The 288,358-nt window shown below is 43.4% G+C and overlaps 7 protein-coding genes across 9 annotated transcripts; 3 read left to right on the top strand and 4 right to left on the bottom strand.

The window, feature by feature from the left end:
- Positions 1-873: 873 nt before the first annotated feature.
- ASCL4 (achaete-scute family bHLH transcription factor 4) lies at positions 874-1,440 on the top strand. The gene has a single exon (XM_009817995.1). It carries the CDS (start codon positions 874-876, stop codon positions 1,438-1,440), a length of 567 nt encoding a protein of 188 aa, XP_009816297.1.
- Positions 1,441-22,156: 20,716 nt separating this feature from the next.
- RTCB (RNA 2',3'-cyclic phosphate and 5'-OH ligase) lies at positions 22,157-33,619 on the bottom strand. The gene is made up of 12 exons (XM_059816770.1): positions 33,498-33,619; positions 33,296-33,374; positions 32,503-32,570; positions 30,617-30,716; positions 29,225-29,381; positions 28,459-28,615; positions 27,174-27,333; positions 26,679-26,854; positions 25,893-26,081; positions 25,293-25,403; positions 24,473-24,592; positions 22,157-23,250 (listed from the first exon to the last, which is right to left on the bottom strand). Exons 1-12 carry the CDS (start codon positions 33,588-33,590, stop codon positions 23,143-23,145), a joined length of 1,518 nt encoding a protein of 505 aa, XP_059672753.1. The 5' UTR covers positions 33,591-33,619; the 3' UTR covers positions 22,157-23,142.
- A 1,941-nt stretch (positions 33,620-35,560) lies between these two features.
- LOC104252835 (BPI fold-containing family C protein) lies at positions 35,561-50,384 on the bottom strand. Its single transcript, XM_009807836.1, has 15 exons — positions 50,279-50,384; positions 49,784-49,895; positions 49,529-49,657; positions 47,929-48,084; positions 47,069-47,132; positions 46,211-46,271; positions 45,182-45,273; positions 43,104-43,277; positions 42,337-42,390; positions 40,878-41,048; positions 40,260-40,327; positions 38,917-38,959; positions 37,987-38,050; positions 37,125-37,201; positions 35,561-35,602 (listed from the first exon to the last, which is right to left on the bottom strand). The coding sequence occupies exons 1-15, from the start codon at positions 50,382-50,384 to the stop codon at positions 35,561-35,563; spliced, it is 1,413 nt and encodes a 470-aa protein (XP_009806138.1).
- A 7,485-nt stretch (positions 50,385-57,869) lies between these two features.
- On the bottom strand, positions 57,870-77,522 carry LOC132316913 (BPI fold-containing family C protein-like). The gene is given in 15 exon segments (XM_059816706.1): positions 57,870-57,947; positions 58,514-58,590; positions 59,626-59,692; positions 60,734-60,776; positions 62,212-62,279; positions 62,944-63,114; positions 64,101-64,154; positions 65,133-65,306; positions 66,917-67,008; positions 68,621-68,681; positions 68,769-68,832; positions 69,554-69,709; positions 72,667-72,795; positions 74,916-75,027; positions 77,363-77,522. Coding segments are annotated over 15 exon segments (1,506 nt in total).
- Positions 77,523-85,389: 7,867 nt separating this feature from the next.
- On the top strand, positions 85,390-99,298 carry FBXO7 (F-box protein 7). Of its 2 annotated transcripts, XM_059816599.1 has the most exons (10): positions 85,390-85,511; positions 87,176-87,467; positions 91,285-91,512; positions 92,898-93,039; positions 93,940-94,023; positions 94,257-94,264; positions 95,156-95,243; positions 96,197-96,373; positions 97,064-97,101; positions 97,482-99,298. In XM_059816599.1, the coding sequence occupies exons 1-10, from the start codon at positions 85,390-85,392 to the stop codon at positions 97,884-97,886; spliced, it is 1,584 nt and encodes a 527-aa protein (XP_059672582.1). In that variant the 3' UTR covers positions 97,887-99,298. The 2 variants fall into 2 exon arrangements, with proteins under 2 accessions (XP_059672582.1, XP_059672581.1); XM_059816598.1 differs by lacking the exon at positions 94,257-94,264 and having other exon boundaries at positions 95,151-95,243.
- Positions 99,299-104,046: 4,748 nt separating this feature from the next.
- SYN3 (synapsin III) lies at positions 104,047-283,864 on the bottom strand. 2 transcript variants are annotated; one of them, XM_059816858.1, is made up of 14 exons: positions 283,548-283,864; positions 270,207-270,264; positions 258,143-258,234; positions 255,459-255,461; positions 244,781-244,937; positions 238,281-238,370; positions 137,051-137,113; positions 127,358-127,500; positions 122,414-122,488; positions 118,917-119,019; positions 113,163-113,297; positions 107,504-107,588; positions 105,714-106,011; positions 104,047-104,179 (listed from the first exon to the last, which is right to left on the bottom strand). In XM_059816858.1, exons 1-14 carry the CDS (start codon positions 283,862-283,864, stop codon positions 104,047-104,049), a joined length of 1,752 nt encoding a protein of 583 aa, XP_059672841.1. The 2 variants fall into 2 exon arrangements, with proteins under 2 accessions (XP_059672841.1, XP_059672843.1); XM_059816860.1 differs by lacking the exon at positions 255,459-255,461.
- Positions 193,603-235,305, top strand: TIMP3 (TIMP metallopeptidase inhibitor 3). Its single transcript, XM_059816981.1, has 5 exons — positions 193,603-193,960; positions 222,710-222,792; positions 229,160-229,271; positions 229,970-230,091; positions 230,730-235,305. The coding sequence occupies exons 1-5, from the start codon at positions 193,837-193,839 to the stop codon at positions 230,925-230,927; spliced, it is 639 nt and encodes a 212-aa protein (XP_059672964.1). The 5' UTR covers positions 193,603-193,836; the 3' UTR covers positions 230,928-235,305.
- Positions 283,865-288,358: the final 4,494 nt, after the last annotated feature.

Genomic DNA, 288,358 nt, shown 5'->3' with positions numbered 1-288,358 from the left:
AGAAACACGCAAAATGTTGGAGATTTTTTGAAAATGCTCCTGTTACATTTGTGAAACTCACACTTCTTGAAAAAGCCTCTCTTTGGGCGAAGAAAGCAGTTTTCCTCTTATGCTTGCACGTATGCATTCTTGATCTGACATTACTTGCAACCACAAGAGAGCACTCTTTCCTTTGAAGATTTCTCAGCTTCCCCAGAAAGCTAGAGACATGCCATTTAAGTTTTGCAAACTGCTTGTGAGCTGTTTCAGTTAGACCAGAGCAGCCGAAACAACAAAGCTTGCAGTTGTCTTTTGGATTTCATTGTGAAAAGCCTTTGGGTACTTTTCAGATGACAGAAGATCCTTGGTTCCTGAAAGGGAGGAGTTCTGCCAAAACTTTGAAGATCCCTGTAAACTTTGCAAATTACCCATCTTTTGGAGACAATTATATCAAACGATATCGTGGATTACAATACATGAGAAGTGTTTAGAGCCTGGAAGATTATTTATGTTTGGCATTAACTCTTATGGTCATAATTTCAAGCGGAGAGAAAAGGAATACACAGGAACCCTCTTATTATCTTTTGAAATATGAAGATCAGAGGAAAAGAAGGGTTTAAAGTGTGGAGAGATGGTCCTCAAAACCTGTCTGTAAATTAGCTGGCATTCTAGATCTATAAAAACAACAAGGCTTAGAGCGGATTTCCAGGCACAGAATGGACCTCATGAGTCATTAGCAGTGCTTTGAGATCTGAGTTTTTATACACAGCAGGAGGAAATTGAAGCCTGCGGGGCAGAGTACCTGTACGAATGTTTCCTCCTTGCTTGCACTGATACAAGATTTCGAAGCCAAATTCAGGAACTGACATTCCACCGGTGAGAAAAAAAAGAAGCATGGACAGCAATAATAATGATGATGGACTATTGAACAGGATTGCATTTCCAGGAGCTATGTCCCTGGCTAACAGCCATGTGCATCCCCGTGGGATCCCCCTGAGAGAGTCCTTTGCGGTTCCCTTCCATCTGGACCCGTCTTACTGGGAGCAAGCCTATGGTGGGCATGCAGGTCGCATCTCCTACATCCCGTTCCCTGGCTACGTGGGTATCTATAACTATTCCTTTGAGCCTGCCTTCATTCGAAAGAGGAACGAGAGGGAAAGGCAGCGGGTGCGCTGCGTGAATGAGGGCTACACACGCCTGAGAGAGCACCTGCCCAAAGAATTTGCTGACAAGCGCCTCAGCAAAGTGGAGACCCTGAGAGCTGCAATAAGCTACATCAAACACCTGCAGAGCTTGCTGGACTGCCATCCCTTAGGGTCTAACAGTAAAGAAACGCTCTCTGCCAAGGAGGTCCCGGAAGCTCTCAGTCCTGGTCCCCCGCGGGAGTGCAACAGTGATGGAGAGTCTAAAACCTCTTCAGCTTCATCCCCCTACAGTGAATTTGAGGAGACGGGCAGCTAGGAAACAGCCTCTCTGGAGACAGAAACCTTCAAGTTCAGCTGAAAACCAAATCTAAAACCCTGGGGATTTTTCTACAGTTGAAAATGAATAGTAGGAAAAGAGGAAACAGCTAGGAAAAAAAAAAAAAAAGGTATTTTCAGTCTGTCAAAGGACTTTAAATGTTGTTTGTACAAAACCTAAAGATGATTCGTAAGCAAACACATATATCTCTCGGGTTGCTTCAGCTATGTTGCTAAACTTTATTTGGATTGTTAAAAATGAAGCAACTTTTGCATTCCAGTTTTAATTCAGCTTTTATTCTGTTCATCTATTTTCTTTTGCCTTTCATTGACAAGACAGCAAAACCAGATAAATCCATTTCACGAAATCCCCCTCCCCTTTCTCCTGCTTCCTCCTGTAAATTTCATTGTCTATTTTTCTTGACTGCTAACCTGAGATGCACTGGGTTTCAAACACTTGGACTGGGAAAGGTAAGATTTAGATAAAATGTCTTTCCCTAAAGTTTTTAGAAAATGAACAGAAATACTTCTATTTCTGAAAAGACAATTTTAAAAATATAAATAAGGCTATATTTGGGAATTAATTTCTTTTACGGCATCTTCTAAAGTGAAAGAAGCAACTCATACATTGGACACTGGCTATTTGGTGATTATTTGAAGGATAATTTTCAGGAAAAGAAAATCTGACACTTTCATTCTGATCAATGCTAGGAAGAGGGAAATAGAGTTCTGTAAAACTGCACCTTCAAAAACAAAGCTCCACTCATGATACTGAAAAAATTTTGCCAGACTTTTTCCTTCTTTTCTAAAAATTGAGCTTGTGGACAAAATAGTCTTGGTTGTGTCTTTTTGGCAGGTCAGAGATTATATGCTTAGAAATATGTTCCTGTAGTGGTTAGATTGGTGTGTACAAAAAGGGTAACATTAAATGTATCAGTTTACATCTGCATGAAAATGTAGGTATTTCTCCTTTTGTTTAGAATACTGTATTACTTTTTCAAAGAATACCCCTTTTAAAATTAATATCTCAAAATCTATGGAATACCTTTAATTTGAACAATGTCTACTTAAGATGAGAATTTGTCTCCAAATTGCTCTAAAATCTTCCTTTCTCCAAGGCCAGATTAGCTATGTGCTTAAATCCCATTCTGAATATGGGGTAAACTCCTTCTTACCCATACACTTTCCACAGACCTTTCAAACTTTTCTTCTTTGGCCTCAGGTTGGTGAAATGGTTTTGTATCTTTTTGTCTTTCCTTCATGCTATGCTGACTGAACACCTGAAAAAATACTCCTGTATAAATAAGAACAAATACTGATCAAATACCTCAAAACGTGTCCATAAATTTCATTTAAATAAAAAATTGAATTAATCCTGGCTGTAGTTTTTTTCACTTTCAGTTGATAGCGAATGGGACAGCACTGTTTGCAGAAGTAATTATTTTTCAGGAAAGAATAAAGAAAATGGATAGGAAGTAAATATGAACTGCTACCTATGAAACCAAATTTTTAATTTAGATATTTAGATCTAGATAAGGAGCAAGTTTGTGCTGTGGGCATCTAATCAAAATTGTTGGGTATAAAAATACTTTGCTGATTTCTAGCAGACTACTCTGAATATTTGTCCACTTTTAGCTGTTGGGTGCTTGCCTTCAAGTACTTGCCGTCGAAGTCTGGGTCTAGGTATTGCTGGAGCTCTGAACCCAATTATTTTTTCTTAATTTGCAGCCAATAACCTTGAAAAACAAACACATTTAGGCAAATCACACACAGTTCCAGAAAAGGAAAAAGCCTAAATGAGTTGTCCAAACGTCTTGCTGCAAACTTCACTCAGCTTGACTATACTGAAGCAGCACTGCTAAAAATGTCCATGGGAGTCACAGGCTTCATTCTTTATTCTTTACGTGGTAGCCAGCTTACTTTTCTAATGATTATTTTGTTTTTCTAAGGGCTGTTACTTTTGCAGGGTCTGTTTCCCAGATCCAAAAAGTAAAAGTCTAGTTACCTGGACAGTTCTCTCTAAGGATCCAGAGCTGAAGCATTAATTTTTGAGTGTGTAAGTGTTTATATTTGTTATCCAAGAAAAGGGAGAAGGGCAAGGTAGTGGTTTGAATGTCTGATTTGGATCCATTCTTTTTTGGCTTTTTTCCTTCCCTTTGTGGTCTCTGACAAGAGATTCAACCTCTCCCTCTGCCTCAGTTTTGAGATTTCTGGAAATATAGTAGTGCTGTTGGTAACTCTGTCAGTAAGTCTGAAATGCATTTCTCCCTGAAAGCAGAGATTAAATCTTTGTTATCTATGAAAAACCTCAGACACTTCCTCAGAGTATCTGAGACAAATTCTGTGAAACATATAGTTGTTTGTAAAGCACTCTGAAGAGGAAAAGCAGTTAATATACATATAATCATAATAAATAGCCAAATAAAACTAAACCACTGAAAATAAAAATTACCAGAATGACTGTTACTTCCTGGGCAGGAAGCACTGGGTAATGCCCCAAATAAACTTTTTGGTCAGATGGCTCTCACAGAGATATATCCAGGAGCCATAATACTCTGATTTCCATATCCCAGAGAGATGGTCGAGCATGCCACCTTCTCCACGATCAACTAGTTAGGCTGGCTGGAGAAGTGGACTAGGTCATGGCTCTGCCCCCTTTCAGCTTCATCTCACATGGGATGTTCCTCAACAGGAGTCTAACCAAGTGGAGAGCATCACACCCTGGGCCTGTGCTTGGCTGTCACCGCTGTAGGGTGTCTCTTCCCGTGTGAGACAGAGGCTGATCTGCTGCACGTCTAGATGGGACTGGTTTATTTGCTGCATATCCTTAATACTCTGCAGTCAGAACTAAACCTGGATTTTGTGAAATGATATTCTGGAAAAGGCCTCTGGACCTCAAGTCAAGGAGACTGGTTAAAAGTCTACATTTCAATAAAACTGTAGCTACTTTTTTTCAGAGTATACATCTTTAACAGCTCTGGAGATGTCCTTAAAATACATCCCAATTCAACTTCAATGCTGAAGATGCAACAGCCAGAATGTCATATGTAGCTTAGTTTAATTTTAAAGGAAAATTACTTTCTGGATGAAAAGGAAATTCTTTCTGTGGGAAAAATCTGTCACAAGTCAAACGACTCTCCTTAGGAAAGTTGTACATTTTTATTTCTCACAGTCCCTGTTGTCATGCAAACCCCTTGCACACTTTTAGCACAAGGAAGTAGAAATCAGCTCAAGATTTCCCAAATATGGATCAGTGCTTCCTACAGGCATCAACAAAGGTTTCAAGTGAATGCTACATTTCAAAAGCTTTCTTAAGCTGTTTCTGTCTAGACAAAGGTTTTCTTCAAAGCTTCTAAAGTGTATCATTATCAGACTTTGAAAGCAGACAATGATCCAACTTGTCACCCTGAGAATTAGTTTTAATAAAAATGTTGACCAGAAGAATTCTCTCCATGTGGCGCAATTACTATTTACAAGAAAGGCGAACACTGATATCCCTAGGCAACTGTGCTACAGCTTTATCAAACTCCTGCACACCAAATGCAGACACTTTAATCTTTCTATCAGATGTGAAAAAACCACACATCTGAAGTCTTCCCGCTTCTGCCATTAAATTACAAATCCATTTGCTCCTTGATATTATCAGCATTTTAAAGATGTGTAATCCTGGCCATGGGATTGCTTTTAATCCTCTAATAGCTATTTAGCTGATTTCTTTGTAAAAGCCCATCCACACTCCTTTCATGTTATACTACCCAGTGTCAATATCACGGCCGAAGAAAACCAGAAGGTGCTATAGAAAAGTCACATTCAGGGAGTAATCAGTGTCAATTTATCTCACTGGAATAAATGAACAGGGAACGTCCACACAAAAATAAAGAATCTTTGAAAACATTTGTCACCAGCATACTTGGGAAGGAGGCAAAACAAGATCCAAAACATTTTGAACAGAGACTCTCAAGTGGTACCAACGGGAGAGCCCTGCTGAAGTTAGCTGAGGTCAATCACTATAGCTGAGTGAGGTTTTGGTAAGTCTCTCTAATACAGAGTCTAAGCAAATATAACTTCAGCGGGTGCTCATCACTAGTAACTCTCAGTGTATAGATAAATGGCTACAGTGTAAGAGGTAAGTTTGTTCTAAACAAATGGGGAGCAGCAAAATGGTAAGACTGCAGCAGTACCTAGCTCTTCCACAAGGCTGTCCAGCTGTAGATCTGGAAGCCCTGTAAGCACAAGATAAGCAACATTCTCCATCAACCTGAAGGTGTGCTTGTAGGTAAAAATCTGCTATAAATGCTCACTCATGTATTTACCACATGATTTTTACACATTTTTTCTACCTCACTGTGAATATGTCCACTGACAGAGCAGTGGAAAAGTTCTCCAAGTTGCTCTTGCTGGGAGAACAAACTAGAGGAGTGAAGGTGATTCTAAAGGTAGATCTCTCCATATATCAGTGGATCTCCATACAGTCAATGGTAGATCAAATACAGAGAGGGGTCAGGCTAGGTTGCTGGTGAAATGAGCACAGGCTGCCAAGAACATTTGTTTGGAATTTACAGCAATCTGGCAAGGCGGCACTGCTCAGAAGATGCCCCAGAGCTGGTTGAAGATGTAGTGACTCAGCTACCCTGAGCCAAGACCCTGGAAACTCAGTAGGAACCAGCATGTTCACTTAGTGTGCTGTGCAAGAGACTGGTAGTGCTTTTCAGGAGTGAAAGGGCCACCTTTTTTTGTCATCAGACCGTCCCTTCCCCTATCCACTCATATCCACATTGCAAGATTATTCCTTTGACCCTGCGGTCTGATCAGCGTAGCAGGCACAGCTAGCTGGTGGGTCAGGGAGCCAGCACCCAGCTGTGCTTGGGTGGCAGTGGGGTTCTGGAGAGGCAGATGATGGCAGGGTGGGAGAAGGGCTGTTGCTTCACTCTGGGAAGGAGATACTTGCCTAGGTGGGTGTTCAGATGGAAGCTACCACTCTCTAAGAGTGGGATTCAGCAGGTCGTGTTTTAGCATCGACACTTCCATAGCCTTGCCCTCTTGTATCACTAAAAAATTTCTCATTTAAAAAGCCAAGTCAAAAAGTGGTCCTGGGAAAAGCCAGGTGCTATTTGCAGTGCTGGAGCACTCAGCTCCACTGGGGGCTTACCACAAGGGCTTCACAGGAGCAAGTATCTCACTGAAATGAAATGAGCTTTTCTGGCTGGATAAAGCCCCGTGTGAAAGTCACCTGGTGGCACACCTATGCTTGGTTATCACCCTTGTTGCCAGAACTTATCCCTCCATGGCCTGAGCATGCAGCATGCACACAGGGTACAACCAGCACCACAGCAGCTACTTGAGTATATGTAGGGTGTGGGTAGTTGCCTCTACCCGGTTTGGGCTGAGGGTGAGAATAAAGACTCAGGGCTCTAGCCTGGCAGTGAGGTACAGCCTTGGAAGAAAAAACCTTTGCACAGTGAGTTGAAAAATGAAGTGAACAACAACTAAAACCCAACTCAGGAATGGATAGTACAGGTATGTGTGGAGGCTGGGTTTATTGGATACACTTCAGAAGAAAAGCACAAGAAAAGGTTGCTTTGATTGGTTTCCCTTTATTAAAAACAGTTTACATGAGAAACATGGTATATGCATGTGTACAAGCTGGAAAGGCCAGGGTACCCACAACCCGTCCCTGGAGCTTTTCCTGGGGAGACCAGGAGCCTCATGCAATCCCACACCATCGAAATTCAAGACAAAGCCTATTAGTGTTTTTTTGTCTGCTTTTCAATGGAAACAAAGCTTAGTCTATGCTCTGTGTGTGAGATGTCCCATCTCCAAAAGCTTCTGAACCTCTGACTGATTTTCAGCCAACCTGCATGGAAAGAGAGTCTCAAAATGCAAATAAAATTTTTCAAATTTTAATTTTATTTTTTTTTTTCAAAATAGGTGTAGGGCAGAGGCAGGGAGCCCAGCTTAGGGCTTATGGCTCTGGCTGATAAGCTCTGGTGCTTCCTGCTGTGTCAGATTCCTGTGAAATCCAACTGCTGGAGGCCATAACCTCTGGGGCAGACACAGAGAACAGGCCATATGTCTGCTTTTTAGCTACCTCCAGTCATAACTGGGTGTATTCATGTAAAGTGAGGGGATTTGTCAAGGTCAAAACACCCATCGGTGAAACTGGGTGACTGAAGACTCTGATTCATTACCACCACTGTCTTCAGATATGTCTGAAGGGGCAAATACCCCCGAAACTGTGGGTTACAGGGATGGGGAGCAGCCAGAAAGCCTGTAATTCATTCTGAGTTCCCTCACCCTTTTTCAAAAGCTTTGAAGCCAGGCTTGTAGGACTCGCTGTCATTTCAGAATGATCCTGCATTTGCTGAAGCACCAAGAGTAAAGTCTATGTTACTGTGGACCTCAGGTTTTAGCGATTATATTTTTGCAGGAGCAGGAAATTAAAAGATATATTGGTATGGATCATGTTTTTTAGCCAGGCTAAAAGAAGCCCTAAAAGAGAGTCCATACATCTCTCTGCCAGTTTCCCCCTTGAAAATTTTGGAGACCTCTTGGCTCACTTCAGATATGACTGTAGATAGAGGTCTCAAAGACATGACGTTTCTACACGGTCCATGAACGCTGGAGCCACTGGAATAGAAAGATACGCCAAATTAGAGTCCTTATAGAGGGGAAAGTTAACGCTGAATTGTCTTTTCAGTTTGACCCGCTTGATGGTCAGCCAGCTCATGGGCACCAGCTAGCCATCAGCAGGCACACGTGCTTTGCATTAGTATAACATGCTGCCTCTTGCTTGTTCTGCTGGGGCCAGGGGATGAAAATATGTGTATTTTGAGCAAGTTTTGGATTTGGGAGGGGGAAGCTGAAAGAATGGACTGTGAGAGGCTGAAGGGTTGAAAATGTGGGGAAGGTAGTGGGCAGTTAAACCTGGAGTGTATAACACAAATCCAGGCCAAGGTGCATTTGCAGTGCTGCTCACAAAGCACCTTACTTGTCCCCATGATTTTATTTTGATGCAGTGTGGTTCTGGGCAGATTTTTGTGTTCCAGGGCTGTCAGCCACCAGCACTGAATCCTGACCAATCTCTTCCATCTGCACCAAGATCACAGAGAACAAGCAGTTACAAATAAATTGAATTTTCACATTTCTTTATTTATTTGCTTTACTGACAGCATTTTGCTATATTAAGCTGCTCTCTAGATGTAGCTTTTTTAAATTTAAGAAGCACCGAAGAAGTTCCAGGCTCAGCTGCAGAGGGTTTATCCCAGGGGAACACTCATGCGGAGGTGACGTGTGCATCCTCACACCAAGAGGTGTTAAAGCTCACTGGTGCTTAATGAATGAAACTGATAATAAACTGTGTAACATATAAATGAAATAAGCCAGATGTACAAACACAGGCCTCTGCGTTGTGGTGTTTGTGCACAGGAAAAGGAGGAAGGATGGCGGGGTGGGGGGAGAAAAGAAAGTGGGTTTGACATGTGGCACACTGCTTGATATCAAATCAGCTGCATGGCTGAAACAAGGGAAATAGGAACAAATTAGATATGACACCGTTGGGGATGATTAATTCCTGAAAAAAAAAAATACTTAATATATTTGCAGGCAAATATATGTGAGATTTTGCATATCAGAAATGCTAATGAGAACAAGCAAAGCAGTGACTTTCTGTGGACCAGGACTTAGAGGGAGCCATAGGCAGGGCTGGAGAGAGGCATGACTCCCTCCCTTGCTCCACCACTAGCCAATGTGGGTGTTTTTCACCATTTAAAATGCTTTCCTCCTTCCCCTAGCATATTTATTTTCCTCCGCTGGGAGGGAAGAGTGCTTCTGCCCCTGGAGGACTGGCTTTGCATTTTTAGCCCAGGGGTGCCATGAATTTAGGGAGGACTCAGCTTTGCCTCTTGAGGCTTTGCTTACTTCAGGCATCCCTCACAAGCTTGGCCACGATCGGCTGCATCTGCTGTCTCTGTCACGAGGCAGAAATGAGAGATGGGGCAGGCTGGAGCAGAACTACAGAGTGGACCTTAATCCTGAAGGAGGAAAACAGAATAGTGGGGAGGGTGAGAGGAGCCCAGCGCCATGACGAGAGCTGTGATGAGGAACCTGGAGCACGGATGGAGGCCAAGCGCAGGAGATGTCTCTCTTAAATGAGTAGTTGCACCACTGGCACCGCTCTTCTTCCCTCCTCCTCCTCTGTCCCCGACACCGGGAGTCAGGAGTGCTGCTGGAAACCATGGGGACATTGCGTTGGGCATCACAGGGGAAAGGGAGAGTGCTGGCTCTGTGAACGGGGATGAGGGGACAGAGGCAAAGTCTGTAGCGTGAACGTCCAACCCAACACAGGAACACACGTGTTAGAAAGAGGAATCAGAGAGCTGTAGGCTAGGCATGCTCTGCTGGTTGTGATGGAAAGCTTCACCAAGCTCAGGACTATAGGGAGGGCTGTTCCCTCCTGCTAGTGTTTTTCAGAGGGTGGATATAGGTTTACATCATAGTGATAATGCCCACTTTCTTTACATTTCACCATTTTCCATCGATCCCTGTCGTTTTCCTCTCCTCCCTCCTGTCTGCCCCTGTAGTCCTGGCTATTGCTATAGGGGCAAGGGTATAGGAGCATGTCCTGGCTGTGTATTTTGCTTCCTCATACAGCAGCCTGATTTTAACATTCCTCTTGCTAACACCTCTCTGCTGATCACACTATGTGCGGCCCTTGATGAAGATGGATGTGCCTCGCAGCAGCTGGGCAAGAGGTGGGCAGGGAGCTGCTTAATAAGCAAAATTTAAATTAAAAAAAAAAAAGCCCAACCCCTATCAGAAAAGAAGCAGCAATATGATTTTACCACCAGCTGTTGTGCAAAAATGGCTGAGACCAGAGCATTTGCATGACGGTGAGTCTGTCTGACTGTACCTCAGACATACCACGTTTATCTGCCTACCATCGCTTCTCATTCGTCTTTTCTTGTTCATCATTGCAAAATACCTCCAAGCATATTTCTTATCAAAGTGCTGAGCAGTTGTGAGCGGGCTGTGCTCTAGCTGGGGAGCAGAGGAGATGATTACAGAGCTCAGCCCACCTGCTGTCAGTTTACTTGGGTTTTCCCTCCGTTTCAACAGCAGCATGGCTCTCGTCTCGCCTCTGTGCTGGGAACATCAGGAGGTCCTGCGCCACCTCACTAGAAAATATCACCGGGCTGCCCCTGTACTGCTTTACTGGGAGGTGTTTGCAGCTGTGGTGCTGCCCCGAGCTCTCTGGGCTGCTTGTCCCCCGTGTGAATGGAAGTGCCCAAGTCCCCTGCACTCGTAGATAAATCTGCCCTTGCACGTTACCCAGCTCTGGTATTGCAGAGTTGGCACCTGCATTTCTTCTATTCTATTCTATTCTATTCTATTCTATTCTATTCTATTCTATTCTATTCTATTCTATTCCCATATAATACAGGTATAGCGAGGGTGACAGGGACAAAGAAATCCCTCTGCCAGTCTGTTATGCCAATGATGCCACCAGCATCCTCCTTGCCATCAGCACCCTACTGCTGACTAATGCAAATCATTGCTGAAGCCAGGCAAAAAGCCATGAAAAGTCCTGCCCAGTTCCACTATCACCTCCCTCACCACCGCGGCCCCAGGAATACACTCCCAACACAGCTGGGTAATGCTGCACCCCTGGTTTGCAGGGGCAGTGCCCCATGCAAGCGGTGGTGGCACATCCTGAGGGGCCTGGCAGAACAGATCAAAACTGAGCACCTACAGCATGTCAGAGGCATTTGCCTCTGTTTTATGTGCAGCATGCTCCATAGCTTTGCATTTTGCAGTGCTATGAAAGCTTCAGAAGTTCCATTTACGTTAACAAGCCCATAAAGCATAAGGTTATTAAATGGTGTTTATAATACCCTGTCTGAGAAGCTCATTCAGTTACCAGCTGGTTCGATTTTTACTAAAAGCGAGTTTCATGAGGGCGCCAAGTTGTAGCTGCATGTGTTGGGGGAGCTTGTGTTGAAAGGACAAGAAAAACAGCAGTAATGCCATCACCACACAATGGCTGAATTACTTTGTAGTACGAGTGGTCAGTGTTCTCAGAGATGAATTAAATATGTTGGCTTTGTGATTGAAAAAAAAGTTGCATTTAAACATTTTTGAATTTGTTTTTGGTAAAACTTTTTTAGCATTGGTTGTTTTCTGCAAACTTTACTGGAATTTTACTGAGGTCATTGTCTTAAAGAGCACATTTCACATTTGCATCTTTGGTGAAAAAGTCACAGTGTAGGTCATTTAATCATCTAGTAATCACCACAAAACCTAATCAAGTTATTGTGTATGTGGAGTGATGAGTATCAGAAGCTGTGACTGGGTGGGAGATGGTCATGCAGAGCGAGGATTAGGTGAGAGCAACACAGCCAGTGTGGCATCATGCGGAGCAGGCATTTGCAGAGAGCAGCTGGACAGGAACGGTTGGAAAAAAAGAGTTTGGACTGAGTTAAAGGAGATGCCTGTTGACATGTTGGGAAAGGATCCCAAGGTTTCATCCATGTGGGCCTACTAGGAAGGTGGCACTAAGAGCACATTCACAGTCTCAGGGGTTTTTTTCCCAAGAAGCAAGTCTAAAGTGGGGTCTCTGGCCAGACTTTCCATGGCTGAAGCATGGGGTAAGAAGAGCACCTCTAGGAAAGTCACTGGTGAGTTTTCTTCACTGTTCTTAATTGCAAGAGATAACGTAAGAGTATACTAATCAAGTTCGGCATGCAAGCGTGGGCATAGACATGCGTGGGGCAAATGCCACAGGGCACCTACTACAGCAGGCGCCAAGGTTTGGAGACCGGGGGCTTGGAGCATGGGGCAGGGCAGAGGGGCATCTAGTATAAGTGTCTGGTATAACATGTCACTCCAGCATGACAATGGCAGCAGCAACCTGTGTGCAGGAATCATCAAGATGATGTATTTTATTTTGTTTTGTACCTGGAATAAGTTTTACAGATAAGAAAATGTTTATTCTGTAAATCATTCTAAAGGCCATTTTCACTTTGAAAGGATACAGTTGAAAATACTGTAAAAATGTATTTGTATTGAACCATGCCTGCAAAACGGAGGCAGCTTTGATTTTACTTTTTTCTGAAAGCATTCCCATCTTTTCAGCTAGCCCTAACTTTTAATACTGAGAACAAAGTCCACAAGCTTATGCTCAAATATTGACAGTGAATTGATCACAACAATTAAGAAAGTGACTTGGCAGATCTGAAGGTTTAAGGCATTCACACCATGAAAAGTGTGAATAGAAATCCATTGGACTTAGAATTTACTTGAAGAGGTTTAAAGAAAGGCAGTTTGTAGGGCAGAGTAAAAAAGCTCAAAAGCTTTGGAGAGTCAGTGAGATCCCTGGAAGATCAGATGCTATTTTTTTTCTGAGACTCCTTGGGATGGAGCTCTTTGGAGAATAGGTTTTATAGAGAAATTTCCAGTACCTCTTCATTCCAGCCAGGTTATATATATATTAAAATATTACAACACAGATCCTCCAAAGGGAAAGCATGTATAAGCCAGGCTATCGGACAGCACTAGGACTGCTACCTGGCACATTATGGATGTGAAACAACACCTACATGGTTAAATCATATCCTTCATTTCTTTCTTTTTTTTTTATCTTAGATGCAGTGGGACAAACTCACCCCCTCATGAAAGATCTGGCAGCTCCCTCCAAGTTCTGAACCCTATCCAAGTGATAATTATACCTTTTTGAAATCCAGGAGCCGAGAAGTAGCCTCCAGCCACTCAACAAAGGTTCCTCCAGTGCTCTGAGGAAGCAGTGCCGACACTTCCCTTCTCCTTGTCTGCCTCCTGCTGAAATGCATTTACAGAGTTTCCTGAAGCCTCTAAGGCTTTTCCAGAGATCTGGTGGAACCAGACCTGGTATCTCATGAAGTATCATTGCACGCAAAGACAAAGAAACACCCCCACGGGCATAGTTAATGCAGACAAACCTTAATGGCTTCCCCCCCCCTCCAGTTGCAAATGTATAATTAATCTCAGTTCAAATGTACATGTTTGATCTGCTTCTTTTAGGCTTCAGATGTCTTTGAAGGAAGCGGAAGACCCTATGATTTGATCTGGAGCGCCTAGGATATGCTCAGTGTTTACGTGGGCAGATGCCCTTTGCCCAGCGCTGGTCAGATGTGGAGGGCTCCTCCTGGCTTGCAGACGTGGGGTAGGAGGGCAGGGGCTGAGGTGCTTCCCAAGCCAGGCTGCACGAGCCCCTTCGCCCCAAGCCACCATTTCTCCAGGGCTCCCATGAGCGGTGAGGGCACCTATGGCCTGTTGGTGGAAATCTGCTGCAGACAAGAGGAGGTAATCCTCCTGCAAACAGACCCTGTGAGTCCTCGCTCCTGCAGCCTAAAAGAAAAGAAAGGCATAGAGATGAAAAACATACCCACTTCAAAAAGGGAAATTTCCATTTGAAGTGCTGTCTTCCAGTCAAATCCTCCCCAGCAGCAGCACTTTTTTCCTCTCAGTAGTGCGTATCAATTTATTCTGACAACAGTTTCATGGCTTCGGGATAAACAAGCCCAACTCCATTGGTATAATATTTTACAACTACAGACAGACCATGGAGATTAAAATTCTTTGGCTGAGTCACCAAAGATGGGGAGGGGGGAGGCGGGTCCGCCGGGCGCTGTGAAAGGTGGGCTGAACACACACCAGACCGAATCCAGTCTTTCATCCCTGGCGGTGCCATGGAGGCCAGGCCTTCCCCCATGCCAGGAGGACAGCAGGCGGCGGGCGACAAGGGGGGCTAAGGGGACACCGGCGCGAGGGGCCCTGCGTGCTGCAGAGATGGCGGAGGTGGCTTCTTGCCCTCGCACGGCAGCCGGCTCAGGGCTGGGGAGGCCTTGAGGCTCTTCTCACTCCTTACAGTGCAATATTCATTTCTCATTTCCCTGGCAAACGCAAGTAGCTGAAGAAGAAAATAACTTCCGGTTGATCCACAAGGGTTTTGGTTTTGTTTTGTTTTCCTGCTGGAACCAAAGGCCTCCCTTAAATGTTTTCTTCCCCCAAGTGCAGGGTTTTGGTTTGATTTCCGGAAATTTTTAAGTCCTTCATGAAGTAAAGCAAAACGAAACCCCATGTGCTGAGACGCATTGCTGAAATGTTTCCTGCTGAAAACGTCAAACTCTGTCCCTCTCCCTGGTCCACCCTCCTTTCCCACCTTCCCGACTAAACCCCCTGATGAATTTGACATGCGATCTAGATGAGTCAAATATGCTTTATCAGCAAAAAAAAAAATCTCCTGGAGGAAAACCACTCCGTGGCACCCCAGCATGCCCTGGAAAACTGATTTCACTGGGAGGGTAGCCAGAGGGATCTGGTTTAGGCCATTGGTGGAAACCTCTCTGCTTAAGGCTCCCATGTGCACAGCTTTAATCCCTTTGTGCAGAGGGAGCTGGAGCAGGCCAGGAGCTGCCACCGGATTATTTTCTCTTACCAGTGCATGTTTTTCATTGCATCAGATTATGGTTTTAAACCTCAGCATCCAACCCAGCCACCACTCCTCCACACTAGATGTTACCCTTGTAGGTTAGGGAGATGGGAGTAGTTCTGGCCTCATACTGGGACATTCAGGAGAAGTCCTCCAAGAGCCTTTGCTGGCTGGCAGCAGAACTGAAGATGCCCAAAAATGTCATTAACTTGCTTCACACCCAGAACATGTCGGGAGTCTAGATAAAGGAGGACTCAAATCCTCCAGGATTGCCCCAGCCCCTTTTCCTGAATCTCCTGCTCCAAGTGACACTGGTCACTGCTGAGACAGGCTTGTAGAAGTATGGTGAGAAGATCCCTAGAAGACTTCCCTGCCTCTGCAGTTGGCATTAATATTAGGACTAACTCTGTTACGAGCTCCCATTTCTCCCTCGCTGATCTACTTGCCTTATGGCTGTTTTTTTGAGCAGCAGCAGCACAGCCTGGATGCTCAGCAGGGCACTTCCTTGAGTGACAGTGCCTTTCCCCAGTAGCTTGGTCAGCTCCTGGGCATTGCATGGGGCACGCTGCAGGTTGCAGAGGACAATTCTGTTCTCCTAGGCTGTCCTCCCAGCACTTCTTGTCCATGTCTCACACCTCTGCTAGCTTCAGCCTGCTCTCATGATGTCATCTCCTCTTGCAAAGAGAAGTCAAGGCTGCAACTAGACAGAGGCACTCAGTGGGGTTTTGTATGCTGGGAACAAGAGGTTGTGTCTTCATCCTCCTTGTGATGGAGGCAGTGGGACTCAAACATCCCCATGAGCAACCTGACACTCTCTCAGCTTCTGTCCCTTAGCACATGAACGCATGCAGGTGACAAAAGTGAGGTGGCACATTTAACACTTCACACAAGTCTAGGTCCTGTATCCTCAAAGTACAGAGGAATTCAGGCACCTCACTGGCACTGAACTCAAGGTGAGGATCTAGCTCAGAGGCTCTGCTTTGTAGCCAGAGGGCTATGAAAAGCTTTTCTAAGTTTCTCAGTGACTGCTTGAAACTCTGAACAGCTTACAAGCTCTTCTGCTTTCAGTTTAGATCATGACAGGAATGAACCCATCCCTCCAGCAGTGCCAGAAGCTGCAGGAGAAGACAGGCACACAGGGCTGCTGCACGCCTGCAGGGCTGGTGCTGAGCACGGGACAGCCCGGGCCGGACTTTGCAGAGAGGTACTGCCATGCTCAGCAGCACTCGTAGATGCAGAAAGAGATGGTCCCAGAATCAGAGCTTGGTATTTAAATAGGAAAGACCGATAAAAAGTGAGAGTAAAGGAAGTGATTTTTATCCCTGTTTGCAGATAGGGCACCAAGGCATAGGAAGATGAAATGACTTGGTACAGGCTGGACAAGTCCGTGGTGGATCAGAGCGCTGAAAGCTGCTCTCTGGAGATGTACCTGAATGCCTCAGCCTTACACCGAACTTTTCTCTCCAGAAACGAGTCTGTGACAGAATTCACTTCCTGCCAGAAGAACAGGGAGGAAAGGAGACAGCAATGGTGCTCTTGGCTGCTATTGATAATCATCAAATAGTTTGAATTGCTGCCCAAGAGACAAGGAAACTAATATGTCTCACAAACAAGGCTTCATGTTTCTCAATCAAGATAAAACTTCTGCCTCATCCACTGACCATTAATGGAAGAGCTCGCAGGGTCTGTCAGGAAGAGCAGCCAGAAGCCTGCGTGTCTCCTGAACTCACAGGATTTTTGGAGGCCATGCCCAGGTTGCCTGCAGTCCTGCGACTGAGGTGGGGAGGGATGCAGGGAACAGGAGGGACAACCCCTCCCCAGAGCAGCACACAGCTCCCAGCACACCACGCGCCTGTGAGCAAGGATCTCTCTCCCTCCCGGCTGGCACCTCTGTGGCCTGGCTGGCTGCCCTACGGGTGCTGCAAGCCCCCCTGAGGCCCCTTCACTGGCAAGGGGGTTCTGAGCCATGGAGGTGCCCACCAGCTCTGTGGGCTCCTGGGGGAGGAGAGCACACAGTGTTGCCTGCACAGTGCTGCCTGCACCTCCTGCCAGCACAGCCCCATGTCTTGGGCTGGGCAAAGAGGTTTCCACGGGTGGAGAGGTTTCCCCTCCACCCCAGGGCTCGGTCCCCCCACCACGGAGGGGCTCCAGTGTTGCAGACACACAGGCTTATGTTGGGAAGGAGGTGGACAAAGCCCTTTCTGGGCTAGACTCAAAATACACAGATACTCAAAATACTCTAAATGGAGGACAAAGTGCTTGTCGTGGTCCTTTCTGTATCTGCCTGATAAAAACCACTCCTATGAGAGGTGAATGGAGAAAATCCCTTTAGCAACAGCTACTGTATGAATACCCTCCAGGGAAAAAATAATTTACAGTGACAGCGATACTTTTTTCTTCCTCTTCCAAGAACTGGTTAAGGATTTGGCAGGGAAACAGTGGAGGAACTGATCAGTCTACCTATGATTTTCAAGCTTGGTAACTTGTCTGTGAATGCCACAAATTTATAGCCCAACAATAATAAGCATTAGTCAAAAATAAAATAGCTAGCTCGCCTTTTTTTTTTTTTTTTTTTAAGATTAAAAGCACAAACAGATTACAACTATTAAAAGCCAAGAGCTGGGTAACCAGGTGATTTATCAGCAAGGCATTCCTCCACCTGGGAGGAGGAATTTTCCCTTCTGCCTGGAACTGCAAAAAGGGTAATAAAAAGTTATGGAATTTCATGTTTTTTTGGCAGTACAACCTGGAGCCTGCTACCTGAGGACTGAAACAGAAACAAAGCATGGCGCTGCTACCCCGAGACCCGACTGCTGTAATCCGAAGGGTTTATGGTTGCTTGCAACAGGAGGATGCTGCTGCCCACAGGACCCAGGGAGGTTTTGGTGGCTGGTCCAAGTCTTCCCTCTGCCGTGGGGGGCAAAGAGCAACAATTTGGGGCAGAAGCACGCTTGGGTGCTTGTGCTGATGTAGAATAGCTAAGGCCAAGCTGTACGCCAGCCCTCATACACTGCAGGCTAGGCAGGGTTCAGAAATCCAGATCCTCCTCCATTATTTTAAGTAACTGTATTTGATTGCTTTTCATCTCACTCGTTTCCCCCTTTAATTTTGTCATAAAACCCTAATGTCTTGTCCTCGAGTGTGTATATTCACAACCGCCGGCAGCCTGCTGTTCTCCCTGGGCAGCTCTTCCCTGCGAGCGTGCTCAGGTTTGATAATCTCCTACCTCTTAATTGACTCAGGTTGTAAACTGCTGCTCTAACACATCAGGGCTGGGACCTTATTGCACACACACCCACCGCCACATCTTCCCCCTGGGAGCTGAACCCCTCCCTCCCCTTGGGTGCCCGCAGGGGCCCCCTCCCCAAGTATTTCTTCTTCCCTTCCTGACACATGGCAGGCAGGGGAACAGGTTCCCCAGGTTTGCACTTCACAGGGAAGAGCAGAAAGCCCGACCTACCTGACTTGCCACCCCACGCTGGCTCGCTGGGGCTGAGAATGGAGAGGGGAAGATCCTGGGCTCCCACCTCGCCTCCTTGACGTGAGGCACAGCTTGCACCAGGGAAAAAAAAGAGGCTGGTGCCTCAGTTTCCTCAGGCACTGAGGGAGGAGAGAAAGGAAGAGAACATTTTCCTCCCTTCCAACCGCATCCTGGCAAAGCTGAGCCCAAGCAGAAAGCAGGGTGCTGGCTGTAGCTCAGCTGGGGTGGGGGAATGGGGGGAATAGCAATCCAGGCTGCCCCTGGCACCTCTTTTTAGAAACAGGCTCAATCACAAGGCTGACTCAAACACCTCAGCGTCTAATACAACAGGTCAGCCCAGCCCCTGCATGTCTTCTGCTAAGCTAGTAAATGTTAGATTAAGTGCTGGCAGATGACTCCATTTCCCTTTCCTGGTCCTAATCTCTGCAATTAAGACCAGTGATTATTTTGGTTTCTGAACTTGATATACAACATGAACCAAAGCAGTTTCCTGGGCTTTGGGAATGAGGGCATGGTAAGATGGGGGAGTGCTCAGCACCACAAAAGCCAGCAGCAGCACCAGCTCAGGCTGGGGATCACTCGGTTGGTGCCCGAGGAAGCCAAGTTACACATCCGCCTCGGCTCGCGCACTGCTCGGCACTCCCTCCGCTACAGGGAATGACCCCCACCCTCCTGTTACATATTGCAATTAAAAAACAAAAACAAAAAACCACCAGAAACTACATAATTATCGGTGTTTTGCAGCTGCCAGGAGGTTACCATCTTCCTCTCCCTCCCACAGTGCAGGGGCAAAGCATCTGCGCCCAGCATCGCCCCGGCTGGGGAGCTGCAGATCTCCCGCTTTTCCACCATACACCTCCCACTGCCACCTCTCCAAGCAGAAAACCAGAAGTGCTGGCAACCAAAACCCCTTGCGCTAGGACGGGGCTCAGGAGAGCAAAGCAGATGCCAGGTACAGGCAGGGCCCACTGCTTAATTGAAGCCTTCCTTCTGCAAGCAGGGGAGCGTGTTGGCACATGCTGCGGGAGGGATATTGCTTTGTCTGATCGCTTTGAAGACTGGGGGGCGGAGGGAGAAGAGAGAGGCCAGTTAAGTGTGTTTATGTTTGAGAGGAACAAAGGAGAGCAGAGGAGAGGCCGGGGGTGCCTGCGCCAGAGATGTGTCAGAGATCACTTGTTCCTCCTGGGCCAGAACACCATCCCAGGGACCACCAGCGGAGGAGGAAGCAGTGTGTGCAGAGCCGTGTTTAAAGCAGGGAGAGGAAAGATAGAGCAGAGAAAAAAAAATCCCAAGAGACTTAGGATGGTGGTAAATGTGACACAGGTTAGACACCAGGCTCCCAACCAGTGGGGTGTGTGATACAGCACAAATACACCACAGCAGATAACACTGCAAGCGCATACCTTGCTGGGTCCTGGTTTTCCTTCGGGGAGGCTGAGTTAGGGAAGTTAGGGAGCCCTGGAGTACACAAAGTTTAACCAAGTCAAAGAGAAGGCCATTGGCTGCATCCCGACTCTGCTGTCTGCTATGGCAAGTGAAGCACGGGTCCTCCCGTTGGCAACACTGCCAGGATGAACCGCCTTCCAGGGGGGCTCTCACACAGCCCAGGGGCTGAGTGCTGCCCCTTCTGCCTCACACAGCACCCCTGCAAAAGGCATGCCCCAGCACGGGGAATGCATTTAGAGGGCTCTCTTGCAGTGTCATCCACCACCACCAAAAGCCTGAAGTGCTTTTCTGTTCACTATGTAATGCTATGCTAACGGTGACAGGAACAGCACCTGCACAAGCCTCTGAGCACACCACAAACAAGTCAGTTCCTGGCAAGAGAGGAAGCGCTCACCTGTGCTGTCACTGCACAGCACCAGTCCCTGCAGCAAGCCCTGTGAGCGCAGAGAGAAGGAAGGTGCCATTGAAGCCACCACCGGAGATGATACCTTCCCAGAGGCAGTAGCTCTGTTTTGGCAAGTCCAATTTGTAAGTTAGAACACCTTGTTCTCAAGCAGAGTAAGATAAATGCAGTGAGCTATTTGTTCTCACTAAAAAGATGCCTGCATCCAAGGACTGGTTTTATTGCACTGGCTGAAGGCCGACTTAATGCAGACACCCTGTGCAAGCCCCAAGGCCAGAGAACTTTCTGCTGCAGGTCATCATACAGACAACTGAATCAACTACACTGAGAGAGGGAGTAGACGTGTGCCTGCAGTTGGACAGAGATGTGCAACAGCTCCAGGAGTGTGGTGTAGATGCAGATCTCCTACCTGCAGTTCCCCACCAAAGAAAAGAAGAAAAAAAGACCCTAATAATCATTCACCAAAGCTTTTTTAGTTTTTTGGGGAAGGGAGGGAAGCACATCATACATTAATAGGTGTTTCCGAGTTCTCAGTAACCTTCCACAGAAGCAGAGATGGTTGAACAACCACATGGGCTTTTTGGCGTTGCCAAGATGCTTCTGTAGGTCCACCTGTATATCAGCATATGAATTTTAATACTGCGTGCCTTCCCTACCTACCAATTTTTTAGATTTATTTTTAAATGCAGATTAAAAAAAGCTAGTGGACAGCCCTATTTGGAGAAAAAAAGGCAGACATGATTTAGAAAAACAGGTTTAAACAAAAAACTGGGAGACATCTTACATTTTTACTCTTACTTTTTTAGGTGGTTAGGAAACCAGCACTCTCCTCCATACAGCACAACATATAACCAAAACTAGCACTAGCTTTGCAACAGGAAACCAAAATTGACAGCACTTCTTGCATTCTCGAATGCTAATGCATAAACGCTGATTACCAGAAGTGGCTTAAGGCATACATATGAGAGCACATCCATGGTACACAGGATTTCTGCTTGTTGTAAAAAAGTGAAATTTGTCTCTTAACAGCTATGGTAGGTAAAAGTTGAGAGGAGAACTGTGGTTGAGAAATGCTTCTTTATTTTTAAATATGAATGTTTTAAGGGTTCCCTTGCATTCCACATCAGAGAGTCTGAAATATTTATAGACAAAAACTTCTGCACGGAACATGCACTTCTGCAGAAGATTTGAGACCAGCAATTTGTCTTTCAGTCACTGGAGGCTAATTCACATTTCTAAGTGAAATGATTTTTGTTTGAAATTCAGCAAGTCTGTCTCAGACCTCAGAGATGTCAATCTGGAACAATTCCACCGGAGAAAGCAGGAGAAAACAAGAAACTCTTTAAAGTCAGACTCACAAGGACTCACAGCAGTGACTATTATTGCATGTGCTGTTTCTGAACCTGCAGCAAATACAGTATTTGAACTTAAGAAACCAGTAAGCACAAAGTGATTAACACAGGAAAATGCCATTATGCCTCCTGAGATCAACAGGTTTCAGCTAAGATCCTAAACTTAAAGGGATGTTTCATCAAAAGGCACTCAAGTCCATCAATCACTATCTGCTCCTTTTACACGAGCCCCTGGCAGGGCTCTACTCTCGCTTTGAGGTTTTATTTTCCTCGGGCCGCCCTCTTGTGGCTGCATACAGGCTTACAGGCAAGCTCCATCCCAGTGAGGTGGATGCAGCAGGCCTGAGAAACACAAATCGTAGCTATCACTCTTGTCATAACCAAGTTGAGAAAACAGTACTGCATTGCCTTTCACGTGTATCCTGCAAGAAATTCTGCCATCTGCACATTTCTTTGCAAGATCCATCAGCTGATGTCACAAAACGTGGTGGGTTTCAAGCTCATGTATGTACTTAAGAAGAGGACAACAAACATTTTAGCCACAGAATAAACATGACACAGACACACTGCAGTGTCCATCTTCCCATTTTATTTGTGATCCCCAAAATGATCCAGTGGGGATGGTCAGCCTCCCCTCCAGCCTCAGTTAATGAATGTAAAAGAAACATCAGAAGTCACATCGTACTGGGCCTGACCCTGCAATTGGACACACTTGAATCAGAACTGCAGGACACAGTGAGCAGTATCATCCAATCCAACTTCTACGTGCTTAGGACTTTGCAAAATGTTGGATTAGCACAACTGTAAGTAAGTTGTTAAGTCACAACTTTTACTGGGCAAACAAAACCTCTCAAAGCAACATACTCAGTCCTACTAGTATTTCCAGAAGACTATGGAACACCTACTTGTACTGAGCCAAGTACACCAGGTGCTGTGTTGAATGGGAGAGGGTGGGGGAAGAGGGGAGGACTGTGCCTCAAGCCTAGCTAGTCCCTCTCAACCCAAGTGGGAGACACTCCCATCTCTGTATTTCTTACCCAACTGCCACAAAACATGCAACAATATTGACTATGCATAAAGGTATCTGCAAACAGAGCAACCTCTCCCTGCCCAGAAGCGCTATACCCTGCGTATCAGAGTACTTCTATATGCAGAAAGAGCTCCAGGCACTCAGGTGTGGAGACAGCAGGTCTGGTTCATACGCCATCTTCGCTGATGGAGGTGGTCTTGCAGAACAGCTATTAGTGACAATTCAGAATTCCTGCCTGTGGAATCATCAGGCAAATGGGGGAGGGACTGCATATAAAAACCAAGACTTACTTATTTCTTTGCCCTTTCCTCACAAGAAAAGAACACCACATAACAAGGGAGGGGGGCATTAATTATGCCTAGGAGTGGTTAAAAATAGGTGTATCTTCAACTGCTGTGTTTCCAGAACACAGGGATGTGATATCTGAGCATCCTACAGAGTCCAAGAGGTGTGGGAAGGTGATGGTTCTACTCAGTTTTGTGTAAGGCCTGGAGATGTCGGTGCGTTTCTGCTGCCCTGTCAGTTCCTAGCCTTTAATAACAGCAATAGGTCTCAGTTTAATGGCTTTCTTGCTGATGCCAGCTGCATGGCAGGTGTTAACCACATCTGTCACGTTCTTGTAAGACTCTGGTGCCTGCAGGGGGAAGAGAGAAAACAGAAAAGACAACACTATAAACAATGCGAAGTCACAGGAAGTTAGATATAGGCTTTTGATATCCTCTCTTCTGTTCTTGAAAATAGAATCATATGAATTGGGGGTGAAGAAGTAGGTGAACATATTGAGAATCTGGCGACCTTACATATCTAAAAATCTGTAAGACACTCAGCTTTCCAAATAAACTTTCACCATATTTCAGATAAAATACTAGCTATTTTGGTTCAGTTTTCCCTATATTCTCAGATAATCCAGTCCACCGGCATATAAGAATGTCAAGCCTCATTATCTGGCAGGAAGTCACTCCAACTTCCTCCTTACAGATAGCCTTTAAGATTTATCTTCACTGCCCCTCAGTGACAGGAATCAGGGTTGAACTCTAGTGCTTCCCCCTCCAGCATTCTGACAAGGAAGCTGCTCTTTAAATAGAGATTTTAATGTGATCAACATGTTTGTACAACACCAACACCCATAACACCATAGTTCCAAATGATTAACACACTTCTATGAGTGAGGTTGTGAACAGAAAAGACATTCTATCATGTTAATGCAGAGGAACTGGAAATCCTAATATTCAAAGTTTTCTAGCCATTCAGAGATCTCTTCTTGAGCAAATCATAGAATTGTTTATGTTGGAAAAGACCTATAAGATCACCAAGTCCAACCGTAAACTTAACCCTGCTAAGTCGACCACTAAACGATGTCCCTAAACACCTCATCCACACATCTTTTAAAAACCTCCGGGGATGGTGACTCAACCAAATATAGGAATTCATCTTATAAGAGGTGGATCTCTCACACTGCTAATAATCTACATGACAGCTGCAGTATAAATTAAGTTTAAAGCTAGGAGAACATAATTCAAGAAGAGAATCCATAGAATCTAACTACTTCTGTGATGCTCACATAAAGACTTCTCAGGGTCAACAGTAATTATCCCTTATCGCCAGGCAGAAGAGGAGAAAAACATAGCCCCCAAAACCTGTCAAACAGGCATCTTCCCTTTCAGCAGGATTTTAGGGACAGGGAAAACTTCACATTATTTTCCAAAAAACTGGATAGCTCTATTGGAAATAGCACAAGCTGTGTATTTAGAGTACTAGCGATCACTTAGCACTGCAAAAAATTAAGTCAAGGAGGGTCATTCAGCCAAGGAGCAAGACTCCCTTTTCCCTCTCAGATAAAGAAGTATTAAACTCACTTCTTCCATGACCAGTTTGGGAGAAGCAACACGGATGGCAATGCCCATGTCAGCCAGCTTGTCCAATACATCCTGGAAGTCCAAGTTACGTCGAGATTTGGCTCGAGACAGTGCACGACCCTAGACAGCAGTTTTGTTAGTTCTATTTTTTGTAGCAGTTTGGAAAAACAGAACTCTTTCTTCTTAAAGAATATTAATACATTATACATAAACACAGAATGGCTGAGAGCACAGACCACAGTAAGTCACAAAACAGGAAATCAATTTAGACTTTAGGTGATGGGCTCCTGCACATCTGGTATGACAGCTAGGAAAGTCCCATGTGTATAACATACTAGTCTACAAGTGTCTTTTTACCCAAACCACTTGTCGGACAGTGTTCAGGAGTCAAGAGTTTTACTGGAAACTATTTATCTTCCCCAATCATCCTGTCTCACACTGTAAATAAAAGGGGAGGAAATACCTTCTTCTAACTACTGAGGAGTTTTATATGGACAACCTCAGCACAGTTAATCCTTCTTGTTAGCTCAGAGATACCAGAATTTGGTAAAAGGAGCTCATTCTCCACATCTTCATCCTCACACTTGCCTTGTATAAAGCAGCACCTCCTAAATTTTCTGCAGGAGTAGTCAAAACTACTCAGTAAGGGACAAAGAGGGCTTCCAGCCTGCAGTCCTCCTGGGTTGCGATTACTGTGGCAAGGCTACTCTCTACTTGTATGACCAACAAATGAATCACACACTGGATGACCCTTGAACAACCTTGTTCTCTGGATGACAGTCCCATTCCAATCCCTTCCTGAAATAACTTTCTGACTTACAGCTCCATGGCAAGTAGTTCCGAAGGTCTCAGTCATGCCTTGCTCTGTGCCAGTAAGAACATAGCTACAGGTGCCCATAGTCCCGCCGATTAAAACAGGCTGTCCAGTCAGCTGTGGATGCAAAGTATTATTAATTCACAAGAAAAAGCCTAAAAAACTTATTCTTAATAAAAGTCTAAGAGGAGCCACATCTCCAGAAAAGGAGGTCAGGTTCACATTCCCTCAGAGCATCTCTGCTTGCTGCGGGTGCCTGGTATCAAGGATTCTGGAGAACTAACTGCACTGAAAGATGCAGACCAGCAGATCAAAAGACTTGTGTCCAACAGACAGACAAGGCAAATCACTGGAGTCTGGCCTACGTATGAAACATTTCTTTCCCTTCATGATCTTCCAACCATTGTGGGTGTGGAGCAGAAGAGGGAGCTCAGAGTCCCAAACATCTAACACACAGACAAGCAGAATATTGCCATCCCACTAGGGTTCCAGTGCTGTTAGCTCAAAAAAGGAACTCACAGCATTTAGGTCTCTGTTAGGGACCCTAAAATTGTCTGATTTATTCAGAATTTTCTTCCAATTTCCTTCTCCCACAGCTAAACTTACTTGATAATCAACAGCGATAAGAGGATGGTGAGGAGGGAAGGCCCTGGTTGATCCCTTTCTGTGCACCAGCAGAGTCCGCTCCTTTCCATCCACTACATGTTGCTCCACTTTGGCAATGTTATGAGACACATCATAGATAACATGCATATCAAGGTCATCTGGGGTTGTGTTGAAGACTTTGGCAAAGGCCTAAAAAGAGAGCAAATCAGGATGTGAAATACAAGAAGATAACTGCTGTGTACATGTGGAAGATTTACAGTCTTTTTAGGAGTTAAAAGGAACAAATTTGCTTGAAAGTGTTTCTTACTGATCAGTCAGTGACCTAAACACTTGGCATGGCAGGTAAGAAACTTCAGTCAGATTCAGCCACAATGGAACTGAACACAACAGAGCTGGGTGTGACAGAATTGGACTGTCTAGATTGTTTATCTGCCCATTGGCAGCTTTAATGCTGCAATTCAGTCAGATATCAACCAGACAAATTCTTGCAATTCTGAAAAGATGGTTTCAGCAGCGTAAAAACAGTGTTCTTCTATCCTCTTCTTCCAGTTCAAGGCATTTTTGAAAATATTGCTTAAGTGGCTTCTGCAAGTACAATCCAGTGATGCTGAGGAGTTTTAGATGGATTGCCATGACTGCAGCTTTGTGTAAATCTCTCCAGAAAACACAGTTTAAGAAGCACAAAAATGAAAATTGCATTAAATACTGCAGGTACTCTGTGTTCCATGTCTGGGATAAAGCAGGAGATGTGCACCAAAATATTTGCAGAGACAACTATGCTCCTACCTGTCTTGTTAGAAAAGTCATAGAAGAGCGGTTGACCCATGCATAGTTTCCAGCAGCTGCCATTCCCTTCAAGTAATCCTGTCCTTCTGCAGAGGCAATCCTGGCACATGCCAGCTGGCGATCATTCACTATGATTTTGTCCCGTTTCATAGCTTTTTCCATAGCCACCAATGCATCTGGGAAATAAAAACAGTAAGTCTAAGTGACCTCTTAATTTTGTTTCAATCTGTGAGATTAACACAGGTGTCTATAATTTATATTCTGAACTCATTTGTCTGATGGTCAAACCTACAGCTTCTTCTCAAATGCAAAAGCAAATCTGTGGCAGAACATCATCAATTGTTTGCAAACAGACAACCCCTGTCAAGGCAACTCAGAACAGACTCAGCAATTACACTGCAAGAAATGCTCTTTGGTGCTGGAGTTCACTGTCAATGACAAGGTCATGCTGAAGAATTTGCTTCACTCCAGGTACCCTCACCAGTCAGATCATACCTGTGGCAACTTGGTGGCCCAGGCCTCTGCTGCCACTGTGGATCATAACGCACACCTGCCCTTTATGGTCGATGCCCATCTTCCTGGCAGCATATTCGTTGTATATGTCATCCACAACCTGGATCTCGGCATAATGATTTCCGGCTCCCAGGGTCCCCAGCTGCCAATCACAACACACTGATCAGACAGTGCTAGCCCACCAGCCTCGGGGAGCACAGGGGAGAGCTATGGGAATATGAGCAATAGGGCAAATTGCTACAGCAAGGTTTTGGTTTTAGAAAAGCTTTTCCAGGCAAAAAAAAAAAAAAAATCCTCATATAAACTGAAAGGCAGAAGAACACAGTAGCATCATCACTGTCCTCTTTGTTCAGATATATAACTATTTTTACTGTTGGAACAAGACTGCAATTAAACAAAAGGACCAGCATCTACAGACTGTGCTGCAACTTTTTTCCAACTTACTTAGGCCTAGTTGAAAGATGGGAAGAGTACAGAGTATTGAGAATTCATCTTCAATTTGTATAGGCCAGGCAGACATACAGTCTCATACTTGGTTATAACTCCACAAGGAAGTTACAACAACCTGTTAATTAGGTACTTACAACCTTTCAGTAGATTAAAGCAAGATATTCCATTTCCAAGCCCAAATTTTTTCAACTCCATAACAGAGGATCACTTATTTGCAAGGTGAATATGAAAATTGAGGACATAAGATTACTTTGAGGTTAAAATGCTATCATCTTGCAGCACCACAATTCATAAAACTCAAGAAGTCATACAAAACAAAGCTTTACAAACAGTAACGTTAGTATGGCCATCTCAAAAGTGTTCCACCCAGAGCAATGAGGTACTATGTACAGAAATGAAATCCAACCCTTGAACTGCAATTCAAAGTTATGAGCTAGTTCTATTTATTATGATATCCTTCCTTGCCCTGCTATTAATTTGCTGAGCAAACAAGGAGAAAGTTGCAGAGTAACTTGCTTGTTTCTTAAAGACAAAACTACATCTGGATGGGAAAATGCCACCAAACATGAATTCCAGTACCAGGTGTTAACTGATGAAAAAATGATGGTGCCAGGGACCTTGGGTATGCCCAGTATCATTTCCTTCTGTTACAGTTCTGTCAAGAATTATTCAGAAACGGCTCCACCATCTCACCTTTCCCCCTGCCCAGAAATGCTAGGCAGAGTTTCAAGAAAAGACACAAGATTAGAGAACTACCTGCTAACCTTTACATTTGAACCCTGGGAGCACTCACAGCCCTCCTGAAACATAACATTACCTGAGGCAGGCCCCTCTTCTTTGCTCTTGAGGAGACCTTGTTGGGGTCAGCCTGCAGCATTCTTCCATATTCCTCACAGTGCTCCTTGTCCTCTGCCCAGGCATAGCCTTCCCGGAGAGACCAGTCCACACCCATCTCTAGTGCCTCTTCCAAATCCCTGCAATTATCACACACCTACATAAGTGTTATCCTTAGAAATCCCCAAAACTCCACTGGATATGGCCCTCAGCAACCTCACGTAACTTCGTCATTAGACCTAACTTCAGAGTTAGCCCTCCTTTGTGCAGGGAGTTAGATGAGATGATCTCATGAGATCCCATCCAACCTAAATTAGTCTATGATTTTATGATCAGCCCCCAACTCCCCTAACAAGAAGTCCAACTTCTTAATGAAAATCAAGCTCTACAAATATACTAACTTTAGAGAGGTCATTACTTTTTCCTCTTTGTTGTGTGGGTAATATCCTATTTCCTCTCTCATCCCTTTCAAAAAAAATACCTTACGTTCATGGAGGTTTTCTGTCAGAAGAAATCAGAACCTTTCAAGAACTTTTAGTTATTTCAGGGTTTTAAATGGGGGAAGAAACAGCTGACTTTGTGCATTGATGATTATGCCAGTCCTCCTGGTGAAGCACATATGCAGAAAGAATGGAGAGAGTTTTAGAATTACTTTTTCTTTCTTAAGCTCTCCCACTGATGAATCTTTCATCAAAATAAACACCAGAGATGTCCCCTCTAGTGATGTATGCACAAAATCATTCTCTTACTTAGCATTCATGGGAATGACACCTTTGGAGCCAACACCAACAGGAATGTGGTCAAACATAGCCTGGGCAAGCTGCTCCTTCACAGGCTGCACATCACTTTCATCCAAATTTGTACGCAGTAAGCGGACACCACAGTTGATGTCAAATCCGACGCCACCTGGAAGTGTAGAAAAAGCCATGGAGTTATTAAAGCAAGCGCGCTGATGGTAAGCACTTGCTGAATATTCATCTTAAATCAGTGCCCCTGCTGATAGGGAGTATGTACTGAATGCTGTGATCTTACACCTTCTTTCTGAAACAATACTGGGAAAAAAGCAGAACTGCATTAAGCTTCATTTTAATAGACTTACATGAAGCCTCAGATTTCAAGACAGCCAAAAATGTAGTCTTGCAAAGAAAAAATTGCAAACTCTTAAAAAAAAACAGTTTTTCAGTCTCGAGCATATGCTCTACAGACATAGGTGTACAATTGCCTACAGAGCTCTCTGTTTACAAAGTTGCTCCAGCAAATAGACAAAACTACAAAATACACTGTCCTTAGAAAGTAGAGAGAATGTTCCTGTTCTTCTGCCTAAGGTCAGAAGTGACAGATCTTAGCATGGCTCCCTGATGTAAGATGCTCTTGAAAGCAAGTCCCTGAAAGCAAGTCCTTTTTGAATCCTCACTGGAATAAATAATAACTAGTTATAATAAGTGATAAATACTTAAAAGGAATATTAAACTTCAGTGCTTAGTGTTTTGCTTAACTCTTACTATTCAATAAAAATAAATCCTGCAGGGCAAGGCCTAATATGAAAGATCAATAATACCACCTTTAGTATGAAGGTTCTGGTATTAACTAGTATCAGAAGGAGGATACCAGACTAAGAGATCTTGGGTTTCAGTCAATCAGGAACACTGGAACTGCCTGAAGCAAACCTGAAACATGAATATCATGTTTCATGACAACAACAAAAGCATCTCCAGACCATCAGTAATTAAAGACCCAGGTGTTTATTAAAAAGACAGACATTATTTTAAGGTCACATTTTTAATAAAGTACAGAAATATTCTCAAAAGATGTTTTCACACATTGCTCAAAGAAAATAGTCAGTTGTTTATCAACCTGGTAAAACCCAAGTTCAAAGTCTTGTCCTCTCCCTTCAAAACTGAGGGATATCACAAGTCCAAGCCGTAAACACAAGGGCAATTCTCTCTGCACTGTTTAGATATTTTCAGTGTAACCACCTGCTCCATAAAGATTCTGAGTGCAAGAATTAAGTACCTTTTAACTCCCTATAATTCACATATTTTTTGCTTTGGTTCTGTATAAAGTGCTGTAAAGACCTGCCATTCCATATTTTTATGCCATCACAGATATTTCTCAGTGCAGGTTAAGTCAGTCATCCTTACCTGGTGAAACCACTGCTTCAGGATCATTCATATCAAAGGCAGCCATGTTGCCAATGGCAAACCCATAGCCAGAATGGACATCTGGAAGGCCTATTGATCTCTGAAACAGAATGAAGGAAATGTTAAAGTTTTATGAAACTCTATGCTGCACAGAGTCACCTTGGTTATGCTTTGCCTTGTGGCAGTGGTTGTCACATTTGCAAACAAATACACCAAAAAGAGAATGGATGCTCAGATGTAGATGGAGTAAACGCATCAATTCAGGTAAGTATCTGAACTCCCGCAGTTACAAGACAGACAGTCAAAGAAAGCAGAGAGCAGCTGATCTCACTCTGAAGCAAACACGCAGTGGCTAGTCAGCTGAGAAGTCCTCGTGGCTCTATTGACCAGACCTCAAGAAAACTTAAGAGGAGCACAAGCACCTCAATGTAGGAATTGTGATCTCAAACTCAGTTCTAACCTAGCTTTTTCTTGGACTCAAGAGTCCTTGCATTCAAAACTTATGCAGGCAATAGCTTATGAGTAGCATAAAGCAGAGACGTAAGAGTGAAGATGAGTTCATCTTTACCAAGTTCCACCTAGAGATATCTGCAATATTTAAATACCGTGAATATAACAAGGAAAGAGTTCAATGCTATGCAATGCAATCATAAAACAGTCAGCATTTTCTCTTCTTAGCTGTGTCATCGAACACTGACCAAAGACTGCACCCTGTAGGCAAGAAAAAGTCATCCTTTTAGGATGATATCCTGATAGGATAGGACAAGATGGGAGCTGTGTCATTTTAATTTATAAAAGAATTCTTTTTATTGAACCTTTTCATATTACTAGTAATTAAAGGAAGTAAGAGCATGCTTCTACACAGCTCCACAAGTCCAAAGTACATCTAGCCTGGCAAGTTTAGATTAGGCCACCACAAACAGCACTCCACAATCTACTTAAGCTAACAAAATAAAAAAAGCCCCAAACACCCAGAAAGCTGTCAGATATGGGAACTTTTCAATGTGTGTTAAACTGTTACCATACATTAAAAAGAACAGTAGTTTTCCATGGGATTATGTGCTTCTTCTGCCCCTCCTTGCCATTACCAAGAAATCTCTTGGTTTGGAAATAAAAAGTGAAGATTTGAATAGACAGATGATCGTAACATCTCTCTTACGAACTATAAGCTAAAATTCCCATTTTAACAAGTTGTTACTATTCTACCTTACTCCCTTTTTGGTTGACCTCTAAGGCATTTTAACAGTGTGATGGGCTGCCTTTTACTACAGCCAGAAATTCAAAACTTTTGCCAAGTCGCCAAGAGAAACAATTAAAAAAAGAAAATTTTGTTATTTGTCACTTATTAATATATGCAATACTGAATGTGAAAAAAAGATAATTTCTACATTGTACTTAGCGCTTCTTGAAAAATGACACAGGCTACTATTTTCCTTCTGTGTCATCGTACCTGGTGCTTCGCTTCCAAAAATGCATGGGGCGAGGGAAAAGAGTGTTGAGTGTATGGGAAGGCTCACTACCAACATTATGGCAGCAATGATAATACAGACAACAATATTGCCCCCTGCTCTCTCCTCACTTTTCTATGCATTCCAGGTCACCAGAGGCAACTCAAAAACAACAAACAGACAATATGAGCAGTGGGGGAAAGGTGGCTCAAGCAAACTGAAACAGCTAAAAAAGCTTCATATCAATGAAGTTAAGTGGATATTTCTCTTTCTGACAACTTAGTTTTATAGCCTACCCTTGCAAGAACTCCTTACTCAGAGACAGGTTCCTAACACACAGATTGTCTTGAAAAGAACAGACGGAGTTCCCAGTTGGAAGGCAATAATCCCTGGCAAACAGGAACAGAAACAGGGCAAATTTTCAGTGCAATTACTCACATGAACAATGCCGGGTAATGCAGCCACATTCCCAATCTGTTTCATAGCAGGCAAAAAGCCACCTGCACCTGAAAAAGAGAAAAAAAAAAGGTAAATAATCTGATAATTTACCATGGTAATCACAATGAAGCCCTTTCTAATGAGATTGCTCAAAACACTGGCAAATCAGAAGTCAGCCACCACCAAGTATTCTAACCCGGTATAAAGCGCCTAGCATCATGCGCTATCTGCAGTTTCATTAAATGAGGTATTATGCTAAAGTCCTCCCTCTGCTGTGTTAGTACCAATGCAGACTGACCTATGCTAACAAGGGAAGTGTGTTACCACCAGCCCAGCTGTCAGATCTGGATCCAGCCCTGTGCTCCAGCCCCACACAGAACAGACAGGCCTGCGCTACAGCGCTCACCAAAGTAAACTCTGAGAGCAGGCATTCAGGGAAAGCTCTGGAGCACAAAGGGCAGCCAGCAAGGCTGTGCCCACCCATCTGATCTGAGCACAGGACATGCCACAGCTGCAGATGACAGCCCTGTGCTGCTCACTAGGCCGCAGCGGCTAGCAAGGAAACAAACCTCATTCCCGTTTACTGCTGCTCCACACCCGCCAGCCGGGACCCACACCGGGCCTGCCCCCACTGCCTCTGCTACACCTTGGTCCCTTCAGGACCCATGGACAGCGTGCTGTGAATCCAAGCGCTCAGTGAGGGCTTCGAGGCCGCGGCAAGGAGCGTGTGAAGACCACCCCCCCCCGGCCCCGGGTCGGAGGGCCAAGCCCCGCTTCCCCTCTCCGGACGCACCTCCGCCGCGGCAGGCGTTGCGCAGCTCCTCAAACATCAGCTTCTCCAGCGGGTCGTTCACGTAGAAAACGCCCTCCACCTGCGGGGAGAGCTATCAGGGCGGCCGGCACCGGGCCGGGCCCGGCCGCACCACCCCCAGGTGGGCCACCCCTCCCCCCCGGACACCCAAGGGCTCCTGGTTGAGCCCAGCCCCCCCACGCACGTGCATGTTCGGCACGAAGCCCTTCTTGATCCGCCAGCAGTTCTTGTCGATCTTGTCCAGGTACTGCAGCTCATCGTTGTAGCTGCGGCTCATGGCGGCGGCGCTCCCCGTCGGCAGCTTCGCGTCAGCGCGGCCGCCAGCACCCGGCCAACAGCAGGAACCGACGGCGGCCGTCGAGGGTCACGCCGCCTCAGTCAGGGCGGGCAGCGGATAGGAGCCGCCGAGGGCCAAACTTCCTCCGCGGGGGCTGCGGGAGGGCGGGGAGCCGGCGGCTGCTGGCGCCCCCTGGCGTCCCGCCACGGGGCGGCCTTTACCTGGGAGAGGCGCTGCTGCAGGCAGACAGCTCTCCGCGTCCTGGCTGCGACCGCTCAGGGGATGCCTCGCTTCCTTCGCCTCTGGCCACCCGGCTTGCTTACGCCCTGTCGCTCCGTCACCCCTCAGGCTGAGCAGGGCACGACGCCACGAGGCCCAGAGATGCTCCAGCCTGGTGGAGATGCAGGGTCAAGCCCCCCGGCCGACCCTGGTTAAGCCCCGTGCCAGAGCCGTCTCCCACAGCAGTGGAGCGGCTGAGGAAGCTTGGGCGAGGCACCCAGTACCCGTGGGGTGAGGGTGTGAAGGGGAGTGCAGGCCTGGGCCATGCTGGGGTAAAGGAACCTGGGTTTGTGCCTGGCCACCTCCTCCATCACACCGCATATGGCTTTTGGGCTGGCTTTGTGGAAGGAACAAGTGTTTTTTCACGTGCCTGTGGCTAACAAAAGCTCTGCATCTGTGCGTGCTGTCCCCCTGGGGCAGGGCAGTTTCAGCCCGCAGGGTATTTAGGTACCACTCTGCTGGAGGTGGATGGGTAGAGTTTGCTCAACTACAGTCAGGCAAAACTTGCTTGCACCCCATCATCAACTGCGTTTCTCAGCATGAGGAAACCAGCTTTTTGCTGTTCAGTCTTGGCTTGAAAAGGGCTCCTGTTGAGGAGTGAGAGGCATGGGGATGGCTAGGGTCTGGGCACCACGCTAGGTGGATGGGGCTTTGCGCAGGGGTGGTTTGGGGCTCACAAAAGCAGCGGAGCAGAACAGGCTGTGGCATCCCAGCCTTCGTTTCTCCTCTGTTGGTGATAGTTTGGGAGGCCTGAACCGGCTTCCTGTTCAGGTTTGGCCAAAGCACAAGCACCTAAGCATTCCAGGGCAGGCACAGCCCTCTGCAGAATTGTGTTCAGATCTGCACACTAATAAAGTATTGCAAAAGAAGGGGGAGAAAGAAAGAGGGCAAGACAACACACCAAAGTGAAATAAGAGCTAAAGTATCTGTAAGTATTTCAATCCAGAGAAACATTGACAAAGATGTCAGAGGATTAGATTTGTAAGACTTACACAGAAACATCCAAGGAGTTCAATGTATCTAACCTGGGTAAGCAATGCTAAACAGGGGACACGACAGACACAAGGATTTGAAGAGTCACGAGGGGAAAGGGACTATCAAAGGCAGTAGTAGTGCCACTTTTGTCTCTCTTCTTGGACTACTTCTGCATCTTTGTTAAGATTTATGTTAAGAGTTTAGTTAAGACACTGCTACAATTTTAGTTCCCATTGTAATTGGGACAGTTCCCAGTCTGACGTGGTTCTGGAGAGGGCTCACTTCATACTCAGTGCATTATGTTCAGAAGAAAGTTATTTAAGATCATTACAGTAGAAACAGATTAGCAGGCATGCCTGCCCTAGCAGCATTTCCTTCTCTTGAGAGACAGCAGCACCTTTCCGGAAGTGTATAGACAACACTTTATTTCAAGAGGGGCATTAATCTTAAAAACATTTTTGCATCATTTAAACTCCAGAATAAATAATGTCAAGCATGTGTCATACGTTCTCCTCTGGGTCTGCTTGTTACCACCATTGTACAGCCTAACCATTCCATCAGCTTTCTTTGCCCTGCCCTTCCTGCCCCCCAACCAGAATGACATAGCAGTTGTCAGGGCTCAAGTTACACATTTCAGCAGAACTGGACAGTGTTTAGCCTTCAGAGTCACATTGTTGATTTGAAGTTCATGCTTAACAAACGGTCTTTCTTCTCTTTTAGTGTTTGTAGTGGACATCGGTAGAAATCAACATGTATCCCTGTGGGGAGAGGAACAGTCACTGAAGTGCTATGAATTACAAAATGTTTGGTTTTTTTTTTAATTTCAACTCAATCTTGGTGTTAAAGGTCAGAAAATCTACTGAAAACAGCTGAGCCTTGGAAGTAACAAATTTAATAAAACTTTGTCCTTGGAACTTCGCAGAAGAGCCCCATCTTTCCCTGGGTGCTATGCCTTTCACCATGCTAGCAACCAAAGGGACATCTAAAGATCATACAGCCTACACAGAGAAGTTTATCTGCACCTTGAGGCAACTAGGCAATCATCACCAGGTGGGATTATTTTTTACCTAATTGAGCTGCTTAAGAATGAGCCATCTGCTCTGAACTTGTCCTTAAGGCTTCCCCTGTTGTCAGTGCATACAGAGCAAGGAAGCTGCAGAGAGCAGCCCATCACAGTCTAATGTGGTTATCTCTGAAAAGTGGGAAGAATTGTCTTTCTTCCTATTGACCACAGCCAATAGAATGGAATTGGAGACTATAGAATTAGCTTTCAAATAGGAATCCTATTCATGTTGATAGGGTATAGCAATCCTCCCGTGTCCTCTCTCATTCCTATTTACTGTTGAAGAGGCTGATTAGAGAAAGTGAAGTGGGGAATGGGCCCCACAGAACCACTAAAATCCTTCATTCACAATTAGCCGATAAGGTTGTTGGCAACTAGTGCTACTGACAGCAGTCTCCAAGCAATCATATTTTGTAGGGACTTCATAGCTGACTGCTGCCAGGTCTGTGGGATGCAAAGAAAGATTAACAAAAAACCTTTGCATTTCCTTTCCTGAGTTGTGCTTTGTGCTTAACCACAAACAAGGATTTGAGACTGTCTCTGCAAAGCTGAAAATAACTGAGAAGTTGGTGAACAAGTGGAGAAATGTAACAGGCTTACCCATTTTCTGGGAGTTTGGTTGTCGGCAATGCCCTTGTACTGATTGATTGTCTAGCAACATTGTGTATGTTCAAACTAAGGGCTAGATATGGAGAAGAATAACCAGAAGGCAAAGATTATTCTCCGAGAGGTCACTAACTACTTTTGACTACAAGCCTCAGTCATTATCACCAGTTATTAACAAAATCCAGTCATCCTAGGTGCACAAAATTGAATTCACCTCCCTCTCGTATTTCAACTATTCCTGTTAAATTCAGCAGGACTGTGTGGATAGCAATAACTCTAATTTGATTTGATTGGCCAAAATTGAATGAAGTGTTAAAGGTAAACCTGTTTTCGCACTCAGTTGCAACTTGCAAGGCTGAGCAAGCTGTGCATTTGATCACTCTGTGGTTATGCATTTAATTCAGTTCTAGCTTTTCCTCTCAAAGAAAGAAAAATTTTTTTCTAATAGGATTTTACCATTATTACAGATCTCATTTTAAAGCTAGGGCTTTTTACTGCTTAACTACCTCAAAACAAGCAAGTTTCTTGTACAGACAGAAGGTGAATAAATGCTTAGCCAAAAAAAAAAAAAAAAGAGGAATAACCTTTTCATAAATGTGTCAAAGTCTCACCTGTACAATTGTAATGTGAGGCCTCGTCAGGGTAACATTCGCCAGACTGGGAAGAGGGAATCCTTTTGACAGTTTAGCTTAAAAAAAAGGCAAACACAATGATTTAGGTATGCATTGGAAAGAAAATAAATACCTGCCCTTCAACAACCCTGTTTATCCAGAGTTTTCTAGGTCATTTGCAACAATTAACCTCTTAGTTTTCACAAGTAATCCTGGGAGGTAGATATGATGCCCATTTACCAATGAGGAAAAGAATTACAGATGCTTTACTCTTGGCAGGGTGTTGCAGGCAAACCAATGCATTTAATGTTCAACACATTACAGACTCAATGATTTGTCCCTAGTGACCTGAGGGATTGTTAATACAGCTCTAACATCATTAGAACCTATTCCCATTTGTCTCCATTAATTAAGGAAGGTGAAATTCATCCTGGTACAGAGGGCTGGCACAAAGCTACATCTCCCTCCAGGGCCTTAAATAAGATTTATGAGAGGCAAAAGCCCTGTGCTGCTGTGCTGGTCTAATAAAGAGGAATACATTTCACACACAGTGGCCTCAGGCAGGTGTGCAGGCTAGAGAGACATGTTTCTCATGGGTGCATCAGGGCCACCTTGAGTGAGGCAAAGGAAGATGAATTATGAGTTTCCAAGCCCTTTTTGCCCTTTTTGCAGAACAGTGCCAGTGAGAGGGCGCACTTACACCCCTACAGATCAATCTCCCCCTTCCACTGCTTACTGGCTGATGGTCATTTTCCACTCAAGTTGATGGGAACTGGAAACTTAAGCAGAAAGTCAGTAGAAGTTCATAGAACCACCCACTCTGCTGGAAGCTTTTAGCTGATGCTTTGAAATACAGTCTTACCATTAGCTGATGGAATTACTTCAGTCTGTAAAATGTAAGACAGGATGTTCTCGAGAAGTGAGATCTGCCACAGACAAGAAAACTGAGTTAGACAACTCTTCCCGATAGCGGAAGAACTGTCATGCCCTAATCCTGGCTGGAGTTAGTAGGCTCATGTTCAACTTTCAGCTTTCATTTGGCCCAAAAGAGTCATGAGCTAAAGTGACCTTTGGATCTAAAGTCTTTGGAATGATGCAAAGGAAGTGAGATGCAAAATGCAAATGGCTTTCATCATGCTTGGACAACATTTTCATTTAAAACAGTCTATTTGCTTTATTTGTGAGATAATTTATCACCAATAGCAAAGCAGGACCAGAACAGATTTAATCCTTTCTCCTCAGCTACTCAGAAATGATTGATTATACTCAGAATTAAATGACCCTCTGTGGGGGCAGGGTTTTCCCCTGTAAGCCTACAACTGCACTATTTCAAGCATCTGAGATTAATATTTTGGCTCCCATTCCCTACCGTAATTCTGAGCACCTGTGATGAGCACCACTGCACCACATGGAGTGCCTCCGCCTCAGTCGTGCATGTGATCGCTTAGACAGCACACTGCTCTGTCTGCTGCTACAGTTCAGATTACCGACGTGCGTTTCACTGTTATGATTCGAGAGATCTCTCTGCTTACTGATGAAATATGTAGCAGCAATATAATAACCAGTCAGGGGAACTACAGAATATCTCTTTTTCAGAGCACTGACTTGCCCCAAAGAATATACTTTTAAGTCTGCAGCAGAGAGGTGGCTGCCAGAAGTCCGGAAAAGAGCCATATAGGAATGAAGCCAAATGATTTAGAAATACAGATAAAATTCAGCTGCTTACTCTTTAGGCTTGACATCACTGGTATTCTTGGTTTGCATTTCCTGTGTGTTTAAACTATCCACTTACCTCGAAAAAGCCAACATTGGAGTGGGCTAGGGAGAACCGGAGCCTGAAGGAAAGAAGTGAAACAAGATGAGTCACTAGAAAGGAAGAACACACAGTTATTCTAGTCATGTGCAGTCACTTCTGTAGAGCTCCAGGCCTTAAGAAGAGATCTCTCTGTAAAGAGATTTTTGAAGCAATATATTTCACAAAATGCATACTGCCTCATAGAGAAAGATGTGGCTTTCTTAGAGCATTGCTGAGCATGCATGCAAAACAGTATGCTAGAAGGGCTATAGCCAGCAATGTCAGTGCGCTTCTCCCTCTGTGCTGTGTTTTGGAAATCCTACTGACAATTGATTTTACCAAGGACTTGCAGGCTTTCAGATATTTTGCAAGGATTTTGGTACATCTACATAATGCTTTGACGTGAGCCTTAGTGGGGTAGGAAGAAAAATTCTGTTCATCATATGGTACTGCTGCTGCTGACTGTGTTGCTTATGTCACTGTTTCCAAATTCAAATACTTAATCTGTATGTACTTAAGTATCCAACACAAGATTTCTGAGTTTCCACAGCACCAGCTCTCAAGGCCAGCTTCCAACACACTCTAGATTTTTCTCTTTGAATATTGCTGCAAAAAATGCTAACAGCACTATTCTCCTTAAATTCCTAACATCTCTGTGCCCTGATGAACTCTGCATATTCTTAACCCTGTAACTGTCTTCCCAAGGGACTTTTATGAAGTCAGGGTCCCAGTTCCCAGCTGTGAGGTCCTGGTATACAGTGCCTGTCTCTATAAAACGTGACATGCTAGATGTCTAAATGCCCAAGCCTCTGGTCTCCAGCTTTCTGACCCTTGGAAGTATCTCTGCTATAAGAATATTAGTGTAGGGGAACTGCAGGAGTCCAGGTTCTTTACTGTGTCCTGAATCCCTCTGCACTTCTTTAGTGGCGCAGGTGGTCTAGAAAGCAGTGTCGTCTTGCCAGCTGGAAAGTGATGAGGGAAGCTCTCAGATGATTCATGGTCATCATAACTGCCCTGCATTCTTCATTTATCTAGTTCAGAAGGGAGAGTAGATGTAAAGAGCAGAGAAGTCCAATGAGACCACTGCCCTGCAGCAATTCACCGCTGGTGGGCAGTCCCTTGGGGACTGTAGCAGTTGACACAGAGAATCTTCCTGACTCCTCTAAACTGTACAAGTACAGTCACATAGAGAATTAGACAATTAGAGAATCTAATGCAGATGAACTTACCAGGGAAACACATTCAGAGTTATCTGATTATGTGCCTAAAATGCTAATGTTGGGATTGCTACCACTGTTTTCCAAATGGCTGGAAATCCTTTCCATCCCAAGTTGAATTACCTGTTCAAACATAGTGAGCCCATCAATTTCTGGTCAAATATATTCAGAGCAATGCTGGTGTTGGCTGCCTGCAGAATAAAGAAACCATGGATTACCAGACACAAAAACACAGGACCCCTGCTGTGAATTAGTCACAAATACATAAATACCATCTTCCCAGTTATGTACAGAAGCTGTTTCATGTAGATGCAACTTTCTCCCTAGCCCATGGCCCATGCAAGGCTGCACACAGTAAACGTCTGCTTGTCCGAATGACATTGACAAGAGCTGAAATGTGGGTAATGAGATTTCACTAATCAAAGACATTTTCAGTTAAATGAACAAGTTGCCAAAAGTCATGACTCATGCCTGCTGAACTGTCATTCCAGAGAACAAAACTTTGGTTAATCAGAGTCGCTATATGTTTGGATTTTTGTCCATCTGTAAGAAAATGTTCTTCACCGTAGAAATGTCCTATAGGTTAAGTGAGGCCACATAAGCACCACCTGTGACTAAGGGGAATTTGGACATTTAAGTACTAGAAATTCGGCACTTTGTTTCTTGTACAGAGTTTTAACAGAAGGAAGGAACAAACATATTTAACCCTGAGTTAAACGTCACCCTGTTTGTTGTACTTACTATGTTCATTGTGAACAACGACTGGGTGGTAGAATCTGGCAGAACAGCAAATACCTCCATGGAGCCCTGAATCTCTACCGTGAAGGAATCCTGCTCTAAGCTGATGATAGGTATTTCAGTAGCCATTAGCTTCAACATCACTGGGTAGGGTGTAACTGAATATTTGGCTACCTGTAAGGTTCCAAGACAAAAAAAAAAAAGACAGAAAAACGCTTTACTTGTAGCACAGATCAGAATGAGAAAATTCATTCTTGAAGCAATCAGTTTGAAGGAGTTCCTTAAGATGAGGTTAAGGATAGCTGCTAACATAAGATTCTTTAAAGCAAGCAGGAAGCAGAAGTTTTCTATTGTGATAAATTAACAGTCTTGGCCACAACAGGAATGCAGTGGAAAGTTCCTTCCACTCTAGGAATACGATTTCTTCATACTCCTTTGTGAACATGGGAAAGGAATGGAACATGAATGTGACATTTAAGTCACACAATAAAAGACCTCAGGAGTCATTCACTTTGTGATTCACCCATCTCATGAAATAGGTTCCTGCTCTGGACTGTCCTCAGAGGACTCTGTCCATTGGCTGAAGAGCAAGTAGGCTCACCAAGTTCATTACTTAGAACAGAGCAGGTGGAATATTAGCATCAATGCTCATTGCATTTTACAGAGAAGACCATATGATGAATACCCTTGGAGCATTCTTAGATTTCTGAGGAAGGTACTTAATATCATCTGGGAAGCAAACAAAGATGTGAAGTTCCTTGAACCACAAGTCTGATTTCATCCAACCTTGGCATTCATGGCCTAGGGTCTCTTATGCTCATTTTTGGTTTCTCATTCTGTCTGAGAAGGCTGGTGGAAGCCATGCATGCTCATATTCTCTGTCCTGTTATATTCATCTCCTCCACCTAAAATAAATGGAAATCCTGTGCATCTGCCTTGTCTGTTCCACAGATGTAATGTTTCCTGCCCATCTGTTAGCTCAGTTTCCTGCACATGGCCACTATAGTCCCTTCCCAGGTCTTTATGGATTCCTTTCTGCTAGTCAGTCACAGGCTAGCAGTGAAGCAAAGACAATTATGCAGGTTTGGGCAGAAGAAAGGTGTTATTTCTGAGCTGAGGTCCTCTCAGAAGTCTCTCAAAGGAAGACTCATGACTGGAAGCTTTTTCCTGCCTAGAGCTGGTTTTCGGTGGGAACAGCTGTGGCTTGGGCATAGTGCCCAGAGTAAAGATCGATGTGCAAGATTATGGGCCAAGTCTGGTAACAGTGCAAGTCATTCAACTCATTGTGGGGGTGGGAGGTGACAAGGCCCATCTGCTCTAGTGTTACGAGACATACATGTGCCCACTTCTCCAGCACTGGAGCCCTGCTGGTCCTACAAGCCTTTGGGATACACCAGTAGTGAGGTGTCTGACACTCACACTGGGTGGTTTCCTAAGAGCTTGTGGAAGTAACGGTACTCACCTCAGGGATGATACTGCCAAATATTTCTGTGCTTATATTAAAATAGCTGCAAGTCTGGAGAAAAAAAAATGAGAAAACAAATGAGTTTACGAGATTTGACCTTCATGGTCAGCTTTTCTCTAAATGCATTATTACTGTCATTTCAAGGAATCTTTGATTTTGTACTTCTCAGAAATATTCTTAAGGGACCCAGTATACTTAAAGCTGACTTCTAATAATATATGCCAAAATACTTCCTGGGAAAGCAAATGCTTAATGTCATTATAGTTTGGGCTGCAATCTATAGGTTTTGGGACTTACTGAACCTCCTGGAAACAGGATAGCCAAGTCTGCCAGCCTCTAAGCCACAGCTACTGTGCTTTGACATGTGCTTTGCTTCCATGGCCCCCATAGTACTTTTAGTCTGTGAAGAGCTCTCAGAAAACAGACACTGAGGCTGCTAAATTCCCCAGACCCAGAGTAGATCCTTTGTCCATGTCAGAAAAGTCTATGCCTCAGGTCTACAAAACCCTTCTTTTTTGTAGCGAAGCTGCCAGTATTTGGTACCTTGCTCAGTGGAACTTGGCACCCCTGGCTGTGGCCAGAGGGATCTACATAGAGCATAAATAAAAGAGCATAACAATATTCTAGTATTTATGATCTACTGTCTCAGGACTTTGCAGGCCAATTAGCAGCTTTATATGGCCACATACTGACAACTGGCAGGTCAAAGCCCCATCTTGGATGACCAGAGCCACTCTGACTCCATTCCTCTGTGTCCTACTCACCTCCTCTGTAATGGTGATGTTGAAGGCCCCTGCAGTGTAGTAAGCAAATGAGGAGGTCTGAAAGAAATACTCAGAGAAGGCAAGGTAGAGCATGGAGTCGCTTTGGTCTGGGATAGTGAAGGGAGCTGCCACATAGGGAGGGCCAGAATAGTTTCCAGCTGGATAGACTATCCCCTGAAAGTTATTGGCAGAGATAAAAAAAATCAGAGTCAAAATATGACTTTAATGTGACTGCAGACAATGAATGCTACTTTCCTTGCCCTTGCTCAGGCTATTCACCTGGTGTATAAATGAGTACATAGGCTTTGTAGTACATTCTGAAGCCTTGGTGCTTTCAGGCAGGTGGTGAAGATGAGTTCCAGAGGTTGGACACCTTCACAGATGACACCTGAGGTATGTCTTTTGAGATGCTGATCACCTACTGGAGACAGTCTACCACCTCAGAAAACAAAGCCTCTAAATTAAGGCTCAACATATTGCATGAAGAGGATGACTAAGGGTCCTTATTGAAAAGCCTTACTTTCTCCTTTCCCCATCTCCAGGAATTTAAATCTGAGAACTGCTGCCTAGAGCTATTCAATGGTCTCAATTACAAAATGGACCTCTAAAACAAGAGGTCTTTCTAGGTCAAAATCAGCACTTTATTCTACCCAGAAGCAAGTTCGTAACCTGTGCAGACAAAAGAATGCCTATGAGAGAAAGGAAAGTTAGGTCAGACAATCCTAAAACCACCTATGTTGTCTTTTGCACTACCCATGATATTAGCCAAGGCTTGCAGATCTAATACTTCCAAATGCACCCAGATTATGCAAAAATGTAAAACTGATTTAAAGTGAGGAAGGTACTCAGAGGTTAAGATTTTTTTAATCCATTTTATTAGTTTCCCCTTTACGTTTCTTCTCAAATGTATTCTGTGTGTCTTTATTTTCTCAACTCCTCCCCGTCTATCTCTAAATTTTGTGTTGCCTTTTAAGGACTATCAAAACGCTTACAAAGTGCTGAATCACTTTGCTGATGACCTCCCCATTCAGTCTTCAGTTGCTGAATTTAACACTCACTCATTTTGTATTTTTCCCCCATGTTGCATCTTATGTGGGAGAATAGGTCTTGTGAATAGCCGTGACACTACCTCTTTAGTGTACCTCAAGTCCCTGCTTAAAATCTAGTTGCCACAATACCCAGAAGAGCTTGACAGCAGCTGTACAGCTGGTGTGCCAAGACCAGTGTCTACCATACCAACTCATACTGGCTTATTTTTCCTTTGTGTTCCCACCTCTCTTATTTCCTTGATGTCTCTTGTTTATACTTAATTTATAAGATCTTTGTGACAAGACTGTCTTTGCATTCTCCCTTTGTAGAGCACCTAACGCAAGGCATCTTAAACTTAATTAAGGATCTTAGATACTATGATGATGATAACTACCCTCAACCAAATCACCTTACACAGAATGACAAGTCATTTTAGAATTAGGAACTTGTCTGATTTTAGTTTCAATACATAAGGAGATTTTTTCCTTTATTTGAAAGAAACTTTCAGGCCTTCAAACTCAGCAGCCCTCCTTGGGCTCCCATGCTTTTTCAAGGGTCATCTGTCTTCCCATTTAAGGTGCCAGAGGCTTAATTCTTGCTCCTATAGTCTTGCTCTTTCTTTTCCTCTCTCATCTGACAGCAGACGCATCTAGTTAGTGCAATGTGTAGAAATCTTCCCCTGACTGACTGAACAAAGAAGTCATAGATATTAACCAACAGCAAGAGAAGGATGAGGTTGAATACCTTTCCCATTCTCTCCTTTCCCTTTCTCTTTTTTCTTCTAACGTACTTAGTCAACTTTTACTGCTCTCTATTTGCTATAACCACTCAACAGCAATTAAAAAAAAATGTGGCTTTTAAATAATTAATTTTACAACAGCATTGTTAAAAAATTATTAGAATAACAAATACAATAGTGCTTTGAAATGTCTGTCTTCTTAGATACTGAGTCCTAATGTTCATAACAGCAATCATGTTCAGCTTAGGAAGTGGATCATACAATGATAAAAACCACAGCAATCTTGGCAAATAGCACTACAGGCAATTACCTTTAAGTCCAGGTCAATGAAGGGTCGGAATACTGCTGGCAAGCTATTTAAGGAGTAGTCTACTTCGGCCAAATCATCAATCGGCGTTAGGACTGTAAGGGTTGTAGATAAAGCAAAATACCCAATATTACAAAAAGCACAGAAATAATTTTATGTACACTTAAAACTAAGTCAGTTCCTGAAGGAGAATGACACAAGTTGTTCCAAAGGGTAGGGAAAAACACAACCAGGGACCTCCTAACATGCATTCCAACCTAAGGCTTGATGTTTCTACTGGCACCTTCTTTAAAGCACCTTCTTTAGTTTGTCTGATATTTTCTTATTGTGGGAAAGTGAATTTGGTCTAACCAAAAAAGAGAAATGGCTGTGCCAGTGCTTCAGAGCATAAGAGGTGTTGGGATTTCTTGTCAAGCAGTCCTGAGAGCATCCAAAGTGCCTCTAACTTGCAAATACTTTCCCAGAAAAGGTAAGTGCCTGATCTGCTTAGGTACTTGTGTTTCACACATGGTATCTGCTCAACTCTTTGGGTGCCTTAAACTCTTGCAAATCTAACCCAAAATGGTTAAAGTGAGAAGCTTTTTTACAAAGGAGCTTTTTGATTTTGCCTTTGGCAAGTCTGAAAAATTGGCAAGTAAGACTTAAATTTCCAGGCAGGCTAGGGGAGCAGGCTTCAGCTTGTAAAGTGCTATGTGTGCAGGAGGACTCAGAGCATGGGAGGGAAGGGAAAAACTGCCTTTGCATCAGTGCTGTGTGGCCTCTAAGTGGCATTTCTGACAACAGGGGTGCACGCTGCCACATTCACAAGTTGAGAATCGTGCCCAAATCCTTGGCTTCTCAGAAATATCCTTTGCTTGTCCAAGTACCACTGCCTTTATTTAACTGTGGTCCTGTAAGCAAGGGAGCAGACCAAATGTGGGGGTCTGATACCGGTCCTGGAGGCTTTGCTAACCAGCTGCTGTTAAGGAAACTGCAGAATTTCACTGAACAGGAGAGAGAAAGCAAAAGGAAAAGATATCACTAGTGACTCACCATTCAGTGATCGGAGGTCTTCATCTATCAACTGGATCCCAGATCTGATGTTGGGACATGACTGTATAAACGCACACTCAAGTTATGGCCTGATTAGTGTGGACCTGTAAGCACCTCTTACCTGTGTGCTAGCAAATCTGTCTGATTATGTGACACACATTGCAGCACTTGTTTGTCAAAACACCTAAACTACTTTTTCTTCAGCTAACTGGTTCCCCAAGGTTCCTACTTGGTGCCATGTAAGCAAGTCCTGTCAGATCTACCTTTAGGCAACAAAGTGAGAAGTTGCCAAAGGCAGCCTGATGGGGGTGACAAAACCACAGCTTTGGTAGCACAAGAAGGTGATAGAGGTCTCACAGGAGAGATCCCTGCCCTGGGGCAGAATCACAGCCATCTCAAGCTCTGTCTCCTCTCAGAGGCCCTGGGCAGGTTGTCATCAGAACTACGCACCTCTTTGATATGATGAAGTTTAAATATGTCATACTATCAGGTGATGTACTACAACATCTCTATGCATCACCCAATATATGTTTTGTCTGATGAGTATAAATATTACCCAAAACCCAGGATGCCCTTAGGTACACAGGCAGAGACTTATCCTGGATTGGAATGGGAAAATAACTACATTTTCTGGCCCTACTGCTGCCTTGACTGAACACAGATGTGCTAGTGAATATCTTGGCCATGAACTTGGCACTTTATCTGGAAGCATTTCTGGCTGGCAAAATGGTGACTGTGCTGATCAGACCAGAATAAGACTATATTATTTTTCTAGTTCCTCCTTTGCCAAGTTCACAGCACTGACTTGTGAAAGTCATACTCCTTAGACCCGTCCCCTACAAAATTTGAAAGGCTTACGTTAGTGACCAAGCTCCTGTGAATGGGTTTCTTCAGATACTTGATAAAGAAGTTATGCAGGAAGCTAGAGGAAAGGAAGAAAGCAATTCATGGGTCAAGTACTACAGTCATTAACAGGAAATCAGGTATCTCTGCAGAACATGAATTTAATGGCCTCTGAGTGTGATATTCTAGTACACAAGGGAGCTTTCTGAAATGTAACAGCTATCAGAGAGCCACCATTTAAAAGGAGATAATTTCGCCACTAGGCATCTGAGCAATTAGCCTGGGTAGATTTGTCTTTATGAATCAGGAATTCTTCGTGTTACCACCATCATGTACGTACAAACACAGAATAAATAAGTAGTCTTGGCACTAGGAATTTCCAATACAAGTAAAACCAAGCAAACAAACAAAAAACAAACCTAAAAGCAGGTGATAAGAGTTGTATTCAGACAGTGAGAGAAGTACAAGAAAACAATCAAATAATGTTGCACAGGGTTGTAACCAGAGCCACAAGAGACAGCAGTCTGGTTCTGTTCAGTTTTGATACCACTGTGACTAGGAGTACTTAAAGCATAGTACAAGCATGTAACTTCTACCTAGAGCTGAAGAGTAGAGCAGTATTTGGAAAGAAGAGAGCACAAGGGATTGTTTGATCTGACCAGAACTGCTGTATTTATCCTTTACTCAAGGGACAGTGTGCACAAATACAAGGACAATTGTCAAATTTGGCCATTTTAACACTGGATTAGGGCCCTGATTCTCGCTTGTGGTGCCTATAGAGGCCAAAATAGGTGCCCTATTTTATGAAGTTGTCCTTTGTGCCATTCATTGACAGTTATTTTCTCCCCGAGTATATACAGATCTCTTCCACTTACCCACTTTTTCCATTCAACTTGATGTCTATATCACCAGAAGTTGTCCGGCAGCTAGTAAGTGATATTGATGTATGACCTGTATTATCCAGGGGTGTTGAAAAGATTGCAGTAACAAACACCTTTGAAATGTACACTGTGCTCTTTCCGCTGTCTTTGCTGCATAAAGTAAAAATAAACAAGTAACTGACAAAACTATTTTTAATGAATGTTCAAGACTCAATTAATTCTTAAATGGACTCTTTTCTGTTCACTGAAGTTGAAGATGTTTATCTGAATACTTTTTATTGCATTGCTTATAATGAAAATAGATTCTAATATGTCTGCAAATAATCAAGTAGTCTACACAGATTTCCAGCTAGGAGTTTTGGAAAATGATGCACTTGTGAATGTAGATAATTCACTATTGTAAAGTATCTTGCTCCAGTTACCAGACCTGCACCCACAGCAGAGGAAACTGGGATATGCCTGATACAAGATAGGGCAAGAGAGCTGTAGTGAGATCTAATCTATTGGTGTCTGACAAGGGTCCATACAAACCCATGTCAGGGCCTGGAGTGCCCCAATAGGCTCTGTGCCCCCTTCCCCACCCCTCCCAGGGGTCTGGCAGCCCATGCTCAAGACCAGCTCCAATATGGTGAAGCTGTGTTATTTTGAATCAAGTTGTTCATAACTTGGTTGTGAGAGCGAGCTGTGAAAAGCCTCATTGGGGGTCTCTGCCCTTGGTTTATGAGCTCCATTGGAGCACAGGGCTTTGCTCAAGCTAGGCTGTAGGTACACCTATGTGTGACCTTGTATTCAGTTAATCCTGACGGTGCTGTGCTGGCTTGACTTCCTGGCATTGCCTCAGACCTCTCTCTTCACTATGGACTTGCCTGGCAATCTGGACTGGTGGCTGTTCCTGGTCACTGCCACTAACCTGCTCTGCTTGCCTGTCTTGGGTACTTGCCAGTGAGGGCACTGCCCCTCCTGCTGTGCCATCACCCTCAGCTCCCGGGTCCCCTTCGTTGCAAGCAGCCAGCCCTGCTGTCCCTGACAGCAGGAGCCCAGAAGTGCAGATCAGAGACTGCTGTAATTCAGTCAGTTTAGCAATATAGGTAATGTGAGTTGTGGGGAAGAGGAGGAGGGATTTCTTTCCTCTGGAACAGCCTGGGACTAGGAAGGTGTGGAGACTGCTCTAAGGATATTGCCATTTGCTTCTCCGTTTTCCATCAGCTTTTGAACTGTATCTCTTGGAGGCGTAGCACAGGATTTCTAACAGTATAGCTGCACTGGGAGGCTTTATTACACTGGACTGTGATCATCCATACTACAGTTTTTCTAAATGTGTCATTAGCTGTCAGGCTGGACAATGACAGCATTCAGCTAGAGCATCAATACTTTACTATTCACAGAGGTGCTTCTCAGCCATGGGCTTTTTATCAGGGCCTGTCTCCCACCAGCAGACCTATTGAGAAAGACCAGTCTGTACTCCTGGGCTTCTGCTACTAGCTGTTAAAGAGCACCTTTGCCATAAAGAGGTCACAAGAAAAACTAAAATTTGCATATTTGTCTTTATATTCTCCATCAAGAAAAATCCCAGGACACATGAGGCTGTACGTACAACATCCAGGTCCTTATGTTCCAGTTCATATCGATGGTTAGAGAAGCATTTCCAATCACCAGTTTTATCCCAGTCCCAGGTATGAGGGAGATGGAAGCACTGGGGAATTCAACAGCAGTGACATGTATTCTAGAGCATGAGGGAGATAAGGGGGAGAAAAGAAAAGGAAAAGTTTGTATTTCACAAGTCAGGGTGAACACAAAACAAGATTCAAATTTCAGTCAAATACAAATTTCCCCCGGAGAGAATACTTACCTTGAGATGTTGTATTTGACATTACCAAGCCCAAATTTCTCATAGCCACTCAAATCAGGGAAATGCTGCTTCTCCATATTCTGCTTCAGGATTTCCAGCCCAACCTCCTTGGCTACAGGAAAACAGTGATCAGTTCAGTTGCCTTTGATACTGCCTGGGAGTTTATAGTTACATGCTTCTGGCTTAGAATATGGAATTGGTACAGAGTCAGAAGAGGGTATCTTGTTTGAGACCCAGCAGTGCTATTTCAGATCTCACTCCTAGTCATGGCAAGAGTTGAACTTACTGATTCAATATCTGAAATCAAATGAACCTCGATATGATGTACAATGCTGTCAAGCAGCTTACTGTATCTGCTATATTGTGCTCTTAAACTTTCCTTTCCTTTATAGCCTGTGATCAGGTCATTTCCTCCCTCTACCCTCGCTTCCCTGTGCCTGTCATACCAGAATTCAATGCAATACCACCACCAAATCCTGAAAACATCACACATACCATATTCCAACCCCTTCTGGGTGATCCTCACTTTGAGTCCAGGGTTGGCATTGAGTTGCCCACTGAGCAAACTTAAGAGGAGGAGAGAACAGCAAATCTTCGCCATCTTTCTTGTTTTTTACAGGACCTGCTAATAAATATTTACAATGATAGTAGAAGTTCATGCTATGTCACATGGTGGCTGTACTCCCTTTTCCCTCCCTGGAGTGAGCTGTTCTGACATCAGCTTTCCCTCCAGAATGGATAAAGTGGAAAGCCCAGCAACCGTGGAAGAGAGGACCTATTCTGCAAATACTGTTAGAGAAACAGAGTTCCTCAGGGTAGGGGAGAAAAGTCAGCCTATTCACTGTCATAGGGAGTGGAGAAAGCTCCTGGGATACATTCTCCTGGACAAACCCTGTTGAAAGGGAAGTGGCACGGAATTTTTAGGCTGTAACTTTTTTTTCTCTAGTTGGTGAAATAAGTAGCTTATTTTTGCCAAAATGTATGGAGCTCTCAGTGCCTCCTGATGATTCAACAGTTGTCACTGGGTCTTAGCACTTTAAAAAACCTGATCAGCTCGTTCAGTTATAGACAGAGATACTCCCACTTTAGGAAGCACTTATTAAGATCTTAGCTACAACTTTGAGAAGCTCTTTATGTTCCCTCCTAACAGTCAACAAAAGAAAACAATTTTGTGCCAGCAGAAAATGTTTTCATATCCCCTAGTCTGCACGTTAATAAATGCATTAAGTTTTATCCAAAAACTCTCCTTGCAAACTTCATGGTCAAATGGATGTTTATTTTTGCTATTTTCATTCCCATTAAACCATTTTTTTTGTCCATGGAGAACAATAGCTTGGTTCTCCATTCACAGATAGGGACTTCAGTGTTCAAAGTATTTTATAAGAATAAATTAATAAAAGCAACATAAGTGCCTTTACTAATAATTTACCTATTATTGCTAGCCTCTTGTTTCCCTTACCTTGTTTGGGCTCATCAGCAATGGACTCTGGTCTTTTATCATCTCCTTTCAGAAAATTTTAAGGGGACACTTATAGCCTGGGACAGTGACTTAACATCCAGGACAAAAAAAATCATTTATCACTCACAGAAGGTTGCCCTTCCCCAATATACTTGGGTGGGACTGTTTTTATTTAATTAGAGCCATTCAAAAGTTAGGTCTCTCATCTAAGACAGTAATCTTTATAGTGGAGAGAGATACATCCCACCTATCTTAAAATAAATTGCCCTGTGGGGAGCGCTCATTTTCCTCCATAACTACAGGATTCATTGTCTACCTCTGAGGCGGGTCAAGGTATGTAAGCTGAACCTATACCAGTTATATATATATTATGTGTCAGTTGTGACCAAGCACTGTATGGTTGTGGGGTGATCCTTCAATTAATGGGGAGCCCCCACACTGCCTGGTCATTCTTCACATAGAGAACCTGCTCCTAAAGACACAGATGCCTTCTGAAAGACACCCATCTTCTGGATGATGCCAACAAGTAACTTGTCAATAACCAGAGACAATTTACTTTCTGACAGTAAGTTCTGCTAATGGCAGCTTTTCTATAATACTGTGAGTGAGACCTGTCACTCCCTTTGATGGCATGAAAAAAACCAACAGCACACATGTCCCCCCCACCTCCCCCAAAAAACCCAACCCAAAAAACCAAGCAGAAACCCACAATAAAGAAAAGGTATGGGTGGCACCACTGACTGGCTACGCAGTGGATGATGACTTGGCTCTCCCTACCTTTTTATGCATGTCACATAGCAGTCCTCGGTGGCTCTAAAGGCATTACCATAAGGGTAGTGAATGAGTGAAGCAAATTCCCATCCCAGGGGCTTCTGTGACTGGATTTAAATTGAGATGGAGCTATGCTGTATGAACCACGGGCTGCACGTAGTGTGAAAGTCAGAAGCTGTTGCTGCCAGCAAGGTCTCCCAGGAAGAGTGGGAGAGAAGCCACCTTGAAGGAGAATCTTAAAACCAAACTGGAGAAAATCAGAGAATGGTTTTGGTTTTTTTCCCCCCAGAGCTGGGAACAGTCCTCTGTGGAGTTATCTGTCATCTGAGTTTGACAGTGTGAATGGCAAACAGGTCATATTATTATGATTTTCCTTATTCCCAGCTACTACACTGCATTATGGACAGCTGAAAATACATCAGAGTGTCTTTTCTAGCATTACATTTATGTAAAAAATTTCTTTAGTTACCACAGGGCTGTTGCAGAGCTGGGATGAAAGCATCTAGAAACAGACAATTGCCTCTCTCCTAATAGCTGAAAAATTGTTTTGATGTTGCTGCATCTTTCACTAGCTGTTTCATTATCAGAGGTAATAATATACCTCAAACCTCTAAAATATTTTTAGTCATGATCACAATTTAAGCAAACTGCAAAATGATGAGATACCATTGACTTAATTTTTGTCTAACAGTTTCAAGTAATCCCACAGAACACCTTTGCCTTTTATTAAGACTAATATTTTCTTTTTAATTTTACGAGACAGAAATTGAGAGGTGAAAGAAGTATGCTTCATGTGTAGAACAAAAACAAAGTACTGGAAGGAAATGTGTCTTTGACATAGGCATAGTTCTCATAACTTAAAATCTCAAAATTTAGCCAGATTTAGCTACATCTATCTCTTCCCAACAAAGCCACTTCACAACAAAGAGTAACCACAACATATTTGTTACCATACCTCTCCTCCAAAGGCCGAAGAGAAGACCCTTGCTGTACCAGACCACAGGGCTGAGAATTCTGCAGGGAAAACCCTCTGCAGCCACGACCCCGTCTTTTAAAGGAAAGAGCTGTGAGCTTGAAGAGAGCCAATTGCTGCCATCTTCAGCAGTATCACCCAGGGAGTGGCCTCTCCGGTAATCATGTCCCAAACTATTTTGGGAGTCCCGGGTTAAATCTATCACTCTAATTTCATTTAGGGACTAAGTAGAGGGCAATGTAAATTGTTGGGTGGGGGTGCTCAGGCGCTGGGATAACATGCTGCCTTTGTGGCATGCCCTTTCAGCACTGACTTTTCAGATGGACCTGAAAGGAAGCCCCAGTGGAGACTCTATTCCAGAAGTTCCACAGGACTGATACTCATAGCCAGGTCTGTATCGTGAAAGAAATAAATGAATGTGCCATTGCTAGGAAGAGCAGAGGGAAAACAACTGTCTAGGCCTATCTGTTCTGAAATTGCTCAGGATAGAGAAAACCATAAATTACATAGTATTTATATTGTAGTATATATATACTATAGTGTAAATATATGGTGTAAATATATAGTATCCAGTCCTTGCAGTCAATATTTTCTATTTCTTCTGCTTGCTTATCCAGTTAACCAGTAGTTTAGCTAACCAGTACTACTTGGCTTGTCAAAGAGGTGATTTAATCAATTAGCTTGCCTGTAAACCAAACAAATTCCCTCAGGCATGGAGCACTTTGCTGGACGATCTGAGTCACTTCATTGTGCAATCCATGAATAGAAAAGGGTAGAGAAATTTGTCAGTCAACAAATACTCATACTTTAAACAGATTTAACATTCACTGCAGGGAGTCACATGCAGAATAATTTCATTATTTATATCTCTGGCAACTGAGGATGAATAAAAATCACACCCTCAGTTACATAAACCTCTTCTTTAAATTTTTTGCACAAGTTCTGCAGTTCCTTCAAAGCAAGGAAAAAACTCCACTGTTTCCATTCATATAGATCTCCAAGATTTACAAACAACTAAATTGTCTGAAAACTATCTCGGTTTATCCTCATTATAACCTTTTAACATTTTATGGTTCTTCTAATGGAGTACCACCCAGTTTAGATAAAACTTCCAGCAAAAGTTAACAGACTAAGGCTTCCAGAACAGTTTCATCATTTCTTTCTACAAATATAGCAGTAAAAGGCAAGTATCTGTTTGCAGACACATTCAGATAGCACATTCAAATATGCTATAAATTGTTTCTACACCCAAACTTTTCACCTTTCAAGGTGTTACAAAGAGCCTCTAAAAGGAATGTTTTATTTAAATTTTCTCTGTTGAGCCACCAAGCATTTGCTTCAATCTATACCTAAAGGGGATATAGATTGTGACTCTTTTTACTCAATATACAAGAAACCCAATGAGCTTATCAGTATGGCAATCAATGGAGACTTGTTGCTGCATCTCTGCAGATCACTTTGGCTTCGTGTGATTCCAGTTGTTGCCTCTGGCTCAGTGCTCTAGCGGCCCCCTTTTCCTGCCTTCCCCATTCTCTGCCTCCCCAGTTCTCCCCCTTCTCCATGCACTCTAGTCTGCAGCACACTGAGGGACATGCATCATTTCCATTGTTCTGTCAATCGGGAAACAATACCAGATCAGAAATGGTATACTGAGCAGTAGGTAAGTATAGGATGATACAGGGGAATTGTTGGTGTGTACAGCATCCTCTTTATTCCTAGGAGAAACAATTGCTTTGTTTATGAACAACAGCCAGAGGACTAGAGCTTCAGGGGCAGTGTTATGCTAAGCCACGACTCTGGTCTAAAAAGGCCCATCGAGCCATGGCACTTGCTGGTCGGTCGTGGAGCACGTGTCCCACTGGAAGAGAGAAGAGATGGGCACCAGGGTTTTAGTTCTCTTTTTCCCCATCTCATGAATTGTCCCACAAATAGGCAGACAAAAGTGCCTGAAGTGTTATCAATGAGGGAGGACACCGAACTATTTAAAAATCTTGATTTCTTTTGAGGAGTTCTTCTTCCATTCTTTTTCTAGTCACTCTTCACCTACCACAAAATACAATGAATTGAAAGCCCTGCTGTGATTTACTGAGCTTTGGTTTCAGGATGCTTTTTTTAAGTAAAAAACTGCAGCAGCCAGCTAGATAAATAAACTGATTCAACTAAAAATCAAACACAAGCCACGTTTCTGTCCCAAGTTGCAACTGAACTTTCTGTAGTGTGACATTTGTAGACTAGATTTCCTTTTCATACACTTTCAATATCTCCTGGTTGAATGTCTCCGGTGACAAAAAACAAAACAAAGCTTCCAGCTCCATTTTACAAATATTAGAGGTACAGAATTATTTGGAGATTGATACCCTCAAAGAGCTGCAGATACTCATAAACAAGAGCTGCTGGATGATGTAAAGGCCAAGGGCAGCCTTGGCTGCAGTGAGCATGAGACTGTGGAATTTCAGATCCTGGGAGGAGCGAGCAAGACAAAGAACAGAATTACAGCCATAGACTTCAGATGAGCAGATTTCAGGGACCTGCTTGGCAGGATCTGTGGGAAATTGCCCTGGAGAGCCGGGGCCCAGAAGAGCTGGCTAATCTTCAAGGGCAGCCGCCTCAGAGCATAAGAACAGTCCATTACAATGTTCAGACACTTGAGCAACTGTGGCAGAAGGCCAGCATGGATGAACATGGAGCTCCTGAGTGAATTCAAACACAAAAAGGAAGCCTACAGAAGATGGAAATTGAGACCAGCTACTTAGAAGGAACACAGAGATATTGCTTGCAGATGTAGGAATGAAGTCAGGAAAGCCAAAGTTCAGTTGGAGCTGAAATTAGTTTGGGAGGTGAAGAGCAACAGGAAAGGTTTTTGTAAGTACATCAATAGCAAAAGGAAGGCTAAGGAGAATGTGGGTTTATTGCACAGTGGGCCAGGGGACTAGTGACAAGAGACATAGAAAAGGCTGTTTTTGCTAGCAAGACTTGTCCTCTGGCCTCCCAGGTCACTGAGCTCCTAGCAGAATCTGTGGGAGAGAAGCAGCACCCACAGCAGAGGAAGACAGAGTTCAGGATCACTTAACCCACTTGGACATACACAAATCTGTAGGACCGGACAGGATGCATCTGGAGGTGCTGAAGGTTCTGCCTGGCTGATTGCATTGTGAAGCTGCTATCACCTTCAAAAAGTCACGGCACTTGAGAGAGGTTCCTCATGCCTGGAAAAAGGCAGACATCACACCTGTCTTCAAGAAGGTCAAGGAGGATGATCCAGAAAAGTCAGTCTCACCTCAGTCCCTGGGAAGGTTATGGAGCAAAATATCTTAGAAGCCATTTCTAAAGCACATGAAGGATAAGAAGGTGACTGGGAGCAGCCGGCATGAATCTTCCAAGGGCAGACCACTCCTGACCAACCTCATTGCTTTCTGTGATGAGCTGACTGGTACTGTGGACAAGGGGAGGGCAGTCGATGTTCTATACCTTGATTTCTGACACAGTCTCCCTTAGGCTTATCACCAAGTTGGTGACATATGGGCTGGAGAAGGTAGGTAGAAAATTGGCTGGACTGCCAGAATCAAAAAGCTGTGATCTGCAAAGTCCAGCTGTTGACCAGTAACTAGTGGAGGTCCCACAGGAATCAGTACTGTGACCAATACTGTTTAATGCCACCTGGATGATGGAACAGGGTGCACTCTTGGCAAGTTTGTGAACGTCATAAAATATGGGGGGAGCAGTCAACATGCTGGAGGGCTGGGCTTCTATTCAGAGAAACCTGGACAAGCTGGAGAAGTGAGCTGACAGGAACTGCATAAAGTTAACAAGAGCAAGTGTGAAGTCTTGCATCTGGGAGGGAGTAACTCCCTGCAGCACTACAGGCTGGTGGCTGTTTAGAAAGCAGCTCTGCAGAAAAGGATCTGGGAGTCCCAGCGGACAACAAGTGGAACGTAAGTCTGCAGGTCCATATAAGTGATTCTTCCTCACTATTTGACACTTGCATTTGGAGTACTGTGTCCAGTTTGGGCTCCCCAGTACAAGAAGGACATTGACATCCTGGATCAAGTCCAGCAGGTGCCACCAAGGGCATTGGAGAACATGACCTACAAGGAGAGTCTGAGAAATCAGGCCTGTTCAGCTTGGAGAAGAGAGGGCTTGAAAGACCTTTTTGTTGTCTACAACTTTTTAATCAGAGAACACAGAGAAAATGAGCCAGACTCTTCTTGGAAGTGTGTGGTGATAGGACAAAAGTTGGAACATGGGAAATACCGATTAGATATTAGGAAAAAAAAATTACTCTGAAGGTAGTCAAATAAAGAAACAGGTTGCCTGGAAAGGTTGTGGAACCTCCATCCTTGGAGGGGTTCAAGACTCAAATGGACACAGCCCTCAGCAACCGGATCTAATTAGTCCTGTTTTGAGCTAGGGTCTGGATTAGATGATACGATTCTACAATGCTATGATAATTAATTGGATTTTAGAAATCTGTTCTCACTCTTGGCATCCAGTTACAACAGGACAAATTGTGAAATTCTTATGAAGAATAAGGTCTCACTCAATAAACAAAGTTTTGCTAACACTAATGGAGATAAATTGAATAATGCGAGAACTGGTTCCTCAAATTAATAAAATGGGGTGTCTATAATGCTAGCGAAAAGAACCGGTCACTCCTCCTCATTAGGCTGCAACAAGTTTTCTAAAGCATCAATAATGCTGGCAGCTACGCTCACTGTACTAAAAACCAACAAATTCAGTTTGTGAAGAGTGTTTAAGAAGTTTTACTAAAACATTAAAAATAGTGACAAAAAGGCATGCTTCTAATGTTACAGGACCTATGCCCTACAAGCCAACAGAATGAAGACCACATTTTTCTCTTATTATTGTTTAAAAGTAAAGGGACATTAGGAGTGACTGTGAAGGTCCTCATCTCCCTCTTCCTCATGTTTGTAGTGAACATCAGTGGAAATCACCAGATGACCCTGAGGGAAGAAGAACATGTAAAATTACCTTAAATTGCAGATGGACATATTCAGGGTCAGTACTCTGGGACTAGATCCCATGGTAAGCCCCTCAGCAGGGCAGGAGACAAGGGTGGCTTTATGCATCCTGAACTTTAGTTAACTTTAGGGTAGGAATGGGCTCTGATGTAAGTTAACACAGCCCTCCAAAAGGCTGCATAACACTTACCACAGAGACACTCAGGTTGCCTATGAGCTTCCCTAGAGAACGGTCAGAGTAGCGAGGACTCACGCACTCTATGCTCCTAAGCCCTGCTGGGGATAGCAGAGTGGTCAAGCTGTCCCTGTAGTGGCCCCGTGCTGGCATTCCCCAAAGGGCGAGTGGACCCTTTATAAGCTACAACTGCTCAAATCACTGGGGCAGAGGGGTGGAGGGCTCATTTTTGATCCAGAGTTTGGATTTTATATCTAGTGTATAGTTAAAGCTTTACTGTTAGCAACATTTAGAACTACCCAAGACAGGAACACAGAAATGCACAGGCCTGAAAGAGAAGCAGTATTCTTTAACAAGAAATCGGGCTTCTCACCTGATTCACTTTTATTACAGGTCCAGTCAGGGTAGTGTAGGCCAAGTTAAGAAGAGGAAATCCTTTTCCTAGTTTATCTTCAGAAAGGACAAATATAAATACACTTGAATGTAATAATAAAATGCATTTCAGAAGCATCTTTCTCAAGGAACTCAATTTGTTTTTCAATTTCCCTTTAAACAGCCGTCCTTGCGCCTCTCTATTATTCATATTTGCTAAAAAGCAGAAAATCCTGTGAAAAAGTTGCATATAAACCTCTTACAATCTCTCAACTGTCTGACACTGGGATATGATTGCCTTTTCTCCTCTCCAGATATCTGCCCCACAAGATCTGGTTTCTGCTGTTTCCCACTCTGACTTATTCTCCATCTTCCTTTCATTTTCTTCTCTACCTGATCCTCTAATCCTGTTGGTCCCTCTTATTCTCATCCAACGCTACTTCCCTGGATCAAGCCCCAGCTCTATTCCTATTTGCTTTTCCAAATACCTGACTTTTGCATCCCTCCCCTTCATTCTCTTTCCTTTCTCCTCATCAATACCTCACTTCCTCCCTCAGCAGTCTCCTCACCTCTGTTTACCCCATAGGCACCTTCTGTACTCTTTCACCTGCTTCTTTCCACCTTTGCCCCTTTCTTCATCACCCCTCACTCTCTGCATCCCACTGAGCTGGTTTTCTACTTTGTCCTGCCTGTGGCAGCAGGTGAAGCACAAAGGCAGAGGGAGGTCATAAAGTTAGAGATGCTACCCCGAAGCCCCAAGATGCAAGCGTGCTTCTGTGCTTCCCCAGCCTGGGCCATTCTCTGGTCATGGCCTGACTCTGTATCAGGACAAGACTCAAGCATGTCTCAGCTCTGCTGCCACGCTGCATCCAGTGAAAAGGAAACCCAAGCCTAGTGTTTGGAAGGCAGCCAAGACTTGCTCTGTCCCAGCCCCTGATCCAGGTGACTGAGGGACCAGGACTGAAGAAGTCCAGCACAGAGTAGACCTGTCCAGGTGTAGCCAAATGGACAAAAAACCTTCTGTAACACAGTCTTTAAAGCTGGGCACTCCCTTTTAAGGATTCAGTCTTGCTTTCCCACCCAGTGTGCTCAGGAACTGGCCCAAATCCTTACCATTGATTACTGGGATCACTGCACTCCGTAAAGCATAAGACAGAAAATTCTGCACCAGTGATATCTGCTGTGAGGGGGAAAACACATTTGGTGATTATTGCCTGATGCCTATGGGATTGCAGCTTGACAGGGGAGATGGAGGGTTAGAACTGGAGTGACATGCAAAAATATCAGAACAGAGCTTGGCAGAGAAAATCTCAGGTAAAAAAGACCTTTTTTGGTTTAAGTTGCAGCTGAACAATGTAAAATATACATGGCAAAGAGGTGTCCATTTTTCTTACATTAAGTTAAATTGAAGTCTTTTTTTTTTTTTTTTTACTGTATGTTAAGTATCTGGGTTGAACCTTAACTTTAGGAATGAAATTGGTTCAACATCATTTCAGCTGCCAGGACTCAGTTCTCAGAAGTGAACTGTTCTCTGGGTGGCAAGAACTGCCCTGTCCTTGTGCTCTGTCTTATGCCACTGTGATTAGTGTTCTCCTCCCTTCACTTAAAGATGTAGATTGGGCTGAGCTGCTGCAGAGTCACACTGACCATTTCTCAGTCTACAGTGAATGATCTAAGCAGTGGCATGGTGTTCTTTTATTCCCTATTTTTGACTCCCCTTTTTATGATATTTGGTCGAAGTGATTCAAGATAATTCCTGAATCTGAGCTTAAGCCTCACTTTGTATTCACTCCAACTGCTACGTCTACTCAATCCAGCTGTGAATTCAGGCTGGCTGTCAGAAACAGCTAGAAGAGGTGCTAGCCCCATGCCTGCCTTTGTGCTGCTGAATACAGAATTGAGCAGAATCAACTATGATGGCTTGCTAGGTCATGCAGACCCAGGCAGACATTTCTCTTTGTTTCAATTAATGTTACACAGTAATAACTCTATAACATTTGGAGCCTCTGATAAGAAAAAAACCAACAACACTCCAAGAGGTATTTCCTCTTACTGGAAAGAAAAAGAAAAGCAGAGAACATACTATTTCAAAGCAGAAAGAGCAGTGGCAGATTATATCCCCAAGACAGACGAAGAATTGTGCAGCAACAAGTTCAGATGAATTTCCTTTATCTCTGAAGGGCTCAGCTACCTTTCCAAGGCACTGAAACCATCAACTTACCTCAGAGAAGCCAAAAGTGGAGTGCAGCAGGGAGAACTGGAGCCTGAGGAAAAGAAGTAAAAGAAGTAAAAGAAGAGGATTCACTAGAAAGGATGAAGGCACAAGTTATGCACACTTGAAGAGTAATTTGTGGAATTTCATACTGATTTCATGCTGATTCACACATTTAACTTTGCCAAAGACTCTTTGATTCCCAACAGCTTTTAATCAAAACTGGCACAATTACAAATGAGTTCTAGAATCACTGGGATCTTTCTGATACTAATCTCCTCCTACAGTCATATGTAGTCCTGGGCTGTGACTATAAGACTTGGGAAATAAATTTTTTCTGGAATTGCCATTTTCTGCAATGGCTGAAATACACATTCCTCAAATGTTCATTATGATTTGAATAAACTCATATACATTCCTAACCATTATGATTTCCTAACTTTTCCCACTGATGCCTGTAATGCATCCTCAGATCACTGTAAATATAATCCTGGGGAAAACCACCATTTTGAAGAACAGAAGAACACATTCTTGTGTCAAAAGCTCTAAGTGAGTGGCACCATTACTTCTTAAACTTATACTGACAGGCTCTCATCACTCTAAGTCCTCTTTTCCTGTTAAAAATGTCCAGTGACCAAAACTAAGAAAAGGCTGCACGTTTTACTTTAATGAAAACGTAATAGGTTAAAAAATATATACTCTGGAATTCTGCCCCAGTTTTGAGTACAGAGCTAACAAGAAGAAACACTGATGTAGGCTACTTGCCTGGAAGTCTGCGCTTCTACCCACCTGGTGCATTTAGGGAGAAAGGGGCTGTAAACCCAGCCCAGATTGAAGTGTGAATAAAATCTGTTGTAAGACAGCTGAGAACACCTGTAACTGTAGGTAACCACAAAACCAGCAAGATCTAAGCAAAATGTAAAAAGCTCTGAGCTTTGCTTCAAACTACAGACACCTTTCTAGTCTCATTTGTTTGGTGGCATGGTGTCTGCTGTTGCAGTATGTGCTGTGTAGTCTCACTTTTCCCTTCCCCTCATGTGAAGGCATACAGAGAGATAGTTACAGTGGTCCAGAGCAGTGTTTGCACTCTGGCAGTTCTGATTATGATGCTCCGACATGGCATGGCAGCAACTCTTAGAGGGTTTCGAATAAACTACTGAACTTCATTCTCCAACATCAGCACAGACTGAAACAGATGCCTTTAAGATAACCAATAAATTGAACATTGTTATCTCAAAGGTATTTAACCTACAGAAAGGGGTAGTATCATGTTGCATAAGAGACATGATTGTTCCACAATATTATTATATTTCATCTGCAAGATTTAGACCAACCAATCAAAAGTATCTTAGAGCCCCTGTGAGAAAGAGGTAACTAATTTTCTTTTTCTCATAGTGAAACAAGCACTGTCAGGCTGACATAATGAAGTTCCCTTGTGTCCTAATGTTGGGATCGTTAATGTTGCTTTCTGAATTTTCCTTGGTTACCTCTTCAGAAGTAATGAGATAATCAACTTCTGTTTGGTTATTGTCAAATTGGCTCTGGTACTGGCTGTCTGCAGGGAAAAAGAAACAAAAACAGTCTTTTGTGACTGTATACACAGATAGATACTGTCTTAGATACAGGCACAAATGCAATTGCTTTTGCGATTGGAAACACAATGTCTAAACTTTTTATTTGGTCAATATATGTAGATAGTGAAATAATTTGTGAATTTGCTGCTTTCTGCCAGCAATTGAGATTGCGTGAGTGAAGTGATAATACTGCCCTGATTGCCTCCTTATCATTAGGATCATTTAAGTCCTTGCATGGTTGATGTAAAGTGATTCACTTTCAACCTAATGAAAAGATGTTTGGGGACACACTGAACTATTTTATAACAAACAAGTTAGGAAAACTGGGCATCAGATAATCACATTTTTATATACTACAATTTATTCTTGAATAATCACTCAACCTCCCACATGGAAAAAAGGGCTTTCATAAGTAGCTCTCTGCACCTGCCTATTAAATTCTACAATATTCCTGTAGAACAGAGTTTCCTCCCTGTGAAATGCAACAGAACAGTATGCATATTTGTGGCAGACCAGTATATGCTATTTTATGCTGATCTCTATGATTTTCAAAGGATCTGAAAGATTACTGTGTGATTTGTTCTGCCCCAGCACTGAATGTTACCTCCCAGCACTGAATGTTACCTTCTAGCTCATATTACTTACTAAATTCCCTGTGAAGATGTACTGGGTGGTTGAATTTGGCAGAACAGCAAACACTTCTACAGAGCCAGTGATCTGTAGGATGCATCTGTCTGCATTTAAACTGATCGCAGGCGGTGATGTAGCCATCAGCTTCAGCAGCACTGGGCACGCTGTTACGTAACTCAGAGCTATCTGTGGAATTTCAAAAAGGAAAAAAACGTTGCATGCAGAGTTAAGCTTTTCTTAAGCTACAATTTCTGTGGCTGCATCATAATCAGGTGCTATATACCAATCTTCTTGGTAATTAACCTGTATTAAAAATAATTCACTTTAATTACACCAACTGAAATGACAAAATTAGCATTGCATATACTCTCAGTTTCAGAGACCATAAAACAAATGATTAAATTTTAGAGCCACCGATATTGAACATACATAGAGAAATAATTTAAAGGTTGTTCCTGAAAAATGTATTTCAAGAGGAGGGGATTAGCACTGCACATTAAAGAAATGAGGGAAATGAATGATTCTGGTAAAAACAAAAATTAATGACCCTGACAATATAAGAATTTGGAAAAGAGGCAGCCTTCCAAAAAAGCCAATCTTTGGAAAAATAGAGAAACTCCTAGAGGACAAAACTTTAGTTTGCAATGCCACAGATTCCAAATTTCATAATTTTATAGTAAATGTTGCCATATTAGGGATTTTTAAAGCATCTCATAGTATCCTAATTTCTTGCTTCACATTTATAAATTTAGCTACTCATGACTATAACTTCCCATTGTATATAATCTCCAGTAGCCATAAATCAGGTATCTTTGCATAGAGAAGTCAGGCTACCAATAGCAGAGATACCATTACCTTGAACAGGAATAAAAGGAGACTGACCTCACAGATGTCTACCACTTGGTCTTTATAACTGTTTCAGAGACTGAGAGCAAATCCAGCACTTAGAAGGGTAGAGAATGACTAAAGAGTAGTGTGATATAGTTAGGAAGAATATATATGGAGTTATGATGGGGTAGACATATATGTTTGAATCTTGCACTAATCATAAACCAGCTCAATTTCCCTGTCTCCTCCAAACTTTTGCAAATGAGCTAGTAGACAGATAATACCCATAAGAAACATTAGCTAGTGCTCTTTGTTAAAAGGTCTGTACAAGTAAAAGTACCCACCTCAGGAACAAAATCTTTGAATAAGGCGGTATTTAGGTTAAAAGTAGTAGCAAGCTGTAAACAAATGAAATCAATTAGATCATAATATCAGCTTGAAAATTAGGTTTTCCTTGGGAAAAAAAGATATCCTGTTTGCTTTAGTTTTAGGTAATCCACGTTTTGATTTAGTATTTCCTTGCCCCATAATGACTCCTAGGGAACCCACAGTGCTCTGTGGGACAGAACAGAGATTTCTCAAGGACATGTTCCAGAAGCACGTACCAGTGAACAAGCATTATTCTTTGAAAGAACAGACGTGGCATCCTGCTTACTTCCTGCCTTTGGGACTTTCTTAGATGAAATGTACTGAATCTGTCAGAGGCAGGACTCAAAAATCTCATTTGCCCTTTTGCTGCTGACCACTGTGATGATGTTTGTCAGTGACATTTGTGTTACCAATTTTTATAAAGACCCTCTTAGCACTGTTACAGTTAGCAAAACTTCTTGGGAACTCCGACTACTAATGCCAGTGTGGAAACAGCATTTCTGAGAGAAGTCTTGTATGTTCCTCTCCCACAGCTGAAAGCTTAGTTTCCTTGTACCTGCTTCTTGCCTCATTTTGTTGCTCTGTTAAGTCTGAGAGTTTATTCTAGCTCTCAACACAGACAATACATGTGTTGTGGGCCTCTATGCAGCAGACTGTGGCTTCAGTACACTTCCTCCTGTCATGCCCTTTCCTTTCCTTTCCTATGTGGAATCCATACAGAGAAAAGCTTTTTTTCGTTCTTTCTGTCACTCCTTGCACACCAACGCTGTGATGTTCATATCTGTCATTCCTTGCCTAGTGCTGCCAAGAAGTTCAGAGTTAGGTCTGAGGGAGACTTTAACTATTTTAAATGATGACATACAGAATGAATGTCATGAATCCCTCCTACAAGTGGTGTAAGCATGACTCAAATCTGTGTAAAATGGCAAACATGATGTGTTAGTCTCCTCTGCTGACTATCCATACTGCTGATATTTGTAATTCTATTATATGCAAATTATACTCACCTCTTTGGAGATAGTGATGCTAAAGGCCCCTGCTCTGTAGTAAACCAGTGAAGCAGACTTAAGAAAATAACTGGAGACTCCCAGGTATAGCATGGAATCACCCTGGTTTGGGAGAGCGAACGGAGCTGGCACGAAGGGAGGGTCTGTGTGATTTCCTGCTGGATAGACTGTGCCCTGCAAAGACTCATTATCAAGTATTTCTACTTGTAAACATTTGTATCTGTCAGAATGCATTAGCAGGGGTTGAACAGAAAGAATTGTTCCTAATCTGAAGAAAAGCTTGACATTAAAGAAAACCTGAAGTAAGCAAATAAGTTTGTGATATGCCCTGAAAATCAGCAAATTCAGGTCTTTTGGAAAAATACAGCAATCTCAGAGAAAACGTGGCCTCCATCCTTTCAAAGTTTGAATTTGAGCATTCAAGTGAGTATTCTGAACTGCAGGTATGAGACACACAAAAAATCCTCTGGACCACAGTTTTCTTTCTCTTGTGGCAAAGATATATTTGTTAAATTAATTCTAAGGGTGGCATTTCAAGAAAATCTTCAGGCACACCCTAAAAGCACTGGAAGTTGCTTAGGACAGGGACACAAAGGAGCCTTTTATACCACCTAACTCTTAGCTCTGGTCCAGTGGCCAGTCCTCCAAGACCTAGTTTGGGTGCTGCACAGGTGTGGGACCTTGGTTCAGTTATACTAAGAAAATAATTCTTAAAATGTGAGAAGGTATGTGTGCTCAGGCCATGCAAGACAAAAAAAGTAAAGAACAGACAGTAAGTAGTGTAATTACTGACACTGTAATGGTTAGTAGCTGAAAGATTCAACAGGAAAAATACTGACATGGAAAGGTATGAAACCCTAAGAAGAAAGTTGAGAGCTGGAAGACGGCAACTCATAACGATCAAGAATCAGCCTGTTCCAAGGAACACTGAAGACCGGTAACTTCTTTAAGTGATTAATAACTGACTTACAAAGACTCATCTGGTATCCCATCAGGGTATCAGCATGTTAAAGCTTAGCCTGTTAGTTCTATAGTAGCTGACAAATAATTGCTTAGTACTTTTAAGCTATGTATATCCTGCTTGCAGAGTGTTTTTTGTGGCTGGTAAAAGTTGCTTGAACAAAATAACCATGAGGGAGAGTTTCAACCACAGCTCTAGCACACCCTTCTTAACTGAAGTCAGTTCTGAGAGCCATGGGGATGCTCTGAATTACAAGGACTGTTGAAGCTGCTGGAAAAGCTGGGGGTTGCTGAGGTATCTCTTGCCAACAAAGGTGAAAAATAGGTAAGAAAGGAATTGCTATGTGCTGCTCAAGGACTGTCTGTGAGAAGTCTCTTTTTTTGGGTGTGACCTGTACATATACAAGATGCTGAGTCTTCTCAAAACAAATGCTTTTGATTGCAATCACATCGGTAGCCATCACGGATTATGTATCACCAGTAACAGGTGAAGACCAAGCAGCAGAGGAAGAGCTGTGTATCTAAAGAACTGTTACGCTTTTAAACTTTTATGCTGTTTATAAAGCACCTCTGAAGGGTTTCAACTCGGAAATAATTTAATTCTAAATAATAGCTTTGGTTAATTAACAAATGCAGTTATTTTATTAAATAAACAATCGTATCTGGTTTCCAAAATAGCTCTTGACCAAAATGTCCAAATGTCTTATTGCTTTTCTAATTAAATATTGGAGAGGCTGAGTAAGACTGTAGTGAAAGAAAATGAATCAACACAAAAGAGAATCAGAAAAGTCTTAGAAAGCACACTGATATTAAAGACAAATTACCTTCAAATCCAAGTTAATGTGTGATTTGAAGACTGCTGGAGAACTAACTAGGGAATAGTCTATTTGTGCAAAGGCATCAATCTGGTTTAAGACTAGAAGAATGATGGACAAAAACAAAACAGCCGTTATTACAAAAACACATCACAAACAGTTACTGTTTAGTTAAAGGCAAAGCTATTATAGAAGTGATGAATCTGAAGAAGAAGAATGGTGGGAGAAGAAAAAAGAAAAATTGTCATAAGGGAAAAAGTGAGTAGTCTCTCTGGAAAAGTCACCAATTCCTCCTGGTTTAGGCCTTGTTCTCCTGTTGTTCACAACTGAATACACTCCTCAGAAATCTCTGCCATGCAGTGAAAGAAGGAGTATTGAGGGCAGAGTCCCCTTTTTTGTTATGTGTTTGCACAAGAGAACTAAACTCTCCTATATGATTAGTGAAATACTGGTAAATACTACTAAATAGTGTTGAGTATTTGCAAAAATATTTCCAAATATTTCCAATATTTCAAAAATTTCAGAAAAAAACTTTGGAAGATGAAGATGACATTAGCACATTTTTACACATATCAATATTGAAGACAAGGGATGTTTGTTCACAACAATAAAGGGCACTTTATTAGACATTATGACTGAAGACTTTTTCTGAAAGGTACTCGCATGCAACTTCAGTCTGATTGTTATTTTTGATTGGACTGTAAGGGCTGTTCACACTGTATAAAAATCAGATGGGTTTAAAGAGAAATGGTGAATTCACACAGAGATTATGAACTCCTCAATATGACAGCACAGCTTAGAATGCCCTTGAGCCTGAAGTGTTTAGGTATGTGCTGCATAAGAAAATGTTCCTAATGACCATGATTTTTAGTAATATTTGCCACTGCTTGGCACATGGCAGGTATAGGCCATTTTAGGAAAAATAAAAGTCTACTTACTCTGCTTCTGAACAGCAGAGCAGATAAAAGAAATATTCACAATGCAAAGTGAAGAGTGGGAACAAACCCTCTGACCTGAATTACATGACATAGGTGAATTAAATGAATTTGAATTGGCGAAAACTACAAATAGTCTTAGTCTTGGAAAACAACAACAACAAAAAAAAAAAGCAAAAAAAAAAGAAAAGCTGTGGGATTTAATATAGAAGTGAAAAGTCTTATATATATATTCTTTTTGGACACAAATATCTATTGTCTTCATGTCTCTGCAAGTGTGACACAGGAATTGTTACTGGTGTGAAGAGAAGCTTAGTGTGACACTGTCGTCCTGCAGCATCTTGTTATGTCACTGAACTTAAGTTCAAAACAAGATGTGCTAAGTTTATAAGATCTTACAGGGATGTTTGCTAGCTCTTTAGCGGATTACTGCTAACTCAGGTTTTCTTATGTCCCCAGTACCAAGAGCATAAAGGATCGGCATGAAAATGTTTATCTCAAAAATCTAAGGAAATAACACAGGCCAGCTACAACAGACGGAAAGATTACAGGTGACCTGCTATGACACAGAAGAAATCCGAATATTGTATATAAGGTGCACGCAAGAGATTTCTAGGGTGGACTCTGGAATAGGTTAAGGTACAGAACAATGGCTGTATTTTTCTTCCTTCACTTTTTTTGTACCATGAACACAGGAATGGTTTGGCATCTAATAAAAAAGGCTACAATTTGAGCACTATGAAAATTACTTAACAAAAAGCTGTTATCAACAACTCACCCTGATGCTTTCTTAGCTGTGCATCCATCATTTGGATTTTGTATTTGATATTTAGGCATAGCTATACAAAAAGAGAGACAAGTCAGTAACGTAAGGGCTGTATTTCAACCCCTCCCTTCACTAGCTGAAACCATCTTTGCAAACTTACATTTTTATCCAGTTTGGTGTGAATGGGCTTCTCAAGATAAGCAGATACAAAGCTGTAGATCCAGCTGGAAGAAAGGAAATGAACACAATTACTTTTTACCATGGGTTGAAATCTTTGAAATATAAAATCTGGCAGACTGAGACGCAATATCATTTATATTAATGAGATGATTACAGTGATATTAGTGGACTGTGCAGTTGACTTTTTATTAATTTGTGAGTCTCGGACAAATGCTAGAGGTTCTCAGTTTCATAAGAGCTATTTAGAAGGCAATCTGCAAAGTAGTGAATGTTCACGTTCACGTGTTGATAAACAATATGCAATTAGCCACATTTTGTCTTTGAGTAAGACAAAAAAAATTTATAGAAAATCAAAATGAGGAGAACTACAAGCATAGTTACATATTCTCTTTTGAAAGTTTTATTGTGAAATGGTAGGTCAGCTTGTCAAAAGGCATAATCAGTCTAGACCACCTTCACTTCTGCAAACCTCCATTTGCAATCTTGTATTCTTTAATATGCCAAATGGCTTTTTTTTCATATGTAGTATGTTTAGTCAGCTCCTTTGCTGGCACATGCACAAAGAAGTGTACATTAACCGCACTTCACACACTCAGCAAAGGAGCCTGGTTTTGAAAACAGACCTTTAAAAATCTATTTTCACAGCCTTCAATAGTTAGTCATATCCTGTAACCGGATCCCTAAAAGTCAAAATTTGAAAAGTGGCCCTTATGCTACAAACCCTGCTAGTTCTCACAGAGTAATTAGAAAATCTACTGTACATACCTAGATCCTCCATTTAACTTGACTTTTACACTATTAATGCTCAGCTGGCAATTGTGAAGCAACATGGACAAGCGGCCTGTGCCATCTCTTGAAACTCTGAAGATAACTGCAATAAACAGTCCTGAGATAGAGACAGTAATTCCTCCTTGGTCTTTGCTGCTCAGAGAAAAAGAACAAACTCAGTCAAGGAAACATCTGCTTTAAGGGAACAATTTAAGAAACTACCTGTAAATCAAGTTTGAAACGACTTTTTGCTTCTATCATCTAGAATGAAGAATGGGTTTTCTAGGGATTAAAGTAGATTAGGGACATGCATGGTATTCATAAACAGATTATATGCATGAGTTTCCAGCATATGAATTTTCCAGTGCTGTGCAGGATTTGACAAGTTTGCAAAAATGTGACAATTTCACAGCAACACAAGACATTCCAGTCTTTCACGACAGATCACCCTGAAGGCCTCTGGGACGGCAGCAGCAGAAGCCCGTTAGCTAGTAAATATATAACCCAGAGGTTCTCAACTTTGCAATTGTTCCACTTTCCTCTTTCCTGTAATGATATTCAGTAACCCTTTAAAATGTATACAGTCCTCCATTCTTTGTCCTGTCCCAAACCCATTCATTCTGTCTCCTTTCTGTAAAAAACCTTCTAAGACCCCAACAAAAATATCCTTATACCTAAATTCCAGCAAACTTAGGTATTAGGACTATGGTTAGGAGTTGTAGAAGCTGTAGACCAACAAAGCAGAATACAGAGAGCTGAATGGACGTTAGAATAGCCTTATAAATAGCTCATTTACCATAACAGAACTGGCACCAAAAGCATCACTTTTCACCCCTTCATCCCGATCACTCAGGTTTTCTTTTCCCAGGCATTACTACAGTGGCTGCACCATACTATGGGAAAAGAGCCCAGCCCAATATGAAGCTCAAACCATGAGTCTCTCAGCTTTCCTCTTTATTTTTCATGCTAAGCAAAAATCGTGGGGAAAGAGGTTGTAATCCCACAAGATTAATCTTAACCCAGCCTCAAACCACAGACTACCCCTGACTAAACCAGTGAGTAGTATTGCCGGTCATAAAGTCCCTCCTACCACAACCACCATTTTCAACCGCACCTTTCAGTCCGTATATGTGCATTAAGTGGCTATCTGGAGGAAGCACCACTCTGCAGACCCTCATTTTCCAGTCCCTAACCAAACCCCCATCCCACAAGCCATTAGGAAAAACATTTTCCCAAAGAGGGTTGTGCAGCATTGGGACACGTTACTTGGAGAGGTTGTGGCATCACCATCCTTGCCTAAACACCACCACTAGACAGCTGACCTGATCTAGTCTGGTGACTGCTCTGTTTTGAGCAGGAAGCTGGACAAAATGACTTCCAGAGATCCTTCCAACCTAGGTTTACCCATACTTCAGTGACAGGGACCACTGTAAAAAGATGTCAGCCCTCCTCCTCCCTTTTTGGACTGCCTGGGAGATGGGGAGAAGCCCAGCTACTTAGGTTCTCTGTTTCTGCATCCTTATATCTGCTCTTCTTCAGAAGGAATCCTGATTCACTAAGGCAGGGTCTTAGCTCCAGGCCTGCAGGAGCAAAGGGACTGCCAGGAGATTTTATGACTGGCAGAGTGCTCTGGGACATAGTGGAGAGGAGGGCTACAGTGAGAGCTGGAAATGCAGGGATAACACTGTCACAACTAAAACATATAGTAAGACCCATCTCACTGACCCTGGAAACAGCCCAGGAGGGGTGGATTGTCAATGGTCTCCCTTGGAAAGCTCATTTTCAGCTGGCCCCTCTTAGTCTGCTATGCTGAAAGCAACATGTAGGACTAGGGAACAGAGGGGATGAAGAGTAGGGCGTGTTCTGGATCTGTCTAAACCTATAGCCTATATTCACAAAACCTCATATTGAACAGAGCAGCACAGATTGTTCCTTCTGCCCCTCAAAAAGGCAAGAAAAACCCTTCGGCCCCTAAACTCCACCAAAGCTGGCTTTGACCACCTTCACCACAATCTGTTCCACCAAATCTTGCATACCAGTTCCCTGCCTCCCTTGCTGTCTGTGAAGTCGTTGGAGTTTTATACATCTGGGGTCTCTCTAGATTATGCCCAGGTCCTTATCCTTCAGCAATGGGCAGAGGTGGCTTCATGTTTGGGAAAAGCTGATTTGCCCTGCTGAACACAGTGTCCTTTTCCTCACAATACTGGTATGACAGAACGAACAACAGACAGGTTTGGGCACAGTGACAGCAGTTTCCAGTCACCAGTACTGAGACTGAATGCAGAACTGCATGTCCATACTCCTTTGAAATCAGGACATGCTGTGAAACTTGCAGCCTGGTGATCCAGCTTGATGTACTATCTGGCTCGCAACCAAAGCAATACCTACTGCTGTTACCAGTTACTCCATTAACCCAAAATGTAGAGATTAGCACAAGCAAACTTTTCTGATATCCCAGAAATTTTAGCCCTCCCCCTGCCCTCAAGAAAATCTAGAATATTATATTAAAATTCTATAGCAAAAATGCTGAGATAAAAAAGTGGAAAAATCAGTATGCAATCATGTCATTAAAGACAATCTCATACTGCACAGGCTCATGAAACTAAGTCAGTTTTCCATAGTGATCCGAATTCTGGAGTTCCTGAAGTTCTGAATGTTTGGCATTGTAACAGTGCCCTTCCTTTAACAGAGGCACTTTGGAAGACAATAGACACTGTACCAGCAAATAGATAATTAACTATAGAGTCAACCTTCCAGTTATACTGGACAAAGAAAGTAACAAATGTGGCCATTGCAAACTCTATGGTCCTGAATATTCATGTAATATCATGTAATATACAGTCTGGACAAATTGAGCATGTCAACAGATGTCTGACCTGTAATTCCCGAAGAGATAACCTGTGGGGTAGAATAATTAAAAAAAAGGAAAAAAAGCATTAGTTGGCAGGGGATGTTTCCTTCTTAAGAAGTTTATTCAATTAGATTGTTGTTAAATCATAAAGCATATCTGACCTGAAAAATAATAATTACCAACTAGATTTCTAAATTTCATTTGCAATCCTTCTCCCAGAACTGTCCCCCGCACGTGCCTCACACTGTACAATACTTACAGCAGCCACGTGTTCATTCTCCAATCTGCACTGATCATAGCAGAAGCATGTGCCACTGACAGACTAATGCCAGTGCCAGGAATAAAGGAAGCTGAAGTTTCTGGGAAATCTACAGCATTAATTCTGAGCCTATAGAATACAGAAAGGGGGATATTAGACTGCATGTCAAAAGAGCAAAAAGGACTTTGGATCACTGAAAACCCTTCTGCTCTAAAAGGCAAAGTCTATGCTTTGGTAAAAGAATTTCTCAGAAATGACTGACCCTTGTATATTTTAGGAAAGACGGACACCTGTACCATTACACTTAGTAGCATCCTTGGAAAAAGAATCCTTGATATCTGCCCAGGGAGAAAAGGATGCCTGGCCAAAACGAAAACCTCCCCTTGGGAGAAAAACAAACTCCTTAAAGTGAAATATGCTTGCTGGGGGAAAATAAGTCTGTGTGTTAAACCCAGATGCTACACCTATAAATAAATCCAGGTTGTCTGAATGCTAGCATTTGCTGAAGAACATAAAAGTTTCTGTTTCCCCATTCTGTATCCCATCCCTTGCCTCAGCAAAGGGCTCTGGAGAGGATCCATTTTTCTAAACAAAATCTTACTTGAAGATTTCCCTGCCAAAACAAATGTTTCTGATACTCAAGGATATTGTCTTGCTGATGGGTGTGTTGAATTGAGCTGAACATTGTAAAGATATCAGCTGTAATCTTATCATATAGTACATGTTCCTCATTGTTTCCTGATATCTGGCAGAGATCTCTGAAACAACTGCCTTTAATCTACTTTCCCCAGGGCAGAAGGCATGGGCTCCTTTTAGTTAAAATGACCATGATTTTCCAGTAACATCTTGGGCAGCAGTAAGGCTGCCTTTAGTAATCTTGTTTGCAGTGAGCTAAAATCAGATTATCCACTGGGAAGATGGCCAATTTCAAGAACTATGGTTGGGAGAATGAATTGGGGTTTTGAAGATCATATAATAATTTAGGTTGGAATGGGACCTCATGAGATTTTCTGGTTCAATCCCCTACTCAAAGCTGGGCCCTGCCCACTCGAGTCTTGAACACCTCCAAGGATGGAGATTTCCCACCCTCTTGTTCTGGTGCTCCCTAGCATTTTTTCCTAACTTGTAATTGGAACTTTTCTTGTAACTTATATCTGTTGCCCATGATCCTTTCACTGTGTAGCTCCAGGAAGAATCTGGCTCCATATTCTCTATAATCACCACCCAGCAGACAGTGGAAAACATGCAGTAGGACACACACACCTCCACCCCCATAGTCTCTTCTTCTCCAGACTGTCCAAACACAGCTCTCAGATGTGCAGGGATTAAGGTTGCAAGGATGGTATAATACAATGAAGTCTGCTGGAAAGCAGGCTATTAGGAAAATACTAGGTATAGATACAGGATGCAGGCCCTATCCAGCAGAAAGTACATAAAGTCTCCCAGATTGGTATTTCTTGCTCTGGGTAGTTTGTAAGGAAAAAGAAGTAAAATGCTACTGAGCAGCAGAGCTTGGCTTGACAGTAATATTAAAAGACCATAAGTTTCTGTTTTTCTGTTTATAGACCATTGGAAAAGCTTTAACTGGAAGATGGGATTGAAGGCTGTAGAAAAACCTTTTATATTAGTCTCCTTATTTGGAGAAATTGTTGTAAACTTTATAAACCTGTTTTTCTACTGGCTGCTCCTGGTACAATGACTCCTCAGCAGACAATAGGTATCGAGCCCTATCCAATCAAAATGCTGATTTACCATTGTAAATCCATCCAAAAGTTTCTGTAAAAGTCATCTTTCTGACACGTCAGCCCAGATACACCGTCGCCCTGCACACATTTTCATCCTCTCCCTTTGTCAGGTTTTTCTCATCAAACACAAACAAATTACTTTCACTGCTACAGGTCCTTCATAGTGGCAGACTGTTAATAACACCAATTCTTCCCTCTTTCCCACCCATTTTCCCTGCTGTGTCATAGCAATGCTTATACCTGCCTTGCCCCAAACTCTGAGACAAACCAACGAAAAAAACAGCCAAGGTGCTCCTTCAGAAGCTTTCTAAAGCTCATCTCTGAGTGTGGTAGAAAGAAGTACTTATAAAACAAATCAGTGTTTGGGCAGTGGGAGCAGAGTTAGACGAACCATTAAAATTTTACACTGAACAAAAAAAAAATGGCTGCATAATTATTACTATGCAATAACAATACAATAAGATGTTTCATCCTAAAACTTTGAAATATATTTCCTTTACTTACCTTGAAATTACATAATTGACCTTAACAGCTGAGAAACTCTCCTGCCCACTCCAGCTTGGGAAGGTCTCTTTTAATACTGCTTGCTTCAGGAGCTCCATCCCAATCCTCCTGCCTACAAGGGGACAGAGGAAAGCACATGCCTTGCAGATTGGATTCAGGCACCCAAAGGTCCAGATATACTGCCAAATAATTTAATCACTTTAAACATAGTTCATAAAACCTCTGATTCTTAAACCCTTACCTAGACCTCCTTCCAACTACTTATACACCCATTTATAACCTCTATTAGCCTCACAAACAAATCATTTAACCAAGATCATCTCGTCCCTGAGTTGTATTTTATATTCTAGAACTCTTGTCAGGTTTCTGAAACCGTTATACTTTCTTCACTTCACTGACAATGTGGAAAGCCTTGGGAAACACTTGGTCATCACCTTTACCTCAGATTGTCTCATACCTGTCGAATGAAAAAGCCAGTTAAGAAGTAGCAAGATGACTTCTATATGTAGCGTTTACTTACAGAAAAAGTGCGATATATGCATCTGAAGTGCTGGTATGTCAAATGTGGAACTTTCTGGATTGTTGCTCATATACAGGAAGTTGTTTGAGGTTTAAAGACAATCCTTTTAAATTTTTTCTTCCTGCTTCTTTCAGAGTACATACATTTTGCCACTGCACCTTATCCATTACAACATGGTGCAGATGTCTGACTTATTTCCTTACCTTCTCTCCTTGCTTTAAGGAATACCTACTTTCCTGAATACTTCAATGCTACTTGTGCATTAATAATACACGCAGACCCTATCATCAGCAAACAGAACATCTTTAAATGCCAAATTCCTTGCGTCTTCCTTCTCCTTGCTCATCTTTGATGAAGACACTGCTAAAACTTTGATACTGAATGACGTCCTGCTTTCAGATATTTTTGGCATGAGTTTCTTTAGCTTTTGGCCTCACAGTTGCTGAATACAAAATATCTATTTTTTTCTCCCCCAGACTTTGGTGTATTAAAAAAGCAAAGAATTGAAATCAATGATAACTCAACACTGGAATACCTTTTTATAAGATGCATCTTTTATGAAGGCGAGGTAAGTTATGATTCCCTGGGAATTCCTGCCTCCAAAGCAAAATACGGTCTCTGACTGAAATAACTTAAAGCTCTCATATGACCATCAGTGAAGGCAACCAGTGATCGCAGGTGGAATTTCTCTCAAGGTTCTTGCAGCAGGCAAGGGGCGTGCAGGCAGGATCTGTTGCCTCAGCCTTCAAATCTCATATTAAGGGAAAAGACATGACAGGCACCATGCTCTTCAAATACAAGAAATACCTTTGGAGGCGCACTGTTAATGTCTGTTCTTACTACTAATGCAGGGCTGTACAAACTTAGTCTGTTCGTTCAGCACTTGAAGGCCATGTTGAATGTCACAAAAACTGCTGGGCTCACAGTAAGAAATACCAGGCTGAATTCTCATTTCTAAAGGCTTGAGAGATCCTTAGGGAGCGATTTTTCCTGTGTGTCATAAAAAGATGTGGAGATCAGTTCTGTTTTGGGTGACTGATGTTTGCCCTGCACTTCTCAACTCCGCAAAAGCCTTTAAAACAATGCTTATACAGAGAAATAAGTGGACCTGATCCTTGCTTTCATCTCAAAGGCATAAACCCAGAGCTTCTACTTTTCATCTCACAAGTCCATTGTTTACCTGTCAGCATGTACAGTACATAAATGATGATTAATCCTCAGCATAACCCAGCCTTTGTTGAATTTGTGCCTTGTTAACCTTTATTATTAATATTAATTCTGTAAACAATTGAAACGATACTGTATGCCCTCCACACCCATGGAGTAAGTCTTAGGTAAGAGACAGTGAAAGTTAGCATGAATAGAAAGAGTAAGGAAAATATATTGAGGAAATTGCTGATATTCTGTTAAGGGACAGAATTATGGCAGACAGTTACTAGAGTTTTTTTTTGAAGGAATGGCACATGCAGATGCTATCCCACGCCAAATGGAGGAATGAGAGTAAAGGCGTGCAGCTACGTGGCTGTTCCAAAATTGTAAGCTTTTTTCCCAATTATGCCCTATTATCTTCAATTATATATTGCATTTTCAATCAGGTTTTTGACACTTTTAAAAAAGAAGCAATTATATGACCATCTCATTCTGGTTCTAGGAAAGTAGATGGATATGAGGAATGTAGTAGAAACACTGCTGGACTGTAGGAGAATGCAATCACCAATGCAAGGATAAATTCACACCTGGGGTGCACAAAAAGGAAGGAAATAAGTGAGAGAAGAGACAAAGGGTGTTCCTGGTGTGAGGTGACAAAAGGAATTTATTCTATTTCAATATTTAAGGAGCTTATTTTCTACATTGCACCTTTATAAGGAACTATATTCTGTGCATAGAATATTTATCATAAATTAACTTCTGGCAATGTTAGACATACCGTAGTCCAGCCCCTTCTGAGTAATCCTCACTTTAAGACCAGGGTTAGCCTCAAGCCTCAAGGACAGCCAACACAGCAGGAAAGAATACCATGTCTTTAGCATCTTCTCACCTTTGTCACAGGGACCTGTTAACAACATTTATGATGCAAACGTGATCATAAATGATGCATACCATGAGTTGCAAAAAATCTGTATCCATCACTTCCCTCAGTGAAACTGGGACAAGGCTGGATAGTCAAGAGAGGTTTAGCCAATGATTTTACTGCATGAAGCAGTCAGTGTGGGAGCAGACACAGATTTCTGATTACTTGGATAGCACTTTGGCAGGCAGTAGCTGTTGGTGAGACTGAATGGTTCTGCTCGACTACTCTATGCTTTCCCCACACCCATTCTTGGCTGGTTTATTTTACCATCTGTCCTACCTCCTGCAGAGTGAACATGACAGAGCAATCCCAGCCAAGGAGGAGCAGGTCTCTCCTCCTATAGAACAACACCCTTTTTATATACACACCCACTAGGATATACTGGATTTGTGAGTCCAAAAGTTTTTCAACTAAATCATCTGGTCTAATAAAATACAGTAGGCCTCCCTATAAAACTTGCATGCCTGTTACACACAAACCTCTGACTTAATCCGAATGCTGATACATGAGATCGACTAAATCAGGTCACATGGGAAGGGAATGCAAAGGTAAATTCAAAGCGAACGTGAGAATTACCTGGTGATCACACAGGAATAGAGAATGGTGTCCTGGCATAAGCCTGCAGCGCAGTGTCTTTGAGTGCGAAGTGAGACTGTAAGCCACTGCATGGGGGGACATAACCACATGAAAGATTCACAAAAGCTGTGACGAATTATTTCTTTCTGTTACATTTTCCTAGTAAAAAAGTAAGGTTTCTTTGTTCAAAATTCTTGCATTCATCCTGATTTTCACTACCAATAACAGCCACTGCTCACTTTCCTAGAAATAACAATACTATTTCTCAAGACAACTTCAAGTCTTTCCAGTGCTGCATTAGGAAATTGTTTATTAGGGACCTATCATAACTTTACTCTGGCCTTACCACTGAGGGGAGTGGCACATCCTTTTCTAACATGTCTGCTCGTGATCATGGTACCTGCCTATGTACAAAACTATGCTAATTATTAAGTAGCAAAAAGTTCTTGCTAGTTTCCCAGGTATTCCAGCCCATAAGGTCATTCCTGGATTTCTAGTAAGTACCATATTGTCTTGGACAATTTATTCCATAATCTGTCAGAAAACATATAAATGCATTTAAGAAAACCACAAACCCTCCCCTCCACCAAAAAAACCCCAACCCACCACCCTTTGGTAGTCTTACTTCTATGTTGGAATTAATATTATCAGGGCAGACTCTAAATGGTTGCAAATCCAAGATCTACCCAGTACCTCACAAAATACTGCTCTTTGGTGGCTTTCTGAACTATAAGACAGACAAAATGCATTATCAATATTGCCCTGATACCAGTTTTCTGAGGAATCCTTACAAAGTTACCCCAAAACACTATGCAAGAAAAAGTGGTTTCAGGGAAAAAACATTCTGAAAACATAATCCACATTGTGACAAATTTTGAAAATCCCCCTTTTAATCGGTCATTCCATCTCTAGTTCTTACACCTTTTTGGTTTTCTTTATTTTAAGCAACTCAAAATAAATAATTACTTTAAGGTAGCAATGTTATACTAAACTTTTTCCAGAAAGTGTCCTAGTTTTTCCTGCAAACATGCCACTTTCTATACTGATTATTAAGGGTCAATTAAAAATCAATATAAAACCAGAAAGACAGATTTTTCTATCACTGAAGTACATAGATATTTACTAGATATTTATCTAGCAGGATTGCTAGAAGCATTGATGCAGGTGAGGTACCTCATTCTCATTGAATTTCATTCCCACTGAGGAACAGAAAACAACAATCTTAATCACTACTGTGCTTTGTAGTTAATATGTTCTTGTTTGGATCTTAAATGTATGCCAGGTGAGAAGTTGAAAGAACAAATAACAACTGAACTGCCATGGCAGTACAATACGGTATCATTTCATATTGCTTTTTCAAACCAACAAGGCTGATATTCTTGGTTTCTTTTGCACTCCAAGGCTGATATTCTTGGTTTCATCAAAGACCCAAGCCTTTGTCAGATGCTAGGATTGATTGTACAAGGTTAGTCAGATGACTGAGGCAGACAGAGCTCAGGAGATGGAAATTGTCAGCTGCCTGATAGTCTAAATCAGAACTGTCAATTGCATTGTTGATGACAATAGATGGCAGACAAATTGCACTGATTTTTATCTTCAGTAACTGAGTATGCACCAAGCAATTCTTTGATGTAAATCATTCTCTTAATTCTTTTGTGTTCTCAGAGATAGTGTATTCAGCTAAGTAGAGGAAAAAGATTAAAAACTCCTTTGTTTCAGTCTGTGTACCTGTCTCACCCTAATGAAGTAGTCTACTTACCAGTCTGTAGATACCATGTTTGGTTTCTCCTTTGTGAACAGTCTGCAAAAACTTTAAATAAAACTTGCAATAAAGATTACAGCTGAAATCTGCCTAAGAACTAAGAAAGCTTCTGATGCAAAAAAAACGAGTCACTATCATTGTCTTGTACAGGTTTTACACAGCCATAAAAACACACTATCTTAAACTGACCAACCTCCGAAATAGAATAGAATATCTCTGAATAATAATTTTGTCCTTGTCTTGCCTTGGTCCTGCACAAAACTCTGTACTTGCAGCCCACAGAAGAATTTCTTTTGCTTCCAAAAATTCAGAAAAGAAACCTCAATAGTTAACAAACACAAGACAAAGAGTTCTCAAACATGATAGCAAATATAGTGTCTACCCAACCTGAAGTCCAGAAAGAGCACTTCAGTTTCACAAATATCTCTGCTGTTATCATAGAACTGGGACTGGATTATTCAGTTTCTTCCTTGCTCCATTGTTTCTAATTACTCTGCAGCATGCTCAAGACCAGGTAGGCTTTCTGCAGTTCACTCAACAATGTCAAATCAAAAAGGACTCAATAGCTTCAAGATTTTAACCCTTCCTATACACTGATATTCCATATCGAAAATCACCTCTGAGGGAAAAGGAATACAGAATTTACATGGTTGATAGGAGAGATACATTGGCAGGAATGCTTAAAGAAACCAGCAAATGATACAGACAGGAGTTTGCTAAATGACATAAAAGCAGGTGATCTCCACCTCTCCACAACCACTAGAAATACCCATGGAAAAAGAAAAAACCCAGTAAGTTACTGTTCATGGTTTCCTTCATTCAATGTGGAAAGCAATGCTATCCACTCCCGAACTCATGAGGCAGCAGGCAATCTAGCTCAATGAAATCTTCAAATAGAATCCATAGGAGGCAACGGCCACCCCTACCCCCACAGGTTATATTTGTGAGTAGGTCTGGGACCCCCCGAGTCTTTTGGAGGCTTTGCAAAGGCACTGTGTTACCACAGCTTTTCCTGAGTGTGGCTTGCCTACTGATGCCCTTCATAAAGGCTTTCAAAGCCTTGGAGCAGAGTTGCCAGAGAGCTATTAATCTGTGCTAGGCTGCAAAATAAGTAACATAGCTGCAATGCCTACAAAGAATCTGTTAACAGTGGATATATTGGGAGGCAGTTGTCTGATGAGCTGATGGAAAAGGAACTCTTTCCACTGTTTGGATCCACTGAGTTCACATTGCTGACCTCTGTAACTGCCCTATCCTAGCACCTGAGCCAGGACTACTAGGTTCATTTTTACCAAAGTCCATTTAGCAAAATAAAATCAGTGTCCTTGTTCTAGCTCTGCACTGCACACTGCCCTCACAGCTAAGAATTGTAAGGGTGCTCTTAAGCTGGTCCCCAAGAGACAGGGGAAGAGAAAGAAATACTGATACCTTGAACAGGAATGCAGCAGGCATTATTTGTCTATGATGTGCCCAGATTCAGACCTGAGTCCACAATTTGCGTAGGTCTGTTCTAAGCTTTCTTCTCTGCTTTTCTTCCAGTTGTTTGGCTCACTCATTAGTCTCTTGTACAACCGTTCAGTTACTTTCGTGGAGTTGACAGCAGGATGAGGCACTCTCTCAACCTGTGCAGCCCCTACCCTGGTTTTGTGTAAATTGCAGTCCTGTAAGAAGTCACTATAGATTCCTAGAAGATGGGTGCAGTAATCTCACTAAGAAAAACCTGACCCCTTTAGTTCTCACAAGACATATGAAATCTTCCTCTGAGAATCTTCCTCCATGGGTGGAGCCTCTTTTTACTATCCAGAGAAATGTGATTTTGGTCTATTAATGCAAAGATATCAAACTCTGTCTTTGATGTGGCACTTCGAAGACTTTTGCTCTGCACACAACTCTCAGCAATTCAATACTGTAAGGAAATATATAAATCCAAGAAAACATGGTGGTAGCTAAAAAGGTCTGAAGCAATCTGGCAAACGCCAGAAAACCCACTGAAGGGTCCTTTGCTCCATATGACCAAGTATTTAATTAGAAACAGAGAAGTTAAGAGCCACATGAGCAAACTTCAGACACTGCTTAAGGGTCATCTGTAGATAGCTAACCTGAGACAGTGTAAAGCAGAGCTCCACTAAATGTATTAGCTATAGAGCACTAGCATAAAGGGGGCTTTAAAACACCCTTCAGGAGTAAAGTTGACCACAATCAAGCTACAAGAAGTTAGGAGGTTCTTTCCACTGGCTTTGATTTGAACCTCCTCCCCCACTGGCACACTTAAAATGGTACTTGAGACTTTCACAGATCTCCTGATGATACTCCAGCCTTCATACCCTTTCTCCTTCTCATTCCACCATCTCTCACATCTTTCAGTGTGACACTATTCATTCAAAATATCAGTATCATAAGGGTTAATATATATACATACATGTTTATTTATATGTATTATAAAATACACTCTTTGTAGTGGCAAATACAGAAAGAAAAATAATGGAAAAGGTCCACTGGCTTACAGCTTTATTACTACACTCAGTTTTCAGGAAAAAAAAAATAATCCATGAGGTATGTAACTGAACCAAAAAGACTTTACTTTTTATAGTTGTCCTCTGCCATGGGAAGTTGGCTGCAGGTCAACAGGACTACAGATGTATTAAGTTTCAAATTTCTCAAGAGAAACCACTAGGGCTATCAACAATGTTTTACTTCTTTGGTGGAATGGGTTCTATTGCTTGTGTTTTACACTGACCATGTGGGGGAGAAAAACCCTGAATAACGTACTCTGAGGTGAGAAACCACATTGTCTTTAACAACCATTCAGAACTACTGATAAAGAGCTTTCTTTTGTCACCATATTGTATATCATTTTAATGAATTAAACTTAAAAAAAATCACCATTTCTGAAAAGGGTGAACTACACTGAAAGTCGAAATTCTTCTGTATACAACCATTTCTTCAAGCTTGTAAGCACACAGGCTTCCTGTACTATTTCAACATAGTGCCTTTCCCAGCCTGAGGTCAATTTCATATATGACCATTGGAAGTCTCCTGCCAGCAGACTGAGACAAAATGAAAGTGGTGGAGAAGAATATTACTCATCAAATAACAGCCCTTTTAGAAAGATGTGTGAAGGAAGAATGATGGTGGTTTTGGGTCATTTGAAATTTGCACAGACAAACTTGAAAGCTGTGGAAAATATTTTAGCCTTTCATCATGATTGTTTCTTAGGAGATTTTCCTGTTTAATACTTACTGCTGTGTGGAAAATGTGTCTAAACCTTACATTGTGGCATGACTCATAAAATTCAAAGGACAATTTAGCAGTATGCCAGCAGAAATGCTCACTTATAACTGGTGTATCTGGTTATCTACTGAGTACTACAGCCAGCTCCTGAGAAACTGAACCGTCTTACTTCACACAATTACTTTAGCTTGTGCAAGCTACTGAAATGGTGCTTCTGCTGGAAACATCACAACTGCACCCGTGAACGTTTCTCATACTAGGGGAGCCTCCTCCTCTCTTTCTGGAGAGTACAGACTAAACTGCCCTGGAGCCAGTGGGAGCACAGGGGGTGGCTGGGACACAGGGAAAACTGAAGAACAAACCCGAGCAGGATGTCCATGGCCAATGGAAAATAGCCATGATGTTGAGGCAGCAGCATGACTCACCTTGGATTCAACTGTCTTCAAGAGAGAGGAAAGCAGAGTTTGACAGGCATGGTACTCTTGATCCCTCCTCACGTGTTCCTTCCGCTCTCATCCCCTGCTGCCGCAGCAACCTACCCTCTGGATTCATGCAAGATGTGGCCCCATTTGATGGTGACTGCATAAGCACTTCCCAAATTGGGGTAGTGGCAAAGGGTGCAGCAAGCTTCTCAGGAAATCACTTGTTTTAATGCTCACAGTTAAGGGCCCAGTATGTAACACCAAGCTGCTTTCATGAGCATCACCTCTTTGATTGTTCAGTGAGTGGTATTCTTCCATTTCAGTAGTCTCTTTGCCCTTCATCACCCTCATCCATACAAGCCTCTCCTTTCCACTGAGAAATTTATTGACATGTTGAAACCAGATGATGGTTCCCCTTAAGCTTTAGGCACATTAGACAGCAAACTTTAAAGTGAAGTGAAATTTAGCAACCACATTTACCTGGGTTGGATGACCATGTTCAGATGGCATAAAGGAGATTTCACGTGTAGCCCAGAACAGAATTTTTGAAGTTTCAGTCATGTTTTCTGACTGGCCCCATAAGTGCAAAAAAAGCAGAGACAGGGCTGCTCCTATAAATACAGGGTTAAGCGATGTGAATAGTGCCGTAACAGGCAGTTTTACTTGGTGGTAGCTGTGCAACCTAAGTCTTTCAACTTCCTTACCTCTTGTTATTTTAGCATTATATTCCTGGAAAGTACCCCAATTTTGCTGCACCTCGTATTTCTCATATTATTCCTTGTGTGGAGAAATGTGATCAAAGTAAATTATATCATTAGAAGGAAAAACAAGATAAACTGAAAATAAGCATTGTTCAAGTTACCTCTGAATTCACTATTCTCTAAAGTTCAATGTAATTCATTAAACAAATGAAAAACTTGAATAAATTGCGCCTTTTAAATTTTTTCCCCATTGACATCACACTTCTGCAAATCATGTGGTTCTTGAGGAAGTCAAATATACTTTTGAGATCTAAAGTGTGGGGAACCTTTTTTCAAGGGTGACAGATAAAGGGAAACTAAAGCTAGTAAACTGAAATTTGTGACACTTTGTATTTTTGGTGAGATTATTTGACTGCAGGCATTAGAACACTACCTCCGAGATGACAATTCAATTTTTTAAAAACCACTCTCCTTTATAAACCAAAGTGCTCTTGTGGGTAGTATCCTCCTTCAGCCCTTCCCCTAGCGCCCGTTTCCATGAACTTCGCCAGCAGAGTTTAACGCCCCGCCAGCAATATGCTCTCCTTCGCATTTTTGTTTTTAGAATAACATCTAAGCCGGTATTACACAAAAGAGGAGGGAAAAGAGAAGGCCCAACCGAGCCACTCTGCACGGCGGCAGGCAGCCACTGTGCAGTGATCACTCCCGCCAGTGGCTTATCTCCTTCTAGGCCCGGCGGGGATAAACGATTGAAGGGGACAAGCCACTGCTGAACAACAGCACAGCAACCCAAATAACAGAGGCAAACAGTACCAACAACCACCGCCACGCACCCCCAAACAACCCCAGGGACAGGGGGGAAAAAGCGACTCCTTCCGGCGCATGCGCGGGTACAGCCCGGATGCCCAATCATCGATCGCGGCCGGGCAGGGCCGCCGCGCAGGCCACGACGTGGCACGCCGAGGCACCGATCGGAGGCACCGATCGGGGGCGCGGCCGGCGGCGCGCTGGGGGACCGCCCCGGGCTCCAGGGGCGGGGCCGCGCCGGCTGAGGCGGGGCCGCGCCAACCAAAACAACGACACGCCCCGGCAGCCCTTGCGCCCGCTCCCCGCCGCCACCATCACCATCGCCGCCACCGGGCGGGGCCCGTTCGGGGCGCGAGGCGGGCACGGAGACCCGCCGCCGCCGCCATGAAGCTTCGCGTGCGGCTGCAGAAGCGAACGGCACCGCTGGAGGTGCAGGGGGCGGAGCCAACGCTGGGGGAGCTGCGCGCGCAGCTGCGCCGGGCCCTGCTGCCCGCCTGGGGGTACAGGTAGCGTACGGAGCGAACCATCGCGAGGGGTCTGGGGGGGTTGGCTGCGTGCGCGCGGGCTTGGGCCGGCGGGGCCGTACCACGCGGTGCGGGGGGAGGGGCGGGGCAGCCCGGCCCGGTCTGTCTCCCCCCCAGCCCATCTCCCCACCCCCCCCCCCTGCGGCGGCGCTGCTGCCCCCTGCGGGGCGGGTGGCGGCGGTGCCGGGGCTGCCACGGGCGGGGGAAGGAGCGGCGGGTGCTGGCGGCCCTCCGGGGCCGGCTGGGGCTGTGGGGTGTGCAGCTCCCTCTCTGGCCAAGCGAAGCCGCGAAGGGCGGGCGCCGAGAGGAGGCGGCAGAGCGGCCGGGGGCGAGGCGCGCCGTGCTGCGCCGCCGGCTCCGGGGCGAGACCCGCGGTGTGAAGGCGCGGGGGTTGCTAGGCCCCGTGCGCGGCGTCCCGCGGCGGTGCAGGGGGGCTGCGGGGCTCCGCCGGGGGCTGGGTAACACATCACGGGGGGTTAAAAGATTGCCGACCTGGGGGTTTTGCCCGGTTCACGAGGGCACGCTGCCAAAGCCCGTGCAGCGCTTGGTAACGCCCGCTGCTGAGCTCCTTGCCGCAGGCCCGGCGGCGGCACCGGGGGTGGGTCACTACAGCTTCTGGCGAGTTTTGTTTCCCGGCTGTTCGCTACGGAACAGGAACGTAAAACTTACTTTGGGAAACGCTCAGCTGTGAAATACGGACTGCAGCTCAGTGGGAGCTGACTTAAATTTCCGTGTGGCCTTTACGTTATGAAAAGGGCTGTAGGGTATCAGTTTTATAGTTCTGCAGGCTTCTTAGAGAATCTCTGGGCTTAAATTTCATAAACGTTTTACCTATGAAGAACTCATGGCAGCCCTTATAGGAGAGTAAAGTCTGCAAAATCAGTTTAAGAAATGCCTACAGAAGGGGCTCATTTTCTGATGGTGGCTAAAGAGTTCGTATTCACAAACCTTTAATTAGGTATGATGTACTAATGTTTCACTGGTGATATGTATGTTTGATAGCACTGCACTGTGCTGCATAGCGGTGTGGACAGGAGAAATCTGAAGTTACCACTTGTTTTACCACAGTAGGTGTGTTTTATAGCTGATATTGAATAGCTGCTTCCATGCTAACCAGTTGCATTTCTATTTGGGTTTTTTTGTAAGTGCTTGCCCTGAAGCATCTTTTCTTATTACCCTCATTTGCAGCAGGAATGCTGTAGGGCAGCTGCTGACCTCTTGAAGTGAATGTTCTGCTTAATGGGAAAGCAAGATGGTTGAGTCTGCAACACTGTCTTGTTTTTAAATAATCTCAGCCAGTAGTTTATTTAAAGCTTGTTTTGCTAGGTGTGATGCCTTCTAATTTGGAGTGCACTTGTTGGCTTTCCTTTGTAACTGTTTTATGAGCAATTACTGTAAATGAAGTTATACCTATCAAACAGCTACAGCTACTTAAAATGTACTTGGAGAGAAACACGGGGGAAATAATTTCATACCATATTTTTCTTCACTCTTCCTTTAATATATTGCTAATTATTAATGGATTGAAACCCATGGATGGCATAGTACTATTGTAGTATGCGTTATGCATTTCTTACCTATACCATTGTGTACAGTTGTACCCAGGTGGAGCCAACTATGTTTACTGTTTTTTTTCTATTTTACAGTTCTGATACTGAGTTTTCAATAACATTGAACAGAAAAGATGCTCTCACAGAAGATCAGAAGACCTTAGCTTCATATGGGATTGTTTCTGGTGATTTGATATGCTTATTACTAGAAGAAGCAGATGGACAACCCAACCTACCTCCTCCTACTCCTCCCCCACTTCAGAATGGTCATGAGCTGTCCACCTTGATCCCCAACAAAAGTCAGACCAACAGTCCAAAAGAAGAAGGGCAGAATGAGCAATCTGACAACCAGAAAGCTCAGGTGGAAGTTCAAAAGAGTGACGAGAGGGTAAGTACATGAGAATTGCCCTGTACAATACAAGGCAAAAAAAAGGTATCATCTTGTGTCAGTTGCTGTACTATATAGTAGACAATCTCTTCAGAATATTTGGCTCCTTATACTTGTCTGATACATAGCCAATTATTTGGATGGAAATTTGTCTCTATTCATTGTATATTAGCTGTGACAAGAAGCTAGTTCAGAGACCCTGAGATGTTTCAGGTCTCACATTTTTACAGGGTTTAATGTTTTTGGTGGAACGTCTACTTTCCGTAAGGAAGTCAGGAGTGTGTTTCTTACCTGCCTCAGTGCTGTCTTCTCAAGGAAACTGATTCTAGGTACTGAACAAATGCAACAGGCACTGTTTGTTGGAAACACCACTCACAAGATGAGTGCACGATTCCTTTTTAAAATTGTTTTAATAATAAATAAATAATTTAAAACATTATAAAACAAATTAATAAAAATGTTTTAATAATAAATAAATGTTTTTATAAATACATTAGCAACAAAAGGAGGGCTAAGGAGAATCTTCATCCTTTACTGGACGTGGGGGGAAACATAGTGAGAAAGGATGAGGAAAAGGCTGAGGTACTTAATGCCTTATTTCCCTCAGTCTTTAATAGTCAGACCAGTTGTTCTCTGGGTACCCAGCCCCCTGAGCTGAAAGATAGGGATGGGGAGCAGAATGAAGCCCCCACAATCCAAAGGGAAATGGTTAGTGACCTGCTACACCACACAGACATCCGCAAGTCTATGGGACCGGATGGGATCCACCCAAGAGTACTGAGGGAGCTGGCAGAAGTGCTCACCAAGCCACTTTCCATCATCTGCCAGCAGTCCTGGCTAAGCGGGGAGGTCCCAGTTGACTGGAGGCTAGTAAATGTGATGCCCATCTACAAGAAGGGCTGGAAGGAGGATCCGGGGAACTACAGGCCTGTCAGCGTGACCTTGGTGCAGGGGAAGATTATGGAGGAGATCATCTTGAGTGCCATCATGTGGCAAGTACGGGACAACCAGGTGATCAGGCCCAGTCAGCATGGGTTTATGAAAGGCAAGTCCTGCCTGACCAACCTGATCTCCTTCTATGACAAGGTGACCCACTTAGTGAATGAGGGAAGGGCTGTGGATGTTGTCTACCTGGACTTTAGTAAAGCCTGTGACATTGTTTCCCACAGCATTCCTCTGAAGAAACTGTGTGCTCATGGCTTGGACAGGTGTACTATTTGCTGGGAAAAAACTGGCTGGACGGCCGGGTCCAGAAAGTTGTGGTGAATGGAGTTAAATCCAGTTGGTGGACGGTCACAAGTGGTGTTCCCCAGGGCTCAGTATTGAGGCCAGTTCTGTTTAATATCTTTATCAACAATCTGGATGAGGGCATCGAGTGCACCCTCAGTAAGTTTGCAGATGACACCAAGTTGGGGGTGTGTGTTGATCTGCTCAAGTGTAGGAAGGCTCTGCAGAGGGATCTGGACAGGCTGGATCGATGGGCTGAGGCCAATTGTATGCGGTTCAACAAGGTCAAGTGCTGAGTCCTACACTTGGGTCACAACAACCCCATGCAATTCTACAGGCTTGGGGACGAGTGGCTGGAAAGCTGCCCTGCAGAAAAGGACCTGGGGTTGTTGGTCGACAGCTGGCTGAATATGAGCCAGCAGTGTGCCCAGGTGGCCAAGAAGGCCAATGGCATCCTGGCTTGTATGAGAAACAGTGTGGCCAGCAGGAGTAGGGACGTGATCGTCCCCCTGTACTCTGCACTGGTGAGGCCGCAACTTGAATCCTGTGTTCAGTTTTGGGCCCCTCACTACAAGAAAAACATTGAGGTGCTGGAGCGTGCCCAGAGAAGGGCAACGAAGCTGGTGAGGGGTCTGGAGCACATGTCTTATGAGGAGCGGTTGAGAGAGCTGGGGTTGTTTAGCCTGGAGAAGAGGAGGCTCAGGGGAGACCTTATCGCTCTCTACAACTACCTGAAAGGAGGTTGCAGAGAGGTGGGTGTTGGTCTCTGCTCCCAAATGACAAGTGATAGGACAAGAGGAAATGGCCTCAGGTTGCGCCAGGGGAGGTTTAGATTGGATATTAGGAAAAACTTCTTCACTGAAAGAAAGGGTTGTCAGGCATTGGAACAGGCTGCCCAGGGAGGTGGTGGAGTCACCGTCCCTGGAGGTATTTAAAAGATGTGTGGATGAGGCGCTTAGGGACATGGTTTAGTGGTGGACTTGGTAGAGTTAGGTTTACTGTTGGACTTGGTGATGATCTTAAAGGTCTTTTCCAACCTAAATGACTCTATGATTCTAATGGGTTATAACAGCTCCCTATGATTCAGATGGCCTGCCATAGAGTGAGACCTTTCTGTTTTGTGCATGGAGGTTGTGTTGCTGAGATAGCTCCTGCCTCATGCTTTGTATATGTACACCTGTATGACCCCGTATATTTCATACAGCTAATAGGCACAGTTTTTGCATATTACTCAGTGGTTTGTTTTCCATGTGACAGTACATGCAATAGTTAAGCAGATAACAGCTCCTAGAGGAGACTCTGCAGGTACAGCCTAGTGCCACAGTGTGTCTTGTTATATGATCCTGTCTGTTTTAGGCAGGAGCTTGAGAAGCTGGGAGGAAATTGTCTTCCAACATTCTTTCAAAGCAAGTAGGTTTTTTGTTTTGGAACAAATTTCAAATACAAAATGTCCCTTAATAAAACCTTTACATGAGGTCTTTTAAAAATACTGTTTTAACAGATGAAAATTAAGATTTAGGATAAAAAGAATTGTAAGTAATGAAAAAAAATTTAGCTGGATGATTGTCCCACTGATTCTTGTCAGGAGCAATAATCCTTACATGGTGCTCTGGGCATGCAAACTCCTTATGTCTTTCAGTCAGACCATAGTAAACTGTGCAGAAGTATCAGTTTCATCTTGCCTTTGAATATTCAATAAATATGAAAGATTCTCAGATCTTCCTCCAAAATTGTGGTGAAAGATGGCAGGAAAATTCCTACACAACTAAGTGTCATTGTACAAGAGCTCTAGAAGTCTGAAAATCTATGTTTAACTGGGGCTATGTCCATTGCTGTTAATGAGAGAAGTTCCGTGGGTGGATGGCCATGCCATCCTCATACAAACATTAATGGCATCTTGTGCCATTGGGCATGGATGCGGGGGAGAAGTAGCTACAGCTCCTTTAGACTCTTTTTTTTTTTTTTTTTTTTTCCGTCCTTTCCTGACCCTTCCTTTAGGTAAATCTGCTTAGAGTTTTCATTCACTACTTTTTTTTTTTCAAATGTGTCTGTGGGCAGTTTTATCAGTTAACGTAATAATATACTGTGATTCTTAGTAGAAGAAGGGAAGCCACATTAAAACCACAGTGGTCCTCAAATGTCAGCAGATATACTCCACTGATGATTTTTTCCAGCTATTTAGGCATATTGTGTTTCTAAGCAGTCCAAGTTATCCTTTTGGTTACTTGCCATGCATGTTGGCTATATTTAAATAAATGGTGGTACTACAGTGAGTAAGTTATTCCTGTGTATGTTGCAAGAACTCTAATGAAGGTTTAATATATTATCACTTTGTCTTCAAGTAATATATGCAATCAAATGTCAGACCTTTTTATGAAGGGCTTGCATTATAAATATCAAAAGATACAGAGGCTATGTGTATAATCCCAGTCTCCAGCTGGGATGCTAGAAAATGGAGATGTAATGAATTTGTAAAACTTGCGTGAAAAATCAGCAGAGTAGATTTGATGCCTGTGAGGACTGGAATAAGCAGACGAATAATATTGATGTATATAGAGGTGTAATTTTCTGGTTTCGTTTTCCCTTGAAGGCAGGATCCAGCCTAGAATTTCCTTCTGGATTAGTCCCAGAAGATGTTGACCTGGAAGAAGGTACAGGTTCCTATCCCTCCGAACCCATGCTGTGCAGTGAAGCTGCTGATGGTGAAATACCACATTCCTTAGAGATGCTCTACCTTTCTGCTGAGTGTACCAGTGCCACTGATGCCTTGATTGTTCTAGTACATCTTCTCATGATGGAGACAGGCTATGTACCTCAGGTAGGTGCACAAGCAATCAGGCAATTTCTTGGTCAGTATGAGAAAGCTGTGGAATATTGTGGGAATGTGTGATACAAGGTGCATCTGAAGATCCATTTCTGGCCTTGTATATGTCAGCAGCAGGGGCTGCCAACGTAGCACCTTCTCTAATTTGCCTGACCAGTTAAGCCTTAGGCCTAAAGACTAGACCAACTTCTAGGTGTGAGAGAAGAGTCCTGTCCCCATGTTTCTTTCAGTCCTCAGCCTCACTGGGACCCAGCTGATAACCTCCTGTTTCTGCTTTATACTGTTGAGCTTCGTAGATGTGCTTAGATTGTAGCACTTCTTTGAAGCACTGCTTTAACCATCAGTATCATCTCAATGGTATCCTGTTCAAATGGTGGTTAACAAGGACTAGGTCTGACAAAATGTTGTCTTCAATTCCATATTAACTTCAGCTGAGTTCCATTAGGCTTTGTTTCCACTAACCTACAGAGGTATCTAACTCGTAGTCGAGCACCTATGGCAGTACCTCTGTACAGTGTATGAATTCACCTTTTCCCTTTACATTTTCAGATTTGCATTGTATGTTTACTAATATGTGGTTAAACATGCAAAAAAAGATTTGCTCTCAGGGAAGGTATTTAAATTCTCATGTTTTTTTCTTGTGGTGAGGCTAACAAAGCACATGTAGGGTGTCAGTTTAGGTGTCCAGCTGACCAATACCAGTTTAATAAATCTGCTAAGTTAATTGCATTCTTGTAGCCTGAAATACTATCTGAAGAATACATTTGCTGCTGGGAAGAAAGTTTATGTCAGTCAGTAGGCTGGAAGTAGGGAATATGATTGCTGTGCAGATTTAAGAGGAAAGAGAGAGAGTCTACTTGTACTTGTGATTATGTTGTGTCCCCCTTTGGGATCTGAGCCTTTTCATACTGAAATTGAAAGGAAAAACTCTTAGTCCACTCAGGTTTTTGAATGGATTTCAAGCTATGATTCTTCAAGCCCTGTCAGAGTTCATAAGTTCACAGAAAAGGTGCAATAACATGTTTTTCATGCAGTAAATTAATGTACATGCAGGAGTTGTCAGAAAGCTGTAATAAATGACAGAATGAAGTACATGTCTCAAAGAAATATGTGTGAATCTGCTCACTGAACAACCTTCCCTGTCAGAAACTGGGACAGGACAAAAAGTTACTAAACTTCTCCTTAGATTTGCTGTTAGTCTTGGAGAAAATAGTATATAATCATGCAATTATAGACTGTGTCATAATGTGCATTGGGACTAAACTAAGTTTTGAATTGCAAGCAGTGCTCTGGCAGTTCCTAACTTTTAATTCTTTTTTTTACCCCTTAGTCTTTGTACTTTGCTGAAGCATGGCAGTGTTATCTCTGTGTATTTTTAGGGGACAGAAGCCAAGGCAGTGTCTATGCCAGAGAAATGGAGAGGGAATGGTGTTTATAAGCTACAGTACACACATCCCCTTTGCGAAGAAGGTTCTGCTGGTTTAACTTGTGTGCCTTTGGGAGATCTTGTTGCTATTAATGGTGAGTTAGTCAAGTTTTTATCCTGGATGCATTTGCTTCAGCTACAGTATTTTGTCTTGCCTCACATTCTTTGCAAGACTTATAAACAACTTCCAGACTATGTATTCTTTAGTTTTAATGTATAATCTTTCCTGTAGCACACTGAACAGTTTAACTGCAGTCTCAAAAATTGTATTTAGTTTAAGCTATTCAGTCCAGAAAATTTAGGGAAGTCTAATTTTTTGAAGCAACTTCCATATCACTTGGTGGTTTTTTTTGGAGGGTTTTTTTGTTTGTCTTTTTTCCTTTCTTTTTAAGCCATTCCACATTTTTGCAGCACCAATATTAAACTGGGACTTGATTCTAATTTCAAGATATCTTTGATTAAAATTTTTATGTTTATTTGTAAAACTTGTAACTGATTATACCAATTTATATAAGCACATATGTTTTCTCAGAACGTGTACACGTTTTGATCAAATATTTTAACCAAGTCAGGTTAAGGTTAGATTTAGGACAGTGTTATAACTACCATGCATATAGTGTTCATATAGTAAGCTTGTTGAGTCTTTCTCTAGTTAATATTTCTTCAATGACTGGGTTATAATAATGGCTCGCTATGTACTTCTTTTAGCTGTGTTACATCTCTTTCCACGTGATAGAATTGTTGAAGGCAATGCTTGGTTTCTGTCACCAAGATTTTTGTTTATTCCCTGCTATTTTAAGTTCCCTTTTATTTTTCTGAAATTTTTATTTGTCTAGCTGCTTGCTATAGTTGGGTATTTTCCTTGAGGTAATCTGGTAGGGGAGGAAAGTAAAACACCTCCAAAGGGTAAGGCAGTAATGAAGTGATCTTTGTTATCTCTCAATATGTTTTAAATTTTGAAGTGTTTTTGGTTTTTTTCCCCCTTATATTTGCAGCAACATTAAAAATCAACAAAGAGATTAAAGGTGTTAAGAGAATACAGCTACTGCCAGCATCCTTCATTTGCTTTCAGGAGCCAGGTATGATTGAGCTATGATATTCATAGTAGTAAACTGAAAAGTAAGGAAATCACACAGTGAGTAAGGATGTAATTCAGTAGAGGACCAAATAGATAAATAAAAACAAAAAAGAATAAAAATGTGGTTAGCATTTAGGTGAGTTGTAGCTTTGTGGTAAAAGGAATTCAGAGTGTAGCCATTTACTAACATATCGATGTTGAAACAATTTGAATTTATTGGATTAACTGTGGAAGGAAAGAATGTTGCAAAGCCTGAGTCATCCTTTGGCCCATATGCCTGTTATTTATGGGGTCCTAAGCATATGTGTGAATCTTTGGGGCAGCAATGCTGGATTATACCCCCTTTCTGCCTGGCAGTTCTGGACTTGAGCAGAGGCCGATGGTACCTACACTCTTGTTGTGGCACTGTAATTGTTATATTCTTTTTGTCAGAAAACATGTGCTGATCACAAAGCTCTCTCCAGAATGCCAAAATTAGAAGGAAAACTAAGGCAGGGGAGGAGGGAAGGGCAGATAGATACGGATCCTTGTGAGCACAGACATGACTAGCCTTTTGTTCTCTGAAGTATGTATGAGCTGCTTTGTTGGTAGTTGAGGCTGACTCAGAGTCCTGCGCTGTGTCCTGGGTAGCCCCAGTTGCTGATGTACAAGTCTAGTTGAAAGGCTTTAGAAGAATAACTGAGCAATGAAGTGTGTCTGATATAATGGTAGAATCTTCTGGCTGCTATTTCTTTAGCAAACAGCATGGAAAAACATCCCTGTCAGAAAAATGAATATTGCAAGCATTTACAACATAGGTGCATGTTACACATGAGCTTTGAAATCTGGCAAAGGAAGCTCTGACAGCTTGAGAGTCAGTTTGTTTCTGAAGAACTCAAGTATTTCTCTTAATGGTGCTTTTTAAGGCCAAAGGAAAGCCCATCCTGACCATGGATCTGGTCTGTAGTTTGTCAATGAATTACTTACTGCATGATTGTTAACACTCTAGCTGCACAGCTGCTCTCATCAAGATTACAAGCAGATTGCAGTTCTGCTTATAAGAAAGCGATAATTTGTCTGCTTTTATATAATTTTATGCATTATAATCTCTTCAATTATAATTTAATTATAATCTCTCTTCTTTGATAGAAAAGATTGCAGGTGTTTACAAAGACCTTCAGAAATTATCCCGTCTCTTTAAAGACCAGCTGGTTTACTCTCTTCTGGCTGCTGCCCGACAAGGTGAGAGAAAATATTTATAATTAGAGATGGTACCTTGTTTTTGAGGATGGAAGAAAGGGGGTCTATCTAAAGCCTTGAAGAAAAAGTGTTAGAAACAGCTGTTCAGTGATGGGTATATAAAGAGTAAGCATAAAGTAATTTAAACATTCTAAAGAAACTATATTAATCTTTGTATCTCAGAAAATCTTAATATAAAGATAATTTCCTGGTTTTAATTTTTTATTGCTCTAGTCTCACTTAAGAGACTGAAGTAGAGTGGCTGTTTTCCACACTTAGTGATGAGAAAATCATACCACAATAATTTTGTGGCAGTAGTTCTGTAGTTTTGATCCATTTCTTTGTCAAAGCAGAAAAAAATATATAGCGTCATATTTGGAAGTCTAACCCCAGGAATGATCTTCTGGTCACTGAGGGCTTGGAAGGGATGGTGGGAAGTAACCCAAGCTGGTGTTTGTGGAGCAGTAGGAAGCCAGGCTTTGTCTGCATAGGTATTGCCATAAAAGGTCTTAGCTTTGTATTCTGAAGACTATTGAATGGAATTCCCTCTAGGCTTCAGTGCAGGAAGGTTTTATGTGAAGCATGTGCTCTGTATTTAATGTGGTTTTTGTGGGATCATGAAATTGGGCAGATATTTTTTTCTTTACCTATTCTTTTGTTCTGTAGCCTATAAACATAGTTAGGTGTGTGGAATGTTTCTTAGGCTTACAGTGGCCAACAGTGGTCAGTATAAAGTGCCATTTGCCCTATTTTGTGCGCTCCGTAAATGTACTTATTGTTGCAGGAGATCTGTTTTATAAGAAGTCACGTCACAGTACTTCCCAAGAAAAATTGTGTAACTCAGGCATCAAAGGGAAATGGTTTAAGGGAAAGATTATAATGTCCTTTCTTTCTTTTAGGGTCTTTTAGAGACTCTGCTCCACTTAGGTAATGCCTCTGTTCTCTTCAATTTGTAGCTCTGAACTTGCCAGATGTGTTTGGGTTAGTGGTCCTTCCTCTTGAGCTCAAGCTTCGGATTTTCCGACTTCTGGATGTCCGTTCACTCATCTCTCTTTCTGCTGTTTGCCGTGATCTTTACACAGCTTCAAATGACCCGCTTTTGTGGAGGTTTATGTACCTGCGAGATTTCCGAGGTAATGTTGAGACACATGTTTTTCTAATTACATTCTCATGTGAATGGAGGGATTAGGTCTGACAGATTTTGGTAGGAGGCTCCTCAGGCAACCACTTCTGATTTTTAAACACTGTGAATAAATGCAGTCATTTGTGATGCTAACTAGTGCAGTTGGTCAGGTGTAAATCAGACGGATGCGCAGTCTCCTGCCATGAAAACTAATGACAATTTGCTCAGCCATTACTGATGGACCACATAGTTCTTCCCATTGTGTGGTGCAGACTTACCTTGTTTTCATCTGTTTTTTTAGCTACCTTGGTGTACCTGCTATTGTAGGTATTAGGAAGTGGAGGGAAGAGAAATTCCTGCTATAATTTCTCAAAAGAGATTGAAGAAATAAGGTGATCAAGGGAAGTGCTCTCCGAAGTCAAAGATGGGGACAGTGTTTCTGGGATTTCTCTACTTACTCAGTAACTTTTGGAGATGATGCTTTATGTAGAATGGGTGTGCAAGATTACCTATTGAATGGTCCTGGAGCTTTATATTTTTTAAGATGCATTATCTTTATGAAAAATGTATTGACCAAAAAGTGTTTTTTCATGTCTTGATTCTTCTGCAAGTTCTGACAAAACTGTGGGCATCTGTGGCATGAATGCTACTTAAAAATAAAATAGATTGCTGCTCTTGATTTTTTTGCTTCTCTTTGCAGATCCTATTGCAAGGCCTCGTGACACAGACTGGAAAGAAGTAGGTGGCGTTTTTATATGATCTCTCTGAGATTAGTCTCCATGGGCTAATTTGAGGATAAAACATAGGCTTTGGGAGGCAGTAACTCTGAGTGAAATTTGAGTTTAAAAGCAGCGTGGTGTTCTGCATACACGTGTTGAATTTGGTCAGAGTAGGAGAAAACAGCATCAACAAGTTACGTGATGTATGCCCAGATAGTGGGTTAGGGGTCTTCAAGAGGTGCTGTGTTTGGTCTTTGGCAGGCAGGGGAGTTGCTGTTCTGGGTTTTGAGACTGGTGAGGAGTGCTTCTCTGAGAAGTGCTGCAGAACTGAATGCAGTTACTGAAGCTGGATCACAGATCACTTATAGAGCTTTAAAATGCCTTTCTTTCTGTCTGCAGCTATACAAGAAAAAGTTGAAACAGAAGAAGGAAGCCCTGAGATGGAGACACATGATGTTTCTGCCTCCTACACCTCATCCAATCCCCTTTCATCCCAACCCATTCTATCCTAATCCCTTTCCTCCCAACCCATTTCCATCAAACCCAATCTATCCCCCAATGATCATTGGTGGAGAATATGATGAGAGACCAACACTTCCATATGTTGGAGACCCAATTAACTCACTCATTCCTGGCCCAGGAGAAGCACCAGGCCAGTTTCCTCCATTCAGACCCCATTTTGACCCAATAGGTTCCTTGCCTGGAGCAAACCCTACACTTCCAGGACGAGCTGGTCCCAATGACAGGTTTCCACCTAGACCCAGCCGGGGCCGCCCCATGGACATTCGTCGTGTGTTCATTTGATTGCTGCTTTTTCCTTCAGTGAGTTTTCTAGTCCCTGAGCTTGCTTTCTAACTGCAGGAGATTGCAAATCCCAGGCACTAACATCTGCCTCCTCTTCAGATTGTGGCAAGAATGCGTGTGCATGGTAATGTTTCAACCACAAAGGCTGGGTTTGTTTTATGCTCTGGTCGTGCTGTACCATCTGGCACTAAGATCTATTTCACGAAGAGCTACAACTTAGAACAGTTTGTTCTGCTTCTCCCTCCTTGCCCTTAATATTCTGTGAAGTGCTACTTATCCTCCTGGTCTCCAGAAGGATACAGGCCAAATACTTGCTGCGTCAGATAAAGAGCACTTTAAATACAAATCCTATACTTGTCTGTCTTACTTGAAGAGTTTTATTAAATTGCCAGGAAAAATGATGGTGTTTCAAATCTACCTGGCTAATAATCTTTATTAACCACCATGTTCCACATAGAACAGGATGCTACCACTGTTACAGTAGATGTGAGTTCAAAGAAATTTTCAAAGATGATATTTCCTTTTTCCTTTAATGTTTTATTAGGTAAAAAGCATTTTTGTATTGTTACTTAATACACAAAGAGTACAGGGAAGGGATTTTCTTTACAATGGAAATATTAGAACACAAATCAATTTGCTTTACAAACAACTGAGTAAAGTCATGCTACAGTGCAACTTGGAAGTCTGAACAGAAGCAGAACATTTTTACAAAGAACCACCAGCAAAACTTTTGTCTTTCTCCTTGACTTTACAAATAAGGAGCTGTAGTACATGGCTGTATTTACTGTGTGTGAACTAAAACTGGTGCAAAAATAAATCTTTCCTCCTGCCTAACTTAAGGAATTTAATAGTTTGACCTGGTTGCAGTGGAAATGGGATCACAGCAGGAGAAGCAGAATGAATTCTCACTTTAGTGCAGTAAATTTTATTTAATTCCGTTACTTAAGTATCAAAATATATCTTGCCAAGAGGAAATGTGTTGTAGCATGTTATGAGCACCTTTCAAGTGTTGTCTTATTAACTAATGAGCAACTAACAAGACTACTGTTAAAGTCTCCTGATGAGATCTGCAGGCTGATGCTGGAGCTCAATTAAAAGAAGACTGGAATGACTAAACTTTACTAGAACTTTTCATTTCTTACGTATTTTTTTAAGATGGATTGATCTCAGTTCTTCTGTTGATGTAAATGGTACTGGTGACTTGTGACAGCTGATAAAATTTTCTAAAATATTTTTGAAATTCCAACAGTGGAAATGGAATGACATTTCCTATTAAATACAAGCTATTTAATCAGTAATACTTACGTGCTTTTTTAGGTGATATTTCAGTGATTCATCTTCTTGTTTTGTATAAAATCAGTTGACTTCAGTAGGGTCAGGAAATTTTGCAATTAACTCCAGTGGAATTAAAATATAATACTTTATTTTGCTGTCAGAAGTTGTATTTCTTCTTTCTTCCCTTTTCTACTTCACAGCAATGGCATATCAGTGCAAATCCACCATGATTAAACACCTAAGAGTATGTATTTATAGAGTTGGGGGACAGTGGTTTCTCTTCAGTACCAAGCTTAGCCTTAACTTTTAACAGTTGCCTACAGTGGTTGAATGGCCTTGTTAGAACAGAGTTTTCACTTAAGTGTATAGTCAGGCCTCTTGGAGCTTACTGATTCTTTATATTCCACTGACTATAAAAAGGAAAAGGGAAATCTATACTGCGTTGGTCTTGCACCATGTTGTCCTTGTGGTGAGTGCTTCAGAAATGCATACATAATGTCCAGATAAGGTTATACAGCTTTAACTGATAAAATAATTTGTAACTTACTCTTTTCACTTTTTTCAAGCTATTTCTGGGAACAGTGATTTCTGTGTGTGAGACACATTAATTTTGTGGCGCCAGTGGTACTCATATTATCAGTGCCTTGATGACAATGATGTTGCTTGCTCTGCTCGCATGCCCCGTGCTGCTCTGGAGTTGGGCCCTCTCTACCGTGAAGACAATGTTGTCATACTTCTGCTAGGCTGATGTCACAGGTTCTGTTTATCCTGGATTTTGTCATTTGAACATTGTTTTTGAAGAAGCTCAACCTTTTTACAGATAGACCACTAAGTGACCTGAAGATATTCCTTCCCTTTCTTCGTTGTTCCTTCACGTTGTAGTAAAGGTATTGTGAGACAAAGATAAAGGAACCTGACTTCTCCTGAACTGTCAAGTTCCCTAAAGAGGAGTTCCCTTTATTCATAAAACAGGGTATGAAATATAAAGTGAATATCTTGGGACGAAAAGTATAAAATTAGAAAACAAAACAGAGGAACTATTTGAAAACTAGCGCTTATTTTGTTTATTTGCTAGCTCCAAAGCCAGGTATGAGTGTCATTGCCTTTTGCAAACTCTATAGAAGAGATATCACAAAAGATGAAATGCCTGAAGGTGGGCATTTCTTGCCTGTACTGTTCATCTCTGTCCAGCTCTGTTAGGGTTGCTACTAACAGTCACTTGGAAATAAGGAACTATTGTCCTTGGCTTTTGTCTTTGATGTTTTATCTTATTCGTGAAACTTAAGCTAACCAGATGAAGTAACTGGGTCATATGCAGGGTATAAAGGTCTTATGTACCTGCCTGTGATTAGTGACAGAGAAGAAAATACCACTGCAGTTATTGGAGCAGGACTGCTATTGTTCTGAACCTTAGCTTTATACAAGACTTTTAGTTGCATGGGAACATAAGTGACATTCCTCTTGAAATACCACACCTAGATATTACAAGAACGTCAAGATGTTTCTCAGTCTGTATCTAAACAGCAAAATGTAAATTAATTTTCCAGGTGGTGGATATGAGTGGGTGTCTTAGCTGTGTCCCAGCTCCTTCTTGGGCTGGATCCAAACGCACAAATCTATTCATGTTTCCTGGCTTCCATGTGAAGAAAATTAAAGCATGCAGGACAAAAGGGAAGCTCTGACCAGGTGTTCAGTTTTCACAGCTGTGTGAGAAAGATCCCAAGGCATGCTGTGGGGCATGTCTGCCCTGTGATTTAAATGTAACTTCTATTGACCAACTTTTCGGTTGCCTTCTTACTGCCTGTAACTCCAGCTGTTATATTTAGGTACCTAAATACCTCTTGGGTATGCCTTAGTTCCCCATTCATAAAATGGAGAATATACCCCTTGTATTCCCTCTGTCTCTTGCCGTGTTAGATCGTAGGGATTTTGGAATAGAAACCCTGCATCAAAGGTGGTAACCTGAATATATAATGATGCATTTGTGAATCCCCTGCTAGCCACAACATCTAGTATGTGAGCATCATAGTTGTGGATTGAAGTGTATTGTTGGAACATTTGTAGGACACAGTACAGAGTTTCATCATTTTGACTTAGGAAATGAACTCAGTGTTTTCATTAAAGCACTTCTGTGGATGGAACTGAAGATGCTTTTCAGGAACTACAGGAGTAACCAAGTTAATCTGAGAGTGCCTGCTGCTTTTACTTGTTTTTGCAAGCTGGAGCTAGGAGGAGGGGAGATGCCACTCTGCTTCTCCCTTGAAAGATGACAGCTAGGAGCTGCAGGCCAATGAAGAGATTTGAGTCACTGCTGGGTATCAAGTCAACAGTGCTATCCTGTTACTGTGGTCCGTTGGAGGACAGCCCTGCTGTGTTCAAATGCAGCATCAGCAAATGATCCAACCGTTGCGGTTTCAGTGACGAACTGGGGTTGATTTATGGGGCCATGCCATACTAGTCACTAGTTACTTATTTTTTTGTATAGGTTGTGTTGGTAAGAGAAACATAAAGAGATTCAGTGGATAGAGCAATTGAGGATTCTGGCAATAAACTTTTATTTTTGTCTTTGTATCTCTGGTGACCACTTAGTAGGGAAAAGCGTAAGCCATGCTGAGAGAAGTGTTATAGAAGGAAATCCTCTCACACCAGGGTTGTATTACCTCCTTTCCATATAGCGGAGCCTGTTAATCTGCTGTTGTTCTTGCCATGGGGACAGTGCTTGCTCAAGGCCATTTGTCACTCTTTTATTGCTCCTGGAGACTGCAAAAGAGCGGGGTCTGTTTTTTTTTTCTCAGACAATGACATGTATTTATGATGCTACATTGTAAACTGCTTAGCAAACTTGGACGGACAACACAGAACTGGGGCGGGGGCGGGGGGAGGTAAATCATCAGGGAATACGGTGGTTCTATAATACTGAACTTGAGGTATAAATCATTGATCCAGATGAGTCTCTCGAGAGCCTTCCAACCCGGAAAATGCTGTTACTTGCCTGAAAGTGCACAGCTCACAAAAGCTGTTATATGTGTAAGGCCTGCTCAGGGGTAGGTCACACAAGGCCCAGATGACCGCATTGGATTTAGATGTTCATTACAGGTGCTATGCAGGAAGGAATTGCTTGTTTGGCTTTATTCCCACCAGTGAATCATAAGATCGAAGATGGCAAATGCTGCTGTTGCTTTTGCTGCTTTGGGGATCTCACTGTTTAAGTGACAGCAAAGATGTGTGCCATTGGCTCAAATGTTTGTAACTTACTGACCTCTCTGGGCATTCCTAAGTGTCATCAAGGTGAAATTGCTAAGGGAAGCACAAAGCCAAAAGTTTGGCCTTGAAGCTGTATGCACAGTTTGTGACGAAAGTACTTGACAAAAATTGAAAAGTCTAGGAGGTGGGATGGGGACTGGCACCTGCATTAGGTATGTTATAAATAGAACTAGTACAGTGCAAGGGGTAGGTTCTCAGCTGGTAGAAATAGCTGTAGATACATTGATTTACCCAAGGTGGGCTTTTTTTTCCAATCGTGAATGTAGCTTGTGTCATTCCTGGTTTTTGCTGTGTCCCAGTTCTAGTATATGTGTTCATACACAGTTTCATTCTGTGTTGCAGGCTTAGAGGAAGAACACACCTGGCAAAGATCCATCTCTGTCTTCTCTGGAAGAATAATTCTTAGGGGTGGTCGGGGAGGACTAATGCTGATCATGACCTGCTTGGGGCAATTCCATACATGCCCTCCCATGGCTTGGTGTCTCTGGATGGACCCCAGCTCATCTTACTTGTAAAGGATAGTTTTCCTGTTCTATTGCAGGTTTGTCACCTTGCATTCATTTTGCACTCGCCCCAGTGAAGTCAGTGGGAATTCAAGGAGGGAGACAGGATTTCACTCCATCTCTCTGTCCATTCGGTATTATGGAACACTCAGCACAGAAGTATGCGCACTTCATCAGCTCTGCTATTAATTAAGCATGTTCCTGGGGGACATACTTAGCCAGATGTGACCAAGTCACCAAAGTGCTTGGAGTTTAGCTGGGTTTTGTCTGGAATTTGTGTGAACTGTAAACGTGAACTCTGGTGTTTCCAGGGCAGGGAAGAAGTTGTTTTTTGCGTGGAAGGCCCATTCCTCAGGTTATTTTTGAGCTAAGGCTACAGGGTTAGAACACGACATTTTTCTCTCAGAACTCGGGAATCATGTGCAGGGGACATAAATGCAAGGCATGAAATGGAGAGGTTTTTTCTGCTATGAGCAGTGATCTGGAACAAACCAGCGGTCCATATGGATGACCTGCTCACGTAACCTTTGGCGCTTACTGATGTCTGGTACCATATTTAACTCAAATGTAGTTTTGCTCTGAAAAGTGACTTTTTATAAAGTTGGTATCATGAAGTTCCACAGTTCACTGTGTTTCCATGCTCAAGCATGCTCACTTTATCAATCAGTGAATACTTACTCTTGATTCCATCTTTGCACATCTGTTTCTGAAATAAGCCTGTATATTTTTTTTAGCCCAACCTCAACAAGGATTCTGTAATTGGAAGCAATTGTATTGACTATATACAAATGAAAATAAAATCTAGTTTGCACTGTCATAACTGTTTTGACTCCACAGGGGTTAGCAAGAGTAAAATTTGCTTTACAACTCAGTCATTTGAACAGATGTGATTCTGATTATGCACAAAAAACAATGAAATAGTGCCACTTTTATACAGTCACTTTTCAGACCGTTGTTATATTTTCTTTGTATTAAAACAACTATAGTTTTCTAAATTCCCTTTACCCAGCTGCTAGTTGTAAATCACTGGGTACCATTGAGTGTATTCCAGGATGATATCAGGTATGCTGATATGAAGAGTGAGGGCTGACAAAAGCACAGATCCAGCTGCAGGGCTGTTAATCGGAAAACAGGCTAGCAAATGATTTTCTCAGGTTGCGGATGGTCTCAGCTTTTGCTTCGTCTTCATTGGCGTTTCCCCGCTGAGATGATTCAGATATGCTGAAGGTGTTTGTCAGGGACTGTGATTTGCTGAAATGGAAAACAGAGTTCAGGTTCAGCAGGAGTAGGTGGTAGTTCAAAGCTGCTTAATGATGCTTCTGCTTACTGATGCTTTGTGTTCCTTCACACAGACAAATTCAAGGATAAAAGGAGAGGTAAGCAAGGAGAATCTCCATATGCTAAGACATCCTGGAATGAGGGGAGGGGAGGCGATAGGATGGGGCACGGGCAGGTGGCTCCAATATCACAGTCCAGACTAGTAAGTGTTTATGAAAAAGTCTGAATAAAACCATGCAATTGCTATTTGGTGCAACTGTTGTGAGGAACTGTTTCACTACTAATACAGAAAAATGGATTCATACTGAGGGTCACCCATCTCTCATCAGCTGCACCATGAATGGTGGGCCTGTCCTTTCAAATGTGAGAGCACAAGGGGTTGGTCAAGTTAGTAGCAGTGTTCCCTGTATTGTGTGCTGTTGCCTGCCCTCCCTGGCATGTCTACTCTGTCAGCTGTGTTATGCATGTCTTTCAGTTGGCCATGCTGTTCCTGCTGGGTGTGTATCTGCTAGTGTTTAAGTTCATATCAGGACTGTACTTTTGAAGTAAATCTCCCAATTTTCCCCACTTACCATGCTTTGTCACTGAGTGGTTTCTCCTGGTCAGTAATAGGCATTCAGCACAAGACCAGATTCTGAATTAAAGTAGCTGAAATACATATAGTATGGAGACTGCATCCTTAGCACCAACATTTTGATCCTTAAGTCCACTGGTCTTGGTTTGCCTTGCTAATGTAGACGTCATCACTGAAAGCCTGTTCCAGAACATGACTCCTCTGCTGTCTAGAAACTGTCTTCTCATTCCTAGCCTATATTTTGTTCTGGTCTGTTCATACTAGTTTGCTCTTGTGTGAACTTTTTGTTAACACCAAACATTTTTTTGCCAATCTTTCCTGCCATGACGCCAGCCAGATATGCTCCATGAAGGGTGGCAGCAAAGGCTGCTGCCAAAGATCCACAATAATTCAGTGGTGTGCTCTGCTCCAGAAGAGCACTTAAACACACAATCGCCATCAGGAGTTCTATATATATGAGTAGTGCCGCTTCCACTCCCCTACACTTTTTTTGCTACCAATTGCAAAAAATTGCCTGGTGAAGAACCTTGTGTGGCTCCTGCATTCAGGGAATAGTGAAGGAATGATTCGTTGAGCTTTCTGGCCAATAATGTGTGGATTACAGCCTGCAAGGAGTGTACACCCTGCTGAGAAGGTAGTAGCTGTGTTGATATGGCTGGGGTAGAGCACACAATTAACTATGAGCGCATGAGCAAGAGGAAGAATGAGAAATCTTAGAGATGTCGAGTACCTGTTCTTCTGGACAATAGTTCAATGGTGGCCTGTTACGCCCAGGTATATATACCTCTGAAGTCACTCATAGTTGTCCAGGCCTTTGTCCCTGGGGACTACTGCCTGGCAACAGGTGCTATGTTCTTTGTGCCAGCTCAGAGTCCTTTTCTGACAGCCTTATTCTAATATCTAGAGATACTAGTAGTTTAACAGAGCACCTACTTCAGATGCGGGTGTGGGGTGGCTTGCTGCTTGGATGTTTCAGTGGGGCTTGGCTGGCTAGGAGCCCGGCCTTGAGCAGGAGGTCTAGGCTGCTGTGGAGGGAACATGCCTGCCTTGGAAGCCTGGACTGGAGAGGACCCAGTTGCTGATCGGACTTGCTGTGGAGATCCAGGTGACCTTTGCTGCTGAGGTGAAGTGGACTGAGGACTCTGGGGCTGCTGTCCTTGAGGAGAGAGCCGCTGCTGTGGAGGTGCATTTGTCCGTGGAGGCTGAGATCCCTGAGGCTGACGTGGCCCACCTGAAAGGGACATGTAGACATAAACATGAGGAAGCGCACACGGTGGACAAGAAGCAAGGAGCATCTATATGAAAGAATGGGGTTTGCTAAGGGGAGAGACTATTCAGAGTAGCTTCATGCAGAAGTATAAGGGAAAACCTCTTTAATAGGCTTAACACTGGTGTCATGGCCACGTCTCTAGAGTTGCGGTCCGTTTCTCTACCTCCTTCAGTACTAAAGAAGCTCTGCCACTCTCTCCAAAGGGAATCACTTCAACGTGCTGTACTCTTCCATATAACTAATATTTCTTATCCTTGGCAAGCACTTCCTGCATTGGGAAGAAAGAGTCACTGGAGAACCAACTCTCTACAGGAAATGAAAGCTGAATCTGCGATTTTGGGTCAGCAGTCCGTTCATGGGCCCAGCAGTTTGATGTGAGACTGTGCACCCTATCACTATCCATGTATCTGTTCCAGCATTATCAGCAGGTGGCTTTAGCCATATTGGTAGCAGACTTTCAAAACTGAAGAGGATGTGGAAAATAATTGGATATGACATGAGAAATTGCTGAACGTGACAGATAACAGTGTGAGGAGCTGACAAAAGTTACAGATAGTGTTGTGAGAGCTGGCTGGATTTCACAGGTGGTCAAGGGGGAGTTATGTGAGAAAAAACTTCACAGAGAATTGAAGGGGAGTACTGGAGACAGATGGGAAAGTAGTATCCTGCAAGGCCAGCAGTTCCTAGGTCATCATATCAGTAATAGTGTATAATGCAAAGATTACGTAGATGCCTTTGGTATCAGAAATACCAAATTTTGGATACAGCAAAACTGTGACTGATGAGGAAAAGGTAATTAGGGGTGGGTTTTAATTTGGCAGGAGATTAGGGTGGAGAAATGAAAGGACAAAGGTAGCAAAAGGGAGGGTCTAACTGGTTATGTGAATTGCGTGGTTAGTGTGGTCTGGGTACCCACAGAGCAGCCCTGTGCTTCATCACCTCAGCATAAATCAGGATAATATACCAAATCTGTTGTTCTGACCAACCACATAAGTCAAACCTGCTTCTGCTGTCAGGAGGAGCTGGGGGTGTGCCCTTGCTGACAGGGGAACACCTGGACAGATGGATCAAGGATCCTGGCACCACCGTGTTGGTGTCTGTTCCAAGCCTGACAGCACCAGCATCTTCCCATCACTTCTTAACACTGGTAGCCACTATAGCTTTGTGTAAACACAAATACACTCTGTGCCCAGAATCCTGCTCCAGTTCAAGTGGCTTCACTTTGCTGACCCAAGTCCTACCAGCAGTGTCAAATGGATCTGTATCAAAGTTTCACCCAATTTTCTGAACTGCTGTGGAATATGATAGCAGCAGCTTTAACAGCACACTGAATTTTCTGCCTGCTTGTCAGTGAATTGGAACAATGAGTGAAACCTTTATCCCGATAGCTTTTCTTTAGAAGGAAAACTGGTATGTCTCAGGCCACACTGTCATGGGGACTGAAGAACTGTACCTTGGGGAGGAGGCCGTGGTTGGGACAGTTGTCCAAGCTGAGGTCCAGTCTGAGATTTCATTGACGCAGGCTGAACTTGCGGAGGCTACAGGAAAAAAAAAGCCATTCCAATTAATACAGAGTCCCCAAAGAGAAGCCCTGAGGTAATATAGGAACTGCGGAGTCATGAAGTGTTCCTTAAATACACACACACACACGCAGCATCTGGCTGGTAAAATCTCATGGGACTAAAATGGAGAGCTGAGTAATAAAGGGCACAGAAGTTGTTTGCTCACAGGGAATAACAATGAAGTTACAATTTAGAATTTTTTTTAGGCAATCAGGAATTAGCAAATGTATCAGGCCCGAGGGGGTCTCTTGGTCCCATGTCCCATTTTGGGCAGTTGCCAGCACCAGATGTTCCAAAGGAAGGAGGGATGAACCATGGAAACATCCATGGAGTAATCATCTCTTTACCCTAAGGGGTCTCCTCTTGATTGCTAATATGCAAAGGCCAGCTTAAACCCTGAAACGTGAAGCTTATTATCTGCTCCACAAAATCTTTGCAACAGTTCCAGATATTTTGTTTTGATATTTACACCCAGACCCTTTGAGTCTTGCTCAGCTCTCAGCCTCACTGCTTTTCCCATTTCTTGATTCCATTGCTTTGTTCTGAGTTTTGAGAATAGTTCTCACAACCTGCCCTTGCTAGGCCATTCATTATTTTACAAACTTTTACTGTCCTCTCTTTCATTCACCTCCTTTCTAAAGCCAAGAGACTGAATCCCTTTGGTCCCTCCATGGGAATGTTTCCAGGCCCCTAACTGTTTTCATCACCAACTTCTCTTTCCCAGCTTTGTGATTCCTTCTGCAGATGCCAGAGGCAGGTCTGCTTACATTATTCCAGATGCAGCAGTATCTGGGTTCTCTGTATACATCACCAGCTCATTTCTCCTGCATCCTAATTTCCTGCTTCTCCCTTGTCAACATAACCACAGGCTGAGCAATGGTTTTCATTAGCCTGTATGCAACAATGTCTTTCTCAAGGGGCATGGCTAGTGCCATTTGCAAGATCTACAGATTGTTTATGTTCTCCCTCTCTCTACCCCCAGCTTAGCTTACCTGTCAGTCTTCCGTACGGAGTGTCATTTGCTGTTGTGGTGACTTAACGTACATAGCTCTGTTAGATGTTCTTCGCTGCCATCCCTGGTCCTGACTAACGAACGCAAATAAGTTGGTGCCATCTGCACTTTCTTCTCTCTCATTGTTTACTCTTTTCGACAGATATTTTAATAAACAGATTAAGCAACACAGAACTGTTGCACAAAGGGCTGGTCCAAGGTTAACAAAAGTCTGAGTAAGTCTATTGCACAAAATTGTTTATGAAAGCAGGGGAAGCTGGAGACAGATAGGCTGGTACGTGCTGGATTATTTACATGGAGAACACAGTGATAAAAGGGTCTTCAAGGCTCCTGGAAGGCCAGGAGAATGAGCTAAGTGATTCTGGAAATGGGAAGAAATGTTTCATAGTTGGAAGCATTGAAACGAGTTTCAACTGACTAACATAAATGTGATGAGGTTGCCAGCCCATCTTTTACACTATTTTTCTGGGACTTGCCAACGGTCGGGGAGGAAAACCTGGGAATTTTCCATTCATGGCTTCTAGTCCTACATAACTTGGGACACTAAACCTTCCCTTGGTGTTGGTGGAAATTTACTGTCGTAATGCTGTGAGACATCCTGATTAGACCAGCCAAAGAAAGGGAATCAGATCTCATATTCACCTCTATGGCCTTTGCCTACAGCCAACCCAAGGCTTCTCAGAGATGAAGGCAAAATAGGATTTTGAGGCTCAGAGATGAAGGAGTGAGGGCCAGCCCAAGCTCTTCTGCCTTTGGAAGGGAAACAGTGATGGGAAGGGATGGAGGTGGGGCAGAGAGGTGAGGAGAGAACCGCAGCTGTAACCATGAGACCAGGTTTCATGTTGTAGCCATGAAAGAAAGGTTGTCATTAACATCTTATCCTGTCCTGGGCTCAACTAACCCAATTACCAACATGACCAGGCTTAGCATTCTTTATGTGTCCCCTCTGCTAACTGTTTGCAAGAATTAAAATCTCTCATATCTGTGTTTTTATCTGAGGCCAGCTTCTGCTAGACAATGAAACTTTGGCTTTTTGCCCATCCCTGCTTGCTTTCTTTAATAGTACCTGTCTGTTACCTTGCCTAAGCTTTTTGACTGATTGCCTGTTATCTACCACTTTACGAAAGAATTCTCAAAGAAATGACGGGAAAAGAATCAAAAGGAAATGAATGGGGCATTTTCCTTTGCAAAAAAAAAAAAAGTGGTAGGCAGTCCTGGCCTGTATCAGAAATAGTGTGGCCAGCAGGAGTAGGGAGGCGATCGAGCCTCTGTACTCAGCGCTGGTGAGGCCGCACCTCAAATACTGTGTTCAGTTTTGGGCCCCTCACTACAAGAAGGACATTGAGGTGCTGGAGCGTGTCCAGAGAAGGGCGACGAAGCTGGTGAGGGGTCTGGAGCACAAGCTGTATGAGGAGCGGCTGAGGGAACTGGGGTTGTTCAGTCTGGAGAAGAGGAGGCTGAGAGGAGACCTTATCGCTCTCTACAATTACCTGAAAGGGGGTTGCAGAGAGGTGGGTGTTGGTCTCTCCTGCCAAGTAACTAGTGATAGGACAAGAGGAAATGGCCTCAAGTTGCACCAGGGGAGGTTTAGATTGGATATTAGGAAAAATTTCTTCACTGAGAGAGTGGTGAGACACTGGAATAAGCTGCCCAGGGAAGTGGTGGAGTCACCATCCCTGGAGGTGTTCAAGGAACGTGTGGATGTGGCATTGTGGGACATGGTTTAGTGGGCATGGTGGTGTTGGGTTGATGGTTGGACTTGATGATCTTACAGGTCTTTTCCAACCTTAATGATTCTGTGATTCTGTGATCTTAAGCCATGGTTGTGTTAGTTTATTAGTCTTCTGTATTATTCTTTAAATTATTGTCTGAGATAATTTGTAAGGTCCATGACTCTTACAACTTTTTAAACACATATTTTGTATTTGTTGTATACCAATCCTCTGGAGCAAAACCTGTTTCTAATGAAAGTGCACATTTTTTCTTGGCAGCTTACTCACTTCCTCAATTCAGTTCATTAGATGTAGCCACCTGCGTCTGGGGGGGGGGGGGGGGCGGGGCTTAATAATTTTTTAAAATACCAATCATCATTGATTTAATCATTGTTTTTGCTCTCACTCCTGTCTTTCTTATCTGGAAAAACTATATCTAGTTTGAAAAGTTCCCCACTTTCAGCAATTAAATTTACTAGAGTCACAACATTGTCCCTGTTGTCTTCCTTTTCTCCCTTAAGTTTGGATGATCCATAGAGCCCACCAATTGTTTGGTAACATTCCATCTTTTGATGAACTCAGAGAATTAGTTTCATTCTTCCCTCTATCTATTCTTCAAAGTCAATTTCTATCCTTTTTGTTTTTTCCTTTTATTACTTGCATGGTGGTATATAAAGGTCGTCTTAAATGTCAGATTTCCAAATTTGGAAGATTTTTTTTATATATATGTCTTGAATGTCCTCTATCACTTTACCACTTAACTCTAGAAGTTTATTTCTTGCATTCCTGGTTCAGGAGCAGATCAGAAATGTATATATGCATTCTGGAAAATAATGGTCTCTCAGATAACGTCCATACAGCTTTACTTTTAATGCTAGGGAGTTGATTAATTTTCTTATTAAAATTATATTTTCTAACTGTTTGTCTCATACCGTTACTTTTTGATATCACATCTGTCCCTTGGACATCAAACCTAATAATATATATTCACTTTCTGAATTTGTACCTGGGTGTTTCTTAAGGCTAGGTCAATGTGTTTTTTCCTATTGCACTTGTATTTTGTAGTTCCAGGAAGTGGACATCTACAGAGATGGGGAGATCTCTCTGAATTGCTGTCCCACTGTGCTATTTGACTTGCTTCTTGATAGCTGTAGTCTCATATTATTATGACTTGTTGCTTCTTCCACCTCTGTCAATGCTGTGCACTCAGTTTCATAACTTTTTAGTTTTTCTTGATCCAGAGACTAGTATAGACAGCTCCAATAATATGTGTAGATATTCTATGCATACCCATAGGATATCCAAGGATTCATGTTTCTATGTATTCAGTACTGCTGTCCTTCTATTCAGAATTGTTATTTTTCTTCATTCTGTGAAGCCTTCACCTGTAGCTCTAGTTCTGCATCTCACCAGCCTTACATGTAATTACTTCTCTCTGCACATTTGTAACTAGGTGTTACAGCATCATGTTAGTAATTGTAGCTTGTGTGGTTTCTGCAATGTTTGTTGTACCAAGATCTTTCTCTATAGCAAAACACTCTAGTTAACATGTTTGTGGTTTTAATTTTCTTGATTTTGTATACAGATATTTGTAGGTTGTATTCTTTTTGAAGACCCTTTTCTTATTTAACTCTTCCATTTGACACTCTATCAATCCAAGAGAATTTATTTTGTTCTTATTTTGGCCGTATTTTAGGTCTGTTGTAATCCAATCCAATCCTGTAGCAGTGAATTACATAGACAACAGATGCATCTGTCCATGTTCTCAGTTTCTGTTGGCTTCCCCTTTGCTGTTAGTTTATACACTCTGTATCTTGATTATTTCAGATGGCAGTTGTTGATTTCACTTTGGCCAGAGTAAATCCTATCCCTCTGTATCACTTTCCCTGCCTCAGAGCATTTTTAGTGTCTGTTAAATGTTTACTCACTCACTCTAGCTAAACTTGGTTTGGAGTTACCCTGAATACCCTTCATGCTGGGGACCTGGTAACCAGCAGTAAGCTGTCATATGACAAAGGCAGAGAGCCATGAAGTCCTTTCTCCCATTTTTTGTCTCAAGTGGAAATGGAAACTGTTCCAGTGTGTTGCAGTCAGCATTATTCCTCAGCCTGTTTACTCTCACCTTCGTGCTTGCTCCTTGCTAGATACTGAAAGAGGTCTAGCACATATACCTGGAGACACAGATTATGTTCTGCTGTGTTTCATTTATACAGAACTGCCACTGGAAAACGTGGCACTAAAATTAGATGCATTTGATACTCAAAATGAACGTACACGAGAAGCACTAAGAGGTCAGTTTAAATGCAAGTCAAGCCTCTTACTGATGAAGGTGGTGAAGGGCATCTCCAAAGAAGAAAGGCTGCAGTAAGGAATGGAACAACTCTTGGTGGAGATTCCCACTTTCCATTTTGGGAAGCACAGATTTTCATCAGGGATGCAAAAACTGGAATGAAACCTATCCTGAGGGGTGGTGTTAGACGGAGATGAAGTCGGGTGTTAACAAGCACCTCTAAAAATGTCTGTCTTCAATGTGAATCTATGAATTTAGCAAGGCAGAATGTCTAGGTGCAAGGACCACATTACTGGTGTGATGCCACAGTTATATGGAAGGAGAGGAAGGAAGAGAAAGGTGTTTCTTAGGGGCATCCACTGCAAAGAGTCTATGAGAGACTTCTTTGGAAGAGCAGGAGTCGATCTATCCAATACACTCCCATATGGGACTGTTCAACTCTCTGAGACATCTGACTGCCTGACACTCGCAAGGAGGAGAGAGAGAAAAAAAGTTCAGGAAAATAACTTGGCCATAAGGTCTCTATTCACTCATACCCAAGGCCTCAGCGGTGATGGCGTAGATCCAGCAGTGATGACAAGCTGAGTCATTCTGGAAACAACCAGATCGGCTATAAGCTGTCTGTCCTCTTCCACATGCTCCCCAATCAGGGGCATCGAGCTGTCCATCACCTGCCACAGGAGGGAAAAACAACAGTAAGGAGGTTTCCTGGTGGCAGATGCCTGTTTCAACTCACCTCCCACACTAACCTGCTTTGTTACACACATCCTTGCCAACACCTCTAGTCACCACTCCCCTCCATGCTGAAACATGCTTGACATTCCTAGGTGTGGGATTTCGCTTAGGTTTTTTTGGAAATGGCATGTACTTCCCCCCACTCCCCATCTTCCTTCTCGTCACAACTTGGAAGCCAAGCCAAGCTTTCTGGTGGCTGGAGGCTTTCTAAATCAACTAAACACAAACTTGCTTCTTCACATATGCTGAGAAGACGCCTCTGATGGATGAGGTCTCTCTGGCATTGTCCCACAGCATTTGGGGGTGACATTGCAGCAGAAAGGGCCATAGGAGAAGGGAGACAACATGTACCAAAGCCTGAAGCGATAAGAGCAACAGGGACTGGAGGAACCAGGAAACATTAATCAACACGAAGCACTGCACCCTGAGAGGAGAAATAAACACCACAGATGTGTAATGAATACGATGTCACCAAAACAACAGCACCCAATGCAGGAAAGTAAACTTACTCTCTGCTTGGCTTCTTGATATTGTTGCGGTACGACTGCTTCCCAAGCAAGTACTACAACTGTGCTGGGGAAAGCTGAGAAGCAAGACTGTGGGGAGGGGGGAGGAGAACTGTCAAAGGGTCTTTGAGGTAAGAAATGGTCTGACAACAACAATAATAATGAAAGCACAGCAGACCCTCAGCTGTATAGCAGCCTTAAACATAATTTTCAACGGTTCATCATAAATCAAGTGCTTTGCAAACATTAGCTAGATCCCACAGGAAGAACTGCACTATGATGAAGTTAAGATTCAGCTGAAGTAAATATAATTGTACCAAAATATCAGGGTTGGAAGAGTTTACTTTATTTTGCTTTTATTTTTAAACTAAACATTGAAACCCCTGGAAATGCAGAGTTAAAGGTTGCATTGCTCAAGAAAGGCACTGACTCACGCTCCGATAACAATCAGAAGTACACTCCACCCTGGCAAGGCTGCAAGAGTCCACTCTTGGAGTGAAACGGAAAGTTTTGCACCCTTTTTTTTTTAAAGTAGGGGAAATCAGTGAGGCGAGTTCATCGAGTTTGTATTCTAGTCTTTTCTTGTAGAATAGCTATTAATTTGGATTCATTTTTATAGGTGTCTCATATGAACACTTGAGAAGCTGCCTAGGAAGTTTTAACTGGGGTTCCCATGAAGAGTGAGTTGGTGTTTATAACCATGGCCTACTTGACCCAGGCGGCGAAAGGAGGAGGTTAGAAAATTAGATGGCAGTGCTCAGCTAAATACACAAAGTGGCTTTTCATTCCACTGTCCCTTTCCCTGTTTCTCTGTTAAAAAATGAGGTGGGGAAAGGAGATGTTTCCCAGCAGTGTCATGAAAAGGCCAGTTCCCTTCTGTGTCCCACTAGCCAGGGGCTACTGGGGGCCCTCCAGCAGGTTCCTGCGCAGGTTTTCCTCCCCGCCACTCCCACCTTGAAAGCATTCCCATTTCATTTGGCAATTCCGATGCACGCGTGGGAAAAGAGGTCCCGGCTCCCTGCAGTGCACCGTGCGAGGGACCTGTCTGACCACCAGATGGTGCCGTTGCTCTGCTAAGAGCCTGGCCCGCGCTCGAGCCCAGCCATGACTCCCTAACCCCCCGGGAGTAACTGGGGTACAGCTCTGGTCAAAACACCCCGGGGTACAGCTCTGGTCAAAACACCCCAAACCCCTCATTTCCCCATCTTAAGAACTGCTTGTCGCTGTTTCTGTGGCAGCAGCGGCGGGAGAGGAAGGGGAAGATGCTGTTTTATAAAACAAAGACACCGGGGGGGTGAACCCTGGAGCAGCTCCCACCTGGACCAGTGAAGGTGCACCAGGCATGAAAGTATCTGCTGTTCTGCTGTGTAGTGTTTGGCAGAGGAACGTGATCTGCGGGAGATGGCAAATACGGGAATGAACAATCGCATGCAAGAGGGAAGGCATTTGAAAATGGCAGTGATTTCTGTGGGCAAAACAACACAGCTGGTTGCCACTGAACTGAAAAGGAGCATGAGATGTCACCTTGTCTGTCCTCTGGGAAAGGGGAATTGCTCTGGAACTGGGCAGATATAAATGCTAATGTTGAAATAAATCAAACGGCTGGAAGGAACATGTGAATCAGAGACAGACTGCACTCATCTCTTCTGGGGAGATCACAGAACAGCTGGGCAAGACAAGAAAACGTCGGCACATACAGACTCAGCCTTTGTAGCTGCCCAAGGTCAGTGGCTGCTCCTGATGCAGCTGCTGTTGCCTGATAAGGTGTACGAGGAGGGAGCGGAAAGCGGCCGGGCAGAGAAGAGACTCAGGAAAACCCCATCCCACTCCTCCTCCTGCACCTATCTGACGCTGAGGCCTGAAGGCTAGACTTGTTATTCCATGCTCTGATATGCAAGAGTGGGGTGTTAGGTGATTTTTAGGGAAGGAAGGAAGGAAGGAAGGAAACAGATGATTAGACATATCAAAAGAAATGATACGGCAGTGCTGAAGGGATGGGCAGGGCTTCTTGCAGGGCAGCAAGGAGCATGTCTAGTAACACAGCTTAGCTGTATGGCAGGTAGGGCTTAGCTGATCCAGGAAGAAGAATAAATCCCATGGATCATTTTACTTGCCCTCCACTCGCACCATATTTGTCAGCATAGCAGAGATCTGGAAAAGGGTTAGATTACCAAAAAAAGGAAGGGGGGGATTATTAAACAATACATGCTGCTGAGCTCTTTTGAGAATCTGGCTGCTAACATTGGTACCGAACTTGCATTATTTTGAGGATCTGGCCTTCTGATCAAGTGTTAACTATTCATGCTGATTATTCCCTTAGAGTGACAAAAGTTCTTTAAAGCAGAGGAAAAAGAAGTACCAGCATTTACTGTTAAATTCACAGCTGTTTCAATAGAATGAAAGTTCGAAGAAATCTACTGATTCTGACTCAGTACTAAAATCTACTGAAATATACTATCTTCTGATAGTTTTCAATATGAACAATAAAAATGGTGCTTAAGTGTACTAGTGCGTTGAAGGGCAGAAACGTACTAGATTCTGCTGTTTGCCATGGGAAAAGAAAAGAAGGTGAAGTTCAAGTAACAGCAAATACCATGGGTGCAAGATTACTCTTATGCTGTGCTGATAACTCATCTGTCTTAATCTGACTCTGTTTGCAACAAACCACTGTGATAAATCTCAGTTCATAGAACTGCCCATCACTACCCCTGCGAATCTTTCCTAGAGAATTGGTTTGCACTGTGAAAATTAATTACTGCCTGCAATTGCGTTGTGCAAATTCCTTATTTGTTCAGCCCATTTAGGCATGCTTTCTTGTAAAATGTCACAGCACACTGTTCCTTCTCACCAAGAAAAATACAACTGTCGCACTGTCAAATAACTTTTTTCTCTCACTATCAAAAGAAAAAAGCAAAATAAAGGATCAGTTTCAGACCAAGAAAAGTACCCCAGGAAGTAGGCTGGAGGCAATTAATTACTTGTCAGCATATCCCTCAGATCTGCATAAAGTAGAAAAGGTGCCTATTTGGCTTTGTTCTGCTCTTTGTATTGTACTACTCTACTCTTTTCCCAACAATGTCTATCAGCCTGGCATATGCATGCCTGCTAGATGTTGGTACATCAGACCTGCTCAATCAAATTCTCGGCTGGGGTAAATCAGTATGACCCATCTGAAGCTGCTGTGTTTCTTCTGTTTTCTATTATATTAGATCCGTTGCTTTTTACCTTGGTCTCAGAGAGAGGAGTATTAGTGGGCATTTCTCTCCCTGTGTGCAAGCTGCTGATGGCTGTTAGCCTATGGATGTGCTTTTCATCCAGTCAGTCACACACAGGGGCAGATGTAAAACCCAGAGGTATACCCAGACAGAGGCATATAATCCTTAAGCACAGAATTAGCTATGTGTGCACGTACATAGGCTCATATGCAAGAATAGATGCAGGGCTATGAAATCCACATCTCACATCTGACCATGTATGGACACAGTCCAAATGTCCTTACAGTCATCTCTAGCAAGACTGCTTTCTTGCCCTTCCTGTCTCAGCTACATGTGCATAGAGATATAAAAGTGTGTGGCAGGGAGACACACTCTGGGGGATGCTCCTTTAGGTGCTGATGAATTGCATATGGGAGCAGACCCATCAGCCATGGACCCATCACTTCAGGAAAGACGGAGGCTCAGAAGCGTTTCATTGCTGGCAACGTGCTTATATCACATGGCCTTTGACAGGTCACTGCTCCCCGGAGAGCAAATACATAATGCAGGAATGTGCAGTCGCTGGAGGGCTCATGTGGTTCTCATCAGCATCCCAACCCTCAGCGGGTGGGACTGCTCTCCCACACATAGCTTTCCAGTGTGTCAGCACCCCTGCGTGAAGCCATAGGCTGGCTCTGCTCATCTTGCTCCGCTTGTCTGTGTTGGTGGAGTTTACAGCAGGTCAGATGCTGTGCCTCCTTGAGTCACATAGTGACAGAGGCACTTGCTTACTTGCCAGATTTTCTCTCCCCCAGAGCGTCTCTTAAGTTTCCACTTTGATTTTCTGGCCAGCTTTTCCTTCTCTGCCCTGTTAGGATGACCTGAGTGTGCTATCTACCCAACTCCCACATCTGCCTCCTGGCCTGGCAAGGAGCACATCGAACTTTAGCTCTCAGAGCCACAGTCTGTCCAGCTCTGAACACAAAAGTTTGTAGTCCACACTGCCCATAGTAACTCTGTGGCACTTTGTCTTGCTGGTCTGTTATCATAGTGAATGCTGTCCAAGCAAAAGATTTTAGAAAATACACCTGTTTTTTTAATTAAATTGTTCCTGCTACCTATGGAGCTTTTTGCTACACTCTCACCATTTATTTTACTCTTTTAAATTAGATGCAGCTAGGATTTTTGTTATTGAGATTCCCTTTAAAGTGATTGGAGAAAGACAGGTTCATTCAGAGAGAAACAGATTTTTAATGGACTGAATCACCTGCTGGACCTCTGTGTGTGTAATGGGAGGAGGTTAACATGAGTAATATGCTAGCATCATCTGGCACCTGAATTCAGGTTGGGCTGAATATGGGCACGTTTGTTCATGATGCCGTTGATCCCTACTGGCAGCTATGAGAGATGCCCTGGCTTTGCAAGTGCTTAGCCTAGGAAGGATGGTACTGGGGCACTGGTGCACTGAGACACACTGAACTTTGGATGCTGCCAGCAACACTTGCAAGCTGATATGTGCTCGATAAGAAGGCAGCTTCACATCTGTCCCATGCTGGTAAGGTTCTGCACTGTGGGGATTTATCAGCTGGAAAGCTGAGGTGGCCAAACAGTCTGTGGCTCTCCATTTCCTTTCACAGTCCACACTGAGAAATGAAGGCACTTCAACCCTGACACCTTGCTGCGTATCTGCCAGTTTATCTGGGACTCTAAATCAGTTTCTTACATATCACTGGGCCACAGCTTGGAGGAAAGAGGTGGGCACCGAGGAGCAGTGACTTCTGGACCATGCAGACAGGGGTAAAGGAGCACAAGTCTTCCCAAAGGAGACTTGCATTCAGGTTCCTCATGTTCTCACCTCAATGATATAGTCTTTTCCATCTTTGCTGTGGACAGCTTTGACAGCGCAGATATCAAGACCTCCGAACATTTCCGCGCAGGCGTCTGCCCAGAGTCTGTACCTGCAGAAACCACAGAGGCATGGCCTAGGATTAGTTGTCACTGGAGTCCACCAAATACAGCCACCCATCCTGCTGCCCACAGGAGCACAAATCAGTTCTGGAGCCCTTTTTATCACAAAGCATGTTTCATGTGCTTTGCTGGGTCATTGCCTCCCTCTCTTGCACAGGAGATGGAGCAAAAAAAAGTATCTTGCCTAAAGTTTCCCTTTGTTTCAGATTGTTTCAATCCGGCCCTTAAAGCCACCTTAAAACGTTTCTTTTCCTCTTTGGTATTTACATCAGACCTCTAGTTGGTTGATTTAGCCAAGCTATAAATATTTAGCTCATTTAATCTCCCAGTAGTGTTGGCGCCTTAGCATTTGTATTGGCTTTGCCTGAAAGCCCTCCATTATGCAGGCAGCTTTCTCCTGATAAGATGTCCTGCAAGTTGGGGCCGGAATAGGATCGGAAAGTGAGTGCAGAATTTAGCAGGGAGTAGCCATCCCCTCCCTGATCTGTAACCCAGCGGCTCCTGCTTTTTGCAATTTACCCTTTCAATTTCATCCTTTTACAGTCTCCCGCCTCCCTTCTATCCTTTGGGTGTTGCTCCTAGCCAGGTGGTCCCATCACACAGACCAGGCACTGCTTTGTCAAAGGAAGAGCTGCAGCCTACAGCCCTTTTCTTTAGCCATCCCAGAACAGGAACATGAGCTGGTATGAACAGGGGCCAGGCCTGGTGGGTGCTCCCTTAGCTATCCTGGTGTCAGAGAGGAGGGAATGACAAGAGGCGTATTATGAGGGGACTGCATCCCCCCGCTGTGGAAATGAGGAGGGAATGAGGCAGCCTGGTTTTATTTCCTGTGCAGCTGTGCTGCAGTCCCGACCATTTCAATAAAAATAATAATCTCAGAACAGCAGATCTGTAAGCAGGACTATGACAAGATGCGGGGAGGGGAGGGAAGGCCACAGTCTCATGAAAACACTGACATTTTGCAGACCCTACAGGGACTGGGAAAAGAGCTGTTCTAGCCAAAGAACAAGTTTACGTCCTTGAAGCCAGCCAGAGTCCCCATAGCTTGACAACATAATGATCAACTTGTGCAAGCACAATGTCTGCGGGAAGAAGCAAGAATATGGCTTATGTGACTACTGGTGCTCCCTTATCCCTAATGAGGAGATCAAGCACGTTCATCCCAGCCCCCCTGAGGAAGAGAGTGCCTGACGAGGAGTCAGTAGCGTAAGGAGGAGGAGAACTATGGACCTCGTGAGGCAGGCAGGAGGCACAGGAAACCCCCCTCATGCACTGCTGTGGCCCCACACCCAGGGGCACCATTGTGGGAGCCACTGCTCTTCCTGAGGGATGTCTCTAGGTGCCTGGGTTCAGCAGCCAGGCTCATGGAATTGTTGCCCATGCCAAAGACCCCAATAGCTATATGTCTTCAACGTAGCTGGCCCTAGGTGAGCACTGGGAGGTGTCAGGGCTGCTGGGGTGGAATAGCAGTGCTATGGGACAGAAGAGCATATTTATGCATCTGCATCAGGCATAGCATTTGCAGAGGTTTTACTGCCGTTTTGCCTAGTATTACCTGAACATGGCAATCCTTTGGGCTACTGTTCAGTACAGTAGGTACTTCACGTTGCTCCTACTCATCAGAGCATTTCAGCACACTCCTGCATTGTTGCATGCACTGATGACTCATAGATTTCAATGGGATTTGTTGCATTTATGGCTGGATAAGGCTAGAGTGGTGAATTGTGGTACTACATCTGTAAAATGAACTTTCAAAATGCAGTGTGGCAGGCTGGCAGGATAGTCCTGCAACACTGTAATGAGGGTATGTCTACCCTTCGTCTCTCTAGCTTCCGCTGTGTTATAAGCAACCAGGATGCATAATAATGTCCAGTTCCCACAGTCCTACTAGGGTGTTGCAGAGTCACCTTCAGCATCTCATTTGGGGCTTGGCTTGGCTTCCCTGTTTCACAGAACTGAAGGTGCAGAAGGGACCTTAGATGATCACCTGCACAACTCTTGTACCCCAAAGAGGTGACATTTCTTGAATCTAGTCTGAAAGAGTACAGAGATTCCCCATCTCCTCCAAGCAATCCATTTCTGTGCTATGCTATCTTTACTGTCAGAAAATATAGGAAATGTTCAAATGAACCTTTTCTGCTATAATTTAAGCCCATTACTTCTAACAGTATTGTACCAGTAATATAAAGAGTGAGTAATGCCATATTAGCAGCCTTTTACATATTTGAAGAGCTTGTGCCCTTGAAGCTTTTTCATCTTAAGGATGAAGTGGTGTTCAGCTTGTGGACAACTTCTTCCAGGTCTGTGACAGCTAATGAAGGGAAGTGAACCTCTGCACTGCAGGCATAGATTCATTATGCATGAGTCTACACCTCTACTGGAAAAATATCAGTGGTCTGCTAACTCAAACAGGTGGAAAACTACATAAGCAGTTGTTGCATGCTTTTCTCATAGGCTGATTATGTTTACTTTGAGCATTCCCTTTATTGTCCTTTGAGCTCTCTCCAGCTCCTTGCTATCTCTCTTCAAATGTGGTGCCCAAACCCGGACAGAGTCAGAATTAATCATGATCCTGACAAATTGGAGGTATAATCTGAAAAAATCTTAGATTCACTAGGGATGAATGCCTACACATAATCTATGGCTTCTATAAATCTACAAATAATCTACTTAAATAGGATGGAGAACAAGTGACTTGATAGCAGTTCTGCAGAATAGGGTTTGGGAGTTACAGCAAAGCATAAGTTACCACGAGTCAACAATGTCATGCAGTGGCAATATTAGCAAATATCACAGTGATTTGAATATATGGAAGTACCCTCTACAAATTTTAGTCTGTAAGATGCATGAGGCAATTCCTTCTGCTTTGTTCAGCAGTGAGAAGACCTTAGCTAAAACAGTGTCCACTTTCTGGAGACTAATGCAAAAAAGCGCTTTCAACACTTCAGCTGACAGATTTTTCCCTGTGTTGAGCAGAAGAAAAACACTTTTCTGTGTCTGCCTCTCATTAGTAATGTACTTAGAATAACTTCTTGTTACTTCTTGTTTTGTGCTGTGACCTTTCTGATTTTATCCCTACATGTTTGTGCTTGTGTGCTTGACCTTAGCATGCTGGTCTTCTTGCCTGTGGCTACATTCAATAAAGACCTAATGATTTAGCAATGTTGGTCTCTAGCTGTACTTCCAGCCTGTTCTCCAAAATAGGACAGTTTGCCTTTGTACCCTTAGTATTTTTTTAAGGAAACACTCCGTCTTTTAAACTCCTTTATCCAGCCTCCTGGGAGACCTCACTTACCAGTTCTCTCAATTAAGCAAAGTCTGAAATACAATTCCTCCCTTCTAACCCAAGAATAGCTAATACTGTCTTGAAACCCTCTTCCTTACCTCTCTGTCATTGCAATCTGTTCTAGCATTGCAGAACCTGTGTTTGCCTTCCAGTTTCCAGAGATGGACGTCCTCCTAGGAAAACAAACCAAAAACATAACCCAAACATGAAAATACACTCCTGCCCCGTCCTCCCTCATGCTGTAGTCCTCATTCTTGACTCAGTGCTTGTACAGGAAGGGATGAAGCGAGGTTCTTCCTCACAGAAGCCTTTCAAAATCCTGCCTCAACAACACTCCATACAAGATATGTTGTTCAGACTCATGAAAAACTGAATGAGGAATTAGACAGGGAAACCTCCAAGGAATCTTGAGCACACATCACGCTTTGTGAGTACTTTCTTTCTTTATACATCAGGCCCAGGAGGGCTGAAGTGTCTGGAGAAGATCTCTGGGATAAGGACCCTTGTGTTCTGTAATGGGTAGCATCCTCTGTCCATGGAAGAGCAACTCTCCAGGCAAACATCTGCCTGAGCAGCTTCACAAATGTCACCTCTGACATTCTGTGTCTCCCTAACTTTGATTTCAATTGTACTGGTGTCATAGAATATATGATTATATCCTCTTTTCACTGACTTTTCATTGACCTGTCCGTGGCTCACTGTGTCTGGACTTGGAGAATTTATAATTGCAAAATTGTTGGAGTCTCGTTAGCTGCAACTGATGGTTAATTTCCAAAAAGGGTACTGTTGCTGGCAAATCCTGGGTTTTACCATCATCCATCAAGGGGTGAAAATTTTCCTCTTCTTGACCTTAGGCACAAGGCGGACCTTGGACAGCTTGCTGTGACAACATTGTGCAGATAACCCTGGCATAGTGTACAAGCTAAGGCAAGTCAGCAAGCTGACTGGTAGGATACATCCAGGGATCATCTCCACGTTGAAGGAGATTTAGGTAGAGATTTAGGAGGGGAGTATGAGGTGAGATCCAGCACTTCAGCATGTGCTTGTGGGAACCCTCCTTGCCAGTTCTCTCACCTTTTCAACATTATGTGGAAAAGAGACTTTGAACTGGCAAAACTATGTGGAGCAGTGGTAATACTGATGTCCTGTTAGACTGTAAACCTGGGTCATTATAGCTGACTACCTAAGGTTCCCCTTTACTCTGCTGAGGGACAGCCTGATGTCCTTTTTCCATTTATCTTCTAAAGTGTTATGTATAGTTGCTGTGAAATGTAAATGGTCTTTGTAGCCCATATTTAAAGGAGTGGGAGGGCGACCAAATGAACATGATTTCTGTGTTGAGTAATTGTATTTCTGTATAGTTGACTCTTGTCCCTTGTTCCCTTCGCCCAACATCCATCTTCCTGCCCTACTTTCTAAGCAAAAGAATGGATTCTTCCTCAAGCTTTGACTGCTATGAGCCATTTGATAGCCTGTAAGGTCAGTGTTCAACCCTCAGCCTCTCTTTTTCTTTTGACATGGGATTCTTATGATTATGTTTTTCAGTTCTGCAATGGGAAGAACCACTCTTTATTAACATTTAAGTTCAGAAAATTGCCCTGCAGTGGCAGATGGCATCCAGAATCCCATTAGTACTGATGAGAACTCCTGGAGTCTGACTAGTGACAAGATGATTGGATATCAGTGTTTAGCAAATGTACCTGGCATACCAAATGTATGCAGCTGTGTCATTCCTAAGAAAACCAAACCACAGCTGTACAGTTTTACAAGGAAATTTGGAATGTGGGGAGGCTCCCAAAATAAGAACTCTGCTTTGGTCGTTGGGCTGATTGGTTTGACTTGTTTATGCCTACCCATCTCCAGCCAATATTGGGCATAAGATATAAAATATTTCTCTCAGCTGTATCCCTAACTGTTTTTAAATGGAAAAGCTTCATTTGAAGCCCTCTGGACCAGTTACCAAATTCCTACACCACAGCCTCTGTCAGGATCACTCCCTTCCAAGCATGTCTGAGCAGTTCAGTTGTCAAGTGTGCCATCAGATTATTTTTCTTTTTTCTTTGCCTTTTTGAATTCAACCTGAGGTGCAAAAGGAGACTGAAGAAAAAAATCTTTCCCTAAGGATTTTCTGCCTCAAACCCCATTTCTCTCAGGGACTCAAAGTCAAAGTGCTTCCAATCATCCTAAACATCAGAGGGCCACATCAGTGTACAGTCAGTATCTTAAAGGAAAGGACCCCAGAGTTTTAGGGATCAGTAGATCAAACAGATTTGTGACCAAGACACTTTCAGCATTGCTTAGGATAAGTGGATAAACTAGCAGATAACGGGCTGTTGGTGTCTTATACTCACCATCTCCCAGCTGGGCCATTTCAGTCTAAAAGTAGCTGTAGTATACACACAGTTGAAGTTGTAGCCCCTGCAGAGCATATTGAACTGCATTTGAGGTGACAAAATCAGAAGTCACACTCATGAAACTAGAAAGGGAATGATATTACCCTCTTACTGGCAAGGAATATCCCACCCCTGAAAGTCAGCAAGTGCTGGCTTCATTCAAAGTGAACAACATTTCACAAGTCTTAACTGGAAATGATCCCTCTGTTTGCCTCCAGTTGGAGCGAGGGTGGAAGTATAATTTCTGCCTCAATTTCCCCTGCCACATGAGCAGTATTCATGTTTTCTCTTCACCAGTATTACAATGTCAGTCATACACATTTGGTGGAATTTTAGGCATGTATCACATGCTGCTTATCTACTGTTTTGAGACTGGCCTGAGGCATGGGCTAAGTAGGTGTTTGTTAGTAGTGTAAATTTGGAGTCACTGCACTGAAGTCAATGGGAAACTGAACTCAAGCCTTGGGTCATGGGCTGGAAGGAAGTGCACTGAACATCTGGGGCTGGGAGGAATGCATGAGTCACCCTGCAGCATCCTCCCTCTGGCAGATGCTTGGTGCAAAGTAAACATATTCTGGAGTATTTCGGTACACAGTCTTTTCTCAGAAGGAAGGGGGCTTTTAAAGTCTATATGTGTGGGTGAAGGTAAAAAATACTGGGTAGATTCCATGGCTCACAGATCAAAGCAATTCACTTAGTATGACGCTAATGCAGATGCTGTAATTGCCTTAAAGGCTGAGATTTGCTAGCATGACTAATGATTTTGAGTCTTCTATTTGAGACACCAGTGAGAGCTCTGATATTTTGGGTGCTTTTACCTCTGTCCTTAGTAGACATAGTAGGGACTTATTTATACCATAGAAATAACCTATTCTGTGTGATGCTGGGACAGAAGGGACAGCCCATGACGGGACAGACTATACCGCTCTCCCAAGCTCACGTCCATAAACGGATCTCTCAATATAAATCAACCTTCTGGGTTAGGAAGTCACTGGGTGAATTTTGCTCCTTGCTTTCTTTGCTAATAAGTTTCACTTCTCATTAAGGTGTTTCCCATTCATGGCTGTTTTCATGTGAAAACATTTTTCATTTAGCAAACAATTGTTTGCGCAGCTATAGTCCCAAGTGGGATTAGCTCTTAGTGTGACTGCTTTTTTTCCTCAATCATCTGGTATTATTTCTGATCCCTGTCTGGATGAGTGCATGGTGAGTGTGAATAATAAACGGGGAGAGGATATGGTCAGGCTAACTGGGCCTTTGTTTCACTTAGAGGCAGTCTGGGAGCAGGCTCTGGAGCCAAGGCTGGCTAGGTTGGCAGGAATAGGGAATTTTAATTGATATTTTAAACCTTCCTTCCTTTGGCCAATTTGAGCCAGACTCCCTGAGATGTTAATGTAATATTAGGCAACTGTGCTATTGTTGACCTGATCAGATTTAAAACAAATTTTCTCTCACTGAGTTCACATGAAGTAGCCAAGTGTCCCACAAGTCCTTCCCATGAAGAATGTGACTCAGTCATCATCTAGTTTACTTAAACATCTCTGTGCTAGTAATCCAACTGGGAATTTTAGGCAGCTATAGCTGAAAAATATGTGATAGTGTACACTTGATTGTCTTAGTTAACTAAGTTTTGCCAGAACTATGGCCTGGGGGTTTGTAAGCATGGACCCAAAACTCACACTGTTGTGGGTGTTAGGTAACATATAAAATCTATCTGGTGACCTGAAGAATGTACTGCTGGAGCTGTCTACTTGTCCAGAATTTTGTGGCTGGATAAGGAGCTTCTGGAGAAGCTGTGCTATTTGGATTTTCTCATCTACTGGTTTGCAGTAAGAAGAAACAGGTTTCTTACTGACTCATGTGGTTACATGAGAGAGATTAAAGATTAATGGAGCTTGATGACTACTGAAGTTCAGCTGAATGCTTTTTAATGTTTTTAACCATACCAGTGTTGAGGGTTGCATTCATGTCACCTCCCTCACTACACCACGGGGCAGGCAGGAGCTTTGGGGCACCCATAGAAATGTCTCTATTTCTCCTTTCTGTCCTTTGTATGCTTGAAGGAGCACACAAGAAAAATGCCCACGGAAACCCTGCAAGCTGGCCAGGCTGAGGCCGTTCGTACCCAGTGCCATGTGCTCCTCATGCTCTTGTGTGATTGCGGTGCTGTGACCTCCAGCTGGGGAAGAGGATGGGGTGTTGCTACAGGTTGGACACTGCAGGACTCCATGAGTTGCAGCTGGCTCAATCTTTTTTATTGTTTCCCCCAGGTGAGAAGGGGGTGGGTTCAGTTCTCACTAGAGAGTACTGGGAGCTGGAGGATTTTGCTGGGAAAGATGAGCCCTTTGACAACAGGAGGGAGGGGTGATAGGTGATGGCAGAGCACAGTTGTTATAGTGGGAACTAACTGAATGCTCAGAAACAGGCAGAGAGAGATTTACCTTCCAGAACCAATGAGCTGATGGTGAGTAATGGAGAAGATGATCGGTGGATGAGGGACCTGGGTTCAGAGGTGGGAGGAGAACAGCAGGGCTATTCTTCAAGGAAATTAATTCAGCTTCCTACTCCTGCCCAGAGCAGACACCGACTGAATCACATCCACAGCACTGTCTCCCCCCGGGTCTCACTCCAGCATAGCCACACACTCACATGTAAGCCTTGTAGTTGCTGCCAATTTTCTGGATGCGGATGTCGTACTTGGAGTCAATGAACGGCTCGGTGGTGGCGTAGGTTTTTGCCATGGCTACTATGCTGGCCATGTCCCGGAAGTCATGCTGGTTCTCAACTTTGACCTTGATTGCCAAAATCCAGTGAAAAAGTGACAAGAGCAAAAAGAAGAGCAATACTTTGTGAGCAGAAGTCATCTCCGCACCTGAATAGCACAATGTCAGTTAAAAACCACACAGATGGAGCTGAGGACAGAGCAGGGATTGTGTGATTTAAAGAGAGAATTTCCCCAGACCAACCCAGCCCAGAGCAAATCAACCCCTTTCTCCTTCCTCATGCATAATCCCTGGCAAACCTGGCACCAGGGAGACAGCTAGACCTTTGCCCAGATGGCTCTTGCTAATGCTCTTTACTTTTATGATGCTTCAGAAAAATATTTGATCTCTTAAGGGTCATTACTGCATTTAAACATTGGAACTGCTACTTCCCATGTTGGAATGGATGAAAACAGAGTAATTTTGGTGGTCAGGAAATGGAAACCAATGCCAGGAAATCAACAAGAAAGCTGGTTGTCTGCCACCTCTAGGCTTCAGTTCCGCCCCCCCACCCCGACTTTTTTGAGGAGCAGTGGAGGTCTCCTGGCTGGAAGCAAGCTCTGAAAGAAAAGGATGTGTCTGGGGAAGCCTGTGATTTTTGGGGAGATTTATGTGAGCATGATGCCACGGATGCACGTGTGGGACATCTGGTTGGGCATTAGACTTGAGTCACACTTGGAAATGAGCAGACATTGGCCTATAAGCTAGAGATTTTCTGAGAAGCTGGCTTTTCACAGATTTGTATTCAGTTATGAGAAATGCTCTGTATCTTATCTAAAAACAAAACAAAAAAAAAAAGTAAGAAAGAAGGACCAAAACAGTGGAAGGTCTAATGATACGATCAAATCTCTGCAAAAGCTCATTGGTTTGGGAGAGGAAACTGAACAAGCAGGTAGCAAGAACATAGTGGACAACTTCACCTCATTCATACTATCAACACCAGCCTTTAGTCTATTGGCAAAAACCTGCTTGGTGCATCAGAGAAACCCGTGCAATTCTTGTTCCTTAGAGCAGGACAGATGCAGGAAGGGTGGGTTAATTGGCAGAAAAAAGACCAACATTGTGTGAAAAGGGTTAGCAAGTGAGTGACTTTCTTTACATATTACCTACATTTTGTACTTCGGTAACACTTCGAGACCACAATTGGGGATTGCAACCCCGCTTTGCTAAGCATCTACTTGCTCGTGACAACTGGTCAGTGTCTGCCCCAGAAGAGTTTCCCAGTTGCGTCAGTGTGTGTAAGTTAAGAGAGGGTGATGCTAGACTGTGTGGAGCCAGCTGAAGGAAACATGCGCAATGGTATTTGGTGTTTCTTCGCAAAGAACAAACAAGTGGCTTTACATATCTGCCTTCAACCATGAGAGGGCAGGAGCCATCTTCACTAGAGAACAGAGGACAAGCTTGTTTCTAACCTGTTTTGTTCTGTTTAGACGGTTTTCTGTAAGTGCCAGCCGTAACAGAAGCCAAAGATAAAGCCACATCCTGGTGCAGAAAAGCTCTTGAGAACTGGACAGGTTGTGGAGAAGGTGAAAAGTGCAACTAGTTTGACCCATGACCATTTCTAGATGCCTGTATAAGAAGAAAAAAGGCCTGGTCTTTGCTTCTCCTTTTGCTGAACACCAAATACCCCTAGTCCTTGTCCCTTTTGCTGTGGTGAGGGCTGTGCTCTCGCTATTCAGGGACCGCTAAGAAAGGAGCAGAGGAAGATGACAGTTGTCTGTGGGGTGGGAGGGTAGGAAAAAAAACGAAATAGCTAACAATGGGGAAATGTAAAGGCAACCATCGCACATCATCAAGGAAGAGCAGCCTTGCTCTAAGCTGTGTTGTTCCCCTCTATGTCTGAGCGGGGCTGCGCACTGTGCCGGCTGCTCTTGACATGGCAGGGCAGGGTGAGGCAGTAGAAAAGCCCCAGAGGTGTCAGGGGAGCAGGAGAGGGGAGCACCTCACATGGGGGGAGCCCCCAGCCTGGGCACGGCTCGCAAAATACCAGGGGGAACAATGCAGGCTGTATTGCGGCTGGGTATTTTTGTAGCACAGATAAGAGCGGTGCTGGGCTGAATGACATCAAGTGAGAGAGTCCCACCCAGATGAGATGATCGTAGGAGGGACTACATGGGCAGGCGACCCATGGCGTTGCAACATATTCTCCCAGACCCTTTTGGAAATGGGAAAGACAAACCCCATTATATAATGACCTACTCGGAACAAGGACTTTTGTGGGATCTGAAACAAAGTGCTGCACTTGTGCAACAGATGTCTTTTGGCCCCAAATGGAACATTTGTCCCAGAGTCAGAGGAAGGGATGCTGCTTCCCTCTCCAGATTGGAATTAGACTGTGTGGTTATTGCTAGAAAGGAGCTGTATACTCATCTCATTAAATGGGATTTTTCCTCAAAAATACAGCATGCTACGGAAAGGAAGGGTCTATTTCTTCCTCCTTTCCATCACCCCCTCCATATGGGGAGAGAGGGAAAGCACTTGAAAGTGTTTTCTCCAATGGGCCTGAGGATTTTTGGCGGGGTAAATAGTTAAAGAGTGGGAGGACTCACCGAGCACACAAAGTAAGACATGAAAAACAAAGAAGATGACTTCCACAGTGCTACACCACTGCACCGTCCTCTGGAAACAGCTCTGCCATCTTCCCTGGTCCATGCCAGAGCCCTTTCCATGCACTTTTCAGAGAAAGAACCTCACAGAGGTCCCCTTTTAGAGATCACAGCCTTATTTCCCACCAGGCATCAAAATAATCACCACACCAAAGCTGAAATCTGAGCCACCGTTTGTTAATTGTTAGAGCCAGCCAAATCTGACAAAATAACAGCCATGTCCTGGGTTAACGCTGGTTTAGTCCAGCGTATGGTTATTACTTCATAAACAGGAAGCACTCGAGTTACAGTCAAATTAGATTTATTTTCCTGCCTTATCTATCAAGTCCACCATTTTATTAGCTTTCTACTTTTAAATTTTGTATAATTCATTTCCCCTGCCTTGTAACCCTTTTACATGTCAATAAAATATCCATTCTCTGAACAGAAGAAAAAACCCTAGAGATAACCAAAGCCAGGGTGGACGTAGTGTGATGCCAGAGGGCATTATTTAAGAAGGGGCTATTAAAAATCATTCTAGTGCAAACAGTTACCAATTTACCTAATAAGGGATAAATCTGTCTTCTAAAATGGCAGGTTGGCCAATGCATGAAACTGAGAAAAGAAGTTGGAAAGGCATCAACAGGAAGCCATTTTTTTATCTCTCTCTCTTTTTTTTTTGCACCCTTCTTAGGATAAATGCAATATCCCATTAGCTGTGTAGAAGAGTGCAAACAGCGAGTGCAAACACAGCCCCTGCCCTGGAGGCCTGTTTGCTTAGCTGTGCTGGCTGTTTGAGCAGCAATAGACTCATTCTGGAGCCATCAGCTGCTGTTTGCTATAGCATTTTAGTGACCTGTTGTGAAGAGTTTGGGCCAGTGTGTTGACAAATGCCTTTTCTGAGTAAGAAAGCTCCCTGGGAGAGTCCCTGCTTCCCTTCTGGCTCTCTTCTCTAACTCAGGCACCAGCCATGCCCTAGCACGCTCCCTGTCGCTGCAGTGGAGAGGGGACTCTGGCTGGACCCCTGGAGACATGCTCACACAGATGTGGCCATCCCTTTGCCCAGTGGTGGCATCTCAGAGGCTGATACTGCGTGACCTGCAGCTGGTGAGTTCCCGTCCTCAGCCTGCCCAAGAGGCACTGATCTTGCTGCCCTTGGCTGGAGAGCGGTCCGAGGGACAGAGCAGGAACAAACACTTCTGTCCCATCCCTGCTGTGGACCTTCTTTTGAGGCCTTCCTGCAAGACAGGATTTTGGAGAGTGGGTCCTGGCATTGTTAAAAACCCACGGTGGATATTTCCTGGGCAGTCTGAGCCACCCCTGAGATCTGCATGAACACAGGTTCCAGCAGTGAGGGACCTGGGCAGAAATTTCTGCTTCCTCTGTCTTGTAGTTCCTGAATCTACTGCCCTTTGTATATCCCAGATGTTCCTGGACACCAGGGTCCCAGGGCTACAGCGCTCCTCTCTCACCTTTATCCTAAGTACTGCAAGGTATTGTCTCACAGTCCCCTTTTGCTTTCACTAGTTACGTGGCCACATGAAAAAATACTCAGTCAGCCAAAGTGGCATAATTATAGTAGTTTGCTAGGGTTGCCCTAGCCTTGCCTCTCTGAGTGTCATTCAGAGTTAAATCTGCCTCAAAGGCTAAACCCACACCACTTTGGAGATGGCTTGCAGAAGCAGTTTCTATGCCCAAACTGGGGTTATAGGCAGGTTCAGCTGGAAGGCAAGCACCCAAGGCTGAGCCAGGGCCAGGCTTGGCAAGGTGGTGTTTAACTGAGCCTTGGTAGGCTTGTGAAAATGTCTGAGTGTTTTTCTCTAGAGGGACTGGCATGGCCACACAGAGCTTGTGATTTTTCATCCATCTCGACCAGCACTTCGCCTCTCTGTAGTGACTTTGCCATTTTGAGACAGCAGGTCTTCAGGAATGACTCTGTACAGATGGTTTCCTGAGTCTCTCCTTCCCTCTACCCCAAATTATACTCCCTGTCTCAGAAAATACCTGATCCAACTAACACACATTCAGTTTAGGCCTAACTTTGACTCACCTCAAAATAATAAAGACACAACAGAGTTTGCATTTCCTTATCCTGAAGTTCTCTGGATGTTATGCTGCCTTTAATGCATTAAACCTTGTAATCCCTACTAACTTCCTAATACAGAGCTTTTCTCAGCCCCAGGTCTTGGCATCTTTGGTCCCCGGGTGCCCTGGATCAGTCACTGTTTTCTGCGTCCATCAAAAGGTTCCAAACTGATGTGCAAGAAATGGGGATGCTTTTGCTATTTCCAAGATGGGTGGTACCTCCTCACTTATGAGTCAGTGGGAATGCAGCGATTGGGCTGCTCAGTTGTGAATGTTACATGTCAAGTCATTATTTGTCCTCTATAAAAGAAAATATTTGTTCCTTGACAAACCGAGGCAGCCCTTTCCCCTTCCTTTCCTCTTTAGCCCACTGGATTTTCAAAGCTCTCACTTTTGGAACATTCTATTTCCAGTCTCGAGAGAGACAAGGTGACGAGCTGTCCTTCCTGATAAAAAGCTTGCAGTATTTTTACATTACAGAGTGGCTCTGTTTAGTTTGTGCTATATTTATACCAGGGGAAAAAAAAAGTAGAGAAGTCTTTCCCATCCAGTAAGAGAGAAAATAACTCTGACCACATTATTATGAACAACAAGTTTTTCTTCTACAATGTAATAAATTCATCTGAGCCAGGATTTGTACTGGGGATGTGTTTTCATAATTATGGGGCAGGAGGGGACAGGAGGTGACTCTTAAACTGGCCTAATTAGAGAGGTCTAAAAATAAAGTAAGAGTAGCAAAATATATATGTATTTATTAAACTCATATAAATATATATAAAGCCACATGAACAGATACTGTTTTTCCTCTCTTTGCAGATCTGGCAGTTGTTTCTTTCTCATGATCTGATCAGGAAGAGGTGAAGAGGCTCTTTGAGTGAATTTGCAGTGCTGGGCTCTGTTCCTAGGGCACTTTAGGGTCATGTTAGCACACAAATGGCAGATATTAACACACTCAAAGCTTTATTCTTTGCCATGGGCTCTGGCATTATGAGATCTGGAGTCAGGAAAAAGAGTTATTCCTTTCTCACTCTAGTGCTCACCCTATTCAACAGAGACCCCCAATCACTTCTGGGGTAGGTAGGCTCAAACTGCATAATGCTTAAAAATGCCTTGACCTTTAGGAACTGCTGGGTGAACAATAATTCAGTTCTGCACAGGGAAGGATATTTCCTCTCGGTGTCCATCCATGGTTTCCCTGGAAGAGTCCTTGAGTATTATAGACCTCATCAGCCTGGGCAGCTTAAATACAACATGAGAAAGGTCCTTCTCCTACTCCATTGTAAACCATTGTCTAAGCAGTATTTCTACAGATAATTGTGTTTGTATCAATACTGTGTTGGACCAGCAGCACACAGAGCACTTGTTATGATCTTCCACTGCCAGTGAAATATGAAGTGACTTCAAATTTTGCAAGGGGGATAATGATGGTCATAGGAGGGGCTGAGGGGCATATGTCCTGTTTTTAGACGAGAACATTGTCTGGGGCCCCTTTGCCTCTCTGGGTGAAGGCTATTCCTGGTGTCTCTGTTCAAGTTAACAGAGAGGCTGTTGTTTCTGGATTTCTCAACGAAAATTTCAAAAGATGCCTTTTATTGCAAAATTGTTTTCTTCATCTCCACCTGCACCTTACGTGCACGCGTCACTTGGCAAGAGCATTTCTGTTACTAATGTTATACTGCCACCCCTTTTGGTTCTGACCTTGAATACTAACTGTTCCTCTTCCAAGCTAAAGACAGTCAATAGAGTCTGTTTCTTACAAGTCCTAACATGGTTATTTTTCATTTTAGCTTTGAGGATTCTCTGTTCAACACTCTGATTAAAAAATGTGGTGAGTGAATTTTGTGAAAATGTTGTGAAAACAAAGGATATGTGAAAATGAAAGTCTGACTATTATAACTGTTCTCTTTCTAACCATTATTGCAAAATAATAAACACTCAGCCCTTCTTACAGTGCCAAGCACCTTATGAACACGAATTAGCAGTAAGTATCAGGTAATCATTATAATCCCTCTGGTCTGTAACACAGAGAAACTGAAGAAGAACTGTGAAATGACACAAATCTTCCTGCAAGTCAATGGTGGAGCTCTTTGGGGAAGAGGTCTTTTCTGTGTCCAGAGTTTTTCTGGCTCCTGGCCACTGCCTCAGTACAAATAAAGAATAACAGTGTCTGGACTTCCCATCTTTGCTCATTCTTCTAAGTCTTGGTGCCTCCCATTACATGTGATTTTATCATTAATAACAAGAAAAAATTAAGTACTTCCTTGACAATTTCTGCTGGTAATGAGATTGTAATCTGAATGCCCACATCCTTTGAAGCACCCATTACAGGTACAAATACATGTCTCGCTATCTTGGCATCGTTTGTTGCAGTAAGTACTATTTTTAATACTCACATGTGTACTTTGGCTGATAGGTTGGTTATTTTATCCTTTGTTTCTTCATTCACTGCTTTTATACAAAATGTGAACCAATGCAGGTGCTTTATTAACATTTGCTTTCTTACAGTCATCTAAACCAAAAGCAAACCTCTCTCTTTTCATATTACGTATCTTTTACAGCTAAAGACCTGTTATTTCCTGCTATCATCTCTACTTCTGAAGACCAATGCAAAGAAATCCTTTAGTTCTCTGTAATCTCCTTATCATCACTGGTTATTGCTTTTACATTATGATGGTTAAAACCACCATTATGTCTCCTGGAAACTTGCCTTTCCTGAATTACTTAATTGGAGGTTTGATTTTTTTACCTGTAGGTGTTACTTTTCTAGTATACCCTTAGTTCTGCTTATCTGTATTTCGTTTGGCATTTTCTGTGGTTTCTTTCTGTCAGTTCCACTTGGGCTTGAACCCTATTGTCTTAAAACCAACATGAAACAAAGTCCTGTTACTTGTCTTTTAAACCAACCGACTTGTTCTTTATTTTATTTTCACTTTCTCTCTTCTCTTTTTGCTCTATGCAATGAAATGCAGTGGGACTTCAAGAAGACTAATTTAATCAGTTTCAACTTTCCTTCAGGCTGCTTGTGGCTGGAGAAGGGCCCAGACTAAAACCATAAGGTCAACAACCCTTCCTTCCTGTACCTTCCCCATCTACTGAACAGAGCAGTGTTGAAACTCTGTGCCCAAATCCACATCCAGACTTTGCTAGTAGTCCCTAATTTAATAATGGACTAAAGTAAACTTGGCCTCAGACCAATTCTTTCTTCTAAGATGTTGGCTGTCAGCCTATCTTCATCTGGAACGACTTCCTACGTACCCCCCCTTGTACCACTGCGTACAATTGTGCCTGGAGTTTGAATAGAAACTCTCTTCCCCTATAACTTGTGACAGCAAAAGTCAACATCATTAAAGAATAAAATGGGATGGGAAGTGAAAGGTGGAAGAAGATCTGGTGTCTGGTGCAGAAGACAATAGTTAAATATTCTGCTGAGAGTTTTGTCTGCAAACACTGTTAAGATTGGGGTACTTTTCTCTGATTCTGCCCTCATTTCTGTAGCCACTGAGGGTCCTTTGTGCACAAGAGAGACACGTGAAGCCCCTACATTACAGGTAAAATTGCAGAGCAGTCAGAGAGACCCAGGATTGCAGGGTCTCAAGGAACTTGAAACCTTTCCTCAGGGAGAGGTTTCTTCCTCCTGGTTTGTCCTGGTTGGATTTTGCTAATGAAATCCTTCCTAGGGACATGTTCAGTGGCTCGCTCTACAAGCAGCTCTAGGCTGTCCACATGTACTCTAATTCCACGACACCTCTGCCTGTTTAATGTACACAGCACCAATATTTTAACAAACATTTCCTGCTTATTTAAATGTTTGTTCTTTGATGCTGAAAGCCAACTCCACCGCTGGCCCAGGGATCTCAGCCCACTTCCTCTCCAGCAGCTACCATCCAGAGAGGGGAACATTGCAACCAAAGCAAGAAAGATTATGAGAGCTTCCATGTGCAATCCAGGAAGCCAGAAAGGGCTTCTGTTTCCAGAGTGCAAGCAAACAAGCTGTACCAAGTTTAAGTTTGGTGTACCTATATAAAATTTTCAGGCAAAGTGTGAGGCCGGGAGAAGGTCTGTCTGCTCTAGGGAAGCACTGTGACAGGGATATCAGTTACGAAGTTCATGTACCACCTGTTTGGATTCAGAGGCGATACATCAGAATTACCTACTTCAGAACAAACCAGGTTTTAGACAGATAGGGGATGCTTTTTTAAAAGGTATATGCAAGAAAGAGGAGGCTAAACTGCAGCAAGAATGTGCTGGCGATGCCTCACTGAAAGGGGAGCCCAGTCACCCCAAGAAACGGGGGCTGCTAATTCACTGGGGGAATAAATATCCCAGAGAGCCTGGGAAAAACAAACAGGTCCTTCTTGGGAGTGAACTGTTTTTCAGGATTCCTTGGCAGGCAACCAGCCACTCTGCTTTGTAAGGTCTCGTTCTTCCTCGCAAGGAGGAAAAAAATAACTGAAGGGCTCCCGTTTTATTGAATAAGGTCATCATAATGCACTCAAAAAGACCAGTGCCACTGTTCCTCATTGTGAGAGCTATGGGGTGTAGCTGCACATTACAGGTGCTTGAATAAATAACATTACCACTTTTAGGAGAGGAGAAAATATATAAAAGACGAGTCTAATGACTTCAGCCTAGCCAGCTTTTCCCCCACTCTTCACAACCCCCCCTTTCCACATCCCAGACAGCCTCCAACCCAATACGGCTGCCTGTCTCCAAGTGCATGACAGTGGAAAAAGGCCTTTTCTCCCACAGGAACAGCCAGTGCATCCCAGATAGGCTGTGGGGAGGTTTAACCCCTTCGCTGGCTGGCCACATGCTGTGTACGATCACAGGAATGCTGTGCACGATCACAGGAATGCTGTGCCACATATGTATCTGTTTCCTGAGCTAGATGTATTTTTTCTTTTCCTTACCTTCCCCATTCCAGCATGAGCATGTCCCAGCTTGACCACTACAGGGAAATTCGAAGTTGTGAGCTGAAAGACAAAAGAAGGAGCTCCTCATTAGTTATTTCTTTCCAGCCATTGTATTTGAAATAGTTTATGTTTATTTAGTAGCTTTTATCCCCTTCCTGGATGCTGATGGGAGGATAAAAATGTCAAATAAAGATTGTCCAGGTGGTAGGACAATAAGCAAATAGCTCTTCACTGGGACCCATATGATTGGAAATGGAGGCCAGACAGAATTCCTCAGATCTGAGCCACTTTTGCTGCTTGATAGCAGTAACCTCTAAAACCTTCTTATTTCTTCCCTTTGCTTTTCCCACCCTGTATGTATGGATGCGTGTACACTCATATGCATGTAAAAAAAGCTGCACCTGCTAGCTTGAGTAAGTGAACACTTTCAGATGCTGAAAACATCTGAACTGTGAGAAAGACAAGGGTTGTTTGCTTTTTTCCACACAGACTGCTTTGGCCTTTAAAGTGAGTGTGAGCAGTCCTTCAGCAGCTCCCATTCCCCTCCCCTCAGCAGTGCTGGGGGCAAGGAGAGAAGGAACAGAGGACAACCCTTGGGTACAACTCACGAAGTCCAACTATTCATAAAGCCTCTTCCTCTTTTCTCTGACTTCAGGGGTGGGTATAGGGAATAAAAGAAAACAAAGAAAGGTTGGAATCAGCAATAAAAATAGAAAATATTATGTCATGTCTTCTCCCTGGCTTGTGTGGTGTTTACATTGGGCAGGGTCCTGCCATCCGAACCATGCAAGTGCATCCTAGTGCATATGTGGGATTTTACTGGGAGAACTGCAAGTATCCTCTCTGCCTTCTATTCCCCAGTTTCATGCTCATGCAAGGATTCACTTGGAACGATTGGCTGAGAGCTGGGTGGCTGGATGGGTAGGAAGTGCACGTGCCAGGAGTAGCCAGGGTATATACACCACACCTCCCCTACATACCAGTTGGTCCATTTCTACGCCTCTGCTTGACATCCCTGGTATCTTCATCTTGTCCTGTGCTCCCGATTCTTGTGATCTAAATGCTATCCCTTCAGTATATAACCTGTTATTTTTTATTGCATATTTCATTTCTTTAATGGGAATTCTTTCAAAAGACACTTTTGTCTTTACCTAAATGCCTGAAGTGATGAGCTCTATTCATTATGCAGCTCTATTCATTAACCTGGAGATCTGGCAATCAGAGGGAGTTGAATTTTGACAGATAAATGGCTCTCCTATTTACTTAAGTTTGAGAACAGATAAACAAATTGTTCTTGTGCTAATTACCAATTGTCTGTATGGACAGGCAGGCGCTATGCCCTAAAGATAGAATGGTGCTGCAGTCTCCATCTGTGGCAGCTTGCTATAAATAACAAAATTAGTAATGAACACTGATATGTTTTGCTATTCAGCTGCTTATGTAAAGAAATGTCACAGGAGAGTGGAACAGTGAGTGCATCACGTTCTCAAACAACCTGTATCTCTTGTGAGGACCTTATTCAGATAGAAAGCTGAAGGATCCTCTTTGGACCACAGAAGGGCACACAGCTGCAATAAATCACAGTCCTGGCACAGGCAGGGACCAGCACCCGCTGTTTCAGAAGAGGCAAGAGACTGTGATAGGTGGCCATCCTGAAGCCCCATAGTTAAGCATATGTCCAGGCACATGAGTTTGTGCTCTATTTCCTCCTCGCCTCTCTAATCCATTGTAAGAGCCTGAAACTTAATTTTCTGCTGGCATAAATGAATCAAATGGAGGACTGCACCTGAGGCTTACTGAAGATAGGGCTATGGAGGGACCATGCCAGGCCTTTAATGCTGGAAGATGAAAGGCAACCTAGTAGTTAGGGCACCCACCTGCTCATGCTCTGGGAGACCTGGCTCACTTCCCAGCTCTGTCATCCATGCCCCATGCACACTATTTGAGCCAAAGTGCTTGCAAGCCCTGGCCTCTGTTGCCTATTTGTGAGCAGAGGTGGCAGCTGTTCCTACCGCACAGGAAAAGCAAGCTGCATGCTGCGAGCTGGCCTGATAGCCCTGCAAGGGGGCCAAAGAAGTGTATGCGATAGATAATGTTTTATCACCAGCTCAAAGCAGCCAGAGGCAGGAAGCAATGTCTCTGCTGCCCTGTTTGTGTACCCTACCTGTGGTTTTTGCTGAGGGAGCCTGCCTCGAGCATGGGGCCTGGGAGTGGGAAGCATCTGTTTTCCTGTGTGCATGCAAAGAAAGTTTGGAATCCAATAAACAACCCAAGTTTACTGCTAGCCTGGAAGAAATCACCAGCAATGACAACGCTCTGCTCAAACCTTTCCCTTTCTCTTTGCTTCTTGGAAACATGAGCTCAGCTTTCTTGGTATGGCTTGGCCTCATGCTGCGTAGAGGTGACCAGCTGGTGCCAGAGCATGCTGGAGTCACAAGCCCATTGGGCTGGCCGTAGTGCCTGGGGCTTGGGATGAAACACAGATCCAGACCCTGAACGTGCGTCCGTCTTGCTGGGAAAGCTGCAGCTCCAGGGAAACGCTTGCACATGGTTTGCCAGGAGTCAGCTTCTGCCACTGAAACCCCACCAGATTTCCACCTATGTGAACCTGCCTTATGGAAGAACCAATGAGAGAGAGCAGCACATACACTTAGCTGCATTTTATAATGGGTTTGTCTAGTGACAACGAGTGCTCTTAGTCTCTGCTGTAGTTAAGTAGAATCAAAAGCTCTCAACAGTCCATAGGACTAAGGCAACCAGAGTCCACAACCACCCAATAACGGAGCTAGGAAGCCCTTGCTGAAGGGGTGGAAGGGGCTGAACAAGTCAAGGGAGATATTGCCAGCTTCCACCAGAGTCTTGTTGGGACTTGAGTCCCATTTCTGTTGCTAAGAAGGTGGCCAGCCAGCATACTTGACAAGCACCCAGATGGATAGGGAAGCTGAAGGAAGGGACAGTCTATTATACATGCCACTATGAGGCAATTCACACACGTACGTGGTGAGAAGATCTGGGGGTGGCCACAGCTGCCACAAGGGCAGACCCCTGAGATGAGTATTTACACATACTTTGTCACAGATTTTTTGGGAAAGAAGATGCTTATAATCAAAGGATAGCACCAGAGTTTAATAAGAAAAGCATGTTTTTACTGAAATAATTCAAAGAAATATGTCTGTGTCTTTCTATGTGTTTGTTTATGTGTTGTAAAGGCTCTTTTTTCTTGAAAAATGGGGAAGAACACGTCGATGCTTTTAAAATATGCAGGAACTGTTCACATGGCTAGTACAGATGATGTCTGCAGGTTTTGGGATGGGACTGTAGCACTGCAGCTAGCTCAGTGATCAGATGCAGGGTGTTAGTTCATATGCATAACTCAACCCTTTGAATTAAAATCCTGTGAATGTGTTCCCATATGTTGTCACACAAAAGCCTTGAGATGGCAGAGTTTACATATGTGTCTAGAACTTTATGTATGAAGATGCTTGTTTAGAGTAAAGCAGGAGTTTGAATCCTGAATTAGGAACTCAGCAAAGCCATCTTTGGTAGGAGTGAAGGGAGAGTCATGAAGTTATTTCCAACTTACAACACTGGTGGCCCAAAATATATAATTTTAGCCCCTCATTTTAAGGGCTCTGCTCTGAGTGTAGTGCCGCTGCAAAGATCACTTTTCAGTTAATCAGTATTTTGGCACTGGTGTGTAAAAACGAGTGCCGGTATGCATACACTAGCCTCTGTTTAAAAACACATGGCTGTAAACGATAACACTTTCCCCTTTACCCTCTGCCCCTCCTGCCCAACAAATAATGAAGTTTTCAATAATTCTTGTAAATATATGAATATTTTCTGTATTTACTGCTGGTGGAGCAGTAGAACAGAGTTGGATATAAATTGAGCTGCAGGGAGGAATCTTAGATGAAACCCGATCTATTCCATAAATACAGTGCTTTCTACTCTTTTGTTTCACTGAGGCCCTCAAGAGAGATGCTAATCTTAGGTCTGCGATTTTGTGTACTGTCCTGTAGTCCATAAACAATGCAGAATATCTCTTTTGATTTCCTTCTGCCACGTTTAGTTTTGTGCATTAGTTCACATTATCCGTCTCATCTCATATGATGCACTTCCAGTTTCAAGTATTATTCTTTCTTCTGCAAAGAATGAATAGTCCAGGGTGCAATGACATCATGGATAATATTAGGAAGGATTTGGGGAGATAGGAGATGACAATATTAAAACTTTGGTCTCTTGGCACCAGTATTGTATTACCATAGTGTCTATGTCTAGTGTTTTCAGTCAGTCCAGAAGCCCCCATAGCACAAGGTACTGTAATTTTTACTTCACCCTTCCCCCAGAAGTAATACTGTGAATTTTTCAACCTTTTATACTCTAAAACTGTCCTTTCTGTTTATTTAGCTGCCTTTACTTGTATGATGTCAAAGTCTGTTCTGCGTGGGTATCTATCTAATGGATTATGGGAATGTTGTTCATGCACTTGAGAGCTAAATGTTGAAAGTAATGCATGTGGCACTTCCCTGTTGTCAAGTTGGAGGAGCAGTGAAGATATATGATTTCCTGTAAAAGCAAGCAAGCTGATTCAAACCTACAGGAAAGTAATGATGTCATGACACAATGTCATTGTGTTTATGGAACTATCTTAATGAAAATCTGAGCTGAAGATCAGCACTGGTTGCATGCCAGCCTTGCCAGGCATGGCAAAGTCACGGCTGTATAGTGAAATATGGAGGAGAAGCAGTAGTGCTCCCTATTATTCACTTACTCACTCACGAGTCAACATAATCGCCAACTGCATGCAGAATGGCTCACTCAGTGGATTAATACTATGGCCCCATGGAGGGTTGTGGTGGCCAATGACTATGACAGACAAGTCCTTCCCCTCTGCTGTTTACCAGATCAGAAATAGTGTAAGAAACAACAAGCAATGATGGGAGAACATGTTGAACAATAAAAGTTGCCAACATTAACATCTGTGCTCTATTAAAGACATGTGATACAGATTCCTTTAAAACACACATGTGTGTATTCATTACTGTATTATAATTATAGCACAATGAAGAAAAAATCATTAGCTGGGGAAAGAGGGCCTATGCTTCCAAGCCAGCTGAAGTAAATCCTGAGGAGGAGTAGGTATCCTCAAGGGTCTCTGGAAGAAGGAGGAGATTGGGGTTATGATGAGAAAAGTGATGAGATGATAGATACTTGTGACAGGAGGAGTTCAGTAACAGCTGGATCAAGACAGCATTGTACAAGGTAGGACCTGAAGCAGTATGGTGATTGATAGGTGGGATGGCAGCTGGAATACAACAGTGCTCCTTCTAACAAAAGAGAATACAGCATATAATTTTCAGATGGGTTAAGTTTTAGAGAGCTTTACTAAGCTGGGGTGATGAAATGAGTGCTGTGGATGAGGTGGATGATTTAGTCCATGGTAGTTTTAGTAGCCTGTAAGGGAGGCTTGTAAAATCCAATGCAAATAAACTAACACACTTGATGCAAAGCACTGTGAGGACAGAAGCCAAAGTTTTAGCAAGCAAGCAAGTTTTGGAGGTGGCATAAAGAAGAGGCAAGAATGAGGCTGCTGATTACAAGGTTTTGGTGGAGAAAAAACATTCAATAATTTGAAGGGGACCTCACTGCTGCAGGCCTGGATATCTGTGAGAGCAATGGGAGGACCAGACATGAGTGCAAAGCAAAGGATTAGATTTAAGATGCTTTAGATGGATGGACTTTTAATTTCATTTAACATGGAGCTGAGACCTCCAGCTTCAGATAGGAATGAACATAGTAAATAACTAGATGGAGATGCAGCATAAATTAATTTGTGCTACTAACTGAAGTCAGCAGTGCGGTAGGGTGTGAAGATCCTTCAGAGTTGTAAAAAAATTGTCCTTTGATTCTATCATTGCTTTTAAAAAGCACAACACAAAAAAAAAAAAAGAAAATCCAACAGCAACATGACTTAGTCCCCACATCCTTGAGTAAACAAACCACAAACCAATGTTTCAGGGCTCTTAACACTTGCTGCAGTTAGAACTGGACATGGAAGTGAGTGGAAAGGGTTAAGCATGAAACAGAACTTTTTGTCATTAATTCCACCTCTAATGTTACTTAACTTCTTCTTTATTAGAGACAGGATGCTTTTGGGTTCCCAGTGGTCCCCCGCAGCATTTGGAGGATAAGAGTGTGAGCATTTGATATTACTCTCATTCCCTTGGAGCTTCAAGTGTGAGAATTATATGAACATATCCAGACAAGCAGATGCTCAGCAAAGAAAAAAAAAAATAGTATGTGTGTGTATGCGCATGTGTGTGCTTGTATTCACACACATATCTAGCAGTCCTGGTCAATAAATCCCCATTACCACATCTTAAAATATAGGCAAGTTTTTTAAAGGTTGTTACGAGTACATAGAAAAGTTTAATTTCTTAATGTGTGGTGTTCGCTTAGCCAGTATTTTGCACTGTTGCCTTTAGGGAAGCCTCTTGTCTTTCCTTGCTTGCTAGGAGAGTGAATACATTCTCCTGATGTTGAAAAACTGTTTAACTATTTTTTGTGGGATGCAGTGGAAGAGATTAAGAAACTTCAGGTTCCTCTCCCCCCTGACCTGAATTGTGTATGTTTTGCTGTGTTTTTCTCCAATTAGAAAATTCTGTTCCTCATGTAAACACAATGCAGAGATGGTGAACACCGGTTGTTGACAGGGTGGTGAACTCTCTAGGAATTTTCTTTTGATGGGTTACCTTTGGAAAAACTGTAGCGCCTAAGCTGTGGCAGAAGATACAGGAAAGAGACAGAGGGGAAAAAATGCTTTATGAAGTTATGCTGGAGTCTTCAAAGCCATTTCTCTTCCAAGAACCCCTAAGGTTCACAAGACGCTGGCTGACAGAGCTCCCTCTTCACTCAGAAGACTTGACTGTCCCTTTTTTGGGGCAAACTCTGAATTATCACTGATTTCAGAATGAGCAGCATGGGGTTTCTTTGGAGAGAACAAAACTTCCCTGAACTTCACAGTGGAAAACAACCTTCAGCAACAGGCACTGCAGGAGTAATTAGGTCTCACTGATGCCGATCATTCCCCTCTTACTGCTGGTCTCTAACCTCATCAGGCCATCAGGTACAGGTGCTTTCCTGTCTCCAAAGGGCAAAGTGAATACGGTTCTCACCCCAGCTTTTACACAAAGTGAAGCCACGTGCCCTGACGGCAAAGCTTGGGAGAATCACACGTGACTCCAAGGGCCTGGTCATGATTTCACAACCTTCTGTAGCACATTTGAGAGTAGTGCATTCATGCCAGCGTGAAATGAGAGGTGGGCCCTGGGCTTATTAGTACATTAGCTGAGAAATACTCTGCCTGACACAGAAATGGCTCTGTTGTTTTATTGTACGTCTTATGTTGTTGTAACTATGCCAATGACTCTGTGCGGCCTTGGCTGACATTGCCATGTCAGATGCTGGCAGGGAGAGGGCCACAAGAAATGAGCCATGGATTCTGCCTGGTACAGGGAACGGGATTCCATGGTCCACTGGAACATCTGAAATAAATACCCTCTGGGCTCCTGAAAGCGGTTGGGCAATGGATCACTGCCTCCTACCTTCTTGCCATTCTTCAGCACTCAGAGCTACAAAAATAGCAGCACAGGGAACCAGGCAGTCACAGTTGGATGTTTTAAAAAAATCCCTGTTTTACTTTTACACCTTTTAAAAAGAACAGCTAGTAATCTTGATTAACAGTCCAGAGCATAAGGGACTTCAGACATAAAGAAGAACGAGGAGCATGGGAAGTGTCACCCAGCCACTGGCCTCTCAAGCTATGTCTATACTAGTAAATAAAGCAATGTCATAGCGAGGACAAGGGACCTGAGTTGCCTATACCATTGAATTGTTAGACTGATCTTTGGCATGTTCCGGCTCAAGCCAAACAGCATTCCTCCAAACAGTTCCCAAGTACAACATGGAAACCAGCATAAGTCTTCAGCCATGCCCCACAGAATACTTTGGAGGCTAAGAGAGTCTGATAGCATGACTGGGGTTGGACCGTGCCAGAGTTGCCAGAGAATGGACCTGGCACTGTATGGTTTGCTACTGTTAATGTAGCCTCAGTCTGTCTCATACGGTTGAGCAGGAGAGTAATTTTTATCTCACATTATGCCTTATATTTGTATGCTTTCACATTAGTGTTTTATTTTGTCTGTATAGACGAACAGTCCATCACATGCGGCCACATGTCATACCATTCCCATATGATAATTTCCATTGTCTACCTTTTTCAGGCCAAATTCATAGTGGGTGCATTTTTCAGCTACAGCCACTGATATTTACATGACATTTCTCTTGTCCACTGACCTGGAAAGACAGGTATTACCTCACATAAGAAACATTTATGCTATGGGCCCAGTTTGTCCTATTTTACAGCCAGATTTTAATTTAAGCATTTTGAGTCCTTAGGCTCATGCAGTAGTTCAAATACGTCACTAGTGTGGCCTGGCAGTGAGATACACATCCCCTACTTTTTGTGGTCACTCCAGCTCTCTGAGACATAGATGTGGGGAGTGTTTCCAAAGCCCTGTTCCATGGACCTACCTTCTCCATGGGCTGCACATGGAGCTGAACACTGGCAGCAGCTCTTCTGAACACTGAAGTTGTTGTGGCATCTTTTGTAGGGACCTAGAGCAGGTGGGGGCCACGCATGACCCTTGTTTTTCCTGCATCCTTGTTCTTGTGCTTCACAGTTTCAAGTTTCTTTCTCCAGATAAAAATCTTGTCTGTATATCCAGACTAATTTTTGCCTCATGTCAGAGACACTGAGGACATGAAAGGCAACCATTGTACCCTATGATTGAATTAGTTCTGTGTTTCTTGAGATTTCTTAGGAACTTTGAAATTACATGTTTTTGGTAGGAGCCAAAAAGTGTAGGAAGGGCTCTATTTCACCACCTCTCCAAATTCAGCCACTGCTTGGGGAAGAAAATAAGATGCCAAACTGCAAACTTCATATTTTCAAAGCTGAAAGTTTCATGTTTCAATGATTCTGTGAATGAGCACTAATTAACTTTTTTTTTAATCCAAAAGGGAAATTAAATGCTTTCAAACAGTAAAAGGGAAGTTTTTCTGACATGCATTTTATTTCTGCATGTTTCATTCATGAAGCTTTTTGAGATTTTGACTTTGGGTTGGGGAAAAAATCTGAAACCTTGAAACCTCTCAAGAGCTGAGGAAACCTTTTCTTACCTAGGCTTTATGGGCATGAGCCCACAATGGCACCACACGGGTATTTGTCTCCCTCTCGTGGCTTATTCCATGAGATAAGATACGATCCTGCTCCACCTGTTTGCTAAAGCCATTAGAGCTTTCAATGAAGTGGAAGAAACGTATTCTGTGGGTGTCCTGTGTGACTACACTATATGCAAAATTTGACTGCGACCTCAGTGCTGAGGGACAACCGAGTTTGCCATTAGGAGTCAAAAACGGTAGGGGAGTCAAGGAGGCTCCACACAGGACATAAGCAGAGTTATTTTCATCTCAGCCTGGCTTCTGTTTACATCTTTCCCAGCTGTAATGAGAAAGGGGCTCCTGAAGTGAACGCATTCAGAGGAAGACAGAAGAAACCACTGTGTGGGTCAGCCTTTTTCATCTCGCAAGCACCACCTCGGTCAGCAGCATTTTTCCCCTGCTGAGCACACACACTGATGTACCGCAGGCTGCAGTGGCCAGGAATGGCAAGCAGCAGGAAGCAGAGAAATTCCTTTCGGTGTAACACATAGACCCTCTTCTTTAGCTTGGGCAAGCCTGGAGCGGCAAAGGATGCTGTGGTCTCTGTGAGCCCACTCCTTCTGTTTTGTCTAGAGAGAAAGGGTTCGCCCTTTACTGGAAAAAGAGGTGGAGACCTGAGCTGATTTCATCTGTGAGGCAATATCTCCACTTCTCTGGGATAAATGAGACAAATGTGAGCGAGCTGGTCCACACCCAGAACAGGAAGGTATTTGTTTCTTTCCCAGGCACATTACAGAGGCTGTCGTGGGATCCAGGTAGGATTTTGGAATGTGGGCAGAAACCCGCATGGAGGTACACGGGCATGTGCCCGAAAAAGGGCATTGGGCTCACCAGGGGAGCTCATGCCTGGCACTCTGGCTGAAGGCAGTGCCAGGCACAGGGGGTGAGGCAAGAGGAGCAGAGGCACCACTCGCCTATGCCACCTGTTGTCATCGAATGCACTTCCTTCCGTCGCTGCACAAGCATTGTGCTCACTCACAGGCAACATCTGAAACTAGTCCGGAAAGACAGTTACTTGTTTCCTTATTACAATTCTACCTCTTTCCTTCCCATCAGACTTCATGCCATTAAATTATTTTCCAAAGCTGGTTGCTGAAGTCTTTTAGAGTGGTCCTGGCTTTATTTCTCATGGAAGTAGTGCCAGCACCTCAGAAATGCAGCAGCTGAACTTCTCTGCTGAGCTTTTGTGCTGCACAAACAATTGCTATCAAAAAAACATATAGACCAAACTTCAGGGGAGTGGGAGCTCCTTTTAAACGACAACAAAAAAAATCTTTGCACTGACAAAGAAAAAATGTTTGCTCTCTCAAAGAAGCTAAATCATACCTCAATCTGTTTAGGACTACTCAAAACCTTTAAGATAATACTTAGTCTCAAGTGGGAGAAGCCAACTGGACTTTTAACTTTTTCTTGGTTTTGTTTCTTAAATTCTGAAATCAAAGAGAGTTTTGTATATACCTATCCTTGTGGGCTTCTCAACCGATGGGTTTTCACCCATCAGTTGTAGCTGGGACAATGAAGAAAATGTTCAAAATTTTCTGTGCAGAGGTGGCTCAGCTAATTCCATGCTCAGAGAGTAGCAGATGTCCAGGCTGTGTGTCTGTGCACTTTTGGACTTCAGTAGCAAGAATCTCTGATACTGGACCTTGAAGACAGAGTACTATTTCATATGCATTTTATAGACAGCCCTAATTAGCTAAATTAGTTTGTCTGCATCATAAATGTAAAGCAGCGCACATTGGATTTGTCTCTAATTGTGGCATTGCTGTGGTGATGGGTTGCAGACTTTTTTTTTTTTAACTTTCTCATTAGTACTTAGCTTTAGGCATTTGTGAGAAACCACAGCATCCAAAAGCTCCCACTCCTGTCCTCTTAATTTTGACTCACAAGGTTTTAATGGATGAACAGAAAGCAAAGAAAGCCTTTGGTTCTCATACCATTCAGCAAACCTCCGGCTGGCACTGGCATTGTTTGGGAACCCTTGTGGGGATGAAAGCAAACTCTGTACAGATGTGGCCTCTTCTGAGACCGCTCTTTGAGGCCTGTTGATTCTCAGAACAAAAAGCACGTGAGGAGGATGACTGGCAGGGGATTTCCATGGAGCGCTCAAGTGAAGTTATTTTAAACTGATCCTGCACCACACAGGGCTAGCGATAGTCCTTGATGGGAGGGGTTCCCAAAAGCACGAATGCTGCTGTGACCCTTTGTATGCAGTGAATTTTTCTGTAACCTCAGTGGGGCTGGAGCTGGCATGTCCGCTCCACACTGTGGGACACTGCGTGGCCATCCTCTGGGCTGATGGGCTCATGAAGCACATCATGATGCAGGCTCACCAGTTTGGAGCTGGAAAATGTAGAGCTGGATAAATGTGGCAAAAAAAGCCACATGTAGATGGCTTATGCAGGGACAGCTTGGGTGTTTCTGTTCCCAGGCCTTTCTAGGGAGGGAGAAGGGGGTTAGCATACACGGGTCTGGCCACTGTGTATTTTTGGACCTTGGTCTCCACCTGTGAGAAATTAATGGGGTGAAGCCATCTGGTTGGGTGTCTCTGTGCCTGTTGTGAAGACATGCTTGTGGAGCACTTACGACAAATCCTGTCCTTTCTTCCTCAACCCTCACACTGGGAGTTTATGAGGCATGATATACAAACCTTGCCCTATGAAAGGATTAACCAGCTCGCTGAAACTGGGAGTGGTAAATGGGATCCCTCTTGAAACAAATCCGACTATGAGTACGATTGCTGATTAAATTGAGGCTTTGGATGGTAAAACTGTAACCAGGGCAGGAAATTTGATTACATCCATCAATCCAGCTGTCTGACTTCATGCGGCTAATGCTATCCTGAGCTCATCACTATGGCACCATGGCATCTCACACGTAAAGACTGAAGCCCTGGCCGCACCGAAGGCAATAGGAGTTAGCTCATTCACTTCTTTTGCAATGTCTGGTAAAGAATGGTTATCTCAAATTCCTCTCCCACCCTGAGGTATTTTCACTGTTTTATTACTTGATGATGCAACTTTTAAGCAATCATGTGAGGATGGCCTTTTGTGCCCAAAGTTGAGGCTGACCAAGAGTAGGAGGGCAGCTGAGAGGCTGTGGTTGGTCACCCAGCCTGTGACACAAGGTCCCAGGGGGACGTGGACCAAAGCTGATGCAAGGCATCCCTGTGGCAGGGAGAAGCAAGCTTTTCCGGGAACTTGGAGCAGTGCTGGGAAAGCTCGGAGAGAGGGGAAGCGTCTGACCCCTTCTTCCCTGTTGTCTCTTCCCACATGTCTGTGAGGTCTCAGACGAGACCATTAAGAAAAGGTTGTGACTCTTCCCTCTAGGGTGGCACATCTCTGTACCACACCAGTGCTGCCCTGGGACCATGGGCCTCATTTGCCCAAAAGTTTCTGGGTTGCCAAGGTAATGCTAGGAGACACGAATAATTTCTATATGTGATTTCTTTCTTTTATGCCATAAGCTAATTGCTTCCTGGTACCACAATATGTTCCAGCTGTTGGTCTTTATCTGTTTCTGGGCTTCTTCCGTCACTCTGGTGCATGGGTAATTTAGAAATGGTTCCCACATTTACTCTTTTACTTCAAAAGGAACAAGAAAACAGAAACACTCACAGTCAAAATCTGCTTGCTCCTAACTATATTTCTCTATGTGAGAGGCTTCAAGATCAAATTCCCTAAAATATTACCTATCAAAAGGGTTACTTTGCATTTGTTGATGCAGGGCAGAGCTTCTTCCTTGGTGACGCTGCACACATAGAAGCCCAGACAGAACCGGGACAAGCTAAGCTGTACAGTATACGACAAACCCAGCTTTAATCTTTAATGTCATGAGACTACTTGTCCAAGCTTACAAAGACTGCCCTGGCTTGGGAGTGAGAGAGAACAAGGACCCTTTAGTTTGTGTGTAAAATTTGATCTGTCCCCACCAACAGATGACAATAATTATATTGAATTCAATTCCTCAGAATTATATTGAATTCAATTCCTCAGATCCACCGGACTGTTTCGAGAGGTGGTTAGGTGGTACACAGGACTAGATAGACAGCTAGAGATCAGATTTTCAGAGCTGCAAGCAATCCGTGCAAGAGGTGGATTAAACAGGTCCTTCTTCTCCAAGCACAGCCCCAAAACATTTCCCAACACCCAAGAGCAAGATTACAATTAATATGCTTTCAAGATATAAAGTACCATAACAGTTTTAATTATTTTGAACTGCAGATACGTTATGAAAGGAAGAGAAGAGGTATAAGGAGTTGCCCAGAGAGGTGGGTGAACTCGGCAGTGAGATACAAAGTTGACCTTTTCAAGAGCTGTATTTATTACTGGCTAAGCTAACATCTGACTTGTAACTTCAACAGAAGACAGGCTGCTGAGTTCATGAAAAGAGCGAAGAAGAATGTTTCAGTGAATTGGGAGGAAGAAATGAAAACGGAAATGGCTGTACAGGATAGGTGTGAATTGCAAATGAGCTGGCTAAATGGGGTGAAGCAGAGGCTATTTACTTTAATTCAACGTGAATATTATGGGAGGCAGATGCCCATGGACACCCTGATCCTTGGTTCCTACTGCTCCCGTTTCCTGACTGCTCTCCTTTGCTTACAGCTTGTTGATGGGAACAAGAGATGTGAAGAATTAAATACCCAGGTGCAAACTGAACCAACTCTGAACTTCAGTGACCTCTATTTATGGCTCATTAGTCTGATCTGTCTTGGGAGTGTCAGCTGGTGGCCAGAATTTTTCTCTCAAGGGATAGGCAGCTAGAGAGGTCTACTGCATGACCATGTAATTCATGAGCAGGGTAAGTTACATCATGCAGCTTACAATGCTGTTGGGCAAATGTACCCAGCAATGAGCAGGGCAGATTTAAACTGTGCACAAAATTTTTATAATAAGTGGGGTTTATACTGACTCCAGATGACATTAAGAAAGCTTAGGGCTACTGCTATCCTCGCCAATTCCTCTCCGTGAACATGATCAGACAAGTCAGTGGGGAACGTGTACTTCGGCTCTTTGGGTCATGCTGGGGGCATGGACCCTGCTGCCAGGTGGGCTATGGGAAGAGTGTCATTTCATGGAAGTCCGTTTGGAGTATGGGGCCCAAAACTGGCATGTGTGTTGACAGCAGTGCAAGGCTGGGACTCTTCCTCTTCTGTGACATGACAGCCCAGGCCCAGCTGGGGAGGCAAGGTATTGGCACCCTGAGCCCACATAGTGAACCTCATGTTAGATGTGTCTCAGTTACATTTGCAAAGGATGGTACAATGTATGTCAAGTGAAGGAAGGAGTTTTAGGCTGATAGATGTGTGCCTACATTGGGACTTTGCGCAGGTAGAAAAACTGTAGGACCGACCTGGCCTTTACACTACTCTGGGGCAGACACAGGCAGCAGGAAGGGTGAAAGTCCCACAGATACCTTGGCCTTTTATGACAAGGGGCTTATACTGACTGTAGATGACATTGAAAAGCACTCTGTCTGAGTGCTGTCAGGAAATAAAGTAACAGCATAATCCCATCACGCATTAGCTCCTGCTCACAGACTTTACTGCAAATACAGCCTGAGTTCCCAGGTTTGGAGAAATAAGGGCTTAGCTCTACAGTTCAATAGAGCTGATCGGTTTGAGAAAATGATTCAGCTAAAGCCAGCACTGACTGAAAACAGAGGGCACCTCCTCTGATAACTGCTACTCCAGTGCTGCCAGCTTAGGGCTGAGGTCTTCTGAGTACTCGGCATTGTACAAAACCATAAGGCAAACATCCAGGCAAAACATGACTGATGAATAAACGGGAAAGCAGACATGCACAGGTGTAGTGGGAAGATGGTCAGCACAAATGAGCATACATCAAGTTGTGATAGAAAATCATCACTGCTCCTAAGTAGTTACCAGGCTAATCAGGGGTAGATCCTGCTAGCCCAGTGGAGCCTATTCTGAGACTGATTATTTGACAGAAATGTCAGAAACCGTCACAGCGAAGCAGGTCCTTCAGCCATTCACACAACACTGAGTTTTTCCCAGGCACGTCGGCCAAGTGTGCTCAAGCCAGAATTTCTGTCTTACCTAAGCCACAGGCCTGGACCTGATCTGTAGTAAAACTCCCTTTGAGATTTCACAAACTTCTTAGCTTAGATGAAGTTTAAGGATGCAATGAAAGAACTAAGCTCTTCTTTAAGAGGAGTTCTTGACTTCCAGAGTAAAAGCCCAGGGTTTGGAATCCTGAGATCAGCATAGTTCCACTGATGAAAACTCAGTTTTGAGCATGATCTGACAGAGCTCTGACTTACTGCCTGTCTGGGTGTGGTGGAAAGTATATTTGTTTGCAGATCCGTGCATTGGGAAGGACTTGCAGAGGTGTTTTTTTTCTTGGAGACAAGATGACCTATTATCAATATATACAATTATAAATGAAACTTATGGTATACTATGCTGAACGCTGTGCAAAATAAACCATGCTTCAAGCATTTACACTCAAAACAGACAAGGTGAAGGAGAATTATCTTCACTTTGGGAATGAAGAACTGAAACACTGGGAGATTAAGTGACATACCGTGAATCAAACATGCCATCTGTGGCAGAGCTAAGAATAAAATCCAGATCCCACTGAAGCAACCTAACCAGGAACATCCTTCCCATTGAATAGCTTAATTAACATAAATTAAGCAGCAAGTTGACTCAACATGTTTTTAATTTTACATGTGTACTTCAGAGAACAAGATAATTGCATTTTATAATCTAAAAATAAACAAACACATATGTCTGTCAGAAAAACAACAGGCACACAGGAAAAATAGATCAGCCCTTTATTATATTTGGTGTGAAGTGCTTCATTAGGACTAAAATTGTGATGTGAAGTGAAAGAAGAAGGCAAAGAACTCTCTCCTTCTGCAGTAGTTTATTAGAATTAAAAATAACCCTTCTTTTAGGAGTGTGCTGTCTGAGCGCCAGGGCTCTGTGTAAACAGAAGATCCAAATGATGTATTCTTTAAGCACAGATTCTGTCAAGTCCATCACATCCTCAGTGAGCTCAGTGATGTTCAGCGGGCAAGAGGCAGAGCTGAGAATTTGCTAGCACCTAATATGTGCATTTGAAAGGGTCCAAAGATGGAAGGAGTCTGGAAAGCACCTGAGCCCTCCCATGCACTGAAAGAGAAGATGAGAGCATAAGAGACACAACAGCAAATCCCAGTCAAGGGGAAGATGTCTTTTAAGCTCAACAACAAATCTGTCTAGTCTTTGAAGTTGGCTACGCCAGGCTTCATTCCCAGACAGCAGGGTGAGCATTCCTCTCTAAAATTAAGCCCCTGGCAATTGTTCCCTCCAGGAACAGGCATGTACTGAGCGTAGGAAAGCTACACATGAGTGACAATAGGATTTAAAGAGCGAGAGAGAGAGAGGAACTGATTTAGACCTCATGGGAGCATTCACGGAGCCTTTTCTACATGCAAAACACTTGCATTGAATTAAGCTAAATCAATATAAGCCAGCTGGAAACCGATCAATGGGGATGGTGTTCACAAGCAAACAAGAGATTATTTGGCAGGGGCTGCATACCAGTTGAGGGCCGTGTAGCCCTGGTCAGCACAGATTCACGGGGAAGGTCAAAAGGCAACAGCTCTTGTGGTAACCACTCTTGCAACGCATGATGCAAGCACAGCTGCATGTCTGCACACTACACCCCTCCCAGATCACAGTAACATCACCACCCCTGACAACGGAGTACTGAGCCTAAGGCAATGATAGGAATATATCAGCTGGAGCTTGGTGCTGTGCTGGAAGGCTTATGTATTTCCCGGTCAGCCTAGAACACATGCTGAACAACTGCAAGTCTGTCTGGTGCATGTTTTGTATGTAGTTCAGCCTTTACTATCTTGGTGTTTCTTGTGCAACTCTTTTCCCACAGTTAAAGTGAAACTAGAGTATTTGGCAGACCCCTGGCTTTTGTCTACAGAGCTGAAAAGGCACAAAACTCTCTTCCTGTGACATTGCTACCAGTACAACACAAACCCTGCTTTGATTTTCACTGGGGTGATTTTATGCACTTTTTTGTCTGTAAGGAATGTCAGGGAAATGTCAGTAATATTTGATGCACCTAGCGTTATGTTTAAGATTGCACTTTGAGGCAGAAACTTGGCAAACTGGAACCTGGTGGCTGCATCCTTCCAGCAGCTGCTCCTGAAAAACTGTTTGTGTTCCACTCTGATTTTCTTCCATGATCAAAGCTTGAAGTCCTTATAAAATGAAGGCTGGTGCCCCATTTTAGCATTTTCATTGTGCCTATAGTATCTCATTTTGGGGAGTAGGTGCCATTCAGAAGGAGGTGAGCAGTGGCTTTCAGAAAGGCTGTGCCCTGCACACAGCATGCCAGGATAGATTCCACTCCTGTACCCATGTTTATGTTACTCACTGCTGAAGAGTTGGGAATAAAAGACTGAATAAAGCAGGCCTCTGTCACACTGCTTCAATGAGATTCTTCTCACCTAGCATTAGGTGAGCATTTTTACATCTGCAGCAGCCAGTCTGGACAAACTTTACAATCAGTGCAGAGAAACTGGGTGTTTCAGGGACTGATTTGTCCAAACTATCTGAGAGACATAACTCAGGCTCAGAATAGCTGCTCCCCAGTAATGTCTGTATTTCTCCCCACTGATGACAAAGACAGTGCTGGTGACCACGTCAAATACACACACCTGCATAATACGCATCTAGAGGATACATGTCTACATTTGGTTAGGTGAATCCTAGCCCCTGAATGAAATTGATTTCGAGCAACACCCTGGTGCCCATAGGTAAAAAAAAACCTAAGAAAATGCTCTCACTGGAAGAGTGGAGTCACTGAAAGCCTAACCTTACAGGAGCTGGTGTTCTCTGGGATTATGTAGGGTAATAAGAGAAAGTTTAAACAGGGCTTTGTTGTCTATCAGCAGATACTGGGGACCAAGGAAAAAGAGGAGCCTGGTTTGTTCTAAGGTGCTGGGGAGTGGTCTTCAGTGATTGTGCATAGGTGTGTGGATACCCTGTGTCTTTCTGGCCTCCACTGCTAGTATGTGGCCCTCAGTGATTGTGGGAAATGATGCTAAGTGACTCTTCAGCTGAATGCTTCTATGACAGTCAGAGGTGGCTTTATTTTTGACAATAGTTGGTGCTGAAGTACTGGATGCTTCTAATAGTTTTGAATTAAGCCTGACATCTGAGGCTCACCAGGACACTGTATCACAGGAATTTGAAGAATACTGGCTTCCACATAAAAATGAAACATGTGAACCATATGTCATTAAACAGTACAATAACCAGGCAAAAATGCAGCAGAGTTTGTGGTTGTCAGGGGTTTGAAGAGCCAAGCTCCTTGATTTTGAGGATCTGAGTCTCTAGGAAGAGAGCAAACATGGCTGGAACCTGAGACAAAGCAGTCAAAATGTACTGGAGGAGCCAGAGTTATTTTTGGAAAATGCAGTTAAAATTTGCCAGCCAAAGGAAGTTATCTAATTCAGACTAAAACCTACATAAGATAGAGAGTGCTATCATGCCACAGAGGATGTAGGCTGTTACAAGAAAGAAGACTGGCAGCAGAATGGTACATACAGCATGGAGCTGCTGTCCTCATAAAGCAGCACACAGATCTACAAACAACACAAGTGAGGACAATGGCTGGTATTTGGAAAAACCTTCAAGAACCACAGTAATTTCTATCACTTTCCAAGAGTTTCCCCAGCATAGACAAAGAGGACAATAGTACCATGTCCTTAGATGACTCTTCATGGGACCGGTGAGCCGTGCTACAGAGGATTAAAGCACTATCATCTCAAAAGCAAATGAAATGCCTGTGCCTTGAACATGGATGTTGGTGCAAGCTGAAGTGCTGCCAGGAACAGGAATGTTAGCATGGAGAGCAAAACCACAGGCAATTGACCATAAATAGGTGAAGCTCAGGACTTACTGTGGTGATCTAATTCTTATTAGAGTTGTGACTAAACTCATGGGCAATTAGCAAATTGGAAGAAGTACCATTTATAATCACACCAAGGGAAAAAAATTATCCACGAATAAAAACATGCCACTCCCTTCATCTCATTAAAGAGGTAACTCACCAAAGAGGCAGAAGATCAAAACAATTGAAGAAGAGTTTGAGGATATCTTCCAAGGGAAACGGAACCTGTTAAGGCTTGTCACATATACCAAAAGCACAGGCCAGTCAAGTGAAAACTCCCATGGCATGGGAACAGTTGGTTAGCTGATGCAGTCTGGCATAAATTTCTTTATGTCAGAGAAATTAGGCATTTATTTCACAGACAGCCTTACTAGACAGCTGTAAAAGTGATCATATCCATTTTTGCTAGATCCAGTCACCTGGCATAGCTAATGGCTAACACAGCACCGCAGTTTAGTGCATCTGAGTATAAGCAGTCTGTGGTGAAGCACAGTATGAGACATTTTATTGCTAGTCCAAATTTATACTCAGTACAACAGGTTGGTAGAAAGCAATATCAAAATAAGAAACCACCCACTGGTAAAGAGTAAGGAGGTTAACTGTGACCTGCATTTAGCATTGTTAAATTACAGGATTGTACAGAAGATGAGTGGTTTGTCAGCTACAAAGATTTTCTCCAGCAAAAATCTGAAGAAGTAAGAATGCCTGCAGTGTTAGAAACTGATGACACCAAAGCCTGGCACATCTACAAAGAAACAGATGAGGTAAACCAAATCTTTAAGAACTGAGGTCCTGGAACCATCCACTCCTACATGAAAGCAAAGCAGATGATCTATGCACACACACATACAAAAAAAAAAAAGAAAAAAAGAACAGTTGCTAGCAGTAGTGAGATCTGAAATGGTAGCCTTGAATTCACGATGTTGTCATATCAAATGAGCATTTGATCTCTAAAAACATATGTGACTTCTCCAATTTTTAGAAGGGACAGAGAGATGAGGATCACAAGGTCAGTAATTTTGCTCAGGAAGGTCTCAAGCAGGGGATGATAGGAGCTGGCTGAGGCAGCTGCATCCTAGATTGTGGCACAGTAAGAATGAAAAAAGTCAGAGGTGTTCATCAGTAACTGTGCTGGTGTTTTTGCAGTGATGCGGATTTTGGGAAGGTCCATGCAGCTCCACAGGGTACCTCAGAAACTGACTGAAAGGCCTTCTGAAAGCAAGTGGCAGCAGCAATTGCCTTGATTGCAGGCCCACATTATGCATTGACGGATAGAAGATCAGGCCCCAGTGAAGCGCACTTCCTTCAGATATGATCGCTCTAAATTATTTCTGAGCAACAGGCACAGCTCATTCAGGAATACTGTTTACTGCCGTTTAGTGAGAAAGTACTGCATCAGCTGACATTAAGGATAAGCATCTCTTGAAGTCAAAATAATTTTGCAATTACTCAGAAACTGATTGTGCTTTCATCACAATACTGATTTGCCAAAAGATCACATATCAGTCCAGTATAACTTGGGAAAACCAAACCAGAAAGTACTTGAAATGCAAGGCTTCTGCAATTCACAATGGCTTATCTTTTTGGGAAAAAATGTCACCAAGACAGCATTTTCTAGTGGAAATGTCAAATGAAAGCAGGAACATTTTAAATAGTAGGAGAAGATTTCATTTCCCTTAAATGCAGATTTTTTTCCCCATGAAAATACATTAAAACAGTCTATTGACATTACTTTTTATGCAAAGGAGTACTACTGGGACATTCCAAATCACACAAGACACTTAATTTTGTAATGGTCTACCTGCTATCTTCTGCTAGGACAGCAGTCTCTTGTGTTATCAGAATACCACCAAATCGACAGTGCAGATCTAAGAGAAGCACCTATGAATGTTCCAGGAATCTCAATGCAGCTAGTTACAAGCATGAATAATTGCAAAGTTAATTAGGCCACAGAGGTACTTCTGTATCAAATGACCATTTCTGTGGTCTGGGCCTTAACACTTTTGGGGCAGAGAGACAAAGCATTGCAATTGTATTGAAAATAGCTGAAACATCCTTTATTTTATCACAGCATAGCTTCTAACTTCCAAACCCCTTCCCTCCAAACCCCTATAAACATCAAAATGCCAACAGCAAAAAATAAATCAAAGCAAAACAAAAGGGATCTCCTTAAATTAAAACAAAATTAAATTTCCTTCTGAACTGCCCATAGGGTTCTCCCATCCCAACAAGGGAATAGTGACATTGGTTCAAGGTGTCATCCCCTCTCTGAGTCATTCAGCTGCACAGAAAGGAAGGGAAAGGGAAAGCATTTAGAAGGAGTCTCCAGGGCTTTAGCCCCCTGAATTCCTCCTCAGCATACAATCTCTGGAAGAAGTGGAGGAACCCCTTGAGCAGGAAGTGATTCAGAAACATACGATGGTCTGTTTGCAGTGACTCACAACATATCAATAGCAGAATTGTCCAGAGACCTATAGAATGTCAGGACTCTTTTTATACCATTGTGCAACCACAAGTACCAAAAAACATGTGTTTCCTATCTCTCAGCCCAGCTTTATGCTTGGCTAATATATATTAGTCTGTCTAAGTGCCTGTTTGAAAACAGTCCTGGGCTTGCATATATGTAGAAAGTTTTGTGCTCAGGCATATTATTGTTATTATTATTTAGATCACAAGTGTTTCTGTTGGAGATTGTATGGATGCAATTATAATTTGTTCTTCGCTTCCAGCAGACTGTACTACATAAATATGTATACTTTGAATGGTACATATGTTTAACAATATATTCTATGAGCAGGTTCCATGCAGGCATGCCATCAGGTCTCTGCAGCCGATCACAGTGGTCTGTAATACCGCAGCATTGTCAGACGAGTGGTGATACTCAGGCTGCCTATAACTTAATACAAACTGATGTTTTACCTTTTGAAGAATTTGCCTTCTTGTGACCATTCAGGCTAGAATATTCCACCCTGAGTGCCTCTCTTAAGATGAATATACAGAGAATTTCAGGTAAACTAGGAGACTAAATACCCTTATACTCACACACAAGCAAAGGAAGAGCTGTTGGTTTGCCCATAATGAAGCATACTCACGACTACTTCTTTGGGAAACCGACAACTCCAGCTATGACAAAAGTCAATGAGGTGTAGCGGTCCTTGGACTTCTTCATCCTCATGAAAATTTGGCCAAATCTGTTCAAGTTTCAAACTTCTGGTACCTGTAGTTAGCACCTGCTAAGGACAGTCTTGCCAAAGATCTACCCCAAGCCTATCAAAGCATCTGTCTGCACTGAGCATGTTGCTGAAGTGCAGAGGCTCACCGAGATCGTCCCCTGCAATTGCAAGTCTCAGGTGCTATAGGTATTGAGCTGAAACAAGGGAGTCTGTGGGTGTGGAAACATGAACAAACACATATAGGGAAGCAAATTACTTTGTGTGAACTGATATGTAGCAATTATTCCTGTTCATTCTTACTCTGCATAAATGGAGGAGTAATTCATGGCAATCTAACCTTCAATAAAAGGCAAACAAACTACCTTACATTTACAGCATCGCAAGGGTTGTCACGCAGACAGGCACCTGTTTATGGTCATTAAAAGCTGACGGGATGTGCTACTGCATGGTGACGTTTTTGCATATCTGTCCCTTTCTGTGTGCATACCACACTCCTTGTGCTGGGTCAGTGTCAGGGCTATAGCATTGCATGTGAAAGCCATGGTTCAAATGTAGAAAAAACAAGAACCAGCCCTGGGAAGAAGGACTGGAATTGGACGGGGAGCAATGGAAAGTCAGGTGATGACACTGGGATTGAAGACTGCGATGGAAGAGAGAAACTAGAAGTAAAGGTCTGGCTGGGTAAGAATAAGGGTGGAAGCCAAGAGCAGAATATATGGGGACCAGTGGGACAAAAAGTCTGTGTAGAGAGACAGCACAGATGTGATCTGATGTGCAGCAATGAGGAAGGCAAGGAGTGGCTGGGCAAGGAGCTATGGACCAAAGAAGAGCAGGGTGTGGACAAGTATCTTACGGAAGGCAGATACCTCACAGGGATCAAGGTTCAGACAGAGAACTGGGATGGGCTGGAGAGAGAGTCTGAAATAAAGGGGTACACTGTGAATGAACCAGGTGTCAGGGGAGGGAGTCTGAGAAAGGAAATAAGCAGGAACGCAGAGTATTGCCAGGGAGGGGAGAAAGCATGGACAGAAAGCCAGGGATAAAGGCACTGGACGGGTCAGCCAAGGCCTGTGGCACTGGTGCCAAACACTGGGACTCAGTGGGCAAGATGTTTAGGACAGGGAAGAATAGGACAGATATTAAAACCAACTACATGAGCAGAATGGGACTTGTCTAAGGAGCCAAGATAGGACAGACCCAGCATAAAGATACAGATAAACTGGAGGAAACAGGGAGGAAAGCTTGTCTCCACTGTGACCTTTTCCCTTCAGAGCCCAGAGCAGATTTTAAATGTCCTGAGTGTTCTCTCCTAAAAGAAAATATTTGCGAAGACATCCATACGGCCACAGGTGATGAATGCGAACATATGCCTGCTCTTCATGAAGTGCAGGTCAAAGTGCCAACTTCGTTGAGTCATGCAAGTGCCAATATACAGCTGCCAGGGGGATTTTTTTTTTTCCCCAATTTGCTTTGTGGTAAGCCTAGGAATCATCATGCCCATATATCATGTGAAAAGAACCTTATTAAGGTCAAAAAGTTAAGCACCCAAACTTTAGGAAATGCAACCTTCACTTTCCTTCCTTGTACATAAGCATTATGAATCAGTCTTTAATTACATGACTGTGAGTTATTTTTTCCACAGGTCCCCTTCAGACGGGTCCACCAGGTGGACCTGCTCTGAGGCTAAATCCAAACTTAAGGAGGAGATTGTTTGCAGGACCCCTGCTTCATTTCTTCCAAAAGTTGGAAAATGCATAAATTATGAGTCAGGGAGTAGCAGAAAAAGAAAGGGCACTTTGATGATTAAGGCAGCTGAAAGTCATCTTAGTGAATTGGATTCTGTCCCTAACTGTGCCAAAAAGTCTGTATGGAATTCTGAGAAAATCCTTTAAATCACACTTCTCTGTAGGGATTAATGTTGTGTCCCTCAATTTTTGGCCTTCTTAGTTTGAAACACTGGAAACTGACTTGAAAAGTTTTCAATCCTGCTGCAATTAACTCCTGAGAATGACATTTTGGACTGGTGTTTACATACAAAAAAAGGAGAAAGACTTAAAAATTGGCATGGAAAAGAGCAACTGAAATTATTTAAGAGCTGAAGAACGTGTCTATCAGTGAGTTGTTCACCAAACTTTTTGACATGTGACTTGAATACAGGTTACAAATGTATTCCTGAGGACTAAATACCAGCTGTAAAAAGAATCTTTAATCCAGTGGAGAAAAGTAAAGTAAGAATCTATGTCTGTGAGCTGAAGCTAGGCAGATTCAGATGAGGAATTTGGCATAAAGCTTTAACAGCGAAAGTAATTGATCACCCCTCAAAAATCAACCCAAGCAAATCATCAGCTCTTTATCTCTCGAGGTCTTCAAATCGAGACTAGCTGCCTTCCTGGACTACTTGCATTATACTTTGGATAATCCTGAATTATTGGACTAATTACAGGGATAACTGAGTGAAATGTATATATAGATCTGTAAAATACAGGAAGTCAGACTCTGTGACCTAACAGCCCCTATCTTTACTAATCCAAGTGCCAGGCAGTCATGGTTGCAGCTGAAGTCAGTGGAAACTTCTCTATGATTATATACAATGCCAAATAGTGCTACACAGACAGAAAAAACAAGGTCTAACATATCTCACTTAAGACACTCAAATATAGTACATAGTTTTGAACTTACTCTTACTAGCTCAATTTTACATCTATAAAATGGGGCTGATAATCTCCCCTTAGCTGGAAGACATATTTTGAATATGTACTGATTATTGTTTGTGAAACTTAAGTGATGAGAACCACTGAAATGCCCATGGGTAAAAGAATAATTCTCACCTCAGGACAGCATCTGAATAGTGTGAGAATAGTGGACAAAAAAATATGAGGAGGTAACAGCTCATTCAGTCAGAACCGGGTATTAAACAATGCAGAAAACTTGTGAAAAAAACTCCAGTATGTGATCCAGTAATCAAGGACTGGCACATAGATGCATAAGCATAAGGGAAGCAAATAAAGTTGCACAATCAACCCTGACTCTGGCATTTCCAAAGAAACCTAGAGTTTTCAGCCTGATTGTGTTCCTCAGTTTATTAGCTGATACTTCCTCCATAGGACACACAGAAGAAAATGTAATATACTCAAATATATCTCCTTTGAGCCTACACTAGGGAGAAACCTGTCTCAGTTACACAAACCAGCAATTTATTCCCGAGCATTTGCAACTCCAATGTGAATGACAAAGAAAGACTGGAAAGTGGTGGAAAGCAAAGCCGATGGGATCTCTACAACTGGATTTGGAGAGGAAAAATCACCCCAGTGAGGGATGAGAGGGAGGTATGATTAGAAGAGTGGATCATGTTGAAGAAGAGATGTCAGTTACCATGTGGGTAAGGAGTCAACACCTGGAAGGCAGTATGTAAATACAAAATGATCTCAGACTACATGGAGCCTCTGGTTTTGTCAGAGCCCTGAGCTCATTAATGGCCCTAATGATCCTGATGAGCCTCACCTGGGGCCCACACCCATGGGCCCAGGAGCTCTATTTAAGCTCAGCCCTGGGCATTCACTCTTTGCTTTAGCTATGCTGGAGGACTGCTGGTCTCCTGTACAGCCATGCCCCTGCCTAGCTATGGAGCCTGTTGAGCTGCACCTCAAGCTATGGATTGGCTTCCTGGCTTGTTTTTTGTTACTATGGACCTGCCTGATGATCACTGGACCTGATCCTGACCTACTGATTGATTTCCTGGCTTGACCTCAGACCTGTCTCATCACCATTATACTGCATTTTGACCTGAACTTTTGGTTGAACCTGGTTATCACCTCTGGGTCTGTCCTGCTCACCTCTTTCTGGCACTGTGGGACTGAGACTTGGCTGGCAAGGATCCCTCTTGGCTCACCTCCCTTTAAGGAGCAGCCCTGCTCTTGCTGCTCCCTGACAGATTTATCTTGATGTTTGGATGTTGGGTGCTCTGGAGGGAGCAGCTGCCTTGCCAGCTGGAGCCAGAAAACAACATAGCAAGTCTGAGAGGGAGGGAGAACTCTCCAGCCAAAAATAACTAATTTAATTTTTTAGCCATAACAAAAGTTTGGTGACTGGTAGCTGTGTGTGTGACTGTGTGCATCCAGAGCTCTAGTTGAGCTGTAAGATGACATCAGCTCAAGGAGCATGCCAGCAGCCTCTCAGTCATCTCTTTCCTCTTGCTTGCCAAGAGCTGTTGATGCTTCCCAAAATATGTGGTAAAAGGAGCCTTATGCATGTTTATATTCAAGGCAGGATGAGGGCCTGCCCTGATCAGGCTGCCACAGTGTACTTCAGATTCTGAGTCAAAACAATGCTGCTTTGACAGAGGCTAATTTCTGATGGCTGGTCATTAGCTGGGTGAAACTGTTCCCCATCTTGGTCCTCTACTGTATCTGTTTCTCTCTCATGATCTGATATCTGAGGAATCAGACTTAAAATCAAGTAGGGAACAAAAATGGTCAGCCTAGAAATGACAAGAATAAGGTCTCATGCTTGAAGCCAGCTTTGGTGAGTGGTTTCTGAAAGCTGGTACAAGTACAGAAGCTGTGTATAAGCTTTGTGAAAAGCAGCATGTTTCCCAACAAGTAAGTGTCATGCAATGTAATTGCTGTCATTATTTTCCATGATGCAGATTAACAGGAAGGAGTTTACTTTTTTAATAGACCTTGTAAGTAATAACAATGGCCAGCTTTTAACTACTGAAGCAGGCTTTCATTTGTGAGCTGAATAGCTGAAGTTTGAAGGGGATGATGACCATCTGCTGAGGAGAGGGGGGTCCGGTGGGCGCAGTGCCCTCTCTCATCATCTTGGGAAGCAACTGAAAGGGACTAATTAGTAGGCTTGTGTCTGTTCCGTTGGCACATAAAGTTTTATTGTGGGAGTAGTTAAGTTTAAAAAAAGAGTTCTAATATAAAGGGGAGGGATATTATAGCTTTTAATTATGTGTGATAAGTTGGGCAAACCAGTGGTACCTAAAAGTGCACAGCAAGAGTTGGAACACCCTCATCTTGGGCAATAGCTGGTACTCTTGGGCAGGGAAAACCCAGTCTAAAAGATGGATTAGAACATATTGTCTAAAAAAACCTTTCTTTGGACATAATGGAGTATGTATGTGTCTCTAAGCTGTGCATGTTCTTGTTAAAACACAGGTGTTACTGAAGAATAGAAGTAGCTGTCAAATTCAATGCAGGTGGCCAGCTGAAGTAATCTGTAGGGATGGTTAATGGGCTAAGAGTGACTTGTAGAAGTGGCTTGGATATGCTGTGAGGTCTACTGAAGCCAGGCTACCCAGCTGTGACAATCTCAGGCACAGGCCAGCCGAAACCGCAAGCAGGTGTCTCTAAAGCAGCACTAGCAGTTGCTTCACCAAAAACTGAGAGGGCTTGAAATGATGGTTGTGTTATAGGAAAAGGCTAATTGATTAATCTAGCCTTTACACTACGGTGTTCTTACAGTACATTATTCTGTTTATTTTTACTGTCTTCCCTTTCTTCAACAATGTGATGTTTTGGTAAGTCATTAGATTCACCATATGGTAGTAGGGAGGCTGAGCTCTCAGATGAGCCCATCAGTTCTTGTTTTACCATGTTTTGAGGTGCGAGATTCAGCTGGTGTTTGTTAGAGCCTTAGAAATTGAGCTGTACCATTTTGCTGCCAGCCCAGAATCATGCAGGAGGGTTATACAACCTCAGCTTCTCTTCAAACTTATTCTTTGAGAATCTGCTTCATTTCTGAATATAACTAAACAAGGGCGGGAATGGTACTTTCAAGGAATAATTACCTTCTTAATGGCTTCCAGAGACTTCAAGGGGAAGTCCTCATCAGCTCATAAGATGCAGAAGACTGGCCAACTGATAGGACCTCACAGATTTTGTTAAATTTTGGAAAATTGCAGAGGCCCTGTTATCCCTAGGCTTTTTCAGAGTTCAGCATGCTCTGTCAAAGGCTCTGTAAACCTTCCTCGCCCCCCTACGCAAGTCTTAGGAAACTCATTGAGTCCATCACCTTCGACCACTCATTTTGAAAAACTTCCCTAGGGGCTTGCTCCTTTGTCTCTCAGGATTTGTGGTTTCTAACTACACAGGCAGAGCTACATGAAAAGCAGACTCCTGAATTGGGTAGCAGTACTGCATTCAAAGCTGAATATGATGAAGAGCTGCAATTTGCTGGGCACAATGACCAGTGTTACAACAAGTGCACTGCACAGTATTTTTCTCAGTATTGCAGGCAGAGCTAACATGTATGCAGCTATTTTCCGCTCAGTCATTATTATTATTATCTTCTGCAGAGGGCAAAGCCCCACTGGGTTCTGTGGTCCTGCTGTCCTTTTGTACTGTTCAAGACCTTTCCAGCTCATGCTGTTTCCCAGAACAGACACTGTCCCATTAACTCCAACCCATGGCTCCACCCAGTTAAGAATAAAAGCTTCCTGGCTTGCACAAAGATTGTTTTCAATGAGGGGAAAAAGTGAGTTCACCTGACTGCATTTCTGGAATTAGTGGACACTGTCTTTTCTTGCTTAGTGTGAAAACTCGTATAACCTCTATCATGGATTTTCCCCCAATTATTGAATTTCTGATAGGAATCCAGGAGCCTTTTTCTCTCAGGGTCTTTGTACCCACTTCTGTAGATATCCACCTTCTTTCTTTGATTCCAGGCACACGCATGAGTCTGGCATTATTTATTAATTAAATCCCCTTTGTGTATTTATATTTGTTTTACTTTTTTGGGACATGTTTGTAAGGATGTAGAACTCTGCTGGTAGAAGAAAAAATAATTTTTTAGTTCTAATACTGTGGGATCCATATATTTCCAGTCTAGGGTCCAAAGAGCCAAGTGAATAAATGTTACCTGCTTGTACTTGATTTTATTTCTTTCAATCTAGACCTACTGGTGCCAAGAGAGTTCTTCTGAAATTAGGCAGTAAGAGATAATTATGTTCACATTTGTTTTTGTCTTGACACTTCAATCAACCTCTGAAAATTTCAGGCTAGAAAGCAACCTAATCAGCAGTAGGCTCAATTTTAAAACTATGTTCTATGTTGAAAGTTGGAGGTACCAGCCCTGGAAGACATCACCGATAAGCATTTGAATGTTGCAATTTGTAAAGAATATTTTAAAATGTCAAACATAAAATTCCTGTTTCACATTTGGTGGTCAGAAAAAACCCCAAGTATTTGGGTGCAGGTGACATAAATACCAATGGAAACCTGTACCATCACTTAAAATGGGTTTGCATGAAACGGTAGTAAAGGTATCTGTGCTGGTACCGGTTTCAGTCGTAACAGTAGCAGCAGGCATTTAACAGAATTCATTATAAACAATTACTTTTGAATGTAGTCTCTGTGTTTGTTAACCATTTACTTGTCCAGGCTGGTTTCTTCAAATATATGCTTGATAGCTGGCTGAAGGGAACACATCCAGCCTGTGGGCTGTTTTAGAGATATTTGCAGCCCAAAGTACAATTTGTTACATCATACATGTTATGCTGCACTTTCCTGGATGTCAGAAACTGCAGACATACTTCAGAACTAAAACAGATCAGACAGCCAAAAAGTCAAAAAAGGAAAAAAATTATAGTCAAGGAACTGAGGACGAGAGATTAAGCAGCCTGCCAATGCTTACAAAGGAAAATGTATGCTAGACTAGGAATTGGACCCAGACATCCTGAATGTCAGTCCAGCCTTAACCACAAGACTGTCCCTCTTCTGATTCACAAATGTTATTACAAATTAACTAGTGGTTCTCTGAGTCCTTGTGATTCATTAGTTATAAACAGTGGAGTAAAACTATTGTATTGTTTGTAAAATGCAACACTTGGGGTTTTCCTTGGTACCACTCAGCCTTTTCAGTTAAAGGATCATTGCCCGAAATGTGGGCTGTGATCTGTCTGTTACCAGATTTAGAGATAGTTGGCTGTTTGTCATCATTCTATGTGCATAGCCAGGATTCTCACAGGATGCTACTCTGTGATAAAGAGACTAGACTGATAAAAAGAGGACATAGCATTAGCATTTTAGCTGTCAGAGCAAAGGAATGATTCTTGTATTCCTGTCACCTGAATAAGTGCATTTGGTCTCATAGGTATGGTATACACCTCTGGGACATAGGCATGGGGTTCCAGAGATGCTTTAGACAACAAAATATTATTTGAAGCCAATTGGCCTTTTCCTTCAGGATTTTTGGGGCAACATCTCTTCATTGTGGCTGGCTATGTCTGAAAATGTCTTTACAGCTTCTCATGACCAAGGAGAAAATCCAAAAGATGTCTCTGACCATCAAGAATGGATATGAGCTTGCTCTCAAGACCTGGCTTAAGTGTAAGCTTTTAAAATCTCATGTGCTGCCTGGTGAGGCTCTCTCTGACTAAGGACCAATTAGAGAAAAGAGGTTGATTGTGCAGCTCATCGCAATGACCACACATCTCAAACTAAAGTTCTACCTAGGCATGATCAATGGCCAACCTATAGCCAGCAAAATAAATGAGAATCACGGAGCTGGGCATGAGGAAACGATAATGCTGGTCACCATATTTTAGAGGAAAAATGGCTGTCAGGCATGCAATGATGCAAGTCTGTGCTAGGACATGAATCTATCTGGGCAGTGAACTTTGGGAAATCCCCTTGGCAAATCCACTGACTAGTGACTGTAAAGAATCACAGAACAATAGATATCATGACTGAAACAGCTGTAGAGGTCATCTAGTCCACCCACTTATTAACATAAGTACTATTGCCAGCACATCATTAGGTCAGCCCTAACTTTGAATAGCTGAGTCCTGAAAACTGCCTAAATTGGATATTTTATGACCTCTGTGGGCTATCTGTTCCAATGCTGCACTACCCTTAAAGGAATCATCTGATGCTACTGAGGAGAATATGGATCTGCTATGTTTGTAATTACCCTTCAGGTAGTTGTAGGCTATTAGATTAGCCTTCCCTTCACCTGCCTAAACAAGCCAAGATGCCTCAACATACCCTTGCTAATCATGTGCTCCAGGCCTCTGATCACTGTAGTAACCTCCTGCTGGACACTCTCCAGTTTCTTCACATCCCTCTCCAATGGAGAGGCTCCAGACTGGATAGTTTGTCATATGCAGCCTCACCAGTGTCAGGCAGCAGGGAAAATAACTTTCCTACGTCTGCCAGCCATGCTTCTCCTAATGTAGTGCAGAACACAGCTGCCTTACAGTGACAATGCACTATCAGCTCCTTCAGTCTGACATCCACTGTAACCTCCTGATACTTTTCAGCAGTGCTGTTATTCAGCCAGTTTGGTCCCATCATGTAGGGATGCAGGGAGTCATTCCACCTCAGGTGCAGAACTTTGCATTTCTCTCTACTGGACTTCATGAGGTTTCTATTGACACAATCCTTAGGTGTTTGAGGTCCCTCTCAGTTGAAGATGTCATTTGTTGTGTCAGTCAGCTGTCATAATTTTGCATCTTCCACAGATATGGTGAGGGTGCATTCTGTGTTATCCAGGTTGTAGTTGAAGATTGAGGTATATGGACCACAGAATCAATCTCTGGAGTACACCATTTGTTAGTGTCTGTGAGCAGATGCTAAGCCTTTGATCATTGTTACCCTTTCAGTCTCGCAGTCCAGCTGATTTTCAACCCACCTTGAAGTCCTTTGTTCCAACCTTGGCACTGAAGAGCCCAAAAGGTAGCAGAGCTTTACCACTACTAGACATTTCTAAAGCAGTACTGGGGGAATAGTTTCCTAAATTCATTCATATTGATTCATCAAAAAGACTGTATGCAGCAGTATGGGGTTGATAAAGGAAAGACCATGTTCACACAGGAATTAGACATTCATAGAAGACAGGGTGGCTCTGTTGTACTGGAAGCTCCAAAACTGTTACTTTTCCCTTCCCATTCTGATTTTGCTTCTTTCCTTACCTACAGAAACTGAAATTCAGGTTGATTGTGCAGTTTAAGGAGAAGGGATGAGCCCTGGGGTAGAGAAACAGTGTAGCTGATACTGGTAGCTAGTGTCTGCAGACCCAAACAAACTGTAGTGGGAAAAGGCCACTTTCACCTTATGTTGTCCAAACCTGTTAACTCAAAACAGCCTCTTCTAGGAAAAAATTACTTGGCATTCTGTCATAATGTTTAATTACAACAGCTTTCTTCCCCCACCCCAGACAGATTGCAAGAGTTTCAAAAGGTGAACAAATTAAATCAATCCATCTTTAATTTTGCTTTGGCTGCAAGTTCTTCTTCCCTGGGGTGAAAAGATGGGGCCAAACCAAAAACATTCCCTGTTCAACTGCGCATGGCTCTGGATTCAGATATTTCATATCCAAACTCTATGCCTGTAGTCCATGTCTGTTAGCAGGAGGTCAGAGATGAAAACCACCTCACACATCCAGGTCAGTGCTTTTATAAGGGGTCCTTTTATTCATTCATCTCTTCCTCACCACTCCTCTTCAGGGTTCAATTTCCTTTTGGTTCCTGCTAGGTTAAGGGGAATTACACATCCATATGGTACGGAGAGAATTGATTCCTTCTTCCTCTGTAGGCAGTAAGGAAAACTAGAGGAAGCATCAATTTGTAATAGAAGATGACCAAGGAAATCCTTAGCAATTATTACATCACAACTGTGTAATTATGAGGATACAGTTTCCTCTCTACACCTGAGAAACTGCAGGGTTGAGCTACATCCCATACGTGTGTGGTATGACTGAACAGTGCCAGAAGTAAGTTCTAACTGAGAAGCTCCTCTGGTTGCTAAGCTGGCTGGGTGACCTACTTGTACCGTCACTGGATACTGAACATCCTTGTTTGAGCACAAAGTTGGTATTATTGCTGATGCTCAGACTTATTAGTTATTTCTCTCTGCTATCTGTGATAGGATTTAATTTCAAGTAATCTGAGGTGGAAATGAAACATGATGCAAAGCAACTTGAAGGGCTTTTCACTTCAGACAGGCTTATTTAGTTTCCCGTGTATAGCATAGTTTACTCAATACCAATAAGAAACCTACTGGTAAAGCAATAGCTCTTCTCAGAGAGGGAAAAGAAGCCTCTCTCACAACACACCAGTGCTGCGGTGTGTTAATACTGCAGGTGTTACTGATCACAGGAATGCATTTCCTAGAGCCAAGTGTAAGACAGAACTACACAAGGCTGCCTTTTATACAGACAATGTACTCATACTACCTTCCGTTAATTAACCCTGGACTACACATATTTTTTATTATATCAAAGCCCTGATCTGAAAAAAACATGTGCTCTTCTGGTCCTAAATCTAGTCCTGCTGTACCTGTGGATTTCATTTTTAACCTTAAGCACTTGACTCCGCAGACCCCTGAGGGAATGCTTGGGCAGTGTTGGAGACCATCTTGTGTGGCCTACGCAGATCTTCACAAGAGATTAGTACACCACTCACAGCACTCATGCCCACTAGTCTCTCTTGATTTATTAAGCCCCTGTGCTACATACATCCAACAGCTCTCTGGAAGGATTATCCTGGGTCTGAGGGCCTTTTTCCTCCATATTGTATCACTCATCTTCACAACTTTCCTCCTCTGCACAGAGCACATGGCTGTCTTCCCTGGGTGAGCTAGCAAGTGTCACCACTGTCAGGCTGGTGATAGCCAAGGCTGGTTCCTCAGTTAGCCCTGTCTGTGTTTATCCATCTGCCTTGTACTGGCTATATACCTCCATACACCCTTATGATGACTTGCTGTAGTGAAGGAAGATGCCCTGCCCTTGCCGCCCTCCCATCTCCCCAGACCTTGCTTTTGTTCCTCTCTGATGGCCAACTCAAAGGCACAAAATAACTCCCCAACAAAGAGGTGAAGGAGCTGGACCCCAGAGGCAGTTTCCAGCAGTTTGGTGTCGTCTCTCTCCTCCAATATAACCCTCTCCAGGGAGATTGGTGTGAACATAGCTTTGTTACTGGTTTCCCACCACCCACCGCCCATGGTAGGGACCTCCTCTGGCCTTGGGGGTGAAGGGAGGGAAATTTCCCTTCAGCTCAGTAAACTCCTGCAATGAAGTGACTTCAAGTCCTCCATCTTTTGATTACTTATTTTCTTGGCATTTTAGTGAGAGCCAAAGAATCTGTTTTCCATTTGCTGTACTTTTGCCGGAGACTGTAATTGCTCTTTGAACCTACAGGAGCAGGAAACCCATTAAAGGCCCAAGAGGACAGGGATTCAGTGCCAGCCAGCACATTCCTCAGCTCCTTTCATCCTGCAAGAGGAGAGTGCTTCTGGCTTCTCCAGAAGGGATATTACTACATTTTGTTCAAATATGAGGCTGATTTCAGGAGTAATTCTACCACTCACCTTATAGTTATCATTATTCCTGCTATTTGCGTTATTATCTTTATGGCTATTGTTATCACTAACACAGAAATATCTATGGAGAGGTCATTACAGAACACCCAAGTATCAAGCTTGCCTTTCAGTATCTTGCAGACTGTAAGGACAGTTACAATAACAAGCAAATCTAGGCTAAGGACATGTCACATCAAACAGTGTGGAAAACTGTTTGTCAGGGCTTTTAAGGAGCTTCTGGAAAGAGAATAAGAAGGCTGCATATTGTATGGGAAATAAAAGCTACCTGTTTCAGGTAGAAAAAGTATGAAAAATCTCCCATGTATAATAATGAATCTTTAATGATGCAGCTGCCACCCAACAGGAATTTTTTTGATGAGAAGTGGCATGGCTCAGAGTAAGTGGGATTGGTATGTTGTTGGATTAGCTTGGATGTGCACCCTCTCTGCTAACTGTAGACAATCTTCCAGAAAGTGAGTTGCTCTCACTTTGCCTCAATACAGTGTGCCCCACAATGACTTTCTGCTGCATGGGACCCTTAGGATAGCTAGTTGGCCATGGCTGAGTCTGTCCCATGGATTCTGGAGTGGGAGAGGGGGAAGCAGCACAGCATAAAGAGAAAAGTGTAAGCCTCAGAAGGTACTTCTAAGAAAACAAAGGTAGACTGGGGTAGTACTGGGAGCAGGAAGGCACAGATATTCTGAGCCTAAAAATTGAGAATGAGGAACTTGGATCTGATGCAATGAAAGAAAGAAGCCAGAAAAGATGATTTTAAGGATGACCCAGCTGGAGTGCGAGTCTGTTATTTTAGTGAACGTCACAACAGCTAGTCTTTCCACGTTTTGGCCTCTCCGATAGTTGGCTCTGTACCACTCTAGTTACATGAATCTTCACTAAAGCTGATATAATGAGCTGGTGAAGAGTTATCTCAGTGCACAGGAATATAAGCAAAGTGGATGACACTGCTGTCCCATCCTCTGCTGAAATGGTCTCAGGTAAGGAAACAGGAGACATGAGGATATCCCGTGTATCATGCACCTGTCAGAATGGCCTTGAGACTTCTCTAGCTTATGCCTGGGACTGGGTCCTACTGGAAGGAGCTAGACAGACCTATGTAGAGTTCAGTAATGGCATCTCCCAGACCATCTTACTGATGGCAATACTTGAAGAGGAACTGTTACCTCTTTTATATATTTCTGCTTACAAGGAAAAAACCAAGGATTTTGCTAGGAAGTGATAAGGAGCAAAGCCTGTCATGCATGCTCTGCGTGTCCAACAGAGTCACTGATTCACATATTTGCAGTGGTCATGGGTTGGGAAGGAGTTTGTGCTGAACATCACAGCAACCATCTCACTCCCAACAGAAAATAGCACTGTGAAGCTGTGAACTAAGCTTCTGAGAGTGGGGAGCCTTTGCTGGCTGTCATTCCAAATTCCTTTATCTCCAAATAATCTGGCATAAAGAGCAAGGAGAAAGCATTTGTTCCAATCCTTGGCATTGCCCAGATAGCTATTGCCTCCCTTACTCATTCCTCTTCTACTCCAGGTTACTTTAAACGAGGACACGTATCACACACAGAAAACCTGCATAAAAGGTTTGTAATGGTTATGGAGTCAAGCACTCAAAAAGTTAGGAAATCTGGGATTAAAGTTACCCAGGCAACATTTGTGCAGATGGGTTATGATGCCGTCTTCATTTCAAAGAGCACAGACTATTGTTTCTCTGGACACTCCCTTGCTCCATGGGCAGGAGGGAACTGCTCTGAGGGCTACTCATGGCTGTGAAAGCCTCGCAGCAGTTTTCTGCAGTACCCCCTGTCTCTTGTGTTGTGGAAAGTAGATGATGGTGGTCACCGGAGGAGGCAGGGGACTACAGAAGAAGCAAGAGTCATCATGGGACTGAAGCAACGGACTGCTGCCCTGCAGAGCTGGCTGGTGTCCCCGACACTGCCATGCAGCTCTAGTGTGATGCTGGACAAGTTACTTTGTGCCAGATTTCCTGTGGGTGATCGTGACATGGCTAACCCTCGCTTTCTGGATGCCTGACATACCCTCCAGTCCCAGACTGTTCTCTGAGGCCCAGAAGGGTTATTTTTAATATTAATGGATTCCCTGATCCTATTTGCAGAACAGGCCCACAAACAGCTCTGTGTGTGTGTGTGTGTGTGTGTTGTGGGGGGTTGATTTGCCGTAGGGCAAGGGTGGGAAGGCATGGGCTCTGGTGAGAGGGGTGCAAGCTATTGAAGCTGGCATTGCAGCCAGAGCCCCTGAATGGTTGAACCACAGCCGACTTGCAAAAGGGACTGAATGCTTGCAACTGCATCTGTGCTTTGTGCTTTGAATATAAAGTGCTGCAGCATGCTAGAAACTGTGAAAATCCAAGTCCTTGCCATTCTATTTCAGGTACACAAAATCTTTGGACTCTGCACTTTCATCAGGCAGCCTCTCATCTACAAAATACATAATATCCACTGTAGTGCTGTGAAAACAAATTTCTTGATATTTCAAGCAATTAGATATGATATCTTGCTGAATGCCATGAACTCAAAAGGGGTTTTAGTCATTCTGCTCTCAGAGCATGGTTTATATCCTGTGTCCTAGAGAACAGCTAGGTCCATCCACTGAGCAGAAGGATAAAACTAAGTATGAAATACTAATTTTTTTAATTGCAGAAATTCTGTGGCAGGACTCTTGTGAAAGAAATTATCTACATTGCAGGGCTCACAGAAGGGAAATTAAAACTCCAGTGGCAACCCTCGTCAGGGCACTTCCTATGGGCACTTCCTGGCTTTGCAACCATAATAGTATTTTAGCATAGTTTTTGTGCTTAAACTATACATTTACAGTTATCTTCTTTTGTAGCCTACGAGTCCCTGCTGACCTAAAACTTTCTCAACAGATAACATTTTATTGTTTTAACTAATAGTCAGCCACAAACTCAATTAAACCAGAGCAAATCTTTTATATAGAAAACTTGTTTTGGAATAAGTGGTTTATTTGATTTGGCTTCTTTTGATTTGTTTGTACAGGAAAAATATGAAATATGTGAACATCTCTCATCAACTTTATATTCTACAGAGCCTTCTGGATGGGCTTACTAGCACATCCCTGAAGAGACAGCAGGTATGTGTGGGAGCTGGAGTATGTCTGATGACCCGTTGCCAGATTTTTTTCAGAAGCTAAGTTCAGTAACACTTCTGATGTGGCAGCCTTTTAGCACAGGAAATTTAAAAGTATTTTTTGATTGCAAAGTAAAAAGAATGTAATAATAATATTTTAGGACTTTTTTGTTTTCTCTGCCTTCTCTTAGGTTTCTGCTCCTTGTTTACAACTTGGAAGAAAAAGAACCAGATTCTTTCACCCCGTGAAAGGTTTAACACAGGTTAAAGCAGCAGCTTAGCTAAACTTTTTGTTTAGTAATAACCAGCAAACAAAGCTAAATCCTTTTGCAAAATAACAAATTTAATCAGACAGGCAGCTTTGTACCAGCTTCCACCAATCTACTGCCCAGTGCAGAGGCACAGGAACCTGGGGGGGCACAGCTGGTCTCCAGGGAGACCGGCAGCGCTCCAGCCCGAGACTGCCCAGCAGATAAAAGTTCCAGCCTGTTGGGAACATGCAGCAAAGTGTGTGACTGTCCCATTGGTACTCAATGTTGGGAAACTATTACAGGAATGTGTAGTTCAACAAGCCTCTACACACAAGCCTCTGTTTTTTTCCCTTGAGATAAAATTTCATGTCACGAATTCTCAGGGCTTCCCCTGTTTTGCTGGGCAGAGGAAGCCTGGCTTAACCCAGCAAATGATGAAAGGGGCCCATAATATGGGACACAGGCAGGCATTGTCACCTGAGGTACCTGCAAGCCACCTGGCAGTACATTAGGGAAGAGTTTTATAAAGCAGGGAACTGTCACCCTTGGCACAGCTATCCATGCAGAAAGTGGACAGTAGCTAATGTAGTCCCACCCATGCTAAGTTCAGGCTATCTGAGCTGGGTGCTAATAGCAGTATAGCTGCAGCAGCTCAGAGCTCAGTGCAGGCTACAAAACCTGCCCAGTTCCCTGGGGGAGTATGCTTGTTAATAGCTTTACCGTAAACTCCATGGCTACGGTTATCAGCACACACATGAGATAGTTTAAAGCTAGTACGAGCTTGTCTGCATGACCCACTGACTGGCTTCTGATTACGATGGCGCTGTATGTATGCTTAGCCTCTATGCCCCCTCCTGCGCCGGCTCCTTTGACGGACCACTAAATACACATAACACATTTTTGAAAGGAAGGAACACCCCCCTGCCCCCACTCAGAGGCTAATGGAGAAAAGCCTTGTTCAAATACAAGTGCATGAAAGGTTTCGAAGTAATTTTCTTGAAAATGGCTGGGAATAATTTCTTTATTTGCCACAGAGCTTTTTCTTACTGTTTTTTTATGTAAATACTTGTAACAATAGTTAATTGTCAGAAAAATGTAAGCTATTTCTTAGTGGGATTCTTGTCTGCCCATTTCTGCATTCCAAACTTTTGTCTTTATAGCTGAGGTCTTGACTAAATTATATAGCTCAACGTTGAGCTAGGTACTACCTCTCCAGAACTAGCCCGTTGGGACCGAGAAGTATTCTTGTTAAAAGCCTGATATAAAATACTCTGTTCCAAATGACTTATTCTTGGCTCTGGCTACTAATTGTGTATATATGCCCTAAGTTACATTAATGTGGAAGTAATAGATCACAGAGAGCTTGTAGTGTTGTATACGTTACTTACACATTAAGCCTATGGTCAGGACATCATTGCCATTGTTCTGGGCTGCAATGATGGCATAGCCAAAAAGAGTAACTGAGAACACAATGCATCATTCTTCTCAGCTGCTAGGGCCATATTGACTTTGTGAGTCACGCTCAGCATGCAGGGATGATACATCCAATCATTAGTGTTACTGATTCCCTGGTTTGAGAAGGGAGTATTGCCTACTCTAAGAAAACAGGGAAGGGGTGGAAAAGAATTGGAACTGGTCACAAACTCATTAGCATCTCTTAGCCTTTCTGAGTTCATTCGTCTGCGGCACAGATATAACAGTAGAATCTTAAATTGTTATAAACAGGATTGTCTTGAGGCTTATATAGGACAACTATTATTTTTTGGTGAATCCTGATGAGATGCTCAGGCTGACCACACGACACAAAGAACTAACTTGGACACCATCTTTTCCTTTATGTTTTGTTGGCCTGCCAGCAAGGAGGCCCAGAGGGATGGAGAGCTAGAAGGGCAGGACTGCTCTGCTGGCCTCAGTTGGAGAGAAAAGGAGCTGAAAAAGCCTAGAGGCATGCCTAATCCCTATACATTCTGATTTTTATATGCTAGCACATGTGGGAGGATTTGTGTAAGAAAACAATAATAATCTCTTCATAAAAATGAGTATAATATGAATTTCAGTAAGTGTGAAAAGCCGGGACCAGCTGTGCCCATAGTAGATGACCACCCTTAGCTTCATTTGCAGTCTTGGGAGGTTAAAATACAGCAAACTAGAGGGCCTGGAAAGTTTGTTTAAGAAGCTGTCTTTGAGAAACAAAAAGCCAGTACTCACTGAGGATTAGGAGTAGCTAGCAGGAACTACAGGCGATGGGGGATGCTTAGCTGGAGCCACTAAGAGGAGTTGCTAACAGAGTCAGAATGGCTACAAGAAGCAGCAAGCCCGGCAGACTGGTCAGGGGTTCCCACCCTGGCTCATCTCCAGCTCTGAAGAAGCCATTGCTACCCAGCAGGTGAGTGGAGTACCCCAAAACTGTTGGCTGTGAGTGGAACATTTCTAGAGCAGGGGGAAGCAATGGTCTGCTGTAGCAGTTGCGTCAGCAAGCAATGAGAAAGGACTTTGGCAAGTATCACTGGGGGAGTTGGTGGATGCCTGTTACTTTCTTTATGTTCCTTTGTCCTTTTCTTCTTTATCTCCAAAACAGTGCTATTCTACTAAGCTATTTATGATTTGTGAGCAAGGAAGTAGAGCTCTCTGAACACTCAGTTAATTTAATTTTCTCAGATTGGGAGTGGGAACACAAAATTCTCTTTATTAGTGACCCTTAGAAATTGAACTCTGCCCTTGCAGCTGTCAATCCATCTGAAAGAAAGGGTTCATCTATTGCTTCCTTAATTTTTTATCTTTCCCCCCCTCTCATATACTTGAAGCAGAAGTGAGGAAAGTGGCTTATTGCTTATGCTTGAGCTCTTTGCAACCTTGGTCAGTCTCTAGGGAAAGTCTGCATGAGGAGCCATTAAGAGCTTGGTACCACGAAACTGGGTTTCAGTTTATAGATAGGAAAAAGACAGATAAAGGGCCTGAACACTTGACAGCCTAGCAGTTTTTACACTTCTGCGAAGCAGAGCCTGGATTCTTGACTGCATCTGAGACCTGCTCGCCATGTGTGGTTGCAGTATGCAAAGGTGTGTAGGAATCAGATATAAAATAACTCATTTGAGTGGTAGCACAAGTCCAAACACAACAGCCTGGACTTCAAGACAGGTCAAACACGCCCAGGCAAGATCCTGGGTAAATATCCAACAAGTAAAGCACATGCCAGCACCGATGCACTACACTTCAGTACCTGTGCTAGCTAGAGGAGTGCTAGGTAGGTGTGCCCCCACACTGTCATGTCTCTGGAGGATGGTGTCAAGGTGTTCTGAGTTTCACCTGGGAGGACTAGGAGAGGAAAGAAGTGGCTTTGGTTATGTCCCCACTGTAAGCAGGGCCAGAAGTACCCTGTAATTATGCCATCAGCATTGTCGAGAGCCATCAGGAAGGATTTTTACAGCCAGCCCATGGCCATCTGTGAAACAGCTTCTGTTCTGATGGCCACTCTGGAGACTGTGCTTTCAGAGCAGTATAAACAGTATAAGCAGTATGAAAATGTTTGTTACATTTGCAGCCTTTGGAGTCTAAGACTGCTTTTAACTCTTATGATGGTGAGAACAGCCTGGAATGATCTCTAACATACCAGACTGCTCTCGAGCCTGAGAGACTCTTTCAGTAATAGTCAGGACTGGCAGAAGCCAACTGAATCCAGGAGGCCCTAAGGAATGCAGCTACAGACTGGCCTGAGGCTGCCCATACAGTCCTGCAGGAGTCAGCTGCTGGGAAAACATTACTTGGGGAGATAGATCCAGGTCTTACAATACTCATTCACTAGCACAAGACTGAGAAGAGGCCATTGCCAACCTAAGAACAGCAGTCCCCTTGCGGCTAACTCCCTGTGAAAGACACCTTTGTCTATTCTTCCCTTATGCCCCATGGTATTTGTACATGGACCCTAGTGCCATCTGTTCCCATGGAAGCTGACCCCTGTGTGCTGCCTAAGGAGCTCCATGCTGTCTACAAAGAATTCCCTTGCCAGGGCAAGAATACTCCCTGGTATAAAAATTGCCAGAGCTACCCCGTTTGCATAGTAAATGGTATATTGGTACCATGGAAGGGACAAGCCAGATGATACACTCCAAGAGCTTCAGATTCCTTGCAGAGACCAGGCCAACGACATGAGTAAGAGAAGGCTGCAGGGTGTTTTGAGCTGTGGTGATATTGGTGCTCCAGCCAAGGCTGACCAGGTTCCAGGGTAAGCAGACAGCAACCCCTTCCCTGATACTGCCCTGCCCTGCCTCGCCCTGGCCAAGGGCCGGATACAGCACTGCATCTAGCCCACTCTTTCACTCTCATTTTATTCACATGGACTTGAATTGGTTCCCATGCTATTCCATTCACATGGACTTGATCTATTCCCATGCTCCTCCATCCCTCCTGGAGAAAAGTGTTTTCTAAAGTCTACCCCAAACCACCTTTGCCATTACGTGCCCTTTCACCTTGGTGCTCTTCTTGGATCCCCTTAAATGAGATTATAAGGTATCTAACCTACTACATCTTCAACTTTCTGAATTCCCTCTTCAGAAGGGTGTATTCCGTCAATTTCCCACAAAGGGGAAGGCTCCATGCGTAAGATGCTGCAGAGAGCCTTTGCCCCCACCCAAAGTCTTGTTTTTCAGAGTGACGCACACCCTGCTTTGCTATTACTTAATAAAAAGTGAAGTCATTGCTTTCCTCCCCTTCAAACTGCTCCACCCTCAATCAGGAGGTCTGCTTCTCCACCCTTTGGCAAAACAGCTGTTTGGGGGTGGAGGTGAGTTTAGGGGTGGTGTTGACCAGCCTCTCATCTGGGGAAAAAAAGAAAGAGAAAAAAAAAGTCTAGTCCTGTCAAAGGGCTGCTCTGGAGCTGGGAACAGCCCTGACAGCCTTCTCCTCTTGACTGCTTGTGTGTATTTCATGTGAGTGCAAGTGAATAAGCTCATTCACGTCAGTCTGTGAGTCTAGTTTAGGATGCAAGGAAGAGTGTGAGCACAGCACACCACTCGGCTGTTCTTTATCTGCCTTTTTCCTCACCCTGGAGGGAAGATTTCACTGAAACACCCACCCTCCTATTTTGGCAGGTAGGAAGAAGCAGAGAAGTCGGGGAGTGTAAGTGGTGTGATGTGGCGCTGGGTTCTCTGCTCCACTCAGACTTTGCTGACAAGTGGTGGGAAGGAAGAGAGACCCTAGGAGCTGGCTGCAGCTGCATCATTTTGCCTTACCTCTATCAGTGTGAGTGCAAGTAGCCCAGAAGCTGCCCTAAACATACACCAGCATCTGATAGTCCCTTAGGGACCATCTGCCAACTAAATGTGCCTGGAACGCAGTGTGGTGCAGCCACTCTTCCTTCCCACCTTTGACATGCCCCTCCCAGCATGCTGGTAGCTATTCTGGCTGGCTGCTTGCTGGAGACATTACTGCTTTGGAGACACCACCGGCAGGGGAGGGAGACCTGGATTGTATTCTCCATCCTTGGAGGGAAGAGTGTTGACAATTGGAGCCACAACATCATGGGGAAGGCTTCTGGGGAATGCAATCGCTCCAAGAGGTGATATGTCCCTCCAGAACCCCTGCGTTTAAAAGGGGAAGTTTGCCAATGTTCAGAAAAGAAATTGTATCATGCAAAAACAGAGAAACTAGGAGTCCCACTAATGTTTTTATTTGTTTATACGGAGCTAGCACCCCACTCAAGTACTAGCATCCCATTGTGCCAGGTGCTACACAAAAATGGAACAAAAAGTCTGTCTCCCAGAGGGACAATAATTTTTGTATTAGATGAGATAGAGCGCAAAGAAGTAATGAGCTAATACTAGTTAATGCCAATGGTCTAGGAATTCAGCTTTGCCATTGTTACAGAGCTCACATTCCTGGGTCAGAGAAACCATATTTTTGGGAAGGTTCAGTGGAAATGGTTTTGGGACTGTACCAAGGTCCTCCCAGGATTCCAGTTTTCTTAGTCTCAGCCTCAAAGGAATTTACAGCTGGCTCGGGCAGAGTTGGAAGTCCCCACAGGAAGGATTTTGTTGATATTCAGTCTTTGGAGGACAGTGAGCTTCTCTGTTAAGGGCAACACATATATCCGGCCATGTCCATGGCACCACACCCGCTACTCCTCCAAAGTGGATAGAGTTTCAAGGACTCACATGACTGTGTCCATCTGCCCAGGGATTATTAGGAAAACCTGTAGGTGGTGAGTGGGTGGGGGGAAGGTTCCCCTTATCCATTCCTTCAGTTTGGATAGGACTTATCTCTGTCCGAAAGTGAAACAAGCTGCCAACACTGCTTTTAAAAATGAAGGGGATCTTCAGCAATCAGCAGAGGTCCCCGGAATCGGTGGGAAGCCAGAGACAACATGAGATGGCCCCTATGCCCCAACATCTGCTCTGCTCACTGTTGGGCTTCTCCTTACTGCAAACAGCCTGTCTATGCTTCCGCTAACAGTGATGCTGACTACAGTGTCCTGGCTGGGTCTCTGTAGAGTGGAAAATAGCTCCTTGTGCAGCATAGCCTTACCTGAGAAATACCTGCAGGGCAGGAAGAAGAGCGATGACCAGCTCATTAGGTCTGTTTTATATGTAGACTGACTGCTTCCTGCCAGCCAGAGCAGAGAGCTAGAGGCAGTCTTCTCCAAGATATCCTAGTCAGTCTTTTACTTCCAGTCCAATGCAAAACCAGGGCTGTCTGCCCAAATAATAACATAAATCTGGCCTCTGTCAGCTCAAGGAATAGTGCTCTCCTGTCCTTGAGGAACATAATAACTACCTTGCTCTCCTCCTAAACAGCTTCCCAGGATTCCTCACCTGACTCAAAGCCTTCTTAAATCTATCAACTGAAAATAAGGTTATTGATCTGATTCCCAGGCCCTGGACTTAGTTTTCTTAGAGACCTGAGCCAGCATCTCTTCCAGATCCCTTAAGGGTCCATATGCCCTTTTACTGTCCTCAGTCCCACACATATATCACTCAGAGCATACACTTTGGGCCTGCAGAGCATCCTCTGGGAAAACTGGGTTGCAATAGGAGGAGTCATCCAAAACCTTTTACCTTCCTTTTGTACCCTGTGCTGCCTCTGGACATCAGATTCATCACAGACTGTACAACAAATTTTGTATAAGATAAAGCATTGACATCAAATCATCACAGGACTGTAAAGCAGGTAAGACTCAGACTTCCATGAACATGGCATTTGCGGTCTGAGTGCCATATGGTGCAAGCTCCTTCACGCCTGGCATCTCAGCTTTATTGCCACTGTGTTAATTTTGAACCCTCTCTAACACGTACTTTATGCCCTTTGGCAGGGACTCGCTCTGCCTGTTAGTACAGTGTTTGGGACAATGTGGTTTTGGTTTTCCTGCGGAAGAGAAGTGCCAATAAATAATGAAAGCATGTCAGTCATAGTCTGCATAGGAAAGGCAGTGTCCATGGGATGATAACATCTTTGGTGGTTACCATGAAATTTTCACGAATAAGTAAGTCATTCCCCTCATATACTTTAAAAAAACCCCACAAACTTGGTATGCTAAGAACTTCTAATATGAATATATATCTCCCTTATTTGGAAAAAAACAAATCGTGCTTCCCATTTCCTGATCCCACTTCATTTTTGATATTTGACCTGCAGATTAGAGGTTTTCACGTCATCTGTCAGCCCACAGAGAGTATCCCAAGGTTCAGTGTGTATGAGAGATAGGAAAGGGACATTAGGAACAGGCCAACCACAAATAGCTAAAATTAGCTCTGAGAACTGGAGTGCTGAGGTCTCTGAGGAACACTAGTCAAAGAAAGAAAATGGTTGTTTGCTAAACTCCCACTTATTCTACTGCCTCTGAGGACTCCTGGCTCACATCCCTGTCCAGACATCCTACATGGCTATTTAAGAGGATTTCCCCCACCCCTTCCCCCTCCGCTGGCCAACACTTTCCTCTTTTGTTACTGCAGTACAGAGTGATATGGGATTCCTGCTCCAGCAGCAAGATGCCGACTGGAAACAGGAAACAGGGGGCTATGCAGCACTCAGCCTCTGTGACAACATGGACGTCACACCCACATGCAGACAGGGATGCTTCTCACATATGGCAATGATCAGCAGCTCCCCCTTTTTCTCCCCTTCCCTCTTCCCCAGAAGGGTGTACAAAGTCCTAGAGGGGCCATATGTCGAGTTAGAAGCAGTCTTTAGAAAGCATGGTTGTGTGAGGCCTCTGTTATCAGGGAACATGATTTCTTGCATAATTCTTTTAGATTCTCCGAGGCCAGTAAATTTGAGACTGTAAATCTTCATGTGACCAGAGCATATGGTCTTAGAATAAGACATGGAGTGAATTACAGAGAGACAGCCTATCTTTTGCAGAACCTGATTAAGGGAATCCCTCACATGCAGCCATAGGCATGGCTTTAAAAGCTGCCCTCCCTCCTCCTTCCCAGAAATGCCTGATGGAATAAGGGTTTTTTTGCAGCACCAGCTTTTCCTCCTTTCTCCTTCCTATTCTCAAAAACCCTTTCTCAAAAAAAAACCTGAATGGCTATGTCTGCCTATCCTTCTGATTATAGTTTTGGGGAAAAAAAAAAAAGATTGTTTAAAGTAATCGCATTGATACTTGTGGAAACACCTTAGGGGAGTTGGAGGTATTGTCTAAGTTAAGGAGCTAGGTTCTGTCTCCTCAAGGAGGAGAAGGAAATGCTCTCTCATTCACTGGGAGTAAGTTTTTGCTTCCTCCAGCCAGCTCTCTGTGGTGCTATTTGCTTACAGACATGTGCAGCTAATGCTATACTAGATCCTCTAGGCTAAGTTGCCATTATATATGATGTTCAGAGGTGAAGGTTTTTTCTGGATGGGGGAACCAATTTCAAATGAAGTAAAAAATTCCCTTCCCAGCCTGCTTCTTCTCCTTCCATGAGGCAGGCTGTGCTCTTTTTGATGATCCTGCTTCTTTGGCACAATAAATTCCTTGAAACAAAAATGACTTTATCTAAGTATCAGTGGGAGAAGGTTTTCTTCAGCAATAGATCATTTAATCTGAACAGTGGGAGAAATAATAGCACTGCCTTCGGAAGATATACCCATAGCTATCCTGTGAGATAAGGGAGACCAGATTAGTGCCTTCTAGTCTAGCTGCACTAAGGATTTGCCTGCATTGAGATTGAGCAGACCTCCACTCCTCCTGTCCCTTTCCACTCACTGGGGTTGTGGTGGTTCTGCTGGACTTGAACTGAGAGAAGAGGACACAAGATTTTGGTTAAAAAGTGCTCGGTTGTAATTTACAGTACATGAAGGCACGGCTTAAATGAAAATACATACAATGCTTGTCTATCTACTGTCTTTCATACTGTTGGGTGCTGGGGAAGGTCTGCTGGAGAGCCACTTCTCTGTTGGTAGAAACTGCTGTTGCTCAAACTCTTTGTTGGTTGTTTTCCATGAACTATCCCATGAGTAAAACTGTAGATCCCTCCTGTGCATTGCAGAACTTTTACACTGAGAGCACTTTCCTCACTGACCTCAGCTAGGTGCCTAGGGAAAGCCCTCCTGCCTCCCTGGCTTGTGTGGTGAGAGCTCAATCTCTTCTTGCAGTTAGCTTTAAGCATTGCTTAAATGCTTAAAGAGGGGAGGGGAGGGGAGGGGAGGGGAGGGGAGGGGAGGGGAGGGGAGGGGAGGGGAATGTGCTGTACTAAGCTAGTGTTGGACACATGCTACCACTAAAAATGTGCAGTACCTCTCCAGCCTCTTAGCACTTGTGATGAACCACAGTACTGGAGCAGCCCAGGCTCTCATAGCAGGGCACTTGGGCTGACACTGAATCCCTGGCCAACACTTTGTGGGAGATTTGGTGGCACTGTTACTAAAAGCAGAGCTACAGAGAGGTGTTTTCTTGTTCAGGGCACATGTTCAAGATTTGGTACCTTCATAGCTTAAGTCCTGGTACATAATCTGTATGTACATTTGACACCTTCCTGGTTCCTGCCAGCTCTGGGTAGTTCTCATTGCTGCCTCTGCTATGCACTGGTACAGGGTAGTACCAGTGGGGTGCAAGTATGCTTACCCACACAGTGTGCTTCCCCTTCAGAAGAGCACCCCTACTGTGAGCTACCATGTTGTTCTTGCTACAAATGGGGTTAAAATCAAAAGGAGTTGAACTCTGTCAGTATAGGACACTGGGTTTTTTTAAGCTTCTGCTAATAAAGCATGTGATCATATTCCTAGCCCTACGGTCCCTGGTAAAGATACTTTCATCCAGTGCAAAGGGAAAACAGAGGAAGTTTGCGCTATTCCTCTTTCTTGGCTTCACCTCCAGCCACGCTGTATCTGGTTACAGATTAACTCTTGCTGCACAATACCCATTATCACTCACAATGAACTGGAAACCCAGCCTACTTTGCTAAATGAACAGAAAGGTTCTGAGGTTCTGTAATTACACTGTGATGTCTTTCCATACTTCTCTGTGCCCCACTGAAACACCCCTCAGAAGCACATAGAAAATCACAACTAAGGGATCGCTCAGGGCCTTCAGATTAAAGGAAAGGGGAAGAGGGGCTATAGATTGTTCCCTCTGTCTTCAGCGGAGAAAGAGTACTATTTTCACACATCTGTGCTAAATCAAATACTGATCTTTTCACTCCTGACATTAATACATTAGATATGGAACTCACACTGCTGAACTGAAAAGGTCCTTTGATGAATGTATTGCTCTTCACCCAGGAAGAGCAAGACAATAAACAAATGACTGAGTCCTCACTCCAGGCTGCAGATCTACCATCTCCTCATCTTTTGTCTCACACTGTATGCCAAGATTTATGGAGAAAAATTCCAACAGAGTGAGGAAACAGCAGTGCTGCCTTTTGCTCTAGAGAAGAAAGAGATCTGTCCTTGACATCTCACATCAGAAATCCCCCAGCTTGTACTGGCTGGGACCTTGAGTCTGTGTGGGAAGGCCCTGCCGTAAGTGAGCACTCGGCTGCTGTTTAGAATACAGCATTGATTTGGGAACACAGGAACAAAAGCATTGAAAAAGTCAATTTGGATTAAAAAAAAATCCTGTGCCAAGGCAACGATCTCTGTTGGGATCTCCACACAGAAGAACTGCTTCTCACTTTTGATACCCATGTGCTGACACGCATGAAAGGAATCACCGAATTCATTCCCTGCTGGGATACTGTCCCCATCATTAGAGACCATTCTTGTAACTAACAAACACCTTTCTCTGCAGTTTCAGGTGAGAAACTAGTAAAAGCTGGACTACGGGGATGAGGCGACTGGCTTATTCTTGCAGGAAGTTTTTGCAGGTTGTGCAGGGAGAGGCAAAAGACAGTAACTTTTCCTGCAGCTGCATCTGTTCTGCAGGTAAAGAGAAGACCCTTCCTTCAGACCTGACAGCCTGACACTGTTTCCAGGCTCATTAATGTAATAAAAAGAGTAATGCCAGTCCCCTGGTGCTGCTCGTCCTGCTTTTCACAAGTATGGTGATTTCAGAGTATTCCAACATGCTTTAAAACCAGTGGCACATCCTAGGGACTGGCTCACCTACTGCATATGGAGGGACGGCAGCTCTGCTAGCCTCAGGATGGTCTAAGAGATACCGGATTATTGTCTTCTGCCTGGGATCTTTCTCTACCTCCCTACCCTCACACAGGGTTGTGGAGACCACTGTATCCTGACAGTGCCCTCTGATGTGTAGAAGGGGAGAAAGATTATGTTGGGAGATGAGGGAGCAGGCTCAGTCCATGTCCTCAGAAGACTGGTGAGAGGCAGAGAGGTGAGGGGAGAAGGATCTGGTTGTTCAACATGCCAAAAAGATCATATCCTCAGGCCAGTCAGCTCCCCTCCCAAGAGAGGCTGTATTCAGCTCTCCAGCTACTCTGTGGCCATTCATGACTGTGAGAAGCCAGGGCAGCTCTTGAGGGAAGACCAGAGATGCAGTGGCCAGCCACCTTCAATGACAAAAATGGCAAATAGGAAAATGAAATTCTGGGCTGTGCCAGGAGGACTGAAAAGCAGCAAGATACTCCCTTACCACTGCCCAGCAGAGTAAACCTCATCACAGGGAGAGCAACCTGCTGTGAGCAGAGAGACTTGCCAGTCTGCCAGGCTTTCTGTCTGCTAAACATTGGGGAGCTGTTTGGACCCCCACAAATATACCCAGCAACTGCAGTGGCCAGTACTCAAATGCAAACCCTCTCTCATGGAAAGAGACATTTCCTGTACAGTACCTAGGAGGAGGCACTATGAGTAACTGATACTACAGTGAGAGAGAGAGAATGTGTAAGTGCTGTGCCACACTTGAATTCAGGCAGGACATTAAGGCTACAGTGAAAGAAAGCAATGAGACCTCTGATGACCACACCAACCTTCAGGGTCTCTCATCTCACCAAAAGGAAGGCTTGCCCCATAGCCGCTCATGGAGCTGATGCAGGGAGCAGATGTTACTGCTTTTCTGTGTCTACCCCTTCCTCCTCAAACTCCCCTCCAAGGCTTCTACAGAGATATTGTCTTCCTCAAGTTATGCTGATAGAAACGTCAAATCTTGATTGCAGCCATGAGTCTGCTCATGAACTCTGCTGGCCACAATGCCACAGAGCTGCCTTAAAGCTCTCTTAAAAATGTGAGGCATTCCAGTAATTTTAATTACTGAGCATTGCATAAGCCAGAAACCAGTTCATACAAAGGAACAACAGAAAAGTGATTTTCAATCGCTCTCACTCTCTCCTCTGCTTAGTGCCAGCCTCCAAAGCTCTGGGAACACCAGCTCTTATTACCATTTGAAGCACTTCATCTATTTGAAATCTCTTTGTTCAGTCACTTAAAGCTATTGATGCAGTTTAGAAGGGTTTAAAAAAGAAAAACAAAACTTCAATTTGGAAATGGCTGTAGCAGCATGAACGCAAAACAAGAGAAATGGAAAAACTTATTGTAAACAAAAATGAGAGAAAATTAATTGCTTGGAATGAGGCACAGGCAGGTAGAGCCAAGCAAATCAGGTCGTGTCCTCCCCCCCAGACTCTGTCAAACCGTCTAATCACAGCCTCCTGGCTTGAACCCTGCATGGTACTGAGCCCTTTGGCCCTAATCCAGAAATGCACTTAAGCTTATATTTAACTTCGTGCATGTAAACGGTCCTGTTGACTTCAGTAGAGCATCTTATGATCTTGTGTGCTTAAAGTTGAACGTGTGCCTTAGTGTTTTGCTGGATTGGGGCCAAAGAGCGCAGTCATGTGCAGGAAATATTTTCAGCTTGATAAGGCTGTTAAAAGATATTTCCTAGTTGCCCTTCTGCAGCTGATGCCACATCACAGCCTGATTGGAGGATCCCTGCATGACCGAGAGGGTGATTTCATATTCTACAGTCCTTTATAATGTAATACTCCTGATGACGCAGGGTGCCTATGGTCTGCTCCTAGGCTGGGTGCTCTCTGTAAGCACAATCTGTAAATGATCCTAGAAGATTGAACACAGTATAGAACCATTAGAGCTGATGAAGGTTTAATGGTGTACCTCTAATTAAAAGCTTGGGAATGGGATAGTGTTACCTATGTCTGGCTTGCAGACAGGAAGGTGACATAGTTCCTTTGCAACCTCAGAGAAAGAGATCAAATGAATTTTTTTCATATCTATTTATAGAATCAAAGACAATTTTGAAGAAAGAATCTTATTTTAAGTAGCATATGAAGTTCATTGATACAACGGAGGAATTAATAGAGGAGGAGTTTTTTTCAACCTTTTTCACAGTTATAAATCATAGCAAATACGAACATTTTAAACAAAACAGTCTTCTCAAAGGACAGTGTCAGAAAAAAAACAGACATTCTGGAAAAGAAACAGAGAATCAGGAAATACGAGAATCTTTTGCTAATGCAGTGCAGGACCACTCTGTACTGCCCTACGAGATGGCATGAGTGTGCTGTAAAAAAGGACATCAGATGGCTCCAAAAACACCTATCCTTTCCCACCTGCTGCATAAAAGCGGGAAAACAATGATATCGCCTAGAGGGTGTCATGCTGAGCTGGTGTAAAAGCTATGAGGATCATCAACTTCAAGAAAAGTTTTTAGGACAAGAGGAGGCTTTTGAGCAACTTGGCAACTGGACAATTTAGAATGCTAATGGCAGGACTCCACGCTCATGAATCAAGTCAAGTTACTGTGGAAAAGTTAAAATGGAAAAATGCCCATACTTCAGAAGCTTTTAAAATTAATATATTGTTCATGGAGGTGGCAGAACTGTTTGGAGTGCAGGCCGAAGTCTGCTGACTTCATTCATGCCATGATCACTTTAAGCCAGCTGAGGTCTGGTGATGAGCTGGAGTGTTTTCAGCCACTGCATGTGTCAGGGGTTTTTTCTCTCTGGCAGTGGTGGTAATAGAGGGTATTTCTTTCTCTTTCTGTTTTTCTTTCTCTCTCCTTCCCTCCCTTCCTTTCTTCCTGCCTTTCTTCCCTCTTTCTCTCTCTCTTTTCTGGCCATCAGTTCCTGTAGTTTGATGAAGCCCTTCTGTACTACTTACATTCAGGTGCTTTTGTCTGTTCAGAAGCAGCTTTCTGCCAGCACCCGGCATCCCTCACAATGAAATGTGATCCAGAAGGGAAGTATATATGCCTTTAGTTCATTTACAGCAACACCTTATGCCTATTGAAGGAATATCCCAAAGTGGTTTTATCTCAATCTCTGCAGCTAGCTCAGGGATGGTCCTTTCCAGCCACAAGCAGGACTTGTGGAAGGAAAATGATATTGTTAATATGCTCCTGATGTAAGTTGCAGTGAGTATCTATGGAAGCACAAGGTCATTCCCTCTCCTGAAATATAACCAAGACAGCCAGTTTAACATCTTTCCTTTTCCAAAGAGTGGGTTCTTTAGATATTGCAAGAAAGCTAGTTTCATCTGCAAAAAATGCAACCATCCCTTGCAGCACAGTGCCCCCTAGCACTGTCTCTACACATTCATGCAGGACTTAGGGAAGAAGGCCACTTTGCTCAGTCAACAACACCTGCAGGACATGGTTTTCCCTGGGAATTTTCACACCAACTATTGACCCAGCCCAGTCATGCTTAGCTTGTGGGATCCGACAAGATCACAGCATGAAGTGGTGTGGCTGCCCAGTAAAGCAGAGAGATCCTTAATTGTGTTCAACAGTGTGTTCTTGCTGGAGGACTGGAAGAACATAGATTTCTTTATTTGGTGACATTAACCAAACATGAACTTTAATTTTCTCATATGAAGATTAAGGTCTTTATTTTCTCCTTCTTTCTCCGCTACATTTTTATGGCCATAAAAGGCTTAAAGTTTTATCTAGGCAAAGGAGCTAAATGCTAGTTTTTATTTTATTTTTCCCTTTGCAGTTTCTCCCATGCAGACAGGGCATAACGTGGAAATTCAGATAGAGTTCTCCTTTCAGTTCCTTCGTTGACTTTCTGTGTTACTTTGACCCCATTATAAAAATTTTCTCGTATAAATAAACACTGAGAACCCCTGCCTGGTTCTTCCAGAGTGCACTTTACTGGTAGGTCTCAAAGGAGAAAGGCTAATATTGAATATGTAATAGATATTATCAGAGGATAATATACAATATATCTATTTAAAGATGATAAAATGAATGTGCGGGCAGGTTGAATGATTTAACCAAGGCCTCCCAGCAGGCCACTGGGCAGACTGAGCTTTCCTGAGTATTATTTATCTGTGATTTACAAAACAAAGCACTCTGGTTTCTGTGTATGAAATGTACCCTTTATGTGGCAAATAATTATTGTTATTATTGTACAGTATCCAGTCCTGGTTGAAAAGCCTGCATCCCTGCTACTATAGAGAGTTAATCTCTTTTTCAAAAGAATATCTAGGTCTCAAAAAAGCAGGTGAATCAGCTAAGTCCTAACTGATCAAACACAGGTAATACTACTCCAGGCAATGCTAATACATGCATTAAAAAATTTCTGGATCACTTCTCAAATACTGGTATGAAAGACAGTGCTAAGCCTTGACACACAGCCAGCCTGCACACCATCCCTTCCAAAGAGATGTGCCCTGCCACTGGATGAAGCTGTGGCACTCCTTTTCATTCTGAAAAGTAATTACAGATTACTTCTCTGGGTTATATCTGAAAAGTGAACTAGATCCAGTAATCAGCACAAACTCCATGTTACTTTAACAAGCCTGGTTAGTCTCACTGTAAACGGGCTACTTCCATGCCTTGGAGGGCCCTGTGTAACTTCAGTAACTTCTAGCCCCCTTTCTTTCCCTTTTCAGAAATTAAGGAGATCACTGAAGGGTTTGTTTTTCAGTCTCCTCTGAATGTGTCCCACATCTGTGTATTATAGTCACATAGACCCAACATCTTTAAAGCTTATTACAAAGCATTCAGCTTGTTAGTCCTCAGAACACACAGGACAGGTGTTATTATAGAAACGAAGAAACATACTCAGAGGAGTTACTTGGCCAGAGAACGAAGGGAGGTGGTACTGGAGCTGTGATTATAATCTAGTTGTATGTGGGCCAAACTCTCTCTTATTTACACCAGTGTCAGGTTATGGAGTAACTCCACTTCTCTCAGATACTGATCTGAGATGTTGATAGACCAGGTGTATCATGATGTTGGTGATACCAAACTTTTTACAACAGCAAAGAAAAAATGAAAGTGCCAGACACACCTCATTTTTCTTCCTTGTTACTCTGCTGAGGTCAGTGGAGTGGTTCCTTGTTTACACCCAGTGAGACTGAAATGACAGTCCAATCTGACAGATTCAACTTCAGCTGTAGTACCTTGAGCAGACAGTCCAAGTACCTAAGGAGTTTTTTGCATAGGGTTTCTCATATTGCAATTTGGAGCCCAACGATTCAGGGACTGATGTGTCTAAATCGAATGTCCTGTTTAATACCCTGCTTCATACATACTAACATGACCCGTTAGCACCTCAACACCATCTAATTTTTTCAGTGTGTTCACTAATACACATTCCTGAGAATCTGCCATCACTATTATCCCCATTACACAGATTGGGATTTGAAACTCAGTGAGGCAAAGCTGTCACACAGCTTGTCTGTGTTACAGTAAGGGTAGGAACCTGTGTTTCCCACTGTTAGCATTGTAACCTTGATCTCTACTAGCATCACCCATCTTGAAGCTTTTGTGTACCCATGCTCCAAATAAAAACCTGTGTTTCCATAAGACTGGGGGTTTTAATTTTACATGGACGGTATGATTAAAGAAAAGGTGTAGGCAGGCTGTGCTTCACCCAGATGGAGCAGAACTGTAAATCTAAAGACTTAGCTGGCTATTTAGAAATTTAGGACAGCTGGTCCCTGGCCTTTAATACCAGCATAATTTATCACTAGACATGCTTAAGTCTTGTAAACCCCGTGGAAAGTACTCTGACATTATATACACTGGTTTGATACAGTGATTAATCACCCCTCAGTCCTCTTTGCAGAATAATAAGGCTGTCTGTGTCTTGCAGCTGGCAATCTCCTTCCTTACAGTCCCAGCTCTTCTATAACATTTACATTTCTACAGCTGATAGAAATTTACAGTTCCAAAAGGGGATAAGGGAAAACAAAACAAATAGGACTTTTTTATAAATTCCACTAAAGCTGCTCTGCTAAAATATACTTTGAGATTAAATGTTAGGAGTGCCTGGGTAGGTACGACACTGCTTTTTCCAGCTCGGTTTTAGCACTTTATGACCCCTTTCTGACCAAAAGCCCTAAGAAGGGGAAGTGATGGGTGGTGGTGGTGGGGTGACAGGAGAAGAAGGAGCATTTGAGCAGGATTAAAAACCTCAGGATGACATCCTCATTTACAGTTCAGCTAGGTCTTGTGCTTCTTTTTTCCTCCATCCTCTTTTCACTGCCTATTAGAGGAAAAGAAGCAACACACCGCACTCCTCTTGCATGTTCTGATCGCTTTCTGAAAGCCCTTTAGAATACTGTTTCACCTCCTCCAGCTTGCAGACAGCCGAGATGGTTTCGAGGGAAACAGCCCCAGCTTTCCAATCGAACATCAAAACCCGCCTGTGTTTTCCAGGTGCCTCTTCGCACCCTGAGGTGCAGAGCGGGGTGGCCGAGGGGAGACAGGTCCTGACTGGGGTGGCGGGGGACTCCTCGGGGCCAGACCCCTCCGGGCACTGACGGCTGCGGGACGGTTACTCGGCAACACCTCAGAGATGCAACTAGTTTTCAAGAGTTTTAAGTCCGCCGGCGGCACCAGCGGCGGGAGGGTACACAGGCTGAGGACGGGGACTTCGCCTCAGAGCCGCCCGCTACCTGCGCCACCGGCCGCGGGACGCCCATCCGCCGCCCGCGCGCGGCGCTCCCCGCACTATTCCGTATAAGGCTCTGAAGCCGCGGCCGCGGCCCCGCCCCGGCCCGCTGGCCTCTCCCGCCGATGAGGTAATGCCGGGCTCCCATTGGTCGGGGGCGGCGGCGCCCCCGGAGCCCGAGAGGGCGCGATCGAGGCTATAACTCCGCGCACCGGCCCGCCTGGTGCAGCGCAGTTCTGTACCGCTCGGCATCGCGCCGCACTCCTCAGCTGCTGGGAGCCGCGGACCTGACGTGCCCTCAGCCTCGCACCGTCCCGCCGAGCGAAGGCTGCGCTGCCGAGGCCAGCGAGAGAGAGAGAGGGGGGCAGTGTGAGGAGGGAGGGAGGCAGGCGGTCGCGGCGCGCGGGCTGTTAGGAAGCGAGAATAAAGTCAGGCGAACAAAACAGCGGCTGCCCTCCTGCTCCGCAGAAGTGAGGAGGCACCTCGGAGGCAACATGACGGCGTGGCTGAGCTTCCTCGTCGTGTTCCTGTGCAGCTGGAGCCTGCGGGACTTGGTGGTGGAGGCTTGCACTTGCGTCCCCATCCACCCGCAGGACGCTTTCTGCAACTCCGACATCGGTAAGTGCCGCGGGCAGGCGGCGCCTCCTCGCCCATCAGCCGCCCGGGGCGAAGCAGCCCCGCCGGGGCTGGGGGGGTCGCTGGGGAGGGGAGCCGGGGCCCCTCGCGCGGGGAGGCGGCACCTGCCCCGTGGGTGCGAAGCCTGTACCTCTAGAAAGTTCTGTGGGACCCTGAGGGGGTGTGGGCAGCAGTCAGGCTGTCACCACAAGTAAGCCTTTGTCCTTCGAGTGGCCCAGTGGAAACAGAGGTGGGGTGGGTTAAACCGGTGAGGGGTGACCTGACCAGGTAGGGCTGTGTAGCTGCCTCATTCCCCTGGGTTAGTAAAAGGAGAGGTGTGTGGTGGTGGACCCCTGCCCAGCTCTCCTGAGGGGTGGCAGGGAGTGAGGCGTGCTGTGGCAGCAGGCCTTATCCCATGGTAGTGGTGGCAGCCTCTCCAAGAAATACTTTGAAGAAACCAGAAATTGTAAGAGTGGCTTGTTTCTTACAGCAAGACAAAAACACAGTTGGAGGTGTGGACAGCCAAAATTTCTTCCACAGCCTGGTGACAAATAATAGGAGGCAGGATTAGGATGAGTTCTCTCGAGCTAGGAAACTGCCTGTGGCGGTTGGTGTTGGAAGGTGTAACTAACATAGGCTTGTGGTGCTGTGCTGGTGACTTCAGGAGGGGCTGGAGAAGCAGGTAACAAGTGTCTGTGCTTTCTGCATGTTACATTGTGATCTCTGCAGCTGTGGGAAATGTGTGGACATGTGTGCTTTTTGGAAAGTTGAAACACTTTTATTGGATCCTGGCTGGTGTTCTCAGCTATGGGTTTTAGCATCCCTAGGGGTCTTCACTAACTTTAGACAGGGGACAAGAGGAACACCCAAAATCTCTGAGGAGGAGGTAATGGAGACTCTGGTCTCAAGTTCTTTGGTTTGTTTGTAGCCAAAGGTGGTTAACCAAATACAGTTGCTGCTTGGTAAGTGTCCTGTGGTAAAGTAGATGAAATCAATTAATGGTGTCCTTTGAGTTAATACTGGACACATGTCCACATAACAGTAAATACAGGCTGTCACTTAGCAGTTGTGAGTGGACTGCATGAGTGAAGTCTTCTTGCACCGTTGTGGATTGTCTTAGTAACACAGTGTAAAAAAGGTTGGGGGACTTTGCACTGTTGGTACCCACACAGTACTGACTCCAAGTGGAGTCTGCAAAGAAACCTACCTGGCAACTGCTATGAAAGTCAAATAGAAAATAATTCTCACTGCAGCAGAACACCCATTGCTATGAACCCTGCCAATGGCTCCTTCAAGTTAGCCAAGCTTACTAGCAAAAAAAAAAAAATCTCTCTTGCCTTTACCTCTTCTACGGAAACTGCAGTTATGCCTAGTTATTCATGTTCAGTTTATATAGTGTATCTGCTGCTGAATGCCAAAAAAAACCATTACATGTTAAAAGTGCTGGGAAGGTTACAGTGTGCTTCAGTGATGATAGCCTGGAAAATATTTATAAAATAGTTTTATACTGGGGAATTCTTCCAGGAAACTGCAGTATTCAAAGTTCTGTTGACATTTTCATAGTTTGGATCAACAAGCATGCTATCTAAGTGACAACTGCCAGGGAGATCGTCCTTTCTGTGAAAATGAGACTGGGAAACCATTTTTCCACAGCTAAAGCTGATGACGGCATGTGGCCTTCATTAGCTGCGTTTTGGGAGAAGGTCTACTTTCTTGCTCTGGTTAGGTGATGTTATACTAGGTTAAGGGTAGCTTTCAGTTTAATTCAACTTCTTAAAATGGTGTTAAATAAATTTTTGTTATGAATACACACTGACAGTATATTTTTGCTAGAGGCATAAGTGACTAGGAGTATGGTAAACTATGAAGTTTCATGTAACAGTGCTCTTAAACTTTAGGGCACAAAGTTTTTCTGCTTTCTACTCTGATTTCTGGTTGAGTTCAATGTAATCTTTTTCATCTCTTCTTTGTCTGTTCTGGACTCTTCATTATATCTCATGCCTTGGCTTTGCTCTGAGACAGTAGTTCAAAAAGTGGATGTCAGTGGGGCTATCATGCCTTCAGACATCATGGCAATGCAAAGGAGGAGAAGCAGAAGGGGAAAGAGCAACTCATTCTAGTAGATGACTTAAATGCAAGTTTGGTTAAGACTGCAGTTCTGTGTGATGGGTTGAAGCAAAAGTGAATCCTTACATTTGCTAGAGCTGTCTGGAAAATGTGATGTTTCTGCAGGCTGGATTTAGTAAATGCTGTCATGTTCTTCATGTGCTGAAAGGGCAAAAAAACACACTAAAGCTTTCTGGCTCTGGAGGAGTTAAACATCTCCATGGAAACTGATGTCAGTGTACTAGTGCAGTGTTTAGACAGACTAAACTACATGCTGGGTTATAAAACACATTGTAGGGAAGAAAGGGACTTGGCAGCAAGTTTTTATGGCTCTTGAAACTCCTGACAAAATACCAGCTCAAAAGGGAGGAGTCAATGCAGTAAGGGCTGGAGCAAAAGAGCTTTTTAAGATAGCTCCTAAAACAATACAAGAAATTAACTAGCTAGGTGGCAGCCTCAGAGAGGCTTTTCATCTTCAGAAACACTGAATGTTGAAGATGGAGAAAACTTTTAGTTTAGGAGTGTAATCCAAACTCTTACTGTTGGTCTTTCATGCCTAGCCAGTGAAGTCCTACCCTCAAGTTTATTTTCTTCTCCTTTCATCTGATCTCACTAGACATTTAATTTTTTATCTTCCTGTGGCTCAGTTCTGATACAGCCTCCCAACTCTGCAGTCATTAGAAGGTTTCATTCTTACAGAAACAGATGCTCAAATCAACCCATTGTAAAGAGCAAGGTTTCAGTATGTACATCCTTTGAAAGTGAAGGCTGTGGTCTTCTAAAGGAAGCTGGGACTCCATACACAACAATTTTTTTTTTGTTTTTAATTATAAAAAGGAGGAGGGGGAAAAAAAAAGAGGAACTACTGCCAGCCTGGGCACAAGGGGTCTTTTCACTCAGCCTGAGTGTTCCAGCATGATGAATGGAGCAAAAGTGAAGAGGTGTGTCTCATCTGGCCTTCCAGGGTCAATCAATAATAAAATTGCTGTTTTAACTCTTGGCTTGCTTTCTTTCTTTAACTGGATCAATAAGTGCCAGAACAGGCTGTACAATAATTAGACAATCAGCAAGACAAACAGCGACTGCTATGATTTGCCATCTGAACTTTGCTTCCTCCACTCCTGCCCCCTGCCTATGACCCCTTCCAGATGTGAATATTTTTCTTTTGTTTGAATTAAGAGACCTTTTGAAAGAACAGGCACCAGGCATGCTTTGTTCCATTGTGACAAAGCTGTGACATTTCCAGCTGGACATAGCTGACATGAAAAGGGCTTGTTTGTCCTTTTTTTGCAGGAGCAGCAGGAACTTTTGAGCTTGGCTGCTGAATGTTGCATTCACAGGTTTGGAAAAACAACTCCTGCCTGGCCCCCTTCTGCCCCACCTCCCCTCCCCCCCCCCGCCCCAAAAAAAAAAAAAAAAAATGGAACTGCAGGCTGGATTTTGACAAACCAGTCTGCAAGTGATAAAGTACTTTGTCCACTCCACACCTATCTCACTTTCATCTTGTGCATATACTTCAGAAAAGACCTATGGCACTACTAGCTGTCTCTTACCTAAGTTCAAAGGAGCTCAAAATAACATTCCTTTCTATAGTTTGTGTTGGGGAAGGAAATACCTGTTTTGGAAAGGATGCCGGCACGTAGTGCCCCTCTCCGTTCTAAATAACCTCACTCTTGCTGAGTTGGAATTGGCAAGCTTTGGGGAGATGAAGGTAAGCTCTTAGTGTCCCTTGGTGTTAAGGAAGCCATTCATTCCTCAATCCTGCCATACCTGTAGCACTGAGTTCATAGCACCTGCAGTGGCTAGCCTCCTTTGAACTGAGAATATGATATGGGAGTAGCAAGAGACATCAGAAAAGGAGGAAACGCATGAATTTGTCTGGCCTGAAGTCTAAGCACCTGATTGAAAACCTGTCTTTTTTCTTTCACTGGTTTTCTTGAATTGATCATTCTACCTTCTCACTAATAAGCTAAAAGAGATATGCAGAACAACTTGATCATACATGACATTTTGAACATGCGTCCTTTGCCTTGACTTAGACTCTGTAGTGAGGTCACTTGTGCTGCCTTATCCTTTAAGGCAGACATGTAATGTCTACCAAATTAATTAAAAAGTTAAAATAAACCGGCTCCAATTAGTTATTATACCAATCTTTTGAGTTGAGCTGAATTTCAAACAAATTTGTGTGTTACATGTTATGATAATGGTGGCAAAAGTGTTGTATCAACTTTGGAATCAGACTTTTGTTGAGGAGGTAAGGATGTGGTTTCATTCTTATAGTGGACTTCCCTTCAAGGTATTTTAGAAGCAGGAAGTCTGAAAAGTGCCCTGTAAAGCTAAAAAAAAAAAAAAAAAGTAGTGTGAATTCCATTTTACATGGGAAAAAATTGAGGAGATTTGTTTAACTTCTATGGAATTCCAATGTCCATGGTAAAAATGTGGTGAAAGACGGTGTTCCTTGTGCCTGGTCATGTCTTCTGACAGAAGGATGACCATTCTAAACTGAATTGTCCTATTTAATAGAAGTGGAAATAGAAGTTGGTTATTTGTTGGTTTTTTTGGTTATTTGCAATTAAAGTCATAGCAGAGTAGAGAGATCACCTTTTGAGATTTGGAGTTTGCCACTTCTCCAAATATATGTATCAAAAAAATTTGGGGAAATTAGTGTTTGGAAGATGTAGTGTAGAATGTTATATAAGGCTCCTTTGTTATCTTGTTACTATTGCATCTGCTTACTCCAGATTTCCTGTAGGAAGTAACTCTATGAAGATCTCTGAGCCCATGGAGAGCCAGATGTTCTAACCTTGAATCTTAGAGCTCCCTGCTTTATGTAGATATTTCTTTCATTCTTTTTTTCACTGATTTCCCACCTGTTCTTGAGAACTCTCCACCTGCCAACTGCTCCTCTATTGTTTCTGGAAGTGGGCTGGTGGGAACATAGTTGTGTACTGCCATGTGCAGTACTAGCGTTTTTTAGCTTAGCAAAAGCTTTCATCTGGGGTGAGAAAGGGTCTGCTTTGTTCATGTCTATTTATTCAGGATGAGCAGATTTGTTTGTTTGATCACAGAAGTGGCATAAGGTGACACATTAATTCTCAGCTTCATCAGTGGACTTCACGTTTTCCAAGACACTAAATACAGTTAGTCCTGGCTTTTCAGAGTCTCTTAGATATGGCAACTGGATTGGCATCTGATGAAATGGATCTCTGTACTCATGCATAATCCCACTGACAGTCATGGTGGGTGGGACCAAGAATCTTTAGTAGGAGCACTCGGTGAGTCACCTTGGCCTTAATTGGGTGTTAAAGCTATTAAGCTGAAAACTTAGTTTTTTGATGCAACAATGTTGTCTGAGGTCATATTTCTTTTTCCTCACAGCTTCAATACCATGTGGTGCTCTTATGTAGCCCAACCAAGCATGTGTCACTGAAGAAAGAAGCCCGTTTGGTCTGGGCAGGAGGTCTTGTCATTAAATGAAACTTCTACCGGATGTTCTCTGGAAGTTCATAAGAGCTAGTAAACCTGAGAGGACAGCTTGGTTTGAGTTAGCAGGCAAGGCCAGGCATGCTGTGCTTGTCAGCTCTGAACCAGACTAAGCTGAAGGACTAATTTCAGTCCTAATAATGTTTGGAGTGCATGTGGTTGAGTTTCCTTTTAACGATGAGATTTTTTTTTTTTTTTTTTTGGCTCAAGATGAAGAGGCTTTTGCCCTGATGTGCTCCTTATTGCTCTAGACTTTCAGGGTATGATTCTGTCTTTCACATGATGTTATAAATTGGAAGCAACTTAAATGATACTGGTGAAATGATAGTAGTGTAAAAGACAAGAGAGGAAAATTGGGCCTTAAAGTACCAATTAGTTAAGCAAATGCAGAGTTCATTAAACTTAAAGGCCTACTGTAGCTCATCTAAACCTCTGAAGAACCTCCACATGTGACAGTTGAAATTTTAATGATGTAACTTTAATGGACTGCTCTTTAAGCTAACTACACCTTACCTAGACTTCTCTGAGACAAGGTTGATCAGGGCAGCTGATTATATTTGGAACTGTTGCAAGATTGTCTTAACTTTTCCTCAGCTTTGTGGCACTGAACACTTGTTGCAAATAGCAGAGCTGAAGGTCAACCTCTTTGGTAACCCTTTGTGTTTAAGCACTTGGGGTACAGAGGAGGGAGGCACACTGCTGGGGCTTTATTCAAATCCAGAGCTTTTCTCTAAAGCAGATACCTGAAAGAGCACACCAAAATTATCAGTGCTCTGCCCACCGGTGACTCTGCTACCAGTGTTATTTGCCCATAGTGGGCTAGGTCCTTTTTTAAAAGCAGGGTTTAACTGGATTTGCTTTGGAATAACTTGAGAAAAGAATGTTAACCAGTGAATTTCAAATTTCTGCTGTTTGAAAGTATTAGGCTGGTGCTAGGCCTGAGGTAAATGAGACCAAAGTGGGTTACATGGATTTATATCCTTTTATGCTAGATCTAAAATCTGGCCCAGTTTCAATATGGAAAGGAAGTACTGGACCAGCCTTGTAACTTGTGTAAAGCAGGTGCAGTGCCACTGGTCTCAGCAGTATTTCACCATCTTGTATGAGAGTTGGATTTGACTTAATGGTTTCAGGCTTCTAAGAGGAATGTTAAAAACACTAGAGAGCTTAAAATTATTGTAAAAAAAACCCAAAAAACAAAACAAAAAACCAAAAAACCTTCTACTGTAATGTGAAGTAGTTCCCTTGAGTGAACAGGGTGAAGATGTGGTGCATTAACTGACAATGTCTAATAACACAAAAATGCAAGTAGTTTTACGCAACCCTGATTATTTTATTTATTCAACATTTCTGCCAGCTAAAAAAGATTCTGGGAGCCTTTAGGAAACAAGATAGAAGTCTCTCGAGTTGCATGCTGGTAAAATAAATGTTGACTATGAATAGTCCAAATTCCTGCTAGTGTTTATATAAGACCTTTCCAAAGGGCAATTTCAGCACTTAGAAAGAGTATACAAACACAAGTTAAATAGCAGAGATGCATATGCAAAAAATGACATCAAACCTCATCAAATATCAGCAACAGCTTGTCTGAGATGTAGAATCTCATTTTTGTCTTAGGAATAAAGGAGGTGATTTGGGGTATCCCTCCTGGGACTGAAATGCACCAGGAACCAGCAGAGAGCAGTGCTTGGGGAGGAAGACCAGCCTGGCTGAACAGAGAACTTTGGCTGGAACTCAGGAAAAAAAGAGAGTTTAGGATCTTTGGAAGAAGGGGCAGGCCACTCAGGAGGACTACAAGGATGTTGTGAGGTTATGCAGGGAGGAAATTAGAAGGGCCAAAGCCCAACTGGAACTTAATCTGGCTACTTGCTGTAAAAAAACAATAAAAAAATGTTTTTATAAATACATTAGCAACAAAAGGGGAGATTCTCCTTAGCTCTATCCTTTATTGGATGTGGGGGGAGAAACATAGTGAGAAAGGATGAGGAAAAGGCTGAGGTACTTAATGCCTTATTTCCCTCAGTCTTTAATAGTAAGACCAGTTGTTCTCTGGGTACCCAGCCCCCTGAGCTGAAAGATAGGGATGGGGAGCAGAATGAAGCCCCCACAATCCAAAGGGAAATGGTTAGTGACCTGCTACACCACACAGACATCCGCAAGTCTATGGGACCGGATGGGATCCACCCAAGAGTATGGAGGGAGCTGGCGGAAGTGCTCACCAAGCCACTTTCCATCATCTACCAGCAGTCCTGGCTAAGCGGGGAGGTCCCAGTTGACTGGAGGCTAGTAAATGTGATGCCCATCTACAAGAAGGGCTGGAAGATGGATCCGGGGAACTACAGGCCTGTCAGCCTGACCTTGGTGCAGGGGAAGATTATGGAGGAGATCATCTTGAATGCCATCGTGTGGCACGTACGGGACAACCAGGTGATCAGGCCCAGTCAGCATGGGTTTATGAAAGGCAAGTCCTGCCTGACCAACCTGATCTCCTTCTATGACAAGGTGATCCACTTAGTGGATGAGGGAAAGGCTGTGGATGTTGTCTACCTGGACTTTAGTAAAGCCTGTGACACTGTTTCCCACAGCATTCCTCTGAAGAAACTGTGTGCTCATGGCTTGGACGGGTGTACTATTTGCTGGGGAAAAAAAACTGGCTGGACGGCCGAGTCCAGAAAGTTGTGGTGAATGGAGTTAAATCCAGTTGGTGGATGGTCACAAGTGGTGTTCCCCAGGGCTCAGTATTGAGGCCAGTTCTGTTTAATATCTTTATCAACAATCTGGATGAGGGCATCGAGTGCACCCTCAGTAAGTTTGCAGATGACACCAAGTTGGGGGTGTGTGTTGATCTGGTCAAGGGTAGGAAGGCTCTGCAGAGGGATCTGGACAGGCTGGATCGATGGGCTGAGGCCAATTGTATGCGGTTCAACAAGGCCAAGTGCCGGGTCCTGCACTTGGGTCACAACAACCCCATGCAATGCTACAGGCTTGGGGACGAGTGGCTGGAAAGCTGCCCTGTGGAAAAGGAGCTGGGGTTGTTGGTCGACAGCCGGCTGAATATGAGCCAGCAGTGTGCCCAGGTGGCCAAGAAGGCCAATGGCATCCTGGCTTGTATGAGAAACAGTGTGGCCAGCGGGAGTAGGGAAGTGATTGTCCCCCTGTACTCGGCTCTGGTGAGGCCGCACCTCGAATCCTGTGTTCAGTTTTGGGCCCCTTGTTACCAGAAAGACATTGAGGTGCTGGAGCGTGTCCAGAGAAGGGTGACAAATCTGGTGAGGGGTCTGGAGCACAAGCCATATGAGGAGCGGTTGAGAGAGCTGGGGTTGTTCAGCCTGGAGAAGAGGAGGCTCAGGGGAGACCTTATCGCTCTCTACAACTACCTGAAAGGAGGTTGTAGAGAGGTGGGTGTTGGTCTCTTCTCCCAAGTGACAATTGATAGGACAAGAGGAAATGGCCTCAGGTTGTGCCAGGGGAAGTTTAGATTGGATATTAGGAAAAACTTCTTCACTGAAAGGGTTGTCAGGCATTGGAACAGGCTGCCCAGGGAAGTGGTTGAGTCACCACCCTCAGGGGTATTTAAAAGACATGAATATGTGATGCTTAGGGATATGGTTTAGTGGTGGGCCTGGCAGTGCTACATTAATACTTGGACTTGATGATCTTAAAGGTCTTTTCCAACCTAAATGATTCTATGAGTCTGTGACTGGGGAGAATGTCAGGGAGGCCATTGTCAGCTCGGGCATAAAGTCTTGGGTTGTGCTAGTGGGGAACTAGTGGTCTGTGTCAGTGGGCTCCACACTGAAAACTTCCATCTTTGTTACAGGTGGGGGAAGAGGATGATCACAGCAATAGGCTCAATGGGAAACTTGTAATGGGAGAAGGTATTTAGGAGCTGTAGGAGTGGCAAAGGCCCTTCAAAGACTAGTCTTGGAGTATAAGGAGGAGAGGATTACTGGAGAAAGGAGAGATGTTGTATGGAAGCATTGATGAAATACTAGATACAGGCTGGTCAAGCTAAGAAGAATCATTAGCTGTGAAACATGACAGGCTACCCCATCTGAAACTATGTGGGACATGCCCAAGGTGAATCTAATCTACCCTGGAGAGTGAATGGGTACTGTGGCTTCAGGGAACACATGAGTAGGAGAACCCATATAAAACAATCCGATGGTCTACTGATTGATCTCTAACAGCCTGTAGCATGTTTATTTCTGACTGGCAATCAAGGCTTAGGCTTTGAAAAAGCCTGGCTGTGTGGACTGGTCATGGACAGAGCACATGCACTTTATCTGCACTCTAGGCAAGCTGTTGCCTTCCTCCATTCAGATGAATGCGAAGTTCTGTCAAACTCAAACAGCCCTTCAAGAAGTGCAAGTTGCATGGGTGTGTGTGCAGGGTTTGGACTCCTTTTATTTTTGCCAGGTGAGTTATAAGGAAAATACAGCTTAGCTGGAAAATGATGCGGATGGCACAGCAGGAGAAGCAAATGAAATTAAGCCAAATGTAACATTCTGTCAAAAGGTACTTTTGATACACATGAATTACTAACGTGACCCACTGTAGTCAGGAGATAAAAGGAGAGCATGCAAACAGCAGAGCCATCATAGTTCAACACCTATTTGTTATTGATTCTGGACAAAAATACATACTCTAATCAAAAAACCATAATCTTCCTTAGTTACCCTTCTGTTATTAAAGTGTCAGAGCACTGTAATCCTGCTGGTTCTTAAGAGCTTGGGGATGTAAAGAAAGGTATGTGAAAAGGCCCAAGGATGAAAAGGAGATCCCATAGATTTTTCCTTTCTTAGTTTCTTGACTTTGACATGAGAAGTCCCAGGTTTCTACTGGCCTGCACGATCACTGATACTTCAGCAAAGCAGATATAACTTGCACCAAATTTGCACAATGCTTGCATGGATAGTAATGGCTACACCAGGTGCAATAGCATGAAGGTAATGCATTATTACTTCTTGCTCTCTGGTGGTTCATTAAAAAAAAAAACAATCCCACAACAGCACATAGGAAACAGGAGTACTTCTATTCCACAAGGCCATGTTCAAAATGAACCATGCTTCTGCGTCTGAAGACTTAAGGACATGAATTTTAACTCCCTCATGCTGTATTGTAATTACAGTATGGGGACTTCAACATCTGTTTCCTTTTCTCCATGTTTCCCTCTGTATTGGGTGTTACTGCAGTGCAGCCTGCAGGGAGGCCTGCTGGCATGATGTTAGTCTGTTAATTTTCTATAGAAGAGCACTGGAGCATTTGTTCAGACAACAAGTTCAATCTCTCATGCTCAGTGAATACATGAACAGGCAAAGATCTTGCTCCTCTGACGTTTAATCAGCCCTCTCAAATTTCTTGCATCAGCTGTAAATAGGAAGCTCTCCCCCTAGTGAGCAGGTTTTGGTGTTGGTCTCCAAATAGTTAAAATATAAGGGGAAAAAATGTGCTTGCTTGTACCAAGACAGGAAAACCACGGAACGGAAAACTTCCACTTGACTTTGAAAGACAGGAAGTGGCTGGTGTTGGAAAGGCAACAGGTAGAGGAGGAGAGAGGGCCAGAGGATATCTGTAGAAAACCAGCTATTTCGCAGAGCTGCTTCTTCAGCTCCGCATTCTTTTGGAGGAAGGAGTTCCAGGCTGGCCCCACTGTTCCAAGCCAAATATGTTTTCCAAACACCCGCCCCAGTTTCCTACTTCCTGCCTTTTCTGACGCTGCTCTAAATATCCCGCCTGCCTTTCATAGATATAGAGAAATGCACATTGCAGAGTAAAGGGGATTGAGGTGACAGTACGAGACAGCCTTCAGACCTGCTCTTGTGAAGTGCGTGATTGCTGGGTCCTTTGCTTTAACTAGTGAAGTGTGAGGTTGGTGGGTCCCCTGCTTTAAATTTCCCTGGGAAAATGGAGGGAGTCCTTTAAGAGTGAAATAGTCTCCCTGTTTATCATACTCGCATCTGGACTAGGATACATGGGCCTGTTTCTGAGTAAACAATTTCATCCAATAAACAATATACTCCATACGGCACAGAGTTAAAAGCTTAAAAATTTCTGGTATTTGGGAGAAAGGAGGGTGGGGAAAAGAGGTTTAAGAAGGAACAGGAAACACTAGTTGAGGGACCACACTACATGGAGAAGTATAGCACTTGCAATAACGAGTACCTTAAATGCTCTGGTGAAGAGGATCAGTCCAAGAGGAAATAAAACAGCAAAGTGACCCCTGGGGCACTTAAGTAGCCATCATGTACAGTACTTCAATAGCCACAAAATACAGGGCCCTCCCTTAGCATCCTGCAGGGCAAAAATCACAAACCCAGAGAAGCATGGGAAGACAAGAGCAGCAGTTCTTGTGCAAGAGCCTCAGTATTGCAAAGGATTGTGCTGGGGGTAAGGGCAGGATGAGTTCTTAAGTCCTTTGTTTTACTTCTCTAAATATGAAGAGCAGTACCTGTCCCTTTTTGTCTTTTTTCTTTTATTTTTTTTCCCCCAAAGGGGTGGGGGATTAAGGATTTGGTTGGTTATTTTCTTAGAGGATCAAGGTAAAAAGGAGACTTCAGTGAGTCTGTTTCCATCTTTTCTACAGACAGTATATTTTCAATAGAATTAAGCAGCTGTCCTGCTTTTCCTCCACTGTGTAACAGTTTGCAGCTTTACAAGAAGCACAGAAATAAAGGATTCCAAAATATCAGACAGAACTCCTAGGTGGCACTTTAAGAGACCCCAAATTATCACAGGAAGGTTTTAATGGAATATTATCCATTCAGAGAGAAGCTCAACTAGACCTGGTGGCAAACAGCCAATGACCCTTATCAGTATGTTGCCTTTAACACCTTTACTTTGGAACAAGCACCCTGCAGCAGAACCTGTGATAGTGAGTCATATACATCATCCAGCTAGGCTGGAGTTCTGATGCTGATAAAATATACCTCCCAGAACGGATATGTGGGTTAGTCTAACTTTCCCATAGCCCCCTTGTGTGGCTGTCATCCTAATTCCTCATAGTTAGAGATTGATTCAAACCCTGCAGTTTCAAGTTCCTTCCAAAACTCTTTAAAGGCATTTGTTATTTTAACTCTGGAGAGTCTATTTTTGTTATCAGTATGAATGTCTAATCTACCTCCCATGTGCATTCTAAATTGCAGCTATCTCTTGAGTTTCCCAGTGTATTCTGGTTTGCTCTTTTTCTGTTTGACTGGGAGGCCAACAGGATGGGAATCAGGTATTTACTCATATTTTGTTCTGAGGATTCTCCTGATGCCAGATAATTACAGGACTATAAAGCTAGGACTAATAAATCCTTGTGTTACAGAGCCCTACATCCCTCTGTGTTGTGTGATTTAGCACGAGCGTGCTGGAGTAGCACTACCAGCTTGATCCCAAGGACAGTTGTCCTTCCCAACAGACTGACTCTTTTGAAAAAACAGTAAGCAAAGTGGGAAGCAGGTCCTTATTGGCCTTTATTCCTATGCCATGTTTAAATGGGTTGAAGAAGTAGCGTGGATTGAAAAAAGCAGGCAGCACCTGTGTATTTGGCTGGATGGGAAACAAAGCTTTCACTAGTACCGGAAAGTTTTCAAGCCAATAGGTTCCTTCCTGTCAGTGCAAGATCTCGTATTTGTTTCTGAATGCCCTTCTCTCATACTGATTTCCTCCAGTACTAATGGCTGTTGGAAGACGTAGGGTAAAGGAAAGCACTGGGTCTTTCTTTCCCTCCTGTGTCAGAAACTGTTTTCCTGTTTGTTTTCATGCAGCATGGCAGCTTGGACCATTGACGTAAACTTTGTCCTTTGTGCTGTTCAAAGCTCCCCTCTTCTGAATTTGACAATATTGCCTGCACACATCCTGACTAGGCAGCCTTTTTGATAGAAGGACAGGAGACTGAACAGAACAGGGTCCTAGGGTGACAGTTGTCTTGGCACACCTGGGGGTTCACATTTTTGTGCAGGCTCTATATTTGTTCATCAAGCCATGTGAAGTCAGCACATGGCAAAGTGCCTTCCAGCATATATTCCTCAATATATTATGCGGACCAGCAAGGAAAGATCGATCAAAGTTGTTACTGAAAGATGATTGTGGTGGTGCTTTGAGGCAGCACCACCAGGTTACACCATAGAAAAATATGGAAAATGGGTACTTTTTGGAACAAAAACAGACGAGTCCTGAATACGAGGGGAAGGATTCAAAGGAGTTTTCCAAGAGGAGCTGCTTAGCCAGTCCACTTGGACTTCCTTCTGTGATGAAATCTGTCAGAGCTCACAGCAGCCATCTTAACTTGGGCAATTAGAACCAAAATGCTGATGCATGTTGTTTCCTCTCTGAATTTTGGACTATATCTCTTTATTCTATTTTTTTCTCATGAGAACACCTCCACTAGAGTTGCTGCAACAGCTGTATTGTCATAAACATACTGAAATTCAGTAATGTGGACAACCAGCGTACATTGAATCAACAAAACTATAATGGTTAAAATAAGAAAAAAAGTCTCGTTCCTGTATTCCCAGAGTAATTTCACTTGGCAAAGACCAAGCACTGAATGGAACTATACATTCATGAGCTAGCTACATGTTTGCCTGCCAATTTAATAGCAAGAGCAAGTGGGATCTGTGTTCCTTTCACCCAGAAAAGGAAAACTACGTTTTGGTGAGATTTCACTATAATGATAGTGTTTTCAGGCCCATTTTGGTTTTAGAACGTATTGGCAGCAAAGCTACAGCTAACAGGACCAGGCAATGCCAGTCTGCTTTCTGTAGAAGCAGTAATGCTTCAAGTATGCAAGGTTGTATTTCTTCCCTGTCCTGTTTGGAAGGTGGCAGGGGAATCCTTACTTGTCTTGGTGCATTTTCACTAAAATCCCTTACCAGAAAATGTTACTGCAAACTGTGGCAATGAGAATGTAATCTGTGTCTGTTTTGCATAGTTGGATAATTTGTTGGTTTTGTTTTTAAGCCAACTTGTGACTCTCTGAGGCTAGCACTGCTCCAAACCTTATTAATAGCAGTCCTTGTCATTTTAGAGGTTTTATCTTTTCATTATTATTCATACATGCTCCTTTCTGGATTTGCTAATACGCACTTGCACTTCCTCAGCTTCCTTGCTTGTGGAAGGAACAGCGTGCACTAATAGCCTGGTTTTGTTAACTGGGGTTCTGCTTATCCCACAGAATATTAGAAACGGAGATGAAACTATACATTGGTAAGCCACACCTCTGATTTTTCTCAGGGGAAAAAAGTTGTGTAACTATTCTTAGTTGGTATATTAAGTGTGAAATTAAGCATTTCCAAGGGGATGAACAACTGCTATTCAGAGGGAGTGCCTTTGTGCTTCTGTCTCCTTCACAGAGCTACAACAGTTCAGTGTTCTTGACTCAAAGTGTTTCCCTTGGGGTAGTGGAAAATCAGAGCTGAGCAAGGCTGCTAAAAATCCAGGCTTAGACGTGTGCCTCATGTGCATGTGTGTACATCTTGCAGTTCAGTGATGACCCTGATGACTTCTTGAACTTTTAATGACAATGCAGTTGTCTGTTCATGGTGCTAATTAACCCAAAAGCTGATTCCTCTCTCCACCTCGTTATCCATTCTGTGAATGAGATGTGAAAACAAGAGTATGACTTTTCCCGTGCCCTTAGGGCTGTCTGAGCCTGGCGGCAGCGACCCTACTTGAGTAGAACTGAAAGAGCTGCTGCGCAATGGCCCATACTCCTTTTTAATAGGTTATTAAAATTCCACCTTCTCCGTCTCCCTCCAGTCCTGTTACAATTTGGAGTGAAGGCACTTAGGGGAAAACAGCTGCAGGAATAACTTTCCCTCTTTTTTTTTTTGGAAAGGCAGAGACAGCTGTTCACTTCGTAAGTCTAGGAATTCCGCCACTACTTATTTAGGGCCTGATCCCACTCCAGTTAAAATCAGTGGAAAGATTCCCACTGGGTTCAACAGGCAGTTGAAGGAAGCAGCTTCAGGAAGCAGCCTGCAATCAAACAATACTGCTTCAAAATGTTGGAAATGGCTAGAAAAGAAAAAGAGAGTAGGAAGGCATTTGTCACAGAGTTGACTTGCTGACTTGCCTGCAGTCTCAAAAGTACAAGTACTCAGCAGGCCAATGTTTTACTTGAGGAACAGGTTAAATTACTGTGTTTTGTGGTATCCTGAGTCGCTTTTTAAAGATAGCTTTAGTATGTCTATGTTCATTTACAGTCTGCAGTGCTGACAGGCTTTTATTGGCACAGTGAATTAAAGGACTGATCTCTGATGTTGCATGCTTATTTTAGTTTAGATACTCTGAGATTATAGGGGATAATGGCTTATTTTTTGAAATAATGCCAGTTCTCAGCACCTGCAGCTCTCATTGTTATGAATTTACTTGCTGCTTCTGAAAAATGAGAGGAAAAATGGAATTTACTCTTGCTCTGTCATTAGAGCTTGTTGTTTTCACCTCTGATTTATACAGTGAAAGAGGAGACTAGAAACTTGCTGGAGAGTGTCAGAATTTCTGTTCCATAGAGAATTTCGAAATGGTGGAAATTTATTCAATCTGAAACTTGAGGGAAAATGAAAATATCAGAGTCTTCATCATGGAATTTTCTGGAAAAAGTGATTCTGATGCATCTGAATAATGTTTTGAAGGGTTAATTCAAAATGTCCATTTTGAACGAAGGTGTCATTTCACATCAACATTTAGACTTCAAGTGCATTTGAAGAGAAATGCTGATTCAGGATGAAAATAGGACTCAGTTTTTCAGAGAAGAAAAATAAAACCCAATTTTGCTGAAGTTGATGCTTTCCTTAGAAATTTGTGACTTAAGTAAAACCATGTTTCCTGACAGGAAAAAGCATTTCCAGAAACATTTCTACCAGTCCTGTCCCTGATGATTTAACAGTAACAGCCTCCCCTTCTGGAAGTGCTGATTTTGATCAGGTTACGTACTACCTCTCAAGCTGGGAGAGATTCCAGTTCATTAGTCCTCTGGGGTTTATTGTTAGCTTTTTCTGAATGCTGAGAATTCCCTTTAAAACACAAATCTACATACCCTTTGCTTGTTCCAGTCCTTGGCAATGGGCAGTTCTCCTTGGGTTTGCTGCATTAATGAACAAACAACTTGTGGTTGTGCTGCTGCCACTGGACTGAGACGAGGTATTTCCCCTTGTGTTCCTGTTAGTCCCTGTCAATGTTTAAACATGCTTACACCTGTGTTCCAGGTATGAGCTTAACTGGAGCCCTGAAAAGCTAGCTCTTGGGAGGGTGGTTCATTACTTTGCCAAAATAGTCCTGTTACAGCAGTGTCTCAGGAGGCCTAGACAGGCAGGAAGCATTCAGGCTCAGTGTATACCCTGGAAACGATTACCCTTATCTGCAAACATTAAGCAGTGCAGTGTCCAGAGAACTTCTGCTTCCCGAAACAGTTAATGGGCCTTAGAGCATTCAGAAATAGCAATCACTGTGCAGGGTGGCTGTGAAATTACTATGCAACTATATCTTGTGATCTTTTGTTTTTTTTCTAAAAAGTTACAAGGATACCTAAGAAGTGATACCAGAGTGCAGGCTTACCTCCCCCAAATTGGAACTTTATGAAAGTTTTTGGTAATGATACTTTATGGAGCTCTCAGACTCCAGTAGCATAGATGAGCTAACTGACTGGTAGGTTCACTTTAAGTAAATCTCCATCAGATTCATATGGTCAGACTTGAGAATTTCCATATAAAACCCACTAATTAGCAATACTGACTAGGAATAAACCAGTATGGGTTAGTCTTGGATTTGTTTAAATATCTGTTGTGGGGGGAAAAAAAAAAGTCAAATTGGTAGTAGACAGGCACTGTTAATCATTCAGTGTGTTCTCTGCGCTTACAGAAGATTAGCTAAGAGTAATTATTTCATTAATATTTCATTGGGAGCACCAGGATGCATATGAGCATCCAAGTAATGACACACAACTTCTGGAAATCTATTCTGATTATGGCCTATTGGGCTGTTCATGAACATGAAATTTTGATGAAAAATTTGTATGAAGAAAGTTTTGGGTAATAAAAGAATGAGATGATTATACTGTTTCTCTCTCCACTGCAGTTTCTATGGAACAACTTTGGCCAGTCTGTCAGTAGGGCAGTCAGGGAGTTTCTGAGAAAACTGTTTGAAGAACAAAGGTAACTGGCCAGTGTCTGCCTACCCTTTCTGCTGTCAGTGCTCTGTGTCATTGCACAGGGAAAATCTTGTGTCTTCAGAGCCAGAGGATGTACAGTGTGTAGTATTTATGTTACTCATGTAAAGAGTTGTTGCTTATAGATATTCTTAGACTTCCAGGTCTTCTCATTACCTCTTTCATGAGATGTCTCATATCACTCTCCCTTTTTTTTTTTTTACCTTACTCCACAACAAATCAGCACTGAATTCTTGTGGCCTTCGATATCCCTTTGAAGGTCCAAAATGAAGGATGATGTTTTGGAACACAGTTATGACAGGGCATGACATGGGATCCTGGAAAGTTCTGGATAGGTGGGCAAATTGGTCAGTGTGAGGTTTGCCCTGATATTGTCCTGACCTTGACTTGTGGTATCACTGGGAATTGTGGTACATGAGGCTGATTCAGGGCTCAGGGAGGTTTTCCACTTGTTTTAATGCACACTGAATCAGGATCTGAGTGCTATACCTATGTCTTTACATGGTGCTCAGACTCCAGGGTAAAATTCTTCATGTAGCTAAGCTCAGCTACATAGTATTAATGACTGTGGTTACATAATAAACATTAATAAAATGGGCAATTAGTAAATTCCTTAAGCATTATGATAAAACAGAACTGTGTCATGGACATGTTCAGTGTACGTGGACAGTCTGTAGAGGCTGCCAGCTTCTGAAAAATTTATAATGACTTAAGAATGGTGGGCAAAGGTACTGGCTTCTCACAGGAGAAATTGTTTGAATGCAAGTTTAATACCAGGGTCAAGCAGGCCTAATACTAGGTCCTGTCAGGTCCAGTGCAAATAGGAACATCAGAGCTGCACATATAGGCCTGACTTGGTTAAATATGTATACCTCTTTGGTGTAGACAGCTGCTTAGCCTATCAGTTTAATGCAAGTTTTCTAATGCAGGAAGGAATTTGCAGGCCCACCCAGTACCCTTGAAATCTATACATGTTCCCAAACGGTTCTTCCTCTCTAGCTCCTACGTGCAAAATTGAGTGTAAACCATGTGATCAGCGGAGTGCAGCCTCCTCACAGAATGCTGGCACCCGTCCCAGCTGGGTGAGGTGCTGAAGCAAGGAGAGTCCTCTGAAGTAAGTTGCTGAAGCAGGGAGTGTCCAGGCCTGTGCCTTTTGATACTCCCTGTTTTGAAAGATTTACATGGGCTGTCAGAGCTGCCGTATTACTAATGCGCAGAAGAAAACTGCTTTCAGATATTCTCTTTAGCAGGACTCTCCTTCCTCCTCCTCCTGTTGGACCATTGGGGTGTAAGCTCCCAGTGCGTTCATGGATTGCACGGTGGGTTAAAGACAACTAATAAATAGGTAGATTTGGCTCAAGAATTTTCTATTGCCTCCTTGAAAAGTACAGTGATTAATTCATTATGCTTGTTAACTCTGGGTATTCCACGGAGGAATTCTAGCACTAAGGAGCAAAGACATGCTAGTTCTATGTATCTGGGTTTGCAGTTGTCTCACTATTACATGAAATGGGAAGTAGCATCTATCAGGTTCAAGCCCTGGACATTCACTGTATATTGAGTTGAGTGCTGGATCAGAGCATCTTTCCCCCCTTCCTCTTGTGATGTATCTGAGCAGTCTCTTGGCTGCTTGGTGAAGATAGTGGTTTTGTTCTGAGAACTAGGTATCAAGCTGCAACACGACAGCTTGCAGAAGGAATGACCATATCCCAATAGGGCAACTTATCTACAGCTTGGCAGGCTAAGGACTTTTCTTTCTCAGCAGAACTGAAACTTCCTTGGAAATTTGTAGTCAAAAAGAAAAAATGGATCAGAAGGGTGAATCTATACTGCCTCTTCAGCCTCACATCTCCTCACTGTGTACCCAGTTTGAGGTACATGTAAAATCAACATCAGTTGAATACTTGCAGCAACAGACATCACATTTGAGGACTATATATTACCCTTGCTTAAGACCAATGGTACTTTATTCTTTAAGCAGCGCTCATGACCTCAAGGGAGTAAAAGCCTGCCCCATGTGAACCAGAATGGGATTTGTGTGATGGTAGTAGATTGTTTAAAATACCACTCGATCCATTTTAGTCACTCTAGCACTCGTTCTTGTAGTTTATTATCATGATCTGTGGAAATGGAAGATCAGCCTCACTTGCAACTGTATCACTAAATCACAGGCAAAGGACATGTGTTCTGCTTGCAGGGGCTGCTTCCCTCACTGTACTTCCTTAGGCAATTCATCTCTCATCATATGCTCCAATTTGCTTTCCATGTTACTGCTCACTTGATGGGTTAGGAAATGATCAATGCCAGATGCACATTCCTTTCAGGCAGTAAATGCTCCTGCAGCAGTAACCCATGTGCACCTTGTTTCATTAAAATCACATATGGTTTCCATTTGCCCCTAATTGGTCTCACTTCAGCTCAGACGTATTCTCTGAGTGGAACGCTTAGACCTGTGGCTCCTTCGAACAATTTCAAAGAACTATAAGAAACCAGGGCCTTGTCTGTCTCAGCCTGTCTTCCCCTCGTCCTGTATGTACTGTGTCTAGAAGTACTTGATCTGGAAATGAGGACTGAGTTAAATCTTATTGCACAAATGTTATGGAGACCAAAAAGAAAATGGAAAAGGTGTTTTGAGATGAGCATTGCCTGACTAGCTTTGAGTCATATGCTTGTTATTTTTGTCCACTGTTGTAAGCTGGCTTTGGAATTGCTTTTGTGTGATGGTTTTGACAGCCATCTTTCCAACACTGCTAACCTTGTCTGAAAGCAGTTCGTTCTTTGGCAGTTGTCAGTAGCACAAAATGAGGCAAAATGCACTCTGCTGAAAACATCCCTTGGAGAAAGGTGCAAGGTGCCTCTCTAGTGCTCTCTGTTCATCCCTTCCCCTCCCTCCACTTGCATCACTTTTCCTTCCTTTACTCTGATACTTGCTTACTGCCTTTTGCCTCTAGACTGAATTCAGCTTTCAATAACTAGTTAAAAAATACTTAGTTGGAAAGTTAAAAAAAAGCCTGCCAAAAAGGAGACAGAAAAATGGCTAGTTGGCAGGAATGACATTGGTTTCTCTTTTTATTTTACCAGAGGTTTCTCAAAGCTGTAGGCACGCTCATTATGTAGTCTGCACTGTCTCTGCTTACATCTGTAGCAAACCTAGAATGCTTTGTTGACGCAAGCTGTGAGACTAACTTAGTGATGCGTGTAACTCTCGTGACTCAACTACCTACACTCTGTGCCTGTTCTTGCTAATCTCTTGGGCATACCTGGCTTCCCTGAGTTTAGTAGCTGTAGTACTAGTAACAACAGACGTTGTTTTTTTTCCTTTTTTTCATTCCTTTAGCTTCTCTGTGTTTATCACAAGGTATTTCGTGAAGGTTATCTTCTTTGGCACGAAACATACCATCTACCCATGGATCTAAAAGATTCTACTTGTAAATGGATATAAATGCATTTTAGATCCCTCCTTTCTTCCTCCTCCTTTCTGTTTTTCCTCCATTCTTCAAACAGACCATCTGTGTATTATGGGAAAGCAAGGGAGCTAACATCAGGAGTTAGATTCAGGGGCAGCGCTGGGCAGCTGAAGAGTCTTCAACCAAATTGCCTAGAGGAACCTGAATGAGATGTCTAGAAGAGAATTTGCAGTTTCTTATCTAACAGAGACCTGTCCTTTCTCTGCAATTCTAATGTATTTCAAAGGGAGCTTGGACTTCCGTAGGGTGAGATGCACCATACGGGGAGGGAGAAAAATGCTTGCTACTGCTGCCATCAGAAACATTGTATCCAGTTAATAAGCTACAGGTGAAATGCCAAGCACAAACCGAGTTCTGCTTGTTTTATGCAACCTTGTGTCTTTAATTTGTAGTCTTGTTGGGTGGATTAACTTTCTCCCAAGTAAAGCCCTTCTAGAGCAGTTTATACTTCTTGAAGTGATGGGAGCTCTGATGCAATCATAGTCTTGTATGAAAGAGTTGTATCACTCCTTATTTTACAGTGCTGGAAATCAAGCAGTACAGCATGTTGTGCAAACAGACTCTCAGTGGCAAGGAAATCTGAAGGGATGGGAAACCGGGTTAATATTTAGCAACTGCAATTGTGATCAGTTGTTTTAGTCAGAACTTGGGCCTGGGTGAAGCCATTTAACTGCCTTCCACTTTTTTGTGTGGCCTTCAAACAGCCTTGCTATGCCACAGACAGGGAAAGTATTTTGGATCTGTTATTAAAAAAAAAAAAAAAAGGCCAAAAGTAAATGTCATCGTTTTGGTTAGAAAATGGGAAGGAAAGTTACCTGGGTGACTTGCCTTCCTGTTTTTATTTAGACTTTCATTGTTAGTCAGAATGTTCCAACACGCTTGCTGAAGTAAGCACAAGTCCTTTCCAATGGGATATTTATGTGACAACTGCCTGACTGGCAGAGGTGATTGGTGTCAAGAAGGTGGTGTTCTTTCTCAGTCGGTGTTCCTCAGAGTGCTTTGAAAAGGCAAGAGGTCAAGACTTGGACTGCCAGTAATGGGAGCTAATTTGTTGGCGAGGGGTATGAGAGGAAGGCAGCCAGCAGTGAACCTCTTACTTCACTACCTTTTCTTGCTTTCTTGATGAGGTTTTCTGGTGATGCTGTGCAGCAGCACTGCTGGATTTGGCTTCTTCCAAGGCAAAGCAAAAGAGCTTTGCTTTGCTGTTGTGGCCTTGGCTGGAGGTCATGATGGAACAAGGCAAGAGAAAGCTCCTCTATTGTATTTTTTCATCCTTCTCACATTTTGCAAGAAGCCTTCAAATACAATACTCTAATTTTTAAAAATTATATTTTGGTTATGTAGGAGGAGGTGACTTTCAGTACAGACAGATCATCAAACAGATTCGAGACTTATATCTGTTTTTTTCCCTCTTCATGAATCCCCTGCTGTCATCAGCATTTCCCTCTCTGTTCTGCTTTGCTGTGGAAGTGGAGGAATGGGTGAGAGGCTGCTTTCTTGTTCCCCTTCCAAAGCAGGCCCCACACACTTGGTTCTTATACAAGCCTATAGCCAGCAGGCAATTTAATGGAGCTTCCCAAGAGACTGCATACAGCTGGGCCAGACTTCCAGTCCAAAGGACCAATCCACTTGTAGTCATGGTCCTCTGTTATTAGGGAGGCCAAGAGTGTTGGTAATAATTGCTAACAGATCAGTCAGGGGGTGGGAAAAGGAATGCAGCTCATGAGGGAGAGTGAGCAAAACACAGCAATTCTGTCTTTTTAGGAGCATCGTCAGTGCCAATGCTAGAAAATCTATGTGTAAAAGCATCCTGCCTTGACCAGGTTAGGAGACACCCCCATAAATGCCAGAATAAACTGGTATCTCAGTACTGTTAGGCATGCTGAGGAGTCTTAAACATACAAGCTATCTTAGCCCTGTGTGATGTGAGCCCTCCAGCATGTACCAGCACAGGAGTTTTTGTGAGACAGGCTGAATAAGACTGTGGCTAGTAAAGTTGGTAAAAAGTTCTCAGTAAATTGCTCTTGGAAGTGAGCCCTTGTGTAGTCTTTGGATGAGTTAAATGGCAACCATACTCCTTGGCATGTCCTGTGTCTAGTGTTAAGGCAGCATTTCCAAGTGCATCATTCTGTTGGGACCCTTTCTCCAGCGCCCTGGGCACATTGCTGCTCCCCATATATTTTTATTTTGCCACTATTTGGATGTCAAAGAATGCACTGGGAGAATAACTTGTCCCCTGTGTCTCCATTAGTAAACAATATGAATCTTCCACATCCTTCACTTACTTAAATGCAGTAAGCATGCACCTCAGCCAAACCTGTCACTTAAAAGTACTCATATCGCACACCAATAAAATAAATCCTTGAAACAATAATGAGATGTGTAGCATTTATTACTCTCCTGAGCCATTCATGATAATTGGTCACAAGGGTAAAGGGTTTGGAGGAAATCCTGGTCTCTAAAGGGTGTGTGCCTCCACTTAAAATACTGTTTATGGATGACAACCGGCCCACTTGCATGAAAGCATCTGGTTCTCATCGTGCAGTTGGGCATGCAACTGGGATTCGTGGTGTTAGGTTGTGCATGTACCATTGCACTCTCGTTAATGTAAGGTGAGATTTGTGATAGTGTCACCATCTAGTGGCTGGCCCCGATAAAGCACAGAGGCTTGCTTGAACTAAGGCAGTTGATGCCTTTGCTTTTCAGTTGGGAGAAAGAGCTACTACACATGTACTAGCTAGTGTGTGCCTGGATGAAGTGACTTGGTAGTTACGAGTCTTTTCACCATGTTTCCTCAGCTTGGCAAATGCTTGTCTTAATCTCACATGTCCACTTCCCTTACATCAGTCATTGCCTGTTTGTCTACTCCTTGCCTCATGAAAAGAATGCCCACTGCTATCTCAGCTGTGAAGCCAGTGTCCTCTTCTGCTTCATATCGTACCTTTAGGCTGATTCTTCCTATGAATCCTTGAGAAAATGGCCACAGAGTAAGGGATAAAGTTAAGAGTACTTGAGTTAGATATGTGTGCATTTGGGCAAATACAAATGCATGTAGGGCCTTTTTCTGCTATGCCCATTCCAATTTGTTTGCATTTTATAAGACCTCATCCAGTGACATGTAGAAAAAGATGTGATTTTTGTGTGTATTTGTGTGCATACATGCACATGCAGACAGTTTGTACCACACTAGAGATGCCAGTGAAATACAAACCATTAGCTGCTTGCACTATACTAGTCCTGTGGCAAATCTGAGCCATCTGTGTTCCTAAGCACTCAGCTAGTTTACATTAAAAAAAAAAAAAAGGCAAAGGAAAAGTGACAAATACATTAATCATTTGTGATACCTTGTTAGATGTATTTCTTGAATCCTCAAACACAGCAGGTTGTTATTTTCTTAATTTTTTTTTTTTAGAATATCAACTAAATATCCGGTTTTCTTTCTGTCTGTTCTCTCCCTCATCTTTTTAATCATGTCAAATGTTGAGAAGCAGCACATATGTTTTCTCCTTTTTGAATCATGGTATGGCTGCCATGCTTATCTTACCAAGATTTATATCCTCATCTAATTTAACTTTTCATAAATAATTACAAATCACTCATGAGACCTTGTCAACTGCTCCAGTCCCACAAAATGACCCGACCTGAAACCCCAAAGTACTGAGAAACATTCATCTCAGTATTTTCATAGGCAGTACTTCAAAGGAATTGTGGTTTAAAAATATGCAGCTATTTTGGTGACCACTTGTGTGGGATAAAGTTTCCCATCAGTAATAGCAGGACTGTAATATAGCTTCAGGGAAAAGAAGGAGTTCGGGGGAGCATTCACAGCACCTTTTGCTTGATTCTGCTCAAGCAGTAGGAGTCCCCAGAAGTAAACAGTTGACTTCGTTAATGTAACACGGACTGAATTTGCAGCAGAAATACTGTAAATTTCTGATGCTTTGCAGAGGGTGAAAAATTACTTTGGCAAGTATGCATGGCCCCCACTCAGTTAGGAACAACGTTCTTTATCTTCTGACTAGGTGTGAAGAGTGGTCCAGCAGTATAACTAGGGAGCGGTGGTTTGAAGGAGCAAAGACAGGAACTGGGAAGCATGTGGCTGCAGATCTGCAGCTTGGACCTCTTTTCTGGGCAGATTTACAAGTGGCTTTCATGTGTGGAGGCTTAGGATGATGAAGTTGGACACGCAAGAGCAAACGCTGAGCAGTCCTGTCCATCCAGCATTTCTCTCCAGTTACCCAGATGCATCTAACCCTGAGAGCATGGGAATTTAGCCTCACAAAATACAGGGGGTAGACTCAAGTTGGAGTATCCTCTGCTCCTTGGCTATAATCTTGTCTTTTCCTATAATAGGAAAAATGAGGCAGGGTGGGTTCTTTTTTCATTCCTAGCTTTTTGGTAAAGGAAAAAACTTACCTAGCAAAGTTACCATTTGAGTGACAAAGGCAACTTCTCTGAGATACAGGGGGCTTTGACTCATTTGCAAAAGGCTTGAAATGATGGCCCACACTAAGGTTTTTCATGGTTTTTACTAGGTGAGTTTGCTAGCATGGTTGTTCTTCTCTAACTTTACTGGGGAAAAATAATACAAAAATACAGATCCTTCCACCTACTTGCAAGGGTAGCATTAATTGAAATTGGGATGCTGTTACATGCTAGTGTAGATGCGCATTTTGAATCTTTGGGACTATGGTGAAGCTGTTGATTACTCCATAAATCAAAGTTGGTTTCTTTCTGAAGTGGCTGTGCTACTCTAACTAGAAGTTAAAGGGCTGCCAAGCTAGTAGCGAAGTACATGAAGAAAATGGGTTTTTCAGATATTTTGTCAACAATTGGGAATGTGCCTGTCATCTTTTATGCTAACTGTGTTCTGGTTTGGAAACCCTAGCATTTTGCAATATTGTCTTTTAGTATATTTCTTACCATTGTCAATAAGTTATAAGATTTCATTGTTGATTTCAGATGTGTTGGGCAAAAACCATGTTTTTCAATTTCAGTGTATCAGATATGCAATAGATGAAGATAAGACTTTTGACACCCTTTGCTATAGACTCCAGCATTAGCAAAATGCCCTAGAATTCACAAAGCCGTAAGCAAATTGTGTTCTTTCTCATTGACCCTTAGGCAGTCTGGTAGCTTCACTGATGGTGGTGGTGGCTGGGGGGAACAAATGGAAGAACTTAGTTCTTTAAAGATATTTGCAGTCCTCAAGGATATGCTTCAATATACCTACTAAATTTTGAAGAAGGGAGTAAATCGAAGTCTGAACAACTTGTTACATAGAAGAATCAATAAAATTGTACTGGCTTTTACTGCTATCAGATAATAGAAGTTTGAAAAAAAATTAAGAATGAAGTTTTACACTCAATGAATGAAGGTTTTGTTGGTCCTTTGAATCAAAGCCAGCAGGACTGTCTTACCTAGTTTAAAATTTATTTGACAAGTCTGGCTGAAACACAGGATATAAATCAGAGCAAAGTGAGTTTGTCTTCATTTCACACCATCCTCATGGAACAAGTTCCAGGAACTGGTGTGTATAACGAGACCTGTCTCTTCCTTTAAATCTGTTCTTCAGATTATTCAGAAAGCTGAGACGAGATTTTTGCCTCATTAGTTTGGTCTAGGTAGTGAACAAAAACTTAGCCTCCTCTTTTTCCCATTTTTTCCAGTGGGCTTCTACAGCTGTTTGAAACCTAAATGAGCTAAGAAGCAACAAGGTGCTTGTTTAATGGCCTATACTCCTAGCAAAATGGATCCTGAACTTTGTTGCTGCTTTTAGGTAGTGCTGTAATGCAAATAATAACTCGTTGGGTTTTCCTGCTTGCAAAGGAGTACCTCCACCTCTTTGTCTCCCTTCCATGCCTTCCTGCTTTTTAATGAATTGTTTTCTGTGATGCATTAATATGATTCATTCAGCACAACACAGATGAAATGCTGCAAAAGTTGCTGTGAAAGCAGTACCTCTGTCCTGTGCAGGGAGTTATGATCAGGGCCTTCATAGGCTCAGTGAAAATGATGCACGTGGTCCGTTTTAGTTCCAGACTACTGAAATCCAGCAACCATTGGGCCATATATTCAGCAGAGATGTGTTGTTTGCAGTGATGTACTGATACAAGCTTTATGCAAGACTGATATCTCATCTTCCACAAAAAAAGGGGTTTCTGGGGGATTTATGTATAACTACTACATTGTCAGTCATGTTATGGATATGTTGCATTCTTTGTATTACTCTACTGGAATAATTTTCATAGCCCTTGTAATGAGAAGCTTGATGAATAAGATTTTAGTAAAGATTTGCGTGATTATATTGTAGTTTTGATGTTTCTCTTGATTGATGGAATTTTGAGCTCCTTGTTGAATTTGGTTTGTCCTGTTGTTTGTATGGATCTCGTTTGGGGAACAGGGTTTTCTAACAGTGATCCTTATTCTTCCCAGGACTGGTCTTCTCCAATATAATTTTCTGCAGCCCTTGTAAAAAATTAAGCCACTTCTGGTGCTTGTATAATGTGATATGATTGTTCTTAGGGGACCAGACTTCAGCTGAATAATGCCTGCCCTGTCACTAAGCTTTGCTCCTCTACTGTGATGAGCAGGTGATTGCAGAACTTTTTCAAAGAGGATCAATGGAACAGTAGGTTTCTTTTGTGGAATGCCCCAAAAATAGATGGGCATGAGAAAACTTCCTTAAGCACTGACTGTGAACTACCCACTAGATCCATCTGAGGGACCTCAAAAACCTCATCTATGATGGCTTGGGCTCAGTTGGCATTGCTGTGGTGTGTCTGTGGTACAGTGGAGGTATCTGTGTCAGGCTGGATGCTGCATGCACACACACATACACACTGCCCCTTAGTATCCGTGAAGAAATTAAGTGCAGTGTACGTAAGGTCTGATGGGTCAGCTTTATTTGTCTTCCAGGTGGCTTCTGGCTGGCCTGGCAGCTTTCACTGTGGGCTTGATGGTTGCTGAACAATCTGTTTTTGCACAGCAGCCATTTGTTCAGGGGAGCCATTTGTTGTGAGTTTTGTGGTATCTGACAGGTGGCAGCTGTAGTGAAGTCCCCAGATATGGGATATTCCAGTGTGCTGTATGTATTATTGTGGTTATTGGGAACAGAAGCTGCACTGCGCACCCAAAGAACAGTTTAAAAGTAGTATCTTGTTGAACATCATTCTGTATATTGAGAGTTAAGACATTAAATATGAACTTCATCCCAGTGGCTTGGTGCAAAGATTTTAACCTGTCTTGGCCCCAGCTATAGTCTGCTTTGCAGATTTCAGTGAGATTTTAACATAAATAATGTTTGTACTTATTCTTCACACAGAACTGGATTTCCTCTAAATAAATACTTGCTTTGGCATCCCATTTTACATGCCTTCATTGTGTGTGAGATTTAGAATAAATTGAGAGGAAGGTTGGCCTGGAGTTTTGTTTTATTTTACAGAATAATTTATCTAAGTGCCTTTTTTGAAGTGGAGGGTCTAGCCTAAATGTTGTGTTAAGTTGTTTATAATTTGTTGTATTTTTCCTCTCTTATGACAGTGATCAGAGCTAAAGTTGTGGGGAAGAAGCTCATGAAAGATGGACCATTTGGAACGATGCGATACACAGTCAAGCAGATGAAGGTATGTTTGCAGACATTTCACATAGGCTTGTAGATATGATAATGATTCTAATTAACATGTAATAATGAACAGAATTTGCATACTTAAAAACAGCACCTAACTTTTTGTATTGGTCAGCCAGAATGGAAGGTAGCCAGCAATTGGTAGAAATTTGCCTGGAGAGGGGAAAGGAGCAGGAAGAGGTTATTTCTGACATACAATGCTGAATACCTGAATTCTTCCTTTACTTTAAAAATTTCTGGTAGTAAAAGATGCCAGATGGGCTTCTCTAGATACTGGAGTCCTGTTTGTGTTCAACATACACAGCGTTAGACTGTGGAAATGCAAGCTTTTCCGTGCAGCACTTTCACTAAATTCAAGATATGGTGGTGGTAGGGGGTCCGGCAGCCTTGGGAGAGTGGTCTTTCATCTTTTCTTCCCTTGCATGCTTTGTGACGACCAGTTCGAATGATTGCATTTTTTTCATGTACAGAACAAACAAACTCGTATACCAAACACTGTAGCTTTCAAGTATCATCAGCTCAGAAGAGCTATAAAGTATTGACTCTGAGGTCAAAAGAGGTAGATCTTCTACACCAGTTGCTTCTTTTCTCTAGTTCCTCTCTTCAGAGCTCTAATTCTTTGCTGTACAAACTGCAGTCAACCTGCTGCTTTGGACCTAAGTTTTTTTCTTAAACTGAACCCTTGTTACGTAATGCTAAAAATCAGCCCTAGATTGTTTTTCTTGGCTGTGCCATTCCAGTCATAAGACTGGTTTATGTCTTTAAATAAAAAAAAATGGAATTGGAAAAGCTTGGCAGAGACTGCAGAAATCTGAAACATATTAGACAAAGTAAAGGTTCAGAAAAAAACAGTCAACTTGCCTGCCTCCTAACAGTAACTCTCTTTATAAGGCAGTTTATAGCTAAGCACGAAAGCTGGAAGGAGGAGACGCAAAGCCTGTTTCATAAGCTGTCACAAAACCACACACGTAGCCAAATCTGGTCCTGGCATGGCTCTTCTGCTAGAGTGGAATGCTTGCACTTTGAATAAGAGGGCGTGAGGTGCGGGGTTTACTAATTTCCTTAATCTTAAAAATTTCTTTTTAAGATTCAAAAGGAAATATATATATTTGTTAATTAACTTGTATTTGTAAAGAAGGCAACTGGCTATGTTGGCAGCAGTGAGAAAATGCTGCCACTTCTTTTTTTTTTTTCTTTTTTTTTTTTTTTCTGATGGCTGTCCCTGGCCTCATCAGGTTTGCAGCACTCTGCGGTTCTTGTCCAGCTTTGTCACTCTCCAGCTCAGCCAGTGTACCTCACTTCACAAAACTATTCAATGTCCACATGCTGCAGTGTCTTCATCAACTCTTTTTTTTTCTTTTTTTTCTCTCCCCCCCTCCCCCCCCCCCCCCCCCGATTTTGTCCATCTCTGTCCAGGATCCCTACTTTTTCTCCTACTCAGTTCCAAGAGTTTGGTGCTTCCTTTCTAACATATGACCATGAACAGGGTCCAGTGGTTATCTAGAGTAACACTAATCCCCCAAATTAATTATTACCCTTTACCAACCATAACGTTAGCCTTTCTCCTAACTAATGATACAGCCAGTGAGCTGCAGTGTCGGAGATCTCTGGTTCCTCCTCTGACCTAAGAGTTGGCAGTAGTGTCCCTGCTATGAATAGAAAAGGCTTCTATGTCTCTGCTGGCATGGGGAGGAGCATAAGCCCAGGCAAGGTAAGCATGTTGAGTGGAGCAGCAGCCACTCTACCATCACGATTGACACCATCGTGTCAATCTTTAAATATGATGCCTGAGCCTCTCCTGGCTGTTTTCATTGGGTTATTCTGGAGCACAGGGCCAGGGTGTTTACAGCAGATATTGCAGTAATCCGCAATGTCCTTGTGCCGAGACCACAAGAGAACAATTGCCTTTTTGCAGGAGTAGTTCCACAGTGTTTTGTTAGGAAGCTGCGTGTCCAACAAAAGCAGGAATGATTTTAAAGGGGAGATCACATGTTGGTCAAACTGCCTCTATGGCTGCTACATAGATGGTGCGCTGGTGAGATGTTGCATTGCACATTTAACTGTGACCTTTGGCAGGAAGAAACCTGAAGCAGTCAAAGTGCTCAGTAGAACTGGAATGTCCGGAGGGCATAGTTCTTGATAAACAAACAAACGAAGTCTTTTCTCTGAAACCCTGCTGTCTTTCTGCTGAGCTTAGAGACTTCAGTATAAAGAGGGATTCAGCTCCGTGCAGTGAGGGAGATCAGAGTGACGCAGCAAATCTGTCCCTTGCTTGCCCCAATGAAAGCTGACTGTCCTACTGCTGAAAAGAAAACTAAGTAGGCCTATGGCTCTGCACAGCTGCATGGGAACAACTCTGAAGATAAAACTAACATGTCAGTGTTTTTTGGCCACCTATAAACCCATCTCTACCTGCAGATGGAAAATAAACAGGCCATTTAGTCTATCAGTGTGAAAAGCATTGAGAGACTTAAAGGGCAACAAACAAACTTTGTATTTCTTTCATGGGTTCCTTGGAGTTTGCTGTGGCTGATTTTTGCTCTCACTAACAGTCCTGAAATCACTGCTGAATTTCACAACTAAACCAGCTTGGGGCCTGGACTGGAGCACAAGGTCAGCCCACAGGCACAGAACAGTGCCAGGCTTTCTAGCATTCAGGTTTGTTGTCTGAAAAGGCCTTGTGCTTTTTCAAGCACCCTCTGCCTTCCCCCATAGCTTTCTCAAATAATTTAAGAATATTTCAAGATCACGTGTCAGAAATCTCCACAGGACTGAACTAACCCCTGCATGTTCTGTGATGCTGCAGTGCATTTTGAGAATGGTGCAAACCTATTTCAGGAAACTGCAAAGGAAACAAGGAGATAAGACATATTCTACTCCATGTACACAAACGGTCCTGGCTGACCACAGCAGCACTCTGCATAGGCTGCCAGCAGCAAGGAGGCTTTCCTTGGTTTGTTGCTAATCTGTAAAATGAGTCTAAGGGGTGAAACCTGATAGTCCCAAGAGGAAAGAAGTGGGGTGGGATTAATTTAGTTTAATTTTGGACAGACTAAAATGAGGTGTTGAGTCTTTCCTGCTCTCTTGATTGTTGATGGAGAGAGACAAGAACCACCAAAGTGTAATTCAGCCCACCAGTTGTAGACAGCTATTTTAGGATGCGCTGAGTTCTTCTGGAGATGCCTGTCCTTGGCATTTAACTAGAGAGGATGCCTAATTCGTGTGAAGTGCCTAAATTTTACGTAGCTGAAGGTTAGGCAAGATGACTCCAAGCCTTGGTATCTAGTGTGACCTCACATGTGAGGGATAGAGGGAGGAACAATGTATTACAGGGTGAAGTTAAACATGCAGCAGGAACCACCGCAGGATTTGCATGTGCATTTCTGAGGCAGTATGGGGGCTGCTAAGGGAAATGCTGACACAGCTGGAAATAGAGCAGCACTAGCAAGCACCACCATGTGACGCTTGCTAATACTTTGTTCCCTCTCATTATGCTTCCAAAAATACACATTTGTGGTGACAGGAGGACTCCGAGGGTAGCAGTTAGGCGAGAGGATAGCTTTATGGTTGGTTTTCTTCTGACTGGTCTAATAGCACTTCCAGGATATTTTGTATATCCGGAAATAATGCTTAAGGTATTGTTGTATTTGTTTTGAAGAGGGCATCTATAGAAGATTGCCCCTTGCCAAATTTTCTTTTTCCTCCCCTGAGAACCAAGGTCATGGTGAATTTTCTTTAGTCATCAGAGGATGAGGCAGGCCCTGTCTGCCCCCAACACTGGGTCAATTAGCGTGACAGTTGCTAGCGTTGATGAGGGTCACTGAGGGGTGAGATGAAGTACTTTTTGAGAGGCTGAGCATGCTTCCTTCAGCAGCCCTGACAGTGCTGTCCCTGATGGTAATGTGAACAGGAAATTAGGTCCAGGAGTCAAAAACCAAACCCTAGTTCATAGGCAGTCATGTTGAGCTTGATGGTACAGAAGATGCGAGGAGTGATGACTGTAAGGGTCCTTAGGAAGGGCCTGAGCACCTTCTCAGAGGAATGATTAGTCTAGCTTGTAGCCCTTTCTGCCAGGGGGAGAATGGGCTCAAAGTGTGCCTGTGCACATGTAGACTTTATAGTACAGATATTTAATTAGCCCAACACTACTTGGAGCTTAGCACTCTGGGTGACAGATCACTTGTACTGCACATGCAAAGCATACAGCTGTCTGCAGTGTAGATAATGCACTGCCTGGAGAGACTGGGCAGCCCCAGCTGTTACCTTCGCTAGTCTTATCGGCTTAGATACTGTTATCATAGCTTCTTGGTGTGATGCCCACTAGAATGGGGTCTGTACACATGATCTTTATTCTATGTGCCTTTCCTCACAGTAGCCTTGTGAAGCAAGGCAGAGCTGTTCTACAGAGAAGGAACAAAAGTGTACTGAGGGCTAAATAACTCATCTAAGGACAGACAGGATGCTTGTGCCACAACCTAGATCTCAGCTATCTTGAGCATAATTGGAAAATCTGAGTAGATCATCCCATACCAAGAAAATTGCAGGGATAAAGTAGAGATTAGGCAAGGTTCAGTTCTTCCATATTCATTGAAAGACTTTGCTCACTTATGGACACAATGGTGTATTCCAAACATGATCTGTGAGCTTTTGTTGATACGGTATGATTAATTTAAAAAAGTGCTTTCCTTGCATATTTGCTGAGTGTAAAAGGAAGGCGGGAAAATGCAAAACCTTTAGCATGTCTTTTACTTTACACAGCAGTGCTGTTACTGAGTTGTGATACTGTTATAAGATTATGCTGATTGGGGTAATATAAGAAGAAAAAACCAAACTGGCAGACATTCCATGCTCAGAAGATAGTTTGACCTCTCAGCATAGCAGAATTAGTAGTAGTTTTTTGGTTTTTTATATGCAGTATCTGGGCCTAGCATAAAATCTGTTAAATCAACAGACAACCTTTCACTGAATTCATGGAGGTATGAATCAGGCCCCTAACACCATAAAGAATAGCACAGATGAATTCTATAGAAAAAAAAAAAAAAAAGGTTTGTTGTTTTTAAAGGCATGGGGGGAATAGTGAAAGATGAACAAATGGGGACACATACCCTGGGATAATAGGGGACTTCAAGAAATAGAATACAGCGTGGAAGAGAATGCCACTGCTCAGGTGTCACAGCAGCAAGGATCTATATCTCTGGGATTGTTTGGGATTCTTTTTTTTCCTTTTTTGCCTTACTTTAATATTTACAGTTAAAGTGAATGTGAATGTGCTCTCTATCAATAAAGTTGACAGACAAAAGGATAGGCTGGGAAATGCTTTGAAACTGTGATTCTCTCTGACTTCTATTGTTTTCCTTTAACTTTTAAACATTGGCCATTCATACGGTTGGTGGGGAAGAAAGAGAGACTGAATAATTTGAAAAGATAACCAAGTTTTACAGATGAAATTTGGAGGAAAATCATCCTCAATGTTTCAAAATTAGGATATGCTTTATTGGGTCCGATGTATGCATGCAGTGGTTGTTTCATTGCTAGGCACAGACTTCATTATGCTACTAACAGGCATTTCCCTAAATTGCAGTGGTAAGGTCAAGTCAGATAGGGACACATGCTAATTTCTGACTGAATCCAACTGCCAGTATATCTGTGGGTTCATATTTCAATTAAACTGAATTGTATGTTGGCTTCCACTTAAGAAAGGTTATGAAAAAGGAGAAGGAGCATAGAGGAATTACGTATATATGATATTTCTTTATGGTGCCCATCAGTACCAGGCTAATTTTAGGAGATGGGGTGGAATTCTATTTCTGCATTCATTTAGAGAAACATTAAATCCTTGCTGAGGTCAGCAGGAGTTGCATATGCTAGGCATTTGAGAAGGAAGTGTCTGGCTTGATGACTTAGATCAAGCACCAAAGGTTTGAAACTCTTACAGCAGCAACACTGGAAAATAGGGTCATTGTTTAAAAGAAATTGTTTAAATCACATGAAGGAGAAAGGTTCCAAACTTGAAACAATTTAATTTCTCCCTAATTATGAGCTATATAAAGAAAAAATATTCTTCAGAATGTTGGCAGAGCTTCCAATGTTGGCGCTTTGCTCACTCAGTGCCACCGCAACTAACGCGAGTGGGGAAAAGTGGTCCCTCTGCTGAATTGCAATGGCTTGTTAATAGGTGAGTATTCTCCACCAGCAGATCTGGGGAGACTTGCATCAGAGTCCAGCTAGTGCCATTAGTCCTTCACCCTTCTAAAGACTAAAAGTTCACTGCTTGCCACCGCAGTCTAGGAACATAAATTGTAAAGAATCTAAGTGAAAAGTCGTCATCTTAAGATGACTTAAAGCATTTTTATTTGTTTCTCTAGATGTATAGGGGCTTCCAGATAATGCCACATGTTCAGTACATCTACACAGAAGCCTCTGAGAGTCTTTGTGGAGTCAAGCTGGAGGTCAACAAGTACCAGTATCTGATTACAGGTAAAGGACAGTGCACTTCTTCATAATCAAAACCTCTTCTGTTCTATACATATACCTGCTAAGGACATGGGCAGCTATGTAGACAGCTCTATATGCAGGTTCCCACGTGTTAAGATGGTCAACAGTATTTTGATGTTCAGTATTCTTTAATACTGAGAGTAATTTCACTCTCTAGATTTCCCTCTCTTTCCAGAAGTATCTCTTATACCCAGACATGTTGTGACAAATATGCTGTATAACAGTCCACAGCTGTCAATTCATACCTGAGCTGGCATGTCTGTCACAGGGAACTGGTTGCTACTCAGCTGTGTCAGAAATGGAAGATCCCTTTTGGAATGAGCTGGAGAAATGCAGGCTGCTGAGATGGGGGGATGCAAGGAGATAGAGATGTGGCAGTTGCCAAGTCTTGTTTCTAGTGAAGGTGCCAATTCACTTAGTTTTGCTCTGTTACTGAGAGGAGCTTGACAGCATTACTCACCTATATGTTGTTGCTGGTGCTTACAGCTAGCACAACACTCCTAATTTGCAGAAGTGCTGTAATCTTGCTGGCCAGAGATGCCTGAACCAGTTAATAAAAAGAAAGCAGTTGCTGAGCAGTGACTGAAGCCAAACATATTGAGAGCATTAGCAATCTCAGGAAACAAGAAAAGTGCTTGAGCTGAGAAGTGCTAACTTGTGACCATGTCTCTGTTTTCAAGGCCGTGTGTATGAAGGGAAGGTTTACACTGGCCTTTGCAATTGGTATGAGAAATGGGACCGGCTGACTCTGTCCCAGCGTAAAGGACTGAATCATCGTTATCATCTGGGCTGTGGATGCAAGGTATGTGTGTCTCTAATTAGGTGGCATTAAGACATTCAAACACTAGAATTCTGTTTTCCTTGGCTGGTAATACCAATGATGCTGGTGAACAGCCAGGAAGAGAAATGAAGGACAACAGTTTTTACAGGGGAAAAGGTAAAGCTCAGCTTTAGTGTTGAGACCAGAGAAGAGATAATCAAATAAAAATGCAGAGTCTATGCCTTTTTAATGCCCTGTTGGAGTTAACTGGGGTTGGGGAAGGCTTTCAGAATCCACACAGAATCGTGTGCAGGTGAATGAAATCAGGTACCAGAGGCTTAGGAAGATATGTCCAGCTTTTTCCTGTGTAAACATTTTGAGTGCTTAAAACCTCACAGCCTGGCACTGGCACTAAGATTTTTGCTCACGGCCCCAGGCCTGCAAAAACATAGATGCAAGCTCAACTTTTCTGCACCTGAAAAGCCCTTTAGACTCTGGAATTACCTGTGTATGTGAAGCTAAGCACATGCTTATATGCTTACTGAACTGAGACTGAATTTTGGGTTAGTAAGCAAGGTTTGAGGGAGTGGGATTTTGAATCCCTTGTTTCTGGTGAAAAGACATTTTATATAATATTGTTTTTCCATGTAGCCTTACCTGATTGCTCTTTACAATTGCAGATTAGGCCCTGCTACTATTTGCCCTGCTTTGCCACCTCCAAGAATGAGTGTATTTGGACAGACATGCTCTCCAACTTTGGCCACTCAGGATACCAAGCGAAGCACTATGCCTGCATCCAGAGAGTGGAAGGTTACTGCAGCTGGTATAGAGGATGGGCGCCTCCAGACAAAACGATAATCAACGCCACAGATCCCTGAGCAAGCTATCCTTTCCTTATCTCCCCTCTCCCTTACTTGTGGCTGATCTTCCTTTGGACACTAACTCTTACCAGATCATGATGATGACAATGAAATTAGTGCCTGTTTTCATGCAAATTTTAGCACTTCGAACACTTAAAAAAGAAAAGGAAAAAAAAAGAGGAAAGAAAAGAAAAAAGTCTGTGCTACCTTACTGAATTTGTAATCACCTTTTCCATTTTTTGATACCACTCATTTTGATCAGATGACACTTGGGAGCTTACTTTTGCACACCAGAGGGAAAAATGGGAGGAAAAACAAAAGAAAAAAAAAAGAAAAAAGATGGAGCTCTTGCTCTCTTAAAGGTATCATTAGCTGTAGCAATACAATCTCTATTTTTTTAGGAAAACAAAAATCTAAAAACTATGCCAATTAGGCACTGTATTCTATGCGCTGGCTTCCTGTCACCCCTCCTCATGCACTAAGTGCTGAAAATACATAGAAAAGTATATTTGAAGGAAAACAGGTTTCATTAATCAGATTGGCAAATGAAACAAACTGAAAAGAAACCCAGCCTAAACTCTGGAAAAAATGACGTCCAAAAGAAATCCTCCTGTATGGGAGAGATTGGCAATGTGATTTACTCTAGCAGTGGGAGAATTCACCTGGTGTGTCTGACCACATCATCTGGTACAAGCATTGTTGACTGACTATCCTAGCTAATTCAGTCACAGCGTGAATGCAACAGCACATTCGAAGTTCTGGCTTTCCCCAGAACAAAACAGAGTATTTTGCATTTTTTTGTTGTTAAAAAAAACAAAAGCCCCATCCCCTATGTTCAGGGAGGTAAACTGGCCTACAGCAGATGAAGTGCTGTGCCATCCTGTTCTGAGCAGCATTGGCCCCTGAAATTTTTGCAGTTTAGCTTCACCAGCAAAACCAGCTTGTGAACACCTTAAACCAAACAGATGCAAAAATACCAACTGTAAATCAATCACATGGAAGAGGGAAAGGGGAGACCTGCTAAAGCTCTTACTATTAAAAAAAAAAAATCTATTGCCAAAATAGTGTTTTGCTGAACTAAGATGTATATACACATAATGACATAAGCTATTTTTGACAGGACGTGGAATTTTTTTGGTGTTATAAACAGAAGAATGGTTTGATTGTGTTTTAAAGACAGAAATATTGACATTCCAAGTCAGTGAGTTGTTTTTAAGATATTGAAGCTCCAGTGTATCTGCAGTAGTGGCTACAGTCATTGTTTCCTCTGTACCTCCTTGCACCACGGTTCCTCCCCTGCAGCTACACTAGCTGCATTTGTTTATATAGTGAAAGGAAGTTTGTGGGAGGGCTAGGCAAGGAAAAGTGGTCTCCTAATAAGTTCTGGCTGGGATCATAAAATTTCAGCTGCCCAGAGGATTCCTTCTGTGTCAAGTGCTGTGTTTCCCTCTAGGCACTGTTAAGCATAGCTCTGTGCATGTGTTCATACCATATCCTGCAGTGATGTGGGAGGAGGAGCCTTACTGTCTTGTGCTTTGCTGTCGACTGGAGAAGTTTTTTCGTTCTATTTTGTTTTTTATTAAGAAAACTATAATATAATTTTTCTTATCAAATAAAAGTATTTTAAGTTTTAATGATGGTGAAGAAGGGGTGCTGACAAAATGGGTGACTGAGTTTTGGATGGGGAGGGCTTGGGCAGGGAGAAGATTATGCTTAACTACATTTTTGTATTATTATGATTATTTATCTTAAGTTTCCATGTATCTTCAGTTCATTCCACTTAGAAAGCAGAGCTGCCACAAGCAGGAAAAAGTGTTGCAGTGATTCCAGTCCGGGGCAATACAGCATTTTACAGTCAGTGACTTCAATTACTGGGGAGTTGTTTGAGGCCTCTTTGCCAAATGGAACAGAAAGGGTGTCTGAGGTGGACACTGATGTGTTTTTATGTTCCTTGCATGCTACCAGAGTTCTGCCACATGTACATCCCCTGAAATGCCTCATTTACTAGATGAATTGTTGCAGCAAAAAGTGCATAGTTTCATTTTTAACATGAGCTTTAAAGGGCATTTTCAAAGAGTTGATGTAAGAGGTGCCTAGGTCTGCTGTGTATTTTTTTTCAGCTGCTCCGAGTGGCAACGCAGCACAAAACACACTGAAAGTCTGTTGGATTTTCCTGTGATTCAGGCTTGGAACACTTTTCAGAAGTGCTCTTCCCTGTGACTACTCCTAAATTATGGGTTGGAGATGAGAGGGAGAGTAGGGTGCTTCACAGCACCCATCATAGGATCAGGTGGTGGGTCAGAATGTTGCCCCTTTTGGCAGAGTATGGGGTTGGGCTTTGGGCACAGTGGAGCAATCTCTGTTCGAGCTGTGCACAGCTGACAAATCTCTAAAGGTCACTGAGGACAGAGTGGAGCCGGCCTCGGCACTCTCACTGTTTGCATTCTGTAGAGTTGGCATCGCTGGAGATGGCCCTCCTCATCCTCAGGGTGACTTTGCAAAGCTGACGTCCCTTTGAGCTGCAGCCGCTTTTCATGGCTTTGGAAGGCTAAATAAAAATGCCCCTTGATGCAGTGAAGTGTTGATTTGAATTTTCATTAAGCTGCAGCTCTGCATATTTTACCTGTCACTGATTCATTAGCTAGCTGAGACATCACAGTATTGCACTCGAAGTATTGTGAAAATATTTGCATTCTAATGCTATGAGGACTTGTGTCCCTAAGTAGGATATAATGTAGCTATGTGCTTTGTAAACAACAAAACAGCAGATGCATTACCAGAAAATGAAGCGTATTCCCATTTTATATTGCAGATGGTAAAATATTTCTGAGGTGCAGACAGCTAGACTGGCAGGGTTGGGGGTTTGGTAGCAAATCTTTCCCCTTGCTGTGTAAAGAAACAGTTGTTAAAAGGCTTTTAAAAATGTGGAGCCGAAAGGAGGGGGAAGAATCCAGTAAAAATACATTTCTTTTGGGAGGCTTCTTAATTTTGTTTCTGTGCGTGCTATCAGGGACATGTATTTCTTGGGCCAAGTTTAGCTTGTGCTTGCATTACGAACCTGACTGAAGGCTCCCTTTAAGTGGGAGGGAGCCATTAAATGGATTGAACAGGCTCTAAATCAAAGACTTCTTCCTTTCTGTCTGCTCTCCTTTCTTCTGTCTTGCTAAGTCACTTCTGCCTGCCAATGGACAAAACTCTCTCCCTCATTACAGGCCATGCAATATGTGGGAACACCAGGCATGGAGATGTGAAGAGGCAGGTGTGTAGTTCTCCCCAAAATGTTAGGCTATGGAGCATACAATGGCTTGCAGCAGCAGAAATATCTTCCTGTCACCTCTGACATGCTCCTCACTTCACCCCATAACCTAAGGTCAGAGGAGCTGTCAATGGCACAGCTGATATGAGCATGACCTTTGGACATGTACAGGATGAGGGCTTCCCCCCCTGTCATGCTTTAGATATATCAACATTATTAAAAGTACTTTTTAAAATGCATAGCTCATTTCTAGACTGTTGCTGTTCGCTTTCTTATTTATAAATACTTTTCCTTATTTGCTTGAAAGTGTTGTCCCCTTTAGAATTAAAAAAAAAATATAAAAATATATTGAAGGTTTGGGAAAGATCGGATTCGATTTTCCTTTTCCAAAATGGAGGGAGTAGAGGGCAGGAGGAGATCTGTGCATAGAGTACCTTGAATGAAGTCCTCTTGTGGGAGGCTTCTCCCTGCCCTATATGGGACAAACCTGCCATTTTAGGTCTAAATTTCCCATGTTTTGAAGAGTTACATGGCCCTTTAGGTAGGACTATTCTAAAACCTAAATATATCACTGTATCCCATTCATACTTGGCCGGAGCAAAATGCTACCTCAGGGTGATGGGAAAACATTCTGTTGTGTTTTTTACAGTAAAGGCTGTTTGAAGCAAAGGCATCCGTGGGAACAAGTTTCCATTCTTTCAGATGTCTCTGAAAGTGTATCTCACTTATAATGTATTTTATAGCTTAGAAAGGCAGAAAAAAATTTAGGGAACTGCAAAAATTTTTTGTCTTTTTTAGAATAAGTGTCTTTTGGGGCTACCAGTCTTGAGAAAAATCTTAAAAATCCACTAAACATTTGCTGCTGCTTTGCCTGTACTGGCTTTTCATTCTCTCTGACACTGTCCTTCCTTCATAGAGCCACTCTGCTGTTCCTGATAGTCATGGAAACTTGGGGAGGGAACCAAACCCGTGTGAAAAATCTTGTCCAGAAGGAATGTATTTGTTGCTAAATTTTCTAGCACTGTTTACAGTTTTCCTCCATGTTATTTATAAATTTTATATTCCGTGAATGTATATTGTCTTTTAAGGTAATGTTGCATAATGTTCACTTTTTATAGTGTCCTTTTATTCTAAACAGTAAAGTGGTTTTATTTCTATCACAGACATTCTGTCTCTGCTTCAGTTATAGTAGTTTCTGTCCACTTCAAATGTATACAAATGGATTTGCAAGTGGATTTATTAATTTCCTTCCCTTTCTTGATACTGTTTTATTGGGCCCAAAGCAGATATTCCACCTCTGGCAATTCTTGTTCTTTGGCAAAGATCCCTCCAGCAGTCCCTCCCTCTTTTTAAGAGGTTGATCTCTCTAAAAGAAATCCCTTTTGAAGTTAATGTATCCCACTTGTTAACTAGCCATAGGGGGTCACTACAGAGCAAGGCAGTCATTATGGCTGTCATATAGCACCAGTAGGGCCTTAGAAGAACAGTTGCCAGATTGCTATTATTTCCAGTAAACTAATCACTGGGGGGCAGGTAGAAAGGTGCATGCCCGTGGCAAAGGAAAGAGATTTGTCTTTTGGATCTTTTCTGCTGTAAAATGTCTGAGCCTTGTGTCTTCTCTTTATGCTTACTGTTTAAGGCTGGTTAAAAATGCCATGTTGTCATGAGTAGGAAGCTTCAGAGAAAGAGTTCTCAACTAAGTTAAAATGCTCACAAAAATGGCCCTACTGTTAGAAATGTCCTTTATCTCACTTTTACATTAGGAAAATCTCTATTCTCTACACAGATGAAAGAATGGAACAGATTTTTAAGTCTGTTCTATGTTTAATCCAAAGGTTTAGAAAGTAAGGTTTGGAAAGTTTTGGACATAGGAGGATGAGGATCTCTTATGTGAGAACTTCATTGCTTAAAGTATATCACATTGCAAAGAGGTAAAACCATAACACTAGTTATAAACACTTCCAGGGGCTCAGTCATCAAAGGACCACAGTATATTTTACAAGTGCTAACTGGCACAGCTTGAAAATGCCTCCAGGAAAGGGAAGAAAAGAGTGGGGAAGGGGAATCATTATATTCCTGTCTGACACATGGAGAAGCTGATGCACAGTGGGCAAGCAAGTTTCACAGCTATTTGGTGGAGTGATGACTGCACTGGATCTTGCTTGGCCTAAGCACTTGCCCTCTCAGCCTCTCACAGCCCATGATACTGTGAGGATGCATCTAGAAAAGATCTTGAGAAGTTACATAGATTCATTCTGTGAGGCAGACCCCCCATCTGGAAAGGGCTGGCCTGAATTTGCCCAAGGGATTATTGCTCGTGTAAATGTTTGTAAAGTGACTGATTTAAACCAGATTACTCAAGCTTGCATATCAGCAACAGTGTTTGTGTTCACATGAGATAATCTGCAGTTTAAAAAGGTTCCTGTATTCTTTTGGAAGTAAGCAATAACATCTACAAGTAAGCAATAGCATCTCCAAGTAGGTGACAAATATGTGAAATTAAGATCAGTGCCCTGCTAAACCAAACTACTGTGGTGGTAACAAATGCATTTACATGCTGAGGAATCAAGAATCAGATTTCCAGACACAAAAATAATGCTAGAAGTGCTATCTAACATATTTGCAATGAAAACCTTGATCAAGTCTTCCAAAAATACCATTCCTGAAGCGATGGTCACACAAAGTCACAACTGTCCTGAAGCGTTACATATGTCACAAGCCCCTCTTTATAAATCAGCGGGAATTAAATGCAACAGGATCTATCAACTAATTTGTCTTAAAAGTCTGCAACAAACTGTCACATAGTGTTTAAGGGCCATCCATTTATGTCTTAAATGGTAATACAGCTCTTACCACTGCATTACTTGAGTGCTTCACAGCACTTATGACTGTACTTACCTCCATGATGTGCCTGTGAAGTATGGAAGGGCTGTTGTCCACACAGCACGGGTAGAGAACAGAGTATTGGAACAGAAAGATGAAGGATTGGCATTTCAAGGTATTCAGGTACCTAGCAAGCACTGGTGGGATTTTTCACAGGAAACTAAATAAGGCTTCCTTTTGAATTTTGAAGCTCCCACTAGGTGCCTGTATCCACCATTGGGTACCTACACCATATTATGCATTGTGGTTGGCCCACAGTGTTGCAACAAGTGTGTGAGAAAAGAGGGGTTTGAATGCTTTTGAGGCCTGGTTTCACATCTCAACAACCCTAATCTTCAGGCTGCCAATGCTGCTCGAGTTCACAATCAAGTGTGGGAAAAAAGCTCAGCCAGCCAGTGGCTCACTCGGGGGATCATGGTTCACACAGGGTCTCATCAAAGCCTCAGCCAGGTAAGAAGAGCCACTAATTCATGGATGTAAGTTGGGAGCAAAAATTCATGAAGAACTAGCCACCCTTTAAACCCAGGGAAAACAAGAGACATGAACAGTTTTAAACAAAGCCACTCACTTTGCCATGTTCTCCAGGACTAAAGGCACCTATGCAGATATCTTTGGAAGGTACCCTAAGAGTTTGGTACAGTGTCCAGTAGCCACACAGGGCACTGAGTGTTTAGTTATTGATAGGAAGACTAGACCCCAGAGCCACTGTGCAAAGGAAACATCACAAGCTGACGCAACCTCTTTTTCAAGAACTCCAGTTTGCTTTGAGTACCTAGTCAGGCTGATAAACGTTTCATGGATGGCAACCACGTGACAGACCAAGAAAACTGACACTGTGAAACAAACATCTCTTATGGTCCATTTTCCAGATTGTCCATGTATTTTCAACAATTCCAGCAGGGGAAAAAATCCACTTTATCTGAATAAAGTGAATCCTTACTCTAAGGGGTGAGCTTTGGTTGATTAGTTTTTACAATGGATTTTTATTTTGGTGTTAAGCCTGTTCTAATTTTTCACCTTTTCAGGGTCTATACCTGACCTGGGGGAGGGCTGGGCAAGAAGGGAAAGAGACTCCCAAGCACTGCTTTTTGCATATTGCTTTTAGCTAGTAATTCTCTGGAAGTAAAACTGAGACTCTTCCCAGCATTCCCACCACCATCTCTTGTGCCCAACTCACATTCATTGCTTCTTCCCCATCTACCCCATAATCAGAAGAAAGCAAAGGTACTCACCATCTGCTTATGGCTTGGGAAGAACGTTTGCTCCACGAGGGGGAACTTCTCAGGACCCAAAGAGTTGAAGATTTTAATGAGCTGAGAGAACTTGGAGTGAGGGGGGAAACAGAAAAAGAGACACGGTGGATGTCAGTGGCTCACTGCGTAACAGGTGAAGTGCTTGCAAAATGTTCTCATACTGGTGAAGGAGGTGAGAGAAACATGTTAGCATGCCTTTCCCACCTTGCGTTCTTGACCTGAGAGCAGCAAGAAAATACGAAGTTGCTGTATTTACCCAGGGCCAAGCCAGCCTGTGTACACAAACTTTGGACTAAGAGAGCAGAGAAGGGTTTCAACAGCCAGAAGGGATCAGTTTGGGTTTAGTTACAGATCTGCTATGAACAAGCTTTGCTTTCCAAATGTGGCTGGGGAGAGGGTGGGGGGGTTCTTCTAGGCAGAGGAAAGTGCTCAGAGGAGTGACCAGGCAGGAAATCAGTGCCACCCCTCCTGAGCAGAGACAAAATAAATCAAAGAGCTCCCTTGGATCTCTGCCCCACCACCAAATCAAAGCAGGGCATGTTTACCCATCATGTGAAGGGAAGGAGAATTGCTAAGGGACAGAGATGACTAGAGGGAATTGCCCATGCTACCTGGTTTGAGTGTTAGACTAAGGAAGCATGAGCCCACCAGCAATCATAACTGACATCTATTACAAACCAAGGGTCTCCCAACAGCCCCCCATGCATGGCAGGAGAAAGGGGACACCATTTGGTACCCCTGTCCCATCTACCAGTGAGGTCTGAGGGAAGCACCAGCCTGTGAGGATGGTACCAAGAGAAAGCAGTATGTAACATCAATGGGGAAAGCAACAGTGCTGGTATTTCATGTACAAGAGCGAACATTTGCCATTGTCCCAGCCTATCAGCATGAACTTCACCATTATCACCACTGTCATCACTATTATAAACTGCTTATCATTCAGGGTTGTGCCCAGCCAGACACAAAGCTCCTCGTGGTAGGACTGAGTTTTGATTTCTGTTCAAATTCCTGCTCTGCTTCGGCCATCTGTGAAGCAAGCAGATTATTCTGTACATTGTCTGCAGCCTCCCTGTTCAATCTTGATCAGCTGGAAAAAGACCCTAAAACTATAAGAGAGAAACTTAACAACCGTGACAGAAAATGTTGCTGAAGCAGGGTTGGTATACCAAAGAGAATAAGAAATGATATACATATTCCAGAAGCCTTCTGGATCTCAGGAGCAACTTAGAATCTTTACGATCACGCCTCTAGCCATTCTGCTTTCTCTCTGAAGAGGTACAGCCCCGTTACCACAGACAATGCTCAAATGGCAGTGCTGTTGGCGAAGTGGTTAGACTGGCAGCCTTGCAGAAGGGGGAGTAAAGCCGAATAAGGTAGTTTGATTATTTTCATGGATACTAAGAGAATAAAACGATTGGGGATTACTCCACAGATAAGAATCTTGTTTCCTGCGGAGCTGGTAGATGTGACTGAATTCCCCATTGATGTCCTATTTGCAAAGTGATTTAGAAACTGAATCTAGTTTCCAAGCCCCCTCAGAATTTGGTAAAATCAAGTTAAATTAGTAAAGACCTCCAGCCTGGGCCAAGTCTCACTGTAAGTCCTTTACAACAGTTCCTTCAAGTTCTCCCATCAAAGATAGGGATGCATTCATCTTGAAGGAGGTCTTTGTGTCACCTGTGTGACAGGTGGTAACACACAGGGAGGTAACACACAGCTTAAGGGAAGGAGACAGGCATCTAGGGAACAAGGGAAGGGAAAGAAAGCCCTCTTTCTTTCCAGCAGCATCAGCTGCCTAATCTTACATGTTCTGAGCACTTCTGAGCAACGGCTGAAGCCGGTAAAGGTACCAACTCGCAGCCCCAAGGTTACACTGCAGATAAAGAGAGAGCTACTGAGAATGTTTTCTCCTGAGTAGCTACGTTAGGGCTCCTGTCCTGGTTACTGGGCTAGTCTAAGCAAAAGCATTTCTGTATAAGAAGTTGAAACTTCAATCGGTGGTGGAGAAGAAGTATCCCTTTGGGAGTTAAAGGGTGGTATGGGTATAAAAAAAATGCAGCCAGTGTTTAAAAAATTTAGGCTGCAAGGTGTGTGCCAGACCCAGGCCACATGCTGAAGGGGCAGCTGCCAGAAGATTTGCAGACAAATGCAAAGAATCCTTTTGCTAATCTTGTAGGTCAAAATGTGGCATTTAAGCAAACCCAGAAAACATCAAGAGGCGGCATATCCCATCACTAACACCACCACCCCCTCACATGCATCAGCAGATAAGAGGAAAACTCCCTGTGTAGAATAATTATCATTGGCAAGGAGAGCGTTGATGTTTGGGAAGGAGGACAGCTTGCTTCTCTTAACTACTTGCACTAGTCCTGCACATCCTAGAGAAGAAAAATAAAGCCCTGTTTTGAAAAGCAAAGTGAGAAAACAGGGCTTAAAAGTTAAACAGAATGAGACAGAGACAAGAGAGGAGGAAAAACACCCTGGCTGAGAGCAGCACATGTCCCTCACTGCATGTGTACACAGCCCTGGTGAAACACGGACGCCATGACATTGAGGTGACATACGTTTATCCTAGGAAAACAACTCAAACAAAATAACTGGCACAACTGTGCAGCTGACAGACAGCGTCCTGACTTGTTCCTTGGGCTTCCTTTTTGAAGCACATAGCTCTTGGCTTTTGCTGATATAACAAGCATTTCAGATGGACAGATGACAGACTCAGCCATCTGGGAACCTCCTCAATGGGCCAAGCCTACAAAAAGATCTGACTTTGGTATTGACCCTCATGGGACAATTCCCTCCTTTTTTTCTTTTTTTTTGGCAATTGTTAGGGACAGGATATTGGCAAAGAGACACCCATGTTACATGGTGCAGCAGCCTCTTAGATACCTGACAGCAGAGCTCGTACCCATTTTAGATGGGTAGGAATGTTACTGTCAGCAGCTCAGCTAGATATAACTGCCCCTTCCACATTTTGGTGTCAGTTCTTACTTTTTGTTGTTCCACTGGTTTTAGTGAGATTGCATCCAGCAACAAAACAAGACATGGGGCAAGGCAATGTGGCACAGGCTGGGTTTTAAGTGAGATGCCTTGCCTGGCTGGTTGGATATCAGAGTTACTTGCAGGGAGTCTTTACAGAGAAATAAAAAGATCCATTCAGAGGATCTCAAGGCCTTTCATGTATTTTTAAAGTGTCTAGGTCATCAGGGAGCCTATATCCCTTGACAGTCAGTAACAGTTTGGCTGGAAGTCTCTTGGACTCTGTAGATGACTGTCTTCAAGACTTCGTATTTCCTGCAGTCTTACAGATGCAAAAGTTGCCTTACAATTATGGACATTACTGCATGTAATATGATACTACTCTGAGCATTGCTCCCGCTGTATTTTGTATTGCAACTTTTCTAACACAAAAATTATTATTAGTGGTTGAAGCATTGTGTTTAGGGTGCTTGTAGCATTATTTCTCAATAATTCTGGCATCATCTTAAAACTTAGGTTTCTTAGATGTTTCTCTGTGTTTGAGATCCCCCTGAATACTTTGTTTTTCTTGCAGAAACTGCCTCTGTTTAATGCAAAATTTAACCTTTGAAGAAATTTGTGTATTGCAGTACTGGAAACCTGGCAAATGTCATTAAAAAATGGGGCTGCATGTTTGAGTAAACTCAAGCCCAAACTCAGCTGATTGTAATTAGAGTTGCTGAGAAAAAACATTGTTGCAATTTGCCAAGGAAAAACAGTCTCACTTCCATACCCCTCCACAAAATCATAAACACTTCTATGAAATGGAACCGTTTTTGGAAAAAAATAAAAAGGGAGAGTGAAAAGCACATTTCCCAGGGGTATTTAATTTCATTTCTTCATCTATCTCAACTGTTTTCTAGGTCCAAAAAGTTTCCAGTAATCTTTGTTGAGCAGATACCTTATTTCAAGATGCCTGTTTTGCAATCAGAGTGGAACATGCACCAAAGTGGTCTGTCCCTATCTTTCATTTCCCAGCTATCACAAAATCAAAATTTTCTGATTCTGCTGCCAGTGAAGCTTTCTGCCCTCAAATGCCCCAGTGCAATCTCTATCTGAGCTTCAACCTGATAAAATTTCAGTGGTGCCAAATACCAGTTCATATCTTAGGTTATTTAGTGCGTTACAATCATTGGTTTGGGGGGTGATGTGGGGGGGGGGGGGGCAGTAGGGAAAGGAGGCATTCTGCAAACCTGTTTTAGGTGTTTACAAGTGGTTTCCTTGACTCCTCTGGGAAGGTTGTCTGAGCGAGCTGTATTCCCTGTGAGGAAAGCATGGCACAACTGGACCCAGAATAGCTACAGCCGAGTTACTGGCAGAGTCAATTTCTCCCACACTGCCTTGCCAGCCTGCTTTTTCTTTCTTTTTTTTTTTTTTTTTCAATATGCTGAGTTTGTTTGTTTTCTTTTATTTTAGATTCCTAAAAATAGGCCTGTCACATCTTGAGGCCCCTGCATGCCATCAGAAACGTAATTACAAGGCATGAGTTGAAAAATGTCAACTAAACCTTGACTGACTCAACCCCCAAATCAGATGGAATAGACCACATGACTGTCTTCCTCAGCAAAAGCCAGTGTAAATGTGGAGGCTTTTTGTCTGGTCACCGGGGTCAACATACTCATGTGTGTAGGACCAACTGTAGGAAACAATGCAAAGGTGTTGTACTGAGCCTGGTATTCTTCCTCCCCTTTCCAATCCCAGCAACCCTCGTCATTCAAATGGGGACTGAGGCCAAATGTGCATCATCCACCCATGCCGTGATGGAAAAGTGAGATTTTTCTCACTACTCTCATTACTGCACTACAACATATTTGGAAAAGATGGGACCCTGCTTTTGGTCTCAAACAAACCCCCCTCAAAAAAATGTCATAAAAGAGGTGAAAACTAAGAAGACCATGTCTATTACACTGGTACCTTTTTGGTAAGAAATGAGTTAAATCCCACACTGCATATTCATGGAAATAAAAGTCTGAGTCATTACAGACCTCAGCTGGATTTGAATTACCAGTCAACACACTGCAGACTAATAGGATATTTATTCCAAGGAAAAAACAACAACAAAAAAGAATTAATTAGGTAATGAGGACACTTGCTATAAACATTCCGTCTCACCCCAAGCTGTATTTGTGCAATGAGTAAGGGGCATTCCTAAAAACGTATCTAAAAGTTTTCCATGGGGGGCATATTGGAAAGTCCCATCTCCTTGCCACATCCATATAGCTTGCAGTTCCCTGCTTTGGACCTAGAACAATTCAGGGAAATTTCCATTCTGGGAGCATCAATGATCAGAGAGGGCACTTTGCGATGAAACTGCTTGGAAGACCCAGATGTGGACTCCAAAATGGTATCAGCATCTGACTTCTTCCTGCAGGTGCTACGACGGCCAGCCTTGCTCCTGTGGCTCCTGATGGCCAGCCTTACTCCTCTGGCTCTCCTGCTCCTGCAGTTTCTGCTGACTTAGAGCTGGTCATAAAACAGGTCTGGGTATTTATTACAAACTTTGATTTGGGGCTGAGACAAGCCAATGATAATATTTTTAAAGATTTTTCTGAGATTTCCAGGTGAACTTGACAAAATTTAAAGAACAGGTGAAGGGAGGTCCCACTGCAAAATACCAAAACACTGTCCTGTTCTCCCCAAGCTGACTCAGCCCAAGGTGTTTTCAAGGTGCAGTCTTCCAGGCTGAGTGAACCAACACTTTATGATAATCTTGTATTTCTTTTTGAAACTGCTGAAAAATTCCACATCTTTCCCCTTTCCTTCTGCCTCTTTCCAAGGTCTTTGTCATTCTATGTTCCTTTTTTTCTTAGACCTAGTTGTTGAAGAAATCATCTCTCTACCTTTCTTCCGTTTCTTTTCAGCTAATTTCCTCACAACAATGCACCACCCAGAAAAAGTAGGAAGACAAGACAAGAGAAAAGTGCAGATTGCACTTCTGCACGGAATGGATAATCTTAGTCGCAGCCTGAGGCACCTGGCTGCCACAAGTGTACATCTAATAAAAGATGCTTAGAAACAGGATAGTTCAGATACCCTCTAAACCAGTGAATGCTAATGTTTCTTTTAAGGTAGTTTTACTGTGTTTTGGTCAGGACAGAGATGTGCTGCTATTGGTCCGTTTTTATTAATCTATTGCTATTCATCTACTCTGACTTACAAGAAATCTAGGTGTTACTGTACTGTTGGCTGTTTGTGACACATTAGACCCTGGGACAGGTGAAACGTCCTACTCAGGGTGAGGAAATAACACCTTGATGTTACTAGAGGTTGATAAAGAACCACTGCGGATGGGTTTTTTCCCCAAGGATTCCCAGCTGGATTCCTAAGGTTGTTTAGATGGTGGTTTTAATCTAAAGAGATGATTTCCTACGAAACAGACTGGAAGCTGAGTTCGGTGCTTTATTGGTACCACATATCTACTTTGCAGTGTTGGCATGCAGGAGAGCTGGATCGTCACTTACCACCCAGGGCTTGCTGCAGAAGTTGTAAATGGAGTAAAGGGAGTTGACTGTGTGGATGCCACCGTACTGGAGGCCGATAACGAGGCTGCGGAAGTCCTCTCCCAGCGCCATGCTGTAGGCATGCTGCCGGATCAGGACAAAGTCGGGCTTGAAGGACCTGGAAGAGACAAGGGCAGTGACGTTTTACTTTCAAACACTCAGCAACTCTTCTAGCCTCCCCGTTTCTTCTCCATGCTTATCCTTTTCATTAACGCATATTGTTCTTCTTTGTTCCTCTCATCATGGGTTGCTTGTGTTAGAAGGTAGCAAGCCAAACAAAAACTCCAGTCATTAAAAAAGGAAAAAGCCAACATAGCTGCAAGTGTGAGAGTGTAGAAACAGGCCAAAGAGATTTGCTGCAGTTTCCATGTCACTCAGGCATGCACAGGAACAAGTCACAAGCAGAGCCAAGGGTCATAAATTCACTGGTGGGGGGATTCTCTTTTCTTTCTAAAAGCTTGGCCAGATTTGGCAAGCTTGTTGCAATGTGCGACGCAGATGAGGGGAGCAAGTGTGTTTCCTGATGATTGAACTCGATATTGAAGCAATGCCAGTGGGTGCGAAGATGATGAGGGATTTCAAAAAGCTCTCGTAAACATCCATACATTGACATACATTCTCCCTTTAACCAGTTTACTACATACACAGCACATCCCAGGCTCTTATGGCTATGAGTCAACAAGTAAAGGACAGGAATGGTAATGTAATTAATCAAATGAGCAGAGCCCCTCATCCAGTGCTGTGACTCATGGTGTGGACTTCCAGAATATTATTTAGCAAGACTTGAGCCGGGACTCCTATGGTTCAACAGCAGCAGCTCTCAGCAAACACACAGAAAAGTGAGGCCCTTTCTAGGTAAGCCAACAGGCAATGGATTATCTTTCAAACAGCCAGTTCTCATTCCTTGCTGATGCTCTGTCTTCAGAGCCATTCAGAAATGTCTGGAAACAGCAGCTGGAAAGAAACTGTTCCCAAAATGGAGCTCAGCAGTTCATTCTCGAAGGCATGGAAGGGGCTTTTCCACTGAAACAGGGGATTATTTTATACTTTAACAGAGGTTGCATCAAGGACATTGGAGAAATTTCCATGCTGTATTAAAGTTTTTCAGAGAAATGAGCTCTGTAACCAGGTCCCATTACCTCACTACCCTCGAACATTTTCCTTGCTAAGAGACTATAATTTCTATCCTTTGGATGTATGAGCTGGAAATACTTTGGGTTTATATCCCCTATTTATATTTCCATCATTCTGGCAGGGAAATCTGAGATGGTGACTCTGGGCCAGACTGTGGCAACAAACACTGTATACAAAACCCAGCGCAGCTTTGTTGTTTAAAAGCTGTTCATTGTGTTTGTTGGCCTTGGACTTTTGTTCTCGCCCGAGACATGATGAGGAGCATGCTCTGCTTTTGTGATGCAGGAGGCCAAACGTTGGAAATGTTGTGATTCCCTCCCATGGAGTGTTTTTAAACCCAGGCATGTTCCCTAATGCACTTGGCACACAAAGGTGATGCTTTCCTCCAGCAGCGAGATGCATAACGAGCATTGGGAGGGCTGCATTATGACCGTGCAGATGACTTATGGACCTCCCTGGTGTCAATGGGGGTGGGGCAAGTGGTGACCCCCTGCTGAGAAACAGCAAGTGAACACAAATCTTGGAAAGCTTGAGCTGCTCCATTCTGCTGGACTTGCCATGTAGAAAGTGTCCCAGAGGCAGGCACAGGTACTCAGGAAGGTTTAATCAGCTTCCTAGGACCAGGACTCAAAGTCTGTGCTGAGTTACTAGACAGTTGTGGTGCCTAGAGGGGCAGGAGCTTCAGGCATGTCCCTCCTTCATTCAGATTTCCAAGCACGTGAAGAAGAAAATGGTCCCTGTTAACAGCTCAAGTCTTTCCCCAGACGTGACTCAGGGAGCAGCACTAACTGCAGTTGCACGGTAATGGTTCAGACCATTGCTCTGGTCTCCCCAGAGGAAGCAGCAGCATTTGCCCTTGAACATCTCTCCCAACACCCCGGGGTGGGGACATGGTGCTGTGGTGGGGAGGAAGCATGCAAACAAGTGTGGCCAGCCAGGGGGAGGACACACAGCAGCTGGGAAACTGCCTTCAGTGGCTTTACTTCTGCCAGCCAAAAGTTTAGAAAAAAAGTTCTTCTCTCTTCAGATCCTGGCAAAGGAAGAGTGTTTCAGCTTAGAAGATGGACATAAGAATACAGAATTAATATAGAAAAGCCAATTCTCAAACTCTGCATCGTGTAGGAAGGCAGGGCGCACTCTCATGCAGCAGATGAGGAGTGAATCTCTAAAGTGAAGGTGGACACTGAATCCCTGTTTTGAGCCGTGGGACAATGAGGATGTTCCCATGGATACTGAGAACAAGGCAGAGGAGTGCAGGGCCTGGGACTAGCTGCGAATAAACATCAGAGTCTGCGAGACGTCTGTAACGGAGAAACAGAGACCAGTGGCAAAATGTGAGGTGAGGGGCTGGAAAGGATAGCAGGCAGTAAAAGGAAATGGTAGGAGTGACGACGTGAAAACTGAATAACTGGGGGTACCAGTGATCGGGGGAGAAAAGAGCTTAATTGCTTCACACAGGATTCTTACTTTTTTGGTAGAAGAGTACTTTTGCAAGCTACTGCTCATTCTCAAAGTGTAAATCTTACTCCAACATAGCAAGCCTTGGATTTGAAATAGCTACTCATATAACTGTTTTCTTTGCTAGTTCAACCCATCCCAATAACATCTCCCATGACAGAAAACTGAAATCCTTGGCAGGCAGACATGTTAGGCAGAAGTCCCACATTTGAAACACGTTTGCCAAAGCCTTTGGGTGAGCCAAACTCAGTAGCACCCACCGTGCTGAGGTCCTAAGCACCTGAGTCCAGGAGGACTAGGAGAGCAATGGTAGGAGCATGTACCTTTCCTCTCCACTAGATCTGTCCATCCTGCATTTAGATGACCACGGGTGGTCTTGAATAAAACTGTACCTAGACCCCTGCTAAAGGCAGGTCATGGGAATGGGTTTGGTCACAGAAAGTATACAGGAGAGCCCATTCAAACATCTAATGGACAGGGAGATGGGATAGGTAAATGGAACTAAAAGTAAACCACAAATTTAAAACATGTTACTAATAAGCTGTGCTCTTCATGTTGGTGCAGTGCCCTTCCTGGGCTGTGTGGCAGACATCTAGCTGAAGCTGTGAATCTTACTTAGCTTGATAGCTAGATGGATGAAGCTTCCAGGAGAAAGCTGGAGCCCATCTTTGGCCACAACCCTTTCACAGAAGCCCTTTCTTAGACCCCAAGAGCTCAGTTCTCATTTAGAGTTTGGCTCCTAGCACTGCCTGGCAAAGTAAAGGACACTAAAAGGCATGTAACACATTCCCAGAGTGGCGTAGAGATACAATAATCCTTTGTTTTTAAAAAAAAAAATCCAGGAGACAGGAAAAATTTTATTTTCAGATTGAAATTGCTGGTGAGATTTAATTTTCCTCTGGAATGGAAAGGTGCTTTCCTTTCAGCTTGTGTCACCACAGGCAATGGCCTCTGCCACACATGGCATGAACCTTTCAGTGCTCCGAGTGGTACATGACCGAACTGCCCCCCCCCCCCCCCCCCAAAGCAAAGTAGCCCCCCACAGATCCCTGTGGTTTTTCTCACTTTGCAGTAGTTGCCTCCTTGTCCCAGATGCTAGCCGATGCACATAGCAGCTGCTCAGCCTACCTCTCCCCCGGTAATTGAGATCACTCAGCTATTACCAGAGTCAATCACCCCTTGGTGATGACAAGTATCTGGCTAGGACGACACTAGTGCTGCCAGTCCTGAGCCTGGACTCAGATACTGCAGTGCAGGATGCTTATTTGCATTTAACTAACTCTTTTTCAACTTGTTCCAATGGATTTTAGCAGTCTCTTTCTTTTTTAGTGGCAAAACTATACTTCAGGGACAAACCTAAGTATAAAGCCTGGATCCAAAATACCTAATAGGAAGAGATCTGACTGCAGAATATAATTTCTTAGGTTGGACCCATCTACCCTTAAATCTGTGGCAGCATTAGCTGTCTTGGAAATAGTTTTGTCAGAAATGAGGGAATATAAAACAATTTAAGAGATTCCTGGTGTTAAATACGGAAGTTAAACGTCTCAGGAGCGGCAGTAGCTGTTCTGGTGACCATGTGTCTAACTTCTCTAGTTATGAGAAGAGAATCAGCTCTGAAAAGATCATCGATAGCATTTCTCTGCAGAAAGCAGGTCCCCAGCCTGCTTTGGGGTAGAGAAGATGATGACAGCAAATCCTGCTGGGAGGTTTCATGCCTTAAAGAGATTTCGTATTTCTTACTTCTGCATATAGCCATAACTCTGGCTTGCTGCCTGCTCCTTCAGCTTTTCTCACTGAAGCACAAAGAGCTTTATGGGCATGAAGAAAGAATACACAAGAATAGATTATGTTGTCAAGATACCTTTTAATGATCCCTTCCACTGTGAATAATCACCCGCAGCCAAAGGGTAAACCTGCTTTATACTTTACCACCATGGTGGGTTTAAAGAGCTTTTTGCCCATGCTGTGGGAGAAGGATGGGCTCTCCTGCTCTCTTTCTTAAACAGTGCCAGTCTTACAACGTACTTTGCCCCTCATGTCAATAGGGAAAGATCTTCCCTGGACACTGAAGCAGCACATTCTCACTTCGGGTTCTGTCTACCCTCCATTATTCAAGGAGGCTTTGTTCAGTTTTCTGACACTTCCCAGCGATCAACACATTTTGACTATGTTTTCTTCCAAAGCCTTTCCTATCTTGGCATGACACGGAGAGGAAGAAAAGTGCATAATTAAGCAATATGATACAACAAGCTTTGCATTACTGGCAATTAATGGAGCCTTCAGGAAAGCTTCTGAGGCACAAGTCCAAACCATGTGGCTGCAACTACCTGAGAAGTGCAATAATGCCTTCAAGTATGCAGTGCCTCAGGTGTCTGAGAGCTAATAGAAAGTGGCATTCACAAATAGGAACAAGTTCTTTTTGTGCTTTACTTGGGTGTTAATAGTATTGTTACTACATTACTGAAAAGTAGTAAGAAATGTATGCTATTTTCACCTATCACAATGTTAGATTTAATGTTATGTTGGATGTCATAGTAAAATGGGAAATTTGCTCAGGAAAAAACCTCATTTCAGTCAAAACCTCATGTCATATTTTCCACAGAAAGAAGTAAACCCTGCTGAAGTTATTCAAAGAAAGAATGAATGTGATGACTTACTTATATGAATAAGGTAATGCAGAGCTGGTTTTAGAGAAACAAGAAAGCAACATAGAGTAAAGAATGACCACACTTTATCAGGCTGGAGGAGAGGAGAAGGAGGTCTTTTGGAACACTGTAATAGAGAATGGCTGGGGAAAAAACATGGGGTGTGGCGGAGAGCACTGTAGCAAAAGCAGCGGGAACCAGTAATTATGGTTGCAGTAGGACCAGTACCACTATATGTAGATGAGGATACCCTGGAAGGTGCTCTGATTTGCTTCTCAGCAACTGACCAATGGTCAACGAGCCATTAAATAGCATGTCACACACTGTTTGAACTGTACTGTTGCAATCTCCTAAGTCTGCCATATATTTTATTTGTAAACTGATCAACCTTGACAAGGAAGAGCATGTGGATCCAGACGATGTCTCAAAGTAGTAACAACTACACCTGCCACCAGCAGCTTGCCTTCAAAATGCTTGTGACCCAAATCTTTTACAGAAGGTGATCTGAATACTTTCCAACATCACAGAATAAATTCATAGAGTAATTAAGGTCAGGGAGGATCCCTGGAGATCATCTGGCCCAACACCCTGCTCATTGCAGGGCTAACTTTAAAGTGACATTTGGTTGATCAGGGTCTTGTCCAGCCAAAGTTTGAATATTCCCAAGGATGAAGATCCCCTCGCCTCTCTGGGCAGTTTTTCCAGTATTTGGCCACCCTTACTGTGGAAATTTTTAAAAAATTTTTATCTAATTAGAATTTCACCTGCTGCAGCTTGTGTCTGTTTTTTCTTTTCCTTTCACTCCACACTGTCAACAAGAGTCTGGCTTCATTTTCTCTACACCCTCCTCTTAGTTGCCTGATGGCTGTAGGTGGATCCCCCTCAGCCTCCTCTTACAGACTGAACAAAGCCATCTCTCAGTCTCTCCTTGGATGTCTTTGGTCCAGTTCAATGAGCTTGGTGGCCTTTCACTCAACTCGTTCCAGTTTGTCAATGCCTTTTTTGTACTGGGGAGCTCACAGCTGGACACAGTACTCCAGATGTGAACAGTGTCTTGTTAGCTACACTCTTGCTAATACCGTCCAGTGAGCCACTGGGCTTCTTCCCTGCAAGGGCACACAGGAGCTCCAGGTCTTCTTGTGTAGAGCTGTTTTCTCTCCAGCTGCCCGCCAGCAGTACTGCAGCTATTCCTTCCTTCCTCACTGCAAGACTTTGCGATTGTCCTTATTGAACTCCATGAGGTTTCTGTTGGCCCATTTCCCCAGTTGTGGAGGTCCCTCTGAACGGCAGCTCTGCCCTCTGGCATATCTACTATTCCCTACCCTCCAAGTTGTTGCCACCCATGAGCTTGTTGAGGCTGCACTCTGTCCCAATATCAGGTTGTTAATGAAGATCTGCCTGGACCGGTATAGTGCAGCTGCAGCAGGGCTTGGCGCTTCACTTCTCCGTTTGCCATTCCCTGGAAGAAGTCTTAGTAAAAACCCATGTAGACAGGAGACAAATTAAGGCAGAATTGGGGGGGGGAAAAAAAAGCGCCAATCAAGACTGAAACAATCTACGACAGTCTTTAATCATTCTTGCATTCAGTCAGGATTAACTAATTAATGAGTGGTCTAGGCCCTGGCAGCACATTTCTTATTGGAAAGAATTACTGTAAATGCGAAAAGGGCCAGGGAGTAGTTTAGTCTCTGAGATGCTCCCCACCCTGGTCTGCTCAGAGTGACTTTTGCTTTCTGGCAGCTGACTGCACGCCAAATGTTTTCCCAATAACTGTCAGCATCCTGCCTGCACGTCGGCTGGGTGCCAGCTGCTGGGGAGGTGAAGGGGGACATTATTCATCTGAGAGATCAGTAAACCCCGAAGAGAGAAGCAGGCCTCCAGGCAGCTGTTTAGCAGCAGGTTCTGAGGTGGAAGCAACTGATAATAAATACATAAATAAGAACACCCCAAATTCTCCTCTCTTTTTTAGCTCCCGCTCAAAAAAAAAGGAGGGGGACAGTCAGGTGAGGAGGGGGGAGATATTAATGAAAGGTGATAGTAAATCATCCCCCATGTGGAGGTAATTTCTTGGTTTATAAGTGTTTACTGGAGGTGTTAAATTGCTTTGCGTGTAACTGCCGTTTGCCAGGGTCTACCCTATTTGATACCTTGTCCCAGCCCATTATCTCTTCAGGGTATTTAAGTAAGGGAAGTGGTCATTTGACGCGTTGGTGTTTTGCCTAAAGTGCACTTTCAAAAGCTTACACGCGGTTACATACACTTCTCCATTACATTTACAGATTGCCCTGCCATCAATAGAAAAATATTGCCCAAATGTTTCTCAGTGTTAAATATATAGCACATATTGTACTATACTGTGTGTCACATTCTGTGAATCTTGGGAGAACCATGCGCTCAACATGTTTTTCCATCTGGCTTCTAGAAACCTAAACTCTCCCAGTTTTTCCCTTTTTTTTCTCCAATCTGCATCTTTGCAGAAATTGTCAGAATTTTGGTTTGGAAGTAACAAAAAAAATAGAAGAAGACATTCTAAAAAAGATCCCAGTTAGCTCAAGAGTTAAATTAAAAAAGACAGGGACTACACAGAGCCTAGGATTCCTCTTTGACACAACCTTCCGGGAAGATGAGAATCTGGAAAGTGACCTACTGCCTACCAATATGTCTTATGTCAGTGTCCAGGGACAGCAGCTACTCCCATGAGCTCCCTGGATTTTCTCCCTGTAGAAGAACTGCAAGAAACCACCAACTCTTGTGAATGAATAGCCCTCAAGAGTCAAGAAAATACCCATCTCATAGCAATGTGCAGCTACTGTGTGGTGAGAAGGCATGGCCTCTGTATGTTAGAAAACCCACATACGTCTTCCAGGGAGCAGCTTGTCAGTGGCCCTGTGGAGTGGGTGAACCTACTGGGATGGGAAAAGGTGCAGTGGGAAGGGGACAGTATCCTCATTGGGCTTTAAAGAGTCTTGCATCCTGGAGCAGGCAGACCTTTTTTAGCCAGAGTACACGTCTCCTGGGGTCTGCAAGCTCTGAATAGCAAGACAACACCTGCTGCTGGGCTGGCCGGTTTCTTCTCTGCTCCCACCATGTAAAAGGATTTGCTTCCTCATGCTGGAACTGTACGGCAGCTTGCGGTGCAAAAATATGTTTTGGGAAAAAAGCACTTTCAGGTCCTGGTGTATTTGGAATGGTGATTCAGCAGGCTGCCGTCCTGTTATCAGAGTGCAGAGCATAGTATAAGCACTGAATCATCTGGAACCAAGGGGAAAGTCAGTGTTAATTACAGGAATGAATGGGCTTGTATGGAGAAATCAGAGCATTCACTGACCCCAACATAGCTACAAGTGACAGGGGTATATCAGCCAGGGCAAGCAGGGTGAGACATGCACCTTCTTGGACAGACTGGCCAAATTCAGGCAAGTCCTGTAAGACTAAACACTGCTCCATGGCAGAGATCCTTCCCCATAGCAAGGGTTTGTACAAGGCACTCGGCTCCTCTTTGCTTTACTGTCAGTTTTGTCACCCTTCGCCACTTGTCAGGGCCATTGCTCCACGCAGGGTCCTCCTCATTTCAGATCCTGGGCATCTCTTGGTCCATCAGCTGTTGTCTGTGCTGTGGTACTACAGTGAGTCTGCATACTGCACTGTAAGTGGTATGGCCACCACTGTGGTAGGTCCCATGCAGACATACAAAAATGTACTTTCTCCCGTGGATGATCAGGCCCAATGACAAAAGAGCCAGTTCCACAGGGAGACAGGAGATGAGAGCAGTCTGGTGCATGATTAATTTATGTCCTTAAAAGTCTGAAATGCTCCCAAAGACATTAGTATTCCCCATGTAAGAAACCTGTCCAGATTTTCAACATATCCCTGCCTTATTCCCACATCTACTGGAATTAATAGCTGAAGGCTTGTAGAGCCCAAAAGGCAAACACAGGACTGCATTTAATCTAATGCAGAGGCTGAGATCATAGTTTGGGAGTCTAAGTGTTGTCAGAAGCAGAGACAACCCAAATTCTCATTTATACTAAGACACTTTTATAATATCCTGAAAGCATAAATGCACCTCAGAATGGATGCAGTGCCAGCACTGACGGCCTCTTTGCACTGTGGAAACATTGGTATGAAGGGCCCTTCAGAGAAATGAAGGCAAGTGAAAATGAAAAGCCCGTTCCTTACATCTAACCCCAGTAGAGGTGACACAGCCCAAGAGCTTTCAAAGGTAAATTAGATGCCAGACAGTTCATTCTCTGTGTGTGTGTGTGTGCACGCGCGCGCGTGCGTGCCTGTAGACCTGTGCAAAAGGAAGCTGTGCATGCAGTGGAAGGAGGATGAAGAATACACCCAAGTGTTGTAAAAGCAGGCATCAGCCCATGCTTGTTTTTTCACGCTGCTTAGTATTCCAGCCATCGCACCCAGAAATTACTCCATTTCTCTGTTGAGGGGGTTGCTCTGTCTAAGTTAGTGAGGGATCCTTTGGGATGAATAAGTGCCACCTCCTGCTTCCTATATATAACTTTTCACTGGGGAAGCTCTGGTGACAATTTTACCCAAAGAAGTGCTGGGATAACAAGGACCAACATGTGGGAGATTACCCCCCTGCCAGCCCTGGCTGAGACCAATGCTGCTCCTGATGCCCAGCTTATCCCCCTGCACTGTCCTCAGTCAGGGCATGTGTTACAGGGCACTGAAATAGGAAAGTGCTTGCTAGAGACTGCACATGATACTCCATGGCCAGATCTTCTCTTCTAACTCCAAAGAAAATGTGCTGAATAAGCTGATGGTGGAACTGGCACAGAAAAAACACATGCAGTTTTTTAGATTTGTTAGATGATAGTGTCTCCCTCCAGTAGCACATTTCACTGAGATTGTTAAATCCCTCACCTCATCCTACAGATGTGCAGAACTTAGTAGCTAAAAAAGAGGAGGTGGAGACCCAGAATTTTGTTACTGTAAAATTAAATTCTGGGAGCCACACTTGTTTTAAAAATGAGGCAAGCAAAGCAAAGCCTGGCTTCAGTTATGTTGTTTGCGAACTTACTTGTAGCTACTTGTTTCAAGATACACAGGCTAGTAGTCATGGAGGTCTGCATACTTCCAGTTCCTTGCTCTCTTTAATTGACAGTAGTGCTTCTAAAGCTCCTTTTTTTTTAAAAAATTTGCCTGAGGCAAGTGGTAAGTGTAGGGCTTCAAGGATTGTTATACCTTTTTATTAGGGGATTTATCTTCCAGGTAAAAGAACCACAATTCTTTCCTGGTGCAGTTCAAATCAGTTGGCACAGGGTCTAAAAGAATGCCTTAACTCTAAGGTGTCAGAAAGGATCAAGGGATCAGCAAAGACAGCACGTGATTTAAATGTGCAATAGAATGCCCTCAGTTTAAAGAAAGAACTGGGAGACCTGCTGCAAAATGCCAGAATTTAATAGGCTAATAGATTGTTAGATAGTTTATCAGTTAACATAATTTCAAACTGGAGAGAATAGCCCAGTGGTTGCTTTATTATTATTGTTGTTGTTGTTGTTATGAATGTTCATTATTTCATTTAAAGTCTCCTGGTTTGTAGTATATTCACTGTCTTTAGACTAAACTGCCACGCTCTGTTGCCTTGCTTTGAAGAGGCCTGTGAAGAAGGCAGCGCTCCTGCAGGGAGGGAATCACAATTGTGCCTGTTAGCAAGATGCTGTAGTATTTTCTTCCTATAACTTGTCAATCGGATTTCCAGGGACTTTGTGTATTCAAAAACCATGATGAGTATTATATCTCACCATCTAGAAACATTCTGACTTGTGACTGAATATTTTGCTTAATAATTAACAAAGGCCTAATAAGTAATGGAAAAAAGATGTCATCAGCAGCAGGGTTGGTGCACACATGTGAGTCGAAGGCGTCTCCCTGTGGCTGGGCACCCCGACGGGTGTCTGTGGCGAGGCAGGACACGGCTGCGGGTGGGATGGGGGGACTTGGAGGGAGTGGGAAGCAAGCTACACCCATGTCGATGGGCTGAGGGACCTCCACACAGCTCAGTAGCAATATGCTCCGTAATTCACCTTCTAAAGTGAAGAAGAGTTTTTATTTCCGTAACTTCTAAAGTATTGGTAGGAGTGGCTGTGGAAGTTGGCTGGCCTGAGCTCTTAAACTCTCTGAGCCAGGCAGGAGAGGGGCACATCAGCACAGGCTGTAAAAAAATGGCTAGAGCTTGTACGGACTATAACAAACCACGGACAACACATGCCATATAAATTGGTTATCGTGACAAGTAGGTATTTGCCAAATCCACTTCCCTCCACACAAATGCATGTGTTCTGAAACATGCATAGACAAAAACAAAAAACCTGAACTAATGCCATTCATAAAAACATGCATTTTCATACACAACATACCCACACAAAAAGGCTAGCTGTGATACCTGTGTATTTACTGCGAGCAGAAACATAAACACCGTGCCTCAGACACTCTTGTGAAATAAATTTTGTCTTCAGTTTCAGTTTAATAGCTCAAGATCTTTCTGCCAGATGTATGAATGGTTTTGGGAGGAAAGGCATGGAAAGGAAAATGAAGATGTGATCAACCTAGGAAACGGTTCTTGGGAAATCTTCCAGCATCGTGAGCAAGCGAACACAAGAGTGCATTAGCATGGTGCACTGTCTAATGGATGCTCCAGCGGCTGGTTCACAGGACATACGCTTTGTTTCACTGAGAAACAGACATTTGTGGGATGAGAGAAGTTAAATGGATAAAACAGACTCAACCTTTAAAGTTTTTAGCAGAGGCTCATGAAACTGTACCAAAGAACAAATGGAGACTTGTGACATGCTAAGAGCTGTCAAGACCTGAAATGAATTGATGGACCACAGTCATAGCTAATTGACAGTGACAAGTGTTGCTTTGCACTCTTTGGACTGGAAATGACATCTTGAGATGTCAAACTGAGGCCAGCATTCTCAGAATTACCGTTTTTCAGCTGTTCTAATAATCCCTTTCAAAAATATCCCTGCATGCTATATTATGTGTCTCTGTCTCTATTTCTGAACTAGAAAAAAACAGACAAAAGTGTTGATTAAATGTGTGAAAAATATTAAACTCGGAGATGCTGTATACACCAAAAAGCGCAAAGGAATTGTACAAAAAGAAGTAGGGAGGCTAGAAAAATGGACTGGGAATAGCAATGAGATTTCAACACGAACAAAGAAAAGCTATTGTATCAAAGATGAAATGTAGAGTTGGAAGTTGCAATGACAGAAACTCATAAAGATGTAGGCTTGGGAATAAAAGGGTGAAAGGTAATATCAGGGCTATGTAAACAGAGGCATTTTACCATCATACACAGACCTGACAATTTACACTGCTCTTTATGCATCACCAGTAAGAATGCATCTAACATTAAATCCAAATTGCAGGCACTCTGGTGTCAGAAAGAAGGGGAGCAATGCTTTTGGAAAGTGAATTGGGTGCGTGATTGGGGAAGCATTGCTCAGGAAAAGAGTCTGCTTGCAATGACTGCAATTACGGAGTAGTGCTAGTAGGGCCAGAAATCCCTATCAGAGATATGGTGTTACTGCTGAGATATACCACAGGGCAAGGCTGGAGCACTGGGAATCTCTGGCAAAAAAGGTGGTATTTCAGGAGCAAATCAGGCTGTGAGGATCAGGATAATGGAAAGGCTTTGTGGCTATTGTGATGGCAGTCCACCGGGGTCAGGACCTAACACAGGTAAGCTAATGAATGCAAGCCATTGTTTACAATGAAGGTTAGTTGATACAGAATGAGAGAAAAATCAAGGGAAAGGAAGATCCATTGTCCCTTTTATTGGGAGGCCAGAGGCTAAAAAGAACCTGAAAAGGAGGCATTTGTGGTTGCATGAAGGGTCTAGACTGGAAACAATGACTATATGGCATAATGTGCAACTGAGACCTGACACAAAACCACCAGAATCAGGTCAGTCTTTCCACCACTTCCAGGAAACGTTGAAGTCATCAGGACTGTTCTGCCCTAGTTCAGATACCAGTCAGACCCTGAGATCATCCTGCTTGCCCCAGTGTTGCTCCACAAAGCCCGATTTTCAAGACAAGCTGCTGCTCCTCACCTTACCACCTTGGTGCCGTTCCTCATGACCTGCATGTCCACCATGCAGCCGCCTGTGACATAAGCAGCCAGGTTCAGCTCGGAGAACTCAGCCTGGAGCAGAGCAAAAGGACAGAGTGTTACTTGAGGGCAGCAGAGATATAAACACACGGACACAGATGCAGAATTGTCTTTGGCTGGAATGTGCCTTTCCTTCTTTTTCTTTTTTTTTTTTTTTCTTCCCATGAGGCAATGGGTGATCCAATTACAGCTGATTTGCCCTGGAGAGACTGCAGAAGTATTTATGGCTCCCATACTTGGGGTGTACAAGTATACAGGAGTAGGCTTATTGCAGTAATAAGGAATTAAGAATAAGCAAGCTGAAAAATGCATACAGGAAAAAAAATAGTAATAATAATAAAGAGGTAAGGACATTTGAATTCAAATTCCAAGTTTCCACTTGGAAACATCCATTTAGAATTAAGTCTGAAATGGCTGTTGTGCCACTGTCCAGCTATAAACCTAATACAAAAGATTTAAACCTCCCTAAATAGCTAAAAAGCCTCATTATGCTGCAGGAAGGTGATAAGCAGAGAAACCGACCTGATGCAGTTTACTTATTAAGATTTTAAGTATTAAAGGGTTAGCAAAGCTGGGTAGGCTATTAACAGTACTGCTCAATTATTAAAACACTTCATAGTTTAAAAGAGGTGTGACTTACAAGGCCGGAAAGGTTGGCAAGGAATATTTAAGCTACAGGGAGCAAAATGCAATGTGCCTGGGGCAATTACGACTGCAGTGGGTGTCAGTGAAGGTTAAGACACAAGTCAGAGCGATTAACTGGGTGAGAGGTGTGATAATCCTCCAGCGTGGCCGCTGGCTCCACTACCCCTCAGACAGGAGTGCCAGAGAGACTCGATGGTCTCAGGCCACTCTCAGTAGGAGGAGGATGGCAGGATTAGCTGATCAGCGCTCGTCTTAGGCTCCAAATATTAACTCTGTTCTTTATGAGCAAATGAGTAGACCTTAAACTAGAATAGCCTATTATTGAGCCATGCAAGTCCTCCCTTTCCAGCATGAAGCCAACATACCTGTACAGATTCAGAATCCTATATGAAATTAGTGCCTGTGTATATAAACATAAACATAAATATATAAAATATAAACATAAACATAAACATAAACAATCAGGTCTCATTTTTTGAGACAGAAAATTTAGTCTTCTCCCTTTGAACAGCTGTTTTTCCCCTTCCAGTAAAGGTGTTTCTTTTAGACTTAGTATGATAGAGACTGGGCAGCAGTAAAATCATCTTCTAACCAGCGGCTACCTAATAACAGAGCACTCAGATGGTGTTGCTAATGCTTGTGATTTTATTGAGATCCCTGTACTATTTAATGTTCTTCTGATACTGCTACTAGCTAGAACCAAAAGATAGTGCCAGGAATAACTTTTATACAGAAAAACCCCCAAAATTAAAAAAAGCATGTTTTGTTCTCATGAACGCACATAAAAAACTTGCCAATGGAGAACTAGTGCACCTGTAAAGGCTCAGAGGCCAGACGGCAAATGAAAACACCGCTTCCAACTTTCTTTTTTTAAAATCCACGTACTTTTAAAGCAATGACCGAGGACTGGTGACCCAATGATGTAATAAGATTTGATGTCTGCGGCCCTGTGTAAACTTTTTAAAGCAACACCTTTACATGATCTTACATCATTGTAACTCCCAATTACAATGAAAGGAGGGGGAAAATTCCTGTTGCCAAGAAATAAATCCTACTTCCAACACATACACGCACACACACACACACACACAGAGGGAATGGCAGTGGTTCAGGTGGCTGGCTGGGCTTTTCTTACGAGATTGCACAGTGCTCCCTTGGCCATAGCCATGCTTCTTCAATATTCATATTGGATCAGAGATAAGAAAATATTTACCTCTAAAAGGCACCTGCATTTTATAAATTTAAAAAATCTCAATAGATGTGGGGAGTGAGGAGTCCACCTTGAACAAATTCAGCAAGAGCAGATGCTCTGGGTACCGTCAGTGAGCTCCCCAGTGGGTCAAGGCAAGCTTGCTAGCTTACATGTTGGCTCGAGAGGCTCTGTGGACTGGGAGATGAAAGGATGGTTTTCCCACCTCTGTGTCTGGGTATGCCTCAGAGATGTCCCACTCTGAAAGCAGAGTGTTACTGTGCTGGATCTTCAGCTTCTGCAGCTGAGGGATGCGTCATCTGATGTGAACACCAGAGCGAGACAGGGAAGTTTTAGGTCTGTGTTTTCATGTTTTTTTATGCTTTTCCTCTGTAATTTTTTTCCATAATGGTTTTGTACTAAAGAGCTTAACATTTGCTTTGCTGGGGGTGAAAATGGGCAATCTTCATTTGATGGCTGGCACTCACAACCTAAGTCAGTCTGACAGGCGCTGCCCGAGGCAGTCAGACCAAACAAAGCTGTGTTCAGACACCTGACGTCCAAACAGGCCTGGGAATCCCTTGAGCTGGTAAGTACTTCATACCAAACTGCCAGGACCAATTTCAGGCCTGCTAATGTCAAGAGCTGGAAGAAAGGGAGAAATCCCCTTTGGCAACCATTGTTCAGGGCACCCTGGCAAGGAAGGAGGAGTGGAGAGAGGGTCTGCGGGACTCAGCTACCTCTCCCCCAAAACATCCAGATATATAATCACAGCGGAGGGACAATCCTAATGTTTTCCTGGCATTCGCTCCTCCTTTAACAGACTACGTTAAGGACCACTACTGCTTTCATGTAGCTGCTTTGGCCCATCTGACAGGCCACTGCTAGCTGGCATTTGGAAGAAGGCTGAAAACTTCAGTCAGCAGAAATTGTTTCCTGTTGATTTTCCAGTGCTCCATGTATTTTTAACTTTGTGGGTTTTGTAGCCTGATGACTTCCCTTGGCTAGGATTTCAAGTCTGAGATCATCTCCAGCCTGAGTTTACCTTGCAGACAAAGAGGGCTTTGAAAGCAGCCCATGCAGATAGAGTGACAGGTAACTATGCATAAAACAGGAGAGCCCAGCTCCCTGTGGCCTTGCGGAGTCATTTGTGTTGGGACTCACCGAATAGAAGGCGTCATTACATTAGCCTGATGGTGTTTTATACTTGCTTTGCAATGGTGCCAGTGGCTGCAAAAACATTTAGGGCAAGAGTGAACCATAAGTGACAAACATGACACAATCCGTCTTGAAGAATAACGTAATACAGGCTGTGGGAGTAGAAATATTTTGTACCTCTGTGAGGCCCAGATTTGGGAGGATGCCCACAGATGTTTTGAGGATAGCTCTGTTAAAAATGCCTATTTCAGGTATTCAGATTCAGAAATCTCTCCAGATCATTTGGACTAAATTTTAAGCTACTCTCAGTTTCTCCCATCAGTGTTCTCTAGGTGCTGGAGATCTTTTTTGGTGAGCTATTTTAGAGTTTCTGTTTCTGTTTGCTGATAATAAAACAAGGAGGATTTTGTCATTTTAAATCATGCAGTAGTAGAAATGCCTGGCTTGGTAGATATACTGTTTAATGGTTCATGGGAAGCACATGTTCAAGGCAGATTTTAAGCATTTTTCATAGAATAACAGAAAGTTGAGTTGGAAGGGCTTCAAGACATCACATAGTCTGTCTCCCTTTCTTAAGGTAGGATCAGCTCTACCTCTGCCATTGTGTGCAGATACTACATAACCTTCTTGTATCTTCCATGGATGAGGAACCTCCTCGAGCAATCTGTGTCTTAACAACCTTGGAAAGTTTTCCCAATGTCCAACCTGAATCTCTCACCTTGCTTTTTAAGACCATAATTTTTTTGTCCATTACTTCCTCCTGCAGAACCTGACGACTTACTGCTTGAAGACTTATCCTTCCTTCTTCCTTTCTTTCCCTAGACAAAACCAACCCCATTCTTGCAAGATTTTCTTGTAGTTGATGTTTTTCAGCACAGTGATCAATGTTCTTGCTGTCACTGGGATCCTCTCTGAAAGGTCTGCAACTTTCTTGAGTTGTAATGGCCCAAACTCACAATGATCCTTCAGCAGAGACCTGACCATTGTTGAGTAAGATGTAAGGCCACTTACCTTTCATATAATACTGCTGTCCGTATGTTCCAGTATGGATCTGTCGTATGTGCAGAAACGTGACTATTTTTTAACTCATATTCTGGCTGAGATGTGCTGTAATCCTTGCATTGCTTTGTCCGGGCTACTGACTTGTCTTCAGTTCCCCATCTTGTGCATCTGCCCTTGATGATTGATGCATAAGGGGGAGATTTGTCAATGTCCATAAAAACCTGATGGGAGGTAGTAAAGAAGATGGAGCCATACTCTTCTCAGTGATGCCCAGGGAAACGATAAGGGGCAACGGGCACGAAATGAAATACACTAAGTTCCATGTAAACACAAGAAAACACCATTTTTATTGTATTGATGGTCAAACACTGGAACAGGTTGCCCAGAGAGGCTGTGGAGTCTCCATTCCTGGAGATATTAAAAACTTTACTGGCCATGGTCTCAGGCAGCCTGCTCTAGGTGAACTTGCTCAGAGCAGGATATTGGACTATGACATATCCAGATATGCCTTCCAGCCTCAACCGTCCTGTGGTAAGTTTGGTCTCTGTTAGATGTCCTTATTAAACTTCTCCCTGCATGTCAAGGGTAAACCGTAGGAAAGCATCCGTTTGCTCCTTGAGCAGATGCCAAGGGTCAGTTCATCTTCATTGTGGCGCAGGAATGCAGAAATACGGATGCAAGACAGGTTTTTGTGTTTGTGTTTTGCGGGCATGGTGGCTGATACTTTTTTTTAAAGCAAGCAGGCTTAGTGTGTCGATGCAGCGACAAGCACATTGGGTTTTTTCCAGCTACTGAACTTTCTCAGCCCTCATCTGTACATAACCTAACTAAAAGCTACTCAGGTTGGTTATTGCTTAAAAGGGAGACACAAAGTTACGTTAGACTGTTGTGTGAGTATTTGTATACATACCCCCATTTGCATATATACCGCACATACACATAAATATCAGAGTGCGTTTTAGCACTGCCAGGGAACCTTTACGCTTTCCTCAGTGCAACACATGTGCTGCAACACATACACTGGCATTTGGGGGGGTTATTCCATCACACAAATCACAGCACTACATTAGCTACCACTACAGTATGCAGCTTTGCATAAGGCAATGCAGACTACTCACATCAGGATCCTAAGCACGAGTTTGGTAGTTACTCTGACCAGCCCCTCTCACCCACATGGGCATGAGGGAAGGTGGGTTGACTCGTGGCACTGGAGCCACAGGTGGTTTGCAGGGCACTGGGTGTCTCACATGGGTGGAATTCCCCAGTCTCCATGTCTCCTTTGGCTCTCCCCTACCCGCTGATTGTGCTCTGACCAGGGCTCTCCACTCTCAGTCTTGCTCCTGAAACTCCTCACCAATTATCATTACACGTCTGTTTTTCTCCCCCTGCCCTGTGACACAAAGTGCAGTCAGAATAACAGGCTGGTCCATGTCATGGCTTAGGCACTTGGGATGAGGAATTACTACTGTCTAATCAAATCACATACATTCCTCAGTGGATTTTATGCTTTAGTTTTTGGTGGATCTTCCAATGCGTACAAGGAAAGAAAGACTTTGGCAGACAGCAGACTGCATTCCTGTAACAGCACATTTTACTACAACCATTACAAGCATTTCAGGGGGGAAGTAAGCAATCCTAAATCCTGCACAGGCAGAAGGGTGAACAGATTGTATGGATGTGAACAGGGGGAGGGCTGGGGCTGTGCGTGCTTGGTGTGTACACGCATGCAGAATTAGAGATTACACACCCTGATTCCCCATGTCTCTTTCCTGAGACATTTTCCCTTGGGGAGGCACCCTGCTGCCCCAGCTGCCCCCGGTACTGGGATTGCTCTCTGGGAGAAAAGGACAGAGAGGGTCCAGCTGGGAGGGGGATGCTGCTGTGTGGCTCCAAGGGGAGCTTCCATAACTGCTCTTCACAAGTCCTTAAGCTGGGATGCATGCTCCTAGCCTACAGACAGTGCTGATGCTGAAGGTCCACATGCCTTGACCTGTGCGAGCGCCTTTTGGTGCATCAGCTCTGATAGCATTTGGAATTGCCTCTTAAATATTCTTTTCAGAAGTTGTGTGACTACCCGAAAATTGGAGCTCTAGCAAAAGCACATTTCTAAACCTTGTGATCCCAGGAAATAGCTCAAAACCACGAACTCTGTAAGCTTCCAAAAGCCAATGGAAAACAAAAAAAAAATATTGATGATACTATTTATTTAAGAACTTCATGATTTTTGAGTCATTCTTGCTATTTCTTCAGTTCCCTTTATTCATGGTTTCTGAATGCTTGTATGTGGCAAAGGTATGAGAACTGCTGTTGCTGTTCTTGAACTGCTTTCTGGCTTTCAGTTGAAAAAAAACCCCTAAGCATATAATGAATAAAAATTTTACAGTTATTTGATGAGAGGCTAATTTTCCTCTCATCACACATAGGCCTATCAGACTCTACCTTTTGAAAGGACCACTTTATGCTGCACATGAAAATATCTATTTAGGACGGGAAGTACAATGGAGCTGGAATTCATGATTTGTATTACAGTTATCTTCTGTGAGTGCCAAGTACAACTTTTTTCCTGACAATGCTGCCAATGGAGTCATAATCTATACCACAAGACTTTTCCAGAAGCATGTACATAGGAGTTGACTGAATAATCATTCCCTGAAAATAAACCAGGCAGCGGGAACAAGTGAATGAGCTGTGCGAGAAGAATGCATGTCAGACGGGCAGACAGACCCACCTTGTCACAGCAGGAAATGGTGGGAAGAAGACGGGTGGACAAACAGCAGCAATAAAAAATTAGATGAACCTTTTGGCCTCATCAATCTCCTTCACCCTTTTCACCCGCCTCCACTATCAATTAGGCAATGCCAGGAAAGATGTCTCTGAATATATTAAAATGCCTTTAGGAAATATCTGAAGGAAAGGTACCTTGAAGGTGGCAGAGTCTCTCTAAGTGCAGTGCTGTTTGCTCTTTCCTGTCTGGTCTGTGCTCTCCTCTCTCCCACCTGTGCTCTTGTTGATCTGTCGGAAAAGTCTACCAGAGCCATAGGGTCTAACCCCTTGCTACTGCAGGCACCATGTCACAAAACCTTTTCTTAAACCAGTGTATTTATAAAAAGCAGCTATGTCTCCTTTAGCCTCTGTTTTGGCAGGATAAACAAACTCAACTCTTTCAGCCCCCTCTCGTAAGTCAGGTCTCCACGGTCATCCCAGGGACACCGCTCTGCACATCTTGTGTTTTGTGGCAAGTGTCCTCCTCATCCGGCCATCACCCACAGTGTCACGGTCTGTATGTTGGGTCTGTGGTTGTCCAGGTCTCAGCCCCAGCTCTCTTCTGCTTGTACGTGTTTGTGCTGGCAATGCACAGCCATGCGGCATCCCCCTTGTGCATGGGGCATGCCTAATGCCCAAGGAGACCCCCACCCAGGGTATGCTATGATCCATACGGGAAACCCCAGAGTCATATGACATCCTTAGAGAATGCAAGGCTTGGTTTTCTCTGGGACAGGGCGGAGAGGGTGGGGAAGGAGGTGCTGAATTACTACCAGCTGCCTCTAGTCATGGAAAACGTTTGACAGAGCATAAGGCCTATGGTACAACTTCTCCTCTTCCTGAATATATTGTGCTTCCTAATGCCTCCTGTCCTCTGGCCAGTGAGGGATGAATGAGAAGAGAAAACCAAAATTAATTTCAGGAAAGACTAAAAGCAGTGTTGTCAACTCCTGTGGCACTTTAAGATTCTTCTTTAAGCTTACCTTAGCCTTCGAGACATTTTATTTAATCAAACTTATATTTTTCATTTCTAAAAGAATTCCTCTAGCTTTTGTATTTCTAGAGAAAAGAACTGGAGATGTATACACTGTAGTTTTCAAAGCTAGAAATCACAACGCAAGTAAAAGCAACAACATGGATCAAAATCTAAAAGAACCTTATTTTTAGCATAAACTAGAGGTAGTATTTTTAGACTCAGCTGCTCCTTAAAGCTTAGAGGTTTACCCACACTGAGTAAAACTTAAACCGTCAGGGTTTTAATGGGAATAGGTCAAATAAATAGATTTTCACTTTTTGATCAGTGTTTCATTCAGTCTTATGAATGACTATCATTGCTACAGAAGGACTTGTAGTGCAAAAATATCCAAATAATCAAAATGTAATCCAAACTGCCTCCAGAGAAAAAGGGGCCCTGAATCAGGAGAGTACTTGCACTTGCTTCCCACCGCCCCAGCCCTCAGCCCCGCACCTCTCCCCCTGTAGCCAGCAGGGAGGGGACAGTGGTGTTGCATGCCTGTGTTTCAGTCAAGGGTGGGCAATAATAAATCCTGCAGCCTCTAAAGCACATTGATAAATATGTTTTGGGTGTTACACTGAAGATTAGAAGAGAAGAGACAAAAGTGGAAACAAAGTCAGGGCTCACAGTCATTTTAATGAATGACAGGAGACAGCAGAGGCTGGAGAGGTTATACCCACCGCAGTGACCCTAACAACTCTCCTATTCACTGGCACCAGGCAGTGCCCACAGCGTCTCCTGCCAGTGGTTAATGGACCTAGCTGAAGAACAAGGGATTGGGGGTGGTATTGAGATCGTGCAATTCATTTTTGTGCTAAAGAACCAGAAAACCTTCTTCGAGAGTCCATAAAACCTATTTTCATACAAGCTGAGACTTACAGAAGCAGCTCCCTGAGCAGCAAGATGGCATTTAACAGTCTCTTCCCTGCAGATTATCCAGTGTCTAATACGAACTGAATTCATCTCTTGTAGAAACCTAGTATCTTGAAACTTCTGCCTGTTTCTCCAATTCGGCTGAAATCAGCCAATATCTTCCACCGTGTTGGGTGTGGGTGATAGATGGAGCGAGACAGCATGATCGCATACGTCTTGCATTCCTCGGAAAACAGCCAAGGGGGAGAGGCAGCTCAGAGAGCTGGTAGGGGTGTATAACCGGATTAGATAACTGACTTCCCGCTGCTGAGAGAGGGAGAGACAGTGCTGTTTTCAGCACTCCTGCTCCATTACAAATAAGTGATGTCATGACTTTAAAAAAAATAATCACCTACTATCCTGCTCTGCTTCCCCCAAAGATTGCTGAAATGGCTTGCTAAGAAAGTATTAGGATGTAATAGAGATGGAGATGAAAGAGGAAGAGAAAAAGCAACAACACAAACTCTTCCTTCGGTTTAAAACAACACCAGAGCGTCCTGGAATAATGGCAAAAAAATTAGCACTGTCAGAAAAAACAGGGCAGTTGCTTTTTCCCAATGTGGTTTTTCAAGAGTATTTAACATTTGGATATTTCCTTTCACTGCTTTCTGCCATTCAAATCTTTTTGTTATTTAGCTTTTCAGATCAAAAGTGGTTTTTCCTATAAAATATAAAAAAATTTCCTAAGGCAAACTGTATTTCTGGCTGAGGCAATAATGTGTGGTTATCTGAAGCAGGAGCAAATGGAAAATTGAAAAACTAAATGAAGTTACTGAGCAGACCAAGTGGCTCAAGAGGTGCCCGAGAGTCAAACCTTGATCTGCTGCAGAGTTTATTCAGAACTGAACAGCCAAGGTAGGGCTATGTGCACTGTGGCACTGTCCGTGTGCTGTTCACAGGACAGTTATAGTAGCAAAGGCTGGTGAGCCGGGAACTCAAAGAGCAACATGTGTACCAGGCTGGTAAACACAGTTCTTTCCTGGTTATTTCTTTTTCTGTAATAAAATTGTGGAAGGACATTTGCTTTTCAGGTTGAGAGGGTCTTTGTTCAGCCTCAGGGCACCTGTTCCACAAAAGTTTAGGCTCCTGGATTGTGCTTGAGGAAGAGGATGAAGAAGCGAGGAAGGCTCCAGATAATCAGGGAAGGAGCAAGGAATAAGAAGTAAATATCAAGAAATATTGAGCAAGGATGGATGGGCAAAAAAAGCAGCGAACAAAAAGTCAGAGTTTGAAGAAAAAAGTGCCCCTCTCTTGGCCTCAAGGATTTGCAGAGGGGCCTGAGGTCAGATTCGAGGACTGCCCTTCACAATGCAGCTTCTATGTTTCCTTTGATAGACAGTGGATCGAGCTGGGGAAAGTGATCATCCCTTCTGCTTTTGAGGTCTGGGGCAGTCAAGAGCAGTTCCCGACCTGCTACGTGGAGGCTCGGTTGCCTGATCTGAGGAGCAGGGAAGGGGCGAGGGGAAGCAGCCGGGGCCCTTGTTCATTGTTCCTCAACTCTTCTACTGACTGTGTGCTTCATTCCCTTGGGCAATGTTGCAGTCACTATGCTGAGTATTTAAAGAAGGCTGCAAGGTGCCTGGCAATGGTCCTCTCCAGCAGAGTCATGCCAGCCTTTCAGTCTTTGCTTGGACCAATTCAGTGCCTCTTCTCAAACATGGGCATTCAGCCTATGTGAAGGGTTTCAAGAGACAGACTGGGAGAGTCCCCCTGAAAAAGTCCTTGGGGAAATGTGATAAGCTACCTAGTGACGATGACATGGGTCATTACTGGGTCTAACCCATCAGGTATCAGGAGTCCACTTCTGCCCTTCTCCACTCACCAACCATTTGAAGATTGTTCCTTTATAAGGACCTCAAGTGCAATAACATTTGAGGAGAAGGACTATGAAGGGAAAGGCAGAGGCTGGGGGTTTAGGAAAGAATTAACAGGTCATTTTGAAGAGTACCAGGTCTAGCTTTGAAGCTGACCCTGCTTTGAGTGGCAGAGCGGTTTGGATCAGAGGTTTGAAGGGCAAATCTGAATTATTATTTGATTCCATGAATCTATGTGAGAAGCATGATTTTTTTTTTTCCTGTGCTCTTTAGGACATTTACTGAGTCAGCCAGCAAAATAAAAACTTTGATAAGGAAGTGCAAGTGAGAATTGTTCTTGCTAGTAGCACCCAGTATTGGCAAGTGTGATACCAATAAAAAGAGGAAAATGAAGTGTTCATAGCATCACAGTTGCAAAAAAAAAAAAAAAAAGACTTGCTAACTTTTCTGTCCCAGACATAGCCTTTGATCAGAACATGTGTGCTCGTGTATAGCCCTGGGCAACTGGACAGCACCCCTTTGAAAAGAGGAGGAACACCTTATCAAGGGCAATGAGTCCTGCGAAAGTCTTCAAAACCACTGCATTAATACTTCTATACACACACGCACGTGGACACACACACACACACACACAAAATGCAGAATCAACAGCTTTATAAAGACAGAAAATAGCAGGTCATTCAAACAACATTCACCAGCTTGCTTTATCCATCCAAGCAGTTTTATAGCCCTAATGAGTATAAAACAAGCACATAATTCCTTCAGGATCACCAGCGCATCTCTACAGCTCTCTCTTCTTGTGCCTGCAGATGATTATTAATAATCATTTCTACTTGACAACAGCATCCAAAATCTTAGTCAATACTGGGGCTTCATTTGACAGACACTGCACCAACACAGAGAGGAGGGGACAGACCCTGACATGAAGAGCTTTCAACTGAAATGAGTGGCTGGTGCCAAGGCTAACAGAGAAACAGAGAATTTGCCCAATGCTCTGCAGAGCACATCAGAAAACAGGCCATGAACCTCCTTACTGTTCCTATGGACTTTCAACAGATAAAAAGATTTTGCCATATGTAATTATTTTGCATACTTAAACCAAAGGTTTTAGGCTTAAATCAGGGTAAGTCGGAAGACTTGTATAGCTCAAATGTGGAACATAACATCACCAACATGTACTGTGGCATACTGGCTTTGCACCTTTTCAGGCATATATACAGAGCTGTGAGGTAGTTTTCCCATGGAAGAAATCATAATCCCATCAGCAGAACAGAAAATTTCTTTTTAAGGTGAAATAGTGACTGATTCTGCAAAGGTAGGGAGGACAAAGGGGTGGCCCAGTGAGATATTTTCATTTATAGCTTCCATAATTCCATAAAATGGACATGCCTTAAACCTCCTTGTTAGTTCCTTTCTTCAAGAGAAGAAATATCCACAGCTTAGCTGTCATTAAGACCTCAGCCCTGTCCACACACATTTCTTAGAGACAAATTCAATTGTCACTGACCTGTTCCACTCGGATATCAAATTCTCCATTCACCTTCTTCCCCTGGAAATATTTGGCCCTGCAGAAGAAACGAGAGAGACAAACATGGTTAAAGAATATTTTTGGCTTTCATTACATACTGTTTTGCATCTGCATTTCCCTTTTTGATGAAGAACTTCTATCCGGGTCACAGCATGTTTTCCTAATTCCTATCTTCTTTTAGCTTTCTGTTCTCCAGGAGAAACCTGCCAAGCCAGATGAAAACCACATTGGAAAGTTCCTTCAAGGCTTGTAACTTTTTCATTTTATTTTCAAACTGAAAACCAAATGGTCTCCTAATCTTTTCCAGAGCAACAACTCTAATCAATGATTTTAATCAATGATTCCTTGCTATATCTCATTTAATACTCAATCTTTATTCTGTAAAAGAAGGAGAGCAACATATGGCATAGCATCGGAAACAACTTCTGATGTTGAGCAAGGATCTTTATCATCACAGGTGAAGTACTTGTGAAGCCTATTCTCTTGCTCTCTCACTCCAGAGCTGCTTTTTGATTCTGCTTGTCTTTCTGCTACTGGTTCAGAGAAACAGTATCTGCATCTACAGTGTCACTAATGAAGGATCTGTTCTGAACTGAGAAAATGTGTTTGCTTTGGAGTTGAACAGTATAATGAGAAGGACATAAACCTTCCACCACCTCTGCTCCTAACTGCCTGTGCTACGCAGATAACAAAGCACTTTCAGAATGATCAGTTGTTCATGAGAGGGGAAGGCTGACAGTAGTGTTGGAGAAGAAAACACAGGAAAAAGGCAGGCAGTTTTAGCTTTCTAATTCATATTTGTGTACAATGCCCCTTATATTGATTAGTCAGCAGGGAAGTTGCCAATATAATTTCCCCTGGGAATGCTTCTCCCCAATTCTTCCCCTTGCCAAACAAGCTTTACAGAAGAAAATATGAATTTATTTTCTCAGACCTCCCCTTTAAAAATTCAGGAAGACCATGTAGGTTCCAAAAAGCTCTTCTATTTCGAAAGCATTGAAAACAGTTAAGCCCTACAAGAGCTGTTTCCAGAGACAAAGTCTCTGCGTTCTGTTTCCAATTGGCAAAGACAGGACAGAATAAAGAAGTAAAGGAAAATGAGGGGAAGCCGGCTTTGCCCCCTATTTTATAGTATTAGCAAAAAAAGAAGCTGGCTCACATTTTTACTATGTGTCTATTTGTTCCAATATAAAAGGAGAGACAGTAGGAAGGCAATTTTCCCCATGGCTGAAACAAACCAGTTTTCAGCTGAATGCTCCCCTCCCCCAGCAATGTGAAATGTAAATAAAAAAGTTGTTTTATTTTGTCATCCTGGCTCAAAACCAAGTAAAAAGTTTTCATTTTATTAGAAAAAGACATTAGAAGTGTCAAAAGTTTTCCGCTTTGCTCTAACGAGGGTATCTGAAGACTGTATCGTGCTTCCCTTCTCAGACAGCCCATCCATCAGCATGGTGCTAATAAGACCTCTGCACAGATGTTAGTGAGGGACAGTGTAGCAACCAGGTGTGACCAAGACCAAGTGGCTCGAACAACCACTGTCTAGTACAAAAAGCAGAACTCTGGCCATTTTCCCCCCTTTTGAATTTAAGAGTGTTGCATGGTAAAAAAAGCAACTCTGCAGGCAAGCTGAGACATCACAACTCTAACAATAAACAGGAACACTAAATGCGCTTAATAATTCCGTCGTATTTCTAGAGGCATGGGTCTAGAGGGTCTGGCAACATTCCTCACTCCTAAACATTGGGGAGATTGCTGGAACCAGCGACTTCTCAAAAACTGGAATAAGCTTTAAGTGGGCTCACAGGAACAGGTCTGAAATTAAAGGCATGCTATTCACTGGTACAAGCTTGTTTTTATTCCCAGCACGCTCATAATGTATACTCCTTACCCACATTTATGAAATGCACTTCCTCCCTCTATGGCCTCTCCTCTTTGCCAACCAGCTGGTTGCAAACTCCTCGGTGCTGCTTTGCTCCAGTTTGTAATGAAGTGTGATTAACCACAGTCTTCAGCCCAGTACAGATGGAGCAAAGAGGCTTCCACTGCCTAGTCCAGGAAATTAGCCTTCACACAGTTAAAAAAATCCTCTCTCCCACCTCTACAATACTGGCTCTGCTCATGGATAGTCACACAGAAGGCACATCCAGCGTGAGGAGTCGTTGGAGTAGAGCAAGGGACCTTGACTTAGACACCACATGGCCTCTCCTTCTTATCCTTCTTTCCACACAGGTTGTCTCATCCCATGTCTCAGATAACTTTCTTTTAACAGCACAATATATCACTTTCTTTCAAAGACAGCCCCCCAGGAATGTTAACCTGCTCTGAATGTCTCTGAAGACTACAGGTGTTAAGCAATCTGCAGCCAAATATTTTGGTCAGCCCATCATTTTGACACAGCCCAGGGTAAGAATGAAACAATTCTTACTGAAACATCTCTGAAATGGATGGAGTGATGTTTTCAATTTGCACCTGGGGTTTTGGAGCCCCTGGGCAGTAGAGGCTATCATGTTGAAATGAAAAATTGCTTCGGACTCACCCTGGAGCCCCTGAAATTTCAAGCAAGCTGATATTGTTGCTGATGCTGCAGAAACATCATAATGCCTCTGTTGCAAGAGGGACAGTCTTTTGGTCAGTACTGCATGATGTATGAAATGGCTTCTGGCCCCTACAGTGGATGTGGGATGGAGGAAAGGAAGACCACGCTGCTCTGGCAGGAGAAAGAAAGATGAATGCTTCTGGCAGGTGAGACTGCAAGACATTTGTGGATGCTCTCTGCCCCAAAACCACCTGAGCAAGGCTCTTTCAGACCTCTGCCTAGGAAGTGACATGCTGCAGGGTTATCTAGACAGCCTGTAGTGCAGCGGGGGAGCAGCAACCAGAATACCAGTCAAAAGCCTTTCTGGGAAGCCTCAGAAGTGCTCCCATTCACCTCCAATACAGCCAACTGCCAGCAGATCAGAGGATTGGCTCATCACCCCGGGAGGGGGTCTGTCTGCCTGACATCCCCCAGCTCCGGACACTGGGCAAGGTACTGGCCACACAAACCCACCCCCTTTCCCAGGCAGCCTGCAGCACTGACCACCACTTGGCTGGCCATCTCTTTATTTTAAAGCATGTCAGATGTTCAACCCGCCAGAACATAGCATTATATTTTGGCTAGGCAGGGTGCAGATGGGGTGGTGTGGTTGCTGTGATCTCAGTAAATTAGCATGTAAACATGTTTTGACTGAAGAAAACTGCAGGGCCATGCTCAAGAGTAGTTTCTGGGTGGGATTTACAGTGCTAAGCAATGCATTTACATGTGGCCACACTGGCTGGCAGGGAGGAAGCACCATAATAAACAGCCAAAGGTCTGCCCTGGCTTCCAGGGAGAAAGCTTGCCTTGAACCCGTCTCTCTTTGTGATGAAGAAGCCGCATGCTCTGGAAAAGGACATATTTTCTGGGTGCAAGGGCATCTGACAAACATAACTTCTGCTTTCTGCCTCAGTCCTGACATGATTACAGTGCCATGAGAAACCTGATGCCTCTTCTTATGAAGTAATTTGGAAAGAATAAAAGCTTATTTTCCAGAGCTTCCATGAAATGGTCCCAGTCTGCCTCAGCCACCATGGCTGGAGGAAGCATATACGTGATTTTCTGTCAGATACGGAATGTATCCTTAATAGCAGCAGGGAAAAAATAAATGATCAATTCACCTCTAATTACCTACACAAGAGATAATTCACAGAAAATCCATGTATAACATTAGTGCCCTTAGTTGTTCGCAAAGCACCTGTCTGAGCAAGGGATGCCAGCACTGATGCAAGACTGCAAACACACCTTTAAGACACTCAAATACCAGAGTTTATCCCTCTGGTGTCACTGACAGCTGGGACAGCCTGTACTGCACCTATGCGAGGGCTGCCTGAATCGGTGTGCTCCCCTGTACCTTCGTACTAATGCCTGTAGTCTGCAAACACAAGGATTCAGTCCTCATGGGGCTCCAAGTCCCCCATCAAAGCTTCACGTGTCACCAGGCCCCAGGGAGGTAGAGCTGGGCCAGTGGGCTACAGGTGCAGGAGCTGGGGCCAGCCTGCACTGCTGTGATGCTCCTGCGTCACGGGGAAACACAGCACAAGAGAAGCAACACCCACACATGGAGTAGGGGCTTCCAGGATGAGCAGAAAAGGGCCAGAACTCAGAAGCTACTTCTGTTAGGAGAGCACAGATCATCTTGCAATTTCTCTCTGTACGATAAATAACCAGTTACATCTGCCTTGTTCTCTTTCTGCTTTAAAACAAAAGCAATGACTGCTCAACCTATCAGGCAATACACATGCTCAACACAGGAATCCAGGAGAAGCTATTTGTGCAGAGCTTGTACTGTCTCTCCTGGAGTTTTTTCTTCTCTCTTCCCTCTGCTTTTTTTCTTTTGGTGCAAAGAAGTATATCCAAGCTGCTTCAGAGGACTGCTTCAGTATTTTCCTCTGGATCCGCGGAAAACAGAGACATCAGGGATGCAGCAGAGGACTGCACAACTTCTGCCAGGCTGGAAAATGCTCTGCACAGGTGAGGAATAGGAAAATATGCCAGGTATCAAGCATCAGCTAGAGAAAGTGCCCGACGTACTGCCCCAGGTACAGTGCCACTAGACAGCAGCCCATATAAGAAAAGGTGCAGAACATCAGCCTCAGCATTGGGAAGGGAGTAGCCAGGAGGGACAAGAGATCTGAAGTGATCATGATGGACTGGAGGAGTGCAGTGATTCAAAGCTTAAAGCTGTTTCTGCAGGTCCATTAGCTGTGTGAAGCAGAGGGTATGACACATCATGCAGCTTTGAAGACAGGCTGGTATTTTGTATTAAATTCGTAGGACTTCTTCAGGGTACCCTGTAAAATGGCTGCTGTATGAAGCAGGAAGAGACCAAAGAAATATACCTCAAATCTTCCTGTGAGAGACCTCAGTGGAGCTGACGTAGCAAATGTCATTGCAATTACTGGTAGTATGTCTTGGAGAAACTGGGAAGCCATCCTTCAGATGAACAAATAAGCCTGAGCCCAAATTCCCTCTGATGATGAACGAACCCAGCCATTTTTTGGGGCATCATTGTTTGACAGAGGCCTTGAGCGACAAACTCAGGAGCAGGCTTGTACCTTCACCCCAGAAATGGGCTCAGTATCACTGACAGCATGCCAAAGAAGGGACGCAAATTCCTTTCCTCGTGGCAAATTCCTCCAAATCCTCTGAGTGAGCTTGTGCCTCTGGAGCAAGACACAACAAGCAAAGAAAGCCAAGCCACACTTTGGATGGTGACCTCTGCTTATCTGGAGCGGGAAGCAACCTTTCCCACCCTGCGGAGGGGCCAGAGCAAAACATGCTGAGGAGAGGAGAAATATGCGTGAGTCTTGGGGAGAGGTAGGCAAAGGAGTGGGTGGAAGAAAGAGGGAGAGAAATGGTGAAGAAAAGACATGGGTAAATAAAACCAAAAGGGATCCACGGGTAAATTCTGGAATTATCTGAATTATTTCCCTGGAATCACATTACACATATTTCTCTCAAGCCCCTTGGGAAAATAAGGCATGTAATTTCTTTCCGGATCAGCCTGGAGAAGGCGAGGCTAAAGCCCCCTGGACTGGGTGTGGGGGGACCTTGGGGAGGGAGGGGAGGGGGTTAGCCACTGTATGAAATCCCCGTGTCAAAGGCCTGGGGGCCCAAGTGATGCACAAGGCACTCACTGTATGTCCTCATTGTCTCCCGCATAAAAGGGGCTGGGACTGGGAAAAAGGAGACAGTTTCCAGGATACTGGCCAGCAGCCGCTGGAATGCCCCGACCCCCCCCCAGCCCCTACACGCTATAAAGGCATTGGGGAGGGGAGGGGGGAGGAGAGATGTATTTGTGCCCTTTTTTCTTCAGGGGTGAAAACAAGGAAGGTTTTCCTTTCAGGGACCAGCCCTCAACCCCTTCACCACTTCTCCCCAGTTTAGCAATTCCCAGCTGCAAATAGTAAGGACTTTTGAGATGGTGAAGTCCTGACTTCCCAGGGCATAGGGAAGAGAAAAATCACTCCACAAATGCCGACATCTGCAACCTACTGGAGCTTTTGTCCACATCTGCTTTGCCCCAGAGACCTTTATGCACTGTTCAGCTCTGGGATGGACTGGTTGGTAGTTAATATTTATTCTGTAAGAGTACCTTGGGCCAGGGGTGGGGGCTGTCAGGAAGTTAAAGGTGGTGGATAAGCATGATGGATGTGTGCTTCAACACCTCAGAAAACAAGGTCTAAATTACAGGTTAAATGGACCAGAGGCAAGTGCAGAAAGAAGTAAAGGCGACTCACGCTGTACAGACAGACAGGGAGGGACCAAGAGGTAAATCTAGTTTTGGGTCAGGTCAAAAGGTAGCCCTGAATACACTGATACTTTGCCAGGGGCTCCACAAAAGTTTCGGCTCCAGCCCCAGGGTGCAGTATTGCTGCGCTCAGCCCCATGCCTCCCCCAGGCGAGGTCATCTTGCTCTTGGTGTTGTCACCATCCGGCTTGCTAGAGCCACTGAATTGAGAGCCAGCTCAGCTGCGCTGCAGGTAGGTCCTCGGTGTCCAAGGTTGGGCTGTGGGAACAGACCGCCTTTGTTGCCTTCTGGGAAGAACCACAAGACCCAGCCCGCTCTGGTTACCGTAAAACAACCCCCGAGGCATTATTAGTTATGGGATCGAACCAAGGAAAGAAACGCCTCTCCTGAAGAGCTTTGTATCAGGCTGTGATGGTGGTATGGTTTTTTTTTTACTTTGGATAAAGGAAGTCCTCATGGTGAGGTCCTTGATGAGGTCCGAGGTCCCACCCTACAGGGCTGAAAGGATTTTCTTGGCTTGAACGCAGACAGAAAGGGAAGCTTTAGGGCAGGAAGGGAGAAGGGGTTTTTAAATCTTCTTTTGTGAATCCTCCCTTTCTCTCAGGGAGCCAAAGGCCTGTTTGTGGGGGAGACCTGGGTTGGCAAGCCACCAGCACTTTAACGATCCTACACACAACCATTCAGTCTGCTCTTTCTATTCAAGGAGCTACGGAGTCCCACACAATACTGGCCTCCCAGCATCTTCCTGTGCTACCTCCTGCTAGTGAAACGGGGTGTAGTCTAAGCCATCCCCTCTCAAGAAGAAGCACTGGTTAGTGCAGTGCTATTGCTTTTGGGCATGGCTTTTTGTGCTTCTCCAAGCTGCCAGGATAGGAAGGACACTTTGCTGTAGGTCTGATCCCCCACCCAGGCTACATCATGGTCACATTCCTCCTGCCCACAAAGAGCTGGGGGGGCAGTGGAGGTAGGGGGCTGCTTTAAGTTCAACATGAGGCAGCAATTTTATTTTGCGTATTATCAAAATAGTACATCGCTGGAACATTTCTACACTGTTAAATCTAGATGGTATGGCCTGGAGCTGTGTGCGAGGGGTATAATTTTGTTCAGGATTGTGCAGTATTTTATTCCAGCCCACTTCTGCCCTCCCTGAACCTGAGGAGCAGGGGAACCAGGCTAACTCGAACCAACACTGAGGCAGGGCTGCTGGCTTTCAAGCAGAAGAAATACGGCTCACAAACCTTGAGAAATACATCTGAGTTTTGGGGTTTTTTTTTAGTGTGTATGGGACTAGGCAGGACATTCTGAGGTTAAATTCTATGCATTTATAGGAACTCTGGTAAAGCAATTAAGGTCCCAGATTTGACTTGCATTAGCATATTTATAACCTGGTGGGGAATGTTTTCCATATTCCTTGTGTCTATTTTTGTAATGATACTAATCCTTCACATTTCTGTATCACCTTTCATTTAGGAGGACTAGATCCCAAGTTGCTTTACATACGCAGGACAAAAATACAGGCAGACATGATGATGATATACCTAAAACAGACTGGAAAGCAATGTAATAAATGCAATTTATTGAATATCTTTGACAGCCTTACGTCCTTTTCACCCCTATGCCTGTACAATAGGGAATACAGAAACCCTTCATGCTGCTTCCAGGCATGCACACATGCGCACATACACCCGTTTAACACAAACTTGCCTCCTCTTTCACTAAAGTGGAATTCTTGCCCTCAAATCACACTTGGCATGAATTATAGGAACAGAAATATTCAGTCCTGGGTAGACATGGCTAAATGATGAAAATGTAAGTTTTTTAACCAGATTTGTGAAAACATAAATTTTACTTGTAAATTTTTTCAAATTATAGCCACATAGTTGCACAGAACTTGTGAAACCTTAAAAGGTCACGTCTGTATAATAAAAGCTAATTCATAACTATTTATTGTCAGTTACCACCACGTTAGATGATTTTGGTCTTCTTATCAGGAAAAATAGACAAAACTTTGCAATTTAATCTGCAAATTCCTGAGGTCAAGCTTGAAGTATTAATTCTGAATAATAATAAGAAAGATAAATGAAAATGAAGTCCAAAGCCAAAAGCTAGTCCAAAACTTCCCATTGTGTTTAATTGAGTTAGGTACAGAAATATTCCTCTGAATGGGAGCCTCAGTATATTATCTTCAGCCTACTGACAGCATGAAATGACCCATGACACTAATTGAATATTTTTGAAAAGGAATTCCTTGCAAAAAATTAGGATTTAGGAAGTCCCATGTTACTAAAATTCAGTATTAGACTGTTATTATTTGACCAGTTATATTTTTTGACAAATGACATATTTAAGGCTCAATATTGTCATATAGTATCAGAAGTAAAAGTAATTTTATTTTAATAAAAAAGTGTTGATCATTTCCTGAACAGTATAAAACAGTAATCCTGTCAGGTCAGTCCATAATTAGATCTGAATCATGACATTATTGTTGTACAAAGAACCATTTCAGATGTATTAAGAGGATTTCATTCAGTATTAATCACAGTTTTTCTTTTCCTTCATCTTTAAATTTTTGGAGGCAGTATGGTCAGGCAGATTTGGCTGTAAAGTAAATGGGAAAACAACAATGCAGTTTTGTACCTCCTAAAATATCCTCTGTGGCTTTTTTTTCTATAAAACATGGCACAATCCTCACATGTAGAACTGCCACACATAGGGCACATATATTTTGTCCAAGACAGCATGTAACACTGTTAGCACTTGAAACAGCCTGAAATTTGGACAAAATACATCAATGGCTTTGAAAAGTGACATGAGATATTTCACAAATGCAACCAACATATCTAGCAAATGCAACAAGAGCAACTTTGTTATGCTGTCTGGTCCAAAAAGCAATGTTTTTAGCATATATTGTTAATAGGAGCCTTAGCTGTGCTTGCTCACTTCCCAAATAAGCTGTTTAGACATGAAGCATTAGGCTAGAAAGCTGAGCACTTTCGCAGAGGATTGGGGTTAACAATTCACAGTACTAAATCCTGTTTGATCTGCTGAGAAATTCAATCCAGCAAGAGCATGATTTTACTTAATAGTGTGTCGGGCGAGGAAGTTGCCACAGGTGGGACGTTTTCCTCCTAGCTCAGGTCGGGCTGCCAGAGCTGGCCCATGTGCCATTACATGGAGTCCTGCCATCCCCCTTCCTCACGGTCCTGCTCCCTTTTGCTGTGTGTTTGCACATGCGCGCATGTGCGTGTATTCATGTCTGAGCTCCTTTTTTCTAGCAGTTGCTGTAGGTGAGTTTTGGATGCATTTTTGGAAGTCTCCCAAGGCACAGATACTCCCAGACCACAAGAAGGTGCCTCATTCTCCAGGTGGAGGCTACCCGGCTGAGAGATGTACCATTAATGACTGAAGAGAAGCAGAGTTTTTCCCTAGTGTGCTGATGCACAGACACATTTGCTGCTGTGGGTGCTTCTGAGGGCTGTCTGTCAAAGCCAAGAGCATGAGGGAGCCGTACAGATAGTATTTTCCTCTCATGCACATCCTGCATGTGGCAGATTCACTTTGTGCTTCCTTGCAATGCGTTAGAGCCAGGTCTTGGAGAAGGATGGAAAATTTGTCAAAACGTTGCCACTTTAACAGAAAGCTGGGTGAGTTCCCTTGCTTTTAATAGAATGTACCTTTCTTTTACTGCTGCTAATGAAGAAAGCAGCTGATCATATTCTGTGGAGCTCACATTATTTTTATAGTACTTTTTCTTTGGAGTAAACCAGAGCATATTGCATGTCAAGAGTGGTAAGGATTTTATGGACGAAGACAGGCCATGGATTCCCATGGATGCTCTTCACTTCCTCCAGACCCCTGAGAGAAGTCGAGTGCTATACTGTACTGTCAGAGACATAGTAGCTCCTTAAAAATCAAAAGGATTGCCATTTGTCTCTTTAAAGTGCATTCAACATGCACTCACCTATTTGGATTGTTAGAGTATTTTGTCATGCACTTGTGCAACACCTCATCCTAATCCACAATTGCAGCTCTTTGCGTCTGCTGTAATACAAACAGTGATGGTAAATTAATGTCTGGCTTGGTAATGTTGCTACAGTCTCCAATTATGAGAAAGTGTTTTCATTTAGAGAAGAGAAATCAAATGGCAGATTCCACTGTCTCTCACCCTTCCTGCCTGTGAACAAGCTAGTCCTTGTTGTAAACCCCATGTAACTTGCTGTGGGGGAGGAGGCATTGTGGAAGTGCCCAACCCTTAAAATAAAGATAATGCTTCAGTAGTTATTTCTTGGGGATCTTTTCTAGTAGAATTAACTATTTCAAAAGGAGAAGGAAAGGGTTTCTTGAAAACTGAATACAAAGGTTTCACAAGTAGCAAGAACCAGAGCAGGCAGAGGTGAAATGCATTGCAAACATGATGCTTCTTCCAAACCCAAAATCACCAGCACAAAAGTAACAATAGGTTGTTCACCCTCCAAAGTCTTGGACTGTTTCTGTATGTGATGCAGAGCAGACAGCCAGAATCCCTGGATAACCAGTTTCTTCAGCTGTGCTCTCACAAGGTAAATACTGCTGCCTTGGGCTGGTCAGCTTGAGCTCACATAACACCCTGGGTGAGACTAAGAAGATGACTGGCATTGCTCAGAAGTACCTTACCAAGAATAAACATCCATGGAGCCATGGAGCCACTGCTCTCCGGTGCTTCTCTCAAGGGCTCACTGAGCTTCCTGGGGACATGAAAATCAACTGAAGTAGCTACTGAAGTAGCACTCCTGGCTTACTGGAGTGGTTGCATTGGTATGCTCTCTCAGAAAGAACCACATGCTACCTTTAGGCTGGGGAAGTTTCTAGGCACGTGTTTCCATCCGTGCTACAAAGAGCCATGGAAATCTGTGGCAGGCAAGGGTTAGTCATGTTGTTTCCTTGGTTTATATGTCATACATATGTCAGGATACGGTCATGAATGCATACACTAATTTCGTTCAGTGCCCTCACAGCCTTAGAGAGAGTGAAGGCAGGGTGCCTTTGCAAGCAGCATTATTTGATATCTGCAAGCCTGTGGATAGAGGCAGAAAGCTGGGAGAAATGAAAGGGATCCCCCATCATGTGTAGAAACTGCTAAGTTATAGACAGCAGAGGGATAGCCAAGACAGCAGGGTGTGCGGAGTGCTTACACACGAGTGGAGGAGTGAAGACAGCACGGGTAGCCATACCTCCTCTTTATATGTCCCAGCTGCTGCTCCTCAGGCAAGCTCAGCTCACAGACTATGAAGTCTGCATGACAGAAACAGCAGCTGGGAGATATAAATGCAGGGATTTGAATGCAGTGTGTATTTTAAAACATGAAAACACTGCAAAAGAGTCCAACCCCTCCTCGTCCTTTCCCCTGCCCAGACTACCTTCAGCACCATTAATCTCAAGGAAAAACTAGATTGGCCTTTGAGCTAGGGCTTTCCTCTCTGATTACAGTGTTTGGACTAAGCAGTGCCTGCTAAGGCCTGGATGCTAGAGCTGTGCCTTAGAGGCACTCCCATCCCCAGCTAGAGCATACTATGTTAAGGGACTGCCACCTGGCAGCATTTTCAAGGAACTGCAAAAACACTGAGCAGATGGAGGTTGGTGAGCATCAGCCTGCTGGGATACTTGTGGGTGCACCCAGGAAGGAGGGATCAGGGTTGAGCCAGACTGGTGTTGCCGACTGAACTATCTGGTATTAAGAGGCTGCTATTGTGATAAAAGACACTAGGCCAGTGAAACATTTGGTACGATGACCACCTTATCAGGGACTTTCCCACTCAGTTAAAAAGTTGTTTTTCCTTTGAGAAAAATCCCACTGTTTTCCCTCTCTTATTTCAAGTTGGCTGAAGAAGCCTGACCTAGTTGTAATCAGTCATTGTCCCTTTTTAGCTAAGAGCTAAGCTCTTGCTTTGTGAAGATACACCCAGAGAGGCAGGTCCCACTGTGTCCCCACTCTCCTGGGAAAGCAGAGAAGACCAAAGGTGACAACTTTACTGAGGTGTGGTGTGGTATAAAAAGAACAATAAAATAATGTCCCTTGGCCAAGACCTGGTAACCCAACTTCTTTAATTTTGAAGTCTTCAATATGGTCCCCTTGCCTGTGCTACCCTTTCCTTTTTTCTGTGTTGTGACAAGCTGGCAGACGAAACAAGAGCATCTCCTCTGGATTTTCCCCCAAATAAGTCTCTCAGTCAGCTTGCCTAAAGATTTCTAAACCAGCCGACTTTGAAAGGGAGCACACAAGCAAGCAGTAAGTAATTTCTCTAACATTTCAGAAGACTTCAGTTGTCCTACCCTTTGGAAAGTGTCCTCTGCTGCCCAATATCACAGGAAACAAACTTCCAAAATTTTGTTTGTAAACAGAGATCTGCATGAACAAGACAAAATTGAGGCTTAGCTGAGCCTGAGAGACTTTGGCCAATAGCCACTATGCTTAGCAGGTGAAGGGCCCTTGACCAGCAAATGAACTCCAGTCATTAATATTGGTAGTAGTAAGCTTGGGTTATCTTTTCATAATTTATGTACAAAATTGCATACAGAGAAAAGCTCAAGAGAGATTGAGAGTTGGAGAGATTGAGCCCTTTTTCATTTTTAGAGCCACCACAAACAGCAGGCTAAGGTCCTGAACCACATCAGTAACACACTTTCAGCTGTGACCTCTTAGGATCATTGCTAGATGTGACAGCTCAGCTAAGCCTTCTGAGCCAAGAATGCCCTATGTGTGCTCATATATTGAGGCTATGAAGAAGTTTGCCAATGAGTACCAAATGAACATTTTTTTCAAGAAAGCTATGAGGAAAGCCTACTCTGCCATTTGCGCAAGTCACCGGACAGACACCGATCTGGGGCCCAAGTTGGTGACCTATATGTGAAAATATCTGTGTACCCCTCTGCAGATGCCCCATGCTTCCCAGATCCCTCTCATCCCCCAAACTTTGTGGAGCTGAATTCAGCAGGAAGGACCACAATGACTTACCAGTCCGTGTGCGCATCATCGATCACCAGGAGGATCTTGGGTTTCTGGGCCACAGGAGGTGCGGGGCTGGCTGAGTGATCGATTAGTCCTGCAGCTGCTTGCGTGGTTTGCTTCATGGCACTGGAGATGGAGCTGAAGATGCTGGTGCCAGCAGAGGAAGAGTGGGAGGGCTGCGATGGCTGTGGATGCTTTCTCTCAGTGGCAGGAGAAACTGGGGAGCTCGTGGAGTTGTCAGGGCGCTGCAAGTCCATCATGTAGCCATTGGGCAAATTTGCCACGAAACTACTGTCTGAGAGACGCCTCCGGAGGAAATTCATTGTTGCAGCGTTGTGTGGAAACCTTCTCAGCAAGAGCGAGGCTGAACAACGGTGTCACCAGTCCCAGGGAACGTTTCTGTGTGTGTGTTGGGTACCTCCTTGCAGTCCAGGCAGGCAGGCTTTCCCGCTTGAAATCCTGCTGGAGAAATATGCCTTAGTTTTTCAGCTATATTTTCTTTCTCTCCTGTGGGAAAAGAATCAAAGACATATATGTGAGATACATACTGTAAGTCTAAGATAAGAAAAAATCTTTTGGCCTTTTAAATTAGTACCTTAATCAACAATGAGGGGAAAAAGGGCTACTGGTTTCTACGCAGTATGCTACACTGGTATGGCCAAACAGATACGACAAAGTATGTTTCATGGCTCTCTCTCGGCCCAAAACATCTTCTGGTTGGGGCAGACCAGCTTGCACTAGCTTAGGGGCTAACAATTCTATAACTGTTCACTGTGGAGAAAGAAAAATTATTCTGACCATAAATGTTAATTTTCAAGAGAGACAGCATATTTGTGATATTTTGTGTGTGTTAGAAATAATGCATGCTTTTTACAGAATAACCAGCAAATGATCCAACAGGATAAAAAGTTGTATTATCTTCGACAGGCTTGTAAGCAAGGCTCTGAATTTAATCAACAAACGTCCTAAATTCAAATAGCACGTAGAAAATAAATAGTAGAAAAATCCCTATATGCATCTTAATGACTTTCAGTGGCAGCTTCAAACTACTCATTTCTGTCCCTGCTGCTCTCAGCACTCAAAATTAGACTTTGAGCCAGGTGCACGCTGGGGGTTGCTAGACATAGCAGACTACCTGTTTTTACAAGTTCACTTGTAGGATTTTTGCAGGTACTCAAAACTAGAAGTTTGGCTGTCTAATCGTCACATACTTTTTTTTTTTGCTGTTGGGTTTTTTGTTTTGTTTTGTTTTAAGAAGAACAGTCTCTTACTCTGCTCATTTTTTCCAGAGAGAAAATGAACACTATGAAATAGAACCATCTGGCTCTTCTCCCTTGACCATAGTATCATGGCTTCATTTTTACCCAAAACACTAAGTTTTTCAGCAGTTAAATAATCTCACAGCATTAGTAGTTACTTTTTAAAAAAATTTTCACCTGTAGGCACAGCCCAGAAATGAGATTTCCACAGTAATTCTGCAAGATCTTTTATCTGCTGAGACAGCCTTTGAGTCTTGACCAGAGGCTGGTGGGTGAGATTTAGGGGAAAAAAAAAAAGAAACACATTGCTGGTAAAACATAAATGTTTTTCAAGACAGACATACCTGCAGCAAAAAAAGTGAGAGTTATCCCATACATCAAGTGAGACGATTCACATGAATTCTTGGTATCATTATTAAATCATGCCCTAACCCCCTTCAAGTCTTTTTGAATGAGCTCCCTACAAACGCTGGAGCTCCTTGCCTTCACTTGCTTGGGATGGTCTCCCTCACCACTCATGCTCTTGTCCCAGTCTCTGATTGCCTCCTGATGGCAGGCAACTATCTTTTCCCAGTTGGTCAAAGACAGCTCAGTGTCTCCCTTCTGGACCTGTGGCTGAAAGCTCATGAAGCGACCAAACAGCTTTCTTAAAATAAGCTGTCATTTATTTTCACCTATAGGGATTTACAAAGCTTTAGAGACAAAGGATTCAGACCTGTCTATGTCCGTACCTCTCTTAGCCCCCAGAGCCTTAGGGAGGCTCGAATGAGCCTGCCTGGAGTAAGTGAGCTACAAAGAGCCCCTTGGCACATGTCCACCAAATCTCGTCATCCATCACCACCCCAACCCCATGGGCACAGGATCCATCTGGAGCAGAGGGCTCCCTGCTGAAGCTGCTGACATTGGCTTATTAGAGCAATTTTTCTTTTGATTTCTCAGCCCTGGCAGTACAAGTCCTCTGACTTTGCCAGAGCCTGGAGGTAGTCTTTTCCCAGGGACTAGCTCAGGAAATCTTTAATGACTTCCTGCCACATTTACAGTCGATAACGTATCTCAAGGCATTGTACTGACTTCCCACCCAGTCCTGACATGCCCAGTGACTGCACAACATCAGCAAACGCATGCACCGGTGAGCGCTTCGGTAGCACCAATTGTTTTGTTCCAAAAACCGGGTAACATACAGTATACATGAATTACGAGCTAGCTACTCACCTCATATATACACCCACACAGCACTTCGCCTACTCATGTCCTATCGCAGTGAGTGCCAGCACAGAGCCATCCACTGTTACCTGTCCAGGATCATCAGAGTGGTAGAGCCTACAAAGACTTTGGGGGATTTATATCCTACAGGCTGAGTAAAAATGCACTGTGCTGTCCTCTGCTCAGGAACCTGTGTTTTCTACCTTGCATAACACAAATAAGAAAAATCCCATCACTTTAATGACAGTCCACCCAAGAGTAGGTCTGGTCCTGGTTAAGAGGAGCATCCCAGAGATCTGTCTACTGTCAGAAGGGCTCCAAATGACTATCCCATTACTGTGTACAGAAGTTAGCCATGCTCTCTTGGAGGACCTTGGTGTTAACTAGCAAGAGGTGGGACGTAATTTCGACACCAGTCTTAGGAGAAGTGGTTTTAGCATGAGACGCCTGCTCCTTGCACGCTTTGCACAGCATTGCAGAGCTGCTGTTTCCTGCTGTGGCAGCTCTCAGCCACGGGAGGGAACCTGGCCCCAGCCATGCAGGCTGGACAAGGCTCTTTTTGCAAGCCAGCATCCTTGGGACAGGGTCCAGCAGGACTTGCATGCTCTTGAAAGTGTTTCTCCCCCACTGCCAACCACTTGCATGGCTGCTTCTTCCTCTGCGAGATTTGCACTCTCCAAAAAAACATGGGCTCCTCGCAAAGCATCAGCAAGTAAAACAACAGGCAAATTTCTCTGCTCTGCCCTGCACTGTGGAAGAAGGGCATGGAGGCATGTGGCATAGGGTGTCCCAGGGCCAGGAAGGGTGAGAGTACCCTGTGATGCACCTGGAAGGCATGGAGGTTTCCTCCACAATAGGGCTTCCCAAATTGTGCCCTTCAGTGTACTGTTTACAATAAACAATTTATCATACTTATTGCAAGACCACGACCACTTTCTTCCTGGACCCTTTTAAACAGCAATATTTACAGTGATTCATCACTTTTTTCCACCGGGAGTTTGGTAGTGGAAGATGTTGCTCAGGAGACACTGGGAGCTGGAAAACTCTCTTGTCCAGAGAGTTTGGGACACTGCACTGAGGCTGGCCTTTCCCTCTGCTGGCTGGCACTGCCTCCACTTGCTGTGAAGACTGGGCTGCATGCTGTTGGCTCAGGAATGAAGGAGAGAAAACGTAAGCAACTGAGGTCATGGGGAAATCTCCCTCCAGCAAAGCACGCGGAGGCTAAATTCAAACAGGATGACACTGCTGCAGCAGAGAGTAACGCCTGGCTCCACTCTGGGATGGGGGATGGCAAACCCGCCAGGAACTTTGACTTTGGGTCTGTCAAAGCAATGGCACAGACTGTCCTCTCATTACATATATTTTTCTAATGAGCTGGGTAATGTAATTAAAATAGGATTTCTTTTTTTTTTAAAAATGAAGTTACTGGTGGCTTCGCTTTATCCATTTATCGGTTGCCATTAGTGCTGCTACAGAGGAGATCTTCTCTGCAATGGGAGCAGTGTAAACTGCCAGCAGATTCCTTTGCTTACTGGACAACCTCATGGTCTGCTTCTGCATCATGCACACTTGCTGTTATTTAACTTTCAGCAGTAGGCATTCTCACACAGGCACAGGCTCAGTAGGTTAGGACCTCATTTTCACAGAATCACAGAATCAAAGAATCATTAAGGTTGGAAAAGACCTGTAAGATCATCAAGTCCAACCATCAGCTAACACCACCATGCCCATTAAACCATCTCCCACAATGCCTCATCCACATATTCCTTGAACACCTCCAGGGATGGTGACTCCACCACTCCCCTGGGCAGCTTATTCCAGTGTTTCACCACTCTCTCAGTCAAGAATTTTTTCCTAATATCTGGTCTAAACCTCCCCTGCTGCAACTCGAGGCCATTTCCTCTTGTTCTGTCACTAGTCACTTGGGAGAAGAGACCAATACCCACCGCTCTGCAACCTCCTTTCAGGTAATTATAGAGCGCGATAAGTTCTCCCTTCAGCCTCCTCTTCTCCAGGCTGAACAACCCCAGTTCCCTCCGCCGCTCCTCACAAGACTTGTGCTCCAGACCCCTCACCAGCTTCATCGCCCTTCTCTGGACATGCTCCAGCACCTCAATGTCCTTCTTGTAGTGAGGGGCCCAAAACTGAACACAGGATTCGAGGTGCGGCCTCACCAGCGCCGAGTAAAGGGGCACGATCACCTCCCTACTCCTGCTGGCCACACTATTTCTGATACAGGCCAGGATGCCATTGGCCTTCTTGGCCACCTGGGCACACTGCTGGCTCATATTCAGCCGGCTGTCGATCAACACCCCCAGGTCCTTTTCCGCCGGGCAGCTTTCCAGCCACTCATCC

Source organism: Gavia stellata, chromosome 4 (assembly GCF_030936135.1).
Source record: "Gavia stellata isolate bGavSte3 chromosome 4, bGavSte3.hap2, whole genome shotgun sequence".
NCBI lineage: Eukaryota > Metazoa > Chordata > Aves > Gaviiformes > Gaviidae > Gavia > Gavia stellata.
The sequence above is the reverse complement of the archived record's forward strand: the minus strand, read 5'-3'. Positions and strand labels throughout refer to the sequence as shown.

What these genes read in the sequence shown, in the direction of transcription:
- SYN3 (XM_059816858.1), bottom strand. Translation starts at nt 283,864, where the DNA reads ATGAATTTCCTCCGGAGGCGTCTCTCAGACAGTAGTTTCGTGGCAAAT. An exon ending in CAGATTGCAATGACAGAGAG is followed by an intron (nt 119,020 to 122,413) that starts GTAAGGAAGAGG and finishes TGGTTTCTGCAG; the next exon opens with GTACAGACTCTGGGCAGACG. An exon ending in GAAAAGACTATATCATTGAG is followed by an intron (nt 113,298 to 118,916) that starts GTGAGAACATGA and finishes CTCCTGTGGCAG; the next exon opens with GTGATGGACAGCTCGATGCC.
- FBXO7 (XM_059816599.1), top strand. Translation starts at nt 85,390, where the DNA reads ATGAAGCTTCGCGTGCGGCTGCAGAAGCGAACGGCACCGCTGGAGGTG. An exon ending in AGACAGGCTATGTACCTCAG is followed by an intron (nt 91,513 to 92,897) that starts GTAGGTGCACAA and finishes GTGTATTTTTAG; the next exon opens with GGGACAGAAGCCAAGGCAGT. An exon ending in GTACCTGCGAGATTTCCGAG is followed by an intron (nt 96,374 to 97,063) that starts GTAATGTTGAGA and finishes TTCTCTTTGCAG; the next exon opens with ATCCTATTGCAAGGCCTCGT.
- TIMP3 (XM_059816981.1), top strand. Translation starts at nt 193,837, where the DNA reads ATGACGGCGTGGCTGAGCTTCCTCGTCGTGTTCCTGTGCAGCTGGAGC. An exon ending in ACACAGTCAAGCAGATGAAG is followed by an intron (nt 222,793 to 229,159) that starts GTATGTTTGCAG and finishes TTGTTTCTCTAG; the next exon opens with ATGTATAGGGGCTTCCAGAT. An exon ending in GTACCAGTATCTGATTACAG is followed by an intron (nt 229,272 to 229,969) that starts GTAAAGGACAGT and finishes TCTGTTTTCAAG; the next exon opens with GCCGTGTGTATGAAGGGAAG.
- RTCB (XM_059816770.1), bottom strand. Translation starts at nt 33,590, where the DNA reads ATGAGCCGCAGCTACAACGATGAGCTGCAGTACCTGGACAAGATCGAC. An exon ending in GCTTCGTGCCGAACATGCAC is followed by an intron (nt 33,375 to 33,497) that starts GTGCGTGGGGGG and finishes CTCTCCCCGCAG; the next exon opens with GTGGAGGGCGTTTTCTACGT. An exon ending in GTCATTCCCATGAATGCTAA is followed by an intron (nt 28,616 to 29,224) that starts GTAAGAGAATGA and finishes TGATAATTGCAG; the next exon opens with GGATTTGGAAGAGGCACTAG.
- LOC104252835 (XM_009807836.1), bottom strand. Translation starts at nt 50,384, where the DNA reads ATGGCGAAGATTTGCTGTTCTCTCCTCCTCTTAAGTTTGCTCAGTGGG. An exon ending in CCAGAAGGGGTTGGAATATG is followed by an intron (nt 49,896 to 50,278) that starts GTATGTGTGATG and finishes GTTTTCCTGTAG; the next exon opens with CCAAGGAGGTTGGGCTGGAA. An exon ending in AGTAATTCCATCAGCTAATG is followed by an intron (nt 37,202 to 37,986) that starts GTAAGACTGTAT and finishes CTTTTTTTTAAG; the next exon opens with CTAAACTGTCAAAAGGATTC.
- ASCL4 (XM_009817995.1), top strand. Translation starts at nt 874, where the DNA reads ATGGACAGCAATAATAATGATGATGGACTATTGAACAGGATTGCATTT.